This window comes from Ctenopharyngodon idella, chromosome 13 (assembly GCF_019924925.1).
Source record: "Ctenopharyngodon idella isolate HZGC_01 chromosome 13, HZGC01, whole genome shotgun sequence".
In the NCBI taxonomy this organism is placed as follows: domain Eukaryota; kingdom Metazoa; phylum Chordata; class Actinopteri; order Cypriniformes; family Xenocyprididae; genus Ctenopharyngodon; species Ctenopharyngodon idella.
The window spans coordinates 8,094,981-8,379,409 of record NC_067232.1 but is presented as its reverse complement, the minus strand read 5'-3'; the positions used below and the strand labels follow the sequence as shown (position 1 = coordinate 8,379,409).

Sequence of the window (284,429 nt, the reverse complement as noted above, 5' to 3'; positions counted from 1 at the left end):
ATAATACTGCGACTTGAATTTTCAGCATATTATCAAAGCCAAAAAAAAAAAAAAAAAAACATGTTTCATGTGTATCAGGTAGGCTAGGGCTGTGAATCTTTGGGTAGTAGACAGCGAATCGGTTTTTGCTAATTAGATTTGAGACGATTCACAATAAAATTCGATGCGATTCGATTAACGATGTGATTCTGCATTTTTAAAGGGTTAGTTTACCCAAAAATGAAAATAATGTCATTAATTACTCACCCTCTTGTCGTTCTACACCCGTAAGGCCTTCATTCATCTTCGGAACACAAATTAAGATATTTTTGATTAAATCCGATGGCTCAGTGAGGGCTGCATTCAAAGCAATGACATTTCCTCTCTCAAGATCCATAAAGGTACTAAAAACATATTTAAAACAGTTCATGTGAGTTCAGTAGTTCTACTTTAATATTATAAAGCGACGAGAATACTTTTTGTGCGCCAAAAAAACAAAATAACGACTTTTCAACAATATAGTGATGGGCCGATTTCAAAACACTGCCTAGGAGCTTTACGAATCGAATCAGTGACTCGGAGCGCCAAAGTCACGTGATTTCAGCAGTTTAGCCGTTTGATAGGGGATCCGAATCACTTATTCGATTCGTAAAGCTCCGAAGCAGTGTTTTGAAATCGGCCCATCACTATATTGTTGAAAAGTCGTTATTTTGTTTTTTTGGTGCACAAAAAGTATTCTCGTCGCTTTATAATATTAAGGTAGAACTACTGAACTCACATGAACTGTTTTAAATATGTTTTTAGTACCTTTATGGATCTCAAGAGTCAAGAGTGCATCGCATAATATCTGTGAAGGAGCTTTCACAGGACGCCTTACAACGTTTCTATTAGCCTAATTCGCGCATTAAGTAATTTAATGCTCATATATTTTAAAACTTTGAATCGCTATTTATTCGATTCTTAGCACTTTAAATCGATTTTTGACCGAAATCATCGTCAGGATCTATCAATGTATCGAGAAAACTAGTGAATCGTTACACCCTTAATACTCATTCTCAGCAGGTAATATGTGCACTTGCCAAACACCTCCGCTAGAGGCCAGTGTTTACCAATGGAACCTTGTAAATCGAGCTAGCAGGGGTTCTCAACTCTGGTCCTCGAGGTCCACTTTCCTGCAGCGTTTAGCTCCAACCATGATCAAACTCACCTGCCTATAACTTTGTTCAAGTGTGTTTGATTAGGGTTGGAGCTAAACTACAGTATCTACAGTATTATCAACATTTATTTATTATTTTTTATTATTATATATATATATATCTTTTACAAGTTTAAGTTTATTCATTCTCCACTCCAGGCAATATATATATATTAAATCCTATATTTAATCTTCTTAAACACCACGTTCCTCTTCAACAACCACGTTCATGGCATGATGTAATTACCAATTTACCAAGTTTCCAACTTGTAAAAAGCATTCATATCCTTGTAGAATTCGTAATTACAACTTGTAAACTGAATTTTCTGAGAGCTCCGACACACTCATCTGCCTCCACTTTTGAGTGCAAGTCTCCCGCCCTACATTTTTTCTTTTTCGATAACCCACTCAGATGTATGCCACAATAATAATTTAATATGCAAGAAAAGATGTCTCGTTACTTCTGTTTCATTGCGACTTTAATCAATGTTGTTGTCATGGTTTAACACATATAAACACACACATACAAAACACGTATCTGCCTTCTTCACACTGTGCATTCACACTTAAATACACTGTTTCCATTTTTCTGCTTCTCTTTGGGTGATATACATCATAGCCAGCAGTGAAAAGTGAATAAATATTTTGAAAATACAGAAAAATATGCTACTTTAAATCTCATGTGCACCAATCACAGCCAACACAAACTATATTGCAGTTTTAAATAGAAAAAAGTTCTAATTAAAAAAGTAGGGAAGTTCTTGAGCTTGTTATTTGCTATAACTAACGGCACTCACACTGTACAAACCAAATAGCTAAATTGCAAACAAGTGACCATATGAGAAGACCCTTTAAACCTATTGCATATCTTCAGCTGAAGATTTATATTAAAAACCTATAAATTAAGGTGATAGTTTGCACTGCAAATTGAGTCTAGATCAATTCAAATGCAAAGAATGCAGGATACTGATCCATTAGCTGTGACAGAAACTTAAAATTACTGAATTCACAGGCAGTAAATGAAAGGTAAGATAGCTTCAAGACTTCTGAATCTGATGTTTGGATATTATTCAGTGTGCTACCTGGATAGTTTCTGAGCATAGATATATTTTTGCAGCATATGTTGCACAATTCTGTGCAGATGTAGAAGTTGGTAAAAATAATATAAGCTAAATGGCAAACCATCTTCCTTAAGAGACACCTTCATACAAACCTCTGTAAGATCACTGACTGACAGGACAGCTTAGCAGCTGTCTTCCGTTTCAGACACAGCCAGTATCTTTTGCTCCATCTTGAAGAGATTTATAGATCTCAAAGGCTCAACAAGAAAAGTGCACAGTCAAACAGAATGAAAGCCAGCCATGTTGAAGCAGGCCATCACCATGTCCGTCTCGGTATAGGTGGAGGTGGCATGGGCCTTTGTGCAGGCGTCTGAGGAACAGCACGGGATGGACTCGATACATATCGCTCATTTAGTACCTCTGGATTCCTAAGAAAGATCAGGTTCATTTTAAAATGAGTAATTTTCACACTGAGCTTGAAGCAAACCAGCTAGGGAAATGCTTAGAGCTGTTAAACTAAATATCCACATACTCATGCTATTGCACCAAAAGTGTTTTTACCATGCTTGTAAGGCATCATTGTATTGATACATTAAATTTCATACATTAAGCATTTTATTTTTTCTAAACTACAAACGCTTAATATTAAACAGTAAAGTCTAAACTGTTCCACACTACTGTTTGATGTCTGTAAGATTTGTTTAATGTTCATGAAAAAGGTCTCAAATGTATTTATTTGATCAAAAATACAGTAAAAACAGTAATATTGTGAAATATTATTACAATTTAGAAACAATTTTAATATATTTTAGTGTAATTTATGTGATAAATATTATAAATTAATAAAAAATCATTCATAAAAAATTAAATAATAAAATGCAATAATTACAGAACCATCTTTTTTGTTTTTCACTTTTTAAGAAATTTAAAATGAAAATGTTTGAAAATCTCCCATTGACTCACACTGATAGAATGTTTAGCATTAAAAATGTAATTGCCAGAAATAACATTATAACATTTGCATACTGAATTGTGATCAGTTTTGTCTTCCTTGCATACTGTATATTTCACTATTTATAGCTGCCTTAAACTGCACAATGACTATGTGCTGACTATCTACCATGACAGCAGAAATTAAGTGGAAATTAAGAAATGACACGAAAACGAAAATGTTTTTGTATGAATCTTTGCTGATTTGCAAACACTTGCAAATCTAGTTCTTAATTTGAGTTGGATGTGCACACCTCTCTAATTTATTTAACACAGTGCCCATAAGTTGAAAATTAGCAGAGGATATGTGAAGCCCACATCAGAGTGCAGATGTTATTCACCCTCTCTCTGAGCAATCTGGTGTTTGTGTATACTTCTATACTACGTGAAGAAGTAGTGCATTCTAAACCCACACTCCATCTTTACGAGATTTAAAGGTTGATACAAACTTCTACATATGATAAAGTTACTGATGGAAAGTTAAGCTTCACAAGCACCGGCACTGTGGTTAAGTGAGTTTTGCGATTGATGCTGTGGTTTGTCACATGGGGAGGCGTAGAGTTTCATACATGAACCACCTTTGCTTCACCTACAAACTTTTATCCAGTCATCTGGTACATTTTTGCAGTGAAACTTTTCAAAATAAAACTAGCCGAAGCCACAAACCTAATATGTACACGTTCTCTCTGTACACCTTCCAGTCTCGCTGTGTAAAATAACTCTGTGTTAAATTTATTTTTTACTTAGAGTTTCAAATGTATTTCACAATAGATCTATGACAGAAAACATGCCTGTCTTTTCTGATCAAAACGCAGTTGGTTTTATTTGGTATTGCATAAGGCATTTTGAACACGTACCTCTCTGTTACGCGTGGTGGGACCCGGGGTGGAGGGAGTACTGGTGGAGTGTTCACTACAGGCCTGAGAGGCCGTGGAGGAAGCGAAATGTCTGGAGGCTCCTTAATCATGAACGTAAAGACATATGAACATTAAAAATTCAATAATAATTCCTCACATGGTTTTATTATTTGCCTTTAAATAAAATATTCTGATGCAAAATCTCTACTATCTACTATGATCTAAAAGTCTCTACTATCACACAATCTAAACACTTTTTTAATTTTAAACCAGGACATTTTAATGTTACAACAATATATTACAATTCAAATGTTTGAGGTCTGTAATTTAAAAAAAAAAAAAATGTTTAAAGAAGTTTCTTGCTCACCAAAGCTGCATTTATTTTATCAAAAATACAGTTAAAACAATAAGATCATAACAGTTTAAAATAATTTACTTATATTTTAAAATGTAATTAATTCCAACAGTCTCAGTGTCACATTATGCTTCAGAAATCATTCTAATATTCTGAATGGGTCAAAATTATCGATTTTTCTTTTATGCCAAAAATCATTAGAATATTAAGTAAAGATCATGTTCCATGAGGATATTTTGTAAATTTCCTACCGTAAATATTTCAAAAAATAATTTTTGTGAGTAGATACGCATTTCTAAGGACTTCATTTGGACAACTTTAAAGGCGATTTTCTCAATATATTGATTTTTTTTTGCATTTTTTTGCATAGTTGTATCTCGGTCCTATCCTAACAAACCATACATCAACGGAAAGCTTATTTATTCACCTTTCAGATGATGTATAAATCTTAATTTAAAAAAATTGACCTATGTGACTGGTTTTGTGGTCCAGGGTCACATTTCTTCTTAATATCATCATGTTGAAAACAGTCGTTCTGCTTAATATTTTTGTAGAAACCGTGACACTGTTTTCAGGATTCTTTGATGAATAGAAAGTTCTAAAGAACAGCATTTATTTGAAATAGAAATCTTGGTTACACTTTATTTTGATGGTCCCCTTTAGAAAGTCTGTTGACTATAAGTAACATTGCATTTACATGTCAACTAACTTTCATTAAGCCGGGAACACACTTAACGATTGTAAGGCCGATTATGAATGTAAATTGATATTTATGACTGATCGCGCTCAAACGCGTCCAGTCAGAGACAGTTGCGTTCAGTCTGCGATTACAGTCGGTGTTCAAATTCCATGTGTAAGTATTTAAATCTGCTTCAGTCCCAGGAAACAATCGCTGTGTTTTGAGCACAGTCTTAGAATGTTTTAGCTAGTCGTTAAATGTGTGCCCGGCTTTAGAGTATTAGTAGACTGTTAGGGGTAGGGTTAGTAGAATAAGTTGACATGTACTTGCAAAGCATCAAACTATCATTATAATCCAAATTAATAAATGATTAAAGGAAGAAAACTGACCTCACATTCACCTTCCATCCCACTGCTGTTGCTGACAGTGCTCTGAGTGCTCAATCTGTGACTGCTACTACCTGCACAAGTCAAACATTTACAATTCCATTGTTGAAACACACCATACTTGTAAACATAGTTTTAAAAAGACCCAAAAAGACTGTTTTCTTAAGTTTTAAGAAGACCTCATGTGCTAACATTTCCCAAAAATGTACTTTGGCAGATCCTTAGTACAATGAACTTTTAAGATGGTTATACAATAGAATTTTCATATATACACTATGGTACTGAAATTAATGTACCATGGTATCACACTCCAAGGCACTTTTAAAAATACCATTGCACTGATGGTACATGTCCAAAAAACGTGGTAGTACCTTGGAACCTTTGGGCACCTTTTTTAACGTACTAGAAAAAAAAAAAAAAAATCAAGCATCCTACCAAAATAAATGTTTTGAAAGGGCTGTGGAGCAGGGTTAATCTATTACGGCAGTATTTTTTTTTTCAGAAGATGTTATTGCATGAGATTAAAGAAGTTATTTTTTTTACATACTAGAAGTGCTGGAGGTGCTTCCTGTCTGCCAGCTTCCTCTCTGCAGCGGTCTACTAACAGGAGGGGGTTGGGCAATCGAACGAGGTGTGGGTTCATACACTGAGCAATTCACGTTCATTTGAGAACCCCACTGAACGTTTGTTTGCATTGGTGCTGTAATCATAAGCTCTAATGGAAAAAAAAGAAAAAAAAAAAGTGAGCTAAATTCTTGATAAATGTCACAAAATGTAACAATACCTTTAAATGGCCCCACCAAAAATGTATTATTTTTTATGTGCCAGAAACAAAAATATATTTATATTTAAAATAGATTTAATTTATAAAATATATTTGTTTTTGTAATGATAAGTTAAAAATAAAATTAATGAAGAAATAAATTCTTACTTTTGCATTATTATTTGCATTATTATTATCAGTTAAGTAACTTCTCATAATTTTCATACAACAATGGACTGATGGGGCGTGAAACTCTTTTACATTTTCCACAGGTCATTAGTTTTTACTAATACTAAAAACATTTCTTGTACACTCTAATAGCACGCCATGTTAACCACTTATAAGTATATCGTGGAATGAAAGGTGTTTCCTTACCAGCATTCCCTTTGCCTCTACAGCGTCGCGTGATGCTGTCTCTTAATCTTTGTAAATTTTCCTTGAAGTAAATGGAGAGACGGTTACAGAAACCCCAGAGACGCTAATTTCATTTGTTAAAATTCCGTTCTGACAGTTATCATGGCGGTACTTACTTGCTGAAAGCGGAGAGAGCGCCATCTTTTATCTTGATCAAACTGCCAAGCCTTGAACTCCTGCACTGCCTCTTCCACAGTCAGCTCTCCCACCTTCACCCTCTCCTGCAGAGAGATGAGCTGCCTCTGTCCAGGTGTCTTCATGCCTGCAAAGGGGTCATGGTGACTGCTCATGTTTCTGTCTCTCACCAGCCGTACAGGTCCTGTAAGAATGGATAATTTGAGAATGGCAATACTTTCAATTTAATGCATCCATATTCTGTTCATATATACCAATGGTTCGCAATTAGGCTAAAGAAAGACACTGTCACTCTGTACCTAAAGAGGAATCCCTTTCTGGCCGTTGGCTGAGTGAGTATACAGGTTCCTTGAGACAAAACACTGTAAAACAGGTCAAATTAAACTGGGACTGTTAAGATATGCATTAAAGGTATAGTTCACTCAAAAATGAAAACTGTGTTATCATTTACTCATCCTCATGCATTCCAAATCTGTATGGATACATTTGTTTCTTCTGCTGAACACAAAAGAAGATATTTTGAAGAATGTTCCTAACTGTAATGAACTTTTGGTTCACACCTTTGGAAATGTAGGTTGTGTTCTCTTCAGGCTCTGACAGGTGGGCTGGCCGTGGGATCGGTGCAGGTGGGCGGTTGATCACTTCAGGGCTGGAATGTTCCTCTACTGTGTCATAAATTTGCTCAGGGCAGCACGGGTTATACGGGTCCTCCTCTTCTACATCACCATAAATTTCTGCATTATTGCCCATGTCATGATATTCTTCATCATCCATGTCAGGGAATCCACCATTGGTTGAATCATGTTGCAAGGGTTGTAAACGCTTATCAGGTTGTGCTAAACGAAAACCATGAGAGTTTAAAGTTTCATATTATTTGACAATTGCAAAATATACAACGCTTGTATACTAGCTTACATTTTTATAAACACCATATATTAACAAGCTGCTCTGTTTTCAAAGTATGTAAACATGCTACATCCTGTAGCAGAGATCGCAGGTTCGAATATACATACTAGCAGAATAAGATAAGCTGGCTTAGCTAAATTTATCTATTTCCCTGTGTGTTGCCTTACAAATATGAGGATAACATTGTAAGCCTTTACAAAAATGTTAAACGTTTTCAGACGTGTAAAAGACAGACAGCTGAAGGGTGTTGTTATCACATAGAGAAAAAAAGTGACAAAAGCCACATTAAAAGTCACACAAATAACTGTTATTTGATGCCCATCGTTTCTCATTGATGTACCTTCAAAAAACTTTCTCAGCATTGTCTCTGTGCTAGAGTCCTCCAAAGCACTTTCCAAGTCATCATCTGTTGAAACATAGATTTTGTATACATATTTTACAAAACATATCTGGCAATAGGACAATAAAACATGTCTTTTAAAGGGATAGTTCACCCCAAAATGAAAATTCTGTCATCATTTACTCACCCTCATGTCCAAACCAGTATGAGTTTTCTTCTGTTGAACACAAAATAAGATATTTTGAAGAATGCAGGTAACCAAACAGTTGACGGTAGCCATTGACTTCCATATAAGGAAAAAAAAAAAATACTATGAAAGTCAATGGCTACTGTCAACCATCTGGTTACCAACATTCTTCAAAATATCTTCTTTTGTGTTTAACAGATAAAAAGAAACTCATACAGGTTTGGACATGAGGGCGAGTAAATGATGACAGAATTTTCATTTTGGGGTGAACTATCCATTTAATACTTACATTTTAACTTCATTTTCATAAAATGTATAGGTTAGCCATAGTAAAAAATATACCACTAAAAAAATAATAGAAATGCTTCTACTTCATTCATTAAGAATTCAGAGTTTTGAAAGAAAATGCCATATACTAACCCATTTCAGGATTTAGTTTCATCATAGACTCGTAAATGTCCTCATTGTCGAAATTTGTGATGAAATTTTGGGAAGCCGTCAACATATCCTCATAGATATCCTCATTGCCAGGGTTGTTCTGAGATTCCTCCATGTGGGTCTTCACTAAATCTACTGTCTCCTGTTTGGTTTTATGAAACAAAGAATGTTTACATAAATAATTAGCATCACTGCTATACTGAAATGAAGGCAATAAGAAATACTGCTGTACAAATGTAAGCTGATCATTAACAGAGCCTAAATAACATCATTGCATTTGCATTACCAATGTTCTGTGCAATGAAATCATTTTTGCAATGCAAAGATATTTAGTTTCACATGTATTAATAAATTTATGCGCGCCCACAGCATTTCAGGAAATGATGGCTGGCTCTATTCACTACACTCAGTTACAAAAGTCATCAAAAACATTTACGCAATGAACTCACAACATATTCGTCCATGAACTGTCTTAAATCAGAGAAGCCACTCTTTTCTGCCAGTTTGTTAGGGTAATCCCCATCTTTGTTCATCACACTGTAGGCCTGCATGGCTCCGGGGCACCGCAGTAACAAAGATGTTAATTTTTTTAAGCCATATTTGGCCGAGAAGTGAAGCAGTGTTGGGAGTTCCACATTACGGTGATCTGAAAACAAAGAGATCTCTTCTTATTGTTGTTCAATAGAATGTCAATGTTTCCTGTCTTTAGAAAATTAACCATCCACACCACTTGGTGTTATGTTATCTACCACCATAAAAGATATTAATCATAAGCTAGACTTTTATAAACTATGTCACAAGCAAGTACTTTTGAATGAAACCACGTACTTGCATCTGTGTTATCTGCAATTTGACTAATTCCAAATACTTGTAATCCATTTAGAGGCATGTGTTCTTCCAGAGAGTCTGCGAGCAAATTATCCAATGACTCGGGCACCTCTGATGTGATATCAAATGCCTGAAAATTAAATAAAAAAAAATAGAAAAAAATCAGCTCAATATTAGTCTGTAAATAAAAGGTCCTTTTCTGTAACTATACTTTTAAAAAAGGCGAACATTATAGTCTGCATGTTTACAATTAGTGAATGATAATGAAATGTTCTAAAATGTTTACTGCTCCTGTTGCCTCACACAAACTAAAATGTCTAAAATTGACTTTTTGTTTCTTATTGTTATTGACTGATCAACAAATTACACAAAGCATCTCAGGCTTGTGGGCTGCTATTCAAGCATCTGTACGATATCAGGCCACTTGCGGGGCTGAAACACTGTCACATATATTTGATATTTTTTAAATTACTACAAATTTTAATATTTCATATATTAAATAATATAATATATTTCCCCTGCCTCTGGCCTAGGAAACTGGGATAGGCTCCAGCCCTATGACTTAGAAGGTCATATAAGGAATAAAGAGAGAGATTATTATATTAAATAATTATGAGATATTACATTTTTCATAATACCATAATGTATCATAAAAGGATTAAAAATATCAAGTGAAGACATGTTTATTTGTATAGCACTTTTGACAATACGAATCCTTTTTATATATAATTATATATGAGATATAAATGTTTATGACGCTACTTTGAAATGATACATATTGTGAAAAGCGCTATAGAAATAAACATGACATGACTTAACTCCATTATCACATTCATTCACAGGTCATTTCAGTTTATGTGATCTCTTTTATTGGTATAACGTCTTTTTCTGTTTTAACTGATTGATTTTCAGTTTCATCATTACCTGACACATGAACTGCATTGGATCCGCTGCTTTCTCTAGATACCTGCAAATTTCCTCCATTTCTGTGAAATATGTTATTGTTGTTGAACAGACCACAGACTCATTATTATAAAGAGTCAATGAGACTTTCCCAGCTGGCATTACTAAGAGAAAAAAATAATAATAAAATTGGTTACAAAACAACTTTTGCTCAAAGACAAAGCCTCTCTTATAATAAATGAGCACATTACCAGGAAACATATGTAAATTCAGCTGAAAGTGAAAAAGCATGGAGGAACTAATATGAAAAGTTCCTCTTTCTGTGCTTTTGTCTTACCAGGTGACTGTACAGTAACAATACACTCGTTTACAAGAGTCCCAGGCATCCGTTGCGGTGTCGAGTGCTGAGAGTGAAACTCCACCTCCAGGCTGACCTCATCCACAAATTTCTTTACCATGATTATATAAATATTCACACGATTCTTTATGGGAACAAACAAATGGTGAGAAAGTCATGAGACCACATTAAACACAGTAAATTACAGAGTAAGGCAAGCTGATGACCGGTGTTGATTTCGCAAATGTCAGCAAACGCTTTTGAATGAAATGCTGAAGCTATAGTTTTTAACGTTGTAAACTACTTGGATTTCACAATTTTTTAAAAGTAACAACAGTTTACAATGTAGAGGATAATGAGTCAAAACATAGTTTTAAAAATATGAACAACACTGACACTATTTCTATTAAGCCATAAATACACTAAAATGTTGAAATGTCCACACCATGAGGCATACTATATAAAAATGTCTCTTCAGCCATTAAATTAAATTAAATCAGGCATATTTTGATTCATTATGTTCTCACATAATCAAATTGATTGATTTAAACGGAGTATTTAAGTGATTACTAAAAACACCCAACGGCCAGGAACAAACTTTGTAGAAGACAACTTCATTCACTGGAAAATAATTTAAAAAGAACAGCATGGGCAGCTGTAGATTTAGTCATATTATCACTCATGGCTGCTACATCATCCTGATTTCATCATGTCACTGAACTAAGAATGGCTTAAGTGGTCTAAATCAAGCTTCTTAGATGGGGCCCACTTAGCACCGACTTCCTTTTCTCGATTGAAAAGCACAAAAAAAAGTGTGATCTCAAACCATGTGAGCTACATGCTGACATTAACAACTATAACTTCTATTCTTAGAAAAGGCTTCTATTTAGGCTCTGCTTGCATCATGTGCCATGTACTTACCCCACATAATATTCTGTCTGGTTGGACAGTGAGGCAGGTTTGATCGTCTTGTGGCTTAGTGGCATTTGAACAGGTCTGCTCAAAGGAACAAACATCATCCCCGTTCATCTGATGCTGTTCCCTCTCATCGGGTAAAGTTTCAGGAATTTCAGATATTTTGAACTCATCCATGCGTTCTTCAAGTTCCATTTCATATGTATTCTGGCACTGATGTTCACTTATGGATCCTAGAATGAAAAATTATATAATAAACTTTCCTTCAGATCAACCTCTTCACATTTAGTAAAATTAATTATGAACCACAATGCAAAACATAAAATAAACGTTAGGAAGAATCTACGGAAGCTTGTTTCGGCAATGGAATAAAAAATAAAAAAAAGCTAATTGAGATTTTTTTATCTTATAATTCCTGCTTTTTCTCGGTTAGAAAAAGTTAGTTCGATATGTGAGATAAAAAGTTGCGAATACATTTTTTATTCTGTGGCGGAAACAAGCTTCCATACTGACCACAGACTAAATGTTAATTTAGGCCAACCTCTCTAAGTATGATTTTGCATGGAGGATCATATTAAAAAATACATTTATTAGAAAAAATTAAAGTTAGTAAAATATAAATAAATAATATGTAAATATACAAATATAAATTAGTATTTTTCAAAATACAGTAGTCAACAATTGAAGTGGATTAAAACCTTTCATCAAAGTTGTCCTAAAACCTTCTTCTTAGGACAACTTTGATGAACTTTTTTGATCCTCTTCAAATGTTGACTACTGTATATAGTTGAACACAACACATAATCCTTAAAATTTTATTCATGTGCATTCTTTTGCTGTTGTTGTTGAAGGTGAACAAAAGTACAAGCATTCATATGTTCTTATGCTGAATGAGACATATACTGCCAGAGCATACAGTACAAAAGAATACATACCATCATTAATGCACTCAAGGACAGTAGACACATATACTGATGGTTCATCTTCCGAATTGAGTTTTCTCCAATGTTCCCAGTGTTCAAAATAGTCCGCTGACACTTGCCTTTCTGATATACCACACAAAAAGGCAACAACTTTGTGAGGAGGCTGAAGAAGATCCCGGAAAGTGTCCTGCACGTCTGGTTCATGCTGCATGTCCAAGAACACAGTAGTCAGCAAAAGCATGATGCACTTGCTGGAGCCAAACAGCTCATGATTTTTCAGCCAAATCTGTTCATTCACATCACACAGAATGACGGAGTCGTCCAGAAAGTTACATGATGTGGCCAAGATTTGCTGTAGATACTCGGCCCATTCGCTGGCCTCACTGGTATGAACAATTAACACCTCACACATTGTGGAGTATCCAGGTTTTTCTGAAAAACAATGGATAATAAATGTACATAAATGCTTTTAACGTTAATAAAAGACAAATTCACAACACTCTTCAAAAAATCAACTACAAATAAAAGCTATGTAAATGTGAAAGAAACTAATTTATGTTTGCATTCAAATCTAAACCAGTGGTATGTCACTAGAATTGATTAATTCGTCATTATTTCAGTGCTAAAATATAATTAGTTAGCAGTGAAACAAAGCACACTGCAAACCACTGGTTTATTTGCTGATTAATGAACTAGTGAAGAACTGAACTCCTGGCATGTTGCAGATGCTAAATGTTGAGCTAGACACTTTGTCATATGACGATTGAGAAATAAGTTGGTTTTGTCGATCAAAAATACATCAACCTTGAAATTAGTCATCTTTTGTCTCCTAAAAATGCTTTATAAATAGCACTCTGACATACTGTCTGTGTACAAATTAATGTAAAAATTTTAAAAACACATGATATTAATGCAGATTCTCCCAGTGGAACTTTATGAATCGGGCTTACTGACAATTAAATAACAGCAAAGTCAGGAGGACCATCCACTATGACCCACATCAACAATACTGAGGTGATCAAATGATCAACAAATAGCATAAAAATGTGAAACTGTCTACATATCTGTGTGTCTGTCTTGCTTGTAATGTAATCTAAGATCAATTCATTTCCATAGACTTTCGCTGGAAACTACTTTAGGAGTTCCACATCATTAGTTACTGTACAGTACTCCCCTGAACAGTCAAATTAGAGCACACACTTCAAATAGATATATGCAGAAAAGGAAATGTGATTAAGCAACTTTATGTTATATGCAGAGTTTATATATAAATATATAAAGTTTTTTTTTTTTTTTTTTATTTCCCACAAAGCTGATTTATAAACATTGAATGTTAAAGCACAACCACAGGATGATTTCTTATTCAACTTCCTTGTTGCTTTCACCAAAACTATTATTTTGCATCAACACTGCTTACATGTCATCTTTAACATTTTCAAACAAAATCTTCTGGCAACAATCTATTCAAATAATCAATTCAAATTCAAAAACTAATTCAAAACTACAATTCTTATATCTTCTTTGTTTGGTCTTAAGGTTAATTGTTCAGTTGTAACATTTTAAAGTCAATAAACAAGATCTTCATTTAAAATTGACTTACCTTGCTTCTTGTGATAAGACTCCGGTGTTGTAATAAACAGTGCCTGGTTTCAGGGGCTGTAAAGTGGCTGCCACCTTCCCGCTGCGGCTTTCCACTTTCCTACGTTCTCTGTCTATAGCTTCTGATCAAAATACGTTTCGTATTTGACTGTGTAACATGACCGATTTGCCTTCAGCCCATGACTTACATCTACTAAAAGAAACAGTCCATTTCCTGATGGTGGGCGGTGGCGTCACTTCCTAAAATACTCTGCGAGTGCCTAAATTCACACAGACAGAGCTGCTGTAGGCCGTCGTGACTCTATAAAACAGTAAGAAAAATTCCAGACAGCTTAAATGCAGAAGTTAAGTAAAAATTCACTGTATGACCTATAAAACAGCCAGACCATTCATAAAACTTGTGCACAGCATAGTATCCACAGTATACATTTTTAAGTTGCCACTTGAGATTATCAAAAATGACATCCACACAAAATATCTTGATTACATCTCAATAATGTTTCATTTCAATGTCTTTTTTTTTTCTTTTGTCTGAAATTTACCCCAGTTTAAACCACCTGTTTTATTTTATTATTTCGGTAACACTTTACAATAAGGTCTCATTTGTTCACAGTAGATAAATTTAGGCTATTAGCTAAAATGAACTATCAATTAGCATTATATTTTTACAGCATAATCTTTTTGTAATGTTAATGAATAAAAACACAAATTTTTTTGTTCATATTAGTAGACATTGTATCGATGTATGTTAACAGATACAACTTTTGATTTTTAAAAATGTATTAGTATGTTGAAATTTACATGACCAAAGATTAACAAATGCTGTAGAAGTACTGTTGATTCTTAGTTCATGTTTACTAATGTAGTTAACAAATAAAACCTTATTGTAAAGTTTTTCCTTATTTCATGATTTGAAGCCCAAGCTGTTAATGATAGTAGAAGTGCACTGCAAGTCTACTGTAACTGGCATTTAATTGTTTAACTATGTATGGGCAAATACAGAAACAATGCAAAACCACTGTAAAGTTCCTATTAAAAGCTCGCTAATGCTATTATTCAGCCTATTATTGACTAAAAGGAGGAAATAAAACACTGCAGTTTCTGCTGTGTTCCAGGTACATTTGAGTCAGGTTACAACCAAATGTTGAAGTGAAACTTACATTATGAGACTAAGGTGGAGATAAATTAAGACACAAGCAGTAACCACACTTATAACATTAAAGTTCATTAAATTAATATTCCCAAGCAAGCAATATAGGCAACATTTCTATTATGTTTATGTATACAGGAAACATTTCGATGAGATCTGATAAGTCAGTGACCAGAAACCCTTGTAAGTGTCACTGACCCCATGAGAGATTATATCAGGATGTCTTCTCTGCTTTGTTGTATTCTCGTAATTGTGAACTTCTTTAGTTTAGTGATGTAAAACGAGAATGGTAGGAGTTAGGAAAGTGCCACCTTGTAGGGACTGCATGGGAGGGACTGCATGGGAAGGGCACATTTGAATTAAAGGGGTGTGTGACGAGCAGGGCGGGCGAGAGCCGTGAGGGAACGGCGCGAGGCCGGTGACGCGAGGGTTAACGAGCTCCACCTGTGAGGCGCACCGGCCTCGAGTCTCTCACGGAGGAGCTCCGGAAGCATAAAAGGAGGAGCGACGATAGTGAAGGACGAGAGAGGACCAGGCCTGGACTTTATTTTGTTTTATTATGTTTGTGTGGCCGGCAGACGTCCGCGAGGGTCTGCCGGCATTACTTTCGTTTTGTTCTTTGTTTATTTTATTAAAGTTTATTGTTTGAATGTTCGCCGGTTCCCGCCTCCTTCTTCCCCCATCACTCGAACTGTGTTACAGGGTGGTTGATTATGATTTTAACATTAAAAGTTCATTAAATTAATATTCCCAAGCAAGCAATATAGGCAACATTTCTATTATGTTTATGTATACAGGAAACATTTCGATGAGATCTGATAAGTCAGTGACCAGAAACCCTTGTAAGTGTCACTGACCCCATGAGAGATTATATCAGGATGTCTTCTCTGCTTTGTTGTATTCTCGTAATTGTGAACTTCTTTTCTATTTAACTTTAGTTAGTGTGTAATATTGTTAGAGCATAAACAACATCTACAAAGTTATGACGCTCAAAGTTCAATGCAAAGGGAGATATTTTCTTTTAAAGAATTCTGTTTAAGGACTACAACAAACAGCTGGTAGGGACAAGCCAACGAGCTTCTTCCTGGGTCTGTGACATCACTAATCCTAAAATTTACATAAACCCCACCCCCGAGAACACGCAACAAAGGAGGCGAGGCCATGTTGGGCTGCTTTTGAGAAGAGGAAGAGTTGTTGTAGTAGAGTGTTATTTCCATGCCGTCGTTTTACGCTGGACCGCTTCACAAATGAGAGTCAATTCAAAGCTGGATTTGCACTAAAGATTAACATGACGGCACATGCTAGTCGATGAGTTGAATCAACTCCACAACAACTACATAAATTTATCCACTAACCATTCAGAAACGTCCAGTTGCATTCTAAAAGTTGTAACTTCTTCCTGAGTCTCTCCATCAGTGTCCGACTCCGGTTTGAACAATGTAAGGCTGAACACCGTTACTGACAATCATCATTTTGGCTGCGTGAGATTCTCCAGCTTTGTTTTTGTTGAGCAACTGAAGCGCAAGCTTTTAAAGCTCCGTCCTCTTCTGGAAAGCGGGCTGGGAGCCGCAGCTCATTTGCATTTAAAGGGACACACACAAAAATGGCTTGTTTTTCTCACACCCAAATCGGGGCAAATTTGACAAGCTATAATAAATGATTTGTTGGATATTTTGAGCTGAAAATTCACAGACACATTCTGGGGACACCAGAGACTTATATTACATCTTGTAAAAGGGGCATTATATAGTATAACAGACACAAAAGCTACCTATTAAAAAGTGTCCAGCTTATCTTGTTGATCAGACTTTATAAAACTGGCTATTGGATTTATAATTTTGGGAAACATTAGTGTCATTTTCATGTTAATTGCTGTTAACACCAACAAGCTAAACAGCAATTTAACAAAACCCAACAGCTGTTGCACTTTGGTGTTTGTTGACTGACCAGCCAAATATTCAAAAAGTGTCAACCACACAGGCAGGTATAAGTGCTGACATGCTAGAGAGTGAGCTAAACCACCTACAGGCCAGTTTTGCCTTTTACGGCAAAGATTTTAAGGCAAGACACTACATACAAAACCATTGTTTTTTCATTCACTGGTCAGTTTTGACAGTTTGTGCTATTTTGCTTCCATAACATGTCTTCTTTCAGACCAGTGGGAAAAAAACATCCAAAATACACATTTAAGTGTTTATGTTATTACACTTTAACAATTTGCGTCTGTAGATTTAATTTACAATACCTTTAAAGGCCGTTTTAACAGAATGAGGTTTATTGCCTGACTTATAATTTTTTCTGGCTGTTGACAGAATTAGCTTATTTATAGAGTGATAATAAGAGATATCCAAAAGAATCCCCTTTGTAAAAAACATTTAACTCTAATATGTCAACAAAATGAAACAAGAATTTTGAACCTGGCTTTATCCCGATGTTCAGATTTCTGTTCTGGAAATGTATGCAAATTAGTGCATATGTAATTAGATAATGCCTCATTTGCATCTTTAAACATACCTTTTCAGAAAACTTGTAATACAATTTTTTTTTTTTTTTTTTTTTTTTACATATTGTGATAACTATTAGTTATTTTTACCCTATTCACCTGTATAATGTCTTGCATTAAACATTCCAGCAGGGATAGCTCACTGTGTTCATATATTATTGTATGTTGTAACAGCTCATGCTTTCAGTTTTTTTCCCATGTCGAAGTGAAGCAAACAAGGCCTGTCCCAATACCCACACAAGACTGCACCAGATAAGTGCCAAAGCTCAGTGCCCTTGACACACACTAAACCCACACTATCTCTAATAATGCTTTCGGAGACGAGTATGTGTATTTTGTAAAACGTTTGCGGCTTTTTATCACTCAAGTTAGAAGCAACACAATTAAAGTGCCATCTGTTAGCTACTAATCAGATATTTATGAGATTATTTTAAAGTGCAAAGTGTATTAAAAATCAAAATGCGTAAATAAAGCTCTGTAAAAATCAGTACTTGCAGTGTGTCCCATCAGTTAATCAAGAGTTCTACCACACTTGCGGTCTTCATGCACACATACGGGAAATGCGTCATGCAAACAGGCAAGTGGTCAAATGCAAAGACCACAAGTATGGGTATTGGGCCAGGCCCTGTGTATAAACAATTCACCTGTCGCATCCGCCAACTCAGAGGAAGTACAAGAAGCCTGCTTGTTTGTGACATACACCTATAGATAGCGCCAGATTATCTGGAAGGGAGAGAGCGATAGTGAACCAATGCATGCACATCAAGAGTTAAAGGAATAGTTCACTTTCAAATAAAAAATTCCTAATAATTTATTCACCCCCATGTCATCCAAGATGTCCATGTCCTTCTTTCTTCAGTCGAAAAGAAATTAAGGTTTTTAATGAAAACATTCCAGGATTATTCTCCTTATAGTGGACTTCAATGGTCTCCAAACGGTTGAAGGTCAAAATTACAGTTTCAGTGCAGCTTCAAAGGGCTTTAAACGATACCAGACGAGGAATAAGGGTCTTATCTAGCGAAACGATCGGTCATTTTCTAAAAAAATAAAAATAAAAAATCTAAATGTATATGCTTTATAGGCACAAATGATCGCATCACAAGTGCTTCCACCAGAACGCGATTCCGTATTCTTCAAAAAGCTTACGCTGTATGTCCTACGCCTCCCTATTCAACTTACGGAAAAACGGAACTGGCGCCGCGTTCGTTCCGTAAGTTGAATAAGGAAGGCGTAGGAGATTCAGCGTAAGCTTTTTGAAGAATACGGAATCGCGTTCTGGTGGAAGCACTTGTGATGCGATCATTTGTGCCTATAAAGCATATACATTTAGATTTTTTATTTTTATTTTTTTAGAAAATGACCGATCGTTTCGCTAGATAAGACCCTTATTCCTCGTCTGGTATCGTTTAAAGCCCTTTGAAGCTGCACTGAAACTGTAATTTTGACCTTCAACCATTTGGAGACCATTGAAGTCCACTATAAGGAGAAAAATCCTGGAATGTTTTAATCAAAAACCTTAATTTCTTTTCGACTGAAGAAAGAAGGACATGGACATCTTGGATGACATGGGGGTGAGTAAATTATCAGGAAATTTTTATTTGAAAGTGGACTAATCCTTTAATGACAAGAATAAAATAGAGTGGTGCATTTTTATAGGACATAACCCAGAAACGAGTTAGCATTGTAGCACTTCCGGTTCCACAAAATACATCATTAATACCCTTTTGTGAATTTTTGTTAAATGTCTTGTAAAAGGCAGTTGCTAACAAGTGGATAAATGGGACTAAAGAGGTTGTTGGGTCATTAAACGTCATGAGCTGAACAGGTAAACTCATCTACTCACTAGTCCACTTTCACAGCCTCGTTGAGACTGTAATCACGCTTCATCACTGACCTCTGCTGGTGAACACTTGTCATAGCTCGGAGAAAACATGGCTGCCAACCAGAGCTCTGAGTGGAGGGTGGTGTGCGAGAAATTTCGCCAGGCCCAGGAACTCTCCGAAATAGAGTCGAGAAAGGACCCAGAGAATAACCCTTTCCGATCGAAATACAAAGCTAGAGATCTGTTGAAGGAAATCCTCTGTTCTTTGAAAAAAATCGAGGAGGAGGGCGAGGCTGACAATGAAGCGGATGAGTCCAGGCAGATGGTGGATGGAGAACCGGAGAATGATTTTGGGAAAGCGTATGTTGGAGACTCTCCAGCCGGTCTGCGAGCAGCGAGGCTCGCGGTGGTGCAGTACTATCTCGGCGTGAACCACATAGAGACCGAGGAGCTCTCAGCTGGAGAGCAGCATCTGATGAACTGCATGAAACTCATTGACAAGTGCACAACAACACGGGAGAACGTCTCGCTATTTATACAGGCCCGGGTAAATATACACTGAATATCCGAGCATTTCCTTCTAAAAGTTTCATATATTGAAATAAATGTGCAGTGTAGCTTACTTTTTAGCTTCTGCGCCATGGTGTATGACGTATTGTGTTTTTGACAGAATCAGCTCGGCATTTTGTGGGCGGGAAGAGATGAGATTGAAAAAGCACAAGGATTTCTGGAGACTGCTGAATCAATGTATTTGCTCTACATGAAAGAGGTGTGTGTGATACGGTTTGGTCACCAGCTGTCTGCATTTTGGGCATCATATGTGATTTCCGCATGACGTCGCTGTGACCTGTCCTTTTAGCATTGTCTTATAGTTAGTTTTATATACATACTACATATAAACATGAGAGTTGTGTCCAAAATGACATACCATGCACTGTGTACTCAACCGTGTAGAAGTGTATCAGTTTTTCATAAGATTATTTTTGTCATTCAGTAGCAGCCTGATAGCCCCTCCCCCTCGACTATGTAGAAAAGGCTGCGACAACATTACACACTTAATTTTTTCCAGTTAATTAATGCATATTTCAGGTATTTTCTTTTTAATTTTCAGTATGAACATTACTCACACAATACATCAAAATGACATGGAATATTGCATAAGTATACAAATTGGGACTCGCCTGAGTTTTCTAGTAAAAATTTGATTTTTAACTCCAACCATTGTCAGTCGTATAATGCATAGCAATAGTAACAAAATCTATGAGAGTTAAAAAAAAACCCTAAAAAAATTAAACCCTGCGGCTCATGACGACACACTGATCGGTTTGTGCGAGAAACCGAACAGTATTTATATCATTTTTAATACACCACTATGTCCAACTGCCTTGAGCGCGCACACGGCATCCGGTGCGTGAGGTGTGTACGCGCTCTAGCGTAGTTTAAACATGGTATCTGTAGTACAACAGTTGTTATACAAATGGAAGTAAACCACTAAAAAAAACATGGTTTTATTACATCAAAACTTCATTTTATTTTGTTACTTTTTGTAAGGGCAGCTTTACAAATATAAAGGACACATACAAAAAGATCTTGTTCACATACCTCAGTTTAATGTGGAAAAACCATAGGCACAGCTGATGGTTTAAGTCGTACGTGATCCTCTCCTGGGTATGTAAAATCATCAGGATCAGGAAAAATGATCGCTGGAGACCCTCAACAACTTTAGTACGTTAATGGGTGTGTTGATATCCAGCCGAAGAGCAATTAACCATAACTTCAGGCAAGCAGGCTCAGAAGTTGGGAATATGTGGAAAGTCTGAATGAGTTTGTGCGAGAGAACGTAATCTTTTAGTTTTAAGTCGGTTTGAACAATCCGGATAAGTACCATTAAGTAAGTACCATTTTGATTAGCCGTCGTACCTACAATGTTTGTGCATTGTGTAAACAATGAGTGACGTATACGCACGAGAGATCACTTCTGGCGCTTGCGTAAACTACGCCAGAGCGCGTACACACCTCACGCACCGGATGCAATGCGTGCTCAAGGCAGTTGGACATAGTGGTGTATTAGAGGTAAAAAATGATATAAATACTGTTCGGTTTCTCGCACAAACCGATCGTTTCATGTCTTAGGACATTAATGTGTCGTCACGAGCCACAGGGTTTAATTTAGATTTGTCTGTGCATGTTTTTTTTACTCTCATAGATTTTGTTACCATTGACATGCATTATAAGACTGACAGACCGCAACGGTTGGAGTTAAAAATCATCATTTGTGTTCTACTGAAGAAACAAAGTCACCTACATCTTGGATGCCCTGGGGGTAAGCAGATAAACATCAAATTTTCATTTTTGGATGAACTATCCCTTTAAGACCTTTGTTGCATCCGCAAGCTTAGGCAGCTGACTTGTTGCCTCGCTGCCCTATCAGTCAACAACTTTGTGGGCAGCGTTTGTGCACGAAGGTACCTTGTGAAACTAATTTCGGACATGCTTCTGAGGCAGCATAATGGTTTAATGATCTACAACAAAATTGAGAAAGCTTTGTTGATAAGTAAGCAAATATTTAATTACTACAATACTAATTTATTGTTAGAAATGACATCAAAATGGAAAATATTGGTCAAAAACATACATTTACACCAGGGATGGGCAACTTCAGTCCTGGAGGGCATTGTCCTGCAGAGTTAAGCTCCAACACTGATAAAATCTCACCTGTCTATAACTTTCTAATAATCCTCAAGACATTGATTAGCTTGTTCATGTGTGTTTGATTAGGGTTGGAGCTAAACTCTGCAGGACACGATCGAAGGTGCCCATCCCTGATTTACACACAAACTGACCACTGACCACCAACCACAACTTTCAGACAGCATCTTTATTTTTTAGCTTAACTGTCACAGAATGGAATGCAAAGGATTATGGGATATCAAAGGCAGCGAAGGATACATCTATGCTTCCTTCAAAAATCGATCAGATGAAGGTATCTTAGGAGACAGGAAGTGAAGCTAACATTGGAGTCTCTACCTTGGAATACATTCTCCGAAGGCAGCATTTCTAGGCCTTCGGATGCAGCCCTTAATTAGCTTGTACGGGTATGTTTAATTAGGGTTACAGCAAAAATTTGCAAGAAAAGTGGATCTCAGGGGCCAGAGTCACTACATCTAGTCTGGGGATATTTCATTCTCAAAAGCATATAAATGTTAATTCTGCAAGAAAGAGGAATGTAAGTTGTGATTAATTAATTAAAAAAAAAAAAAACAATGACATTCTGCACGCTATCTGTACTTGCAAAAATATAAAAGCATTCTTTGAGTTCTTTTTACTTGCAAAAATATCAGAAAATTCTTTACTTCAATGTTTCAGTCCCATGACCTTCATCGGGCATACGTGTTGAACGTCATGGGACCAAAACATTGCGCTTAAAATTTTCCTTCACAGTGTGTTTACTACAGTCTTTGGGAACAAGGCGTCCTGGATACCAGTATTTTTATGATTCATAAAAGATGAATTGCTGTCTGGCCATCTGGGATTTTGGTATAGAGATAATAGGATTGTGATTTTTCTGTAGTTTTACAAGCGCATTATGAGTGTATATTAGTACACTGATCGAGCATTTTGACCTGGAAACGGTGTTGCATGACTTAACGAGGGGATTTTCACTACTCATACTACTACTCGTACTATTTATTTATTCCAAAAATGGCATAGAATAATGCAGAAGTCTGCGAATTGAGACGCTTCTACTGATTTCTTTATACAAATACCATTTATTAACATTAAAGTCGGCATAAACAGAAGTTGTTTTTTCTCCTATTATATAGATCCATATATCCGAGTGAAATGGCTTCTCGAACAAGAAAAAATATAGAACGGGACTTGATTTTGTCAATTAGGATTGTTGTTGTTTGATATCTCATGTAAGTGACAGGTTGTCCAACCTTTACACTGGAGAAAACACGTCATCAGAAAAGAGATGTCGTTGCAAGTGGGAGGGGAATTTTTTTTTTTTTTTAATTAAAGATTACGAGGGGATATGAATTACAAATAATAATAATATGTGCATGCCAGATAAATCATTATTAATTATATTATAATTATAATTAACATTAACATTAATAACATCAATTATAATATAATAATAATAATAATAATAATAAATACTATTCCATAAATGTCATTTATTGATTTCATGGTGACTTTAATAGTCATATTAATATATTTCATATTTTGGATTTTTCCATAAATACAAATTATTATGTATTATTTGTACTGTGTGTGGTTCACTCATGAATAGCAGTGGCATTATCGTAACTTTGTGGCTAACTAAACTTTTTTTCAAGTAGCCACTTGATCTCTTTTAGTCTAATTGTGTATTATATTTTATAAAATTATTTTTTTCATGGCTCTCTGGAATACTTCATTCTAATTGGTCAGTTGCTATATTCAACAGTCAATAATATATCAATAAGGACCGTTGTCTATGACAACACTGTATAATTGACCACTCATCTGGGAAACTTGTTTCCTACATAGTTGTACTTGTCTCTCTGCAGTCTCTACAAACTACTAATAAATACGAGGTGATGATGTTTTGGGCTGAAATTTGTTCCCATTATGCATATTAGGATGGTCAGCCACCACTGGATCTTCAAGACTTTTTTGTGCCAGAGGGAGAAGAATTATCCCAACAAGAGAAGATAAGAAGGTAATATCCCTCCCCCGAATCTGCTTTATAAAATATTGTGGTTCCAGAAATTTTTTATCCCGTTATGTACCAACAGGTTTGAAATGGCTTATACGCACACACTGTATTACTTGGCTCAAGTGTACAAGAATCTGCAGCAGTATGAGAGAGCTGGACAGTACTGTCACAGTACACTACAGAGGCAGCTGGAGTACAAGCAGTTTGTGCCACTCGAGTGGGCCATTAATGCAGCCACACTGTCACAATACTACATCACCAAGGTAAAGTAACTGAGTACAAGTAATTGACAAGTACACGATACAGTGTGTGGTCCATGGAGTTTATGATCAAGCTCAGAGGATATTTTTTCCTTGTGTGTTAATCAACCTTAAATGGTTAGTTCACCCAAAAATGAAAATTGTCCCATGATTTACTCACCCTCAAGCCATCCTAGGTGTATATGACTATCTTCTTTCAGACGAACACAATCAGAATTATATTAAAGTCCCCCTGTAGTCAATTATTTTATCCCTTAAAACTCATCTTTGATCACCAAAATGACATATAAAAAAAAAAAAATTCAAGTGAAAAAAATGTCTTCATGCCTAAAAATGTCTTGAACGTAACTCTACACCCTTGCCTCATTTAATATACACGGATCACTGAATATGCAAATTAGCCCCGCCTCCACTTGCTTACGCTAGCTCGGGGAGTCTACTGTTGCTATAGTGACGAGCAATTTGTTGTTTGTGTTGTGGATATTTAAGAAAAAAGCTTGCTTCGCTTCGTATATTCAGTTTAATTTCTGACGCTTAAATTGTTTTAAATTATGAATTGGTAAAACGCCTTTGCAAAACGGTCTGAATCCACTTGCATTTGTTTGGACTGCTCTCTCACTGAATCACCTGAAGCGATTTCTCAGTAAAACACAGAGTATCGAGAGAACAAGCAGCCGTTTTCCTCTGTGAACATGCGCTAAATGGATGTTGGACAATTTCGTTGCTTTTTGGAGTTTTCAGATTTAAAAAAAACATTCAGATGAAATCCTGCAGGCGTCCGTGCCTTCTCTGTACATGAAATAAATGCACATCCTTGAATGAGCGCGGATTTCCAGCGTATTTACTTGAACTTATCAGGTAGGCTAATATCTATGGTTTGATCTATTCCAGAGGCGGCCAAAATCAGAATTCATAATGGACTGAATAGCTCTCTCAGAACTTGGCGTGCGAGGCCACACTGACTGACATATGCACATGAATCACGGGCACACGCTCAGAACAATATTATTTTAGCTATGTTTTATAGTATTAAAATATTTCGAAGGACAAAAACATGAACTTTATTGGCTTTACTTCAAGTCAGCTGTCACTTTACTTTGGCGCAAGCCCCTATGTGCTTTCACACTTGGCACAGCCCTTGCGACGGTTCTGTCATTAATTAATATGAATTAATATAATAAGCCTTTTGCTTGACTACGTTATCAAACAGCTAATAATGTGTTGCTAATGTTACACACACCGTTCCCGTTCTTCATCTCAGAGTCAGACAGCTGCCTTCTAACAATCAGTATCCTTACAAACGCTTTGAACAACTCAGAACATCAGTGGAGAAAGGCATATAGTTCATCATAACATCGTAATAGACTCGCTATATTGCTAAATCTACACAATTTTTCATATCAACAGAAAATATACCGGGATAACCTGGCTTCTCTCGAGACTTTCCTGCTTCAGAGCAGTCATAGTTAATGATATGCTAAAGCCTGCCGGCACGTTGTTGTGATTGGTTACAAGGTAGTCTGTGACGTCACAAACACCCACGATTTCAAACCGCGGGTTTTAGACTGTCTTTGGTTTACTGCAGTTTCAAACATAAAATACTCAGCAATGGTGCTGACTTAGGAATTTGCACATGGTTTGTCTTAAAGCATATTAAAAACACTACATAGACATATAAACAACATTAAAAACTTGATTTTCACCACAGGGGGTCTTTAAAAAATATCCTGGCTCTTCCAAGCTTTATAATGACAGTGAATGACACTTGAGATTTTGAAGACCAAAAAAGGATATCCATCCATCATAAAAGTATTCCACACAGCTCCAGGGGGTTAAAGAAGTCCTTCTGAAGCGAAGAGATTGGTTTTTGTAAGAAAAAATATCCATATTTAAAAATGTATAAACTATAATAACTGCCTTCCGGCCGTACGCGAGTCTAGTTCCAGCGGAAGAGTGACCTCTGACCCGATGCATGATGTATTGACAAAGTCTAAAATGAGAATTTTTTTTGTAACGAAAAATGTCAGAGGATTTCAATATAAGAGAAGATGAGCTTGAGTTTGTTGCTCAGCCTTATTTATTTGAACCACAAGGGGCGTATACTCTTACCTATGCTTACGCTTCTCCTACATTAGGTCAAAGGTCTTTCTTCCCCCAGAATTCAACCTGCATACGGCTGTTGCTGGAAGCCAGTTATTATAGTTTATAAAGTTTTAGATATGGATATTTTTCTTATAAAAACCCATCGCTTTGCTTCAGAAGGACTTTATTAACCCCCTGGAGCTTTGTGGATTACTTTCATGATGGATGGATGCGCTTTCTTGGGCTTTGAGCACAATTCGCTACCATTATAAAGATTGGAAAAGCCAGAATATTTTTTTGATATATCTCTGATTGTGTTCGTCTGAAAGAAGACAGTCATATAGTATACCTAGGATGGCTTGAGGGTGAGAAAATCATGGGATAATTTTCATTTTTGGGTGAACCATCCCTTAATATCCCAAATCTCAAATATTATCTTGACTCTGTGATCAAGGCCCGAGGAATTCACTGTACAGTATGTCTCTCTTGTCACTGTATCACAGACACGGTACATGGAGGCTCGTCACTGTTTGGCTGCGGCTAGTGTCATTGCTACCCTTGCTGGAGAAATCCCCTCAGAGGCAGCTGCCAAAGAAAGTGGGTTTCTGCATGGTGTTTGACTGTTCAATCTTGTATATTGTTGGATATTGTGTATTTCCCTGCATTGCCATTGCTTTGCTGAATTTGGCCATTTTGTGGTTAATGAAAACAAAACTCCCTAATTTTAGGCAGTTCACAGGTGGCTGTATTTAGTTTTTAGTTTCACTGTATTTTGTATTTAGTTTCACTCGTAATACAACTGAAACAATGGTATTTAACACAATCGGTCTGTTATTGTAACACTCATGCCTGTCAGTTGATGTTTATATTGCATCAGATCCTGAGGTTGTACAAACCTGCACGCCTTGGTATATTTAGCAACAGAGTCTTTGACCAACTACACCGAAACTCTAACTTATAGAGATAACACTGGAACTAACAGAGACAACACGGAACTAAAAAGGTTATATCTACTAAACATCTTTGAAAGTTGAAGATAGAGTATTTAAAAATGTTGCATTTGAAGCATGAGACTAATGGTGTTTACAAACACTGAACCAATGTATTATGTAAACTACCAGTTTGGGATCAATTTTTTTAAAAGAAATTAATACTATTTTTTTTTTTTTTTTTTTTTTTTTTTCTTCAGTAAATATTCATTAAATTGATCAAATGTGACGGTAAAGACATTCATAATGTTACAAAATATTTCTATTTCACAAGTTCTGTTCTTTTGAACGTTCTATTCATCAGACAATTCTGGAAAAAAAAGTTTCACGGTGTCCTCAAAAAAGTTAAGCAGCACAACTGTTTTCAACACTGATAATAATGAGAAATGTTTCTTGAGCAGCACATCAGCATTAGAATGATTTCTGAATGATCATGTGACACTGAAGCCTGGAATAATGGCTGCTGAAAATTCAGCTTTGCCACCACAGGAATAAATTACATTTTAAAATATATTGAAAAGTAATTTTAAGGTTAAGGTTTGAGCAGCAAGCTCATTGGTTCCAGCTGTATCAGTAGCCAATCAGCTGTGCCCTATAGAGAATGAAGTGATTTCAAGAAGATTGAGTTAAGAACAGCCTGCACCGTCTAGAGTTTCATGACAGCTTTGTATTTATTTAAAATGTTAACATGTAGGTAGGGTTGCCAACTTCAGGAAAGGAAAATAAGGGACAATTGTGGTTCTTTATAGGAAAATAAGGGACCGAATAAGGCACACACTCAAAATATTTGTACTGTATCACACAGTGTGTGCCATTTCAGTATCTGCAGTTAAGTATGTGTATAAAAGATGTAAAGGTTCTCAAGCAACTTTCCCAGCTCAAATTTTTTATTTTATTAATATTTTATCTGAAGAAAGACAAACATAAATGAAGAAGAATGCCAAAATATTAACCTTTTCACAAGTTAGTTTAAAATATTATAGTTGACCCCCCAGCGTGAGTTTTTTTAAGGCCCCGTTTACACTAGTGCATTTCGTTTTAAAACGCTAGTTTTTGCTACAGTTACGCCTGTCGTTTACTCTACGCTGCCGTTTTTGAACCTCAGAAACGGAGACTAGCGCACACGCTGCAAACCCCATTTTAGTTTGAAAACACCGGGGTTGCATTTAAGTATAAACGGACCAAAACGGAGACTTTTGAAAATGATGGCGTGACAGTTGGCAACCCTACAAAGTATATGATGTATTACAATAAATTATTATTGATCTTCCCAAAGGTGAGGCTGAATGTGAAAAACGTGAAGAGCTGCTGCAGAAGCGAGCCGAAATTGCCAGATGCTGGATCAAATATTGCCTTAATCTTCTGCAAGATGCGAAAAAACTTCTTGAGGTAGCCATCCTTTTTTCTTTTACGTTTCAAGAGTTTATGTACACACATTTACAGTTATTATTTTTTACTTATATGAGCAATTTCTATTGCCGCAAAGGATAATGTCGGAGAACTAGACTTAGATCGGCAGGACGAACTGAAGAGGGCACGTCGGAGTGAAGAGGAAGAAAAAGAGAAGGGAAGAAAGAGCGCCATCCTTTTTGGTTCAAGCGATACTTTCGACTCTATTTGCAGCCTGGAAGAGAAAGTAAGCAGCATGCTTCCACTGGACTTTGAAGAAGCCCGTGGCATCTTCCTGGTGGGCCAAGGCTACGTAGCTCAGGCCAAAGAGTATTTCGCAATGGATGGTCACGTGACAGATCATATTGAGATCTTGCAGGACCATAGCGCTCTCTTCAAGGTCCTGGCCTTCTTCGAACAGGATCTGGAACGGCGCTGTAAGATGCACAAACGCCGCGTCGACTTGCTGGAGCCAATCTGCAAGGATTTGAATGCTCAGTACTACTTGTTAATCTGCCGGCAACTGCAGTTTGAACTTGCAGAAACCTATTATGAGATGATGGACCTGAAGTTAGCTGTGGCCGACAAGCAGGATCAGCCAGACGTGCACACCATAAAGAAGTTTAACCACTTATGTTCCTCCTCTATGAAGTATTATCAGATGTTCCTCGACTCCATCCGCTCACCAGAGGGCAAGTTTCCTGAAAAGCTTGAGGATGACCTGCTGAGGCCGGCGTTGGTGGCTAAATTCCGTGTCGCCAGATTACAGTCCAAGCTTATTTCCAGTAACCTGGCTTCTCAACTGGAGAATCTCAGCCTCTCGCTGGAGTCGTACAACTTCTTAGTGCAATACTGCGAGGAGAATCCAGAAGCCAAGAATGCAGTTGAAACCGAGCTAGAGCTGAGTGTGGAGATGGCCTCCTTGCTTCCTCTGAAGATCAATAGAATTAGATCCAAAATGGCCTCCTCCAACTAATACGCTGTTGAAAACACTGTATTTGGCCCCTCACATAAATATGAACAACTGACTACTACACACTACCCCTTGTTTCATGTCACACCTAAATGTATCTAATGAGCTTTAATAGGACCACCTTGTAAGAAACTCGTTCAGCTTTTGAAATGTTGATGTGAACTGATGTAACTGCATGATTTACAGTCATTAATTTATTTTCAAAGGGCAATATACAATTTTATTTTATGTGATGTTTTTTTTTCAAATATTATGATTGGTATGTTTAGCAAGACCAATACGAAAGATATAACTGTACTAATATTAAAGCATTTTATGCCAATAAACAAGCCAAAACACTTATTTACCATTCTTCAGTTTGTCTTATTCAGTCAAAATCTTATTCACAGTATATTAATTTTCAATTTACATCCTTTTACGCACACACACACACGACACAAAAACTGGCTTAGTTTAGTATCAGCCAACATTGTGCAATTATAAATGGCAAATTATCCGGCTGAATGCAAAGAGGAAAGTACCGGAAAGTTCAGTACCACATTAATAACATTTAATTGAGTTTGTGCAGCAAAAATGGGATGGCAAGAAATTTTTTGCAGTCAAGCTTGATGTACATCTAATTTTTTTTTTTTTTTTTTTTAATCAAGGATGTGGTTCTTGTTTGGTGATAATCATACTGTAGAGAGATGAAATCACAAATTAGAAGAGCATTCATAATATATGCATTATATTATGTGCAAGTCATTTGTGCAATTAACGGTTGTTTTCAACAGACAGTTTAACTAATAGAATATGTAACGAGCGGTTGACCCGCAAAGTATAACCTAAACTAATTGCATTTCCTTCTCTAAATATTTCAGTAATACCATTCTGGTGCTTCTCTTTCTTTGTATCCTATCGTATATTCATAACAAATAACCAATACCAAATAAATACCCAGATAGTTGCCGCACATCTATAACCGACTATACAATTACTCTGATAATACAATTTGATATCAACAATTAAAACCTAGCTACTCTAAGTCTTTGTGGAGTTTAAATTAGTTTTTTAAAAATTCATTTTCAGTTTTATAAATTGTATATCCAATGTTTTGTGTCTATAATAATAATTTCAGTTAGTGTGATCAATTAAAAGAAAGATTTGAGATAAGTTAAATCAAAGAAACCTTGCCTGCTTGCTATATGACAATCAAAAGGAAGAAATACACGTATTGCTTCATAGTTGTCATAGTTTCATCTTTGAGTAACCATAAAGAAGAGAAAATGCAGACAGAGCAGGTTTTTCCCAAAGGCAATAGGATGTAACCATCATCATTACATGTTTTATTCAAATCTCTGCAAGGAGCAAATATTACACAATCCGAGAAAGCTCTACCAAGCCAAAATTACACGCTCTTTTGTTCTTGACAGCATCTGCATCTGATCATTATATTTGAAATATGAGTAAATGTTTACTGTGTTTGAGACACTCTCTCGGTCATCTTCAGTCTGAGAGACAAACAAACTTCAGACCCCGAACTTAGCCAAGTGTTAAGTATATAGTTTTACTGACACCAAACTTAATGTACGTTCCATCTTAGTGACGTTTGAAGGTTGTTGTGAAACAGCTTCGTCTACAATTGTGTCTTTGATGTTTTACCGGTGACAAACTGAATCCGAGGTTATTTCCATATATTAGATGGAACACTGTAAATGAATTAGTCATCAAGCCCTAAATTACTTTATTAATCAGTGTTCTTAAAATAATCGTATTTTAAAAAATGTACTCAAAAAAAGGTTATCCGTTAAGGTTATACTACAGACTGGCCAAATTAGCCATGTTAACAGAAATCTAACAAACTCCCCAGCAGACAGTACTTAGAATACAAGACAGAATTTCCCACACTTTCCTTTTGCTTATGCATGCAATGGAAAACTCCTCTCTGCCTTGCCATATTGTGCGCTAATAAAAGGAGAAACCCTTGTCATTTCCTGTGTGAGCAAAACCACTTCCTGCAAACTATAACAGCTTTGTATCAACTGTGTTGACACATTCAGGCTGTGCACAACACTGCTCCTCTATATAGTGTTTTCACTGTTTCACGTAGCTTAAATATTATATTCAGATGTTCATATTTATAGTAACATAACATATCCATCCCACTTAATTAAAAATAACAAAATTAATTTTTGTTAGATAGCAGTTCTTAGTGGTTCATTTATCACCATGTTGATAGCAATACACATTATGAGTAAAAACACATTACAAAACATGTCTGCATGCACAGTCACTCTACTTTTTTTTTAATTCTGTCATTGTGTGTTATTAGTATTGTATAATTTAACATTCATGATATTTCAATTAATCTATTGGGAATGACTTCACCGACCCATTCCTATAGAAAAGTTAGTTCATAGTTGGAAATAAGCTATCAATTTATAGGGTGATTCTGCAGAATTTAACCTTAGCTTCATTAATCACAGTCTGAGAGTTAATATTGCTCAACATCCCAGACATGTCACAACAATGCAACATACAAACAAAGAGTAGCAAAAGTGTGAAAGTACCACAGTTTTTATTGAAGTGTTTAATTAATAGCAGTTCTAAATTAAATCCTGAATTGTATTTTTTCTTACTGCAGCTGATGTCCCACTTTTGCTGAACACAGATATAGGACCTCAAATGTTTGGCAACTGTCAAAGGAACATGCCCTGATATCACTTGGACTTGGACAAACTTTAAAAAATGAAGTGTAATTGTCAAGTTGGCTAGCCTAAGTTCTAAAATAGTTTTTCTGGCTGTAAATCAAAAACAGAGAGTTCTCTCATTGGAACTGTCTTTCATATTTTTGTTTAGTTTTAATCTGACTTGTTTTGCCATTCCTATTGTGTATATTTAAAACGACGGTTGAGTTCGGTTTGTATATTAGTAATAGTTAAGATTGAGAAACCTTGCCAAACCGAGTTGCTGTGGGCTGATTTCAGGAAACAATGACGCACACAGGGGCAGAGTCTTATACATAGACTACTATTGAACTGCGAGAAGTTTTTTTGTCTGAAGTTCATTTGAAGACATTTTCTTTCGCATCTTCTGCTTTACAGGAACAATAGGATGAGATTTTACCACTTAATAACTTTGGCACTGGCGATAATATGCCTTTTTGGGCACAGTGGACTAGGTAAGTTTATTATTTAAGCATTCTAAGATCAGATTTTCAAGTAGATGATATTACGGAAGGTTTTACTGAGTTTTAAAAACTGCGTATCTTCATAACAAGTTCACAAGATATTGTTATAAACAATAATAGGCTAATAAACAAATACTAACTTGTCAGCCCCGGTTGTTGACTGTCAAATCATACGTCGTTATACTGAAAAATATAGGCTACATCCAGCTCTTACACAATTAAGCTGCTAATGGGGTTTTTTACGTACCGCTGTTTCTGCGTAGGTCTTTTACATTAGGAAAATGTACCAATTGGGAAAAAAAGACTTTAATTTAATTTAATTCACTATAAGTAAATAGTTTTCATGCTAATACTGACTTTGCTCTAATTGCCGTTAAAATGCCTAGTAGCCTAATAAAATCTTTTAAATAAGTAGACCTATAGAAATGAATTTACTTATTCTTCGATTCCGATTCCTGTTAACGATTCTGGTTCCTTAACGGTTCTATCAGTGAATCTTTTAGTAAGAAATATTTGGAATAACAATCTTTTTGCATATACTGCCATCAGCAGCCTGTTGCCAATGAACCCATTTCAGATTTCAACAGAACAGACACTGGTCGCGGTGTGTGGTTTTGATTCACTAAAAAGAACCGGCTCATTAGAATCGTTCGTTTGGATAGTGGGCTACATTATAACGCGCAGGTTGGTTGATTCACTAAAAAGAACAACGCCGCTGGATAAGAAATAGTTTTATACAGAGAAATAGTGCCATATTATGCGATATTTTTCGGTGGAATTCATTATACAATATATAAAAAAAAAAAATAAATAAATAAATAGCCTACATGATAATAATAATAATAATAATACAATACGTAAGATAATACATAAAAACAAAATACTTAAAACACAAAATATATTTAATAATTAAATACCATTTGTGCTCACAAATTAATGACAAAATACATAATAAAACACAGAATATATTAATCATATGGTCAGTTCATTATTAAAATGTCATGCGAGAGAATGGTGTTAATTTCTGCATTATCTCTGAACACAGGAGCCCCAACCAAAGGCAGGTTTATGTGGGTGAAATGCAAGCCGGATGAAAAGAACGCAAACTGTGTCACAAAGAAGGGCCCCTGGGTGCCCCTGTCAGGGCAAAGCACTCGCCTTCTACCTTCTGCTGCAAAACACATGTAAGTTTCCTGCTTATTTACTTCTGTTTCGTTGCTTTTTTGCCTTTATTTATTTTATGTCTAGATTAATTCAAACTAAAAAGTTCAGTTTAGGAAATTTATTGTATTGTAACAGGATGCATGTCACTACTAAAAACTGTGGAAACTCCCTGCGTCCCAATGTGCATACTATCCACCCTATCCGCCCTAAATAGTATTGAATATTACCAATGTCACATACTATTTAGGATGGATCGTATGCGCATTGAGACACAGGCACTGTTTCAATTGATTACATTTAGTTTGTTTAGTTTTCAGTAAATCGTATTGCCACTATCCCTCCTGTCATATCTGAATCCCAGGATATTTTCTTGGAAACATTATGTAAAATAGCATTTCCACAACCAATAATCATGATTAAGAATGGGACCACTGAAGACATGTTACAGCTTAATCATCCATTAATCATTTCAATACTATCTGTAAGAGAAAGCTGAAGTTTTTACCAGTTAGCCCTTAGGCTTTTACAGAAATACTTTAGGGACCCTATAAGGGTGCTGAAGTAACAACCAGCAAGGTTTTAATATAAAGCATTTAAACAAAGGGATCTGTAAAACAAAGTGTTACGAGAGACGTCGTTTTTCTACCTACAGGAAGTACTGACTGCTTCCTCAGATATGATGTATCGTATAGAAAATGGGGATAAGAAATGAAAGAAAAGAAACATTTTCAGCAAAATATGCTGAAGTTGTTCAACGTCAGGGGCATTTCCAGAGTCACTCATATGTTGAATGTGAAGCTTTACCACATGATTCATATCTTATCGTTTTCCTGGCAGTGCAGATTATTTCTGCTGAAAGTAGACTGTGTATTTTCACGGAAATATATATTCATAAGTGTTTAGAGATGTTTTCTGTAAGGTTTTGTCGATGTCAAATACACATTTTTAGTGCTCATTATGCTAGAACTACAATCAATGGTTGTGTGTTATATAACCGGATCAGGCACTAGATAAAGCAAATGTTTTTGTGTCTTCTGATTCTGCCAATTAATATGATAACATGGTCTTATTGATATCAATGTAACATCAATGTTTTTTTAATTTAATTACTTAGATCAAATTTGTCCTTAGATTGTATCTTTTTCTACTCAGCACTTCTCGTGCTGAATCACTTCCTTCCACGCATCAATCATATTGACGTCACAGCAGCTGTATCTCCTTACAATTTTTCATAGCCTGAAACCTTACAGTTCAATGAGATAACTAGAATGTTGAAAAAATATAGCATATTTTTCAGTAAATTAATGTTCCTGTTATTTAATCACTGTTAGGTTTAATTGTTATATTTCACAATATCTTCTTTACTCATACTTACTAGAAAAAAAAGTCACTAAAAATCAAAATAACTTCCCCTCCCTCTTGCAACAACATTTCTTCTCTGATGACGTTTACTGGCGCGAGGGTGGGACAAACTGTCATTCACATGAGATTGCAGCAATAGCAAACCACAACCATCCAAACAATTCCAGATCAACAAAATTAAGTCACGCTATACATTTTTTCTTGTTCGAGAAGCCATTTCACTTGGATGTACGTCAAACGGATAAACGTTTCAGGGAGTTCAGAAACAGTGCTTTTACTGATGCAGAGAATAACTCCCTTTGGAGTGGACTTGAACTTTGTAGACCTTTTTCATTCTGCAACATTACACTCTAAAGAAAGCTGAAAATGTAAAAAAGCATAATAGGTCTTTAAGAAACTGGCTCCCTATGTTCTCAACAAAATTACAGGAAGGACTGAGAGGATGTTGTAGCACTCTTGAATGACTTTGTGCTTTTGTTTTCAACAGAGTCCCAGTTAGCACAGAGGAAGCCACTCCTGAGACCGAGGAGCAGTCAGGAGAGGGTTCAGGTAACTCAGACACCTTCGCCCCTTTTCTCAACATGAATCAGCAGTTGATGGGAGATGAGCCAGAGCAGGAAGTCAACAAGAATGAAGAGGAAGCATCGACTTGGATGGAGTCCAGTGGAGACGCAGATTACTCAGATTATGCCTCATCTGAGAAAATAGAATGGCTTTCTAAACAGGATTTGAAAGAGGACAACATTATTGCGTAAAGAGCTGCATTACTGTACATCTCATGTGCTTTTTCTGTCTTCTTTTGTACAATGTGAAACATACGGGATATATATTCATAAACTGTGAGATGCTCTGCAAAAATCTATTGTATTCCAGTTTGCATTGTATTCCAGTTTGGATCTATTTTTATCTTTAAAACTTTTATATTATTATTTTATTTACTCTTAAAGTCCAGAGTGTGACCCATGATCTGACTAAACTATTAAAACATATTTTTAATTAATTCAGAATGGAAATATTACAAAATTAAATAAAGTGTTGTAGCAAGGTAATGTAAACATTGAAATATCTTTTTGCTATTATTTTATTTGTATAATATTTTTAACCTTTAAAAAAACAACTTATATAAAACTTATATAAAAACAACTTTAATATATGCATTTGTCTCTTATTTTAAACACTTCAAACCAGTAAAAGGAGTAATGAACTGTATTCAACAAATGCTCTAGATATGAGATGAGGTCGGCCATTCAGGCTTCCTGTTTTACCAGAAGTCTATTATCACACTTTGGCTGACTGTATCTTGTGCGTTTCCGGACTTACATCTCATGACCTGTTTCTCAATGTCAAGTGTACAGACATATCGTTTCTAATAATTCTGTATTTAGAGCAGGATTAAAAGGATGGAAACAAAGAGAAAATGAGACAATGCAAAAGGTGCAAATGTGCAAATTCAAAAGCATGCCATGCGGTTAACATGACACACACTGCCTTCGGAAGCTATTTACACCCCCACATTTGTTCCTGTTACACCTCCAGTTCAACACAGTAAAATATTTTTCTCCCTTTAGGTTCAATACTAAATAATTGTTTTTCAAGAACATTAATGTCACCAAAATGGATTAATGATTTTTTTCATTTACTGTATAAAAAAAACAACAAAAAAAAACATTTACACCCACATTGAATATCGTTTTTATCAAAAATGTCGTATTGAGAATGTGTATGTGAGATTTTCAATTTGATTCATTAAGGCTTGACTTTTAAAAGGCCATTTCAGAAAATGTATCTTTACATGGCTTCTAGCAAACTCCAGATGTGACTTAATGTGAGACTTCATCAAAAAAGCGGTAGCCACTCTCTCAAGAAGAGATCAATATCTCCACAGTTTCCAGTTTCAGCCAGAGTTCTGCAAGTGCTGGCCTTTTGTTCACCTCTGACCATCACTGAATATGAATAGATGGCCTGATATCAGTAGGCCAAGTTTGTGTTGTGCAATGTTTTATCCGTTGTATAACAACAGACTTCAGCTTCGCTCAGTTAGGGTGAACATTTCTCTAAAATTAATTTTCAATTTTTGGATTGCAATAATTAATAAAATATATAACAAATTAATAAAAAATAATTATTAAAAAATAAAAACAATTCTTATATATTTCATTTAAGTTAATATAACTTATATAGAAGAAAGAAAATCATGTTTTTAAATATTACTTTGCAACATAGTCTGTGAAAATAGGTTTCTCAGAGGAGGTTTTTTTCTGTATAGACAAGTTTTTTTTTTCTCTCTCTCTCTTTTTCCTGTGACAAACAAACATACCTTAAACTATTGTGACGGAGCATTGCCACAAGGCTACCTCCCATTCAACAGTCTATTTATACTGAACAGTCTATTCAGTTACAATTTAAACAGTAAAAAAAAAAAAAAATATGAAACAATTCATGAAATGGCACAAATGCAAAAGGTGGCATACAAAATTGTCAAATAATTGTTTTGGCCAGCAGAAATTGTAATTAATTGTGATTCAAATAATCCCATGCACCAGACATTTGACACAAATAGGGTACAAATATTCCCTCAAACCCTTAAAAAATAAACCTGTTTTTCTTTTTTGTTTGTTTGTTTTGTTCCATTTTATATAAAGTTTGCCATTTTTGCAACCTATTACCAGAATGTGTGACATGTCAAAAGATATTTTAAAGCCCTGATTTTGGGATTTTAAAACCAGTTCTAGCATTTTAATATTCTAAAAATAAATATCTAACTAAATGTACAAAGTATATTACATTTAATAATAATAATAATAATAATAATAATATAGGAAAAATATTCAATTTTGTATTTAAAATCTACCTTCATTTATACAGCTGATTCTTGTTTGAATGCATGCTTGTGTGGTTTTATTATTCGCTTACTCAACAGCTATTACACAAATACTAATTAGAGGATAAAATTAAATTAATTATAAACGAAAATTAATACAGCATTAATACAGCAAAACAATCTTATCAACATAATGTTTTTTTTTTTTTTTAAACACTTTTATTTTGAAATTTAATAGTCGCGTTTTCTTAATGTTTCAGCGCTCACTCGCTGTGTGTTCCTGTCGATCCCAGTCCGTTTAGCTCAGAGGAACAGGGAACCAACGGAAGTTGTGCTGAGGAGGATTGTGTTCAAGCTAAGGCTACGGAGCTGAAATGGTGAGCGTTAAATCAGACTGCATTTAATGGGTAAAATTCTTGAACTCAGTACACACTTGCCTTATTCCCTCTGGATTAAAAGCCCCCAATCCTGGCAAACACGTTTGCAGTTTATCCAGCCTAAAGTAGGCCATGGAAGTCGTGAGTATTGGGTGGGGAGGCTGGTCATTATCAGTCAGCGATTAATCACTGATAAAACACAACAAATAGACTCTTGTGTCCTTACAAATTGGTTCTCATGGTGAATCTGTAAGTGTTGGTCTTGTTTAAGAAACTTACATCAACGCAAATCCTGCAGGACCTTTAAAAACAGATGTAAAGCTGAAGGTTGAATTCAAACTAGATACCGAGTTCATTTTGGTTTTCACTCAAATTAAGCTGTTTGTAAGTTTTCAGTTTAATACACGCTGTTAAAAGTTTCTACAGTCCCTCCTGACTCCACATGGATATTGAGCAATGCAATTCACATGATAGTTAAATGTTTCGCACTGAGTCAGCATTTCCATGTATCGGGAGTGTTGCTTTTCTAGCTTTTCTATCGATGTGATCATATTTGTATTAAAACAGATTTAACCGACAAGCCAATTTTTAATTGATGTGTTAAATTACTCTGTGGAAAACAAATTGATTCGGAATGTCGCTTTAGGTGTGATGCTTTAAGATTAATATATGACGTCTTCACCCAATTGGAAAAGTAGTGGGACCAGCAGTTGTCAAATTGTTCATGTGAAAGATGATAATTTGACTGTTTCTTATCATACAACTGCCGATGAGCAGGTTTTTCCCTTTCACGTCAGACACTTATACACAAATAGGGTACAAATGCCTGAAATTGATACACATTTTTTTTTTGCAACCTGTTAGCAAAAATTGGACATGTTAAAAGACAGTTTAAAACCCTGATTTGGGAATTTAAAAATGCTAGCATATTTTTTATTTATGAAAATTAAATATTCCATTAAAAAAAAACAAGAACTGTAAATTGAGTCCCCATCCTACATTTTTTTTTTGATGATTTGTTTTACTTGGATGTATGTCACAATACATATAACGTGGATAATGGTGAATTGAAAAAACAGAATGAGATTGTCACTCTTTCAGAGTTTCCTTGGAGGTCTTTTTGGTACTGTGTGTGAAATCGATGTCATTCTGAGCGATGCTGAAAGCAGAAAAACAGCAGAGCTGAAGACTGAGGATGGGAAATTGGAGAAGCATTATCTGTTTTATGATGGCGAGTCAGTTTCAGGAAAGGTGAGTGAGTAAACATCACCCGTGTGACTGTGAGTAATTTCTTCAAGTCTCTTATTTTGAAAGAAAATTGATGCATGTTGTCTTCTGTCACCCCAAGGTAAATATCAATGTGAAACAAACAGGGAAAAGGCTTGAACATCAGGGAATTCGCATTGAGTTTGTTGGACAAATTGGTAAGTTAACACAATGCATTCAGTTATTCTTTCTCAAGGCATTCATGCAGTAAACTGGCTTCAGTATGGCTGTTTTAGTATGCTGAGAGATTAGGAGAGCATGTGGTTGTCACATGGAAAGGGAGCTAGACTGCTCTACACATTTTCTGTGAGGGAGGCAATCTGTTATGGTGCCCTAGTTATTTTATTTTATTAATTTTTAGGTATTAGTGATTCTGCTGTCTTAACGATCACAAGATTGCTACTTGCAATGCACACAAAAAGCACAAAATGTTTTTTGTCCATAAGAGCCTGTTTTTTTTTGTTTTTGTTTTTTTTTGTTTCTCTCATGCAGAGCTCTTCAGTGATAAAAGCAATACTCATGAGTTTGTCAACCTTGTGAAGGAGCTTGCTCTGCCTGGGGAGTTGACACAGAACCGCAGCTATGACTTTGAGTTCATGCAGGTGGAAAAGCCATACGAGTCCTATGTTGGAGCGAATGTGCGACTGAGGTTAGTGAACGCTTTGTGGAAGGTTTTTTTTTTTGTTTGTTTGTTTGTTTGGCAGCATTATGACTAGGTTTGGCCAAACACTGAGATGTTAAAATGCCAATACTTATGATTGCTGCTTTACAATACGTTCTTCTTTTTTAAATTGCCCTGGCATTAATTTAAACTTTATCTTAAAGTTCATGTGCTTTTCATATCTCTGCAGGTATTTCCTTAAAGTTACAATTGTGAGGAGGCTGTCTGATTTGGTAAAGGAGTATGACCTCATTGTTCATCAGCTGGCCACCTACCCTGATGTCAACAACTCTATTAAAATGGAAGTGGGCATTGAAGACTGCCTGCATATAGAGTTTGAATACAATAAGTCCAAGTAAGTGCACTTAAAACTTTGCCATTGATTTTATCCTAGTTTCTGAGCTGCAGAGTAATTCTAAGTATGTATGCATTCAGTGGCTTCAGGGTTAGTTCACTCAAAAATGAAAATTATGTCATGAATTACTCACCCTCATGTCCACACCCGTAAGACCTTAGTTCATCTTCGGAACACAAATTAAGATATTTTGATAAAATCCGATGGCTCAGTGAGGCCTTCATTGACAGCAAGATAATTAACACTTTCAATGTCCAGAAAGGTAGTAAAGACATATTTAAAACAGTTCATGTGACTACAGTGGTTCAACCGTAATGTTATGAAGCGACGAGAATGTGCGGCAAAAAACCAAAATAACGACTTTATTCAACAACTTCCTCTCTTCCGTATTAGTCTCCGACGCTCGTTCACGAAAGCACCACTGGCGTTCTGACATATGACCCAGAAACGCAGGGCTGTGTTTACAAACCGAGGACGACGTACGCTCAACATAAAACAGTTCATAACTATGTCTGCAGATTTCAACACAGAGCATGAATTTCATTTTTTTGCACAACCTTACTTAATATACATAGAACGAATGAAAAGAGATGGAAAAGGCTGCAACCGAACCACGGCTACAAGCTTCTGAAAGACAGAGAGCAATGGAGAGCTGGTGGTGTAGATGTCATCAGTGCCAAGCGATGCCTATTGAACAGGAGAGCGTATGCTGCATTGGTTGTGATATTGTCATGCCACAGCTTGAAAGTTTGGGTAATTCAGACTGATGAGATGACACATGTATCTTGCATCACCACACGCATGCCTTGTGGTGCTCTCGTGAACGCACATCGGAGACTGATACGAAAGAGAGGGAATTGTTGAATAAAGTCGTTATTTTGTTTTTTTCGGCGCACAAAAAGTATTCTTGTCACTTCATAAAATTAAGGTTGAACCACTGTAGTCACATGGACTGTTTTAATTATGTCTTTAGTAGCTTTCTGGGCATTGAAAGTGTTAATTAACTTGCTGTCAATGCAGGCCTCACTGAGCTTCGGATTTTATCAAAAATATCTTAATTTGTGTTCTGAAGATGAACGAAGGTCTTACGGTGTGGAACGACATGAGGGTGAGTAATTAATTTTGGGGTGAACTAACCCTTTAAACTTATCAGTCTAACTGATTTTGAGCTAACAGAAGTCTTCTTGCCTTCAGGTATCACCTCAAAGACGTAATTGTGGGTAAAATCTACTTCTTGCTTGTACGAATTAAAATCCAACACATGGAGCTTCAGTTGATCAAGAAAGAAATGACGGGAATTGGTAAGATCTCTTTATGTTCGATTTTATACATGTATATAATTCATGAATTATTGTTTTGAAAGATTATAAGTTATGATTCACAAAAACCAAAGTTATTAATCATTAAAAAACATTTACTGTAGTCCAGCTTCATTTGCATTTTATTTATTTATTATGAAGTGCGTCATGTGACATGCCTCTCTAGGGCCGAGCACAACTACTGAGACAGAGACTGTGGCCAAATATGAGATTATGGATGGAGCACCAGTCAAGGGTGAGCAGCTTTTTCTTTTTTTTCCTGCATCATTTTTTGTATAATTTTGTTGTGATATTAGCGTAGATGTCTTTTAAAAGGTTTGTAACTACTAAGGAATACCAAGAGTACGAGTGCCAGGTAGAACATAAAAAATGGGCCTCAATCATGAAACACAAACAGAACTCATTTCTGTTAACACTTCATTTAACCTTTCATGCAAAAATTTTCACATTCAGTTTAGTGCAGGGTTATTATAGTAAACTAAAACTATAACAATTGTTACTTAAAATAAATGTTATCTTAAATATAAATGAAAAAAGGTATCTTATTTTTGCTGGTTGCCAAAGAAACATTTCTCATTTTCATTTAGTTTTAAATTGATGTACTAAAATGACTAAAACAAAAAAATGAATAAAGACAACTGTTACATATGTATAAAAAAACTAATAAAAGTGACAAAAAACTAAATTCAAATGTAAAATATAAGAATAAAAACATTACAAAATATTAATAAAAACTATAATAGTATCTTGATGCTACAGTTTACTTTGATTTATTAATTATATGTATAGACATGTTCGTAAAGCCCAGAGTGTTTCTGAAAAAGCCTGCTCACATTAATATTGTGATATATTGCCATATTCATTATCCCTAAAATGATTTTTGTTCCCCTACTGGCTGACAATTTATTTCCAGGTGAATCCATTCCCATTCGCCTTTTCCTAGCTGGTTATGACCTTACACCCACAATGAGAGATGTAAACAAGAAGTTCTCTGTGAGGTACTTTTTGAACTTGGTGCTTGTGGATGAAGAAGATAGGAGATACTTCAAACAGCAGGTACAGTGTCTATGAAAATGCATTTGTTATAAAATGTTTATAAATAGTTATGTTCCTTTTAATTGTCGCAAGTGACAATGCTTGTTACATAAATATTTTACTTTCAGTGTATCATTTGTCATACAAGATAAATTAATAAAATAAATAAGCAGTATGACTTAAATATTTTGTCCTTTTTTGTAGGAAATAGTTTTGTGGAGGAAGGCACCAGAGAAACTGCGGAAACGGAACTTCCATCAGCGCTATGAGTCACCTGAGCCCCGGCCGAGTCTCTCTGCTGAGCAGCCGGAAATGTGAGTGGGGTTTGGAGAACATCCAGCCAGGGACACACGTACCTCTCAGTGACCAGTCGCAGGAGAGGAGAACAACTTCACTGAACATACATGCAGATCGCTGCTCACATGGTCACCCCTCACAGCTTATGGTGATAAACTCTGCCTGAATTGGCTCTGCCCTCCCTGCTGTCCACAGCAAGCAATCTGTTAGTATACAAGGACACTTTTTAGAAAGCACTGGAAACGGTAATTTCAGTCATATAGCACATCTTCAAGGTTGCACGCCTCCCTAGACGAAGAAATGTTTTTAAAAGTGCACTCACTGGTATCCTCTGTTCCAAATAATAGAGCAGAAACATATAGACCTAAACACATTTTAAAGAGCTTCCTCATCTCATGCATGCTAGCTGGTGAATCTTGAGTTCATAGTAACAGTTAATAAAGGCTATGGTGTCATTTTAAAAAAAGGTCAATAAATGGAATGGCACCCAGGCCACACTGTATTTGCAATCCACTTAAACATTTCTATTTAACTTATTTAGCATCTTCTTTTTTTTCTTTTTGATTGTTTCTTAAATATTCCTTGAAATTAAAAAAAAAGTATATGTCTATATATAAAATATTTAAAGAGTCTTTGGACTAGAAGCTTTGTAAAACCAGGGCAGTTTGTGTAATTATATTGGGCACATATATTCAACTTGTTAGCCCAGTTTTGAACACAACACTTGGTAGTATAAGAGGGCCACTTGAACTTCCTTAAGAGCTTTCTGGGATGATTCATCACTATTAACTGCTAAATATCATCTCTGCTGCATTTACATTTCATATTGTCTAAATTGTTAGACACCCTAGAGAAATGATGGGATTGTTTTGTTGTATCTTTTGCATGTCATCCTGCTTTAAGGCTTTCTAACAAAAGGATGTTGACAATTTTTCACTGTCGCAAATGTACTTTTGCATATTTTATGTGGTTTGTGGAGTAAATGTTTATTTGGACTTTATTTCAAAACTGTTTTTGATTTCACTCTTAAAACATATATTTTTCCCTACTGCTTTGATTTTAAAACTGACACTACATTACAAATGGAAATGTCTGTGTACAAAACTATTGAGTGCCCCAATGATAAAGACATAATGATGAGTGTTTAAAGAACTAATTAAATAGTTGTGCTACGGCAACTGAGTCATTTGTACATCTTGAAAATTGTACATATCCAGGATTGGTTTGTTTATCTGCCATTATGTCAAATAAAAATGCCAGTTTATACTTAAAGCTACATTTCCTTTTTTCATTAAAAATGTTAGGAAAGAGTTAAAAACATCCATATTCCAAACCATGTCTTTACCAAAATACACTGATAAACCCTATATAGTTAATGTTTTTTTTTTTTTTTTTTTTTTGAGCTGTGTCGGGACGGATTTGGCGGGAAATTGCTTACATATTCGTTCGACTGTGGATTTGACTGTTAGGTTAAATCCATTCCAATGTCATGGAAATTACAGTAGTGAATCTATTTTCCGGGTTATGCTCTGCTGTAAAAACATTTCATCGACTAGATCAGTGGTATTGTGTAGCGTTCATCTTGCAAAACTTCGTAGTTTGAATCAGTTTGCAAAGGGATCTGAATGATTTATGAATGAATTGGTCACAATCAGGTTGAACCCTATTTGGGACTTTTTTCCCCCTTGAGAAAAGGATCACGTCATCATCACATAACATACTAAAGGACTGAAAGTGCTCAGTTTTTGCTACCATGTTGTCATCAGTTATTTTATTGCTGTTGTGAGCTATAAGAAAGAAACATTAAAACGAGTCAGTTTCGGTGGCACTGCGGAAGTCCTTAAAATTATCTGTATTACGCCTCATACCCCGTAAGTTGTGCCACATTCCAAAAGTTATTATCCTTCAAGATTACACGTTATAGCTAACGTATTCTCATGATATTGTACTCTATCATACACATGTTGATCCATTTCCTTTAAATTTGTCCAATGTTGATTTTTACACTTAAATAATTATTGAGAAAAAAACAGGCATTACTTCGGGCACCACAAATTCTTGGGTCCTTCTGCACGTTGTCACTGAGAGGAACTTGACCTCCTTGTCATCATAGGTTCTGGGACTGTTGCTGTAGCTAAAATGAAGTTATCAACACTACGTTTATAATATGAATTGTGCTAATGTCAGTTATTATTATTCTGTTCAGCCAGCTGCACTTGATTAACGGAGGCTAAAAATGTCAGTAAATCGCTGTATTTACTTGTTGTCGCGTTGCCACATTCGATACCGGGTATGTGCTAGCACAAGCTTCTCCACTGCTACAGTAGCAAACAACACTTCACTGCATCCAACAAAAAGAACGTCGGAAGAATTATCCAGGAGACATTCATCTTCAGACAGTTCATCGAGACCCCTGGACACATCACTGTTTGTACCGCTCACTGTCAAAAGTGATGAAGCCTGGGATGGGGCAATCGGCGCCGAGCTGACGCAACCGCTGGACAAAAGTATGTTATTAGTATATTATATAATCGCATTAGCGGGTTACATATCTAGTGAGAAGCCATTATGTTCTGGCCTGGTGTTTTTATAGATGACTCAATTAAAGATCTGGACATTTTTGGTGAACTAAGGTTATTGCAACAGAAATACAATTTGATCTTTGTTTATCTACCTTTTTTAACAGGTGAAATTCTCAAAGTACTGAATAGATTCTACAAAAGGAAAGAGATGCAAAAACTGGCTGCTGACCAAGGACTTGATGGTAAGAATCATGGACCATGATTATTATTACATGATCTTACATAATTAACATTGGTCAACCATGATGGTCACATTGTGCCCATCTAAAAACTATACACATAGCAGTAAGTCAGGGATACCATTGTGTTTTGTTTGTTACAAAGCATTTTTGTTTGTTGCATCATTGCATCATCAAAGCATCATTGTTTATTTCTCCAACAGCCCGTCTCTTTCATCAAGCATTTGTCAGTTTTAGGAAATATGTGCTGGAAATGAACTCAATAAATGCTGATTTGCACATCATTCTTAATGACATCTGCTGCGGAGCTGGTGAGTATTTACTTCAGACATTGAGTTGACAATATTCATACACTGTAAAACAAAACAAAAAAAATCTGTCAAATTTATGGTAAAAAAAAAAAAAAAAAACAGCAGCTGTGGTTTGCCAGAACTTTACCTCAAAAATAATGGTAGCAATAATTTAGGTTTTTTGTATTAAACTTAAATTTACAGTAAAAAAAACTACTAATGTTAATATACCAAACAACTGAAGTACTAAAATCTGTTTTGTACATTTATAAAACTCTAACAACAACCAAAAACACTGAAAAAGCTACATGATTAATCTTAAGTTCATCTCAAGTAGCTTTTCCACAAGCTGAGGTATATATAAATAGGAGGTGCATACAGTGTCATACAAATACAAAACACCATCATAGTAACACACGACACTAAAATAACACAATAAACATTAATTTAACAACATAAGATGTAGCATAAAACCCTAATGTACGTAAGAAAATTAACCATATTTTACTGTAAAAATACATAAAATGTTTTTTTATTGTATATAGCTAGTAAACTGACTGTTAACCAATCAGCAGGTGTATACCATATCATTTTTTACAGTCTTTTACTGTTAAAATTACAATTATTTTTTTTTACAGTGTAAGAGAACCCATCTACATAATCTTTCTTTCCCTCATTTCAGGGCACATAGATGACATTTTCCCTTACTTTATGAGACATGCCAAACAGATTTTTCCCATGTTGGACTGTATGGATGATTTACGCAAGATCAGTGACTTACGGGTCCCAGCAAACTGGTAATGAGAGTTTCATCCACTGATTTTACTCATCTGCACTTACTAAAGTTTTCTGACACACTACCGTGAAATAAGGCTGCACCGATACCAATACCAGTATCGGTATCGGGCCCGATACCAAGCTTGTGTACTTGTACTCGTACTCATAAAAATACCCCCGATACCAAAGACCGATACCTCGCGTGACGTAACTGACAGGATTTTCCGTGCACAGAGACACCGGCGGCAGCAGCAGCAGAAACAATGTCAGCCTCAGGGGTGTGGAAATACTTCAAATTAATGATGACAACCCACACATTGCATGCTTTCAATCACAACTTGTTATCAATTAGTGAAGGCGGAATCGCGCTGAATGACACAGACCAGAAGCGCTCTCTCTCGCGTGCACGCTCTCTCTTTCTTGCGCGCGATCAGTTCTCCTTGCGCCTGAATGGTCAAATACACACATAGTTCTCAAAATGTCCATCAGAGTATCTCACGTAAATACAGTCGGTTATGGCTTAAGTCGACGTAAACATTTGGGTGAAAACAGGATATGTGTCAGTATCCATGGATTCGGTCTTAAAGGAACCGTAGCCTATATTTGTCATTAATGTTAATAAAACAACAAAAGATGTTAAATAAATGTATACATGGTAAATAAACCTACTGTATCTGAAAAACAAGTTTATTTAATTTGTATCTCTATAGTATTTGTTGTATTGTTTGTAATTTGTTTGTAAATTTCTTTTTATATAACAATTATATATATTGGTAATTATGCCCTTTGAAGGTTATTGGACACTGTAAAATTTTTGTTCTTTAAGTTTGTGACAAGCACATAACTTTTTCATTAGAGTAATAATAGTCTCACTGTGTTGTGCTTGGAAAACTGCAACATCACCAAAAAAAATGAAATTTTTAAATGAAATTAATAAATGTATAGGTATCAGTACTCGTACTTGGTCCTCAAAAAATGGTATCGGTGCATCCCTACCGTGAAACAGTTATTACAGTTGTTAGTGTTTTTACCAATGCAATCTTTTGAACATTCTAAATGTGTGTTACAGGTATCCAGAGGCCAGAGCTATTCAAAGAAAGATTGTTTTTCACGCAGGACCCACCAACAGTGGTAAGACCTATCATGCCATCCAGAGATACCTTGCAGCCAAGTCTGGAGTTTACTGTGGACCTCTAAAGCTACTGGCCCATGAAATCTATGAGAAGAGTAATGATGCAGTGAGTTTCATTCTTTAGACTTCTTAATGTAATTACACATTAGTTGTGAATATTAGAACCACTATGTATGGTTTCCCATTAGGGAGTGCCATGTGATCTGGTGACAGGAGAAGAGAGAATATTTGTTGATCCAGAAGGAAGACCGTCTGGCCACATTGCCTCTACAATAGAGATGTGCAGTGTCACAACTCCATGTGAGTATGGAGAACATGATCATTAAATGTGAGAATACTTGTTGAGTGTTAATAGTAATCTTAAAGGGCTATATGTAGAATTCAAAAACCCATGTTATTAGCGACACTGGTGGGCGTTAAGTGAACTGCAGCCAGCAACTTTTGCTTGTGCTCGCACTCGCACTCGTGCGGACATAACATACAAGAGACTGAACGTGATTTAAGACCCTTATACACTCACAGCAAAGTTCTTTTTCATTCTTTGCTTAGAAGTTAAAAGAAGTGTGAAATACCTTTGCAGAGATATACTGTTAACGAAAATGCCGCCACCCACGTTGCTGAGAGCTACGTTTAAAAGGATGTTAATATGTGCTGTGCTTTCCTCTCAATAACAAAATAAACACACAACAAAAATGACCACAGTGAGAAAGCAGCAGTTAAGAAAGCATCTGATCATAGCAATGTGGATGTTTGCACCAGCTCTGCAATTCACCGGCATCATGTTGACAGATGAGGTAATTAAAATTACACAGTTATGATAGTTTGATTATAAAGTATATCTGGGACTATAGACTATATAGAGATCTGGCTATGTGAGACTATAGATTGAACTAATCCCTTTTTTTTTGCATGACACATTGACATTACAGTACAAAATGGCTCTTTTGGCATTATATCCTGAACATTGCAAGCTTTTGTTTCATGTGTCATAGGAAGAGAGACTCTTGGGAATGCACGTAAATGTCACATCTTTTGATTTTTCCCGGCAAAAACGTCCTGAGTCCTTCACATAAAAATCAATCTACAGGCTTTCATAGACAACATAGAAAGTTGGGGAAGGTCTCATTTTTAAGTTTCGATACAAGCTGTTCACACATTGGCAATTAAAAAAAGGCGATTAATACATGAAAATTCTTACATATAGCCTATTTAAGCAATCAAATATACAAAGAAATATTAAATATAAATAAATATTAAAAATAAATATATTGTTTTCTGTGTAACTTGACTGTTCATTAATCATACATTGACTATAAGCTAACTTAAGCTTTTGAAAATTACTGTATAAATAAAACATTATTATTGTTTGAATATTTTGTTTAGATGAAGTGGCTGTCATTGATGAGATTCAGATGATAAAAGATCCTTCCAGAGGGTGGGCTTGGACCAGAGCTCTTCTTGGTGGGTTGACTTTGGCAAATCAGCAGAAACACTATTTACACATACAGTGGGGTCTCAGAAGTCTGGGAGCATATTAATTATTTGTGATTTTTTTTTTTAAGCATGTAAAACAAGTTTTAGGATTTATTTTTTTTAAACTCGGTTATGAAAAAATAAATACAAAATGTATTATATTCTAGGTCACTAATTAAATTTATGCAAATTCATGACCTTGACCAAGAAATTCTGAAATTCATCAAAAAAATTGGTTCTTTTCACCCAAATCACTATATATTGATAATATCATTTGTAATGAGAACAAATATATTAAATGGGTAAACCATCCGAATTAGAAGCATTTTCATTCGTGGTCTTGTTTTACACTTTTGAACCCCATTGTAGCCTATTTATCTCTTTATTTTCTCAGTTGGATTGTGCCTGCTCATATTAATCTTTAGTTTCAACTTTAAATGCCTGCTACTTTACAAATATTAAACTCACAGACTATGCAAATTTTGGTCATATAGTTCCATATAAATGTGTTGAATAAGGTATATTAAAGCATGCAGATGCAGATCTGAAGTTTCTCTTTCTGAATAGGTTTGTGTGCTGAGGAGATCCATGTGTGTGGAGAAGCTGCAGCAGTTGAATTTGTCACTGAACTCATGTTCACCACTGGTGAAGAGGTTGAGGTGAGTCTGGGAGATACAGAATTGTTGGAAACACTACTGACTGCTTAGTTATTGCAAAGTAAATGCAAGTTAATATTTATTTTGCCTGTGTAAAATTCTGTTGATGCTTAATTTTGTCTATTTGTCTTGAAGTTACAAATATTTCAATGTTTGCCTAATGGTGTGAGATATTGAGCCCATTAGTGTGATTTAACATAGATGCTCTTTTTTTTTTTTTTTGCTGTCTTTAAGGTACATAATTATAAGAGGCTGACCCCCTTTTCAATCTCAAATCATGCAGTGGAATCATTAGATAACCTGAAGCCTGGCGACTGCATTGTGTGCTTCAGCAAAAATGACATCTACTCAATCAGCCGACAGATAGAAATCCGTGGCCTGGAGTGTGCCGTCATTTATGGCAGCTTGCCCCCTGGTAAGATTCACATGGTACATTTACGATCTGGTTTTTGTTTATTGAACTGTCTGTATTAAAGGGATAGTTCACCCAAAAAAGAAAGTTCTGTCATCATTTGCTCACCCTCAAGTTGTTCCAAATCTGTATAAATGTCTTTGTTCTGTTGAACACAAAGGAAGATATTTTGAAGAATGTTTGTAAGCAGGCCGCTTTGGGGCACCAGTGACTTCCATAGTAGGAAAAAAAAATACTATGGAAGTCAATGGTGCCCCAAAACTGTTTAGTTTCCCACATTCTTCAAAATATCTTCCTTTGTGTTTAACAGAACAAAGAAATTTATACAGGTTTGGAACAACCTGAGGGTGAGTAAATTATGACAGAATTTTTGGGTGAACTTTTCATGGCCTCCAGAATATTTTATTCTATGAATATCTAAACAATATATCAAAAGAAAGAACAGATTCTATACTTTTAAACAACAAAAAAATGTTTTATTCTAGCTTCATGTGTTCTTACTTGAATGTCGACAAAGACTATAGAATAACACAAGACGCGTCACTCGTATTATTATGAATGGGAGAAAGTGCAACGGGCAATATGGCGGAATAAGTCCCGCCTTCTAAATAAGAGCCAATCGCCGATTGGTAAAGTCATCGCGTCACTGCAGCGGCCATTAGAAGCTCCAGGTTCTATAGAAACAATCAGACGCGTGCCTCCGAAATGAGACACGAGACGTGCATTTAGGACTGCGCATGCGCATTAGCTTGATCCAGCCTGGAAAATACCGTTTTTTGTCATGAATCGAGCATTTAGTAACAAAAAGTATGAGACAGTTGTTGTCAGATTTCATTGGTGATTTCAAATATGAAATTTATTCGTAAGATTGTCGAACAGTTTTGGAGAATTTGATGTTTCCCCATTCAAAGAGATAGGAGCTGCACTTGGATGCCCGAGAGGCGTTTCAAAGATGGCCGCCGAGTGAAATGACTTGTCTTAAAGGGACTTTGATGTCGATAAGTTTCATTTAAAAAAAAAAAGCAACATTTTGAACAAAAAGCTGAGAAAAGTGTGATTTTTTTTTTTTTTTTTTTAAAAAGACTACAATGTTAATCAGCAATGCTTTTATTGCTTGTTTCTGCTCTTTTTTGCCTGTGTTTTGATCCAGAGATTCTCTACTCTTTCAGAAGTTGTGTAATAGCGCTCTCTACAGTATAATGCTAAAAACATGGGAAGCCAGAAAATTTCTTCAGTGGCGGAGAAGCGTTGTCTCATAAATTACATAAATTTCCCTCAATGAAAGAGTTAATATCATATTGCTGTCCCGTCATTTCATCACAATAATTTCACAATAATTGGGGTTTCATTTTATCTGGAAACTAAGCTAACATTTTGATTGGTCAACAGGCACCAAGTTGGCACAAGCAAAAAAGTTTAATGATCCAGACGACCCTTGCAAAATCCTTGTTGCCACGGATGCAATTGGAATGGGTTTGAACTTGTGAGTAACATCATACCAGTAACCTTATCTTCCTTCTCAAACTTTTTGATTAAAAGAAAATAATGGTTCTGTACTTCCTTTAGGAGTATTAGGAGAATCATCTTTAACTCTCTGGTAAAACCCAGTGTGAATGAGAAGGGGGAGAAGGAGCTGGACACTATTTCCACGTCACAGGCACTGCAGATCGCTGGTCGAGCAGGACGCTTCAGCTCTGTGTTTAAAGAGGGTGAGGTCACGACTATGCTAAGAGACGACTTGACTGTTTTAAAGGAGATTTTGGGGAAGCCTGTTGACCCAATTTCGGTAAGGCTACATTTATCTATTATAAAAGTAAACAATTTATGTTGTTTGGAAAAAGATTTTATCATTTGTTCATTTTTCATCTCAGATGGCAGGATTACACCCCACAGCGGAACAGATAGAGATGTTTGCCTACCATCTTCCCCATGCGACTCTCTCAAACCTCATTGTAGGTCTAAATATTTTTCTTACATAATAATTTTACTGACTAGTAATCATCATCATTTAAAACACTCCGTTTCTGTTCTGCTCCTCTGTACAGGATATATTTGTGAGTCTCGCACAAGTGGATGGACTTTACTTTGTCTGCAACATTGATGACTTCAAATTCTTGGCGGATATGATTCAGCATATCCCGCTGAATCTGCGTTCCCGCTATGTGTTCTGCACAGCCCCCATCAACAAGAAGCAGCCCTTCGTTTGTACATCATTTCTCAAGGTGAGCGCAATAATCTGACTAACCACCTGACAGCTCAAAACCTGAATAATTTACAGTGGAAAACGGATTACAGAGGAATAATATAAAATGTAGCCATTTGTCCTTGAATATTTAGTCATTCAATTTGGTTTAATTTGAAATTATTTATAATACGGTGGAAATATTGTGGAAATTGTGCTTACATTATCACTGCAAAGTTTTCAGAAAACTTGGAAATTTCAGGGAATGCTGATTTTTCAGAAAGATGGAAATTAATACAATTGTAAAAAGTCTTTTCTATTATGATATTTTATAGAATTATTTAAAAAAAAAATCCTTGCCTGGATATCACAAACAAATGAAAAATTCATGGATATTCAATTGAAAAATGTTGAGGAATTATATTAGTTATAGCAGTAGCTAATAAGAATTTAATAATTTCATTTGTTTTATTCATTTTGTTATATGCTTTTGTCATTTTTGAGGGTTTTTTTACTTTACAATAAGATTCCATCAGTTAAGACTGGTTAATGTATTAACTAACATTTACCTAACAATGAGCAATACATTTGTTTCAGTATTTATTAATCTTTTTTTAATGTTAGTTAATAAAAATGTTCATGTTAGCTCAGGTCCTTTAAAATTAAACTGATACAACTTATTTTAATAATGTATTAGTAAATGTTGAAATTAACATCAAATAAGATGAATAAATTCTTTAGAAGTATTTTTCACTGTTAGTTCATGTTAACTAATGTAGTTAACTAATGTTAACAAATGGAACCTTGTTATAAAGTGTTATCTTTTTTTTGTATAGCTTTCATTTTTATTTCAGTTTTAGTCATTTTAGTACCTCATCTTAAACTTATTTCAGTTAGCTGCCAAGGCAGTATTTCTCATTTTTAAGTTTTTCATCTAATATTTATATTTTATTTCAGCTTTATTTTAATTACTGTAAATGATATTTAATATTTCTAGTTTTAGTTCACTATAGCAACACTGTATAATATTAATGGTATAATAGTATATTTATATACGCTGTAAAAATCTGTTCTCTGTAGTTTGCCAGACAGTTCAGCAGAGACGAACCTCTGACATTTGACTGGGTGTGTCGACATATGAATTGGCCCGTGGCCCCTCCCAAAAACATCAAGGACTTGGTTCACCTGGAGGCTGTTCATGATGTGCTGGATCTTTACCTTTGGCTCAGGTTTTTTTTTTTTTTTCCTAAAGATGAACCCAAACCATCTGTATATATTCAAATTCTAGCATTAAATCAGAGAGCAATAAATAAAACTATCCCTTTTCCAATGATGTCATCTATAATTTGAATCCTCTTGGACTGCTTCCCTCTTTTAGCTATCGCTTCATGGACATGTTCCCAGATGCTAACCTCATCCGTGAGATTCAAAAGGAACTGGACGGAACCATCCAAGTTGGCGTGCGTAACATCACGCGGCTTATCCGTGCCACAGAGAATCAATCTGCCGCTGCAGAAACCTCCGTAAGACTTTCTGATTCAGGCACGCTGCCGCTGAGGAGGGGACGAGCGCTAAAGGCCCATAATCAAAGAAAAGAGCTCAGGCCGACGGATTCTTCACTGAGCTCAAGGTTGTTGCGGGATGGACTACTGACAAAAGAGCTGTTAGAGCAGCTTCAGAGAGAATGGGTCCAAAAGCAGAGCCAAAATGGAGATGACTCCGTTTCAACAAATAAAGGGAAAAGAAAAAAAAAGTGAAAGCTAACATGGTGTAAAACTGACTTTTCTGGACTTTTAGAAGATCAAAAGAACAATATTGCTGATGCTCTGAACTCGATGTTATGGTTGTCTCCATTTATGGAGCGCATGACATCTATCTCACTATAAAACTTTGCAATTTTCATGTAAAATCGAGTGTCAAAAAGAGGACTGTACCACCCACTTTTAGATGTTACAATAAAATTATATTGATATTTTTAATGGCTCTCCATTGCTTAACCACAGAAAAATGTTTCTTCGCCAGCAGAATGTGATTTTAAAAATGCAGAAAAAGAGATAATTTCAGGTTCCTATTACCCAAAAAAGTAAAGCTGCATATAATCTAGATTTCTTGTCAGTCCATTCAACCTGTAGTTGAAAAACCAATAATTTGTATTTACCCTCTTCTATTTTTAGCACGGTTATGCAGTCTGATGTTATTTTAGGAAAACTACTCAACCAATGAAATACTAAAGTTGAAACATGGAGCGATTTCATCATTGTACACCTTACTGCAACAGCCTTGTACAGTTGAGGGTAGTGTAAGGGTCAGCTTAAAAAAAAAATCAGTGCAAATCAAATTGTCATGTTACAGGTTTACTTTAAAAGGTTTAATTAATAGTAATTTCCTTCTACCGATAGGGAAAAGTTAAACTGACGTCAAATTTTTGTTTTTCAAAGGATTATCTATATTCTCAGAAAATTATTCAGGTCAAGCTAAGGATCATGCATGTTTTTATTACCTTTTATAATTTTTTTTTTTTTTTTTTTGGCAACACCTTTACCATATTTTGGGACTTGTCTGAATATGGTTTAAAACTCATGTTTTTTGTTTTGTTTTGTTTTTTTTAGTAATAAACATTTAATAAAAATTAAACTTCACTAATAATAATGTAATAATAATAATATATTGATGAAATTCTAGGTTAAAGGTTGTAAAAAAATTTTTTTAAATACACCAGTATGGGTAATGTCTGCGGATTTTATCCAAACAAATCAGTAGGAGCTAATTTGCCTCCAAATTTTGGCTTGTTTAAAACTAGCTTTCATGCAATGTAATAGTGAACAATACCATATCTAATTGTTCTCTTCCCAAAGAACATATAATTTTATTTATTTATTTTTACTATTATTATTATTTATTATTATTATTAAGTATGGGACTACCGTTTGTGCCCTATTTTTAAAAATGACCTTATGGCAATTAGGACAGTTTTGTCTACAAATTGATATATTATTTTACACCATTGTAACCATCCACTAAAATGGAACAGCTGATACCATGATTTTTCAGGTAATGCTGGGTCATTTTTTTTTCGGGATGAATGATTCAGCAAAGAAGTGAAGTGTTAAAAATGTTTGCTAGATCAACCTGCTCAGTGTTTGCTAAAGGCCCCAGTTAATCTCAGTCTGTTACTATAGTAACTGCATTAGCTGAATGCCTGAGCAACATCTTAATCTTTGAACATTTTCCTTTTGGTTTTAGAGCCTGTAATATTGTTTGTGAATTTGTTGCTATAACATCAGCACATTTAGGTTATGTTTAATACCTTACAGTTACAAACCCAGACGGCCTGATATTGTCTGGGCAGAAATACCCTCTCATTGATCTTGTCAGCTCTGTCCTGGTGACTGCAGATAAGGCATTTAACATGTTTTTTTTCTCACTGTATCTTTAACTTTCTTATGAAGGATTTTTACATACTGAACCTCGAACCGAAAAGAAAGGGCTCTTTTGATCTATTGTTTCGCTCATGATTGTTTTAAGGTGCTCCTGCTGTTGGAGTGAATCCAAACACATTGCTAGGAGAGACTGGAGAGCAGAGGGGCTGGACGAGGCTTATCCATTAATTATTTAGCCGTGAAAGGGGAGGGAAAAGCAAGTGCACAACTCTGGATTAGTGAAATACAAGCTCAGAAGAAAAGTTTCTCTCAGTCATACCAGAGTCACTCCTGAGGATTCAGGGGGATTTTAGGTACACATTTAAATCTGATCATTAATTTTGTTTTTCATTAAGTAAATCACATTTTATCTGAAGTCACCACCTGCTTCAGGAAGTCAAGATGTTTGCAGTCCATTTGCTGTCCTTTTACTTCTCGAAGCTCCAGGAGGATCAGATCAAGAAGGTAATTGTTCATAAACCTCTATACTTGTTAAAATGTGTCTTTAGACAAACTTCCCATCAGAAGATTATTATAATGATAGTTTCTACAAAATAATGCCCTGTATGTCTTGATAAAGTATCTGTTTTTATTCACTTCTCTTTGTTAATGTGTCTGTGATGTTCTGTTTTGTGATTTTCTGAACTGACAGTAAGAGTCTAACTCTGTCAGTGTATTGTCAGATGTTGCCTGGTGTTGATGATGAATGTGATTTCACCGTGGCCAGTGGAATCATTAACTCCTCTCACACATAACTTTTGTGGGCAGATAACAGACAGCATGAGGAGAAAGGACCTTGACCTCCTCATCTACATTTATTGAACTGATTTTCATCTCCATGAAATTTCACACCTTGTTGTGTGCCGTAATTTAAATAATGACTATTTTGTTGTAGCTTATTGATGATTGGCCTCTTTTTTGTTATTTATTTATTTATTTATTTTTACAAATATTTTGTTTTAACATTTTGTTTTGTATTTAATCCCCCCTTCTTTCAATAGTTTACTATGAACTATCTATTATACATTACCAGTTAAGGGTTGGCCACACCTACTCGCTCTTTATTATTACTCTTTACTAAGTCATCAAAGCGATAAAATAACAAATGGAAGGATGGGAATTATAGGGAGCAAAGGTACGTCCTGGGATGCTTTTTAAGCAGTACTAAAGAAGTTCCTTTCCAGCTAACAAAAACATGTTCTAAGAACATTTTGCTAACGTTCCCATTAAATAATGAAAATGTTATTTCTGAATATTCAAAATGACTAATACTTGAGACTGTGTCATTTTATAGCAGTATAATTTTTATCTCCAGAAACACGCCTACATTATCTTTCATTACGCCATATAATTGCATTTATCACTGATAGTATTAGTTTTATATTGCTTGGTCAATTTATGTTGTCATTCCTTCAGAATGTGTTGAAGTACATATTTTTTATTTCTCAGTATTTTGTCTATTTATCTTTTGTTTACCCTTTTATTCAGTCACTTATTCAATTCAATTCACATTTATTTCTATAGCGCTTTTCACAATACATATAGTTTCAAAGCAGCTTTACAGAAAATGCGTGTGTCTACATTACTTATTCCCAGAACTTATTCCAGTATTCCAGTATTTTGTTTCATTGAATGTATGTAATAACAAAGCGTAAAGGAAACATAACGCTAGGCAACAGAAGAGAGCTCAAAGCTTGCAGTGTTTGAAATAATTGCGTTTCTCAACAGGTAGACCGATATCTGTATGCCATGCGCCTGTCAGATGATCAGCTGGCGGACATATCATCTCGGTTTCGGCTGGAGATGGAGAAAGGACTGTCAAATGAGAGCAACGCTGCAGCTGCAGTGAAGATGCTCCCAACACACGTTTATTCAACACCCGATGGCTCAGGTACATTGACATGACACATGGTTACTACATGGTACTTTAACCATTTTCACACCAGAAAAAGTTGTAGAACCACTGCATGTGACTAATAGTAAATAATTAAAATCTGCTAATGTTTATGATAGCTTTACATCTGTTCTGTTTTATATGGTTCTCCTGCAGAGAAGGGTGAGTTTCTGGCACTGGATCTGGGAGGTTCAAAATTTAAAGTATTACAGGTGAAGGTTTCAGAAGATGGAAAAAGGAAAGTCCAGATGGAAAGTGAAACTTATCCCATCCCTGAAGAGATCCTTAATGGCAGAGGAACAGAGGTGATTATTGTTTCACAAATATGAGTTATAACAATAAGAAATCCATTGCAGATTATAAACTGTTTCCAGTCTATTATGATTATGTTAATGATAAAATATTGAATTAACTTTGGTGTCAGTTCGCTTAGGTAATTGTTTATGGAATTTATACAAATGCAAATATTGTGCGTATTTATTCATGCATTGTTCATGTGCATTATACGAAGTCAGCTAATCTTGATCTAAGTCACCATAGATAATAACATGAATAAGGGGCAGATTATTCTATTGTCATATTTAAAACCTCTTTATTAAATGTTTTGAATGCCTCTCTTTTCTTGCAGCTTTTTGAGCATGTGGCAGAATCTTTGAAGTCTTTTCTACAGAAACGCCACATTAATCACAAAAGAAAACCTCTTGGCTTCACCTTCTCTTTCCCATGTGCGCAATCCAAAATAGATGAGGTACAACTGAACTCTGACATGTTTATATAAAATAAAGTTTTAATTGGTTCTCAAGTCATTGAGAAATTGAGTGGATGTTCTTGTCAATAAACCAGTGAAATGGAAGAATAGACATTCATATCAGCTGATCTCACTGACACATTTTGTTTGTGTTGACACAGGGTGTCTTACTCTCATGGTCAAAGAATTTCAAGGTGAGGGGTGTTCAAGGGACCAATGTGGTGCAGTCATTACGGAAAGCCATTCATAAAGTTGGGGTATGAATACCATTTTCTTTGCTCATCATTTCCAATGAACAAAATAAGAAAGTAGAAACCAACTGGTGCTACTTCAAGTAGAATTCATAACACAGTAGTCAGCTGGTATTGGTGATTCTTGTTCATGACTTCTACTTGCAATTGAGTTCTTAAAGATACGGTCACATTAGCAAATTTCCACAAGCAAAAAAGCCTCTATTGTCTATTATCAATAGCATAGCAATGTATGAAGCACAGCTTACACAGTCACTTCCAAACCAAGCAGCTTTCCGTTTGACAACATTGCAAATTCATGTAACGTCTGAAACTGCGAAATCTGCATGTGAAAATTTTTCACCCTGACATGAAATTCCAGATCACGTGATTTCCTATTAACGTGATTTTGCCCATAAAAATTTGCAAAGCAATGGTAATTGTGACCGCACCTCAGAGTTCACCAACAGGTTTCCTACACATTTTTCATTTCAGACTTCCATACTAATTTTTCCAAACCTTTCTGTAGATTTTTCAGACAGTATTTAACATAAATGGTTCAAACAGCATTATCTTCAGCATTATATTTGGTATATAGTACAGTCACCTGTTATATTTTTATTTTCTCTTTTTTTTTTTTTTTTTTGGGGTTTTATCAAAGTGATAAATGCTTACACGATGAGAAGAACCTAAAACACTTTATAATCTGCATATATTGACCTCTGACACATCACATGGATTCTGTAACTGTACTTTTCCAAACTGCGTAGGAATCCAAACTTGTACTTGGGAAAGCAGCGAAGTATGAAACTTCTTCACTTGAGCTTGCGTTTCCTGTCTTCCGCATTCACATGCGTAAAAATGGAAGTCAATGGAATGAAAAGTGTAGTGTGACTGCCTGTTAAGAATCCACAGACTACATTTTCTGTTTTGGGTGTGTGAAGGATCTTGACGTGGATGTCCTGGCTATGGTCAATGACACGGTGGGGGCCATGATGACATGTGGATATGATGACCAGAACTGTGAGGTGGGGGTTATTATAGGTAAGACCTCACTGGATACTTTTGGACTGGACAATTTTCTCGCAATAGGTTTAAAATGAGTTATAAACACACAAAAAAATGTATTGCTTCAAAAAGTAGAAGACCTCTAAAACTCATAAGAATCCTGCAAAAGTGAGAAGGCTTGATTTATTGCCGCAATCTGTTTCCTCAGGTACTGGCACTAATGCATGTTACATGGAGGAAATGCGACACATTGATCTCGTGGAAGGAGATGAAGGCAGGATGTGTATTAATACTGAATGGGGGGCATTCGGAGATGATGGTGTGCTTGATGATTTCATCACAAGTTTTGACCGTGAAATTGATGCCGCCTCAATTAATCCAGGAAAACAGCTGTAAGTCCTTATTGATGGGATTAGATTGCTTTAACACAGGGATTCCCAAATCAGGGCCTGTGAGCCAAAGTTTGATTTGGCCCATCATGCCATATCACAAGAGGAGGGGGGAAATATAGGAAACATGCCATTGAAACATATCTTCATTTATAATTTGTGCTTTAACATTTTTGTTATAGAGAATATAAACTAATTTTATTAAAAAATACATTTTAGTATAATGTATTTGTATTACTGCAACATTTACTTTCGGTTTGGGCACCTCTGATTTATTCCACACTTACTAAAGGTTATTCCCAAATGATGTGTGCACTTAACACCATTTTCTTTTCAAGTTTTGTAGTCTATGTATTAACTTTGTAACTCTGTATCTTTGTAACCAGTTTTGAAAAGATGGTGAGTGGGATGTACATGGGAGAGCTTGTGAGACTCATCCTGCTGAAGATGGCCAAAAAGGGTCTACTGTTTCGTGGCCAAGTCAGTGATGCTCTCAGGACCAAGGGAACATTCCAGACCAAACATATCTGCTTGATTGAACAGTAAGATTGCATATTCACGAATATAAACTGATATTAGATGGGTTAAAAGAAGACATATATTTTTCTAACTATGAGGAATTTCTAAAAGTTCTGAATCTTCATGTTTTAGTGATTATTTGAGAATATTTGGAATTTTCCCTGCTAAAAAGATTACCATAATTCAGCATAAATTTCCATGCTGGCTTAATCTGGATTTTGGGGTTTTGTGATAATCTGGTGCATGATAGTCTCAATGGGGTTTAAATGTACATGTTCTAACTGAGAATGTTTCCAGGTATAAAGGTGGTTTGGAGAACACAAAGGAGATTCTGGAAGACCTGGGACTTAATCCCAGTGAAGATGACTGCATCGCTGTCCAGCATGTCTGCACCATTGTGTCCTTCAGGTCAGCTAATCTGGTTGCTGCAGTTTTGGCTGCCATCTTGACAAGGATCAGAGAAAACAAGAAGCTGAAGACCCTTCGGACCACTGTAGGAGTGGATGGGACGGTCTACCGAACACATCCACAGTACGTCAGTTCACCTTCACACGTAAAAACCCAAGGAGGTTTTTAGTATGAAATTGGATTGAAGAAATATTTTTACAATGCACAATATTTAATACTTGTATCTGTATTTTAAAGGTACCCCAAGAGGCTTCACAAGGTGGTCCGCCATCTGGTGCCCGACTGTCATGTCCGTTTTGTGCTGTCTGAAAGCGGCAGTGCAAAAGGTGCCGCCATGGTGACTGCAGTGGCTCAGCGGTTAGCTTCACAACGTAAGGAGATTGATGATACCCTTGCGACCTTCGCCTTGAACTCCACACAGCTCCAGGAAGTGAAGGAGAAGATGCGTGTGGAGATGGAACGAGGCTTGAAGAAAGACTCCCATCCCACTGCATCAGTCAAAATGCTGCCCACATATGTTTACAGGACTCCAGATGGGACAGGTAAAGGGAAACTGCCTACTTACAGCAATCATGGTGTAAACCATACATCTTTGGGGAATTTATTATTTATTGTTAGCACTATTGTTATTTTTATCACTGTTAGATATTATATTATATTATACATCCATTCATTCTTCAAACTGCTTGTCCTATGTAGAGCTGACGGAATGTTGGAGACCATATATTTTATTTATTATTTTGATTTTATTTGTATATTCAGTAGGAAAGATAAATCTTAAGTCTGAACATGATGATAATTGACTCATTAAGAAACTTTTTATACCACTGAATGTTGTTACTTTCACAGAAAGAGGAAAGTACCTTGCCTTGGATCTTGGTGGAACCAATTTCCGTGTGTTGGTGGTTAAGATTCGTACTGGTATGCGGAATTCAGTCCGGATGTACAACAAGATTTATGCCATCCCACTGGAGATCATGCAGGGCACAGGAGAGGAGGTGAGAAACTATGAACAAAAAAACAATCATTTTGGTGCAAATGAATAGATTAGTATCACATATTTAACATCAATGTACTATATAGGGTCCAGAAATGTATCAGTATAACAGTATAATTTTAAGCTGATTTAATTTGAGTTTTTTTTTTTTTTTCTCCAGTTGTTTGACCACATAGTTCAGTGTATCTCGGATTTCTTGGACTATATGGGGATGAAGAACACTCGTTTGCCTCTTGGCTTCACCTTCTCTTTCCCATGCAGCCAGACAGGTATTGATAAGGTAAAAAAACATTTTTCTTGGGTTATCAGAGGTCACTTCAGTTGTCAATATAATTATCATAAAAAGGTCTAAGCACCTTAAAACAAACTGTTAAAGCACATAGACAAATGCTATTCTCAATTGATCGTCCTTGCCATTTGTATCATCTACTTGTTTAGGGAGATCTGGTCTGCTGGACGAAAGGCTTCAAAGCGACAGATTGTGAGGGCTATGATGTTGTGGATATGCTGAGAGAGGCCATCAAAAGACGAAATGTGAGGGGAAAGCAAACATCAAATCACTTTTGCACATGACACTCATTCACAGAGAAGCACCATCATCAATGTTAATGTTCCATTGTCATATAATAAGAGTATTCAGACTTCAGTGCTTATATTTTTTCATAAATTATTATACTCTAGCTTATAATCATCTTATTTTACAGGTATGTTATGCTACTGATGTTTGTATTGGTGTGGTTATGATTTAATTTGCTCTTTCAGGAATTTGACCTTGATATCGTTGCTATAGTGAATGACACAGTTGGCACAATGATGACGTGTGCATATGAGGACCCTAAATGTCAGATTGGTCTTATTGCTGGTAAGTATTAATGTATTTCCGAGGTATTTCTGTGTGGTAACTGACAACCTCACTGCTGATTATAAACCAACACACGCAAAAAAGAAGCATTACAGTATGCAACATGTCAACACATGTATGATTGTTAACTCTACAGGAACGGGCAGCAATGTGTGTTACATGGAGGAGATGAAGAACATCGAGTTTGTGGAGGGTGATGAAGGGCAGATGTGTATAAACACTGAGTGGGGAGGATTTGGAGAAAATGATAATATTGAGGACATCCGGACCAGATATGATCGAGAGGTGGATGAAGGCTCACTTAATGCAGGAAAACAAAGGTAAAGATTACCATTTTTAGACAATTTAGACTGATATTATTTTACGATGGTTGTCTGAACAGTTGTGCAAGACAAATGCAATGCAGGTTTTCTGCATTTGTCCACATGGAGGCAGTATACTATCAAGATTTCCTCAAAGCAGAGGAAGTTTTAGCAACCTGTTGTAATGAACAGTGCCAAAAGCAAAAACAAGTGGCATTTAAATAGCAATAAATTTTACTCCATTTTTTGTGAACATATTTTAATTATCTATTTTAAATCATATTTTTTATAAAAATATATATTATTGTTATTAATATTATTAATAAGAAGAAGAAGAAGAAGAAGAAGAGGAAGAAGAAGAATTTAAAATATATTATGCCTTAAAGGTTTAGTTCACCCAAAAATGAAAATAATGTCATTTATTACTCACCCTCATGTCGTTCCACACCCGTAAGACCTTCATTCATCTTCGGAACACAAATTAAGATATTTTTGTTGAAATCCGATGGCTCAGTGAGGCCTCCATAGCCAGCAATGACATTTCCTCTCTCAAGATCCATTAATGTACTAAAACCATATTTAAATCATATTTAAATACATATTTAAATACATGAACTGATTTAAATATGTTTTTAGTACATTAATGGATCTTGAGAGAGGAAATGTCATTGCTTTGAATGCAGGCCTCACTGAGCCATCGGATTTAATCAAAATATCTTAATTTGTGTTCCGAAGATTAACGAAGGTCTTACGGGTGTGGAACGGCATGAGGGTGAGTAATAAATGACATTATTTTCATTTTTGGGTGAATTAACCCTCTAATGTGTCACGTTTTCCAAATATAAACTAATGTGTTATCCTCTCATTTACAGGTTTGAAAAGATGACCAGTGGAATGTATTTGGGAGAGATTGTAAGGCAGATTCTCATTGATCTCACAAAACGCGGTCTTCTGTTTCGTGGTCGCATCACAGAGAGACTGAAGACCAAAGGCATCTTTGAGACCAAGTTCCTTTCACAGATTGAGAGGTACATTAACTGTCTCTGACATAGAATATATTGATCAGATGACTGATCTCAGCTTCCCAAATATTTTGGCATCTACTGTCATTACCAAAATCTCATATTAAAGGTGCACTTATTCATAATCTCATATTAACTTATTCATGAGCTTATTCATACATATTGTATATACATATACACAATATATAAAAATATAATAGGCATTTGAAAAAAAAAAAACTTCTAACTAGAAGTTAGTGAATAAACGTAACAATGTATTAATTTGACTCATGCTTTGTCTTCTTCCATTTACTTAGTGACCGTTTGGCACTATTGCAAGTGAGGTGCATTCTGCAGAGTCTAGGCTTGGACAGCACATGTGATGACAGTATTATTGTGAAGGAAGTGTGTGGAGCCGTTTCCCGCCGAGCAGCTCAGCTCTGTGGTGCAGGAATGGCTGCTATTGTAGACAAAATCCGAGAGAACCGTGGACTAGAGAATTTGGAGATTACTGTGGGTGTGGACGGCACCCTTTACAAGTTACATCCACAGTAAGTAAAGATTAGCAGAACATTTACTTACATTAGATCAGTGTTGGATTCATATCCTAAACTTGACATGTTGCTTTTCGTGACAGCTTCTCCACGATCTTAAAGGACACTGTCAGAGAGCTCGCTCCCAATTGTAAGGTGGATTTCATCCTATCAGAGGATGGCAGTGGGAAAGGGGCGGCCCTGATCACAGCTGTAGCACGACAGCATCAAAGAGAGAAACAAGAACCTCGCTAGACGCTCAGACTGAGTTTCTCTGAGGGCTACTTTTGGCATTTTAAGAGTACAGGGTTTCTATGAGTAATTATATAGATTTATCAAATGATGGCTCTCATGAAATTTCACTTGTTTGCAGCTTGCATATAAAATTATATTTGCATTATTTTTTATTTTTTTTTGCATATAAAATAAGTGCATTCAGGGACATTGACAGAGATGTTCATTTATTACTTTTTTATTATTATTGTTTTTAATGTATTAATTAGTGCAATAAATATTGTTTTCATGATCACTGTGTTCAGCATCGTTTCACTCTCACTGTACATTGGCTCTTTGAAGGCCTTTTTTCTTGTTGTCCTTTTGTTCAGACTCAGTGAGCGGTTTGCATGGGCAGTCAGAGTGAAAGACTCACAGAGGCCAAACTAAAGGGGGCGGTGGCTGTGTGCAATGGAATTTCATGACAGTATGTTGCTCTAGTACTCTGTGATGCTGTCTGAGAAGCTTGGACACCAAACACCTATTTTTAGATTGTGAATGAGATTTTAGAAATTAATACTTTTATTCAGAAACGATGCATTAAATTGATCAAAAGTGACATTTGTGATGTTGCAAAAGATTTCTGTTTCAAATAAAGTCTGTTCTTTTGAACTTTCTAATTATCAAATAATCCTGAAAAGAAAATGTAGCATGGGTTCCACAAAAATATTAAGCAGCACAACTGTTATCAACATTAATAATAAGAAGAAATGTTTCTTGAGCAGCAAATCAGCAATGATTTCTGAAGGATCTTGTGACAGCTTTGCCATCACAATTTTAAAAATATATTGACATTAAATTGTAGTAGTATTTCACAATATTATGGTTTTGGATTTTTGATCAAATAAATATAATGATCAAAAAAGATTTTTGTCAAACACATTTTTAAACAAAATCCTACTGACCCCAAACTTTTGAACGGTAGCTCTTCAAAATTTCTTCTTTTGTGTTGCACAAAGAAATAAATTCATATAGTTTTGGAACATGAGGGTGAGTAAATGACAGAATTAAAAAAATTATTGGGTGAACTATCCCTTTAAGTAGATGATATTTTAACAAATTCTATCTATGTTGACAACAGCAAAGTGGTAAAATGCTACATATCTAATTTTTAGTTATCTTCTTTGGAAACTTATAGTATATCACTATGTAGGATTAAAATATATTTTTTGACAGATTTTCAAAAAGTGATTTAATAGATCCATGTGGGGTAACATTAGCACATTTCCCTTTTGTGTTCGCTAATTTAAGCTTCAAGGGGATTTAACAAAGCAGTTAAATCAGGCCAGCTCCTGCTCACAAATCCACATGAAGCAGGAAGGGAAAAGTTTACTCATCGTAATCCTTCCCGCTAATGCTAATTAGCTTCTCTGCTGAACAACAGTACGCTGGAGCTAGAAGCCATGCACACCAGCACGTCACCATATACCTGCACAAACCAGCATGTACGCACACGTTCACATGTAAGCTTTACATTCTTGTAAGTGTTTACACTTCTTAGTTTAGCTAAGTTGGCTAACTGAGGGTAAAATGGTAAATGAAGCATAGTAATAATGAGAGACAATTCTCTGGTAACAGTAATGGCAATCTTGATAAAATAATTACATGCTGTGGCATATTGTCTCTCAAGCAATGACCTCTGTACATTAACTTGATGCAAGAAAAAAAGTTATATATATATATTTCATATCAGTAATCAAAATATCAAAAGGACAAGAAATGAGAAACAATCCTTACAACTGGACCCTTCTCAGTGTGGTAGCATTGTTGGGTTATGTAAGAGCACATATTTAATCCAACTTGATCTCAAGGAGCCAACTAGTTCAGCTGACAGAGATTCTCTCTCACACTTTTTAGAGTAACCTACCTGCCTTCAGTTATGGAAAGTGATAAGGTGACTGAAACGTTCTACATCCTGCATCTGTGAAGGTAAAATAGCTGTATTTAGAGAACATTTTGTACTGTTTGTTTTCTTAACAATGTTCTCCCAGGCCCTGTAAATTTCAGCAAAAGCCCTATGTTAATATATTGAGTTGTACATAATACAAATTAAGTTTATTTGTCATTCCTGACATATATATGTATATACAGTAAAATCACAAATCATTTGTCTAGGTCCACAGTGCAAATTCCAGACAGATTAATGACAATTATTTTCAGGCCTAATGCATTTTATGTTAGTGTAAACCATGATCATTTCTTCTCTTTACTTCTCTGCTTCAGTAAAAAAAACTGCATTTTCTGTTGAGGACATGGTATTATCCTACTTCTAAAAGCATTTTAGAAAGCAGCTGTTAATTAACGTTTTTTTTTTTTTCACTAAAATGTCACTAATGATGCATCTTCACCATTATAGCTCCACAGGATTGTCTAACAAAGACAATCACACTTTGTGCTGATTAATCATTTATAGCAAATCTCAGCAGTCAATTTTACATCTATGAGTACTTCAATGTCATATTTTAGGACAAATCTTCATTATTATTATAAACAAAAGTAATGCATTCTGAAAGGTTAGTCATAACTCAAAATACTAGTAAAAATACTATGAAAATAATGTACATCTTATATTTTTAGATACTGGTTTGTCCATGCCTTAAAACAAAGAAAGTAATTTTGAAAATGAGATGAACTGACTTACCAAACTCCCTTCTTTTGCTGATCTAGATCAACCATTCCTCATTATGAGGAATTGTCTACAAATATTAAAGAATGTATATTAAAATGGATCTAAAGTTCTGTTATATTTGTTAAGATCTCTGTCCTTGAACAAATCTGAGCTCTGTCATGGTATCTGCCTTTATGACTTTGCTCATTCATGCATGAACATTCAGCCATCAAAGGGTGTTGTACCCAAGGGGTAGGTCATTTCTGAATATATCAGACATTATTTATTATATTTCCGCTGTAACAGACTCTAAGTAAACACAAACACTTCCAGCACAGTGAGTAAATCTGCCAGGAAGTGATGTCATTATTCCAGTATGCAAAATACTTAACTGCCTGGACATTGTTCCCTTGTAAATGAATTATAATGAATGGTAAACATTTGAATGTGTGCCATACAGTGACATTTTTTGTCAGTATGATGCATATCCTGTAAAATATGAACAGCTCTGTTCCAGGAAAACTTATCTTCAAGGCAACTTATTGTCAGGAAGGACTTTGGTGTCTTTTATTTGCTGTAAATGTTTCTTTACTGCCACTGAGGACCACCATTTCTATCACTAAAAAAATCAGGGAAATCATAATATTGGAGTAGCAAGTTAATTGAAATGTCTATTTGACTATATTCAGTCATAAGTATTCTATGTGTGATATCAAAATTAGCAAAAAAGATATCACTATTCTTTAACTGTTTGCTTTATAAAACTGTATTGCTCTACAATATAACAAAATTTCAGTACACTAATGGACAAATATGTGCTCAAATATGTGCTAAAATAAATGAATGTGGCAAAATCTGTCATTTGCTCTGCTCCTCTGACGTATCTCAGTGAAACTCTGCTCTGATTGGCTCTGCTCAGAAAGAGGATGTTGAGCTCTCACAATCACGTGCTTCTGAGAGGGGGGAGAATGGCCGCGTGCCTTGGAGCACGACCCACAATAAGCTCATCTGGACTGTGTTACAATCACCTCACCCACTTCCATGGATTTTCTAGTTACCTTGAATTCCCACCGTAACAATCCCCTGAGATGCTGTAAAATAAGACCTGTAACTGCAACAGCTCCACAATGGCTAAAATCACATTTAACACTCCTTTCTTAAATCAGCATTTAATGTTAAGCATCAAAGAGTATTGTTACAATTATTACAATTTTTATTTATTATTAAGTTATTTTGACATAGCCTACTACCATTTATGCCTAAAGCATATGAATATGTGAATATTCAAAACAATGTGACACAAAATGACAATTTAGAGCCTCACATAATGACATGGAAATTGTAAGACAAGGAATTAACTTCCTTTGCATTGTGCGATTATGTGTATTTTAACATCAACATGCTATGCACATCCTCTCTTGTTTTCTAATGTAAATATTTAATCATTCCCAGCTATTCACACATTTCAGGGCAGGCATTTCATGTTTGACCCCCTGATGTTTTTTGTTGTTATCCATTTGATTGTCCCTCCTGCCGACTTCCCCCGAAATTACAAATCACGAGTCTCCTTATTTCCTCAAGCTTCACACATCCAGTCTTCATAACAGTTCTGCCACTGAACTGCAGAAGCAGGAAACATGCATGCCTTTGCTGAAATAACTTGGGCTGTAGCATTACTCAGCATTTTTGCTTCTCCACCCAAATCTAATTATTTTGAAGGGCTGTGAGGCCCTGAGTATGTGACGCATTGGGGACGTGCTCTGTGTGCCTCTTAGGTGAATCCCCTTTTTCTCTTTCATTCAAAGTGGCTGAGAATGAGGAAGAAGGAAGACTGAAAAGGACTGAACGGATAGAATGGAAGCGGGAGGTGGAATCTGAGGAACAGAAACAAAAAGAAGAGCCGGAGGAGGGGGCCAGTCGTCAGCTGTGCTCTGCCTCACAAGCCTTCCCATAAAGCTCAGCCAATAGGAGCAGAGTGAGTGGGTGGGGCTTTAGCCGTTCCCCATCCTAGCCTCTGCTGCATCACATGCAAGCTCATTATATGCAGCTTGACTTCCTAGGCCGAGGAGAGTCAGACATTGCCAAAGCGCTGCAAGGGATCACCCCTACGTGCCGGCTTCTCGTTTTACAGTTAACCCACGTTGCTTCTGTGCTCAAATTGCTTTTCCTGCCTCACTGGAAAGGATCGTAAGATTTTTTCTTCTTTCTTCTGTTGCTTTTTCACCAAAGAGGTGAAGCAGAATGATAGCGGCACAGCTTCTGGCCTACTACTTCACTGAGCTGAAGGATGATCAGGTCAAAAAGGTGAGTTTCATCATTTGTTTTAACCAGTGCTGCTCATATGTGTCCTCATTTGCCCTTGAGAGCGTTTGTGAGCTCTTCGTGGCATATGACAACAGGTGACACAGGCCTGCAGTTTAGATCAGAGTCGTGAGATGCGCCTCATCTCACGTCTCTCCGACTGCAGCTTCTACGTCACTCGTCGTGCGACGGCGAGGATGAGGACGAGGTATACCCTTGCGAGTGACGACACACAAGCCGTCGGGTCTATGCTGCAGTGTCCTTGAAAGCAGGATGTGGGGCGTCTGGGAGCTGCCATGAGAGGAACAATTTTTTTGTGCCCCTATGTGAACGTGCTCATTGGAGAGTATTTCTCTGTGTGGGGGAAGGTGGTCTTGAGCATCTAAAGCCCCCCTCCCCCGCAGGAGAGTGTCGGGTTACAACAGCTGACTGACGGCATGCCTTTACCAGAGTTCTGTCAGTGTTTGAATGCAATTGTGGAGGGAGGGAAAGATGTGTAATCAGAACGTGACTGCGTGTATGCACATGTCTGTGTGTCTCACTTTTGAGGATATGCAGTCTTTATATTTGAACTCTGTTGGTAAAAAAAAAAAAAAAAAAAAAAAACGTGATGTTTTTAAAATACCATTTTAAATATGGTTAGATAGTTTTAACTTAACTGAAGGACTGAGAAATACTCTAAAATGAGGATATGGATATCAGATATTAAAACATAATTAGTTAATATATTCAGTATTAACATTTCCTACAAATATTATATCTGATTACCTATTAATATGATCAGATACTAATATTTATAAAGAAAGAATACATTCCCAATTTTTAATAAATAACCTACAATCAATAAATAATACATCATTCTTTATTACCTTATATTGTGCTACATTCTTTATTTGGTATGATTTTGAAAATATCTGCACAAAATTAATTAACCAGATATTTACTTTTTGTCTTTTTTTCCATTTTAAATTTAAATCTTTAAATTTACAGTTTCCTATATGGCACTTTCTCTGTCAATGTGCTTCAAAGTTTGGATACAAGTGACATATTTTATAGACCTATAATAATATTTATGTGCTTTTGTCATTGTTATTAGTTTTTGTATTTTAATATTTCTATTTTTCTTTCATTTATTTTTCATCTAGTATTTATATTATATTTAAGCTTTATTTCAATTCATGAAAATGATTTTAATAGTTTTAGTTAACTATAACACTGATCCACAGAAGCACATTTACAGTTCAGAATAAGAGGCAACAGTTGTATTGTGTAACATGGTTACTACAGCAACATGCAAGGTATGACAAGCTGAAATGAAATCCATCCTATTGTGACTCAGTTGCGCACTTGGGTGCTGCTCTCTCCTGATAAGAGTTTTATAATTGTGGATGTCATACATGTAATTTGATTATAACAGAAGTTATACAGGAAGTTTGTGAATATGCAGACAGTGTCAGTGCTCTTAGCATAATTAAAGCCACCATTCACCTCACCCACATGTTTTGGCAGCTTTGCCACTGCTCTGGTGTTTTTACAAGGAAGTTGGATGTTACTCATGCAGTTACGCAATGACCCATTTTGCACACTCTCCTAGGAGTGTTTTAACAAACCAAATTCAAGAACTTGAAAGAGTTTGTGGTCATTTTTATGCGGAAATGTCAGACATATTACTGGTATAAGGCTGTTCCTTAAATATGTGATATTTTAATGGATTCATAATATCTAATTTAAAAACATTTTGTACTAAATGACTTTTTTTTTTTAAATTAATGTTTATTTAATTACATAAAAGGTCATGGTAGATGACATATGATCTCAAAAATAACATATATACCATCAGAAGCAGCAGCATCAAAACTAATACTTAACCCTTTAATTATATGGGCCACATAAGACCTAAAATACCCTGTGATATTCCTATTGAAGTACATTCTCTTCCAAACTTATTATTAATCTGTATATTGCACATTTTCATCATACTTAAAGGGTTTGTTCACCAAAAAACGAACATTTTGTCATTAATTACTCACCCTCATGTCTTTCCAAACCTGTAAGACCTTCGTTCATCGTCGGAACACAAATTAAGATATTTTGATGACATTTTAACGATGTCTTTAGTATCTTTCTGGGCCTTGACAGTGGTGGTTAAATTGATGTTTATTGAGGAGTCAGAGAGCTCTCGGATTTCATCAACAATATCTTAATTTGTGTTCTGAAGATGAACAAATGAACGACATGAGGGTGAGTAATTAATGACAAAATCTTCATTTTTGGGTGAACTAACACAAAAGGCGTAACCCCCAACTACAGCACATAAAGAACAGCACTTTGTATGCATGGCACAATCAACAGCACTTTGCATGTAAATAATTTTTCCAGCAATGGCATCACACACAGAGGCCAGCCTGAATCTCTCATAGCCTGTGCTCACACTAGAGTTAAAGACTTATTCATGAATCAGCATAAGAGCAGGTGCTCATGTTTACAGTTTTAATTCACTCTCGTTCCATTAGACTTCAGTGAAACATCATCCACTAGCCGTTTTCCTGATGAATATCATCTGTGTTTATAAACTGTCCTTCCCATAGATTTCTGGTATGTCTGCATAGTCTAGGACATAGGGCATATTATATATTTCAAGGACACACTGACCTAACAAGTGACAGGCAATGATTTGACCACATTTATCACGTTGATTACTAACAAACACCCTGGGTGCTTTAAGAAAATGAGGGCAAAGGTCAAAAGGTCATTGTTTAGGGTCTTTTGAAAAATTACCATTCAAAAATTGAGGGTCAGTAAGATTTTTAACGTCTTTAAAATATGCTCACCAATGCTGTATTTATTTGATCTAAAATAATTTTTTTTATTGTGTGTCGATTTATGTAGATTGACAAATACTTGTATGCCATGCGGTTCTCGGACGAGACACTGCGTGACATCATGGCCCGCTTCCGAAGGGAAATGGATAATGGACTGGGACGAGACACCAACCCGACAGCTACCGTCAAGATGCTGCCCACCTTTGTAAGGTCCATTCCTGATGGTTCAGGTAAGCTTATATTTTTTATTGTCGTAAATCTTTTTTTTTTTTTTTTTTTTTTTTTTACATATAAATGCACACCGAAAGCAGACTTTTATCTGGCCAAAGAGGCTTTAAATAAGTCCAAATGCTGCATTGGAAATCAATATGAAAGGAACAAGTCAAATACAGCATGAAATAAGAATCTACATGGGCTTCCCTCACAAATTGGTGTCAAGCAAACCGAGTCTGCAGTTTTGTCCATCAGGACAAATCAGCCTCAAAATTAATGCTTTAATTGAAACAAGTACTGCCCTCAGAGATATCACTGCATGTCATAAGGTGAATTTTGCGTAACTTTAAACCTCAGAAGATATTCATTACACGGCAAGCTGTTTGTAAGTTGTCAAAAACTTGTTTAACCAGTTTTCCTGCAGGTGTAGATTTCATTCATCACAAAAAGCTAGTGTTTGCGATGTTATTGAATTTCATTTTAACCATTTGACCTTTTTTAAAATGCATTTTCAGTACTGCATATTTTTACTCGTTCCCCCAAGAATTAGCATCAAGACAAAGTAATAGTTACATTTTAAAGTCACAATCTGGTTAGATTCTTTTAAATAGCCTTTGAATGAATAACATTTGCTCAGCTCCAAATGCATTTACTATGCAAACTTTACTATAGCACAGAATGGGGTGGATCTACTACTGAGTGGTCACAATATTGAACCAATTTTCCCTGTGCCACAACACATTCAGAGCTGCATTGACATGTGCTCATGCTTTTCATGACCTGCAGCATCCAATCAAATGCATTGGGTTACATCACAGATTATATGAGCTGTAATCCCAGTCAGATTGGAATGTGAAAGTTGACTTCAGTGCAATTTGTTAGCATCCCTACTACGAAATGTTTTGCAAGGCAGTTTCATTCTAGTTAAGGATGGCAGATTCACTTCTCCTGTACCAACAAAGTAATTCAATGTAATTATAACAACATGGACCTCTGATCGACCGATTTTGTGCCCACATCAATAATCCATCCATCACTGCAATATGTAGCATAGTATTGTATATAGCATACATATATCAAGTCCAGCAGCTCCCTGGTCATAAACTACTGTACAGTACAGTATAAAAAATTCTATATATAGATTCTGAGTGTTTACAGCAAGTCTGTACTATATGAAAAAGCCCACCAATCACCTGCATTTGAAAGAATTCTTGTGATTTAATTTCTTATGGTTTGCTGTTATTTTTACATGTTGTGAAATATATAATATCTGAGATTTAATATGATTCTAGTGAAACAGAGTATAAAATAGTTTCAGTCTCTCTTTACTGTACGTAACGTTTTATATTAATACTCATTTGTCATTTAAACTATAAAGTTTTCTAGGAATGGTTAAATATATTGTTAAACGACGTATTAATTTTTTTAATGAAGTCATAGAAAGAATATATTTAGGTTGCTGAAACCGTTTTGCTATGTATCCCTTTCATATGATTTTACTGTAGTACTCCAGTTAACTGACCTTTCCAGTTGATGCCGAGTTTACAGTATTAAAAATCTTCACACTCTCAGACACCTTATCCAACCTAGAAACAGAAGACAGCCAGAAAAAAAAGAAAAGGAAGGCAATTGATTTTCAGTGTTGCTTGGCAACAAGCGCTGCACATAATATCGACAATCTGGACACGTCGAGGAGCCTCGAGAAACCAAGAAAGACGGTTATAGAGAGCATTTTTAACCTAATGCAAACATCTCTTGCCATTACTCTTTCTCTGTTTAATCTAAGGCATAAACAGACTTAATCTGTATTTCACTACAAATATTTAGTGAAGAATCTGTTACTAAGAATTCAAGACTAAGTGGGTTTTCTCGCTGTGAGAGTGCCGCCTGAGTTGATTTGTCTATGTCTTTGGCCAGCTCAGTAAAGCATTCCTGATTCAGCCCCCTTGGTCACGACCAAAATAAATTCTGATGCGCAGTCTCACCATCACAAGAACGGCACACTATACCCAGTCAAGGTTCTGCCATGGTGTCATATGATATGGATAACAGCGCCAGTGTCCTTTAGGTAGCTTAATAAAGCAATTTCCAGAAGGGGAACATTTGAAAATGAACATTTACTCACCCTCGTGTCGTTTTGGCTGAACTATCCCTTTAAGTTAATTTGTGAACTCTTCATAGTCAAAGCAATTTTGATGATTTCTTTAATTCACTTACAGAAAAAGGAGATTTCATTGCCCTGGATCTGGGCGGCTCCAATTTCCGTATTCTGCGGGTGAAAGTGTCTCATGAGAAGAAACAAACGGTGCAGATGGAAAGTCAGATATATGAGACTCCAGAGGACATCATCCACGGCAGTGGAACACGGGTACATGTCCAGTTCTTCATCCACCTGTAACCATAAACAACCCTTTTTGTGACTATAGCAAATGTTGAAAATATGCGTGGAATTAAGTATATACATGAATATTGGACTTATTTAGTCTTCTTTAACAGCCAATGTATTTGTGGTCTGGGAGATGAAGAATTTACAAACATTTTAGGGTTTTTCCACACTGCGCTAAACCCCGGGTTACAGTCGTTCTAAATACCGCTTTTAACCCCGGGTAAGGTAACGTTTCACACTTGTAAATTAGAAGTGGGATTAGCACCGCTTTTTACCCGGGGTTATGAAACCCTACTTCGGAGTTAGCACCACTTTTGCAGTTTTTGAAACGATGCGTGTTAGCATGTTACAGCTAGCTACAGAAAACCAATCGCGTACTCATATTTGCATGCTTTGGAAAGTCACGGAAACACTTGGCATTGTACATAAACAGTAAATTCAAAATGCTGACAGAAACCGCGACAATTTGAGTGAAGAAAGAGACCGTTTCATTCTTACCTTTATAGTCCGAATTTATGTCCATTCTCGCTAGTACAGTCGGCAATATGAGGATGCGCAAGGCTAGAGCTTCGCGTGCTGAGTTCATCCAATCAATGACACCGCAAATATGCAAATAAGAACCCATGGTACAGGAATGTACAGTGTGAAACGTAATCTTATGAACACCCAGCCAGGATTAATCGTTAACCCCAGGTAATTTATGAGCAATGTGAAACGTTGCCCGGGGTTTAGAATTACCTAGGGTTAACTATTTCAAATGTGAAAAGCCCTTTTGTGTGTAATGTCATATGGTCTAAGTTAGACAGCTTAAATGGTGTTTTTATCTTTTTTTTTCTTTTTTTCTTTTGTCTATAACCTTACTTATCTCCATTCTGTACATGCTTATTATTTCTTGCAGATGTTTGACCATGTTGCAGAATGTCTTGGAGACTTCATGGAGAAACAAAAAATTAAAGACAAGAAGCTTCCTGTGGGTTTCACGTTCTCATTTCCTTGTGCACAAAGAAAACTGGATGAGGTAACGTAGAATTAAATTCTATTCGGTTTACCAAGGAGTTATGATATTTCCATTTTATATAGTTCTACTACTGTGTGTCACACTGAGTTTTTTTTTTTTTTTTTTTTTAATCTTGCCTACAAATTTATGACAACTTATTTTTTACTATTGTATTTATACAGGCTGTTTTGCTGACATGGACGAAACGCTTCAAGGCCAGTGGGGTGGAGGGAATGGATGTAGTAAAGCTTCTAAATAAAGCCATCAAAAAACGTGGGGTGAGTCTTATCAACCTTTATTTTTTACCATGCGGATGATATACATGTGAATATTAATTTTAGACTTTTTATGAGGGATTTAATGGTGTAATGATTCACTTACAGGACTATGAGGCAGATATCATGGCTGTTGTCAATGACACTGTTGGAACTATGATGACCTGTGGCTTTGATGACCAACGCTGTGAAGTCGGCATTATTATTGGTAAAAATTCAAATATCTCTTTCTAGTCCCTGTTTAAGGTTAAAAGTTAGATGAGTTTCAAATGCAGGACTGTAGATTTGAATTTTTTCTTGGTAAGACTGTAAAATTAACATCCCTCAGTATACAGCTGGAAAGTGAATACCACAAATATATTTGATATTCTAAATATGCTCAATCAAAGCTTCTGGATTCATGAACATCTGCGAATGGCATATACTGCTGTGATTCCTTCAGGTACTGGCACTAATGCATGTTACATGGAGGAGCTCAGACACATTGACCTGGTGGAGGGAGATGAAGGCAGGATGTGTATTAATACCGAATGGGGGGCATTTGGAGACGACGGCACATTGGAGGACATCCGAACTGAGTTTGACAGGGAGATCGACCGTGGGTCCCTCAACCCTGGCAAGCAATTGTAAGCCACAAAACTTCAAAAGCTCTCAAAAAAGCATAACTTTTATCATAACTTTTGAGGAGGTAAAGGTGAGTGTTGGCTGTTTTCAGGTTTGAGAAGATGGTCAGTGGGATGTACATGGGTGAGCTGGTGAGGCTGATCCTGGTCAAGATGGCTAAAGAAAGCCTGCTGTTTGAAGGCCGCATCACCCCAGAGCTGCTTACAAAAGGAAAAATTGAAACAAAGCATGTTTCTGCCATTGAGAAGTGAGTCGTCATTCGTACATTACCAGTCTTTTTTTAATTAATTCAGTCATGATCATAAATAAGATTAATTTTTATTTTTTAAATTGTCACTACTGGCATTATCAATGATAAAATCGTTATAAAATGTTTTAAAATGTATTAAAATAAAATTTATGTAAATTTTTACAAATTTAACAAACAATTTACTTAATTTTTAAAATGGAAGAACACTCACTAGTGGACTAAAATGAAAGCTAATTCAAATGGACTCTGAAAATCATGATATTTGCGACCTTACAACAGTACCACTTTTTCTCTAGGAGCAAAGAGGGACTTACCAAAGCCAAGGAAATTTTGACACGCTTGGGTGTGGAGCCATCTGAAGACGACTGCATTGCCGTACAGCATGTTTGCGCTATTGTCTCTTTTCGCTCTGCTAATCTAATTGCTGCCACTCTGGGTGCAATCCTCACACGTCTCAAGGACAATAAGAACGCCCCGCGTCTCCGCACCACAGTGGGCATCGATGGCTCCCTATACAAGATGCACCCACAGTGAGTATTACATTCAGATCATCAGGTTAAAATCAGACTAAAACATGACTTATTAGTAATAGCATGTACCCAGCATGCTTAGTAAGTCATCATAGAGGGTCTTGGGAAAAAAATCTGCAGGTGCATGTGACACTCTGAGCAAGCACTGAACCCTCTTGAGGGCTCCTGAGACAAAGACGAGTTCTATTAATATACATTGAGTAGGTTTCCATAGGAGCAGCTGTGCCTTTATTTGTTGTGACACTCTGGACATACTCATTGACCTTATCTGGACACTAAATGGACGTTAAAAGGTCACCGAGAGATTAGTTGAAAGATTAGAGAAGTGGACGGTTAAATTTAGGCTGATATCACATGGATTTTTATGGAACCTATTCACAACAATTCACTGCCTTTTTAAATGTCAGAATAGTCTTTAAATAGAAAACCTGAAAGACATAGCAGTGTTCTATACTTAGTGAAACTTAAATAAGAGAGCAAATGAAATATGGCTACAGGACAGTGTGTTGCACAAGAACACCGTCCTTCAACTGCCTTTAACAATAATGGTCATAAGATGGACATTAGTGAAATTATCTTGGATACAAAGGCCTTAAAACATTTAACTGTTAAATATTTCTTTGCTTGACATTTTTCATTTTTAAATTGTACTGCACTGCTTTTCCATTGTTTTTCATTGTTTTTAAGTTTCGTCAGGTTTCAAAATTTCAATGGTTCGCCTTAGGGGGCGATCTCAGTGAACCCATGACCCCGTGTCTATAAGGTTTTTACCTGATCTCGGATCAACTTTATAAAGTTGTAGACATTTGTAATGACACATTTGAATAAAAAAAGAAGAGTAGCCTATAATATAATTGTCTCTTATTGGCCTGACTAGCCACATCCTCCATAAAACACGTAAAACAAGCCCAACAAATTAATAAAATAACACATATTATACAGACACTTTCAAGAAAACATTTGCAATTGGTTTGTTAAAGGTGTTTTTAATGCATGTTTGGGCTGAGTTTTCTTTGCATTTACACTGTTTTGACCAGAAGGTGGTGTTTCTAGTGCTTCAAACAGTGAATTAGTGAAACAGTGAATTCGGTTCAATAATTGATAGAGAGTTTCGTAAAGCTTTGTTTCTCTTAGTTAGCACAGCGTCTTTAGAACACTGTGTGACTCGTGTCATGCTCTAGACAATGGTCAAACATGTCCGTCTAGGCACAGGGGTCTCAACTCAGTTCCTGGAGGGCCACTGTCTTGCAGAGTTCAGCTCCAACTCTAATTAAACACACCTGAACCAACTAATTAAGGTCTTTAGGATTACTAGTTTACCATTTACTATTACCAGACGTTTACATAAAAAGATAAAAATGGAAACGTTTTTCCTTTGTTTGTTTTTTGCGTATAGACGACAACATTGTCAAAACAATCCCGTTCACACGGATCCGCAAAAATGACTAAATCACTGTATTATGCATTTTCAGGCCCGCCAAAATGCCATTATCATATAGATGAACAGCCAAAACTTATAAACCGTTTTTTATTGAAAACCTGTGTCATGTAAACAGCCCCTCAGACAGGAACTTGTTTCGTTAGTAAACGAATCAGTGTTTTGAACAAATCTGTTGAGTAACTGATTCTTTGACCCTCACATAAAAAAGTCACTTGTTGCTTTCCTCAATGAATTAGTTTTTTGAACGAATTGGTTGAATTAATAATTCAATGAATCACTCACAAAGACAGTTACATGTTGCCATCCACTGGTGTAATTGAACCTACAGAATGAATATCTGCAGTGATATCTCGTCATTTGAACCCACACCCCTTTGTTTCTGCCAGGTATTCCCGGCGGTTGCACAAAACTGTGCGTCGTCTGGTGCCGGAGTCTGATGTTCGCTTCTTGCTCTCTGAAAGTGGAAGTGGCAAAGGAGCTGCACTGGTGACAGCCTGGGCTTACAGGTTGGCTGATCAGACACGTCAAATTGCCGAGACGCTGGCAGAGTTCCGGCTGACCAAAGACCAACTGCTGGAGGTGAAAAAGAGGATGAGAATTGAGATCCAGAATGGACTGAGCAAGAACACTCAAAACACAGCCACTGTCAAGATGCTGCCCACCTATGTGCGGAGTACCCCAGATGGATCAGGTAAGAAATCTACAGTTATATGGTGTATTTTCCTAAAAATAGGACAGACAACAGACAACTGGAATCCAAGTTATGCAGTGATCCCCAGATATAATCTATCTTTTCCTCACTGAAAAAATGCAATGTCATAATTACATTCAGAAAAATGCATTCATGCTTCATCTTTAAAAACCACCTGCTCCCCTGCTATGACCAAATTAAATTCTCTTTATCCCTGTTGAATAGCATTATAGTATAATCCCTGGCTTACTCAATACAGGCACATGGCATTGTATTATGGTGATTTAAGCTGAAGTGTTTTAAAATGCAGCCCAGTTAAGAATAGTGCATGTAGATGTGTTCAGATATCAACACAGAGCAAATGTGCAGGAAATTCACACCCTTCTGTATTCACAATTATAACAATAAAATGAAAGGATGGCACAGGAACTGTGTTTATTCCTCTCATTCTTATCTATCTTTCAGCTTCCATCATTATTTTAATACATTTTTATATGCAGCAGGATTCATGACTTCTCTTTATTTCTGTATTTTGTCTTTTATACAGAAAATGGTGACTTTTTGGCTCTGGATCTGGGAGGTACAAACTTCAGGGTGCTTTTGGTAAAGATTCGCAGTGGCAAGAGACGAACTGTGGAGATGCATAATAAAATATATGCCATTCCCATAGAAGTAATGCAAGGAACCGGAGAGGAGGTGTGTAGTCACTATGGCATATTTACACCTAGTTAAAAGACTAGACTTAAACAACAACAAAACTCTTTCATAGTTTTTAAAGCGTACACTATCATTCAAAAGGTTGGGATCAGTAAGATGTTTTTATTTTGAAAGATTAATACTTTTATTCAGCTAGGATGCATTCAATTGAATAAAATGACATTAAAGACTTTTACATTGTTACAAAAAATTATATTTCAAATAAATGCTGCTCTTTTAAACTTTCTATTCATCAAATTTTCCACAAAAATATTAAGCAGCACAACTGTTTTCAACTCTAATAGTAAGAAATGTTTCTTTAGAACCAAATCAGCAAATTAGAATGATTTATGAAGGATCATGTGACGCTGAAGACTGGAGTAATGATGCTGAATAAATTACAATTATTTTAAAATACATTAAAATAGAAAATGGCTATTTTAAATGGTAATAAGATTTTACAGTATTACAGTTTTTTCTGTATTTTTGTTAAAATAAATGCAGCTTGGTGAGCATGAGAGACTTATTTCAAAAGTTAAAAAAAAACCTTACCGACCCAAAACTTTTGAATGGTAGTGTATGTACAGTACTGTACTACACACAGATATATATATATATATATATATACACATGGGAAAAGTGTGTTTTTTAATTGTTAATGACTACAATTTATATCTTTAAATAAAGACATATTTATATCTTTAAATATTGCAACACTAATTGATTTTAATTGCCACCTGCAGCTCTTTGATCACATTGTGTACTGCATATCTGACTTCCTGGACTATATGGGGATGAAGAACACCCGTCTGCCTCTTGGCTTTACCTTTTCCTTCCCCTGCAGGCAAACTAGTCTGGATGCGGTGAGCTGCCTGTTTGCCTTTTCTTTAAACTTTATTTGCTCATCTACTGTATGAAATCCTGATGATTTTTTCATGCTTTGATGGATACAGGGAATTCTGGTAAATTGGACAAAGGGCTTTAAAGCCACAGACTGTGAAGGTGAAGATGTTGTCAACCTTCTGAGAGAGGGGATCAAGAGGAGAGAGGTGAGATATGACATACTGTTACAAAAGTGACAAGGATGGATTAATTCATTTTTAAATCAAGTTTTGATACTTGTTGCTGTGTATTACAGATTGTGTGTATGTGATTAATGATTTTTGTATGCTATATTGTGCACAGGAGTTTGATTTGGATGTTGTAGCCATAGTGAATGACACAGTGGGTACAATGATGACCTGTGCATATGAGGAACCCACATGTGAGGTTGGGCTAATCGCAGGTAAATTCAGTATTATACTATGTATTACACACTCTTGTACAGTATATATACAATGTGACAACAGTTAATAAAATTAATTAATTTTAAAGATTGTTTTAAACAGATTTGACTCAGAAGAGCGTGCTAAGATATTTGCATTTGTGATTTTAGGAACGGGTAGCAATGCTTGCTACATGGAGGAAATGCGAAACATTGAGACGGTTGATGGAGTGGATGGCAGGATGTGTGTGAACATGGAGTGGGGAGCATTTGGAGATAATGGCTGCCTGGATGACATCAGGACTCAGTATGATAATGCTGTGGATGATCTCTCCCTCAATGCCGGCAAACAAAAGTAAGCAGTTTTACCCAGTCGAGTGTGAGGAAAAGAAAACTGTTTTGAAAATAAATTGATGCAATTGTTACGGGTGCAGATATATGAACATAAGAAAGATAGTCTTTAAGATTTGGTGAGATGAGGTGCTTGCTGTTTGTATTGCTACTGTAATTTAAGAATGTAAGTGCAGATACTATAAATACTCATAGTGTCTAGAACTTTAAAATATAATAAAATTGTAAACGGTTCTTTTTAATTGTAATAATCTTTCACAATATTAATGTTTGTAATATTTCTGTATTTGTTATCAAATAAATGCAGCCTTGGTGTCTTCTTTCAAAATCATTAAAAAATCTGTATAGTATCTACAATATTTATTTTTGTGATGTTTTGGCATATTTGTGATCTAAATATTAAATGTTTGTTTTTTCACTTTTAGATATGAGAAGATGTGCAGTGGCATGTACCTGGGTGAGATTGTACGGAACATCTTGATTGACTTGACAAAGCGTGGCTTCCTCTTCAGAGGACAAATCTCTGAGACCCTGAAAACCAGGGGTATCTTCGAAACCAAGTTCCTTTCCCAAATTGAGAGGTTTGCAGCAGTTTCTTAGATTAATTTGCCACGTTTCATTGTGTAAACCAGACATACTGGAATGCTGTTTAGATACATTTTTATATTGTATACTTCAAATTGTTTAATGGTCATGGCTTAAAATGCTGTTTCTTCCCTCTAGTGACCGCTTGGCGCTACTACAGGTCAGGGGCATTCTGCAGCATCTGGGCTTGGACAGCACATGCGACGACAGTATTATCGTCAAGGAAGTGTGTGGAGCTGTTTCCCGCCGTGCTGCCCAGCTCTGTGGAGCAGGAATGGCTGCTGTTGTAGACAAAATCCGGGAGAACCGTGGCCTGGACCATCTGGACATCACCGTTGGGGTGGATGGCACCCTGTATAAGCTCCATCCACAGTAAGTACCTGCAGAAAGGACGTATTTATGATTGCTTTTGTGATTTCGGTACAGAAATCTGACCTCTCCTCTCCGTCTCTTCAGTTTCTCACGGATAATGCATCACACTGTGAAGGAGCTCGCCCCCAACTGCAACGTCACCTTCCTTCTCTCAGAAGACGGAAGCGGGAAAGGCGCCGCCTTGATCACTGCCGTTGGGTGCCGCCTCCGCCAGCAAGAACAAAAAAGCTGAACCCTTCATCGAACAAGCCCTCAATCAATTCTGTAGCTCTCTCGGAGCATATACATTTCCACTCGCAGCTGCGACTCGGTTCTCATTCACCACGATCCGGCACATCCTTTTACGCATTCCCAGAGCTGTGTTGCTTTGTATTTCACTCCTACATGTCCCTGTCAGCCTTTCTCTGTGTAGGTCTATGTGTGTTATTAGGGGTTGGTCTATCTGTGTCCTGCACCCAAACTATATAAAGATGTTCTTTAAGATGTTAAACTGTTGTTAAAGTATTTATGGATGTATATTGGAAAAAGGGAAGAAATGTAAACTCATTACTAACATTAAAGTTAAGATATTTGACCAAGTATATGAAGATATTATTTATTTTATTTTTATATTTGATGGAAGACGCAAAAGGAATGGATACCTGAGAGAAAGAAGGTATTTTGTTGCGAATATGCCAAGCTAATTCCAAACCTCTGCGTACTGTCATATTCCTGTGTGGCAGTTTGTGTTGTAAATATTGCGAAACATTTGAGAAACATTCGCTAACCATAACCATAACTAACCATAACCATAACAGCCTCCACATTGGTATTGTCATAGCTGAAGTAAATAAGACATACAAGTCTCGTAGTCACAGCTGCCTTCCTGCATAATTCAAGCCCCTTATACTTGTCGCTATACAAATGAACGACAGGAAAACTTTTGCCTTTGCATATCCACCCCTTCTGAAATAGTCTTATCCTCTCATACTCAAAGACTTTAGCGGATTGTATCATGCATATTGCTTTTGATGTGTGTGTGTGTGTGAATGTGTGCGTGTGCAAATATGCGGGTTATCGGTACTGATTCCCAGTAAATGTCCTTCTCTGTGCCCTGGCTGGTTATTTGTGAGTGATCCTGTGTAGTTCATGTGAGTGAATCTGTGTAGTGGCTCAGAGATCTCCTGATGAATGCATGCCTTATTTGGTAACTGAGGTCTAGCATCCACTGATTTTGTACTATTTCATAGTTGCACTATATAAATAGATGTTCCTGGATAAACCTATAGGAGAAAACCATAAAAATATTTTAATCAACTGAATTTGTGTTCTGTGGTTTCCTTCGCTGTTGCCCATACAATGTAGCATTGTTTTGTTCAGTATTTACATCCTGTGTGATAATTGTATGTGCAATAAAAGATGTACCTGGTGATGAGTAAAAAGTACACAAGAACAAAATAGTTAAATGTTGAAGATATTCTCCAATCACACAGGATAAATATTACCTTTCTTACAGTATTCTTTCAATTTTCACTTACAGGCTACTGACAACCAATCACAAATAATAATAATAATAAAAATTAACTTTATCTTAAGGGAGCCAAATGTAAGCCTACTAAACTAGAAGCTGCAAGGTGTAGTGAAGAACTTAAAGTCAGATTACTTTACTATTTCCTTTACTTCATTTTATACACAGAACAATCATACAATTAAACAGATCTTAGACAATCATACAAAAGAAAACTAACAAATAAAGGTTTTACCAACAAAAAATATAAATTGTGTATTACCACTGCCATTATACTGTATGGGACACATTACAAACACAAAATATTTTTTATATGGAAAACATACAGCTTAATTATTAATTATCCATTATATTTCAGAATCTATAGTTCTGTCATGACAACTCTCGGAGCGTTTGGCATGGTAATGGGTATGACAATGTAGATGTGTTTGGTCTTGGCGGAATAGATCTGCTACGCTGCTGCTGCAGAGCAAGTACAGGACTTGCTACTGCCAATACATACACGACACGCTGCTGTGAGCAAGTAAGACATGCTACTGCTGTACAATATAGCATACATGAATAACCCGTAGCAGATCTATACAGGTGGAGCTGGGGAAGGTGGAGGGTTTCTAAAGCACGCTGCACAGCTAAGCAAATGCTAACTCATGTATTTAAAGATTGAGCATGCAAGTTCATTGGCTACTAATACAGCAGGAACCAATCATCTGTGTCCTATAGATAATGATGTGATTATGAGCAGGTTGAGTTAAAGGACCTATTAGCCTGCCCATTAGAGTTTCATGCCAGAACTTTGTATATTTGAAATTTGTTGAATGATGTACCACAAAGAAAACAAAATACATATTATTGGCATTGAAATAAAATGAAATATCTTTTTACCTCAGGGTTAAAACTAAGGCAAATTGTATTTAATCAGCCTAGCGTAAGGATGTACATGCAGATGTATATTAAATATAATACATGCTGAAACATTGAGTACCACTGAAATGTAAGCTTGCTTTTCTATGTACAGTACAGTTACAATATGGAAATGTCTGTTTGGTTTCATTTATAATAATCATTCATCATTTCTTCAAACACTATACTTATGCAACACATCTTTTCCTCCTCATTTTGTCTCTCTTTTTCCACCGCTGTCAATATTTCACAACAATCATTGTCCTGTTTACACTTGAGTGTATATATCTCAAGCAATCCATACTCTTGACCAAAGGTACAGATGCACTGACCAATTAAAAATTGATTTTTTTTAGCTCTGAATATTATTTTTTTTACATTTACAGCCACCACTTGACACTTAACCAATATTTACAGTCTGAAACATTCATTTCTCTATAGAGTGGTGTATGAAACAAGGTACACTACCGTTCAAAAAATTTGGGTGAGTAATATTTTTTGAGAAGTTTTTGATAAAAATCAAGACTGCATTTATTTGATCAAAATACAGTAAAATAGTAATATGGTGAAATGTTATTACTTACTGTCACATGACCCTTCAGAAATCATTATAACATGCTGAAACATTTCAGTGTTGACAACAGTTGTGCTACTTAATTTTTTTTTTTTTTTAAATCAGGATACATTTTTAAGGATTCTTTTGTAACATTTTATATCTGTATTGTTACTTTTAGTTTTACTGCATCCTTTCTAAATAAAAGTATTTATTTCTTTAATCTTACTAACCACAGACTTTTGAATGGTAGTGCATACAGTATACAGAACAAACTGATCTATATGTAGACCTATGACTAGTACTTTAAGCAGCAACACAGAAACAAATAAGGCTCGGTGCTTATGCCATAAGAGTAGATAAAATACCCCGCCTGTAAACCCCACTGAATCCACCATAGAGCACAATGTGAGGTATTAAATGCAAAGTGTGGGCGTGCTTGATTTTAAGAATAGGAAACAAAAGAGTGTTTTTCACCCTCTCTGTTTACCCATCACTGAAATATTGTAGACTCAGGCTTTGATTAGTTTGGATGTGGTGTCTTCTGGTTCGTTGGCATGATTTCGGACCACCACGCTGGTGGTCTCGGTGCGATAACTGCGTCTCATGTGAAAGGTCCTCATGTGCTGCAGTTCCATGTTGTCCTCCTCAGAAATCTTGATGAAGGGACACCACTGGAATGCTTTGCGAAAACCTGAGCGAAATCTACAGAAAGACAGCAGATGCTATATGCAAACTTCTTGTGCTTTAAAAATGTACATCATAAAGAGTAAATACTGGTGATAGTATTGCAGTAAAAGTTTATCTGACATTAATGTAAACGCGGCACTAAATATCTACGTTAATGTGTTTACATCAAAGTCCATTGTTCTACAGTAGATGTAATGTGCATTTACCTTTGGTTTAGACAGCAGTAGATGATGGGGTTGTACATAGTGGAACTCATGGCTAACCAGAAGATGGCCAAATAGACCTGCTGGATGTAGTGCTGCTTGTATATGTCCCTGTTGAAGCTCCCCAGAATGAAGTAGATGTGGTAGGGCAGCCAACATATTGCAAAGGTTGTCACCACCACTATCATCATCTTCACAACCTTTATTAAATTGCAAAAATGGCATGAATCTTTTTTGCCTTTTACACAAAGAAATAAAATTCCAAAACCATAAAGAGCTGCTGCCATCAATGAAAAGTCTAACTGAATAGGCTTATTATTATTATTATTGACAAAAGAAAGAAAAATGTGAAAGAAATGAAAAAGCACATTTCCTGTTCTGCCAGAAGAAAATATTTCTGTCCCCATGAAAGGTTTTAACATTGATTCTTTGAGACGTTATGGAACTTAACTACATTTTATCACGATAATACACTTTTTTTCAGATGTATCTACCAGGGTTATTACAGTTAACTAAAATTAAAAAGATAAAAAAAACCACTTGAAAATAAAATACATTTTTACTTAAATAAAATAAAATATATGCATCTATGTAGTGTTTAGAAACATGAAAATTGTAAATATATGCATCTATGTGGGGTTTAGAAACATGAAAATTGTCTTCATCTGATTGTTCAATTATTTCATAAATTAAAATAAATTTATAATATAATAAATTTATAATATTGTTGCTGTCGAGCAGAAGCTTATATCTCCATATTTCGTCATTTTATCTCTTTTTTGTCATAAATAATTACTATTGGTCAATCTTTATATTTGTCTATGGGTTTTGCAATTATTTAACCAATGAAAAGTATTGAAAAGAGCTTGTGACTAAACCTTGTAACTCTATTGGATGCTCAAACTGTCGGTCAAACCTCATAACTCCACCCAGCCTCTATCGTGAATGAAGTGCCACACGCAGTTTGGACCGTCTCTGCTTGTTTGCAAAGGTAAATAAAGATTTGGTTCTTTGAATAAGTACAGAGTTTTCTTTACTCAAAAAACACTATATAATAAGGCTAATATTTTATGCATGTGAGGAGCGGAGAAGAGTGTCCTAATCTAGCATTTGTTGTCGAGTCGTAAAATTTATTTTGCCATATATTGTCACAATATGTATGTGAGTACGTTAGTTAGGTGACTGTGCCGAGTAACTGGAATAGGCCTAAATATTATTAACAAAGTTATATGAATAAATACTAGCATCGTTGACCTTTCGTTTCGCCTGCATCTGGTTCTGGTAATGGTCTGATGCTTCTCCAGGGATCTCACTGCCCCACAGCCTCTGTCCCACCAGGCTGTAGGTCACCAACATCACCAGCAGAGGGAGCAAGTAGATCAGGATAATCACAGCAATCTGATACCTAGTGAGATCAAGCATCACTTCATGAATCAAATCTGTTTGAAATATCCTCAAGAATTCAAGAAGTGTAATTATCATGAATAATTTTCATGATAATCATGAAATGTATTAATTTTTCTTGTTATTTTTGTCCACTTTTCTTACGAGAGCTGATGTTTCCCTCCATAATCATCAGGCCATTCCACCATACAAACAGTCCGAGGGAAGTAGAACTTGGTGCTGGCGTAATAACACTGAGGGAAGGCCAGTGAAAAAGCCACAGTCCAGATGACCCCGATCAGAACTTTAGTAGTAGTGGAGGAGAGCCTGGGCTTCAGGGGATGGATTATAGCCATATATCTGTGGATTTCAGCCAACAACATCTTAATGAAAGTGAACAGTATAGGCTACCTTTATAGATTTAAAATATAACAAAATTGAAAAGGCTGCTAAAGCCACTGTGTTGACTCACCCTTCTATGGACATTAGGGGTGCAACGGTTCAGCACGGTTCGGTTTGTATCACGGTTTTAGGCTCATGGTTTCGGTACGGTTTGGTATGTGCTATGTTCAGGTAAAAAATTACTACGGTCAAATAAAAATAACGAAAATAAGAACAAATAATCAAACAGCACAAATAAATACAGTAAAGCCATGATACAAATAATAAAGCTTTTCAGGTTTTTCATGTATCCAGTTTTCAGGTACAGAAATTGAATAATGTAGCTAATAAAATGTAAAACAACATTGCATGTAATCTTCACTGTATAAAATAAATAAAGATCAATCATTATTAATTATTAAGTTACTATTCAGTCATGAGCAATGAGTGATTTCCTTGTCTTTTGTTGTTTGATTAACATTAAAAACACATTCAGACAGCAGGAATGCAAGGGCTGCTGTCTCTTTAAGACACAATACACGGATCTGCACACTGTTACTGAACACATGCGTTCTTTCTCGAGTGTATAAGTTCACTTAAGACATAACCTACTATGCTTGCTAGGATACTCGCCAAGACGGGCATGTTGACATAATTTTGTCCGTTCAAGCACAAGACTGGAAAGAGACCTCAATATTTGCGCGCTGTACACGCGCTTCAATCACTCGCGGTATTTGCATGGCACCAGAGATTAAACTTGACGGCACTCGCAAAGAAATGGATAAGTACATAATCAAATACACACATATTACACCATTTGAACATTAATAAAAAATATATATATATACATACTGAACTACTAAAACAATCTTTGTCATAGAGTAGGCTACACTTTATTCACAATTTGAACGTTCTTGCATCCATTAATTTCAAGATCTGAGGGTGAATTATCCATTGTTGCTTTTACTAAAGCTACAAAGCTGGAAGCACTAAATGATATTCAAACTCACATTACATGCTTTTAACATTAAATAAAGCATATACATTACCTGAGATGATCATTGCTATACTTTGTGTCGTTGTTCCAGCCGCGACTATAAAATAGAAACTGTTTATAAATTAGAATCGTTGCGTGTCACCGTCTCGACTGGTTAGGACAACCGACAACTTAAACACCTCTGATTGGTCATTATTTTCAACAGAAATCCCTGTGATTGGCTACAATACTCAACGCTGCAAAATCACGTTGTGAATAGACACATTGGCAGCGCCGTTGATCTTTCATGACACAAATATAAAGATCGCTTAAATTTACTTACTTTTCTGTTTTATTTAAAAATACAAATTATATGTTACACATAGTAATATAACTCCGTTAATCTTGCATGCAATCTTGCATTAAAATTATATAAGTTGCATTGACTTGACCAGGCAGCCAAGGTATGGCAGTCGCCATAGCCTGCCATGCCCAATTGACGCCCCTGAACACCCGGGTGGTGACGGCGTAAATGACTGGTCATATAGAGCAGTGGTTCCCAAACCTGTCCTGGAGGACCCCCAGCACTTCACATTTTGGATGTCTCTCTCATCTAACACACCTGATTCAACTCATCAGCTCATTAGTAGAGACTGCAAGATCTAAAGAAGGTGTGTCAGATAAGGGTGACATAAAAAATGTGCAGTGCTGGGGGTCCTTCAGGACAGGTTTGGGAACCACTGATACAGAGCATAGAGCGCTCGCAGTGAACAAAGTTTAGGGGAATCCAGAATGCATATCCATCGACAGAAACATACATTAGTCTAACTCTGTCTGTTTTATTTATTTTCTACAAACCATTATATAGATGCGTATGTGTCGTCAGATATGAAATCAACCACGGTGCAAGTGTGTGCCGAACCGAGTGTGCCGTACCGCGGTTCGATTTTTTACAGAGAACCGTTTCACCCCTAATGGACATTCAATGTTTTACAGAGCTTTTTGGACAAAATTTACTGCATGCATAATGTTTCACTGGAACACTTCCACAGAGAGAGAACTGATTGGTTGCTTGCGTTATTTCCCATACTTAATTATTATCCTCATCATCGACTTGTTAGTCACTAAATCAGACTCTTATTCATGTCATCAGAACACAATGTGGAAAGTGGCCACACAGATCGAAGTCTTGCTTATTGCACATGAGTAACCAGGTCAACTAGAAACGATTATCCAGGAATAGCCTATAACAAATTCATAATTTGCGCACCTTAAAATGCACTTTGATTTCTTAAGCCGCTGGGAGATTGAGTAGGTAGACTAAGTGCAGGCAAATTATGTATTTGACATTGCACACGCAGGCTAGCCTATGTGCGCACAGGTTCTCTTTTAGACCAATTATCGAAGCCTGAAGTGTCAGTCCTAATCACCTCACCATTTTGAGTGAGTTTGCTTTATGCTTTCAACTAACCATGACAATTGCTAAATACAGTTACTATATGACATAAAAAGAGTTATTTCATTTGCATAAGCTAAAATTAATATTCATCTATGATATCTTTTAATAAATATCATTAATTACTTTTTACCATTTGTGGTAGATTATGATGGAACACAGATAAAAGCTTTATCCTCTCAGCCTTCGAGTTGATGCATTTAGAGCTATTTCTAGTACAGTGTCAAAAGCTAAAATTTGGTCGAAAAACAGCTCTAACCCGCTTCATCAAGGTCTACCAGGTGGATGTCAGTCTATCCGACCAATCATCTAGATCAGTGCTTTTCAAACCTGTCCTGGGGATCCCCCACCACTGCACATTTTGTATGTCTCCCTCTTCTAACACACCTAATTCAACTAATCGGCTCTAGTAGAGACTGCAAGACTTGAATTGGGTGTCTGATGAAGGAGACATCCAAAATGTGCAATGATGGGAAGGTTTAAGAAGCACTGATCTAGATCAACTTGGACCAGCTCTTAACCATATATGAGAAAAAAAAACACACACACATACACAAAACCAGCTGCCATCTCAAGGGTAACATATCATAACTTATATTACAGCTGTTAGGCTTTGTGACATGGTTTATGACATGTTATCTAATATCTTGTTGACATGTTATCTAATCTTATATGGTGACAAATTATCATAATCTATGGGAAAATGTTAAGGTTTACTGATATTTACTGAGAGCACCTATATATATATATATATATATATATATATGCTTTGTTGTCTGCTTACCTGTCAACAGCAATAGCCGCCATTGAATAAATGCTTGAGAACATTGCTGTTATTGGGAAGAAGTTTTGAAATTTACAGTATCCTAAACCAAAATACCAGTCATTGTGCAAAGCATACACGAAATTGAAGACAGTGTTAAAAGTTGCCATAGAAGCATCAGAAAAGGCGAGGTTTACAATGAAGTAGTTGGTCACTGTCCTCATGCGTTTATGTGCCAGAATTATCCAAATAACAGTGACATTGCCAATGATGGACACAATTACGATCAAAGAGTATGCAATCGCCCATAATGCCACCTGCCAGTCCGGCTGCTCGAACAGATTGGTGGAGGTTTCGTTTCCGTCTTCATCGTCGTAAAGAATAGATGTTGAAAGGGGGTCCAAAGTGATATCCATTGTAGTTGTCCGTAGTCACAGGGCATAAATCAGTCTGTATGCTTATTCCAGTGAGTGACTCACTCTTCTGTCGCTTTACGACATGGTAAACCTGTGTATCTTGAACATTTGCAGCAGTTCATTTTCTAAACAGTGAGCGGTCAGTGCGCCTCGTGCCGCCTCATGTCCAAACTGCCTGCTGGAGTGCGTTATTGTGCCTGCAATGATCGTAGCACTGGAAAACTGAAGGAATGTGTGCAAAGTGGAGGTGTGTCGGTTCCGATGCAGTGACGTTGATTTAAACACTTTTGCCAACGCGCATTGTGACGCACAGCATCCTGAGCTCCTTCTCCTAAAATCTGGCAATACCAATATATGTAATTGGCATGTAGCCTAATTGACGCGTTAACAGTGGACAGCTTGCTGTCATTAATAATTGCAAACCCCCCTGCAGGGAAAACTAATGGAAATATGTCACAGTTTAAGAGCATGTGTGAGGTCTGCTCTTGTTCTGCTGAGAATTATTTCTCCAATTGTGTGAGGTGATATTTGTTCATTTTGTCTGAGTGAGACAGATGTCTGGGCAGCAGGTGGAGGATGTGGATAGTGAATAGTGCACATTACTCTTATTGGGACACTTCGAATCACCATAGGCTATTTCAGTTTAGTTTTTAGCAGATCTGACTTTTTCATTAAGTGTGCGAATTATAAAAGGACTTTTAATGGGGATTTCTTTCAGTTATTTTACGAGCGCAGTCTGTTGAGTTTTTTCTCGTGGAAAAAATTATCCAAATAACGTCCACTATCTTAAATACTAAAGTTTTCTGCGATATGTAAATCTAATATAATTACAACAATTATGTGTTTTGTGTTTAAATTAAATGTGATTTGCTTTAATGAGTTACTTTTGTTTATTGTTTTGTATTTTTTTTTCATGTTAACTGTAACTGTAGTGTTAAAAAGTAAGCATGTCCTTAAGAACTCCAAAACAAAAAATTCTATGAGAAATGCTATGTGAAATCCCGCTCTGCCATTGGACAAACCACCCATCAATCAAAATATTATAATTCTTGTCGGCGTGATAATGGAGCGCGTGCTCTGCTTACTCAGGTAGACGATACAAACAAACCAGGAAGTGTTTACGGGAACGTTTTATACGTTTTTTATACGGTTTTAACATGTCAAATGAAGTCCGATATTGTGATAGGTGCTCGTACATCTTTCTCAAGTTCTCGTTAATCGTATATGCAACAATTTTCTGGGTGAGTTTGATTGTTTTTTTCTCTCTCATATGAAATAGATCGGTGTGATAAATCCATTAGGTTATGTCAGCAAATGTGCACAAGTTCGGTTTAAAAAGTCATAAAGAACAGAGAGAAAGAAACATTATAGTTGAATATAAGAAGTCTGCTAGAAGTAACATTTGATCATGTTTATAAATGTTTAATTATGTTAAGATCACACCTGTTAACCAGTGCTCTTGACCCCACCCTCCTACTGTACTGTGGGATTAAGAATCTCTTTAGTAGAGTAACTTGATGTTGAAAACAAATGTTTTTTTTTTTTTTTACGACGTTGCATGTGTTTATTAATTGATTTATTAAATATTTGCAACGTCGTCGCTGTAGAAAATACTAAGCGGAAATAATAGGTAATGACTAATTAAAGTAGGTAAACAATTTAAATGGCTAAACACTTTTCTTGTTAAATTGATGTGTTCTTTTGGGCACAAAACAACAAGTAAATAGCAAGTAAATTTCCGTTTGAGAGAAGTAGATAGAAACTGAAACTTTAGTCGTTTGTGGTAATCTTGCTTCTGTTATTGATTGCATGATAATCAGATGACCAAAATACTGTGTGCGCATACTGTGAAAGCCATAATTCATATTTCATATCATTTTGCACATAGTCACTCAGCTCAAGATGAGCAACATACATTGTTGAATTTGAGTTCTTTAAGAATTTACCACTTGAGGACCCACCTAGCTATATGAGCAGTATCATTTTTGTTGTCTTTGTATGATGTTTGCTTGCTATCTGTAAGACCTTTATTTTTACGGTCAGAGAGCAGTTTTGTTCACAATAAGACTGAATAGTAGGATAAATCCTCTAGATATGCTTTTATAGGATTATAATATCTAACTCCTATCTCTTATTATATTATAAACAAAATAAAGTTATTATAGATAACAGTCTGTTGTGATACCTTTACTTATCCAGTAGTGCAGGGTTGGTGAACGTTGGTCCTAGATTGCCTTGTACTTCAAATCAGTTGAAAGTTTTAAAAATAGTTTGCATGTGTCCTCCTGAATGCGTGATCCTTTAATATATTGTCTAGGTACATATAACCGTACATACAATTGTACTCTACATATATTTTAAAAGCTATTAGTGAATATTCTATTCTAGTGCTTTTAATGCAAAACATTATCAAGCTTGTTTTATTTTAGTTCTCAAGTTACGTAATAGCCTACTCTTATTTACTCTTGTCAAACTGTGACTTACTAAAAATAAACTAGAGTGTCATTTGGGGTTACATAAGCCCTGATATTTGCTTTTTTAAATTTTAAAACAGTTCAGACTCAGATCTGATTAAAATTCTTAGCATAAATTCAGTTACAAATTATAGTCACTATGCAATGTTTGTTCCTATTGTTCAGCTTAATTTTGTTTCTCTTCTCCACATTTGATGTTTTTTTTTGTTTTTTTTTTTGCATCATATTATTTTGTCATCTGTTTGTGTCATGTTTTCATAAACTCATAATAATCTTTTATATACATTTCACATTTGTGGCATTAATGTGATATTTAATGTGGCATTAATGTGTTATTTATGCTTTAATACCATTTGATATGCAAATGCTTTGATAATACCATTTCATATGCTTTTCATTGTAGTACTATTCAAGTTTGAGCCACTGTCATGGCGTAGGGACTATGACATTCTGTTATCTTTATTCTCATCCGTTATTGGTATTTAAAATAGATTATTGTGAGAAAAGGGCTAGTGTCAAAGCCACCCTTCGTGGCAGCAGAGGTTTGAAATGCTATGGGCTGCACCATTGTGCTTTTCTCATAGCTTTCTGTCAAGAGCAGGACTGCACATGTTGAATCCATCACACTGACAGCATAAACAATGGGCCCCACAGGACGCTATTTCAGACCATTATGCCACCAGCCGAGGCTCTTGGTGGCCCATTGGCAGCAGTATTACAGTGCTGGCTGACCTAGCGCACCCTTTTGCTGCTCTCATCAGGGCTTTCACAAGAGACCTGGTGCACGTGCTTCACACAAGGCAGCGAGGGTGAATTATTATGTGTGGATGGCTATTCTGCTCACAAAAGCAAGGGTGTACATCTGTTCTTACAATCTCTGTTGATTATTGTGCACTCATGTTGATTGGTAAAAGGCATTCTGAAGTGCACTGTCTTTTATTTTTTATGCATACAACTTGCTTGACTTGAAGAGTTTGAAGGTGCTTACTTTACTGAAACGGTTGCAGATGTAAGTAGTAGACCAGAGGTCTTCAACACTGCTCCTGGTGACTCACTGCCCTGTAGAGTTTAGGGTATGTTTAAAATGTACTAAAAACAGAAAAGCTTTCCTTTTGCATTTTTCGCATACAGATGACACCATTGTCAAAATGATCCCCGTTCACACAGATCCTCAAAAATGACTAAAAACGCTGTATTACACATGACAAGCCAGTAGTTGGCGATGTGCTTTTGTAAAGAAACACTACGCCCCTATAGACTGAACATGTAATACACATGAGCATGACGTCACTGTTTTCACAAGTTCACGTTTTTGTAGTTTACACAGAGAGGATAACGGTATTGTTTTCAAAAACTTGCACTCTAAAAACCTTTTACAAAGGTTTACGTTTTCAGGGCCCCAAAACGCCATTGTCATGTAATTGAACGACCAAAACGCATAAAAAGTTTTACTTTTTTCCAAATCCAACCCTAATCATACACACCTGAAGCGGCGAATGAAGCTGTTCAGGATTGCTTGAAAGCACACAGGCAGGTGTGCTGAAGTAGGTTGGAAATAAACCAAGCAGGGTTGAAGACCTCTGTGCTAGACATTTTGTAAATTGCTATAAGGATGATCTTTGTTTTCATATACCTTTTAAGTAATAAAAATCTTTAAGCAATGCGGTTTGGAATAAAGGTACATGAAAATAAATTAATTATAAGTAACTATGACCACCCAGATAGAACCAGCTTCTGTTGAAATGAGGTGGTGGTGGATTCAGACTGTTCTCGGAATTTCCCAAGAGGCTTTTGAAACCTTATTGAGGGACCTAAACATAAAGGCATTGTTTTTTTGTTTCTGTTTCTCTTCCAGTCTATCAGTATCAAGATTTCGGTTTCAAATAAATGCTGTTTTTTGAACTTTCTAAGAATTCTGACAAAAAAAGGTATCACGGTTTCCACAAAAATATTAAGCAGCACAATTGTTGATAATAAGAAATGTTACTTAAGCACCATAAAAGATTTATGAAGGATCATGTGACACTGAAGACAAAAAAATTCTGAAAACTGATGAGAATTCAGCTTTGTCATCACAGGAATAAATTACTTTTTAGAATATATTAAAATAGAAAATAGTTATTTTATAATTGTAATAATTATAGTAATATTTCACAATATTATTGCAATATAAACAATCAAAATGCAACTTTTGAGCGCATATAAGAGATTAAGTTAATGTTTTTATATTGCTTCAACAATGGGCACCTTCTTATTTTAGCGCCCATTAGTCCTAAGCTAATGATGTTGGCAGACATGGAGGTAGAGCTTTAATTTAACCAAACTGAGTGGACTGTTACTAAAAACCGGATTACTCTCAGACCATTTTGTGTTTCAAGTTCATTTCAATTTGGACGAGATTAAAAGTGGTCTAAGTGGGTGAGTCGTTTACTTTGTAATTAGTCCATTCATTTACCAGTCTGACCCGTTTACACCCCCTCATATTCACCATACAATTTAGCTGCAGCCTCCCTCTGAAATTTGATCCGTTGTACTGTTGAACAGTACAGTATCATTTTAGAACAATTGGCGATTTACACACCATATAATATTATTGATGCATTGGCAATGATTTTAGTCCCTAGTACATACTGATTATGCCTCTATTTAAGGAAGAAGATTACTACCTCTTATCCATATAGACTATCCTGGTGTGGTGTTGAATGAGAAAGGAAGTCCAGAAACAGAAGGAATGCATCAGCACAACAAAATTTGTTGTAAACGCCATATGCACACAGACATGTCCACACACACACACAATGAGTTAACAGGCATGAAGTGGTTTTATTGCAATTACCAGGCCAGCATTATAATGGTTATTATTTGATTATGCCATTAAGCCATGTCACTGGAGCTTAGTGTTTATTTCTCTGGGTTGTAGAAGTGCATTTGCTGTTCACTTTTGCACAACATCTGACATCTGCTACTCCTCAGAGTTGGAGAAAGTTACTTTACAATGCATTACAATATTGCATTACACCCTAAAAAAGTAACTAATTGCTATACTTATTTTTTATGTAAAGTAATGCATTACATTACTTTTGGGTTACTTTTACTCATCTGGGCTGGACTTTAGCCGGACTAAAAAAAAAAATAAATAAATATATATATATATATAATGCTGTCAGTCAAAAAATAGGAAAACAAAGTAACTTGCATTACTTGTTTGAAAAAGTAACTCAGATATATTTTCTTTTAAATTTAAAAGTAATTTAATAAGTTACTTTAATAGTTACTTGAAAAAAGTAATCTGATTACTCGCATTACTTGTAATGTGTTACCCTCAACACTGCTTCTCCTACATCTACTTTATACTACTCTTCATTCTGACACAGAAATGCTTTGGGGTTAAAACTACATGCTTTAATTCTTTAATTAGTCAACTACAGCTCTGATCAGTAGAATATGATAATCATTTAGAATATCTTCAAATGGAAATCACACTCTGCGCATCAGGGGAGCCATTAAGATTCAATGTTAGAATACATTAACTCAGGAGGTCACAGTTTCAAATAGCTCTACTTTACTCTTGTTTTAATCGTAATACATTTAAATATGAAAAAACTAAAATACTCCTAGGTTCAATAATGACCATCCTTGTTAGACTTCTTGAGGCCCTGACTAAACATTTCATGGACTCTTCCATGTTGTTTTTGACACATGTGCCTTTTTAAAAATACTAATATCACTGAAATAGTGTTGATCGTTCCATCTGTAATCTAATTTTGCGTTAAATTCAAATGGTCTGATCTGATTTGTGCGATTTGTTTCAGTTGATAGGGGGCTTTATTTTGGCCATCGGCATCTATGCAGAGGTGGAGAGACAACGCTACAAAACGCTGGATGGAGTGTTCCTGGCTCCCGCCATTATCCTCATTGTGCTCGGTGTGATCATGTTCATCGTCTCCTTCATCGGGGTTCTGGCGTCTCTCAGAGACAACTTGTGCCTTCTCAAAGTGGTAAGTTTTCATTTTTCCATTAGACACTTGCATGTAGTAGTGTCCTCTACATCACAAATGCTGTACTTCAGCATATCGCTTATGTAAATCATATTGATTTGCTGCACAAAACACTTCATATTTTATTCTTTATAATGATGCTTTTTGAAGGGAGCAAACAGAAAAATAATATTATAAGCTTAAAGGGGTAGTTTACGCAAAAACTAAAATCCAATCATTATTTACTCACCTTCATGACATTCCAAATCTGTATGACACACAAGAACATGTCTTGTTTTTGTCCGTATAGTGAAAGTCAATGTCCAGTGTTGTCATCATTATATGGACAAAAACATTTTTCAAAATATTTTTTGCATCCCACAGAAGAAAGAAAGGTTGTAAGGATGCACACAATAGCAAGGAAACAAGATGATGGGAATTCAATCATGTTATGAGCTATTTGTATTCACTGGTTCATCTGCCTTGTGAAAATGTCACTGAGTGCTATACACACACAGATGGACTCACTGCCCAAGTAGGGCAGAAATTGAGGTGTGCGACAGTTGTTTCATTTGATTCATTTGAGTAATTTGCCCTTGTCTCTGTTTCACTTGAGATCCACTGTTTACTCTTGCCTTGCAGTTTCTTTACATGCTGGCTCTTTGTCTCGTTTTGGAGCTTGTCGGTGGGATTGTTGCTCTTATCTTTAGGACCCAGGTACATTTTTATCTCTGATTTTTTTTCTTTTCTTATTTGTTTGTTGTATGATGTTCTTGACAAATGTGTTTAATTCCTGCCTTTATAATTAGACTCGTTTTTCTATGTACTTGTCATTTCCAAGTGACAGATGGGCCATAAAGAGTCATTTTAATATATACAGAATTCTCAATGTTCTAATAGTATTTAGCCATGCAATGTGACAGTAATTGTTGGCAGTTTCTTTGTTATTAATTTCATTGGATTAATGTGATCCATGCTAATGTGAAAAAGATAATTGTGAGTACTGTTACGTGGTCACTGGGTCATGACTGTTTTCTGATTAGATGAGGTTGTATTTCGTCGTCAGCTGGGAGTGAAATTTGTTTGCCTTCTTGACACTTCAGCAATCATTAACAAAATAATTTTGATGCCAGAGCATTACCATCATTGTGAACTTAATTTCAATTATATTTCTTAAGAACCTAATTGTACCAGTTCTCAGATTCTACTGTTTTTCTAAGTGCTTCAAAAACAGATGAGAGGAACAACAAAGGCCTCCCATGTTAAAAGAAATCGTACATATGAAATTTGTTGCAAAAACAACATCTTCCTGTTATAACACTGGCCTTTCTTTGTCCAATAGACAGTGGACCTTCTCAACAAAAACATTCGTAAAGGCATGGTGAATTACTATGATGACCTTGATTTCAAAAACATCATGGACTTTGTTCAGAGTACGGTAAGAGATTTATATCATGGAGCACGATCCAGACCTCTCTGCATTCATTAATAAGTTAATTCATTAACTCACGATTATACTTATTTGTTGCTAAAAAAAGAGGCTGGTAAACCAAATCTATTTTTTCTCTCATTTATTTATTTATTTTTTTCTGGATTCCATTTTAATGGTTTTAATTAATATTTCTAATTAATAAATTCATAAATATTTTTAATAAAAGATGATTCTTTATCATAAGGCATAGCTAATCAATTGAATTTAATAATTATTAAAATTGTAACAATACTAGGGCCATATGAAATCTGTGGTGGTGGTGTTGTTTTTGCCTGAATTCCATTGTATTTTTGTTTTAATTTTCCTGGATTTTATGATTAAATACAAATTTAAGATTTAATTCAAATTTATCATAAAACCTAACAATTCAGTCAATCTTTTAAAAATGTAATAAAATGAAAATACAACAGTTCCTTTTTGCAACAAATATGGCATTTTTTCAAAAAAATAGGCTGCACAACAGGTTTTTTCTTTATAATTTTTTTTTTTAGTAATACATTCGATCATCATTTCTTAAATTAAGTTAAATGGAACTTTTATTTTGGTGGTTTGTAGTGAATACCTTTTGTTTAAAAAAAAAAAAAAAAAAATTGGTGGTTGATTATGAATTTGATTAAGTGTACAGTATTACAGTATTACTTTTGACTTATTAATCCAAAAATTTCCAAATTCCATGACATTCAGCTTTATCATGGAAATCATAGGGCCCTGTAATCCAACTCAGATATAGTGACAATTCAGATGTCCCTTTTATACTGTAGTTAAAACAACAAAATAAGGGATGGGCTTTAATGACCATAAATTAGGTAACCACAACTCCTGATTGCACAGGTAACACATTGAGATCAACCATTTGCTTTAGAAATTTCTTTGTATTTACTTTTATGTGTGGAAAATGATATAAAGACCTAGAGTAAATAAGCCGTTCCACCATATACAGACAAACAGTGATCCTTAGAAAGCCCCACCAATTATGAGAATTTAGACTTTGTAGAAGGAGTCCATTTAAAAAGCTCTACTTGTAATTTTAGGCACCCAGCAGACGCATCTACAAAACATTCAATGCATAGGCATTTTAATGGCAACAGTGTCAAAGAGCCCAGTGGCTCTGAGGTGCATGAGAATGTCTGCCAGTCCTTCAAATACACAACCACACCCAAAGCATCTGCCTGCAACTGTTTAAGTTGTCTTTGGGGTAGTTTCTACGTTGTTCACAGTTTTTTTTGCAGTTTATAACTATTACAGTAACATTAAATAAGGTCACATAAAATAAAAAAAAATTTAAGAAACATTAATTACATTTACTAAATCACATTTTCATTACAACAGTAATATAAAATACAAGAACAGAGATTTAAAATAATACATTTTTATATAAATTCACATGGCTGTATTTTATATATTTTTGATCAATTAAAGGCAACTTAGTTGAACAATATCACATATCAAAACTTCATATATATATATATATATATATATATATATATATATATATAATAATATTAGGTAACAACAACTGCTAATCTGTGCGGCTCAAGTGTTGTCTATATTAGACATCATTGAAATGCATTCCAAATCAGTGAGTTTTGTCAACTGAAGTGGATTTTTGCAGTGCGCAGGAGCCTGTGAATCGGAACACAGTCGGTGTTTTCTGTCAGGCTGATGTGGAGAGTGGCTTCATTCCCAGAGGGGTCCTGGTCATTCCTCATTTATTTGTTTTAGGCTGACATCCCACGCTGCATTAATTTCTGTTTGCCTTCTGCTATTGGATATCATCACACAATTATGCTCTTTGCTGATTGCCATATAATTCTTGTACATCAGTGAAGATGTGCTTCTTTTGAGGGAATCAACCAATTGCTTCAGTAATTTCCTCAAATGTTATTCACTGCCATTTAAATGAGCTAAGGGGCTAGAATATGAATTGTGCCATTCAGTGAGGGAAGACAGGAGCCTAATATTTATTCATGCTTGTTCTCTGAAAGCTGTTGGTTCAATAAATGAATACAGAGCAGCTCAGAATATTCATTCACCTCTCATGTTTCATGCCCTGTCAACCTAGGTGCAATTTAGCAGATGACATGCTAGCAAATTCAACCGGTATCCAACCATTTGCTCAAATGTTGTTTTTAAAAATGCAGTGTACAAATATTCTTCCAATAGTCTTTTGTATCACTGTATCACAGCATAGTCTCAACAGATCTTCAGCAGTGCTAGATGAGAAACAACAAACTTTACAAAAAATAATGGTCTTCCTCTGAAGCTATGCTAGTATTTCCATTGATAAGTGGTTTTACTGCTTCGACTCTTGTTTTTCCAGTTCAAGTGTTGTGGGGGAAAGGAGTACTCAGACTGGCAGGTGAACATGTATCATAATTGCTCTGCTCCTGGTCCACTAGCGTGTGGAGTGCCATACGCCTGCTGTATTGTCGAGGTTTGTCTATAAATATTTTTTTTCATTCCTTTTTGCAGTGTAAACCTATACACACATCACTCTTTATGTTTTGTTTGCTGTTTAACACAACTCTTGCAAAAAGAGTCCATAAAGCACACTCCACTTTACCTTTCAAATGTTTGGTATTTTAAATTGTTGCTAAAGATTTCTATTTAAAATAAATACTGTTCTTTTGAATTTTCTATTCATCAAAGAATCCTAAAAAAAAAATGTATCACAGTTTTCACAAAAATATTGTATACGTAACTGCTTTCAACATCGATAATAATAATAAATGTTTCCTTAGCACCAAATCATCATATTAGAATGCTTTCTGAAGGATCATGTGACACTGAAGACTGGAGTAATGGCTGCTTGTCATCAAAGGAATATATTACATTTTAAAATATATTAAAATAGGAAACAGTTGTTTTAAATTTGTAAAAATATTTCAATAATATTGTTTTACTGTGCAGACTTGGTGAGCATGAGAGGATACTTTCAAAAACATTACAGAGAAGTCTGCTTTCAAACAAATCTTAACCATCCCAAACTTTTAAACGGTAGTGTACACATTTGATCAAGTATATCCAACCTGATTTCACAGCAATTCGTACGTATTTTACGAGGTGGCTAAAACGTACGAATTCGTACGAATGACCTACCCCAAACCCCGCCCCTAAACCTACCCGTCACTGGGGTTTAGACAAATCATATGAATTCGTACGAGTGAGGTCGTACGAATTAGCCACCTCGTAAAAAACATACGAATTGGTTGTGAGATAGCGTTGGTATATCTGGGAACTTTAAAGCAAGCAAAGTTTATTTATATAGCACTTATAAATCTAAACAGATTAATGCAATTCAAAGTGCTTTACAGACAGGAATGAACTAATAGATACAGCAATTAATAAAATTAAAAAGAACAAAATTAAAAAAAATAAAATAGACCCATTAAAATACATGATTAAGAATAAAGTTTATAAAGATTAAAATATGAAATATAAGATACAACATTGAAAATGAAGCAAAACACATGAAGTATAAAAAGGTTTTATAAGACTTTACAGGAAGGCCAGACTAAAAAGATATGTTTTTAATTTAGATTTAAAACTATTAATGTTTTCAGCACATCTTATGTTCTCGGGAAGGTTGTTCCAGAGGCGAGGAGCATAACGGCTAAAAGCAGCATCACCAGATTTTTTAGTTCTACTATGAGGTACATTTAGAAGAAAAGAATCAGAGGATGTAAGAGTCCTTCTAGGTTCATATACTGTAAGCATTTTTGAAAGAGAGTCTGGAGCAAGTCAGTGCAATGCTTCATAACCTAATAAAAGATTTTTAAAATCAATACAAAAACTAACAGGTAACCAATGTAATGATTTTAATACTGGTGTAATATGATCTCTCTTTTTGGCTTTTGTCAATACTCGAGCAGCAGTATTTTGGATTAATTGTAATTGGTTAATTGTATTCTTTGGTAGATCAGAAAGAAAGGCATTACAATAGTCAAGCCTGCTCGTTATAAATGCATGCGTTAATTTTTCATTAGTTCACCCCACAATGAAAATTCTGTCATTAATTACTCACCCTTATGTCATTCTACACATTTAAGACTTTCGTTCATCTTCGGAACACAAATTTGTATCTTTTTGATGAAATCTGAGAGATGTCTGTCCCTCTATTGACTGCCTTTGGGGTGAACTAATGCTTTAACACAGTTGCTGCTGTCAACTGTGCGCAGAACCTGATTCCACCAAGTGCAACATGTTCCTGGATCAGCATCTTTGTTGATCCTGGAACAACATTCTAAACAACCAATCAGACTTGAGAGACAATTTTACAGTTTTTGCTTACAGTTTTTTACAGTTTTCAAGTTTAGGCTTACAACCAGGGTTAGGTGCTTCTACATCAGTGTTATTCACCTATCATTTCCCTCTGATTATAGGGATAAGTTATTGGTAGGGTTAGTTAGGGATATGGTTACGATTAAATTTTCAGACAGGAATGTAGTTTCAGGATCAACAAAATATGTTGACCCAGGAATGCATCTAACTCTGCAAAATCTGGACATGCCAATTGCACCAATTTGTCGAATAACTAAATAAATCATTCTTCTGTTAACTAAATATAATCCTGGGGTAATTAAATTAAATTTTAAATTTAGACCAGCCCTGGTTCACTTGGTAACCAAAAGCATTTATTGCTTTTATAATTGAGTCTTTCATGAGGTTACTGTTTGCTTACCTGAAAGGAGACATAAAGGGCAAAGATGAAACGCATAAAAGGAAAAAATGATCACTTTGTGTTTCAGTATTCCTCAGCTAGTTTTGTTGTCCCATTTAAGCTCTGTTCATATTTTCAGTTTCACAATTAACTGTCACATGCTGAATTTTACATGTACAAAAATAATGCCACTACATCCAGTGAATTAGGAAGGAACTTTGTCCATGACATATTTTTGAAATGATGTAGAATATGAGGTGTTTTCTGCTCAGGTTTTCCATTTTCCATAACAGCCAGTTGCTTTGCTTTACATTTTGTTCATTTATGGAAACGTTGAGCTCATAATGATCCTGCGTTATCTGGGTCATTCCTGTTTTGTGTATCTTTTGAAATCTGTAACTGCTAAAAGTGAATATTCTTGTGTTGCATTTTAAGAAGTATTTCTATAAAAGGGTACCCGACTTTCAAAAATATGCTCTGATGAAGCACTGATTGATTGCTTGATTATTTCCACAATGGCAATAACATGAACAAACTGTCTAACAGAATGGAAATATAGAGCTCGAGTTAGCCATAGTTCAATGAGGGATTGAGAGTTCGCTTACATGAGTGTCAATTTAGGGTGGAATGTTTGTGCTGCTGTTGTTGTGCCAAAAATGATGTCACTTCCTGGTGGAAGGGACCTGACTTTTGTTAGTTACAGAGATCATTCACACAGTTCTAATAATATTGACAATTCTGTCATAATTTACTCACCCTCATGTCGTTTCAAACCTGTATGTTTTTCTTTCTTCTGTGGAACATGAAGATGATTTGATGATTTTTGGTTTTCAAACACCATTAGATTCCGTTCACTTTCATTGTATAGAAAAAAAATAGGCTTTTTTTTTTTTTTTTTTTTTTTTTTTTCAAGAAATCTTTTTTTTTGTATTCCACAAATCAAGAAAAATCATAACAGTAAAGACCTATTTGCAAGATCTTTAGTCAGGAAGACATTGTTACGCCATGTGACGATAAAGATGACTGATATTTTTGTTAGTTTGTATCTTGCATATTTATTTTCTTGTCAAACATTCTTAACTTAAGCCAGAATGTTAGTAACATGACCCAGCAGCTTGATATTATAATTCAGTTGCATAGGACAGTTGAAAAATAGGTCCTTTGAAGTACAATACTAAAGCAGGTCTTGCAGTCAAAAGGACATTCATTTTTCATTAGTTTTGAAACAAGCACAGAGTTTGTTTGCCAACATCCAGCTGTGTGCAGATTACCTATGGACAAGCATTATCTCATCATTACTTCAGTCTAAGACAAAGCAGTGCACCAAAATGCTTTCTATATGTGAAGATTACATCAGAATGTTTTGTCTGAAATTGAATATCAGAATCTAATTTGATGACATTGCCTTTAATACCAAAGAAATGATCTTTAATCCCACTTCATTAAGACTGATGGAGATCAGTTTGTTCATTGTTGGTTCTTTGCTTCTAAAAAGATTATAATATAAGAACCTTATACCACTTAACCAGCTCAAAGTATAGTAGGACCATATATTAATATTTTGGCAGATGTATTTTCCAAGTATAAAAATCCCAATGCAAATATATTGATCAAACAATTATGTATTGATATCAAAGAGTAAACAACATTTGATTCTCACCTCTGATTCTCCTAATATATTTATGTACTATTAACCATCTAATAAATTGAATAAAAGAAAACAATAATATCTAATTTGCTATGTTTTTTGCTAACTGATTAAGTTTATTATCTTAAGGCATGGTGCCTACAATGTCTTGATATCACAGACAGGCCATTCTTCAAGGTGCCTTGGTTGCAAGTGTGTGCTTATCTTAAGATACACTGTTGTTACAAAATGAAACAAGATGTTGATAACTTATCTGCCTTTTTGTTTGTGAACCTCATATTAATAAAACTCACATATTGTTTAAAGGAATTTCTAGCTTAATCTAACCCTATATTCCTGCTTTTTACATTCCCTTGAGCTGAATTTGTTGCTCCAAGGATGCATGAAATTGTCACATTCTCAATCCACTTATCAGTTTGTCTTTTTGGGTTGTCTCCTGATGTGCTTGTCATTTTAAATGTAAATTGGTCCTGTCATCAGCTCTTTCTGGCTTTCAGGCAAACAAAATACATTTTGATGTAGTCTGGAAAATCTATATTGGGAACCTTTTCCATTTTAATAAGGTCATGTCACACTGATTTAAAGAGATAGTTCACCCAAAAATGAAAATTCTGTCATCATTTACCCACCCTTATTTTGTTCCAAACCCATAAGAGTTTTGTTCATCTTCAAAACACAAATAAAGATCTTTTTAATGAAATCTGAGATAACTTTGTCTCTCCATTAAGAGTCTATGCAACCAAAACTTTGACTCTTTACAAAGTTCATAAGAAGTTCGTGAAAGAAACATATATTAGTCAAGTGGTTTAATCCACATCTTCTGAAGAGACTTGATCTCTTTATATGATGAACACTGATTGAAAGTTACTTTAAATTTCAATGGAGGAACAGAAATCTCTCAGATATCATTAAAAATATCTTCATTGGTGTTTCAACCAAAGATGAACCAGAGTCGGATTTAGCATGACATTACGGATTTAGCATGACACTAGGATGAATAATTAATGTCTGAATATTCATTCTTAGGTGAACTATCCATTTAAATGTAATCAGCATGTGTACAGTTACTTGCAGAATAATTTCAGCTTCATTTATAAAGCTTAGTAATCTTAGCACTACATTAGTTTGACTAAAACCTCTGTAAATTACAATGACAAAACAGGGATCAAAACTAGTAAAATGGACCTGTTATGTTGAGAGTAGGCTAGTCATTAATCAGCACAAAGTGTAATTTCATATCTACGATCCAACTTGAGAATATTAAGTTTTTTTCCACCATAGGTTTTGCTGTTTGCCAGATCTGTTTGCTATCTTACTTTTTAAGGGACATGCAAATGTTTTACTACTTCCATGAAAATGGTAAGACTGCATTTGCTTGTGTATTGCAGCCTTCTGAAGTTGTTAATACGATGTGTGGATACAAGACCCTGGGTAAAGAGGTATGTTCCCTGATCACTTCTATTTCTATGTCTGATGTTGTTTTGGTTAGATCTGCTTTTGTGAACGAAAAAGGAAGTTAGAGTAGCTTATAAGTGCATTCTGATATTTAAAGTGCTCTGTGTCGATTCATCTGGTATAAATGCAGTCATTTGTAAGGGTCAAAGGTCTGATCGGTAATCATATCATCTGGGAAGAGCAATGAGAACCACCTCTGAATTTTAACAGGCTGTGAGGATATGCAGCATGCACAGATGAATGATGATCTGCCTTATAATAGCATCCAATTATCTCTCAATACATTTGCATCTCTGAACGCATCCATTACTTCGCAACATTGGTTGTTAATAAGAGATACGAAGAGGGCATTTTTTTTTTTTTGACTCTTAGAATTGAATAATGAAAAGATGACCTTTGAATATGACCTCTGTTTCTCTGGTCTGACCTTTGTCCACAGAGGCTAGAAAATATAGATGTCATCTACATCCGCGGTTGCACTGATGCAGTCTTTATTTGGTTCATGGACAACTATACAATCATGGCTGGACTTCTTCTGGGCATCCTATTACCTCAGGTATGACTCATGCTTATCAGAAAAGAAGGTTTAGATTGCCTGCATAAGTCATTGTAATATTTCAAATGATGCACTTTTCTTAAAACATACATGCTCTTATCCCTTGCAAGCTTGTCAAGAACAAAAATGACATTTTTCTTTCATTGAAAGAACCTTTCAAAGTGTTTGAAGAGTTCGAGATAAGAGTTATGACAGCAATTATTGCAGTTTTAAATGGTTTTCACAAGGGTGTTGGGGTTGTGTGGGGAAAAAACAACTTTTAAACCCATCAAATCTTTCTGGAGATCTGTTCTTTGTTGAATGAAAAGAAGAACTAATTGGACAGCCTACAACAAACATGTTTCAAACTCTTCTGTATCCATCCATAAGAACGTTATTTCTGTTTTGTCAATTTCATTTTCAAAAACTACAGTGCTTATTGTCAACCTACTATAGTGTAGGCCAGCATTTCTGGTAAACCATTCTTCATTTTCGCATTTTAAAAGATTACACATCAACAGTGCATTAATGGCCCATCCTGTTGTTTTTATGTTCAAATAAAATCAATTCATGTTTATCAGTTATTACAGCACAACCCAGCTTCAAGAGCTCCTCTTCATCCTCTCCTCTTCATCCAACAGTCATTCTAAGCCTGTAATCATGGCAGAAAAATATCATAGTTTCATCTGGTCAGTACTTCTGAGATTCAAATTGGATGGCAGGATTACACATATTAGAGGAAATGGTGACAAAAGCGTACACATCTAATGTGATGTATAAATAAGATCATTTTATATAATTCATTGGCTTAAACTATGATGATGAACAGTCATTAGTAGGACATTAGATTTAAATGTGCTATATTTAAAGTTTGTAATACATGTTAATAGTGTTTTTTAAATAATAATTAGTAGTAGTAGTAGTATTTAATACATTTAAATGAAAAGAATAACAATTCATTAAGCTCAAAAAGTTGAATTTTCATATATTTACTTTGACAAAACTTGCCATAATAAAAAGTGCCAGTTATGTTTCTCCTCAAAAGGCCATGAATTTGGCTTCATGGAGTTATTGCATCTTGTCTTCATTCATCATTATCTGTGCCAACTCATAAGTTCAGTGTAATTAAATACCCTCTTTACATAATATCCCCTCGTTAAGTGTTTTCCGCACTGATGAAGGTTGGTGAGAGAGACATGGTTTGAATGAATTTAAACTTTTCTCAAAAGAGTACCATGAGTAGACAGATTTTCAACAAATTAGCAGTCTGAAAAATCCATCTCACTTTCAAAAGCAGCCTCTAATGTGCAGCTGTTGTTGTGTGTCCCCCCATTTTAACCAGTTTTAAAGAGGTGCCTTGATGCGTCAAAAAACACCACAGTCACAGATGTGGATTATCATAATCACATAAATTTTGAATCCATTTTGTAGTCATTTCAATAATGCTGCAACTTTGATAACCCAACAACACAGAAAAAAAATCATGCACTCAAAAAGTATACTTCTAGTCTTTTCTCTTACAAAGGCTAAAGTACATTGGAAGTGCTGGGAACAGGGCTAAGTTTATTTTAGGTCAGACAGTCCCGATCTGTAGGCTGTTTCACAGGAAAGGATGTTGGCAGATTAACTGTGATGAGCCCAGGTATTGTTGAGAAAGACATGGATGTACTGCAGTCACCTTTATTTATATAGCGCTTTTAACAATGCAGATTGTGTCAAAGCAGCTTTACAGTGATAACAAGTATATAATTTTGGCTGCACAGCAGCTCTTAAAGAAAATGGTGTCATTATCCATCTTAAGTAAATTCAGTATTGATTCATTCCGTTGTAAGAATCAATAGTTATTAATTTAGTTAATTTATCTATATCAGCACTGGAGTAAACAGTGGTGTCATCATCCAGCTCAATTCAGTTCGCATACAATGGTGTCAATGCAGGCAGATCAAAACACTGTAGAATTTCTAGCAGTGACTTCATGGGACTTTTTTGTTTTTTTACAAGAAAAGTCTTGAAATCGAGAAGCTATAATTATTTACATACTTTTTTCCATAAATGGTGATTCACAGTTGATTCAAAGTAATTAGTCAGTCTCCCCACACTGTGAACCATTCCAGATGTTTATTACATGATTTATATTACTGCACAAATAGTAGGCTATAGCTGCAGCATGAAGTGTGCAGATTAACACAGTGCTGTGAAAAAGTTAGTACACCCCAAGAAAAGATATTGCGTTGGCATTTCACCAATGTCAATGAATAAAGGGTGATATAACTGATCAAATTACACTTTTTGTACAGCTTCAATAAACAGAAATGCCCATTTTGCGTGTGGAAAAAAATTGCATCTGCTTGTTTATCACTACACGCTCAGAAAAAAATGGTTTAAAAAAAGGAGTATTATCCTTTCAAAAGGTACTAATATGTACCATTTAGGTCATAATATGTACCTTTAAGGTACTATTATGCACCCTTTAGGAGTAAATAAGGTACAAAAGTATACTGTTTGAAAGGGAACTGATAGCTTTTGTACCACCATAAGCGTTGAAGTACATGGAAAGGGATCAAAAGCCATTTCTGTACACAAAATAATGTACAAAAGGAGAAGGTTTCAGACCACTGGCAATATGTCCAGGCCAGGCCGTCCCTCCAAATTCACCCCAAAAGCAGATGCATCAGGAAGTCTCGGAGAACCTCAGGGTCCCATCAAGTGTCTCTGGTGACAGTTAATGAGAATGTGCATCAGGCAACCATTAGAAACAGGCTACACAAATTACGCTAAATGGTCATCCGTTGAGATTTTGAAAGGGCCGATCAAAGTCCAGATCTCAGTCCAGTTTAAATGCTGTGGGGGAACTTGAAGTGGGCAATACATGCAATAAACCCTTCAAATGTCACATAGTAAAAGATTATTAGATTTTCATTTGTGTTGAACAAAAGTATTTCTCTTTTTTGTTAGTTTTTTGGAGTGCTCTTTACCTGGCTTTATATTACCCGTGTGGAAGATGCCATTGAGGAGTATGGTCACTATATGGATGGTCTGCTGGACGACGGACCCCAGGGGACTAAGCGCCAAAGCAAGCTGGCCAAATGCTGCAGATGCATGCCTTTGATCGACTGAGTGAAAACTCCTAAAAGAAAGCCTTATATTGGATACTACGTAGATAAAAGGATTTATGCAGGTACTATCACCTGCTGTGGATGAAAATAACTGTTGTAGCTCTCTCTTTGCAAAACACAACTGTGCTGTCAATATTGTTTTCACAGTTACACTCAGGGTTCATTATTTTATCTGTCAGCTGAAAATGGATAGTTTATGTGTCAAAATGAACTGATGCTTGGACTGACCTTCAGTGTCAGGTTTTTTCTGCTAAATCACACCTAAATCATATACCAAAGATGCCATATATTCACATCAGGTTGACTGAGTCAGAATGCCTTTAGCTTTTACGGAGTTTAGCTTTGTTTAACAGGGAAACTGATTTGACAATTGGCACCCTGTAAGTCAAAGGTGATAAATTGCAAGGTTTCTTTTTTCCAGTACAACAGTGCGCTTCACATAAGAGAACTTCTATAAATCTACAGCTACATTCGTCATAATAAGAGTGCTGCCTCTTTTGTTTGTACACTATGTCTTAAGATGAGTAACGGTATAAATTCTGACCATAAAATTTCCACACTAAAAAGCTTTGTAAATCCAATCCCTTAGTGGCCACCATACCACCATATGGTGTTTGGTGTTTTTTTATTTTTTTATTATTATTATTATTATTATTATGAAATATTACTTCACATTGAGCCTTTACCTGAAACAGCATTTGTTCCTCTTAAAGGAACACTCCACTTTTTTTGAAAATAGGCTCATTTTCCAACGCGCCTAGAGTTAAACAGTTGAGTTTTACCGTTTTCGAATCCATTCAGCTGATCTCCGGGTCTGGCGGTACCACTTTTAGCATAGCTTAGCATAGTTCATTGAATCTGATTAGACCGTTAGCATCTCGCTCAAAAATGACCAAAGAGTTTCGATATTTTTCCTATTTAAAACTTGACTCTTCTGTAGTTACATCGTGTACTAAGACCGACGGAAAATGAAAAGTTGCGATATGGCGGAGAACTATACTCTCATTCCGGCGTAATAATCAAGGAACTTTGCTGCCGTACCATGGGGTGCAGCAGGCGCAATGATATTGCGTAGCGTCTCTTACAAATGTCTCCATGGTTGCAAGGCACGCCCCCTGTGCAAGCAGGGGGTCACAGGCGCTGCTTAATATCATTGCGCCTGCTGCACCTATGGTACGGCAGCAAATTTCCTTGATTGTTACGCCGGAATGAGAGTATAGTTCCTAGCCATATTGGCCTAGAAAATCGCAACTTTTCATTTTCCGTCAGTCTTGGTACACGATGTAACTACAGAAGAGTCAAGTTTTAAATAGGAAAAATATCGAAACTCTTTGGTCATTTTTGTGCAAGATGCTAATGGTCTAATCAGATTCAATGAACTATGCTAAGCTATGCTAAAAGTGGTTCTGCCAGACCCGGAGATCGGCAGAATGGATTTGAAAAAGGTAAAACTCAACTGTTTAACTCCAGGGGAGTTGGAAAATGAGCCTATTTTCAAAAAAAGTGGAGTGTTCCTTTAATTTTCACAAAGATACTCAATGATCTGATTATTGTGTACTCCTACAAATCTGGGAGTTTTCATGACCATCGTTTATATGTTGTGCTTCTCATAATATTTTTTTCTTTTTCAAGTTCAACATATTTCTGTCAGAGCATCATGTGTACATCTTTGGGTATATCTTTTTTTTTTTTTTTTTTTTTTTTTTTTTTTTTATTGTGCCAAAGGGTGGTAGTTTTTATATCCTCTATTCTGTCTCTTTTTTTGTATGAACAAAAAATCCAAGTAAACTGTATATTTTAATATAGTTTTTTTTATGATAAATACATAAGATGGTTGTTTCTTGTATTTAAATGACAGGAGAGTCATCAGATGGCATATTTAAAGTTTCTACAGTTTTATGTAAATTTTCACCATATATTGCATTTGTTTCAGTGTCATTATTCAATGAAAAATAATTGCAAATAAACAGGTTGATGTGAATAATATTAAGCCTTAACATTACACAAGCCTTAACATCTATTCTTTTATTTTCTTTCTCTTTGTTTGGGCTTTTCTGATATCTTTTGTGTGATTTCTCTGTCTATGCATTGACTTCACTGTTAAAGCTCGAGTATTGCCCTGAACACAGTGAGTGTCCTGCTGAATGAATGAATAAATGATGTTTACAGAGCTGTGTTTTGCTGCTTCAGTGGATGTTCTTATCTGTTCTCTGTCATGCTGGTTTGACTTAGCAAAGGGACTGCGTCACTCTGAATATTGCACTTTAGACATGGATAATGATAGTCTGTTTCACCAACTTATTTGTGCCATGTCATTTTTATTGAATTTTACATTTATCTCCTTTAAAAAGTGTGGATTAGGAGAAAGATTAGATAAAAATATTGTCACATAGTTTTGTAATGACTAAACAACAGAAATAAGCATTCCTTAAATCCTGATGTATCATTTGATACTCACATTCTAAAAGGTTAGTTCACCCAAAAATGAAAATAATGTAATTAATTACTCACCCTCATGTTGTTCTACACCTGTAAGACCTTCGTTTATCTTCGGAACACAAATTAAGATATTTTTGATGAAATCCGATGGCTCAGTGAGGCCTCTATTGCCAGCAATGTCACTGAACCTCTCAAGATCCAGAAAGGTACTAAAGACATATTTAAAACAGTTCATGTGAGTACAGTGGTTGTACCTTAATATTATAAAGCGATGAGAATACTTTTTGTGCGCCAAAAAACCCTTTTCAACAATATCTAGCGATGGCCGATTTCAAAACACTGCTTCGAAGCTTTACGAATCTTTTGTTTCGAATCAGTGGTTTGGATCTTGTAAACGAAGCCTCGTTTACTGAAATCACGTGACTTTGGCGCTCCGAACCACTGATTCGAAACAAAAATTCAGAAGATGAACGAAGATCTTACGGGTGTAGAACGACATGAGAGTGAGTAATAAATGACATAATCTTCATTTTTGGGTGAACTAACCCTTTAACATTCTTTTTCTAAAAAAAAAAAAATATATATATATATATATATATCATCTTTTACATTTTTACAACTACAGGTGCTGGTCGTATAATTAGAATATCATCAAAAAGTTGATTTATTTCACTAATTCCATTCAAAAAGTGAAACTTGTATATTATATTCATTCATTACACACAGACTGATATATTTCAAATGTTTATTTCTTTTAATTTTGATGATTATAACTGACAACTAAGGAAAATCCCAAATTCAGTATCTCAGAAAATTAGAATATTGTGAAAAGGTTCAATATTGAAGACACCTGGTGCCACACTCTAATCAGCTAATTAACTCAAAACACCTGCAAAGGCCTTTAAATGGTCTCTCAGTCTAGTTCTGTAGGCTACACAATCATGGGGAAGACTGCTGACTTGACAGTTGTCCAAAAGACGACCATTGACACCTTGCACAAGGAGGGCAAGACACAAAAGGTCATTGCAAAAGAGGCTGGCTGTTCACAGAGCTCTGTGTCCAAGCACATTAATAGAGAGGCGAAGGGAAGGAAAAGATGTGGTAGAAAAAAGTGTACAAGCAATAGGGATAACCGCACCCTGGAGAGGATTGTGAAACAAAACCCATTCAAAAATGTGTGGGAGATTCACAAAGAGTGGACTGCAGCTGGAGTCAGTGCTTCAAGAACCACTACGCACAGGCGTATGCAAGACATGGGTTTCAGCTGTCGCATTCCTTGTGTCAAGCCACTCTTGAACAACAGACAGCGTCAGAAGCGTCTCGCCTGGGCTAAAGACAAAAAGGACTGGACTGCTGCTGAGTGGTCCAAAGTTATGTTCTCTGATGAAAGTAAATTTTGCATTTCCTTTGGAAATTAGGGTCCTAGAGTCTGGAGGAAGAGAGGAGAGGCACACAATCCACGTTGCTTGAGGTCCAGTGTAAAGTTTCCACAGTCAGTGATGGTTTGGGGTGCCATGTCATCTGCTGGTGTTGGTCCACTGTGTTTTCTGAGGTCCAAGGTCAACGCAGCCTGTATACCAGGAAGTTTTAGAGCACTTCATGCTTCCTGCTGCTGACCAACTTTATGGAGATGCAGATTTCATTTTCCAACAGGACTTGGCACCTGCACACAGTGCCAAAGCTACCAGTACCTAGTTTAAGGACCATGGTATCCCTGTTCTTAATTGGCCAGCAAACTCTCCTGACCTTAACCCCATAGAAAATCTATGGGGTATTGTGAAGAGGAAGATGCGATATGCCAGACCCAACAATGCAGAAGAGCTGAAGGCCACTATCAGAGCAACCTGGGCTCTTATAACACCTGAGCAGTGCCACAGACTGATCGACTCCATGCCACGCCGCATTGCTGCAGTAATTCAGGCAAAAGGAGCCCCAACTAAGTGTTGAGTGCTGTACATGCTCATACTTTTCATGTTCATACTTTTCAGTTGGCCAAGATTTCTAAAAATCCTTTCTTTGTATTGGTCTTAAGTAATATTCTAATTTTCTGAGATACTGAATTTGGGATTTTCCTTAGTTGTCAGTTATAATCATCAAAATTAAAAGAAATAAACATTTGAAATATATCAGTCCGTGTGTAATGAATGAATATAATATACAAGTTTCACTTTTTGAATGGAATGGAATAAATCAACTTTTTGATGATATTCTAATTATATGACCAGCACCTGTATACTAAAAGGCCTTTTACTTGAAAAAAGTATAAACTATAAACCAGATGACAGAAGGAATGTACGATTGTGTACAACAGGTTTTTCAGCAAACTTTGGATCATGTTGATAATTTTGAGGCCTTCAAATTTGTGTATTAAGTAGATACAGTAGGCTTTATAGGGTGATATGATTCAGAGTCTTTTTATATTTTGTAGAATGTGTATATTCAAATTTATAATGTTTTATAGCTCTCATTCATAATGTAATTTAGATTACAGCTTCCTCAGTAATTTTCTCCCTATATAATTTGCTTAATAGGTTAGAAAATCATGTAGCGTTCTCTATCGTTTTTACTATAAAACAGTAGTGTACACACACACACACACACACACACACACATATATATATGGCTCTTGATTGTGGGTTTATCAAAAAAAAAAAAAAAGGAGCCATGACCTTGACCATTGCTGTAATCACAAGCCATTGTATGAGAAGTTCTGATCTGATCAATGAGAGGAGGTATGTTAAAATCAGTCAGACTTGCCTACATGTTTCATCAAACAAGTGCCGGCTTCTTCTATTGCAAGCGAATGAAACTGACGTTCACAGTCTTTTGCACTACTTCAGAGATACAGATAGTTATTAAGTCAATGACAATTTCCACATTTTATTTATATACTGTGATATTTCTGTGTTTAATTGGGTATTCAACAAGACAAAATGTAGCCCAAGACTTGATTCTATCTATTGGGAATTGTTTGGATGTTCAAAAGGGGATGCAACATCATTTAGACCAAATGTGGCCTAAAACAATTTTGATTGAATACTTTGAGTAAAGATAAGATTTTTTTTTCTTTTTTTTCTTCTGGAACAGGAACCGTAACTCATTCACAATAAGATCAGGAACATGCACTATAAAGTAAATAGGGTATGTTTTGATTACGGTTTAAGTTCTTCTGTAGTGGAAAAGCCTTTGGAAAAAGTAGTGGAAAACTCTTGACCACAGCTTAGAACTCAAAAGTTTGTTTCATATTTCTTTTCATAGTAGGGGCTGAAAGAGAATTTCTTTAAAAAAAATTGACTTTTATGAGGTCCAGTCTCCTCCAGGAGACAAGTGACTTTCATACAGAGAAAGCATGATTTTTTTTTTTTTTTTTTTTTTTTGAGTTTGTCATTTCATGTGTAATTTCTCAGAATTCTTTATACTTTAAACTTTATACACTTGAATGCAGAATATGAACCACTGTGACCTTATTTTTATCATTATACTTTTTATTATATATTATATTATTATTATTTATTACACAATGGCAGAAACATGATGTATGTGCCAGTAATCTTTCCAGAAGAAAATTTCACCAAGTGCCCTTTTTAATAAGAACTTCACTTTATTTATGACAGTCTTAACACATTCTTAAGGGAACCTATGATCAATGACTCACTATGCAATTGCTAGGGTTTATTGTTTTTTTTTGTTTGTTTTTCACATGGTGTGCTGTGCTTTTAGATTGCATTTCATGCTTATTAAATAAAAGACATCTTCTCATCTCTCTGTCGACTCATATTTAGGACTGTCAACCTGCCATCCAACTTCACATCATCCTTTTTAGATTGAAGACAGCTTCATATTGACAAGGGACTCATCTATTTTGAGCTCTCCCACTGTTTATTAGTATATAATTAAGCTGCCTCTCCATGATGGAGGAAATATGAATCAAACCCCCTGAGTTTAATGGTGCTACTACCTCTACATATCAAGCAGTTGTTTGTCTGCCAAGCCTTAGAGGTGTTGTATGTATAGGATAGCCAGTCTTTAGTAGAAACACCCTGGGACTTTCTAAATGTGATCATGCCTCGCAGATGTCACGATGTACTTCTGTTAGGTGTCTGTGGTCCTCAGCAATTTGTCATTTTCATTGGTCCAGTAAATTGTGCCCTCTATAATGCTGTGCCCCAGGAAGACCAAAAGAAAGCCATACGCTTGTTTTTGTTTCAGGAACATTAATATAGTGCAAAAGTTCAAATGAAATATTGTGCCAACATTTGTTAATAAACCAACTACAGACATTATAGTGCAATTGTGAATGACATTGCAATGGGAGAGACCCTTATGTTGATTTGAAGCAAAAACATATTTGAAAATTAAACAAAAGAGACAAAGGTATAAGACTGTGTACTTAAAGGGTTAGTTCACCCAAAAATGAAAATTCTGTCATGAATTACTCACCCTCATGTCGTTCCACACTCGTAAAACCTTTGTTCATCTTCGGAACACAAATTAAGATATTTTTGATAAAATACGATGGCTCAGTGAGGCCTGCATTGCCAGCAAGACAAATTACACTTTCAGATCCCCAGAAAGCTACTAAAAACATATTTAAAATAGTTCATGTGACTGCAGTGGTTCAACCTTAATGTTATGAAGTGACGAGAATACTTTTTGTGTGCCAAAAAACCCCCCAAAATAATGACTTTATTCAACAATATCTAGTGATGGGCGATTTCAAAACACCACTTCATGAAGCTTCGAAACTTAACAAATCTTTTGTTTCGAATAAGTGGTTCGGAACGCGTATCAAACTGCCAAAGTCAAGCCCCCCAGTGGTGAACCATTGACATTTCAAAACACTTATGACGTAACGAAGCCTCGTTTACTGACGCTTAATCACGTGACTTTGACAGTTTGATACGTGCTCCGAACAACTGATTCGGAACAAATGATTAAAGTTGATTAACAAATCATTAAGGCTGAACCACTGTAGTCACATGAACTGTTTTAAATACGTCTAAATTAATACATTTAAATTGTCTTGCTCTCAACACTCAAAAAAATGAAATGTTGGATTTACTTAAAAAAGAAGTGTCAAGTGGTTCCACGCAACTATATTGATAATTTGTACAAATAACAATTTAGTTGAATGAACAAAAGAAATTCAAGTAAAGCTGACAAAATTTCTTTGAGTAAATACAAATCATTTGAATGTCACTGTTACATAATATTTATATGTGCAGTTTACTTAATAATGTTATGTTGATTACGTAAGGTGAACACATTTATTGACTTAATTTACCTTATTAAATGAACTATTTTCTCTACAAAATGCACTCAAAAAATAACTCTTTGAATAAACTCAATTGAATTTTCATCCTATAATCATGCCTAAATGAGTGCTCACAGCCTAAACACAGGCGACACTGCATAATGGTAACCACAAAATTCAAAAACATTACAGAAACTCCTCTAAATGTCCAACATAACTGAACATTAAAGACTAACATAAACTAACAACATCTTTCCCTTTACTGAAAAACACATAAAATAACACTTTAATCCCTAAATTTACTCTAATGCAGTCCCTTGCAAAGCATGCTGGGAACTACGGATCCACTGCACAGTTAGTCATGTAAACAATAATTTGTGCGTTTCGCTCAGCAACGTTAAGTTGACTGAACAAACACTTACTAAGTAAAGCTGACAATACTCATTTTTAGTAGAAACAACGCAGTTAAATTACGTTCATGTAGTTACATGAGTTTTTTAAGTAATGTGAACAAGGGTGGTTTGAGTGAAACTAACAACAGTGAAAAATATCTTAATTTGTGTTCCGAAGATAAACGAAGGTCTTACGGGTGTGGGACGACATGAGGGTGAGTAATTAATGTCAGAATTTTCATTTTTGGGTGAGCTAACCCTTTAATGGCTTTAATGAGGGAAAAACTAACCCATGAAGCATTGTGAACCACAATCAAAGTTTCTGTGAGATTTCTTTGCAGAATTATGGGTAATGTAGTTTTTCACCAGGAATTTGCTGTTGAAAACGATTTTTTAAGAATAAGGTTTACACTTTATTTCGATAGTCCATTTTTTAGACATTCTACTAACTTTAAGTAGCTAACTTTGCAACTACATGTCAGAGTATTAGTAATAATCTGTCTGCTTAATATCTGCAAACACAACACTTTATTTTGATGCTCCCCCAACAGACTTTCTCCTGGCTATAAGTAACTACATGTCAACTAACTCTTAATAATTTGCAACTACATGTTAACTAATTCTCATTAGAGTATTAGTAGATTGTTAGTTTAGGGTTTGAGTTAGAATAAGTTACCATGTACTTGCAAAGTTACTTTTAGTAACTGTTGGGGGAACATCAAAGTGTTAGCAGATATTAAGCAGACAGTCTACTAATACTCTGACTGATAGCTGACATGTAGTTGCAAAGTAACTTATAGTCTGTAGAATGATTAAAGTAGACAATTCAAATAAAGTGTTACTTAAATATGTTAAAATAATGCGGGCAGGATTCAACAAAAGCATACCACTGATTGTCAACCTTGTTGCTGACAGCATATGTCTTTAAAGTAAATTGATAAAAATAAATTTCCCTATAGAGAAAATGAATGTTTTTTTTACTTCCGGAACCTAGCTGTTGCACTACACATGACTCTCTGGAATACTTGATCCTGATAGATATATATATATTTTTTTAATGAGTAGCTATTTAATAGGCAGAATAATGTAGTTAGCCGGTCGTTATTGCAAAGTAAACCCCTTTAGGGTGATAAAATATTCAAGATATAAGTGAACTGATCAATACAAATGACTGATTGAGGGTGTGATAGCTGCTCTTCTTGCATTCTTGTCTACCTGCTGATGCAATCATCAAACACAATGTTTGCACTCTTTTGTAAGTCACTTTGATGAGAACGTGTCTGCCAGGAACATGGATGTAAGTACATGACCTAATTATTCTTGCTGGATGACATATAGTGAAGGAAAAGCACATCTCCTGTGGCTTAAGGTCATGACAGACAAACAGTGACATCGAACTATCGATCTTAAGTCTGTGGACAGCATCGCGCATCTTTATCTATGATCAACCACAAGTTTATCGACAGACAGTTCAGTGTCTCAAAAAGATAAGAAAAGCAAAAAAAACATTTCTGTGGCTGGTGGGTTTTAAAACAGAGGAGGCACACTAAATTGCAGAGGTCTGGGTATAAAGTCTCCCAAAGATAGCCTATTTGTTTTTGCTTAACTGCTTTAGAACTTTTTTGTCACTATTAAAACATTAATAAAATGACATTACACATATAAAGGAAGACGATATAAACATCATTTCACTCACCTATCATTTGAAGAAAAAAAAACAACAACATTTGAATATTTAAATGTCTGAGTTAAAAGTGCATGTTCGCTGTTTTGTGAAGTTGATTGATGTAGCCTAGCTTAGGCGTGGTGTCTTCCTTGATTTTAAATTTGTAACTGCTGCTTTAATGACAGCTTGGTATATTTAATGGCGATTAAATATTCAATATCTCTACCCTCCATAATTAACTCTACCCTCCATAATTAATGTAATGTTAGTTGCTTTATAATTAGCGGAAGCAGTTCAAACTATTATCACGTGCGTCTCAACGATGATTGGTTCATTTACGAAGGGAGGCCAGCTTCCTCTGTTCAAATCGACGGTCATTGGCTAGTTTTTTTTTTCTTCTTTTTTTTTTCACCGTTTTTTTTGTTGTTGTTTGTTTTAGCAAAAGTCTCTGACTATGGATTTGCCTCCCCCTCCTTTTCTCTCCCTCAGACACCTCTTTTCTCGCTTTTTTATTATTGAACTTTCAAAATTACAAAATACAGCATGTTCTCAAGACATTTCACAATTTTCACATTTTGCAAGTACAATATGAAACACAGCAATAACATTTCATGACATGTCACAATTATGTGATTTCAACTTGTAAAAAGTGTTCATGTCTTCCTTGAACTCGTAATTAGGCATTGACAGTGGTGCTATAGAAATGCATAGCCTAACTCCCAGTTCGAGGACGTGAACAGCTCCAAATATATGTTGTCATCTTGAGACTACTGCAATTAATACAATTAATGCAATACTTCTCTTTGATGACATATACAGGATTTCTCCAATCATTTAGTCTGCTTAAACCCTGCCCATGCAAGCTCACTTTCATCTGCCACCACTTTTGAGTGTGCAACGCCCACATCTCAAAATCCAGTCTGCAGCAGATTCATAAAACCAAGTCCCCGCCCTACACATTTTCTTTTTCAATAATCCATTAAACTCAATAATACACAATCATAATTCAAAAGAAAAGATCTGTTGTTACTTACGTTTCATCACGACTTGTAAGCATGGTTTACAAATGAATAGTAGCACAACTGTCTTTAATTAATAGCCTAACTGTCTTTATTAATTAATAAAGCACACTATTAGAGCACAAACATTGCTGAATACGTCACGCGACAAAATGTACACTTGTAGGATCAGGGATTTTGAAAATATAGGATCCATCATAATTGTGTTTTTGCCTTAAAAAGCACTATTAATTACAGAGCAGAATCTTGTTTTATCACATTTCCTTATTTTGTTCCTGCATGTATGAAATACAAAACCTTTGAGATGGATCTTAACAGTATTTAGCCTATGATCAAAATTTGAACTACAGTGTCTGAAGTCTAAACGACAATATGCATTGCAGGCCAGCCCACGTTCTCCAGCAGGAGGTCTTTATTTATTTAATAAGCTGAGGTCATTCCTCATTTGATTCTTAAAATAGACAAGATCATAATTACCTCCTTGGGCTCAGTTAATAATGAAGTAGAAGAGGACTGTAGGTCTTGCCAACTTCAGCCTTCGCAGATTTAAAAGAGGATTTCTTGGACTCAATTAGCATGTCCTATGGCAGATGAATGAAAGTATTACTCATGAGTATCTGCAGACACACAAATCCTTTTGAGAAATAATTTCAAGTCAGTGTCGTTTTGGCTGATGTCTAAGTTCAAAAGTCAACAATGGGGTTTTGAACGCACACAATGAAATGTCTTTAAGTTCTTACTTCTCTTAAGTTTTTAAATGTTAGTCTATCATCATAGAGTGTGTGCACAACAGCTATGAATATTAAACAACAAGACCATCTTTAAATTTTTACCATTTCACCAGCTTCACCGTGATGGTCAAGTGCCTGTGGCAAATCCCAAGGGTAAAGAAATGGAGGGACAAAATATGCACTCATTAGACTGATGGTTCCTTTTTGTGAAAGATCAATGCTATTTATATCCAAACAAAATCCTTTAGCGAGAATCGTCTGAAGAGAGCGCAGAGGAGCCAGCAGTTAATCAAATGTTGTTGCCTGGTTTAATGTCTGAAGAACCCTTCAAACTCAATCAAATGTGATTTCCTATTCATGGGACTGCCGATGATTCTTGCTCCCGTGCCTGTGGCATCTTTTGAGTTACTGGGTGGCTTTAAACCAGTGTCGAGTGTCGTGAAGGACGCGACCAAATCCAACAAGACCATTGGCTAGTTTCTGTTCAAAAGCAGAATAATACAGTTCGATGGTTCTTGTGATTTTTACAGGAAGGCACCAATGCTGCAGGCTTGTGTGATAATGAGAACCCTCCTCACCCTTCATAATTATGGCTGTGAGGACTACTTTTACATAATGTAGATTTTGTATTTCTGTTACCTAGATGGAAAGCTAAAGTGTGTAATTACATGTAAATTTTTAGCCACTTTAATGCTTGAAACGTCCCATGAATGGTGCTGAAGCTCCTACACTCCGAAAAATAAAGGTTCAAAAAGGGGGTTTTCACAGCAATGCCATAGAAGAACCATTTTTGGTTCCTCAAAGAATCTTTCAGTAAACAGTTCTTAAAGGAAACATTTGCGATCCTGGACCACAAAACCAGTCATAAGTCACACGGGTATATTTGAAGCAATAGCCAACAATACATTGTATGGGTCAAAATTGACGATTTTTCTTTTATGCCAAAAATCATTAGGATACTAAGTAAAGATCATGTTCCATGAAGATATTTTGTAAATTTCCTACCGTAATTTATTTTTGTGAGTGTATATGCATGGCTAAGGACTTCATTTGGACAACTTTAAAGGCACTTTTCTCAATATTTAGATTTTTTTTTTGCACCCTCAGATTCCAGATTTTCAAATAGTTGTATCTCGGACAAATATTGTCCTATCAAACCATACATCAATGGAAAGCTTATTTATTCAGCTTTCAGATGATGTATAATTGACCCTTAAGACTGGTTTTGTGGTCCAGGGTCACATTTATTTATTTTTTTCTTAGTGTGAAAAACATTTTAATAATCTAAAGAAACTTTTTATACTATAAAGAACCTTTTGTCCAGTGGAAAGGTTCCATGGAGGTTAAAGATTCTTCATGGAATCATATAGATGACGATAAAGAAACTTAATTTTTAAGAGTGACAGTGTATCTTGTTGGTATATTGTACAATATAAAAATGTTATTCAGGTAACTGAACATACCCATTGTTTATTTTTTAAAAAATTAGAATTGTGAAGAATGCATTTTGAATCATTCTTTGATTATGTTTATTGTTTAGAGATGCTGACGTCTTTGGAATTGGTGGAAGACGTCCAAGATTAAAAACCATATTAGATCACACAGTGAATGAGTGCCCTGGAACAATGGCTATTATTTCGGGTTGTTTCTATCTCCTAGTGAGAATCTTTATAGACCCACTGCCATGTCTCTTAGTGTTTACATGTAAAGCCTACGCTTTGAGGCTGAAGATTTGTTTGTTTGCATGAAAGGTATGAACGAATCCATTCAACCCCACAGAGTCCTATAGTTTAATGCGAAGCACTTCAAGAGAGTGATCAGATGAAAGCTCTTTACCACCACTTGCCCTCTCATCACAACATACTTCTTTTACTTCCTCCTGTCAAGAGGATCACAAGTGTTAAATCCACCCCTGAAGATTTCAATCAAGTCTGAAGTGGAACTTTATTTTAAAATTTGAAGAAGTAATTGAAGATTAATTAATGATAATTTTGCACATTGAAATATAAGGTTCACCCAGTAATTCATACTGCCTGCCTGTGAGCTTTCATGCTTTAAGGTAGAAATAACAAATTGTAAGATGTGTCTTAGAAACACTCAGTGTGAAAATGTGTGAAATACCACTTCACTTTAATAATAATAAAGGATTATTGCAATATCTAATTTGCTAGATGTTGGATTTCTACTCTTTTTGGAGGACACTGCCATCTTCTGGTTAAAGATTAGGCATAGATGGAGAGTGATTTTAGTACTGAATTTCATGGAAGTCTTTTAATAAAATCACGGCATTTATTTAATAAAAACAGAGTAAGATTGTATAGGTACAAGATCAGATTAGTTCATTTAAGGCCAACCTGAGAATTTCCCCCTTTTGGAGTTTTATCTTGACAAATCTAAACAGCGAAAAGCAGAAAGGGGGAGGGGGAAATGCTGATCATGTATGGCATTACCCTCGTGGAAATACCCTCCACTGCCTATACTGCCTTTATATATAAAGTCTCTTATGCTCACCAAGACAAGACCTTTATTTAATCAAAAAGTAAAAACAGTAATATTGTGAAATATTATAACAATGTAAATTAGGTTTTCTGTTTTAATATATTTGAAAATGTAATTTATTCCTGTGATGGCAAAGATGAATTTTCAGCATCATTACTCCAGTCTTCAGTGTCACATGATCCTTCAGAAATCATTCTAATATGTTGATTGTGGTGCTCAATAAGCATTTACTATTAATATCAATGCTGAAAACAGCTTAATTGTTTTGAAAACCATGATTTTTATTTTTATATTTTTTGGATTATTTGATTAATAGAATGTTCAAAATAACAGCTTTTACTAATAAGCTTCACTTTTGATCAATTTGATGCATCCTTGCTGAATAGAAGCATTAATTTCTTTCCCAAACCTTTGAATAGTAGAATATATTCATTATTTTCTGTGAAATGTGCATCAATTTACATAAAATCATCACACAAAATGCAGTTGCAATATGCTAAAAAGTATTATGCATAATAGTCAATGGCATGCCTGTCACATTCATGTGCTCATTCATATCCTGGCAGTGTAGTTAGTATCATTCAGAGTCCCACTTCCTGAGTAGCCTGCAGCTCCACACTTATTGGCTGACCAGCTTGTTCACATGTCCCGCCCCCTTTGTTTGACCGCCTCTGCTACCCTGCACCCAATGCACTGTGCTGTTCCAGCGAGAGACATCTCCTCCCCACTGCCTGCTAATGCAGCAAATGGTTGCACCTCACCTAACAGGCACAGGTCAGCTCTCTCGACCCAAAAGTACCAGCAGAACACCAGCAAAGGGTGTAGGTTTAACAGGGGTAAGTGTGTGCTATTTTCCTCAGCACCTATGAGTGATTCAGTAACATTTTTAAGCAGAAGTCAGAGCCTAACCAAGATGACAATGCATAAGGCGTTTGATTTCATGTTGTGATTAGCTCTAAATGTTATGTGCACTGAAATCTTAAGGTGTTTTGTCTGTTTAGACTGAATATTTATACATTTCCTTCCATGTGAGGCGGGACAGTGGTGCAGGAAATCAGAGTCATATGATAGCCAGACCCTGAGAGCAGATCAGCAGTAAACAACAGAAACATGTTGAGTTTGTGATGTAGGTCAGCAAATGTATACAATCAGCTTGTATTTTCTGTAACATCTAAATCAGTTATGAATAAATGACAAAAGGAATGCTATTAGTTCTGTTAAACATGTACAAGTGATGCTTAAATGTTAACCACCCAATGAAAACCAAGTATGTTGTCTGTGTTCAGTGGATCCAGTCATGTATTCTCCTCAGAGCCTTCACCGATGGGGCATCACCCATAGCGAAAGTATGGAGCGTTTGGCCTACAGTCAAGGTAAGCCTCCAGAGCTTAGTATACTAAATTAAAATATACTAAGTAGATAAGTTATAGTTGTTTGGAACTGCAAACCTACAATTTTGTAACTGCCATAGTGTGGAGACACTCATAGTCTACAAGGAGAATAATCCTGAGTCAGCACCAGTGAGGTGGTTGTCAGCAGAGGTTGTTCACGTTCGTTCATTTTAAAGCAAAATTTTGAATTCTTCATTGTGAGAACTGTTGGAGTAACACTTACACTAATAAAATGGAGTCACTTTTTATTAATTAACTAAAAAAATATATAGTGGGGATTTTGATTCATCCCAGTGATTTGAATAACTAAAGAGTTCACTAAAATTAGTTATTGATTTGTTCAGTGGCCCTTTCTGCGGTTACATTGTTAAAGTGGGGACACATTTACTATTGTTTGGTGAATTTTCCTAGATGAAATCCAGTCATTTCAGTAAGAATCCACATGATCAGGAAATTGTGTGTGAGGGTGAAAAATTTCCCAAAGCAGATTTTGCAATGGGTTCAAGTAGGCCACAAAGCATTGACAAACAGAAAGGCGCTTGGTATAAAAGTGACTTGTGTGAGCCGTCATTAGGGTATTTTTCACTTTTGAATACTATGAATTCGGACATATGCTGCATTCCATTTACCTTGGAAGAGGGATGTTGGTGCTGGATGTGATGTCGCATCTGAGTTGACTGCCTACAGTAAACAGGTCAGAAAACTAAGATGGATGTATCCAGGCAAACCTTTGTTGTTCTTGCTCTTTTGGAATGCAAACACAATTATTTTGCACATAAACGCTATATAGAAAAGCATCATGTCCACAAATAGAGGTTGGATAGTAGGTTATGTGTGCACCACTGAGTTTTTGAGACAGACAAACAGAAGTGCTAATAAACAATATACTGTTTCACTATGGTTGATGCTCTGAGCAGCCATATTAGATTCTGAAGTTGGGGTTGTTGCTTTTCTCCCGAGTGTCCAACTTGAGGAGGAATTCCAGTTAAAAGTTCTTACTGGGAACGAGGAATTTCCCACTTCTGAGGATAAATGGAACGCGCCAATCTTGTGGCCTAGTGTTTTTTACACTACTGTAAAGTATAAAAGTATATTTAGAGGCAGCACGAGTTAGGGTGAAACGAGTAGCCTATAATTTATTTAAATATGCGTGCTAACAAATCTAAGAGGCTTCATTTAAGCGATTTTGTTTTGATTTTGTCTTTGAAGAAAGGAATAATGTCATTGAGTCAGTGCGTGGAAGTGGAGAAAAATTCGTTCACTTAAAAGATTTCTTCAAAAACAGATTCTTTCACGAACGAAACAATTAATTCCCCCATTATTACGATAAACATGGTAATTTAAGAAATATTATGTGTTAAGACTGCCAACCAGTGATTATTTCATAATTTTCCAGGACAATGTTCCATACAAGCGGTAGAGGGTAGTATATCCATACTCTTCCACTGAATTACGTCTTTATAATGTTTTGACACCACCCCTTTGCTGCAGACGGATCGTACCGGAGTGCTCGGGTGTAAACAAATCTATAATCTAGCCATTTGTTCTCCAAAGATATGATGACCATATGAATGGAAAACATACGTCGCCTCTGGGGCGTTGACAAGGAACATCACATGGGAAAGCGCTTGAATTCCGTCGTTAACTGTTTATCAATGCCGCTCAACACATCACCCCCGTGGTTGTTAGGTGAAGCATTATCCTAATCTGTATAATATTCACTTTAACGATGGCGACACCTGCAGAACAGGACCTTGTGTTGGCGGAAGCAGAGAGCAACAAAGAGAGAGCGCAAGTGTTCGGTATCCTCAGATTGCAGGAGGATAAATCGGCCGGTGAGAAAGCGAGCAGCGCTGCCATGAAATCTGGAGACGGGAGATGGCAGGCGCCCATATTCGCTTTAGCCAGAAAAGCGTCAGAAACCTTCTCGGGTGGCATTCACGTCCTGCCCAAAGTGATAGAGCCTAAAACATCGCCCTTTTCAGAAGAATGGGGTGCCAAGGGTAGGTTATGGTTGACATTAAAGCCCGTGTTGTTCAGATGTAGCCTACGTGTATGGCAAGCCGCATTAACATTTATTGCTGAAAACTAACAAGAAACTGTTTTTTTTGTTTGTTTCTAGTAATTTTTATTGACTAATAAATAATATAAACACTAATTCATGTCCAGTTAGTTGTAATTACTATTACAGTTGTATTACAATTGTTGCTAATAGGTATTAAGTTAATACTTGTAAGTTATACTTGTTCAAAACAATCAGTTTAGCAGTTTGTACTATTTTTTGATTATTTTGATAAATAATTTATTTTTGTTCAATAAATATGTCATTAAAAATACAGATTTTTTAAGAGTAAAGATTCTGAAAGAATTGAAGGACATAATAATTTAAGAATTTAATATAGCTTTACTGTAGTAACAAAAATATATTTTTAAATGTGGTTTCATTATAAATATGGTGATTATCTCTAAGGTGGACACCCAACTTAATATATGATATTTATCATCTGAATCTAACCATGTTGTGTCAACAAATGGAAAAATCAGCCAGCTATTTATTATCATGTTAATTATTGTGCCTTTAACAGTAGGTAGTATTGTTTTTGTTTTGTTTTTTACCTCAAATACCAAACTTTTACATATTCTTCCATTATTGAAAAACTGTTGCTTTAATTGCCTTGAACAAAACTGAAAACCATTAACAAGACCTTTGTCTCAACATATAGTCAATAATTTTATTGATTCCCATTTGCTACATAAATATACAACGTTTTTAAAAAAAAACAATAAATATTAGATCAAATTAGCTCAGAATCAACTTTGCGTTGCTGTCACGTCAAGGATTTCCACGTGCATGGTCAAACAAAAATATATAATAGTTTTAAGGAACATGCTAAAATGGCTTGCCATACATAATTTTCCAAATGATGTCATAATGGCATGATGTCATGAAGAGTGCCTTCTTGGCTTGTATTCATTTGTGCATATAATAAATCTAGGTGTATTATAACTACTAAGCACCAGGCCATTCATACAGTTGATATGCATAATGTTTTTATTATTTATTTATTTATTTTTTTATTTTTTTATTGGTGAGATAGGCATGTCAGTCAAATCAGTATGCTGTTGATTTGTCATGATTAGTATTTGTCCCCCACCCATGACCAATGACAAATAGTTAATGATTAGTTTGCACACAAATCTGCAGTGGTTTAATTTTGTCTAAATTAATCTTTCAAAGACTTAATTCAAAAGCAGATCCACTAAATAATAACAATAATAGGATAAGATATTATATAATAATATAATAATAATAATAATAATAATAATAATAATAAGAGGATAAATTATTTAAATTACATATTATTATTAAAGTTATTTACACCAGAAGTCTAATGGAAGTTTCATTCTCTTAGACCAAATAAAGTGGCAATGGGAACCAACAACATAAGTGGGAAGTAGATTACCAATGCCAGCATGCTTGTTAAACAGAGCCTGTCTAAATATGTTTGCATAAGAATTATTGATTAGCCTGATGGTTAAAACAGGGTCCGATGCATCAATGATTAGTCAAAACTGACAAGTGTACAACTTACATTCATTTGTGCAGTAAACACAAAACATAAAAAGTACTGCTTTTTGACAATGCTGCTGTAAAGGACTGGTGAATGACAGTACAGTTAAAGCACTTTAAGGGTTTGTTAAAATTTAAACTCAACAATTCAAAGTGTGGTCACATGTTAGTCCTAAGCAAACAGCCAGAGGTTTAAGTGCTGTGATGAGTTTAGTGTGATTGTTGTTTTTTGTTTTAAATGTTCTTCTTGAACAACAAGAACTTTTTGGCTATAATGATATAATTTTTGGTTTGATATATATTTGTCTGTGGGCTGTGTGTCTTTTAGCCTTTCGAGATCCTATGGCAATGGAACGAGCAAACTTGCTTAATATGGCTAAGCTTAGCATCAAAGGCCTGATCGAGTCAGCTCTGAGCTTTGGACGAACTCTGGACTCTGACTATCCGCCACTGCAACAGTTCTTTGTTGTCATGGAGCATTGCCTGAAGCACGGACTCAAAGGTATGTTCAACTATCATCAGACAGTCAGCCAGCCACAAAGAACCATCTGTTAACCAGTTATCATTTAAAGTTCTTACATGCTTGCTTTTTGGTAGGATAGCTGCCTGATTTAGTGTTATCAATATCTCTTATATATTTCCATAGGCCTATGCTAGTGTTATTCTTAGGGACCAGAAGGATAGCAGCAACTATGCTATGCGATGTAACTTTATAATAGGAGAAGAAAATGAGGAAGTGCTTTTTTTTTTTAACTCATTCTCAGCTGTCAGATCATCTAAAGTTCTTGTCCAGTGAGCCAGCTCTGCCACAAAATTTGAATAATGTTTCAAATGGTGTTTCATCAAAATCTTTGCATGCTCTGTACGCCAGATCGTATCCCTGAGTTGTTTAACAAACACGTTGGTCTCCATCTCCCAGTGAAGAAATCGTTTCTTGGTTACAACAAGTCATTGTGGGGGCCTCTGGAGATGGTTGAGAAGCTGTGCCCAGAAGCAGGCGAAATCGCAGCCAGTGTACGGGACCTTCCTGGCCTTAAGTATGTGCAGGACTAACAATTTTCGGCCTTACAGTTACATTGAATAGTTTGCACACAAATCTGAAATGTTTTAATTTTGTCTAAATTAATCTTTCAAAGACTGTAATACAAAAGCAGATCCACTATCAATCAGGTCCACTGTATTACAAATATACATGTGCTTTCTCACACTCATTCCCCAGTATACTAAGATGTGCCATTCAAAATAGGGAAGTGCAAATTTCGGTTCTAGTTCCTTGATAAAACTGAAACTTGCAACTGCAAGTTAAGCCTATTTCCAGAGTCATGTACTTTACTGTCTGTCTGTCTGTCTGTCTATCTGTCTGAAAATGGTTGTATGTGTTTGTTAGGACGCCTCTGGGCAGAGCCAGAGCATGGCTGAGACTGGCACTGATGCAGAAGAAATTAGCAGATTACCTCCGTCTTCTCATCACCAGGAAAGATATACTTAGGTTAGTTTTTTTTTTTTTACTTTCAATACCCTTAATTCATTCTTTCTTTCTTTGTCACAATAGTTGTGGTGGAGAATTGATGATTAGAGAAGTGATAAGGTGCCTGAGACAAACTAGTTTTGTGTTTCCTGCTCGGGCATCAGAGTTTAGTGCGCTGTGCTCGCTAGAGGGTGTGCATCACATGAAGCCGTCTAATAAAAGCCCTTCTGCTTCTGCTGACTGAGATTTAAAAGTATAGTTTTCCTATATACACTACCATTCAAATGTTTGTTGTCATTAAGATTTTTTTAATGTTTCTGCATTCATTTGATCAGAAATACTTATATTGTGAAATATTATTACATTTTATAATATCTGGTTTCTAATTTAATATATTTTAAAAAGGAATTTATTTCTATGATGGCAAAGCTGAATTTTCAGCATCATTACTCCAGTCTTTAGTGTCACATGATCCTTCAGAAATTATTCTAATATGCTGATTTGCTGCTCAAGAAACATTCTTCTATACATTATTATCAATGTTAAAAACAGTTCTGCAGCTAAATATGTTTGTGGAAGACCACAGTATTCTGTAAAAATGAAGACCATCTTTTTTTGCATTCTGATTCTGACATCCAAAGGCACAACAAGACATTTTTTTTTCTCTTATTCCGTGGATATTGCACATTTTCCTCCACTTGTTACCACTGTTTTTCAATATTGATAATAATAAGAAATGTTTTTTGAGCAGCAAATCAGCATATTAAAATGATTTCTTCTCAGAATTGTGAGATATAAACTTGGAATTGCAAGGGGGGAAGTCAGAATAATGAGTTATAAACTCAAAATTATTACCTTTATTACTTTTTTGTTCCATGGCTTCCATAGACTGCCACTGTAGAACTGTCATTTTCTGCCACCAGATTGGATCCGCCCACAAAATGTCATCGCTGTTTGCAAACACCCGAATGGTCTATTAAAAGACAAGAATAAATATTAGTTACAAATGTATTGCCTTTGCACATTTTGTCAGACTCAGAACTAAAAGAACAGTAGTACACAGTTAAATGTCATTGTAATATCAAATGTAATATCATTGTGCATCATAGGAACACAACAAATTCTACATAATGCAATTTTTACAATGGAAAAACAACACATGATTAATATGAGGCAAGGATATTTATGTTTTAAAAGGCCGTGTGGATTCTTTAGAGGTTTGTTTTCAGATTATGAATAAATGGAACCAGAATTTAGAGAATAGAAAATTGTCTTCATCTATCTACAGAATCTATCTTTTGATCTAATTTTTGACACTCATAACCGATGATAAATGTCAACGCGTGTGTGTGTTCATTTGCAGTGAGTTCTATGAGAACTCAGCAGTGATGCTGGAGGAGGAGGGAGCCGTCATCGTTGGTCTCCTGGTGGGACTTAACGTCATAGATGCCAACTTATGCGTGAAGGGCGAGGACCTTGATACACAAGTATGAGCATTGTATATTGGCCATTTTTAATAACCTAGCGTCTTGCTTCTGTTTGAGAAATGTTAATGATTTGTATTGGAATCCACAGGTTGGTGTAATAGATTTCTCCATGTACTTGAAGAATGACATCGATGACTATAGAAGTGAAGAAAGGTGAAAAAAAAAAAAAGTATACTTGGTAGACAACATACTTTTATGTGAAGGAACATTTAAGTGGAATAAAAGTGTGAATAATTAATTACATTAAATCATTATAATAACCTTGATGTATTACTCTGTTTTGAATAGAAATGGCCAAATTGCAGCTATTTTGGATCAGAAGAATTATGTTGAAGAATTAAATAGGCAGTTGAAGTAAGTTCTTGCTCTTTCTAAAGCTTATATACTATATTTAAGATGAATGATTATTGCTTTTAAAAACAGATGAATCTATATTACCAAAGCACGACCTAGTGCCAATGAAGTTTATCGAAAACTTTGTCTTTTAAGTTCTACAGTTCAAGGCTTACAGGGACGCGTGGAGTCATTAGAAAAATCCAACTCCAAACTCATTGAAGAGGTACTGTTTGATTTCAGAAAAATAAGTGATATGTGGAATAGAAATATTCAATACTAACTTTTTGTTGTCATCTTTTTTATCACAGTTGGCAATAGCAAAAAACAACATTATTAAACTACAGGAAGAGAACCACCAACTCAGAACAGAAAATTCTGTCATTTTTATGAAAGCACAACAGCGTCTTGAGGTATTGTTGTATGTTTTTTTATATGTTTGTCAAGTCAAGTCACCTTTATCTATATTGCACTTTATACAATACAGATTGTTTCAAAGCAGCTTAACAGTGATAACAGGAAAATGATGCATTTCAGCTGTTGTTCAGCTGAAGTCAGTTCAGTGTTGATTCAGTTCTGTTGTAAAGATCATCAATTATTAAATTAGTAATTAAATTAGTTAATTTCATCTATAAGCAGTTCTGCACAAAAAAAGTGATGTCATTGTCCAGCTCTGTTAAGTGTTTCAGTTCTTTGTGTACATATTATATGTAACTGTTTTTTTTTTTTTTTTTAATATTTAAATTCATATGAACTTTATATTATGTGCCCCTGAAAAACATTCAGTTTTTATGATCCCCAAAATCCTCCCATATTATAAAGAATATTATAAATGTGTGTAAAATATAATCTGGAAAATATTTACATTTGTTTTTTTTAAAATATATATTCCCTGAACTTTATCATCTCATGAACTTATCACCCCTTTGCAACCCCTTTTGCCTTCTGAAAACATGATGATAAAAAACATGCTTTTTAAAACATGATGATAATTGTAGAATTTCACAATCAATGTGCGAGGCATATACTATATACACTATTTACTCTCTATTCAGATTACAGAAGGAGATTTGAACTGTGAGCTGGATACGTACAAGCAGTCAAGGCAGGGCCTGGATGAAATGTACAACGAGGCAAGACGCCAACTAAAAGAGGAATGTCAGCTCAGACAGGTCTGTTTATATAAAAATGTACCCGTTGTTCAGATTGTGCGATGGCACTTGGACTTAAAGAGGTCAAACCTGTTTTTGAATGTATCTGTGTGCTCAAGGATGTGGAGAACGAGCTGGTTGTGCAGGTGAGCATGAAGCAGGAGATGGAGATGGCCATGAAACTGTTAGAAAAGGACATCCATGAAAAACAAGACACTCTGATTGGACTTAGGCACCAGTTAGATGAAGTTAAAGCCATCAATGTGGAGATGTACCAAAAAATGCAGGTATATCATATTTTATTAAGTGTCAGTTCTTCAGTTTGTGGTTAAAATATGTTGTAATCAAGCTATTTATAATCATCAACAGTCTTCAGATGACAGCATGAGACAAAAAAATGACATGATCGCACGGTTGGAGGAGAAGACCAATCAAATAACGGCAACCATGAAACAACTAGAGCAAAGGTAAGAAGCAGTTCCTAATTTATTTTCGATCATGTCGAGCGTAATGTTGAGTCATCGTATTCCTGAAGTGCTTTTTCTATCGTTTTTGAGAGTTTAAGTATTAATTTTATTTAGCCTGATTTCTAACCTTGTATTAATACAATGCATAAAAACCTTTATCCAAAACATTTGTGGTCAGTTCAGAGTTTAAGGAATCTTTTGATTCAGTTCAATTCAAATTAAGGTTTTTATTAGCAGGTAATAGAATATACATACACTACCGTTCAGAAAGTTGAGGTCAGTTTTTTTTTTTTTTTTTAAATAAATGACCACTTTTATTCAGCAAGGACACATTAAATTGATCAAAAGTGACAGTAAAAGCATTTATGATGTTGCAAAAGGTTTCTGTTTCAAATAAATGCTGTTATTTTACAACATTACTGTTTTTATTGTATTTTTGATCAAATAAATGCAGCCATGGTGAGCAGAAGATTCTGCTTATAATAACATTTCTAAAAATCTTACAGACACCAAACATTTGAACAGTAGTGTACCAGTATAAATGCATTTCAGGATATGATATCTGCTTTTATAGATTAAATCAAATTAGTGTACATTGATGGTGTCAGAACCATCAGTGCTTTTGTTTCATCAGTAGAACTGGTTTTCAGAGTGTCTAGATACCTGACGGCATGTAAATGACTTTGCATGCTTGATTTGACTTGAAGGCTCATTGAATGGCTTTCTCTCATCTAACCGCTCATCCTTTAGCATTTGTGTTATTTTCTTGTGGTGACGTGGTGCTGTCATGTCCACTTCTTTGTCCACATGAATCATCCTTCCCTTTCTTCTCTGTTGATTTACCGCCATCGTATTTCTGATGTTTTATGACTGCACTGCTTAACAAGTTCTTAAAGCTTTGAGATGAATTTGAAATTCACTGATATTTACGTCCTCTTTCCCTTTTTGTTCCCCTTTTCATTTCTTTTTTTCTCATCTTCTCCCTTCCTCTAATTCCATGTTTTTCCTTAATCAACAAATAGCGACAAAGACCTACTCAGCCAGACAAGAACTCTTGCTATGTCGTTTGTAAAATGCGCTAGCACAGATACCGAGCACCAATACAAACTTGTCAAAGATATTTCCTTCTGATATTAAGATAAATTTGCTCTTTGTTACTTAACGCTAGTTGTGTGGAGATATGCAGTGTTCTTAAGTGATGAGTTGATTGTTCTTCACTAGCCCCTTTAAGTTTTATTTGATGATGGTTACTGTTTTCCACATACTATTTAGTGAGCAAATCTTTCTTGTGGTTCTATAGCATAATTATTTACCTGTAACATTTAACAGTCAAAGAAACCAGAAATATAACATGGCTTTTATCACAGTCTTCAATAAATTTGATGTTTTCAACTACTCGTACCTGTTTACTTGGTGAATTATTTGTCAAAAAAGTTAAAAATCGAAAGCAAGGGTTGAGCCCTTATGAAATTTCAAACTCATTTCAGCTTTCTGGCTTCTCCCGCAGCGCAACATTTCTGTCATCTGGCTCTGTATTTGTTTCCGCTCTATTGTGGCTGTTGAATTATGGCCATCTTTTTATTTTGTATCCCATATGTTCCAATACATTCCCACCCATTCCATTACATTCAGAGCCGTAGTTTTACCCAGTTGGTTTGAATTACACCAGATTGCAGGATGCCGAGAGGGAACGTACCAGTGCCGAAGATGGTGTGCGCAAATTCAAGCAGGACTTCACGAACAAAGCCGACAGTCTCCAAAAGCAGATAGTCCAGAGAGAGAAGCAAATGTAAGTTTTGCAACGATTAAGTTAATACGGCTCATTTTGAATTAGAATTAATTACTTTCTCATTTATTTAGATGCTGAAGTGGAAAACGGTCAGATTTTAATTGACACTTTTTCTTTAGGATGCAGCTGGAAACAGACTTGAAAATAGAGAGAGATTGGCGGCAGACATTACAAAATGAATTAGAAAGAGAACGAGAGACCATCACCCAACTCACTGCTGAAGCACAGCAAATCAACGGACTCAAAAAAGTAAGATGAATTGTTCTCAATAATGGTGAGAGAGATCAATCTAATAACCCTTAAGTCCACAATAAATCTGTATGAGGACTAAGGTGCTTGTATCATTTAATATGCTTCTTTGTGTCTTGGGCTCTGATGTATCTTCATGTCCATTTAGGAGTTTCACAGGTTGCAGGATGAAAACACGCAGCTGAAGGGAATTTGTGAGGAGCAAGAAAAGGCGCTGGAGGAACTGGGCTGCAAACTCAGCGAGTATGTATGATTTAAACGTCAATTCCATTTGTGAGCCTTCAAATCATGTTATTCTTTCACTGATACACACATTTTTCTTTTTCAGGTCAAAGTTGAAAATTGAAGATATAAAAGAAGCCAACAAGGCACTTCAGGTTTGCATCGAAACATTGTTTGAGATAAAACAAATAAAAAAGTACCTGGAACATGTTTTTGTGGACATGTACCATGATATATATCAAAGTAATCTGAAAGCATCACACTGCTTTTTTAAAGAGAATTATTAAAGTTTAACCAATCCATTTGTCCCACATGTTCATATTAATAAACAATTTATCTTAGGGTGGACAGGTTTGGCTGAAGGACAAAGATGCTACGCATTGCAAGCTTTGTGAGAAGGAATTTTCAATCTCCAGAAGAAAGGTCAGAACCAAAATGCAGTTCTGTAATACACGACAGCTTGCTGTCAGTTCTCACAGATCCACACTAATTCAACTGCTCTAAATAAAGAAATTCACTGGCACAAAGATGATAATGGATTTATGAACATTTCCAGATGAGGATTAGATGACACTTGAATGAAAGACTGAGTTGGCAAACCTTGAAGTCGTCATGAAATGAAAATTCAACTATTTACTAAATGCATGTTATAGATCTTATTATAAATGATTCATACGTTCGTTTCATTTTTCGTAATCTGTAATCAAAATGTCTTAACTTGATCTTCCGGTGAAACAAGATACTTGTCTCTGGTGACGTATGCCGGACTTCTCCAAACATTTAGTCTGCTTAAACTCTGCCCCTTTCTTACAGTCGTCTGCAAATTCACATTCAGATTGGCCTCCATCCAATCAACAGCTGATGGATTGAACCAAGTTGCCGCCCTACATCATTTTATTGTTTTTTTTAAATTTATTTTAATGTTTCACTCCACTCAGATGTATGTCACAATATGGAAGATCTGTCGCTACTTCCATTACATTGTGACTTTATGGGGAACCCTAAGGCCTGTTCGCACTAAGGCCTAGTCCACACGTACACGGGTATTTTATAAATGAAATGAAAAAAATGAGTTTTTCCTCCTTCGTCTTGAAAAAAAAAAAAAAAAACCATGTACACATGAAAACGCAAAAAAAACGTGTGGACACAGCCTAAGAACGATATCTATAAAGATAACTATAACAATAACTATATTAGCGTCCACACCAACACACGATAACGTTCTGTGTAACGGTAAACGTATTCATCCCACAAATTTTCAGTACGTCTTACAGTTCGGTACGCACGTGTACGTGACGAATACAGCGTTGCAGCCTGACTACTTTTAACCACCATTAACCACCAATAATCGCAATAAGCTCTGTTTTGTTATTTCGATAAGAAACAAAGTGTACTCTTTCAAATTCTGTAAATTTTATTATGAAATTCAAACAATAAATTCAGTTTAAACGCTTTTTGATGTGGCGTGACAGATCACTGTATAGATGCCTCAGTTCAATCGGCAGCGGGGAGCGCGGTCATCCCTTCCTCCAGAATGAATATCTGAAGGTATTTTGAAAGATACAGTACATCTGAATTGTATCATATCTTGTGTAATTGCTCAATTAGTGTTTGAACCGCGGAAAGACATCAATAAAACAGCTTGTTAACAATGTCACGTAGCATTACATTTACCTCAGGCAAGTCATTCATTGTCCCCTGCTGTACCGAACCCGTACTGAACTGTCACTTTTGTGTACCGTTACACCCCTAATATTTTATAAGCGAGCTTCTGTTATGCCATTTTAAATGCTCAAGCTCTTTAAAGCTGGGTTGATTCTGACTGCTTTTATATTTCATCAGCTTCTGAAAAGTGATTCCAGTGATATCGTTCCTCTGTGTCATTATCATTATAGTGTCGACTTCCCTATTCTCATAGAATTAGAATGGTTATCAAAGCTTTAGCATTATATTTATCATCCTTTGTGTGAATGGGCCTTTACTCTAAAACTTTTGGATTATGTATTTTTTCCTTCCATGAAAAATAACTAAAAAGAAATTCCCCAGAGCAACTGTTTGGATGAATCCCAGAATATCATTTGTGAAGATTCAACTGAGTCATTTTGAGTCTGATCCAAAAAAAGGCTACTGGCCCTTTAATTGAAAGCTCTCATGATCTCTTGCTTGTCTTTGTTTGAACAGCATCACTGCAGGAACTGTGGAGAGATCTTCTGCAATGCCTGCTCAGATAATGAGCTGCCGCTCCCTGCTTCACCCAAACCTGTGAGAGTCTGTGACACCTGCCACGCTTTGCTCCTCCAGCGCTGCTCCTCCAACGCAACATAAGATAGCAGCACATTGTCACAAGGGCCAATATCAGCTTTATATCGGACACTGCGCTGTCCCACATTATCAAAGTGACCAAAATGGATGCACCCGTTTCTCTGTTTGAAGTTTACATTTCACATAGGAAAAGGCCTGTTATCACAGAGCAAACTTAATGGCACTTGTGCAGATGGCCAATGCAGTGTTTGTGCGCAATGAAAGAAATGTTTACAAATGGATTAATGACTCTTAATCCCTCCATCTGGGCTGCAAGATTTAGATTATTTATATTAGTACAACACTCCCATGCATTGTAAATATACTTCTGATATATGAAGGGTGAACAGGTTTCATTCCTCGTCATGAGTCAAAAGTAAGCAAATGCAGTTTAAAGGGATATCATTTCTTGAGCAATTACATTTCAAATTCAGTTGAAAAAACCTTACATTCATGTGTGCCTGTATAACAAGCCAAACTGACAAACAGGGATTTGACACATTTCCCTGAATCTTGATGGGCAAAAAAATGTGCGTGTATATACAAGTAAACGTTATCAGTGCCACTCAAGCATGACGGAGATAGATTCACGTCAAATAGCACAGAAATAATGTTCTGAATATGGTGTTCAGGTTTCTTGTCTGCAGTACTGTATTATTTCACAATTGCAGATTTACCTTGGAACAGAACTAGAACACTACTCACTTTGAGTATTTGTGCTAACTTTTGCCTAAAAAAAATACAACTGTTAACTTAAATGTGAGATTTATGTATGAAACTGTACATATGCCTTAAACCACTAAAGTTGATTATAATTCCACTTCATGTGTGATGGATCTTATAGGACCTTAATATTTAGGCGTAGCTGTACATACTGTACACACTACGATTCAGTCTGGGGTCAGTGGGATTTTTTTGTTTTATTTTGAAAGAAATTAATACTTTTATTCAGCAAGGACACATTAACCTTATGAAGCCTGACATATGTAATACAAGTCAGAAAAATCTAATTTCTTTTTAAACGTAAGAGTTTATTGAACCTTTAGACCTTTAAATGTTTTTTGTTGAGTATCATGTTTGATACATCAGGCTTTTATGGCTTAAATAGTATAATATATGAGAATATGGAGTTTAAACTCAGGGAAAAAACACCTCAAATTTATTGAGGCCCAAACTGAGAAAATACGCAATTTGGTGCAGCTGCTGATATATATATTTCCAAAAAGTGTAAAATTCTAATAGCCTGTAATGTAAATCAATGAGATCTTTATAACAGTATAGAGGGCTACTTGCATAAAATGCATATGAATATCAGTTATCACTATATCTTCCAATATAGATTGTGAACAACAGGTTTTTCACCAAGGTTTTGATCATGTTGATAATTTGGAGGCCTTGGAAATGCACTGTATTGCCAAAAGTATTGGGACACCCCTCCAAATCATTGAATTCAGGTGTTCCAATCACTTCCGTGGCCACAGGTGTATAAAATCAAGCACCTAGGCATGCAGACTGCTTCTACAAACATTTGTAAAAGAACGTGTCGCTCTCAGGAGCTCAGTGAATTCAAGCGTGGTACCATGATAGGTTGCCACCTGTGCAATAAGTCCATTCGTGAAATTTCCTAACTACTATATATTCCACGGTCAACTGTTAGTGGTATCATAACAAAGTGGAAGCAATTGGGAACAACAGCAACTCAGCCACGAAGTGGTAGGCCACGTAAAATCACAGAGCAGGGTCAGCACATGCTGAGGCGCACAGTGCGCAGAAGTCGCCAACTTTCTACAGAGTCAAAAGCTACAGACCTCCAAACTTCGTGTGGCCTTCAGATTAGCTCAAGAACAGTGCGTAGAGAGCTTCATGGAATGGGTTTCCATGGCCGCTGCAAAGCGTCAGATGCAGTGGTGTAAAGCACGCCGCCACTGGAGCAGTGGAGACGTGTTCTCTGGAGTGACGAATCACGCTTCTCTGTCTGGAAATCTGATGGATGAGTCTGGGTTTGGCAGTTGCCAGGAGAACAGTACTTGCCTGACTGTATTGTACCAAGTGTAAAGTTTGGTGGAGGGGGGATTATGGTGTGGGGTTGTTTTTCAGGGGTTGGGCTTGGCCCCTTAGTTCCAGTGAAAGGAACTCTTAATGCTTCAGCATACAAAAACATTTTGGACAATTTCAGGCTCCCAACTTTGTGGGAGCAGTTTGGGTATGGCCCCTTCCGGTTCCAACATGACTGTGCACCAGTGCACAAAGCAAGGTCCATAAAGACATGGATGAGTGAGTTTGGTGTGGAGGAACTTGACTGGCCTGCACAGAGTCCTGACCTCAACCCGATAGAACACCTTTGGGATGAATTAGAGCGGAGACTGCGAGCCAGGCCTTCTCGCCAACGTCACTGCCTGACCTCACAAATGCGCTTCTAGAAGAATGGTCAAAAATTCCCATAAACACACTCCTAAACCTTGTGGAAAGCCTTCCCAGACTAGTTGAGGCTGTTATAGCTGCAAAGGGTGGGCCAACTCCATATTAAACCCTACTTAAGAATGGGATGTCATTAAAGTTCATGTGCACGTAAAGGCAGGTGTCCTAAAACTTTTGGCAATATAGTGTATATAGTAGGATTCATAGGTTTAAAGCAATCAAAAGTGACACTAAAGAAATTTGCAAAAAAAAGACTGTATTTTAAATAAATGTTATTTTAAACTTTCTATTAATTAAAAAATCCTAAAATGCATCAGTTTCCACAAAAATATTAAGCAACATAATTGTTTCAAACATTGCTAATTATTTTATATATAAAAAGTGAGCACCAAATCAATGATTTCTGAAGGATCATGTGACACTGAAGACTGGAGTAATGATGCTGAAAATTCAGCTTTGCCATCACAGGAATAAATTTAATTTTAAAATATTCAAATACGGTTATTTTAAATTGTAAAAATATTTCCCAATATTACCATTTTATTGTATTTTTGATCAAATAAATGCAGCCTTGGTGAGCAGAAGAGACTCATTACCAGCCCCCAACTTTTGAACTGTAGTTTAAAAAAAACTTGAAATCAAAACTCAAATAAGCTACACCAATCTTCTTGTGTACTGGAAAGCATAATATAGAAATGGATTGCTGCCATATGTTCCATCTAGCTCTAATCAAAACCAAGATATCACACTTTATTCTTACATAACAGTTGCCTTCAATGAACATCTCTGGTTAAAAATAAAATATACCAATAAAAGGTTTTATTCCATGGATGTGTAAATTTCACAGGTTTCAATTAGAAATTTTACTGAGCAGCAAAAAACAGGTAAACATCCAAAATGATGTTATTGCTTTAAAAGTGCAATCTCACACTCGAAACTTGGGAATCAAGCTATTCATAACCATTTGAGTCAAAATACATACAAAGAGTATATCTTAGACCAACACAGAATATGTAATATAAAATTCAATAAGCAAAATGTACAGTAGCCGGTCAATATATATATGCAACAGCTCATACTCTTCAAGCCTGTAAAATATTTTGGACATATTTCATAGGAACATGTGAAAACATATTCGTACAAAAAGATCTTCCAAGCTGGAAGCTCCAACTTTGGGTTGAAAAGTGCATGTATTGCAAGCATCCTCAGTACATTCCCCTTAGTCCACTTCCTCGAGAGCCCATGCCACCAGAGTTGCCATAGAAACCTCCTCCGCGGCCTGCAGTGTTTTCATGGCCCCAAAACAAAAGACTCGCATTTGAATGTTGTCTTCACACCTTCTCATCCATACACTTCAACAAAACTATTACATAATAACAATCTCCACATAGTCATACTAACCCATTTCAGATGGCCCACTTGAAGTTGAATTCAGGAAAAGCTCAATGTAACGATGCTCTACAAAGAGAATGCAATTATAAATGCGATCACGACAAACAAAGACAGCGATGCAATTTGACTAAGACAGAGGTCTGGAAATGGAGGCAACTTACGCATATGATTCTTGTCTTTTGACATGGCAGACACAGCATCTTCATGAGATCTGAACTCAACATCTGCCTCTCCTGTAGACTTTCCATTGGGTCCTACATCAATGTGCACCCTCACAGGGTTCAAAGGGGCAAAGAACTGAAAAAAAAAAAAACACTTACACAAGGGCAATAATACCTTTACTTTAAAATATTGTAAGGATACATCCACACGAAAAGGCAACACTGGTGTTTCTTACATGTGCAATATCTGCCTCCGTAGCGCGGAACGGTAGGCCTCTCATGTGCACGAAATGGCCGCTGTGAAAGCCTGAGTTTGAATCGGTGCTGTAACCATGACCCCCCATTCCTCCTCTTCCTCTATCACCACGCACACGCTCTTCAAACATGCCATTACCAAAGCAGTAGTTGTTAAAGCCATTGTAGTTGTCAAACCCACCATATCCTTATTAAGGAGAGACAATTCAATACTTTAATTTGAGGTCTGAAACAATAATAGACAACAGTTAAGTCACATATCACTTCCTGTCAGCAAATACACAACCATTCAAAAGTGGGGTCTGTAAATTTTTTTAATGTTTTTGCAGGAAGTCTCTTATGCTCACCAAGACTGCATTTATCAGAAATATTATTGTGAAATATTATTACTTTTTAAAATAATTGTTTTCTATTTGAATATATTTTAAAATGTAATTTATTCCTGTGATACAAAGCTGTATTTTCAGTATCATTACTCCAGTCTTCAGTGTCACATGATCCTTCAGAAATCATTCTAATAATGCTGATTTGACTCTCAAGAAACATTTCTTATTATTATCAATGTTGAAAACAGTTGTGCTGCTTAATATTTTTGGATACCATGAAACATTTAAGGATTCAAAAAACAGCATTTATTTGAAATAGAAATCGTTTGTAACATTATAAATGTCATTACTTTCACTTTTGATCATCTTAATGTGCCCTTGCTGAATAAAAGTATTAATTCAATTTTTATATATATATATATATATCTATCTCACACATACACACACACATATATATTTATAGATATATAAAATATTACTGACCCCAAACTTTTGAACATACATATAGCCATTCAAACCCTTTAATTAGCCTTTCACTGGGTTTCAGTTAAGATGGATAGTAACTAATGGAGAGTTAATAAAGTTTTTAAAGACTAATAAAGTAGCATACCACCACTATAACCACCTCCGCTGCGTATCTGGTCCAGGACAGCACCTCCCCTTCCAGGCCCGGGCCCAAAGAAGTTCCCGCGTCCCATCAGGGGTCTGTCATATGGACTAGGCCTTTGTCCAATCATCCTCCGGGGTACTTCGTAGTATGCACGTAATTCATTTCGGCTGCTTTTGAATATCTCTATGTACCTGAGTTTATTTTGAAATGCAACGTGTTAATGAACTTGCAGGCTGGTGAATGGTTAACAGAAATGAGGAGAGGAGAGAGAGTATTTGGGGCCCAGTGATTAATTTCATCACAATAACTGACAATTTATTGTCAGGTATTGACCAGTGAAAGAAGTAATAAGTGTCTGAAATGCTGCCCGTACTATAAAGGTCCGTTCACACCAAGGATGAGAACTATAATGCTAACGATAAAGATATATTTAGAATGATTTTTAGGACTATAAAAGAATAGCTGACTCCACATCACAACTATAACAATAATGGCACAGAGAAATTATATCTTTTGAATCACTTTCAGAATGACTTTTTTTTTTTTTTTTTCTCCAGATGATGAACGATAAATCCATTTACAGTCAATCAGAATCAATCCTGCTTTAAAGAGCTCAAGCATTTAAAGTGGCAGACGACAACTGCAACGTGTACTTAGGATAAACAACGATATTGTTTACTGAGGTGGACACTAATATATGTATATCGTTCTTGGTGTGAACGGGCCTTAAGTCTTGAAATTTAACTGTATCTAAAGGCCATTTTCAGACAGAAACAGAATCTTAAAAGTATATTAATAGTACCTGTTATAAAAAAGGCTCCTTTGCCTCTGCAGTATGTGTTGCCCAACGATATTATGAAATCATATTTCTGCTGAATGCCTATTTTTTGCCCCCTTATGACAGTGTAATGTGAAATTAAACATAACATGATCAAACCATCTTTTTCCAGAGCAGAAAGATGCATGACCCCCCCACCCCACCCCACATTTAGAGATAGCATTAGCACCCAGCCCAGTCTTGCCGGCCCCACCTGTGCCCTATTCTTTCCTTGTGTTTCCCCAGAGCCTTTTCTGCTATCTCCTTTGAGGCAAACTGCACGAAGGCTTCCCCTGTGCTCCTCCCCTGGTAGTCCATCGGCAATGTTATCCCATTTGGCACGATTTTCAACCCTTTAACCCAAGGACAAATAACCCCACATGGGGAGACATGTTAAAGAGCCGCAACATTCTCATCTGCAGAAAAGACATCCCCCCCAGTTGAGCTCCTAAATCATTCCCTATGGTAGACAGAACAGTCCTAGAGCACACCACTAAGGATAAATCCATTAAATTATAATACAATCAATCAAGAAATCATATCAAGAAAGCACATCTGTCTCAAGGATGTTGGCAACATATAAATAACATTAAAAACAACCAGAACATGCTCAATAATAGTTTGATTTGAGAGTTAGAAGAGTATATAAAAAGAAAACCTTCAAAATATGATCTGACTGACTATATAAAAGGCATGATAAACTTTCTCAGGAAGTATAAAAGGCATGATAAACTTTCTCTGGAAGCAAAACTGACACGATTTAAACACCACAGCCCAGAAAACACAACCTATAAAAGATTTCCTAGCTATATCTGCAAGTCTAGGAGGCGTTGAAGTGAAACAAAAGATGTACCTGAAAAGAACTGTACAATTTCTTCTTTACTGCAGCCGAACGGCAGTCCTCTAAGACGCAACATGCAACCGCTGCTGCTGTCATAGTCTGTGGGACCAGAGCGTTTCAGCACCCAATCCATCTCACTACGGTTTGACCTGAACACTATGGGATGGGTCAAGAGGCAGACAATGTGTTATATTTTATTTACATTCTACAAATGTGCAGACATCTCATCTGATTTATCATCTCATCTGATTTGCCATTTAAAGTCGGTATGAAACAGAAATTGCTTCTCAAATGAGAAAAAAAAAAAAAAAGTAGGGTGGTACTTGTTTTTGTTTATCAGGAATTGATTGGTTCGTTGTGATTTGCTAATTGGTTGCAGGAGCCGAGGAGAAGGAGATGTTAATGTTTTGATAAAATATGAGACCATGAATGTAAAAAAAAAAAAAAAAAAAAAAGATGTGCACAGATAAATCATTTATAATAAACACTGCAGTATTACATAAAAAAAAATAAGAATGGTCAATTTTGGTGACTTTCATGGTGACTTTAAATACAACAATGTAACAGAATTTTCTACATTGCGGACAGGAGTGTACCTTCGATATAACGGTGACCCATGTATTTGCGATCTTTTGCCAAAGCCCTTTTAAAGTCTTCTGATGTCTTCAGCTCTACAAACGCCTCTCCACTCGGCCTTCCCTCTTTGGAGAAGGTAAAACACACCCCATTGACTTTCCCTACAATGTCACAATCTGGAAGTGAACAAAGAAAATTACAATTGTATCTCTTTTTCTTTAGACTCGCACAGAATGCTACAAAAGATGCTTTCAGTTTGAGTGTTTGCATACCAGAGAAAAAGGAGGCCACTTCCTCCTGTGTGCATGACCAGGGTAAACCACGGATCCGCACCACATAACCTTCATCATTATGAGACATGTTTACCTTGTCAGGTCTGTATCTGAAAAACAAATTAGTGTAAAACATGGGCTCTGTCTACAAAACCAGTGAGTTGCCTACCTAGACAGCACTGTGTTACCTAGTTCACAACTTGATCAAAATAGTTTACGCTAGTCTTTTTCTATTTTGACAACTTGGCAGTGCATCAAACCCAGTAAAATGCCTACTCAAACATCATTTTGGGGCATCTCAGTAGAGTTAGAACGCACGTATCACGCCCAAAAACGCTAACTAGGTAGGCAGTTCACTATGTTTTGAGACACAGCCATGTTGTCAAAAGTCAGAGGCTTCAGTCAACAGATAAAAAGAAAAACGATAATGACATGTCACACAAATGCAGCGTTTTGGTGTAGTTTGAGGAGCAATGAATAGTATAAACCAATTGGCATCTTATATTAAACGTCTATTAAGTTAGTTAGCTAGCTAGACAGCCACTACCGGCAAGTCAAAATACAGTAGGCTTTTAAACTTAAGAGCAAGCTAACATGGTAAATGTTATTTAGAGCATTCCGAAAGCAGGTCGGTCATGTGTCAAGCTAACCGCAACCGACAACCGAAACTGGCAAGTGAACTTTAAATCAAAACGACTTTAACATTAGCGAGATATTCGCCTGACAGGAATTAACGACCGACAAGTTGTCAGTTTCTGGGACGAAAAACAGCACTTCCGCTATGCAAAGTACACAAAATATATTCATTATTGAATGTAAAGGATCAACTTATACACACAAAGTTAAATATGAAATAATATGTACATGAATATCGAATAACTTCTCACCGTCAAGCGCCTGTCCTCTCAGGTAACCCTGAACGTATAGTCCTGTAGTCCAGATAGTCGAAGTCTCGCGAGAACGCGCCTGTCAGAGGACATTGACCTCGCTGCAGGCACGCAGAACGGTCTGACGTGTGAGCAGAGAGGCTCCAAGCGCATGTGGCACAAACTGCACGGAGGATTGAGGAATCATCGAATGGCTTATACTTTATCCTGTATAAAACTGCAATGTGGCACATTCGAACGCTCCAGACTCATAATAGGGCCATGTGTACTACCGCGAGAGAATCTGCAGCTCTATACAAACAAATAGCCTACAGCTGTGGGAAGAAAAGAGAGCCAGTGAAGCTAAATAGAACTATCCAATGACATTTTCCCCTTAAATGTAAGTTATAAATGTCTATTAACACATTAATGCAAAGAAAATAAATTAAATGTAAATCACGCAAATAAATGTAAATATAATCACATTGCAATTTTCAAAAAAATTGTTCATTATGAAAAAATGATTCGTTTTAGACATCCAGAAATATTAATATTTAAACTGATTCCGAACCCACTTTATATTAAATGTCTTCAACTACAATGTAGCCTACTAACATTTACATTAATCATTTGATACAAATGTGCTTATTGTGTACAAAGATGTTTTACGCTGTATTTATATTTTAAAAAAATACCTACTTGAAATTACATCCATATTTAATTTCTGTAGTTACATCTACTGTATAATTACACTGTTGACCCTATAACCATACACCATAACCCACCCTTAAACCTGTCCCTAACCTTACCCATATTTCACATAGCAGTACAAGTGTTTTGCAATACACCTTTAACACAGTAATACATCGTACCAAAGTTTTTTTATGTAAGTACATAATAATTAAAGACACCCAATATAAAGTGACCTTGTCCCTGATTCCTGTTAATTCTATGCCTATCTAAAAAGGGAAAAAGCTAAATAGTAATAAATAATAAATAGTAATAAATAGTTAAATAGTAATAAATCTCATAGTTTACATTTCATTGTTTTTTTAATGAGCTTTAACATTTAAATGATATGAGTAAATCACATCAAAGAAACATTCAGAAATCTTGTTGCCTGTAACTTTAAAATGGGGTGTTACACTACTGGGGTCAAAGTCTCAGCAAGCCTTGAAGCACTGGACTATGATTTCCTAAACGTCATGCTAAACTCTGCCTATACTCCAGAGTAAAACAGCTGCAACAAATGGAGATTCCAATATTTACTGTTGATGCTTTTACTAATTTACCTTTTAAAGGTAATCCTGCTGCAGTATGTCTTATAGAGAATGTAAGTATTACACTACACAAGACATTTTTTTTCTTTTCACATAGGCTAAACTAGTTTCTTACTCTTTGAATATGTTAGAATATCAGTAACACTTTACAATAAGGTTTCATTTGTTAACATTAGTTAACTACATTATCGAACAAATAATGAACAATACTTCTACATATTTATTAATCTTCGATAATACATTTGTAAGATCAAAAGTTGCATCTGCTAACATTAGTTAATGCACTGTGAACTAACATGAACAAGAACATTTTTATTGCCTAACATTAATATATGCTGTAAAAATTTTAATTTTTGTATCATACGAATATAAAAAAAGATATATTTCTCTGTAATACATTTAGGAGCTGCAAGACAATCTTTATCAAAGCATTGCTGCTGAGATGAATTTATCAGAGACTGCTTTCATCACAAAACGGAATTCTATGGATTTTTCCTCAGGTATTTTGCTGCTGAGATGCATGTTGAAATACTCACACAACTCTGATTTACATGTCTGCTTTTGGGTTTGATGTATTTTGAAAGGTGCAAGGTTTGGGTTACGCTGGTTTACCCCCAAAAGTGAGGTTCCACTATGTGGACATGCAACACTGGCCTCAGCAGCAGTGCTCTTTTACCTTAAAAGTAAGAAACGCTTGTCCTGACATTAATCTTTTACTAAAAACAATGGACTGGTGACCATTCTCAAAGCACAATATCATCACACAGAGAATGTCAACCCCGTTGTGGTGTTTGAGACTATGAGTGGGGAGCTTCATGTGCGCCAGCATGAAGAATCTCTAATAATGGACTTCCCCTTAAACAAACCAAAGCCCCAGGTATGACCAAAAGACACATCTTGGCCTCCTTCTTCAGCAAAACTAATGTAGACTCTCGTGATCAATCAAGTAGTTGCTTTTGGTTTAAATTTGTATATATATATTTTTTGTAACTTGCAGGACCAACATGAAATCAAGAATCTCTTGAAAGTAAGTTTGCCAGTGAGTAATTTAGCATCATGTTAGGTTTCCAATATGAGATAAGGAGAAAGAAGCTTTTATGTTCATTTTCAGGCTGTTGTTGGAGACTTACCCATCCAGGATGTGTGCTACTGTCCAACAACAAGGAAATTGATGATTCGTCTATCTGACACATGTGACAGGTACTGCTGGACATTCACAGGCATTTCTGAAAATAACAAGAAAAGAAAATAAGATTGATGCAGGGGGATGGGGGAGGAGGTAACCCCCCACAATAACCAAAACAATTGGCTAATGAAAACAGAATCAGGCTATTAATTAATTATATACATTGTGCGTTCTGAGCTTTTATACGCACCAAGTTCCCGCATGAACTGAACGGACAAATTATCTGTGCAATATGACTGAAGCCCAATTGTTTAATTTTGAGTGGCGTTCCTATTGCAACACTGATGATAAAATGTGCAACCTATTTGAATTCTTTTGAGAATTTACCACTTTAAAACACTATGGGAAAAGTCAAACATGATCTCAAACAGCCACATAAACTAAAAAGACTGATGAAAAGAGAAAACATCATCTTTAGAAAGATTTTTAAACTACTCATGACCACCTTTACTAGTATTTAAACGTTCTATTGCATTTATTGTGGTACATTTTGTCTAATTTGTTGTAGAATTTATAATAGATAATCTGTTAAGGGAATAGATTTTTTTAATAAAGATTTATGTTACAACTGTGGCATCTATAGTTTCTAAATATGTAGGTTGCTATTTTTTCTAACAAATGCTATAGATCAGGAATAGGCAATGTCGGTCCTGGAGTGCCGCTGTCCTGCAGATTTTAGCTCCAACCCTAACCAAACACACCTGAACAAGTTAATCAATGTCTTCAGGATTACTAAGGCTACAGGTGGGTAATTTTTTTCAGGGTTGGAGCTAAACTCTGCAGGACAGTGGCACTCCAGGACTGACGTCACCTATCCCTGCTATAGATAGATAAACAAGAAAGAAAAAAAAAAAGTGTTAATATTGGCCTAAGCATGGTAATGAGGAGCCATCATCTGTAATATCCTTATTGTAACAAATGCTATAGTTTAACAATTAAGAACTATGTTACTTTTTCATAAGGCCAAGTACAACTCAGAATCAAAAGCTTTAAAGTATGGACCTTATTGAATTATTTAATTTTCCCTATGAATAAAATGTGTTCTGCTAATAATGACAGACAGGAAAAACCTGGCTTTCAGTTATTCCAAGAGATGACAGGAAATGACTTAGACTTATTTAAAATTGAGTTAAGAACTCTAGGGTTCTATATTGAACCCCACTGAACCTTTTTCTTCTAAGAGTGTCTTCAAGGTTGTTGACTGTTTGTTGTTTGTTAGATCTGAACTTACATCTTTGAGGCCTGAAGCAGAAGCTCTGCTGAAAAACGAATCTACTGGGAAGATTAAAGGTGTCATTGTTACAATGAAAGGAGCTCCAAACGCACAGCCTGGATATGACTTCTATTCCCGTTACTTTGCCCCTTGGTTTGGGATCCCTGAAGATCCAGTCACTGGTGAGCTGAAATGATTAACATAGGTTTTAAATTCAAAACCTACTGTACAATACATATGGAGAAATATGTAGTAGTTTCCACATGTGAATGTAAAACCATGAATTCTAATGGAAATGTACAATGACACTTAGACTTCATAATGTCATGCTTTAAAAGGCTAATACTTTTTTCAAAGGGTCTGCACACACAGTTCTTGCTGGCTACTGGTCTGAAAAGCTGAATAAAAAGAAAATGTTGGGTAAAGGCCTTTTTCCCTTGATTGCACTGGAATAAAAATCAGAATCCACATTAATAGGAAACTGAAAATGACACTAGTCCACATAAATGATTTAATTAAATAGTTCTCAAAAAGCTTGAATAAAATGCATAAAATACTAAATTTTTCCTCAAAGTACTTATCCCTTTTATATTTGTTATTCCAGCCTACCAGTGCTCCAGTCGTGGAGGTGAACTGGAGCTGGAGCTGAGGGATGATGGTCGACTCAACATCAGCGGTCGGGCGCAGATCATTCTTCAGGGAACTCTTAAAATCTAGACAACTTGCACAATACTCACTGAATCTTTGAATTGTTTAATGGGAATCATGTTCATTTTCTTTCTTAATAAAGAGCCGCAAACTGATGTTTTTTCACTAAGTGGGTAAATATGGCCAAAATTGAAATAAATTGACATTAGGAGACTAATTTAAATTTTGTAAACATTCGACTTTCTGATTAAAAACTAAGTCTGTGAAATCAAATGAATATTTAATTGTATTGCTAAATATTAATACAATTGTCTGTTGGGCATGGTAAGGCTCAGACAATTTGGTCCATATTGACATGATAGAATCACACAGCTTCTGCAGATTTGTCGACTGCACATTATGTTGCAAATCTCCTGTTCCACCACATCCCAAAGGTGCTCTACTGGATTGAGATCTGGTGACTTTGGAGGCCATTTGAGTATAGTGAACTCATTGTCATGCTCAAGAAACCAGTTTGAGATGATTTGAGCTTTGTGACGGCACATCATTGTCCTGCTGGAAGTAGCCATCAGAAGATGGGTACACTGTGGTCATAAAGGGATAGACATGGTCAGCAACAATACTCAGGTTGAACCAGTCTGGCCATTCTCCTCTGACATCAACAAGGCATTTTTGCCCAAGGAACTGGCGCTCACTGGATATTTTCTCTTTTCGGGCCATTGTCTGTAAACTCTAGAGTGGTAGTGCATGAAAATACCAAAATCTCTGAGGAATGTTTTCAGCACCTTGTTGAATCTATGCCAAAAAGAATTAAGGCAGATCTGAGGACAAAAGTGGGTCTAATGCGGTACTAGCAAGGTGTCCCTAAAATATATATATATATATATTTTATTTATTTATTTATTTATATTTATATTTTACACACACATACACCGATCAAGCATAACATTATGACCACCTTCTTAATATTGTGTTGGTCCCCCTTTTGCTGCCAAAACAGCCCTGTCCTGTTAAGGCATGGACTCCACTAGACCCCTGAAGGTGTGCTGTGGTATCTGCCACCAAGATGTTAGCAGCAGATCCTTTAAGTCCTGTAAGTTGCAAGGTGGGGCCTCCATGGATCGGACTTGTTTGTTCAGCACATCCCACATGCTTGATTGGACTGAGATCTGGGGAATTTGGAGGCCAAGTCAACACCTCAAACTCGTTGTTGTGCTCCTCAAACCATTCCTGAACCATTTTTGCTTTGTGGCAGGGCGTTAGCGCATTACCCTGCTGAAAGAGGCCACAGCCACCAAGGAATGCCGTTTCCATGTAAGGATGTACATTGTCTGCAACAATGCTTAGGTAGGTGGTACGTGTCAAAGTAACATCCACATGGGTGGCAGGACCCAAGGTTTCCCAGCAGAACATTGCCCAAAGCATCACACTGCCTCCGCTGGCTTGCCTTCTTCCCATAGTGCATCCTGGTGCCATGTGTTCCCCAGGTAAGCGACGCACATGCTCCCAGCCATCCACGTGATGTTAAAAAACAAACGTGATTTCATTAGACCAGGCCATCTCTTCCATTGCTCTGTGGTCCAGTTCTGGTGCTCGCGTGCCCACTGTTGGCTCTTTCGGCGGTGGACAGGGGTCAGCATGGGCACCCGGACTGGTCTGTGGGGAACACCCCACAAGAGCTGCAGTTTTGGAGATGCTCTGACCCAGTCGTCTAGCCATCACAATTTGGCCCTTGTCAAACTCGCTGAAATCCTTACGCTTGCCTATTTTTCCTGCTTCTAACACATCAACTTTGAGGACAAAATGTTCACTTGCGGTCTAATATATCCCACCAACTATCAGGTGTCGTGATGAAGAGATAATCGGTGTTATTCACTTCACCTGTCAGTTGTCATAATGTTATGTAAATAAACTATTTTAAGGATAATATAACAGTGAAAAGTCCATCTAAAAAGACATTTTTGAAATCTCGTCTGTGCCTTTAACCTGAGCTGTTATATAAGGTTCAAAGTCTAACTTGATTTCAAAGACGGCTCTAAAAATAACTAAAAAGGTACAAGAAAAAAACCCTGGAGAGCAGAAGAGTTGTAATCAATGGAAATTCCAATATTTATTGTTGATGCGTTTACCAATGTACCTTTTAAAGGTAATCCTGCTGCAATATGCCTTATAGAGAATGTAAGTATTACACTATCACAAGACAGTCTTCTAAATGTGTTAACTTATAGATTAATTATTCATGGCAAGAAAATGTAAATGTTTTAGTTACAACATTATAAAATGTTTCTCTGTAATACATTTAGGAGCGAAAGACGATCTTTATCAAAGCATTGCTGCTGAGATGAATTTATCAGACACTGCCTTCATCACAAAACGAAATTCTATGGATTATTCCTCAGGTATTTTGCTGCAGAGATTCATGTTGAAGTACTCAAACAACTCTGATTTACATTTTAGATTTGATGTATTTTGAAAGGTGCAAGGTTTGAGTTATGCTGGTTTTCCCCCAAAAGTGAGGTTCCACTATGTGGACATGCAACACTGGCCTCAGCAGCAGTGCTATTTTACCTTAAAAGTAAGAAACGCTTGTCCTGACATTAATCTTTTACCAAAAACAATAGACTGGTGACCATTCTAATAGCACAATATCCTCACACAGAGAAAGTCAACCCTGTTGTGGTATTTGAGACTATGAGTGGGGAGCTTCATGTGCGCCAGCATGAAGAATCTCTAATAATGGACTTCCCCTTAAACAAACCAAAGCCCCAGGTATGACCAAAAGACACCTCTTGGACCATTTCTTCAACAAAACTAATGTAGACTCTCATGATCAATCAAGTAGTTGCTCTTGGTCTAAATTTATAGATTTTTTTTAATTTGCAGGATCAACATGAAATCAAGGATCTGTTGAAAGTAAGTTTGCCAGTGAGTAATTAAGCATCACATTAGGTTTCCAATACGAGATAAGGAGAAACAAGCTTTTATGTTCATTTTCAGGCTGTTGTTGGAGACTTACCCATCCAGGATGTGTGCTACTGTCCAACAACATGGAACCTGATGATTTGTCTAGCTGACACATGTGACAGGTACTGCTGGACACTCATAGGCATTTCTGAAAATAACAAAGAAAATAAGATTGATGATGGCATTCTGTTTGTTAAACGAGATGAATAATGTCAAGAGAGAAATAGAAGACAATAACAGAAAAGAGAGAACCTGCTGAAAATTGTATGTCAAGCACATTAAAAAGAATTTTTTTAAAGCAACGATCAACCAGAGACAAGAACTTGTAGTATGAGATTCTCTGAAAATAAGTATCAGTAAGTATAGGTTAAGTTTTTGTATCTAAAACTTCTACTGTATATAGAACCTTAAAGGGCTCTGTCAGGTGCTTCATAAGGGTTCAAACTATGGGATCATTTTATGGATTTTTAATTAATTCATTTTTACTTGCAATTAAATTTTATGAATAAAGCAGCTTGTAAACATACTTTATCACTAGAAAAAATTAAATAACCTGTATAAAGTATTAGGCAATCATTTAAGACATTTCTCCTTGTATAAAACCTTTTTGGCATAAAGACTTATTTAAAATGGAGTCAGTGACTCTAGGGTTCTATATTGAACCCCACTGAACCTTTTTCTTCTAAGAGTGTCTGCAAGGTTGTTGACTGTTTGTTGTTTGTTAGATCTGAACTTACATCTTTGAGGCCTGAAGCAGAAGCTCTGCTGAAAAACGAATCTACTGGGAAGATTAAAGGTGTCGCTGTTACAATGAAAGGAGCTCCGAACGCACAGCCTGGATATGACTTCTATTCCCGTTACTTTGCCCCTTGGAATGGGGTCCTTGAAGATCCAGTCACTGGTGAGCTGAAATGATCAACATGGGTCTTTAAATTTATAACCTACTGTACAATAAATGTGTAGAAATATGTAGTAGTTTCCACATGTGAATGTAAAGCCATGAATTCTAATGGAAATGTGCAATGACACCTAGACATCATAATGCGATATGAATTTGATTCATGCTTTAAAAGACTAATAATTTTTTCAAAGGGTCTGCACACACAGTTCTTGCTGGCTACTGGTCTGAAAAGCTGAATAAAAAAGAAAATGTTGGGTAAAGGCCTTTCCCCCCCTTTACTGTACTGGAATAAAAATCAGAATCCACATTTAAAGGAAACTGATAATGACACTAGTCCACATAAATTATTTAATTAAATATTTTTCTCAAAAAGATTGAATAAAATGCATAAAATACTCAATTTTTCCTCAAAGTACCTATCCCTCCTATATTTGTTTTTCCAGCCTACCAGTGCTCCAGTCGTGGAGGTGAACTGGAGCTGGAGCTGAGGGATGATGGTCGACTCAACATCAGTGGTCGGGCGCAGATCATTCTTCAGGGAACTCTTAAAATCTAGACAACTTGCACAATACTCACTAAATCTGTGAATTGTTTAATAGGAATCATGTTTATTTTCTTTCTTAATAAAGAGCTGCAAAGTGATGTTTTTTCACTAAGTGGGTAAATATGGCCAAAATTGTAATAAATTGAGATTAGGAGACTAATTTAAATGTTGTAAACATTCCACTATCTGATTAAAAACTAAGTCTGTGAAATCAAATGATTATTTAATTTTATTGCTAAATATTAATAAAATTGTCTGTTAGGCATGGTAAGGCTCAGACACTTTGGTCCATATTGACATGATAGAATCACACAGCTTCTGCAGATTTGTCGACTGCACATTATGTTGCAAATCTCCTGTTCCACCACATCCCAAAGGTGCTCTATTGGATTGAGATCTGGTGACTTTGGAGGCCATTTGAGTATAGTGAACTCATTGTCATGCTCAAGAAACCAGTTTGAGATGATTTGAGGTTTGTGATGGCGCATTGTCCTGCTGGAAGTAGTCATCAGAAGATGGGTACACTGTGGTCATAAAGGGATGGACATGGTCAGCAACAATACTCAGGTAAGCTGTAGCGTTTAAACGATGCTGGTACTAAAGTGCCCAAAGTATGCAAAGAAAATATCCCCCACACCATTACACCACCAGCCTGAACCATTGATACAAGGCAGGATGGATCCATGCTTTCATGTTGTTTAAGCCAAACTCTGACCCTACCATCTGAATGTTGCAGCAGAAATCGATACTCGTCAGACCAGGCAACATTTTTCCAATCTTCTACTGTCTAATTTTGGTGAGCCCATGTGAATTGTAGCCTCAGTTTCAAGTTCTTAGCTGACAGAAGTGGCAACCGGTGTGGTCTTCTGCTGCTGTAGCCCATCTGCTTCAGATTTAATGTAAAGCAATGTAAGCAATAAGGTACGAGAGGCTGTGCTGTATCGTGAATAAGTCATGGCTGAAGGGTGTTGTTAGGCACGACGCAAAGCGGAGTCCCTGCAACCCCTTCAGCCATGACTTATTCATGATACTACGGAGCCCTGGACATGACATGCAGGGGAAAAAAAAAAAGAAAAAAAAAAAAAAGGCTAAATCGTGCGCACAATTTATTAATTCGTTATTTTTTTCTTGCATGTCATGTGCGGGGCTCCGTACGATACAGCACTAGCCTCGAGCACCTTATTGCTTTTATAAAACGGTTACCACACAATACAAATATTAAAACCTACGGAACCCCGCACATGACACGCAAGAAAAAATAAATCGTGCGCATGATTTACTAATTTGTTCCCTCGATTTACTAAATTGCGTGCACGATTTAGCCTACTATTTTTTTCCTGCATGTCATGTCTGGGGCTCCGTAAAAAACAAAAAATATGTATCAATGCAACTTTCATGAAGTAAAATCACTAAAAGTCTTCCGTCCGCCAGAAAAAATAGTCCCTGACCGTGAACACGAACAGAAGTTACATTATTATACCATTAGATGGCGGCAAAGACTGTCTTTATGAGTGTGTCAGTCAATAGTGAAAACTTTTATTTTGAAAAGACAGAATTGTTGTGAACACGGAACAAGACGAAACTGACAAATGCTTTAACGCTGTCAGTCACGGGAAAACAATGCAAGATAGGACAAGATATTGCAGCGGACATTTAAACAGATTTTTTATTAAGAACATAGGACTGACCTGAAGGAAAATGCTAAATCTGAATGCAGGTAATAAACTCGTTCACTCAATCTCTTTCTCACAACACTCTTCTACATAATACAGTAAGCATCAATGAACAATATAAATTGAGAACAAACAGTTTACGTTGCTAAGAGTGGTTGCTAAGAGTGTTGTGTAGTGATACACAGAACCGTTGGGTGAAGCGGTCATAGCCGTGTTTTATCGTGAAGCTTCCTTCTAAGTTAAGTTAAGGTGACCAGATTTCTGAAATTGAAACCGGGGACATTTCCTATTTGAGTGGTCAAAATATCACCAAAATCTAATTTGTTATTATCTATTAATTAAAAAACAGGGACAATACAGTTTTTATTTATTATTTTTTTTAATTGTTGTGGGTTCCTTATATTATGACAATAAATATTATTATGAATTTAGTTTATTAGGATCTTTGGTCTAATACAATTCACCAAAAAAAAAACTATTGCACTATTAATAGTAACCTATTGCACTATTAATGTAAAAGCAGTTCAAAACAATATGCCTATTATGTTATAACAGAAGTATGACTTTACAAAAGCACATTACAAAGATAAAACACAAATATAAGAAATAAAACGACATTTAACAAATATTTTTTTAACATTTATCATTGAATTTTATATTTTTCATTTTCACAAGCTGTTTTACTGTATGCAGAAATTGCAACTTTTTAACTTTTTTACTATTATTTGGCATTTTAGACTCATTTTAAGCACAAAGTAAGTTGCACGTGTATTATTTATTTTATTAGCCTATTTTTTTTTTATTCATATATGAGTGTATCTTCACCACGTGATATAGTAAGACGTGTGTGTGGAAATTGCTGTGTTGTGACTGCGAAACTGTTCTTGGACGTTTAAAATTGTGCAAAACAATCCCGCACCCTGTTGAGGCCCTGTTATAAAACACATACAAACAGTATTACTTTAATTTAACATGAATAGTTAGTATGTTACTAAGTTGAAACCGATAACGATGTTTATTTTGATATGGTTCATGTTACGTTCTTCATAAAGTAGCAGCGCGCGCGCGACCAAGTGTAGCTGCACAGCCCGCTCTGTTGGTGAATATATAATCACTACACGATTGCTCCAACCAAGCTGTATGCTGGTCAGGCTTTTTTGCAGTGTATTTGCGGATTGTTTTGAACGAGCTGTAAAACGGAGACATTTCCGGGGACAGCTCCAGTCGGGCACAGAACACCAAAAACCGGGACTGTCCCCGGAAAACGGGGACGTCTGGTCACCCTATTCTAAGTACGTTTCGTCCGATGCCTTTATGTCTGATGCCTGTTAGTCAGGTTTCAACGGATGCCTTTATGTCTGATGCCTGTTAGTCAGGTTTCAACGGATGCCTTCATATCTGATACCTGTTAGTCAGGTTTCAACGGATGCCTTTTTGAGTACGTTTCGTCTGATGCCTTTTCTGAGGCTGTTTCGTCCGATGCCTAATTGTACAAGACGTCGTTTTTCCTGAGACCTGAAGCCGTTTTGTCAAATAACCGACGCCTTTTCGTTGTATGACTGAGGTGAGGAGGTTCTAAAATGTACTGTACAGGTGTCTTTTTTAATTATATGATGTCACTACGTTGCCGTCTTGACGCCAGCTAATCTCTGCATTGCTGATCGTAGTGTGAGTCTTGATAAATGGTTCACAATTTAAGTAATCGCGTTCACAATTTAATTCAGATATTTTGATCCAATCCGCAGATTCGTTTGAAGAACCAAATTAGCCAGAGTTCAGTTATCAGGATTAGAAGATCCGGCATCTGTCAAATCATCTCAAATGTATTGAACGAGGTACGAAGAACGGACCCCTGAAGAGTTGTAATCAATGGAAATTCCAATATTTACTGTTGATGCTTTTACCAATGTACCTTTCAAAGGTAATCCTGCTGCAGTATGTCTTCTAGAGAACGTGAGTATTACACTATCACAAGACAGTCTTCTAAATACGTTAACTTATAGATTAGTTATTCATGGCAATACAATTTAAATGTTTTAAATGCTTTACAGCATTATAAAATGTTTCTCTGTAATACATTTAGGAGCTGAAAGACGATCTTTATCAAAGCATTGCTGCTGAGATGAATTTATCAGACACTGCCTTCATCACAAAACGAAATTCTATGGATTTTTCCTCAGGTATTTTGCTGCAGAGATGCATGTTGAAATACTCAAACAACTCTGATTTACATTTTAGATTTGATGTATTTTGAAAGGTGCAAGGTTTGGGTTACGGTGGTTTACCCCCAAAAGTGAGGTTTCACTATGTGGACATGCAACACTGGCCTCAGCAGCAGTGCTATTTTACCTTAAAAGTAAGAAATGCCTGTCCTCACATTAATCTTTTACCAAAAACAATAGACTGGTGACCATTCTAATAGTACAATATCCTCACACAGAGAATGTCAACCCCGTTTTGGTGTTTGAGACTATGAGTGGGGAGCTTCATGTGTGCCAGCATGAAGAATCTCTAATAATGGACTTCCCCTTAAACAAACCAAAGCCCCAGGTATGACCAAAAGACACCTCTTGGCCTCCTTCAACAAAATTAATGTAGACTCTCATGATCAGTTGCTCTTGGTCTAAATTTGTATTATTATTATTATTATTATTTTTTTAATTTGCAGAAACAACATGAAATCAAGAATCTCTTGAAAGTAAGTTTGCCAGTGGGTGATTTAGCATCATGTTAGGTTTCCAATATGAGATAAGGAGAAACAAGCTTTTATGTTCATTTTCAGGCTGTTGTTGGAGACTTAGCCATTCAGGATGTGTGCTACTGTCCAACAACAAAGTACCTGATGATTCGTCTAGCTGACACATGTGACAGGTACTGCTGGCCAATCACAGGCATTTCTGAAAATAACAAGAAAGAAAATAAGATTGATGATGGCATTTTATTTGTTAAATGAGATGAATAATGTCAAGAGAGAAATAGAAGACGTTAACAGAAAAGAAAGAATCTATTGGAAATTGTATGTAAAGCACATTTAAAAAAAAACAAAAACAAAACAAACCAACGATAAACCAGAGCCAACTTGTAGTATGTTATTAACATTCTCCAAAAAATAAGTATCAGTAAGTATAAGTTAAGTTTGTATCAAAAAGTTTTACTGTACTGTATATAGAACCTTAACAGGTTCTGTCAGGTGCTTCATATATAGAGCCTTTTAAGGGTTCAAATTACCGGATCATTTTGTGGATTTTTTATTTATTTTTAGTGGTAATTAAATTTTATGAATAAAGCAGCTTGTAAACATACTTTATCACTAGTAAAATTTAAATAACCCATATGAAGTATTAGGCAACAATTTAAGACATTTCTCCTTGTATAAAACCTTTTTGGCATAAAGACTTATTTAAAATGGAGTCAGTGACTCCAGGGTTCTATATTGAACCCCACTGAACCTTTTACTTCTAAGAGTGTCTGCAAGGTTGTTGACTGTTTGTTGTTTGTTAGATCTGAACTTACATCTTTGAGGCCTGAAGCAGAAGCTCTACTGAAAAACGAATCTACTGGGAAGATTAAAGGCGTCACTGTTACAATGAAAGGATTTCCAAACGCACAGCCTGGATATGACTTCTATTCCCGTTTCTTTGCCCCTTGGTATGGGGTCCTTGAAGATCCAGTCTGTGGTGAGCTGAAATGATCAACATAGGTCTTTAAATTCAAAACCTACTGTAAAATACATGTGGAGAAGTAAGTAGAAGTTTCTAAATGTGAATGTAAAGCCATGAATTCTAACAGAAATGTACAATGACACTTAGTCATCAATGTCATATGAATTTGATTCATGCTTTAAAGGACTAATAATTATTTTTAAAAGGGTCTGCACACACGGTTCTTGCTGGCTACTGGTCTGAAAAGCTGAATAAAAAGAAAATGTTGGGTAAAGGCCTTTTTTCCCCCTTTACTGTACTGGAATAAAAGTCAGAATCCACATTAAAAGGAAACTGATAATGACATTAGTCCACATAAATTATTTAATTAAATATTTTTCTCAAAAAGCTTGAATAAAATGCATAAAATACTGTTTCCTCATAGTAAAGTACTTATCCCTTCTATATTTGTTTTTCCAGCCTACCAGTGCTCCAGTCGTGGAGGTGAACTGGAGCTGGAGCTGAGGGATGATGGTCGACTCAACATCAGCGGTCGGGCGCAGATCATTCTTCAGGGAACTCTTAAAATCTAGACAACTTGCACAATCATCTCATTAAATCATGTTTATTTTCTTTCTTAATAAAGAGCTGCAAACTGATGTTTTTTCACTAAGTGGGTAAATATGGCCAAAACTGTAATAAATTGAGATTAGGAGACTAATTTAAATTTTGTAAACATTCTACTGATTAAAGTCTGAAATGAATATTTACCTCACTTTATTGCAAAATATTAATAAAATTGTCTGTTGTGCATGGTAATGCTAGATCTTCTGTTAAGTAAATCCAGGATGCAGCAAACCAGTGTTAGTCATATGGAGTATATATAGTACATACTGTATACCAGTGGTGTGCGGTCCACATAAGCTGCGAATGCTCTGCATACCCAAGCTATTCGTGGACTCAGCAATTAATATTAACATTATATAAAGTACATACTGTATACACGTACATATACCGGCCACTCTTTTAGGGACACCATGCTAGTACCATGTTGGACCCCTTTGGCCTTCAGAACTGCCTTACGTTTTTTGTGGCATAGATTAAACAAGGTGCTGGAAACATTCCTCAGAGATTTTGGTCTGGAAATGCCTCGTTGATGCAGAGGAGAATGGCCAGACTGGTTCGAGTCTGCAGCAACCGACAAATCTGCAGCAACGGCTTGATGCTACCATGTCAATTTGGACCAAAATGTCTTGTCGGTCAGTCAGTCAGACAAACAGACATAGATATTTATTTATAGACAGATGGACTTTAAATGATAGATTAGAATTTATGCAAATAGCTTAAACTGTTTTAAGGATATTATAACAGTGAAAAGTCCATCTAAAAAGATATTTCAAAATCTCAAGTCTGTACCTTTAACCTGAGCTGTTGTATCATAAGGTTCAAAGTCTAACTTGATTTCAAAGACTGCTCTAAAATACCTAAAAAAGGTACAAGAAAGAAACCTTAGAGAGCAGAAGAGCTGTAAATCAATGGAAATTCCAATATTTATTGTTGATGCTTTTACCAATGTACCTTTCAAAGGTAATCCTGCTGCAGTATGTCTTATAGAGAACGTAAGTATTACACTATCACAAGACAGTCTTCTAAATACGTTAACTTATAGATTAGTTATTCATGGCAATAAAATGTAAACGTGTTAGTGCACTGCATTATAAAATGTTTCTCTAATACATTTAGGAGCTGCAAGACAATCTTTACCAAAGCATTGCTGCTGAGATGAATTTATCAGAGACTGCTTTCATCACAAAACGAAATTCTATGGATTTTTCCTCAGGTATTTTGCTGCTGAGATGCATGTTGAAATACTCAACTCTGATTTACATTTTAGATTTGATGTATTTTGAAAGGTGCAAGGTTTGGGTTACGCTGGTTTTCCCCCAAAAGTGAGGTTCCACTATGTGGACATGCAACACTGGCCTCAGCAGCAGTGCTATTTTACCTTAAAAGTAAGAAACGCTTGTCCTGACATTAATCTTTTACCAAAAACAATAGACTGGTGACCATTCTCAAAGCACAATATCCTCACACAGAGAATGTCAACCCTGTTGTTGTGTTTGAGACTATGAGTGGGGAGCTTCATGTGCGCCAGCATGAAGAATCTCTAATAATGGACTTCCCCTTAAACAAACCAAAGCCCCAGGTATAACCAAAAGACACCTCATGGACCATTTCTTCAACAAAACTAAAATAGACTGTTGTGATCAAGCAATTAGTTGCTTTTGGTCTGAATTTGAGTTTTGAATGCTTTATTTGCAGGTACAACATGAAATCAAGGATCTTTTGAAGGTAACACTGCCAGTTAGTATTTCTGTTTTTAGTATGACACAAGCAGAAACTATTTTGTCACCATTTTGCCTAACATTTTCAGGCTGCTGTTGGAGACTTACCCATTCAGGATGTGTGTTACAGTCCAACCACAAAGAAATTAATGATTCGTCTAGCTGACACATGCAACAGGTACTGCTGGACATTACTGAAATTAACAAAGAAAATTATATTGAAGTGTGAAGTACATTTTAAAAGTTGTAGTGCAACATTCAGTAGAACATACAGTATCCTAAACATTCTGCAGTGTTGTTAATTCTTCATTGTTTGCAGGTCTGAACTTACATCTTTGAGGCCAGAGACAGAGACTCTTCTGAGAAATGAGACCACTGGTAAGATTAAAAGTCTCATCATTACATTGAAAGAAACACAGACCACTCAGACTGGATATGACTTCTACTCCCGTGTCTTTGCACCCTGGGTTGGTGTCCCTGAAGATCCAGTCACTGGTGAGCAGAACATTCAAAAGCCATTTGAATGAGAAATATGTACAATGTAAACTCATAAATATTACAAACCTGGGTGATGGGCTTCACTGGACATGCACAAGAGAAATCAGTGCTTACTGGCAATCATCAAGCATCGTACAACAACTTTATTTCTAAAAGGGTCTGCACATACAGTCCTTGCTGGATATTGGTCTGAGAAGCTGGAGAAAAAGAAAATGATGGGTAAAGCTTCTTTTTCCTTTACTGCATCATCTACAGTAGAAGGGAAATACTGACACTAGTTCACATCAATTAATAGGTTTAAAGTAAATGTTCATGGATGAGTAATTTAAGTTCTGCTAATATTAACAAAACAAGTTGCTTAGAATAAGACATTTATCTCTGCTATATTTGTTTTTCTAGCTTACCAGTGTTCCAGTCGTGGTGGTGAGGTAAAGCTGGAGATAAGAGATGACGATCGATTGGACATCATTGGTCAGGCGCAGATCATTCTTCAGGGAACTCTTAAAATCTAGACAAACTTGCACATTCATTGAATTTGAGGATATGGTTTTGATGGAAATCAAGTGCATTTAATTTTCACTTTATATTAATGTGAAGGTGCATTCTAAGTTATGTGCCATTTAATAAAATTTATAGACCTGTGGGGGGGGGGGGGGGGGGGGGGGTAAACCAAAATAGAATGTAATCATTTCAATTGTTTATTAAACAAAAACTTTAAATTCTTAAAACAGGAGAAATAAAATTAAATAAGTATACATATATGTATAATGCACACACAAATCAGTCATGACACTACACAGATAAAACTGTAATGGATTTAAAAAAAACATGTGATATGAGGTAGGAATTAATTGGCTTAAGACAATTGTGAGTGTAATTATGTACAAGGGTCTGTCACCACTGATTTATTATTAAACTTAACACTCATCATTAAAACAAAATAAAAGTAGTCAACAGTTATTTGAAGCTTATGTGCACTATTTCACTCAAATTTTTTTCAAGTAATTGTTTCACAGCATTATCTTTGTGATGTACACCAAGTATCAGAAGAGGTTTTTGTTTTTATCACAAGTGGACCCCGGGTAGTGCCTCATGGGCAGCAGGAGGTAGCTGGAAGATGTGACTTAAATTAAGGAAAATTTCAAAAATGCTGTTTCACCAAAAAAGTTGTTATGCTAATTTCAATGAAACATTGACAAAATGTCACATCAAAAGACTGAATGAACCTGCAACGAGATTTTCAATAGTAAATACAGCTTTAAAGGATATCATATCTTCCTGTTGAAGGTGACGGAGGAGTTTCTCTAATGGCGCATACCGGCGAAGGGTGGGGGCTGAGCCTAGCATGAGGAGCTTGTGTTTGGCTCTAGTGATGGCCACATTCAGTCTACGCCAGTCTTGGAGCAACTCTCCCAGCTGAAAAATGATTTGACATCTCAGAATAATGAAAGTGATCTAGTGCATTAATGGTCCTTCGTTAATCACCACAGCCGCAGATTATACTAAAGACCATCATACCATACACATCTGCACTGCAATGAACAGTTAATTGGTTTAATGTTAAAATAATTAGTTTGTTTAAATTCAGGAGAAAGGCCACTTACGTTGCCCTCAGGGTTGCTTCTAACAAATGACACAATGATGACGCTCTTATCACGTCCTTGGTATTTGTCCACAGTGTTGACTTCCAGAGATTTAAAGGCATCTCCCTGCAGCAGACTGGAGATGGCTTTCAGCTGTTGTCGATATGGAGCAATGACCCCAATATCAGATGCTCTGCATCCGGCCTACAACACATTTAAAATGTCCATTTCATTTCCAAGTACTACATAAAAAAAAAAATAGATTTCAGTGTGTTTCATACAACCAATGGCATGTTCGGACCTTGAGCAGCAGAGTGACAAGGGCTTGTACCAAGATGGCTTCCGTGTGGTTGCTGATTCCACTTTTCTCCACAGTCTCAGGGGCGGGAACCTGAAGAAAAGTACAGTAATAATGATAAATTATGAAAAGAAAATTTATGATTCCATAATAGGCACTCTGTACTGTGAAGTCACTTTAATGTCATAATGGTAGGGCTGCACGATTATGACAAAAATCATAATTGTTGATTATTCCCTTGAAATTGTAATTGCGATTATTACGATTATCACAACTTACATTGAATGATGTATTGAATAGCTTTATACTATTGTATGAAGCAACTGCATGCCATATTTTTGTATAAAAATAAAGAAACAATCTGAAAACACATTTTTTTTTTTCTATAGCATTAAACCTCAAATGTCAACTCTATATTGGTTTGGTTTCTTCTTTAAATAATAATAAAAAAATAAATAAAAAGTCAACATATGCATGGTATAATAATAGGGGTTTTTGCCACAAGTGTGGTTCCCCGAGAACTAATGTTCCTCTAGGCCTGAAGTGACGTAAACTGCGCTTGTTGCTGAGCTTGTGACTTATTTTGACGGCGCTGAGAACAGTTCAGACAGATCCTGAGCACACAGTGCTCGCATTCTCCGTCTTCATTAGTTTACGATATGTTTAACAGTCCTGTCTAATACGTTATTAGATAGAACTGTCATACAAAGAAAGTAGACAGTATATGAAACAGTATTTGCTTTTGACGTGCACGTGTGGTTGATGCCGCTAGTTTAGCAGAAATACATAATCATGTTTCGCTTGGTCTGCTCAAAGTCGCCCTGGATTTTCTCCTTAGCGTACGGTTCAGAAGTCCATCTATCACTGTTTACCATGTTCATAGAGTTAGTTCGTGGAGTAAACATATAGGCTGTGTACACAGCCTTTTAAAAATGTGTTTCACATGCGTTCAACATATCAGCGTACACCTGCGTGTACGCTGATATGTGTAGCTCCTTTTATGCTGGGTTAGACCTTTTACATTCTAAAGTAGTCGTGATTTGCCTCTCACATGTTCATAACACACCTATTAAACACGCAGAATAATGTAAGTGGATAATTTTCCTTGTAATCGCACCTTTGAACAATTACGAAATTGTGGCATTCGTAATGTGATCGCGATTAGAAATTCAATTAATTGTGTAGCCCTACATAATGGACATATCTTTAGAAATCATATCTTTATATATTGCCAGTAAAACAAAGATATCGTTCTAATTTGACTAGGAATTAGTTTGAAACAGAATTGTAAAGTAACATTCTGCTGTTGGAGAGAGTTGCTATATAAACTACAGCAGTGCTAGTACATAAAATCATTAACCACAACTGACACAGTCGCTCTTTATTTGCACAAAGTTAAATAGGCCTATTTCTCAACTTTGTTGCATTGCTGGACATGTTGCTTTGTTGTGGCATGAATGGGGCTTAAGAATATAAAAAAGCAAGACTGACCTCAGAGGTGTCCAGGAAACAGACAGGACTATTGGGCTCCAGTGCAGCCTGGACCCAAGCACTGTACTGTGGCTGACACACATACAGGTCGAGCTCCTTCTCAACCTGAGCTCTGCTGGGAAGCTGCAGCACTGCGCTTGCCGTCCTTTCAGAACCACACTCCAGTCGGCCCTCATACATCAGAGCATTGCTCAGGGACATGATCGCACTGCAGGACACAAAACAACAAGTATAAGAGCTGTACAGCTGCAGCTGGTAATTGTGAATATTCTCAAAAATGTATCAGAAAAACACCTGTTAGCATTCTACTTCACATTTAAATGCCTTTATTAGACATATTTAATACTAAAAAGGATTATTCTGAATGTTTAACTCCATTTAACAATCACATAAGTACAATCTGAAAGTCTGTAAATCCCCACCTGTTCATTCGGTATTGCACATTCAGCTGAACAACTGCATCACTGTGGTGCTCCAGACGCTTAAACAAACTCTCATCCATGCCCAAGGTCCTGAGTTAAAAAAAAAAAAAAAAAAAAAAAAAAAAGATCAAATGATCAAATAATGGGTTAGGGTGGGAAATAATATGGTGATAGTGTAGCTTGGCAGGTTTTGGCAGCTTCAGTTTTGTGATTAAAACACAAGCTGTATTCAATGAAGCAAAACATGAAAATCTTTCAAAAGTTCATCTGAATAAAGGACAAAAGTGTACTACCTGGCTTCAGCATTCTGAACAATAGGAGGAAGCTGTTGGTGGTCTCCCACCAGGACAAAGCGCTGGGCATAGAACAACGGACCCAAACATACTGGTTGACTGATCTGAGATGCCTCATCCACGATGCAGAAGTCAAAGCGTCTGCGGCTGAAAATCGGGTGCTTCACACCCATACAGGTAGTGGCCACAATCAACTACAAAAGATAAATGGTGATATTTACAATGATAAATATTTAGCAAAATGTGAAACAGGCATTTTCTTATTATCCCTTACATGTCAAACACTACAGTTCAAAAGTTTGGGGTTAGTAAGATTTTTTTTTTTAATACTTAAAGTAATTAATACTTTCATTTAGCAATTTAAATTTCTCAAAAGTGACAGTAAAGACATTTATAATGATACAAAAGATTTATATTTCAAATAAATGCTGTTTTCACTATTGATAATTAGAAGAAATTTTTCTTGAACAAAATCAGCACATTAGAATGATTTCTGAATGAATGATCATGTGACACTGAAGACTGGAGTAATGGCTGCTGAAAATCAGCTTTGCCATCACAGGAATAAATTACATTTTAAAATACATTCAAATAGAATTTGTAATATTTTAAATTGTAATAATATCTCACAATATAACTATTATTACTGTATTTTTAATTAATAAATGCCGCCTTGGTGAGCATAAGAGACTTTTAAAAAGAATTAAAATCTTAGACACCAAACTTTTGAACTGTAGTATATGTGTTATATACTGTACAAGACTGAGAGGATTTTAATATGCATTACTTCTTTATTGTACAGCTGTTCCAGCTCTTCCAGTGTTTGCATGCCTTTGGCACGACATGACTCCTCTGTGAAGGGCAGGATGTCATGGTGCACTTTTTGAGCACGACCCAGTCGCAGGAAGCCGATCTTAAACCTCTTCAGTTTCAGGAGAATGTTGTCCACAGCAGAATGGGTGTAGCTAGTTAGAAGAACACTAAAGCCACAAGCATGGAGTATCCGCACCTGTTAAAAAAAAAAAAAAAGAAGGAAGTGCAAAATAAATGTCAGACTAATATTCCTTCGTTCGCATACAGAAACCACAAGCATTAACAGTCAGTTTCTTTCTACAGGTCAGAAAGGAGGAGTAAAAAAAAATTATGTTTACATTCATTTATGCATACATTTTTACTGAATATGAACTGAATTCATAAATAAGCTCTTACCAGTGTACAAATGGTGGTAGTTTTCCCAGTACCTGGCATTCCCACAATAAGCGTGTAATCTCTGGACAGTAGCACTTTCTTCATGGCTTGTTTCTGGGGTTTATTGAGTCCTGAGAGGCAACATATAATTAAAATGCATCATGTAGGAGGAGAGACGCTCTATTATTCACAAGAACACATCAAGGGCATGATTAAAAGCAGCTCACTGCAAAAAAAAAAAAAGAGTGAAATTATGGTTCAATGAGAGAAGACTATCAGGAGAAGGCAGCGTATGAACACACCTTTCAGAATGTTGGCCACAGTGTCCTTGGCGTCTCGTGGCAAAACACTGCTGAGGCTGTCAATGAACTTGGGAGGCCTGAATTCCACAATCAACTCCCTCAATCTTTCACTGCATAAAAATATACATATTGAGCTTTTCATATAGAATATACAACACATTTTAAGACACAAAACAAAAAGAGAAAATGATGATCAGACCTGGTTGGAGTGTTTTCCATTAACATAGACAGGTTTCCTAGATGAGTGCTAAGACCGCCTGCACCTTCATCCTGGTCCAGTCGGAAAACTGTGTTCGAGGAGTACTTAGAGAGATTTCTGAAATGATAGGAATGTGGAATTAAGCTTTGATGTACCCTTAAACACTTCAGATTCAGGTAAAATGAATTACAAAATGATCAACATCATGAAAAACATCTGCAAAAGACTTACTTGTCCAAAGAGCAAGTCACTCCGCTGACTGTTATTTCTGTGATGTATCCTGTGGCCAGGCCTATGAGCACAGAGTCCTGATCACTGACCACAACCCTGTCGCCCACTATCAGCCCGGTGAGAGTCTGCTCGCCTTCCTTCCTTTCAAAGCTGTGTTTATATACACCATCAGATAGGATGCTGACGCCTCCAGCTAACCGCATGTTACCCGCGCAGCCACCACTTTTCTCCCTGAGAATGAACAACATAAGAACAGGGATGCAACAGGGACATTCATTAATGACAAAAGCATTCAATTAATTTAAACAAACACTTTTAATCTGCTTAGTTAGGATCTGAAATGCATGAAAAAAATCATAACACAAATAAAACAAAACTATTGGAAATAATGAAGAAAATGAAAGGAATGGTTCTGCCAAAAATGAAAATTGTCATCATTTACTCCCTGTCCCTCCTTTGAAAGTCCATTCACTCAATTTTTGATGGTTTGATCCAAGTCTTCTGAAGAGACATGGTCGTTTTATATGAACAACAAATATAATTTTGCCTTTTTTTTTCTATTTACCATATTTGACATGATCTGAGTTGATCTATGTTCATGTTAAATAAAAATAAATAAATAAATAAATAGAAGCCTAAATGAAACGTTCAACAAATCGTGTCTCTTCAGAAGACTTAAATTAAATCGCTCAATTCATATGGATTACTTTAACAATGTCTTTTTGAAGCTTGAAAATTTTGATGGAATAGACTTTCAATGGAGGGACAGAAATCTCTCAAGTTTCATTGAAAATATCTTCATTTGTGTTTTGAAGATGAATGAAAGTCTTCCAAATGGGTTTGAAACAACATGAAGGTGAGTAAATTGGTGATTTTAATTTTTAAAGCATTTTAATTTTGGGTGAACTAACACAACGTACAACTCACTTTTTATAAAACACCCACCTCTGCTGGGAAGTCTGAAGCCAGATATTACGCCGACCTCCTTTGTTCTCCATGGTGCGAGCCTCCAGCGTGCAGAGCAGCAGCCAGTGGCTGAAGTATTGGAGGTGCACTTGGCTGAGGTGCTCGCTCTCTGTCTGCACAAATGCCTGTGGATCTTCACTATTGCTCCCCATGGGATCTCTCTCTACAGTTCTACACAAATGATACATTTCAGCTAAAGCTCAATTGAATTAAAGAACTTTGTTTGAAATTGGAAGTTGAAATGACACAAAGAGAGAAAAACAGTACCTGTTGTAAACTGCGCAGTTTCTTTTCTGAGGACAGTACTTGCAAGCCTGCTGATCAGATACAATGGCAGGCAATGGGGCCATCTGACTTCTACCATCCACCTTAATCAGGTTGTTGCCAATGTGATGGGCCAAAGAGTTCCTTATTTTAATCAGCTCTGTGAAGATCAGCATAGTAATAATCAGGATGTAAGCTTATATTAGATTTTGATGTTACATTGTTATGACTACAAATATATCAGCTCTAATTTGTAACATTTGTATGAAACTACTTGATTTAAAGGGATAGTTCACCCAACCATGAAAACTGTTATTCATTATTCACCCTCATGTCACTCCCAAATCATAAGCCCATTTTGTTTTTGAAACACAAATAAAGATATATTTGATAAAACCTGTGGGACTTTTGTCCCTCCATTAAAACTCAAATCCCTCAATTTCCATGCTTCAAAAAGGTCATAAAGGCATAATAAACAATCCAAATGAATCAAGCTATTTAATCCAAGTCTTCTGAATTGATATTAACACTTTATATGATGAAAAGATTGAATTTAGGTTATTCATTCACACATAAATACTGATCTACGCACATACATAGAGCACATCAAATATGGTAATGTCTGATCAAACATGGTTGCTTGATGCATGAGAACCAATCAGGTTTTTTTATACATATCACGCAAGCATTTTTGAGCTTCCACAAGAACCAATGAGACTTGAGTACAGAAATCTCTCATGTTTCATTCAAATATCTTTTTTTTTTGTTTTTAAAAGATGAATGAAAGTCTTATGGAACAACATGAGGGTGAGTAAATGATGACAAAATATTTAGATATACAGTACATTAATTAAAAAAAAAAAAAAAAAAAAAACCACACACACAAAAACACACTAAAACAAACAAACCAACCTCTCCTGTCCATGTGGTTGCCCACAACAGGTTGTAGACTGCCAGTCTTCAAGTAGACAAGGAAACCTGCTTCTGGATCACAACGTCTAGCTGAGCTCATCAATGTGTACAGAATAACCTAGAATGCAAATAAAATGTTTGTAATAAAGTAATGATTTTTTTTTTTGTACATGTGACATGCCTAAAGCATTTTCTGAAGCATTTTGTACTTGACTGCGATGCTCAATGGAGTTGGACTCCTTGCCGGTTTTCAGCTCCAGTGGTACAATCCTTTCTATGGGCTTTCTGCCTCTCCGATGAATCCTGACTCCAGCTGTGACATCTATCTTCCCCTTCAGGCCAAAACTCGGACACCAGATGTTCTCCTCGATGTCCACAAAATCTGTCACAGTCAAGCTACAGGTTGCATCTTGCTTGCTCAGAGCCCCGTCGCTAGGGCTGATGGTAAATACCCACACAAACCATTAAGTTCATCCATAAAATCAACCTTAACAAACCACAAAATTCTGAGAGCATAGCCTGCTTCACATGATGTAATTGCTTGTTTGAAGAACTACATATACTCACAGTTTCAGGGTGAGCTGCTTTTGTCCAGCCTGTGGTGAAGTGTGGAGGTAGTGTTTTGCCCACTCAGATAAAGAGGGAAGATATTCTTCAACTTCCTGTCTCATATCAGCCTGAGTCAGCTTTAGACTGTACCTAATTAATCAAGCACAAGACATTTCACAATCCTTATAAAGGCACTAACATAACATTAAGAGCTTCATTACTGTGGTCAAATTCTGTACATTTGATGTGTCCTTAAGTTGTGCCTCTAAACATGGAATTTATGTTGAAAGATAGCCCTTACATTTGTCCGAGGTAGTTGGGGCTTCTTAGGGCCTCTGAGGCAAATGTCTGTATCCTCTCTGGAGAGAAATCTGAGGACATGGCTGCTTTTTGGAAGATATCATGAACTATGGTACCATTTAGCATCTGCTTAGATCTACCATCAAATGCCTGTTTAAAAATCACATACAAGAGTTTTGATTATTTGAAGTACTAAAATTTGATGTAAGAACACAGTAAAGTTTGCATCAATTAAGGGAAAGAGGTTTTTTTTCAGGATTATTTGATCAGTAGAAAGAGCATTTATTTGAAACATTTTTCTTTTTTATCATTATAAACAGTGTTGGGGGTAACTTGAGTTATGTAATCAGATTACTTTTTTCATATAACTAGTAAAGTAATGCATTACTTTTAAATTTACAGCAAAAAAACTAAGTTACTTTTTCAACCAAGTAATGCAAGTTACTTTCTTTTCCCATGTATTGACTGACAGCTCTCTTGTACCCATGTTGAGAGAAATCATAAGTGCAGAGAAATTTTGTGCGCTGTGTGAACATGATGGATATTGCATGCATTTACTCACATCACTTGCACAAAAACCAGAGTCAGTATTCCTCAAAATGAATAAAAACAGTGAAATGCAATCTTAGAATATTGTACAAACCTGCAATAATTAAATATATTAAATTAAACAAATATGTTTTATGTATTGCTGAATAAAAGTATAAAAAAAAAAAAAAAAAAAAGTACAAACTTTTAGAAACTTTCACAACATTAAATTTCCACACCTTAAACATCTCTCCCAGCACCCCTCGCCTCATACAGCGAATACTGCTGGCAATGCTGGTCCCGGATATCAGCAGGTCAGGCAGCAGAACCAGGAAACCAGAGTCTCTATCAATCGTCCACAAGCCAGAAACACACCTCCCTTCCAAGTGAATGATGTCCCCCACAGCAACCGGAGAACTCTCCCTTTAGAAAACAGGGTTGAAAAGTTAAAAAAAAAAAAAAAAAAGTCAAAAAAGAAAGAACTCTATTAAGAATCTTTCTCATAGTCAAGTAACATTCTGTACCAGCCATCTTTGAGAATACAAGTCTCTGTGGACTGTGTCGTCTTTGAGCAGGTGATGGTTAAGTGTTTCTCTGTGCAACTTCGTGATGAAGTGACGTCCTGTACATCCAGTACCCAGTATCGGTTATGAACACCAGAGGCCAGTATAACATGCTCTGGTATGCCTTTGGTTTTTCTAAAAGTCAAGGAACAACATGTTATGTTCAGTTTTAATACACAAAAATAAAAGTTCACTTACGTACACATCAATAGGTTAAATGAAATAGTCATACTCATGAATGAACTTCTTGGGTTTTGGCGACTCAGGTTTTTGCTCCATGCCATCATCAAACCAATCGTCTATTAAATCAGTAAAATCGTCCACAAACGGGGCTGGTAAAGCCTTTCCATCAGCAACTTTTTCTTTCGCTTGAAGCTCAGCAGTACTCAGGGGCCTCTTCTTAGTAATAGGACAGTTGAGAAAAGTCTCTTTTTCTTCAGTAGACCCATTTTTTATCCATGAACTATATGACATTACAAGATCCAAGTCATTTGTTCCACAAACCGCACCCATGTCTATCTCCGGCTTTACATTAAGAGCAAGTGAATTCTCCTTCTCACTGGTACTAAAGCTCAGCTGATGAGCGGATTTTTTTGAGAGCTTTGAGACACCATTTGTTTTTCCATTCATTTTCACACAAGGCCCAGTTGACAGTCGGCTACTCTCAAAACTAACAGACTCAGCTTTGATTTTTTTCTCAGGACTCTTCGGGAACATAACAGAGAGCGTTTTCAAAGACTTATTTCGCTTAGTCACTGGTAAGCTTGGGTCGCACTCAGGTAGTTTCTGAACTTGCATGGTCCTGGACCGCTTGGCACTCTGGATGTTTTCTGAGCTGTGCAACAACCTCTTCACAGAGCCCGAGTGACTTATGCCATTCTTAAGCTCAAAAGTGTCCTCTGACTCTGGACTGCTGTTGTTCTGTGGCTGCATCAGTTTACGTGCCATCAGGCTAGGTTTACCCCTGACACCTTTAGCATGTAGACCACGGGACACAGGTGAGCGGTTCTCATATGAAGCGTCAGAAGGGTTCTCGTTCCTCAGACTGTCAGGCGTCTCTGGAACAGCAGATGGGTTTGGGGAGCAGGGGACATTTTCATCCTCCACAAAACAAGTCTTCAGTGAAACGGGGGTTCCTGTAATTCCAGCTCCAAATCTTTTAGGTGACTTTGGTGAAACCTGAAAAAATATGAAAGTGAGGTTAACCACCTTATTTTTAACATAAGAGCAGGCAAAGCCATTTCAAACTTAAATGCGCAAGACTTGCGATGTTAACTGAATTTCAGAAATACAAAATTCAGTAGGTTCTCAAGACATTTAACAAACAACATAAATCCAAATAAGGATGCAATAGTAACCACATAAAAATAAATTTCAATGAATTTCAATGAAAAGGACATCACAAACATATATGTAATATAAAATTAATTTAACAAAGACAGTTTTGGGGGCTTTTTCTTATTTTATGACAAAAAAGGTTGAGTCACTCAATTTTTCTAATAACAAAAAATAATAATACACACCTTTCTTTTTGAAATGCCATCTTTATTTAAATGAACTGGCTAATTTTAATTTGTTTTAGCTGTACAAAAGCATTATGCTTTTTGAAGCTGCAAACTGGTATGTGTCATATTATTATTACCGTAATAAAACAGCAGTTTGTAGCATAAATAATTTGATCTCACTTTCTTTCATAATTTGGAAATAAAATGCAACGAAAGTGAATAGTGAATGAGGCTGTCAGTCACTAATCTCCTTTTGTATTGTACAGAAGAAAGAAAGTCATACAAATTTGGAGCAACATATGGGTGAGCAAATGAGAATTTTCATTTTTGGGTGAACTATCCCTTTAAGAGCATCAAAATAACTTCACTAAACTCGTATTATGTACTTACCTTTGAGAGAAAAAAGGCAGAAATGTTTGACTGAACTCCATTGACCAGCTACAATAACAACAAAAATGTCAGTATATTTTCATAGCGGATAACATTTACATCTAGAAAAAAAAAAAAAAAATCATCAGATGTGACTATCAAATACTTACGGAAGATCTGCTGGATTTACACTTTATCATCGTGGACTGTAAGTGAATAAAATGACTAAAAAAAAAAAAAAGGTTGTTTTTCAGAGAAAACAATATCACGAAGCAGCTGTGCTGGTATCAAAATTTAAAAACCTCTCACATCACTGTGGCAGTTGCACATAAAAATTAACACAGTTATGGCTCAAATCTAGCTCGTCCAGAAACACATTTTCTCACAAAACAACGGGCATCCAAGCGGTGTTCACATGTGCTTTCACATAAGACAAAAAACAGCAGATTTGTTCCGTAAAAAAACTTTGCTGCACCTCTGCAGCGTAAACATAACGATCTCAAACTTCCCGCGTTTTCCTCGTTGTTTTTTGTGTGCGGAATTTACATCGCTATTACAGACACACTGCCACCTAGCGACAGTGAGATTGTCTTTTATGGTTGCTAGACAAGCTGGAAACAAATCTGGCCGTATTTTATTAGCACCACATTAACCTCACACGTCATATATAGTTGAAAAACTGGCGATTATATCGTTATTTTCAGTAATGGGAGAGAATTTTGTGGTTACCAAGACAACAAACGGAAGAAATACTAGCTTTTGAGGCACATTTTTGAAAGTAAACATGGTAAGGATGTTTTGCTATGTGCATTTTGGTTTATTTCAGGTGCTTTAGATTAATAAAATACATGTGGGGTATAATAATTATACACGTGGGTCTTCAAATTAATTTGTAAATATGTAACGCATATTGTAATCCCAACCACAAAATGGTGCGTTTATATACAGACTGTTTAATGCTGCACAAAGGCGGCATAAATGCTGTTAGACAGAATTTACAAATGTACAAATACTGATATGAAATTCAAAATATGAAATTATATATAAACAAAAAGGCTAGCAAAAAGACATTTTAAAATTTAATTTTACAGCTTTTTTGACACTTAAACATTTGACAATGTGTGCCTTTTGGTGTGGTTAACTTTAATATTTGAGGTTGAACTTGAAATAAGAAAGACTTGAATATAACCTGCATGTCATAGTTATTTTAAAATATTTTATATATTGTTGCATTACATGCACAGCTTATTGTAATTTAATACACTTATAACAAAATGGCATTGAAATCTGAGCCTCATCTTTGAAATATTCATGCCAAGCCACCACACACAGACAGTAGAAGGTCTGCTGACATGGACGCTCAAGAAGAAGAACTAAAATGTCCTGTTTGTGTAGAGCCCTTTACAGACCTTGTACGCCTTCCATGTGGGCACAACTTCTGTCAAACCTGCATCCGAGTGGTCTGGAACATGGATGACCCCAAAACATCTAGAGAAGGGCCACTGTTCTGTCCGGAGTGTCAGATCCTCCTTCCTTCTGACCTTAAGCTTGAGATCAACTCAGATCTTCAAAGGAAAGTTCAGGATGTCTTTTCAAGAGCACCTTCGCTGGAAGGATCATCTCGTATGTCACACTCCATTATCATGTGTGATCAGTGCATTGGGAAGACTGAGGTGGCTGTAAAGAGCTGCCTCACCTGCGACGCCTCCCTGTGCTCTGCTCACACTCTCCTGCACCAGCAGAGAGAGGCTTTAAGAGGGCACTCTCTCATCGAAGTGACAGAGGACTTGATTTCCTTCAAGTGTAAGGAGCATGGGGAGGAGCTGAAACTATTCTGTCAGGAGGACCAGACTACTGTGTGTTGTCTGTGCATTGCGCTTGGGGCACACAAAAACCACCAAGCTGTTACGCTTCAAAAGGCATGCTCAGAATTCAAGGTAGGGGCTTCAATTCACGAAAATGGGTTTTAATGAGTAAAAAAAAAATATCTAATTTCGATAGATTGGTCAATTACAAATAGAAGTGTCTATGATATTTTAAAGGAAAAATTTTGCAAAGTTATTAAAAAAGTACATGTTAAAAGTAAAAACTTAATATATAAATAAATACTATATAAACTATGTATATTATAAATACATATAATTTAGTACATAAATGAAATTACATGCTCATTGTGTATTTTGGTCATTTTTGTATGAAGTGGATTTTAATGTTTTTTTTTTTAATAACAAATTAAGAGATCTATTTGACTTGCATATATTTTTATCAGATAAATAACATTATTTCATGGACCATTATTATGCCTATAATTTAGTGTGAAGTAACAGTGTATTGAGAATTTATGGAAACATTTCTCTTTGTCTTTTAGGAGGTGTTGGAGGCCAACAAATTACTTCTTCTACAGAGGAAACATTTAGCTGAGTCTGCTATAAAAGATTTGGAGCCATTATTTTCAGAGGTGTCGGTGGGTATTCCAATATGAGCTTTGTGAATCAATCAAACCAACAAAATTATTGTATACTGCACTTCTCAGTTAATTTTGATTTAAACTAATACTTTTTTTTTTACTGAATGAAGTGTCAAGACTATTCAAACCCATTGTAGCAAGATATAATCTAATATGCTTTCTTTGTCAACTGAGTTGAGTTCACCAGGCTTTGACTTTTTTGTCAATCTTGTGGTGTTTTTCAGGAAAACGCAGAAGCATACAGACTCAGAATAGTTGAGAAATACAACAAGATAAAAGCCCAGATTGAGGAGGATCAGAAGCTGATGTTGGCCATTCTGGAAACAGAAGAATTTTACACCAAGAAGTGGCTGAGATGGAGAAATGAGTCACTGGAGTGTCATGTTAAAGATATTAATGCTGCCCTAACATCAAGCCAATCTCTCCTAGAGGAAGAAAATGACATCTTATTTCTTCAGGTGCATATTATAGCAAAGTCTTTTTATAGTTATTATAGTTTATACAGTCTGTGGGATTGATTTTTGAGTGGACATTTTTCTTTTTTTCATTTTCATCTGTAGTCTATCAATAACAGAAAACATTGTTTTTATTTTTTTTTTTGCAGCATCTCAAAAATCATAGACTTGGGTGAGTTCTTTTTACTGCATTCCCTTTAAATTGTACTTACTGTATCTACGAAGCCGCTAAAGGGACATGGTGATGAAAAAAAATGAGATGGGAGGAAAAAATATATGTCAATGCTTTTGCATTATCTCACAAATGTTTTGCCTTCCTCCAAGAAACTTTTGTGAGTGAATGCAAAAGCATTGAAATATATATTTTCCTCCCATCTCATATTTTTTCCCATCACCATGTCCCTCCATACTCTGTGGATTATGTGAACAAAATATTTTTATACACATCCATAAAATAATACTTTATTTTATGGGTCTTGTAATGACCAGTGTAATTCTTAAAAAAAATTCCCACTATGCCATGATACATTAATACCAAAATCAATATTTAAAAGAATCCCTCGTCTTCGCTCTAGGTCCCAGGTGGAATTGCCACTTGTGTCTGTGATAGAGCACGAGTACAGCAGCACAGACAAGATGAAGACAGTCGAGCAGCTGGTTGATAACTTAGATGAAGTTGTCTTTCAGAACACTCAGCGGCTGTGGTCTAGTAAGTGTGATGTTTTAATGCACAATGATAAAAGAGACTTAGACTTAAATAAAAAGTACAATATTCCTACCTTATAGTGTAACATATCAAACCTTGCCACCTGCAGGTCTCAGAGCAGTAAGTTTAGACCCAGAGACGGCACACCCACAGTTAGAGGTCTCGGCAGACAAGCTGGAGGTACACTGGAGTAAGAAATCAATCCCAGAAAGGAAACGGAAAACAAACATCAGCTCTCAGTACAGCGTCCAGGTCAAGGAGAGATTCTCCAGCGGCTCCCACTACTGGGAGGTGGCCGTCTGGAAGAAACCCTATTGGTTGATTGGCCTGTCATATGGGTCAGCTACCAGAGGTCAGGATTTTGAGCATCTCAACAGTGACTTTAACAATGTGTTCTGCTACATCTATCATGGTAATGGGAAATATCTTGTTTGTCAGGACTCAAATGAAAAGTCCCTGGCAGTGAGCAAAACAATCCAAAAACTTGGAGTTTGGGTAGATATCTCGAAAGGAGTCGTGTCTTTTTATGATGGAGATACGCTAACTTTGCTCCACTCATTCCGCGTTGAGTTTTCTGGCCCATTCTGTCCCATTTTTAATCCTTGTATTGACATAAATGGCCAAAACAGTCAGCCTCTTTCCATTGTCCATCTACGAAACAAAAATATTTCGTAAAGCGCCTCACAAAATGCTCAATCAATTTCCTTTACAATAATAATACATGGCTTATTATGTAGTGTGTATCTGTCCATTTAATATAATTTGGTTTGGTGTAGTTATCACAGTAAATATCTCACATTCTCTTTGGTTCTTTTTTTTTTGTGTAATTTCTGCAACTATGGATAGCTACTGTATAAAAATTAACCCATGTCTCATTGTGATCTGGGTGTTTTTAACCTAAAAAGAGGTGTGAGAAGGAGGAACATTTTTGACAACATGCAAATTATATCTAATAAATCACTTTGCCTTTTTATTTTAAAGGGATAGTTTACCTAACAACATAATTCTTTCGTCATTCGTCATTCCATACAGTGAAAGTATGTGGGGTCCAATCCTGTTTTGGACCTCATTTACTTTTATTGTATAATACAAGGGTGAACAAATGATGACAGAATTAAATTTTTAAGTGTACTATCCCTTTACCTACATGCCTGCTCAATGCAAAATTTAAAATTTTAATTCAAATTGTCAAAGTAACTGCAAGGAGTAACAAGATATTATATCGAAATATAACTAGGCTATAAGATTAGTTTTATTCATGACTGTGCTCAGGGTAGTAGATCTGTCCATAAAACCTGAGTTTGACCAGCTTTAGATGACAGAAAACCCTTCTTGACAAAGTTGTAGTCCACCTTAAGCTGAGATGGGCCTCCTGCCAGTGTTCTGATAATGTGATACTGGCACTCCCTAAAGACACGGGCACAAGTACAGTATACTGACGGCTTGGTCTGCTGTTGGAGTTTTTCTAATTACAGCGGAGCTGTCCACTTCAGCACCTCACATGCACAATGAAACGATGAAGCATTGAATATCTGCTGCATCTGCACCTCTTCATGGTACCATCAGGTATGTGAAGTTGCTCGTCCCTCTATTTTTGTTTCTTATTAGCAAAGAACAAAGTATAATAGGCTGTTTTCAAATGGTGTTGTTATTGGATTGATTCTAGGCTATACCAACACTTTCCCAGTCACTATTAGTGGAAACTTTTACTTATAGTGGATGCAGAAAAACCATGTACTGTATTATGAATCTATATTTGTGCTTTAATGTGCTTTAATTTTTGATCATAGACCTGGTGTATACCCTAGACATCCATTGTAGTTATCAGTCACCTTAGAAGCTAATGTCTAAGATCAGTCAGTCTGAGTAAAGTGTTCTTTCCAAAGCTCTCAAATAACATTAAGTAATGCAGGACAGCTCTACCCAGTGGCCAGCACTTCTGTGTATGTGGGAGGTCAGCTGAGTTGTACAATGTTTGTATAGCACACTTATGCCTAAACTTTTGCTCTTAAAGCTACCTTCACATCTTGTAATTCCCTTTTTGTCTCTTGAGAATTGTTTAACATTTTAAAAGATATGGATAGTTTACAATTAAAATGGAAATCAGTTGTTGTTGTTTTTTCAACATCAAAATCTTAAAAATTGTATATACAGTGGATGCACTTTCACTAGTGGTCTCAGACTTGTGAACCCAGTGTTTGTATATGTGATTGTAAATCATTTTTATTTACCTATAGTACTTTTTTTTTTAGCATACAAATAATCCATATAGTCTCAATTAGTATGAGGTCATACTATATATAGTGAAGGGGGACAGGAAGTTGTAGGGAGAGAGTGAATGAGAGCACATGCGCTTGAAGTTTTGCTGATTTATGTAACACAATCCTCTTGAGGCAGCAAGCACTGTGCTGTTAGCCCATATTCTGTGCTGAATGCATGAAATATTTGAGTGGCTCATTAAAAGTGGCCAGTATATCACATTGCTGAGGCTGAGTCCTGCCAAGAGCTACATTAAGAGATGTATGGGTTTTTTTTTTAATTCTAAACATCTCTCCTTATATTTTTATTTAAAAGAAAACAGACATGTGATTAAATTTTGTTTTCATCTGCTGGTGCCTTAGGCCATACTACAGTAAATTCACAACCTTTATATACAGTAGGCATGTGCAATATATGCTGAAAAAGGAGTCATAATGCTGTTAAAAGGTTAATTAAAAGGTTTAACAAGCCTAGATTCAATGTGCATCACAAGTTATTTTCAGCATTTAAAGGGATAGTCCACCCCCCAAAAAATCATTTTTCATCATTTACTCACCCTCATGTCATTCTAAACTTGTATGACCGACTATCTTCTGTGGAATAACATTGGGAACCAAACAACATTGGTGCAAATTGACTTCCAATGTAAGGACAAAAAGAAAAGCACTGAAACATTTCTCAGAATATGTTATTTTGTATTTCAATGAAAGAAAAAGTCATTGAAGTTTTGGAATGACGTGAGGGAGTAAATAATGTCAAAATATCCATTTTTGTGTGAACTATTCCTTTAACTATTGGATTTGGGATTTTTTTTACATTTCGCAAAATCACAAACAGCAGCAAAATAAGCCAGAAAATACATGTAACAATAAAAATTAAAAGTTAAATAACAAATGTATTCATCATGCCGCAATGCATGCTGGGAACAGAAGCACAGACATAGTGCTGTTGACACTAGATAATCTGTAAGTAGCTAAGAGTTTACTCTAATGCAAGCACAGCTAATCATTATGATTCTGCCACATGACAGTCATTTCTTTTTCACTTTAATGTATAATTTTATGAAACTATAGAATATTTTAAAAATGACAATGAAAGAACAGCAACTAGTAGCTATGACATACTTTAAATTCAAGGTTTTTTTTACACTGTGATAGTGTATCTGCTGAGACTCAGGATTGTTTCTGTTGAGATAACTGGTTGTAATCCCAGCGGCCTTTTCTCAACCCCTGTTACTGTATAAGTCTATTTACAAGGGGCTTTCCCTCTGTCTAGGCCCCCCTCCGCAGAGTGAGCTGAACCTTTTGCCACCTGTCACAGAACAGACAGAGAGCTGGCGCACCTGATTGGTTTATTTAGAATGAGGTGGGTCTTAAGAATATGAGTGACAGGGTGAGTGCAGGAAGTCCTGTTGGGCTAAGACAGGTTTTCAGTGTGGGGGGGGCAGGGGCGTTGGAGAAGACGCACTAAGTCGTGTGGGTGGCGTAAATCCAGTATGCGTGAGCCAGTAAGGCTCAGAGAGCTGTTTTTGTTTTCTGTGGAGAAGAGAGGGAGGCACAGAGACTACTAACACATCAATAGCCAGTTTTTCTGAAGACTCTGAAGGAGGGAATTTTCTGGGTTCCCACTGCTGCGGTGTAGCGGATGGGACAGAGCTGTTGAGAGGGGAGTTAACAGGTAAAGGGAGGGGTTTGACTGTAATTAGTTTCTATGTGCCTGTTCATGTAACAGTAACAGGAGTGAGGACAGGAGGAGGGGTTGGAGGAATCCTATTAGCTACAGTACAGAAAAAGTAGGTCTAAATGGCCTGCGTAACAGAAAATAGATATATAAAATATATGCATTTGAATAACTTTCCTTCAGCTAATTTTGACATTTTCAGTGATTACAGAAATAAAATAGTACACCAATGATTTAAATTGCTGAGGAAGTCAAAATAGTTAATGGACATGTTAGATCAGTGCTCTGCAATATTTTAAGAAACTTAATTGAACCATTTTCCTCTTTGTAATCTTTGGGACTTTTAAAGATGTGATGTGAAAGCTCAAAAGGTTTTTTTTTTTTTTTTTCATAATTGAAATAACATTGTAGGTTTGATCTCAATGAGTTATTCTTGCTACAATGCAAATATTTCTAGCTAATTTATCACAAACAACTGACAGTATATTGTCATGAATGTGGCATGTTCTTTCAGTCAAGGAATTTGATCCAAAGAGTTAATTAAAGGGGGATCAATTTCAAGTTGTTACAGGTTACCTTGGAACATGTAAAACAGATTAAGTTACTAGGCAAGCAGCATACAGTCAATACACTTCAGCTAAAGGACTGCAGGAAGACTACAGTAAATAAGGGCTTTGAATGTGAAAATCTGCTATTTGCATTCAAATGTTTCAGAAATTCAGACTGACTACAATTACAATATGAGAGTTATTTCAAGTATTAGTCGCTCTGCCTGTCTGTGTAGTATGACTCTGTGGCATTATTAGTGTTGGGTTTGTAAATGTGATTAATAACCTGTGTGTATATGGAAAGGGAGAGAGAGAGAGAGTGAGACATAATTGCTCCCATGCATGTGTTTGAGCACGTGTGTGGTCTTTAAGGAAAACTATGCACCGTCCTTCCCCGCCTCCTCCCCCATAACTGCAGTGGTGGTCATGATGCCGGCTGCATACGACTCAATCAATTGAGCGCAACACCTGGCACACGTCCAATCGCAGCCACACTTCCCTTCTCTCACAAGAGCTGACAGAGCACAAGCAGCTGTGGCAGACTTGCATGTGAGAGGTTAGAATAGCTTATGTGCATCAAAGAGAATGAATCCTCTAAGGCAGTTTGTAATGATCAGCCTCATCTCTCCTCTGAGCTGTATGCAGTAGGTTTACTGTATTTCATTTAACGTGAACTGACTTCATGGTTTTGTAAAGGTGATTGCAGTGTAATGCAGATGTTAAGGCTTTTCTGAATGCATTACAGGAGAAAAATCTATATAGTTTTGTATGGTCACTAGGATATGTTATGTTTTGGATGCAGTTAGCTAGCATAGCTACCAGCTAGCCTAACCAGCATGGGTTCTTTGGTCAGAGTCACCAGAAAGACTATGCTAGTTGAATTGCTTTTTTTTTTTTTTTGCATGTGAGTAGTATGATTATCATCTTATTACACCTACGGATTCATTCATTAATTCCTTCAAGACAAGTAGGTAATCATATTATACCTTACTATACCTCTGAGAGAGCTACAGTAAATTTTAGTCACCACTATGTATGTAATATGAAGAGGGAGTGAGGCATGCTTACGTATGTGGAGTTTGCCTTACATTCTTTAATTAGCATGTTACACATTTAGATCTTCTTGTCATTAGTAAGCATGCTCAGCTTGATTTGGAGGAGTACAGTATAGCAAGAAGAGTCCAGGTAGTTTGTTCACAAGTCTCTTTACACAAGATGTTTGCTTTAGAGTTATTGTGCAATTTCTGAGAGTTCAAAATACTGTAGACTAGAGCTAATATGTGGGTCAATGTATACATGTCATACTGTATAGAAATGTATAATACTGTATAACATAAGCTGTATAACATGGAAAATTATAATTTAATGTGTAATACATTATTGGCGTTATTTAAAAGAAAATGGGTCGCACAAACCTGGGGATTTGTGTATTTTCTTCCTAACTGAAGGAGGAACTTGTTCCAACAGATGTTAGCTTACCCTTAAAGTTTAAATTTTCTTCTTTTTTTGTTTCTTATAGGTGATTTAGAGGATGATATTGGAGTCCATCCAGACTTTCTCTCAGATGTGAACTCCAACAAACCTCCAGAGCAAACAAGATGACCAGTGTTGATTAATCAATTACAGAGAACAGGTGTTGTGCTATCTGCAGGCTGCTTTTGGTCAGGCATGTCTCAGTCAGGTAAAATCCTCCACCTCTATGTAGAGGTGAGATCTGTCACTGATGAAGAGGGAAAAGACCTGGGAGATGTGGAGAAAACAGACTCCCTCATGTTGACAGCACCAGATATCCTTCAACAGTCTCAGTATGGTGGCCCTAATGCCCCACATGGCCGGACATCTCCACGTGGAGTCCTGCATAAAGGTGGAAGCAGCACTCAGAGCCTGGCCTCCAGTAAATCAACATCTAGACACTCCGTAAGTTTTCAGCTACATCCAGGACATGACTCGGAACAAACGGCCACCCAGCACCAAAAGAGTCTACCTTATGATGAGATAAACCAGTTACTCTCTGCTTTTCAAACAGGATCCACTGGAAATACATGTCACTCGGTGTGTGCTCCTTCTGAACGTGACCCCTTCCTTGGAAGGGAACCTCACTTCTCAGGATGGTTTACTGCCCCTCCTACTCCTAGTGGAACTCGTAAGGCATGCAGCCCAACTAAGATGAAGGGAGGAGATGAAGGGAGGAGATCTGTTGCCACTTTCAGTTACATTGAAAAAGCTAAAATTAAATCTGTAGAGGGTCAGTATAGCTCTTTGTGCCAAAGCGAGCCTCAGAATCCCTTCAACAGAACCATAGAGGATCGAGCTACTCCTCATCACCTCAGAAAAAGGCTTAGTGACCCAGTGTGGTTCAACGGCTTGGAGTCCATGAACAATTGTAGCTCAAAACAGCTTAGTCAAGGTTTGGGGAACTCACATATGAGTACCCCCAGTTTTAGGCGGGCAACTCTAGACTCTGTTGCCAGGGAAGCCACCCATCGGGCATTAGAGGAATTTGGTTCCCCACAACTAAGACAAAAACTGGCAGGCAACTATCCTGATAGAGGTCATGATGTCAGGAAAGGAGAACAACGTCGCTGTCGGTCTTGGTCTGGGTCACCAGTTATACCATGCAGTTCTAGGACGCTGCCCACTAAAGCAACAATCATAGATCATGAGAAGAATAGTTCGTTTTATAGACTTCCTAGGAGCCCTGCTACAGACCAACTGTCTAACCATGCCAAACAAACCTACTTTACCATGTCACACTCAACCGTCAACACTCAGGAGGTCTCCAACCAAAGAGCACAAGGGTATAGGTGTCGCCCAAATTTACCATCCTGTAAGCCTACAGCTATTCAACATGAACTGCCAGCTATGATTGTAACTCAACCATCTAGCAATCAACTAATCAGTCATTCTATGAATGATAGTCCACGGCAAGCCCACAGAGTTAATTTCAACCTGACCAACTCCAAAAATAAGGTAGAAGAAGGAGCTAACCAACTGAGTAGAAGGGGGAGCGTATCCCCAGCCACAAGTCCCGAAATGGCTCGTAAACTAGCGGAGGAAGCCACCAAACTCTCCATACTTATGGAAGCCAGGAGGTCTCCATCCCCAACCCCGTCGTCGACTGACACAGTAAGGTCTGAAAGTCCCTGTTTGGGTCATTCAAGAGAGCCTCAACTCTATGCTAGTTTCCAGGGCTCTGGAGCAAAAACTCCCTCTAATTGCAACCTTCCTGTTCAGGAGCACAATTGGAAACACGAGTCTGTCGAGACTGGTCACCACTCTGTTCAAACAACCCCTCTTTTACCCCACATTGGAAGTACATCTCCTGCAGCTCCAGCAAGGTTGAACCGATCAGACGTAATATCATCCTCTCCCATACGAGACCCACGGATAGAGAGAACAGAGTTGGGGGGAAAGGACAGCCCGACTTTGCACCGGCACCTGCCTTCCCAGTACACAAGAAACAATCATACACCTAACTATGAATGTTGGCAGTATGATACTCTCAGAGGTCACAAAGACAGTCCAGATAGCAGCAGGAGACCTTTTACAAGGCCTAACCCAGAGACTCCAGCAAGCTGGGCCTTTCACCAAAAGAATGGGATAGAAGAGTGCTTAGCCAAAGACAAGGAAAGCTTGAGGGAGGTGAACAATCATAAGAGGAATAGTCCAGCTACACCGGGCTCTCAAGAGAACCATTGTAGGGTCTCAATGCAGCTCAATGAGATGAAAGGTGACACTCGGACTAACAAAGAGTGGAGTGGTACAGCATCACAGAGCTCCAGTGGAGTCACAGGCAGCCTTATAGAGAGCACTCTACATGAGAAAGACTGCATATCATCTGAGACATCTAGCAGAACCAGCCAGAAGAGTTCTGACTCTGGAAACACAGGCATACAGGTGATTCCATCTAGGTACATTTTTAGATTACTCTAATGCTCTGATTCACTCTATGATATTATCTGATAATTCAATTTTGGGTTGTAGTCTGAAAGTGGACCATTTTTGCTGAGGCCTTCCTTGCACTCTCAGAAGATTGCTCGTGCCAAATGGGAGTTCCTGTTTGGGTCCCACTCCGAAGACCAACATGAAACAAAAGGTGAGAATTTCTTAAAAATGACCAATTCAGACTTCCAGGAGCCAGTTCTCTGAAATGTCACCCTTCTTTATTTCTTTTGCCTCTCCTTGTAAACAAGCTGTTTGCCTCAATGAATGCATAATCCAATTATGCAACAAGCCTCATCCTCCATAGGATGATATTAGGATTTGCTTTCTCTGTAAAACTTGGCTCTTTGTATTTTTTTTTTCCCTTATCACTTCTCAAGGTGTTATACTTTCTCTTTTCTGCCATTGTCTTTGAATAGATTAATGTTACAGCTTTGCTAGATTTTTTTCTGTGGTTTTATATTGTCTCACTCCACTTATCTGTAATTACAATGGCCTTCAGATAGATTTTTTTTTAGGTTCAATGAGTTCTGAATTCTTTACTGTGTGTAGGTGTTTTCAATTCACTGATGTCAAAGAGAGAGGTAGGGGAGAATGAGTCACTTGAATTATTCTTGAATATTACTTTTATGTGGTTGTTCCTTTATTTTACCTTGACATTTATACAGTTTGCAGATACTTTTATTCAACTTCAAGCTATACTTTTTATCGGTTTACAAATTTCCTGGGAAACAGACCCATGATCTTGGCATTGATAGTGCCATCCTGGCCAATTGAGCTATGGGACCTAATCTCATACAATTATTAATAATGTCCTTTTTTTAAAAGATCATTTGGATAAAAACTTTCCCAAAAATATTTAAAATGTGGCTAAAACTATTTACTATAACTATAAATTAGAAATGCTAAACATAACTGTATTTTGTATGAAATTTGTCTGTTTAGAGATACTTTGTTTTGATATATAAAACAACTGTGCATACAGGGACATAAAGACTAACCTTGAGTTATTTCAAATTAAACATGACACTCCTTTTGTTTTTGTTTTTCTTTGTGCGCACAAATTTCAGGCTCCTCCACTGCACCCTCCAGTGGCTGTTCCAGTGAGTCTCCGACACCCATTCCACCCTTGTCTACCTCCCTAAGGCCTGTAACAACATACTCAAGACACTGTAAATCAACCGGCTCTTCGAAATGCCATGATGTACAGCAAGTCAAAGTGGAATTGATCAACCATCATCCCACAGTGGGGTCCTCCAATAAGACCAGCATCATCAAACGTATTGTCAAATATTCAGAGACAGACATAGATGCGGTGCCCCTGCGCTGTTACAGGGAAACAGACCTTGATGAGGTGATGCTAGCAGAACAGGAGGAAGTAGACTCTGCTTTTGGCAGTAACCGCAGTGTGCTGGGTACCTCAGGCACTAACAGCAGCAGCCCCCTGGAGGGAATGCTGTGCCAACACACAGATGGTGAGGAGGAGCTGCAAGATGAAGAGGTGGTAAGCTGGGCCAGTGTGAGGATGCAAGGTGACAAAAAGAGGCAAAATGCCACACCTGAGGGAGATGAAGTGTTTAGTCGACTACTGAGAGGGTGAGTGTGGAATAAATGCTATAGCACCTATGCATATGTAAATTCACACTTAAATCAACAATCTACACTGGATGCAACGGAGGACTTTTATTTGACCAAAAGAACAACAAAATGGCTAAAAATTCATAACTTTTTAGGTGACTGGTTTAAGGTTTTGATTTTGTATTCCTGCCTCTTGTTGTTTGGCTCCATTTTGAAGACTTTGGGGTAAATTAGTGAGTGCTAGGGGGTCTGAGGAAAACTTTTGAGAAAAATGCTATAAAAATTGTATAAATAAATAAATACATTAATAATATAAAATAAGTTCACATTTACATGAGAACTTTTATTCTAATTTCTAAAGACTTGTCTAATTATTATGAGATTAATCACAGTGACTTTATCTAAACTTATTGACACCCATATTTTTATGTATATTTTAATGGTGGGAAAAAAGAAATGCAATGCCAACTTACTTAAGCTAAATAAATATAAACTAAATATTTTTTAGATAATATTTTAAATTTTTATTTTTCACGGAATTAACTGGGTCTTTTATGTGTGAAAATGTATAATTGCCATTTAAATTTTAGGAAGGGTGTCATATTTGCAGTACCGTGATATCGAACATTTTAGATTCATTTTAAATGATACATACAAATCACTCAAAGGAGTGCATCTATGACTTTTGTTTCTCTTATAGTCCCCCAGATTGCCAGCCTGACAGCCACACGGCTTTGAAGTCTCCCATCTCTGTGACCAGCCCCTGCCGAATCTCATCAGATGGCTTGGACTCTTTCAGCAGACACTTTGAGAGCATTATGGAGTCACACCGTGCCAAGGGCACCTCTTATAGCAGCCTGGATAGTGAAGACATTACCCCTAGTGGCCCACCAGTCTTCACTTTTGATTTTCCTACTCTCACTCCTGAGATCCAGAGCCAGATCTGCGAAAGTGCCAAGCAGATCATCGAACTGAGCTTTGCTCCTCTACAGTCCCCCGAACCACCTGCTGTGTCTGATACCATAGAGTGTAGGGCTTCCCAGAGCGGTGACTATGAAGATGATAGTCCGTTCTGCGCTGGATCCTGCTCTGATCAAGCCCCCAGGCCTGATTCTGACACAGATGCTGACATAAGGTTAGTTGCAGTCTGGTGATTTTCATTTTTTTCTAATGAGCTGTCATAAATATCCCATCACTGCATGTCAACAGATAACTGTAATGTAAACAACCCCAACCCCCCCCCCCGGTGAAATAAACATTTGCTAGAATAATAGTAATTATACACATTAGAAGAGAAACAGCTGGCAGTGCAGACACACACACACAAAGACTTATTCCTGTCCTCAGTATAGTAGTATAGTGTAAAGCCGGAGTTACTCTCAAAATGCAGCTGTTTTGATGACAGATAGTACTCACAACTCTATATAATTTGTTTATTTTGACTGTTTTAGTAACCAGTTAAAATGGCTTTCATGTCGACTTGAAACGGAAGTTGCGATAGTCTTTTCTTCCCTATTGTGATGTATATCCAGAGATGGGCATAAATACATGAAATATATTTAAAATAAAAATACAAAATACCTCAGTTAAAAATGTATCAACATACATTTTTTTTTTAATTTAAATACAAATACAGTATTTTGTATTTTGAAAATACACAAAATTCATGTGAAATTGGCCATTCAGTGAAGTATCACATTAAGCTAAAATCTATAGTTGCGTCCCAAACGACGCACTATACACTATGCACTTATACATTATGTACTTAGGCACTATGTACTCATCCATGTAGTGCGTGAATTGTATAAGATTATTTTGTCATTTAACAAAGGAGTCTGATACACCCTCCCCCTCCGCTACATAATTAAAGCTGCGACAGTTGAGTGCATGAAGTGTTCAACATTCCACACTTCGTTTTTTCTGTTAATTTAGTGCATCATCCAGGTATTTAAAGTGCACTTTTTCTTTTGGAATTTTCTGTGTGAACACACAACTCGCACTATTTGTACTTAAAAACGTCACAGAATAGTGCATAAGTATGCGAATTGGGACGCACCTTATCTCTATTCTATTCTAAAATCTATATCTATATCTATTCTAACCAGGTTACACTACAGTGTATTACTTGTGGTGAACACTACTAAATAAATCACATGTAAAACTGTGGGCACTTTTCCTGCTATCTAGCAAGGAGTAGGGATGGGCGATATCATGATACAGTCTTTTTCTCTCTCTTTTTTTTTTTTTTTTTTTTTTTTTTTGCAGGAAAAAAGGTTACAACACCAAAATTTTAGATACCAGTTAAATTTCACTATTCTCAAAACCAGTTTTGATACCACAGCAAAACTAATGTTAGGCTAACTAATGTAAGTAAAGAGTTCTCAAGCAATTCTTGAAGACAAGTAAACAGTCAGTAATAAAATAAGAAAAAGAAAGAACAAAGAACAGTAGAACAAAGACAAATTGAATAAAGAGTGCTAACTTTCCAGGTAGGTCTACCTAATAGAAGTAATAAATGACACACACAGCAGCAGGTTTATTAGGCTACTGTCACTTTAAGAGCTAAAGCATGGACCCAATATATTGATACACATTGGATTCTCCAAACCGTTTACCTTCACTCAAGACATAAACCGACTGTGTTTATGTGAATATTTTGACATACTTTTGTGTGTATTTGACCGTTTAGCTGCACACAGAAAGCTGCCTGTCAGTGTGCGAATACTGAATATGAGTTCTCTCTTTTGCAGCATATTACACTTTTAATTTACTTTTAACTCTTTTTTTTTTTTTTTTTTTTTTTTTTTTTTTTAAACACCAAGCACGTTTCGCTCTTTATTACAAATTCGTCCATGTTCCTTTATCACTAATGTGTCAAAAAACCCTGCCCACTAAAAGCATGGATATACATCGCCACAATATATATCATCATATCACCCAGTCCTAGTAAAAAGTAATGTTTAAACACATATGACTAGGCAGTTGATAAAACCAACCAACAATCGATTAACTATCAAGACTGACTGGCTAACACTACTTTCCCCTTGCCAGTGCTCTTTTATTACTTCATGTTAACTGAAGGCAAATTTGAATGATGTTCTGTTTTAACCTTAATCAAAATCGATCATGACAGCCTCACCTTATCTTATTTTCTTATTAATGCAGAAAATTCGCTCACCCAATGCTAGATGGAGTCGTACAGCTGCACCTCACATGCGTGAAAGTTGGGGTTGGGCGGCCTGAACTATATAGGCCTGAACTAGGAAATCAGTAGCCTAATAAGAGGTTGTCTAGCACAAAGTAATTTATGTATTTTGAAAATATAAAAATACTAAACTTAAATGTATTTAAATACTAGGCTTTAAAATACAAAATAGTATTTTGTATTTCAAATAAGTATTTTAAACACATGTATCTGAAATACTGCCCATCCCTGCGAATATCTAAGTGAGATGGTTTCTTCAGTAAGAAAAAATATAGGGCAGTACTTGATTTTGTTTACTGGGAATTGATTGGGTCATTGTGGTTTGCTATTGCTGTGATGTGAGTGGCAGGTGTTCCCTCCCTCACGCCAGTGAACACATCATCAGAGAAGAGATGTCATTGCAAGAGAGAGAGGAAGTTATTTTGATTCAAGATTATGAGGGCACATGAATAAATAAAAAGATGTGCACGGATAAATTGTTTATAATAAATAGTGCAATATTCCATAAAAAATAATAATTCTTCTTTTTGATTTCATGGTGACTTAAATGAGCTTTCTAATTTAGGATAAGTTTACAAAAGGAATCTACAGTTGAGTATTTACCACTAGAGGGCAGTGCCGAGCTATGTGAATGTGATAAATGTGTTTAAAAGGTACAGCTCAGTTGATTTTGGATGATCTGTTTATGCAAAAGCTTCAGATACATTTCTCTCACTGATGCCCTTGATGAATATAGTGTGAACTATTTTATTCAGGATTGTGCTGTTTTCAAAATGGGTTCCTGTCTGTTAAAATGCAAGGCTTGCTTCAAATCATTCTTAGATAAATTGTTTTTCATCAGTTGTATGTAGCAAACAGTCATATAAAGAGAAAGTTCCTAACCTAACAAGTTCTCCTGGGAAATTGATGCATAAGATTCTTCCAGGGCTGTGACTGACCCACAGTCTCCGGGTCAGATTTGTGTTTAGGCCTATAATCCCTTAGGCTACTACTCTTTCCTGTCTGTTGTCAAAATAAATCAGAGTGCAGCTCTGAGTCCACAAATAAAAAAATAAAAAAATCTAAACCTCCTTATAAACGAAAACAATTAAATTTACTTAAGAATAAAATTGTAAGATTTATACAGCAGGTCTTATGATCTTATTCATTTGTCTTACTTTTTTCTTACTATCCCATTGGCAAATTGTTTTTTCTTGTTCTATGTGCAAAATGAATTTAGATTTATATTTTAAAAAGGGGGGAGAAAAATCTGAAGGGTATTTTAATGTGGCATAACTTTTTCAAGTCCCCTACAGTAAGGAATATTGTTTGGATGTTTGATCTGAGTTTTAGTGTGGTTATTAAGAGGCCCTGAAAGCCGACACTATCTGCTTTGATACCTGGCTCATCCACTACATTCCTTTCCCTGCCATTGGGCCAGATAGACTTGGATATTTGCCAGACACACTCGGTCTCCATGGTGAGAGCAGATTAACTTGTCGTGTGATTTCAGGGTTTTAAATAGAGAGAGTAAGAAACTATTACTGTTTACCAGGGCTCTATTTTCCACCTCTGTCCAATATTTCATTTAAATGGCCATTAATACTGTAAGAAATGCAAACCATTATTCTAACACATAATTCTGACCTTTATATTTTCTTATTGATGTATATAAACATATCACTTTTTTTGAATGAGACAGACTATGTGTTGAAATGGAGATCGACAAAGACTAATGGAGGCTGAAAAAGTAACAAGGCAAGACAAAGAGAGGAAGAGAGGGTTGGAGAAAGGGGAAAAGGGGGAGTAAACTGTTGTGAAAGGAAATACAGACCATATCCACCAGTGAAAATAGCTCAGCTGACAAGAGTAGAGAAACACACATACACATCCACAAACACACGCAACCAGGCAAGCTTAAGGAGGGAACAGCCGGTTGGGAGAGAAAGAATGAGAGAAAATAAGACAGATAAACAGTTGTATCAAGCCACTGACTACGCAATGGGCACGAAAAGCGCTTGTAAAAGTTTGGAGTAGGATAAAAGAATCAGCAACGGGACAACTGAAAGAGTTTAATGACTGTTCAAGGCAGAGGGACACATTTCTTCTAAAGGCTCCTCAGGCTTCTGGACAGCAGGAGGTTTAGGGAAGGGTAGAAAGAATGTGGAAGGCTGGATGCTGCGTTTATAAGCAAGCTCATGTCATCTGGCTATGTGAGGTGTGAAGGGGCAGGCCTAGTGTGATGGCTCATTATTTGCTCTGCTGGGGGGGTGGGGCCTTGGAGGATAATTACATGCATGCCCCCCACCCTGCCATATACCGGTGAGTAGAAAAACTTCTGATCTGTATCAGTGTTGTTTTAGAATCATTAAGATACCATTACAGTTTTTTTTTTTTTAATATTTTGATTTAGTTGTTATTTTAGTATTTTCTGTTTAATGTTCAATTTTAGCATTTTTGTTTTGTTATTTTTTTTTTTAGTTTATTTTAACATGTCTATATAGTTTTTTTAAATTAATTTTTATTTCAGTCTTAGCTATTTTAGTACTTCTATAGTTAAAATGTTGCCTTGGCAACTAGCTGAAAGTTTTTAAATTTTTATTTTATTTCAGTTAACATTTAATTTATTTAAAGTAGCAAAAATGTTTTTAGTTTTAGTTAACCATAATAGCCCTGGTCTGTATATTGATAGGTCACATAAATAATAACAAGGTTTCTTTCCTCATTTTCATTGTCACAAGTACTTTGACTATAGCATGTAAATTTAGGGCGTTACTTCCAGGTAATTAATTTTACTTGCTGAGTAGTTGAGAATGAATGAGAATGAGCTTTGTGAATACCTGAGGCAACTCGCAGTTTGTCACAATAAAAGATCAGTGCTGTCATTCACCCTTTATGCTGGATAGCTTTTACTGAGGACTGTTAGTTTCATTGCACTTATATGGACTATTATGATCTCAATTTAACAATCGTTTTAGCCAGGGTCTGAATTAAGGGGGGGTTTGGGCGGTCTGACTCCTCTTATTAAAGTTTGTTTGTCAAAACAAAAGATTCAGGGGGTCTTAAGAGAATTGTACATGAAGTATGTATTTTTTAGTTGGGGTTTTTAAATATTTCGGTAACTAAAAAGTTAGATTACAAGTTTATTAGGGCACATCTTCACCTGAAGGTGAATAGATATACTCACTGCCAGAAATCGCATTTGCCTGAGGGGGTAAACATAGCAGCAGTCAAGTTACAAAATGTCTGTTTGAAACATTTAAATACTATTCAAAAACAGAAGGCTGCTTTGTAAATGGGGTTATAGGGGTAACGCCTGCATTTCTGCATGCATCTACTCTCAGAGAGTGACATTGAGATCATTTCCATTCAGCGAGTCTCTTACTTATTGTAATATGGCTTATCATACACGTTGGGGTTGTTTTTTGACTTCCTGACAAATTATTACCCCCTTTGCTGAGGCCGCTACCTGATTGCCTAACCCTAACCCCACACCCTAATCCTAACCCCACCCACACTAAACCTACCCATACTGGGGATTTAGGGGGATAATCTGGCGGGGGTCAGAATTCGGCACAACATCGGCCCTGTTTACATCAGAGTGTGCATGACTCTTTGGCACAGCACACACAGTGTGGAAAATTTTAACCGGTTGATGGACAAGTTTTCTTTAAATGCATTCTAAAAATCTAAATAATTTGTAATAAGGATTTATTCACAGTATTTTGAAGTGCCTGCGATAAAAATACAGTTCATGTTCATTATCGTGATATGTTTAGTCACTATCACTATTTAAATATTACAAATCAATTAATGTGCAAGACAAACCTTAACAGATTGTTCCTCCTGAAATTCCTTTAAAAACGTCAAATCTCTGAAAGCCACTGTACAGTTGCTACACTGTTGTTATAGTCAATTTTCCATTAGGCATTTTCATTAACAGTAAAGTTAAATTCTAGTGCAACTTGTTGTCAGTGTAATGTAGTTTTCATATCCTTATTCTTACGTGATACTGACATCATTGTCTAAGCTATCACGTCATGCAAAAATTTTAAATTGTGATCTTTTTCCACCTTTGGTGTGTAAATTTTGTCATCCATCTTTCAAAAAGAGGTGTGTTTAAAGCTTTTCTTAAAGCACTGGAATGTTGTAGAGCCTCAGCACAGGTGAGCTGATTGTTTGTCGATACCTCCTGTTTTCACTTTACTGGTTATAGTCGGTGGGTGTGTACACGTGCACTAAGAAGCATTTATTCGTACAATGGAGAAATATGTATTGGTATTTGTAGCAATCACTATCTTGCTTTTTTTTTTTCCCCTCACGTGTTCTCACCAAACAAGTTATAATATGTGTGTCATGCTATTGTTATTTACACACATAAATATATTATAAATATATCAGCTGATGTCTGGCATATAGCAAGATTTATCAAAGGTGTGTCTGTTAGTCACTCAGCATCTTTGTAGAAGTTCTTCCCACATCCTAGAAGCCGTGGCGGAAAAGTTTTTTGTTTTGCTTCCTGGTTTTCTCTACCATGATTCTATCTGTACATTGTTTCAAGAATAAACAGTCTGCCTGTGTCCTCATTCCCTTTCTTCGAGTCTCCTCCCCTGCCTTGTTTGTGAACTATCCGGTTGGAGGAGGTTGAGAATGGAGATCTTCGGAACAAACCAAAGACAGATGATAGAGGGGAGATCTGTATGTGGCATGAACTTTTTGGTGCTCGTACATCTAACTGACTTTGGAATGCAGTGGTTTAAAGGCAGAGTTGGGTCACTGAGGTAGAGTAGTGTTTTTGTTTATCAGACCTTTTGTGTTATTAGAGTTTTACACTGGTTTTTTGATTCAAAACTGAATGAAATGTGTTTCACACATATTTGACACTTTTAATATGTTTTACTTTCTGCCTTCTCATTATTCACATCTGAATACCAGCTGAAGTATGTTTGTTTGTATACGTGTATGAAAAGTTATTAGGCTTTTTTGAATTTGAATGGTGCACAAAGGACGAATGGTGCAGGTTGATTCGCTCACAGTAGAAGTACTTTTGTCAGATGTACTTTTTTAGGTATTAAATGCTGGTTTCTCTGTACATTGTGGATTGAGTTGACCTGCTGGGAAAGCGTCTGTAAGGGTACATCAGATAGAATCTATTTACATCACACTGCTAGTGCTAAGAATAACAAGTTTTGACATGAGAGATAAGTAAACAAATTTAACCTCATGATTTGACTGGTTTGACAAGTAGTCAGTATCCATATGTGGTTCAGTATGCTTATGTGGTTGTGTAGTGCATGATGGCTGATTTTAAGCCCAAACACATTCACACATCATATCCGGGTTGCCTTTTTACAAATAAAACTTATACCCAGGGCCTTAAACTAACTTTTTGCCACACCTGGCAATAGCCGGTGACTTATGAAAATTTACCGGCCAAAGCTATTTTTTTTTACCGGCTATGAAACGAAAACAGGGAGTTATGAAACCAATATTTTAGATACTAGTGAAAATTCACAATCCTCTATTGCAACTCCTAACCCTAACGCTAAAACTAAAAGCTTAATTAATAGGCTTATAATTTTAATAGCCTACATTTTTAAAGTAAACAGTCAGTAATACAATAAGAACAAATAATCAAATTACAAACAATGGCACAAATAAATACAATTCAATAAAGATACAAATTAAATGAACAGTGCTTTTCAGGTACAAAAATTGAATAAAGTAGTCTAATCAAATAAATAACAGTGCATATTCTTCATATCCTTTTTTTTTTTTTTTTTTTTTTACCGTTGTTGTTTTGTCAACATTAAAAACGCAGACAACAGCATGATTAATAGGATGCTTTCACTTTAAGAGTGAATGCACGCACGGATCATGCATTGTCTTTCTCAACTTAAGACATAACTGACTGTGTTTACTAGGATATTCGCCGAGACGGGGATCATTTTTTTCTTTTTCTTTTCTTTCTTTCTTTCGTTTTATCCTTTCTTTTATTTTACATAACTGACCGTCAACTATACAGAGCATCATTTAAGTTTGTTCACATTAATGTTCTCACAACATTGCACTGTTAAAATTCATAAAAATGTTACAGCCTAGATGAAAAAATACTATAATAATTTATAGTAAATACTATAGTGTTTTTGAACCATACTATAGTAAAGTACTTGAATTTATTTGTTGTGGTAATTCTAAAACTATAGTAATATAAACAATTTACCCAATACTGTACTAAGTTTTCTACAACTATAAGGTATATTATACTACAATATACAGTACACTACAGTTTACTGTAGTAAAAACTAAAGAATACTACAGTATTTATTACAGTTTATCAGTTCACTATAGTTAATACTACAGTATGCTGTAGCATTCATTAACAAAATGTTGAAATACTATAATATATACAGTATATTACAATTTACTATAGTATTGTTAAAAAACACTATAGTATTTACCATAAATTACTATAGTATTTCTTCATGTGGGCGGCCAACTGGCAACTGACACAGTTTCATATACACGTCAACACCGATTTTTACTCGCATTTGGCGCTTGGCCAGTGTTACTTTTTGGCCCTGCTTATACCCCTTTTACTTTTCCTTGTGTAATGCTGTAACTCAGATTCAAATAATTGTGTCTCACATGCCATATATACATTTTACTTACATTTATTTATCCTTTGTTCCAGAGAGAGGCCATCACGGCCGGTGTCTGAGTCCGATCCAGAAGTGGCCGAGCGACTGGCTGTGGGCAGCACTGAAACGCTGGCCAATGGCAACAAACCTGACCTCCAAGCTGCAAAACGGCTGGCCAAACGTTTGTACAATCTTGATGGATTTAAGAAGTCAGACGTGGCACGTCACCTGAGCAAGAAGTGAGAATTATTTTAATTATTATTATAAAACGGATAGTTACGGCCCTCGATTCTGATTGATTGAGCCGCGTTTGAAGCCGTTGTAAAATTCACGAAAACATACAGCTGACCACATTACATAAGTATCGCTGCACCACTGAATGTCTGTCTTAGAAACCACTCTTAGACATATGTTAAACATATGATTGTTCTCTATTGATTTTGTTCATTGAAGCTTACTGTATTATGTAGAAGAGTATTGTGAGAGAGATATCGAGTAACCGAGTTTATTACCTTCATTCAAATTTAGCATTTTCCTTCAGGTCAGTCCTATGTTCATAATAAAAAATCAGTTTGAATGTCTGCTGCGATATCTTGTCCTTTTAACATTTAAGGGGTTTTCCCGTGACTGACAGCGTTAGTCAAAGCATTTGTCTTTTGCATTTTGTTCCGTGTTCACAAGTTTCAATATAAAAGTCTTTGTGACTGAGTGACTCGCTCATAAAGACAATCTTTGCCGCCATCTAATGGCATAATAACGTAACTTCTGTTGCTGTTCACGGTCAGGGACTATTTTTTCCAGCGGAAGGAAGCCTTTTAATGATTTTACTTCATGAAAGTTGCATTGATACATATTTTTTGGCTTTAATATTTGTATTGTGTGGTAACCGTTTTATAAAAGCAATGAGCCCAGTGAAGTCGTGGTTTACAGTGAATTTATAACAGCTAAAGGGGTTTTAGGCACTCCGCTCCGCATCATGCCTAACAACGCCCCTTAGCTGTATAAATTCACTAAACCACGGCTTCTTGGGGCTTATTGCTATAATAAATGCGTTTATTTTAGTTAATTCCTTTTGCTTTGTTTTTTGAGCTTTTTGTGAAGCAAAGTTCTCTTTGATAATAATAAATATCATGTTTTTGGACAAATGTGGAGAAATTTTTAAAAATTTACACCTGCAAATAAACATAGTTTTGGGATTTTGAAAAATTTTAAACAAACTTTATAAGTTAAAATGTAGAAATTCACTATGTGAGCTTTAAGGTCTGACTTTCAGATCCCCAGTATAAGAACCAAAAACCTCTTTTCTCATGCCTTTGTTTTTTCATGACTTGTGTAGCAATGATTTCAGTCGCATGGTCGCTGAAGAGTATCTCAGTTATTTTAACCTCTCAGGGATGACTGTGGATCAGGCGCTGAGGTGAGCTTGCTGCTCCATCATATTTAGTTAAGTAAACATTTGCTCTCTTTTCACGTGTCCAACAGGGTCATTCTGTTTTTTCATCTGTCTTTTTCTTAGAGTGTTTTTGCGAGAGTTTGCCCTAATGGGAGAGACACAAGAGAGGGAGCGAGTACTATCGCATTTCTCTAAAAGATACCTCCAGTGCAACCCGAACACTATACCGAATGAAGGTAAGGCATACCAGCATTGTTCGTGTGAATGAATGTGCATTTGTTGTGCATCTGATGTGTATTACAGTAAAGTAACACTATGGGGTGCTCTTGCTCTGACTCTGTGTGAGCTTATGGGAGTTCTATGCCTGTGTGTTTCAGATAGTGTTCACACATTGACTTGTGCCCTGATGCTGCTCAACACTGATCTGCATGGCCACGTGAGTTTGATTATCTGATGTACCATAAACACATACAATAAGAAAAATCAACAGAAAAAATCATGAACCATATTCAGCCATCAAGGCCATTTTAAAATATACATTGATACATGGATTTTCTGAATCTAAACTGATTGTAAATAAAATTTCTTCAAATTTAACTCCATTACAATTTGACTTATTATATTAAATGATTATTACTTGTGTAATATATAGTAAGCTACAAAACATTAATACGTTGTTGATTTTTTTTTAATTGTACTACAGTGTACAAAAATTGACTTAATGAAATGAGTTTACTTTGTGGAAAGCAAAAAAATATTATCTGACTCTTAAAGAATTAGAAGTTATAATAGATTTTTATTATGAAATACCTGTATTGTATTTTTACATGTACTGTATATAAATGAAGTCTTTGTGAGGATAAAACAACTGTGTTTTTAGGATGGATTTTATTCTCAGAGCTGTTCTCCACCCTGAGGGGATGAGTGCTGGTTTTACATTTAGGAATAAAAATAGAAATTCATCCATAAATGTAGTAATAAAAATGATTCTCCGGGGCAGCAAAATTATTTTTGCACAGAATATTAACACGATTACTGCCCACTGTGTAGTTGGTATTATAAGTGTTGTGAGTGCACAGGAACTGTGAAATAGGTCAGCACATCAGCTGACAGTAAATTTATGGTCCATTTGTCTCTTTTTCTTTCAGAACATCGGGAAGAGGATGTCCTGCATGCAGTTCATTAGTAACTTGGAGGGGCTGAATGGTGGCCAAGACTTCCCAAAAGATCTTCTAAAGGTTTGTAGGGGTTTCAAGCATTCACACACTGACCACTATTGCATATTGTATTATTCCATTAAGGTCCGTATTGTGGTTAAGCCATAAAAGACATTTAAACCACAGCTAATGAAATATTCCTGTGTGTAATTGACATATTCTGAGACATGCACATTCTTGTGCTGCTACTCTCTTATGGAAATACTATAAAGGCTCACTCTAGTTATTTAATACAATGCATTTCATTAATATTTGAAAGTAATTAACCAACTCATTAATGCTCATTTATGTCATTTTAAATGTTTCTTCAGTAGATTTAATTTCTATACACTACCGTTCAAAGGTTTTGGGTTAGTAAGATTTGGGTAGAAGTCTCTTATACTCACCAAGGCTGCAATTGTTTGATCAAAAATACAGTAAAAACAATAATATTATGAAATATTATACAATTTAAAAACTTTTCAGCCATTACTCAAGTTATCAGTGTGAGATCATTCTAATACTCATTTGGTGCTCAAGAAACATTTATTATGATTAAAGCTGAAAACAGTTTTGCTGCGTATTGTTCATGTGGAAACTGTGATACATTCTTTTCAGGAATCTGTGATGAATGGAAAGTTTAAATGAACAGCATTTATTTGAAATAGATTTTTACTGTCATTGTCATTAATTTGATTAATTAAAGAAAAAATGTCCTTAAATTTAACATATAAATGATTGGAAAATGATTATTCCTTATCTGGTATATCCTATATATATAGGCTAATATCCAATTTAGCCTAATATACATATATATATATATATATATATATATCAGGATCCATATTACATATAAAACAACACAAATATTATAAATTATGACATTAAAAAGAGCGCAAGTCACTCGTATTTCTTAAGGAACACTGCCCAACAGCGACACCCGCAGGTAAAGTTACAGCAGGAGTCATGCCTCCCTTTGCTCTCATAGAAAACCATAGAAAACCATTAGACCCCCGGCATGCGGTGGGTTTTGTGGAGGGTAATTGAGAATGAATGGGGGAAAGTCACGTGAGAGGAGGCAATGTCTCCATCGCGCTATGATTGGATGTAATTGGTTATGATTGGATATGATTGGTTTGTGCGATAAATCCCGCCTCTTGTTGACGTGCGCGTTTCGCGCGTCAGTTTGAATGAACAGAATGAACAAATGATGGCGTCAATGGGAAGACTAATTGAAAAGTAAGTAAACAGATCACCCAGTTAGATATCACTGCTTTATGTCACGTCAAAATCAAACTTGAAATGGAGTGAAAGCATGATGACTGCAGGGGTTTTTAGTGCAATCAGCTTGGTGAAATTAAAAATACAATTCGTGTCTGTGACAGATGGTGTTTACGGAGCATGACTGATGATCCAAAATAGCCTAAGTTGACAATTAAAATGAAAAACATCAATACACAAATAAAATATATTGTTTAAATTATTATTGCCTTTAGTTATTATTTTGGAGTGAATGTAGAAATGCTTAAAACACTAACTTGATGAGATTGACTTGGTTTTGATTTAAACAACATTTATTACAATATATTGTTAATGTAAAATTACAATATATATATATATATATATATTAGTATACAGTAATTAATAGTCTGTGTAGTTAATAAAAGAACGCTATTCTGTTGATACTGCACTTTGATATACTCAGAATTGACTATATATTCTAAATATTATAGACATGTACTTGAAACTGCAATGTTGTCAGTCAATAATCATAATAATCTGATAATAATATCAGAATATTTTTGTTCATGTAAATGTCCATCAATTCATATAAAGAGCATTTTTTATTATAGATATTTTTGGAGAAATGTACAACTCATCTGTATACTTAAGTTGTGTCAGAACCATTATCACAGACCATAGCATAGCTACAAAATGAACTTTTAAACTGTTAAAATGTTGCAATGAATGCCCGCTGTGCCTGAATTTGATTTATTGTCACTTTAGTGTTCACCACGTCTGAAGTTGAGTGTTGTGACTAAAATCAGTCATGTAGGAGATATCTGTCGCAGCTGATGTCAATGAACTTCCTGTGCTTCAGTGTGCTGGTGCTCAGGGTTTGTCTATTTTAGTCCCTTCGCTTGGATTACAGGCCAGGCCGCACAAGAATAATAGCCATATGATGACCGCACCTGAACCACTCTGCTGATATGTGCTTTAAAATCACAGGAAGCCTTTTAAGCGTTTGGTCCTCCCACTCTCTCTCTCTCCTCTGGCCATTTCTCTCTCTCTCTCTGTGCGTGTCGCTCATCCCTCGTTCTTTCCTCCGCCCTCTCACTCTGTGCCTCGCACTATTCCATCACCTCCCACCCCCTCACTGTTTTTCTGCACTCTCTCTCTCTAGCCATTTAACTATCTGCCATCTTGCTCTTTGTTTCACCCTATAATCTGCAAAAACTTACTCTGCTGAACTGTACTTAGCCCTGTCTGTCGAGGTTATTTCCATATCTATATAATCCTCCTTTTCTCAGCCCTTGGCTGAAAAATGGCATCCTTCTTCTCTCTTTTTCGTAGCTCTGGTCTTCCTTTTCCCGGTTTCTTTCCTCCTACCACTATGTGAGGGTGTGAAGGCCACGCAGTTGTCGAGTAAAGACAGTCTGTCTAAGTAGGCTCTGGGAGTGAAGCATTTAGCTACTTGGATATTCCTTCTCATAATTCTGTTCTCTTGACCCTCTTTTTCATCTCTGTCTGCTTGATATTACAACAGGTTTAGGGTTAAATATAGCACAGATAGAGATGGCAGCTGAGAGAGATGTCTGTGAGCCAACAGGTTAGGCTCTCAGTGCCTGTGTGGTTCATGACAGTTAACGGCCGTGAAAAACCTGTGTGAAGTCGGTCTTCATGCCAGCAACAGCAGGGGTGGCAGGGAGGACAGATGGGAATTTGGCTGCCACATGGCTTCTCACTGAAATGAGGGTTTTGTCATGGTATTATCATAAATGCGTTACAAATTGCTCATTCTCTTCCTCTGTCTCCTGTCTCTCTTTCTGTCTTTTGTTCCCTCTTTTTCAGTTTGCAAATTATGTTTCTGTTCTTTCACTCAATTGTGTGAACAGTATTATTTCCTTCTTTGTTATCTCCCAGTTTGAGATAATGAGTATGTGCATCACTGCAAAGTATTATGCTCCTCCCACTGGTCACTACTACTTACAGCAGCGAACTGTGCGAGATGCTGTTCTTAAGTTTGATCTTTAACTTTTTCTAAAAAACACTTTACCGTAAGGTTCAATGATTTCATGAACTAACAAAAAACAAGACTTTTTAACAGCATAATGTTCATTTCATTTCATGTTCATTTTTAAATACAGTATGTTGTTCATTGTTAACTCACATTTGTTCATAATACACTGATATTAATTTATACAACTTAAAATTTAAAAAATGCATTAGTATACACTATCATTCAAAACTTTGGAGTCTGTAAGATTTGTTGATGTTTTTGAAAGAAATCTGTTTTGCTCACCAAGGCTGCATTAAATAGCTGTTTTCTATTAATATCTTTTCCTGTGAGGCCAAAGCTGAATTTTTAGCATCATTACTCCAGTCTTCAGTGTCACATGATCCTTCAGAAATCATTCTAATATGCTGATTTGGTGCTCAAGAAAAAATTCTTATTTGGAATACATAGGATACATAGTTGAAACCCTGATCTTTTTTTTTTTTTGTCCTTTCTGAATAAAAGTATTAATTTCTTTAAAAAAAGATTAAAACCTTTTAACAATAATATATGTAGAAATTAGCATTAATTTATTTTAATAAATGCTTTAAAAATATTGTTTATTGTTAGTTCATACACATAACTAGTAATGTATTGTGTATTTTATCACGGATGGAACATTGTACTGACTAGTTACAGTCTAAGACTGGAACTATATCATAAAAAAAATGTAACCAAGCTTCAGCTTCTTCATTACAGTCCTTCAGGCATCTTCTATGTTGCAGCAGCCATTGCACAACAAACACAAATGTATTCCATTTCCAAGATGTGTTTGGCTTGTCAAAGCTGTATTTATTCCCTTTCAATTCAGGCTTTACTGTGGGATAGCCCAGGTGCTTGTGCAGTCTCAACTACTGGCATCTCTGTCTGCTTTAATGAACACATGGAGTCCTCCTTGTGCTCTGACATGAGCAGATAAAACCTCCCTATGCCCAGCTCACTGGCTTAACTGCTGGCTGCCTTGTGACCGTGGCCAAATAAAAGCAGGTCATGTTTGAATAAAGTTAGACTCAGACTACTGGATGCCCAGTGTCCCAGAGCTGTCTGTAACAGACACAGGGAGAGGGAACAAGCTGCAACAATGAGCCAAATGGCAAGAGAAACCATACCAACCAAATTGATTTAGTATCTTTCCTCTGCTTCAACATTATCCCCAGTGACTTGTTATTGCATAATTCTTATTGATAACATAAGTCGACTGTTCATTGGCTGCACTCACGTGTGAACTGTCCAATTAAATTTTGGCAAATGGATAAAGAAAATCAATTTGTACAAGCTTTAAACAATGTTGCATTTAAAAATGATTAATCAATTAATTATTTATTGTCACATTTAACTATTTTTTTCCATAATTTAAATAAACCATTTTAAGTATCTATTTATCAATTTGAAAAGTTCTTCATTTTATTTATTAATGGTATTCCTAGCCACTACAATAAAGTCAACATTTAAAATAACTAAAGGTTAACAATGATACTTTCAGTGCTAGCATACTCAGTTATCATAATTAACTAAATTCGAGCAACAGGTTAATTGCTTATTATCAAGTTACAACATACCTTTTCTACATTGTGAATAGAAAATGAGAGTGAGAATGGCAGTAACATGTAGCGCGTGTGAGGATTCGCACGTTCAAGAGCCCTGAAAACTGATTGACATTCATGGGAGGGTGGGATCATCGAACATTGAAATGCCGTGATTTGTCAGTCATGCTGGGAGACGGGTACATCAATTGAGAAGCAGAGCGCGAGAGAGACAGTAAAAGAGATCAGCCGAGATTGTGAATGCAAGAGAGAGATGGGAGGGTGAGCACTCCTCGCTCACAAGATCTCATTCTCACTGCACAGCCCATTTTTTATCTGCAGCACGGAGGAGGAACAAGACTGTGAGGAGAAGAAGAAAAGAGAGCGCAGAACTCGGACGCCAAACCTCTATTGTTCCTACAGCCGTGCAGCAAAGCTGTGTTTTGTGGAAGGGTGTGAAAGAATCTGCAAATTGGATAACGGGCGTGAGGACACAAGCTCAAAGAAGAAGGGGGGAAAAAAAGAAAGGGATGAAAGAGAATTGTGGACAACTTCTAATACATTCAACCGTTTGACATGGAATAGAGAAAACTGCACAAAGCAACAGGACCATCTCGTTTCTTTGCTGATTTCCTGCTCTAGTCTCGTCCTTCTGTCTCTCACACGTCTGATATCTATTTTTCCGTCCCAGAGGGGGACGCTAGGTGACGTCACAGTTTTGGGATGCCAGTTTGAGAGTGGGTGGAAGTCAGACCCTCTCAGTCTGTTCCCTGCATGAGCCCATGTGTGTTTATTTCATGCATTTGCTTCAATGATGTTTCGCATTCCTCCGTCTGTCCTCTTCTCTCCAATTATCTCCTTCCACCATTGCGGTCCTCGCGAGCCATCTGCGCCGCACCTGTGAGCGTTTCAGCGTGCGTTGGTGAACACGTGTAGGTGTGATAAACTCGAGGATGTATACGAGGAAACAACTGGATGTTAACCGCAGATCCTCTTCCTTGATCGTCTTCGGTCTTTCAGTCAAAGCAGAAAGTTTTATGCAAAATGGCGCTGGTGGATTTGCAGTGGCCCAGCAATGTTTTTACATGCATAATGAATAGGAATGGATCCATAATGCAAGAGTTGGAGTCACTACGGAAGGCCTGATGCCCATGTGACACCCTTAAGGATCTCCCAAAGAGCTTCGCCACTGCCAAAGACTTTGATTTTGCCACTGTATCATTCGACATGCTCTTTGAACTCGTTTCTCCTGATCACTCCTGCCGGTCTAGATTCTGCTGGTAGAAGATAGATGTCAAGTGAATGAGGACTCCATATAGTTTACTTGAACATTGTTTGATTTTAAAGCTTTCTTTTTACTGTTTCCTCATCTCTGGATTCTGTATCTACCAAAATCATGATTGGTGTAAACAGTATTCACTCCACTGGCCGTCTCCGCTCTCGCTCCCTGTGTTCGGTGCGATGTGGACGCGACTTCAGCGTGATGGACCCGTTTCGTTACACCAAAGCACCTCGCTCACGTTCCTTAAAGCCCCTGGCCTTCCCTGATCTGCTTGGCAAGGTTCAGGACGGACAAAACCACCCACAAACCCGCAAAAAAAAGGAAAGGGTAACTCTTGTTAACTAGGATCTGCCCATGGAAATGTATCTCTCTTGCAGTCAAAGAAATTATGAGCTAATTTTTCCTTATTCCATCTAATGATCGTTGGGTTGTTTTTCCATGACGTTTGAACCAAATTGCTACATGAAAAAAGTGTTGTCTGCAACCTGTTAACTGGTTCATGGTTAACTTTCAGTTGCTATTTTTAGACACGTCAGTGGGATGTTTGAGCGCACACACTCATATACACGCACAGGGTGAAATTGTTGATGGGGTTTTGTGTTTTAATCATGTTGTTTTTCTCTTTTAACAGGCTCTCTACAACTCTATCAAAAATGAAAAGCTGCAGTGGACAATGTAAGTCTAATGTTTTCCCTAGTGGCTCTTTTTCAGTGCATCAGATTCAAGAGCACCATTCTCCTTATCCAGTGTCATCCAAAACATTTGAAAATAATTCAGTGCCTCTAAAAGTGTTATTGATTTAAAAATGGTGTAAGCCCATTATAGAATCCTTTAGCTGCTCAAAAGGCCTTTTCACTTATGTGATGTGCTTATTAAGTGCACTCTTAGAAAAAAAGGTTCATTAGGGTTCTTTACTTGACTCCAAAGTACTCTTTACTCAAAAAGGTTCTGTAAAAAAAAAAAAAAAAAAAAAAAAAAGAGGACATTAAAGATAAAAAAGGAAATGATTCTTTAGGCTCTAATAAAATAAATACTTTATCTTTTCCTTGGTTTTTGTTATTTTAGTTTCTTATAGTGATAAAATCTCTATTTATATAAACTGTTTAATTTCAATATTCTTGAAATGTTGTGGCATTGGACCCTTTTTACATTTCTGGGATTCTCAGAAGTGGAAGTTGGATAAGCATAGTTGGGTAAACTTCTATAGCCGTGAACAGGAGACTGCAGAACATGTAATTTTTGCATTTCCACGACTTTCAAAAAGAGAGAGAGAAAAAAATATAGAGATTGATTACGGCACTCAGAAGAGAAAATAATTTATCACCACTTCGTCAGCCATTGTATTAGAAACACCTTTGCATCAGTGTTAACTAATTTTTTGTAGTTTATAACATGATATATAATACAAAGTACAGTGTTATAAATGTACATTACATTTTTAATAAATGAACATATAAAAAACTTAGCTAGATTTACAATATTAATAACTGTGGAAACACGTCATTACAGTCTATAACAAGGATAAATAAATAAAGTTAAAAAAACGAATCTTTGGAACTCTTAAATGGTTCCATTTTTATTTAGAACCTTCTCACCAGACTATAAAGAGTCCAATAGCATGCTTTTCATTGAGCCCCTTATAAAAGGTTCTATATTAATTCCTTTTTTTCTCTAATAGGACCATTTCTTCCATTTAAATGTGTATTTATGACCTGGCCGGAGCTATTTGATGCCCTAAGCCCTTACTTTCGGCTTTGGCTTTCCAGATTTTGTTGCCATGGTTACAAGTTGCCTCTTCATAATTACAGGTTGAAATCTTTGACTGGCTAATGTGCAGACTCAAACACAGCCCTCTCTCTTTTTCTCTCACACATACTCACATGTACACTGCGTTCGCTCCTGAAGGGATTCTGCAGTACCATTGTTTATGTGTGAAGGAGAAAGGCACAAGTGATTGTTTTATTCTCTTACATCCAGCAGCAGTTCTTTCATCCTCATCCATCCCAGCGTCCCCACGCTCTATCCCTCCACTCTCTTTGCCTCCCTGTTTTGCTCTCTCTTCATTTCTGAGTTTGATTCACTTCATTGCACTTTTATTTATTTGGTATAGTGTGAATCTCAGCTAAAGGCCATCATTCACTGTATGAATCAATGCACGTCAGTCACTATTTTTTATGTGGCTGCTCTTTCTGCCTCCCTCTCTCATGGTGCTCCATCTTCTGAGCTGGCTCTCTTGGTTACCAGTGTGGAGGCCAGCAGTTACTAAGCAACAGATGAGAGCATTATTATGTGAAGGCAAAGGCTATGTGCTGTACTCCGTAGCAGTTAGAGAGGAATGTTTAGCGGTCCAGGCCTCAGGGGCTTTCCAGGGTGTCTAACTGCACTCTCTGCACAGCTGCCACTCAGCTGGATGTTAGTTTACTGTAGGTTAAAAAAAAAAAAAAAAAAAAAACTGTGCCAAGCACTAGGCAATGAACATGCAGTTTCATTCCCTATCAGTGACTCTAAATGCACTCCCTAAATCACCATTTGTATGTATATATGTGTGTTTAAAGTCAAAAACTAAAGCTGCAATTAAAGGTAAATGTTGAAAGTGAGAGAATTTTGCAGTATATAAAATACCTTGTGGATAAAGGTGAGAATGCAAACTAGTTTTCGTAATAATGCTCTTGTTTGTGTACTTTACAGCGATGAGGAGGAACTGCGCAAATCTTTCTCTGAGCTGGACGGCAGGAAAGACTCTGCATCGCACACTATGAAGCGGATCAACAGTGGAGGAAACCCCCTTGTCAGTGTTGCACTGCAGTCCAGTGCTCAGGTCTACAACGACGGCTTTCTTGTGCGGAAAGTTCATGCTGATACTGATGGCAAGAAAAGTAAGCCTTCCCTCAAATACAGCCTTTTATTTCATCTATTAATGTATTAGTCTATTTATTACTGCCTTATTCTAAATAAGGGGGCAGTTGAGGTCTAATGGTTAGAGAGTCAGACTTATAACCTGAAGGTTGTGGGTTCGAGTCTCAGTTCCGGCAGGAAATGTAGGTGGGGGGAGTGAATGAACAGCGCTCTCTTCCACTCTCATTACCTACAACTGAGGTGCCCTAGAGCAAGGCACCTAACCTCCAACTGCTCCCCGGGCGCCGCAGCAAAAAACGGGTGTGTGTTCACGGCGTGTGTGTTCACTACTGTGTGTGTGTGCACTTGGATGGGTGAAATGCAGAGCACAAATTCCGAGTATGGGACCATACTTGGGCACACTTCATTTCACTGTCACTTTCACTTAAAAAATGATTGTAGTTTAGAAAATGAGAGAAGAATATTCTTGTTTTGTTTTCCAGTAAAATAATATCAAATATCTAAATATCTCAAAACAACATGCAACTAAGAAGCTGTGAATTATTGACAAAATATTAAGACTTGTTTTTAGGAGTATATCTTTCTTGAAGTTTCACATTTTAATCTTAAATCTAAAATTTTTTAGATTTGCCAGTGGGGTAAGAAATTAACTTCATTCAATAATTATCTCCAAAAACAAGTCTTATTAACTTAGTTTTGCTAATTAAGTAAATGTAAGTAAATTTATCTTGTTTAAAAAAAAAAAAAAAAAAACAAGACAAAAATACTTGAATTATGTTAAGTTTAACTGTGTATCATTCTTTTAGCTCCACGAGGTAAAAGAGGATGGAAGACATTTTATGCCGTCCTAAAAGGACTGATTCTCTACCTGCAAAAGGTATGTTTTACTCAGTGATGTCTCATGCTATGTGAACCATAGTTTCTTGTGGTTGCTGTACAGAAATTATTTGTAAAAATTTGTGATTTGTCTCTACTTTGTGATTGGTCTGCAGGATGAATATCGCCCAGATAAGCAGCTGTCTGATGAGGACTTGAAGAATGCAGTATCAATCCATCATTCTTTAGCCATGCGGGCAGCAGACTATAGCAAGCGACCCAATGTGTTTTACCTTCGCACTGCTGACTGGAGAGTCTTTCTCTTCCAGGCCCCGTAAGTCTTGTTACCTTATTTGTTATTATTGTTATTTGTTATTGTTGTAAGGGTGATTCACCTCAAAATCAGAAAGAAGGTTTTATATTTTTAAGCTTGTTTTTAATACCATTAAGATTGCCAAAATAGTCTTTACTGTAGTGTGACGAAAATAATAATAATAATTATACATACACACACTGCTGTCCAAAAGTTTGGGATTTTCTAGTGTTTTTGAAAGAAATCTCTTATGCTCATCAAGCAGCATTTATTTAATCAAAAATACAGTAAAACAGTAATATTGTGAAATATTAGTACAATTTAAAATAATTGTTTTCTATTTGAATATATTTTAAAATATAATGTGATGGCAAAGCTACATTTTCAGCATTATTACTCCAGTCTTCAGTGTCACACGATCCTTCAGAAATCATTCTAATATGCTAATTTGCTGCTCTATTATTATCAGTTATTATTGGCAGGTGTATGTGTGTGTGTGTATTTCGCGATTCTTTCATTAATAAAAAGTTCAAAAGAATAGCATTTATTTAAAATAGAATCTTTACTGTCACGTTTGATCAATTGAACGTATCCTTGCTGAATAAAAGTATACAATTAAATGATTAAAAATGTAAATTTTATTAATTAAATAATTTACATTTACAAATAAAAAAAAGATCTTATGTACCTCAAACTTTTGAGTGGTACTGTATCATGGTTTTTCACAAAAATATTAATCAGTAAAAACTGTTTTAATTAATAAACATTAATAATAATAAGAAATTCTTCAGCATATTAGAATGATTTCTAAAGGATCATGTGACACTGAAGAATGGAGTAATGATGCTGAAAATATAGCTTCCCAGGGATGAATTACATTTTAAAATATATTAAAATAGAAAAAGGTTATTTTAAATTGTAATAATATTTCACATTAATAATGTTTTTACTGTATCTTTGATCAAATAAATGCAGCCCTGGGTGAGTATAAAGTACCGACCCAAAACTACTTTTACAACCCCAAAAACAAATAAATTTTTAAATTATCATATAAATCATCATTTATAGATCTGTCACTTTGACTAGTGACAACAAATATTATTCAGCAGAAGGCTCATGGAAAGCTCATGCTGCTTTGTCTTTTGGAAACAGGACAGCAGAAAAATACACTGTAAATCTCTTTCAAACACACACAAACACCTGAGCTCACCGAATGCACTGGCTGGTTGTTGATTACATGCAGGGCTGATAACGCCCTTGTCATCTCAGATGAATGACTCGACTTGTATCTCCCAAGAGGATGGATCCTTCTCAGCTATTCTGTCTGTCCCAGATACACATACTAAAACTCTCTCTCTCATTCTGCTCCATCTGTTCCACTCGATCTCTTCTGCTAACAGCTGCCTGCTAATTGCTCAGTTTTCCAGGCTGTATGCATATTCTTTAAACAGAGAAAAATTAGATTTTTTTTTCTCAGATACTGTTCCATCTTATGAATTCTGTTATTTTGCTACCCTCTGTTTGACCTGTGCCTGCGTTTCACCCCTAGCAACGCAGAGCAAATGCAGTCCTGGATCACCCGCATCAACATAGTGGCCGCCATGTTCTCTGCCCCTCCCTTCCCAGCAGCCATCGGCTCCCAAAAGAAGTTTAGCCGCCCTCTTCTGCCAGGCTCAAACACCAAGCTCTCACAGGTACCAAACACTTCTCTCTCTGAAGGGGCAGTCGCACTACACTTTTCATTCTATTCACTTCCATTTATCAGAGGTGTAAAGAATACCTGAAAACCATACTTAAGTAAAAGTACAGATACATTACATCGAAAATGACTCCACTACAAGTTACAAGTAACCAATTCCAATACGACTTGAGTAAAAGTCTTAAAGTATCTGATTTTAACAGTACTTAAGTATTTTACTCATACTAAATGTAGGCTCAAAGATGCACTAGTCCTGAGAGACATGCCAGTGAAAATAAGATGCAAATGATTTGGAAGATGAGAAATCATGTTTATTTTGAGCACCTCAATACTGCAGTCGTGACCTCATCTCCTAAATCAAACACCTGCGATTCAGAAACTACCTGCTAATGCACTCACATTCACGTAAAGTAGCCTTGCTGACCGGTTTGGGTGAGTTAAGGCAAAACGCACAAGATAAAGTACCTTCAATGCCCTTAGATGGCGATATCGCTTCTTTATATCAGAAACAAACTGCTGCAGAAAAAGTTAGGTGCCATGTAAAATGTAATGTTTAGTTGCATTACTCATCACAAATGTACTGGAGTAAAAAGTACATTTACTTGCTCAAAAATGTAGTCAAGTAGAGAGTAAAAGTTGCTAATATCATTGATACTCAGTACAACTACAAAGTAGCCAAAAAGATACTTAAGAACAGTAACTAATTACATTTACTCAAATACTTTACACCTCTGCCATTTATACATATGCAAATGATAGAGACTGGAAACACAAGCTTGCAAGTTTTGCATTTCACTGTCCCAAAGTTCAAGTTTGGTGAAGCTATGAATTTGAATCACTTGAAGATGTGTGACGAATAGAAGTTTGAAATGTCATGATGACGTGACCACTTAGCTGAATTAAAAGAACACAAACTTTTAAAGTTTGAGAGTTTCAGCAGAGATTGAGTCAACTAGATCATCCACTGTGAGGGCCTCATCGACACGACAGCCACGACACAGTTCCTCAACAACCGTCCATACCGGCGTGATGAATACGATCCTCAATTGGATGGAACTGAAATAAATACTTTTAATGTTGCGATCCTATTGGACTTATGATAGCAACCTGAATTGTAACAAAGCACTGTTGGCCAGAGGAGAACTGGCACCCCGACTAAGCCTGGTTTCTCCCAAGGTTTTTTTCTCCATTTTAACACCAATTTGCCACTTGTCTGCCACCTGATGTCACCTGATGGAGTTTGGGTTCCTTGCCGCTGTCGCCTCTGGCTTGCTTAGTTGGGGACACTTGACTTGACATTTGATATTCAACAGTGCTTTGATCTGCCTGCATTGACACTATTCTTTAAGAGCTGCTGTGCAGCCAAACAATGTACCAGTTATCAATGTAAAGCTGCTTTGACACAATCTACATTGTAAAAAGCGCTATATAAATAAAGGTGACTTGACTTGACTAAAGATGCAGGTCTGCAGTGTTGTAGGAAAGTGGAGTAGATTTTTACATTTTGGGTTTAATATTATATGTTGAATTTGAAAAAAAGATGCCGCAGAGCATCACTTTGAATGACACGTGAATGTACACATCTTAAAGCTGCTGTCCGTAATTTTGTTTTGGTTAAAATCAATTTATGAGCAAGTACATAACCAGCCAGTGTTCAAAACTATCTCCTTACCTTAGCCCGATTCACAACGGTAAGCTTGTAATAATGTTTTCTAATTCGGATGGTACTGGTGGGTTGCCGCGGGAAATCAGAGCGTGCCTTCTTTGCGTCATTATTCTCTGTTTACATAAAGAAGGAGTCCCAGCTAGTAGGCTGTATGGCATGTGGAGAATCATTTATAGCCTTTTCTCACAGCAGCTGCAATAATTAAACTTATCATTTTGATGCCGGATTGCTATCCAGAAAGGTCCAAATGACAATCATCAGTGACAACTGGAGATTCACCTGTAGTCAAAAGCATAAGACAGAAATTGAAATCTACTGGTAACGCTAATACACACTAAATACACATAGTCACGCAATGCTGATGTTGTTAACATTAACAATTTGAGAACAAAGTATAACAATAATAATAATTCGCACGGTTTGACGTAATCTGAGCTAAGCGATCGTTAGATTTAATCAACACTGGCAGTGCGATTTATTGTAATGCTTTTTTTCTCAGTTGGTCAGAACAAAAGTGGCAGACATGTTACTTACTTGTTCAGATGACATTTTCCTGTGAAAATTCTTATTTTGGTTATACTTCCAAGACCTAGAATCTGTGATACTGAAGTACAGTCTCCACACCGATGTGGTGCCTGACAGCAAACATTAGATTCATCCGCGCCGAGGAGTCGTGCCGATACACAACCCACGTGAAGATGATAATTCCGCAAATAATTGCAATTGCAGGTTTCAAACAGAGATGGCGACAAAGAGGCAAAACTTACAGACTGCAGCTTTAATCTTACAAATATGAATAATGAATTCATAAATATCATTGTTTTTGAGTGTTTGTACCATATGAAACTTTACAACTGGAACTAATCTTACCTTGTCATTAAAAGGTTTTAGAATATGATTATCTGAAATTATCTGATATTTTAAGAGACTTATTAACCTTGTCACACAATCATGATGGTCCTATCAGGGGTCTTTTCTAAATATAATTTCCTGTTTTGTTTATTTTTATTTTTATATTTTTGCATGTTGGTGACTTTGATTTTTGATACAAACATTTTTCAGATATTTATATTTTTTACGAAACTGCATTACTGCTTAATTATTTTTTCTTTTTAAGAATTCCATGTTTTTTTCTAAATAAAATACTGTACACAATAATAATTCAATAAATTAACAACAACAAAAAATATCTTTCTAATGAGGCTTTCTTTTCTTCATTATCATACTAGGAGGAGCAGCTTAAGTCTCACGAGACACGATTTCGAGCCATTTCTGCTGATCTCCAGGAGCTGCGCTCTACCCTACACATAGACCGCAGGACCAAAAGCAAGGACCAAGAAGAGTACAAGCAAAGGGAAGAGTACCTGGACTTTGAGGTAAAAACATCACATTTTCACTATGCCCTTCCCCTGCGGGATTTTTGAGGTAACTTCAAGACTTCAGATAAGCTATTTTTTATACATCTTCCTTAATGTATCCTATAGAAAACACGCTACGGAACTTATGCAATGTTGCTGAGAGCTAAGATCCGGACAGGGGAAACGGACCTGGCGGCGTTTGAAGCACGTTTGTTTGAGGACGGTGGCCTACAGAGGGCCCATTCTAGCCCCACGTTAAGGCAGGACAGCAGTCATGCCAGCAGCACCAAAGAGTCAATCAGGAGCAACAGCAGCGGCGGCAGCAGGAGGACCAAACGCTCAGACGGTCAGAGACACAGCTACAGACAGGCTGTCAAACAGTGAGAGGACCTGGGCGGAAGACGTTATTTATCTCCATTCAGCGGCTGAATAAAGAGCGTTACCAGGACGCCTGCAGTTTAATTTGATGGCTGCCCTCAAGTCGTCATGATTATGAAACTGTGGCTGGGGTTGCTGTGCCCCACGAGACCGCTGGTAAAGCTTGCTTTTCTGGCCCGAATCTGCCAGCGGGCGAATGAGGAGGAGCACCAGGCTCACATTGTCTTATTTTTGTCAGTCTTTGTTTTCTCCACAGACCTGTTCGGTTTATCTGTGTATTATGCTTGTTGATCGTCGGGTTAAAACTCTCGTGGCTTTTCATTTGAACAAGCTGATGTGCAAACTTCATTTGGTGACCCTGAGAGCGACAACCAAATGAAAAGTGATTCTCTTTCCTGTGAACATACTGTATGTTGTTCACTTTATATATTTAAGGCATTGTAGATTTTGCTTTTTAGACTATCATTTCATCATCTGAGGTCGATCAAGCGCTTTAAACCTCATAGGATGTTTGAGAATTTAGTCTGTATAGTCTTTTAAACCTTCTTAAAGCACGTCTCAAAGCATGCCTAAGAGTTTGAAGACAATCAGTTCCTCATTTGTTAGTTATTGAGAATATGAATGCATTTTTTTTTTTTTTTTTGTTTATACCATGACAATGGACTAGTGATAATAGTAGTGCAAATAGCACATCCCTTGTGAGAAATAGGTGCACTTAATTCTACTGAATGTGCCCTTGTAGTGTACTTCAAATCTTGAAAGTATATTTTTTAAAAGACGGACTTGCAGATAATATAATATTAATAAAATTAAAGGCCACTTAAGTGTGCTGCAAGTGTTTAACACACTTTTAAAAAGTGCACTTTGTAATACATTAAAATGTAGTTTTACTAAGTTTTAATAATCTTGTCATGTTTTAATGCACACTTATTTTGATGTGACTAAAATACTAAGGCTTATGTAAATTACTTGTTATAATTTTAACTGTAGTATGTTATTTGATATTACATTTAAAGTTGATATATTTTAAATGTACTGAATTGCAACTTCATCATTACAAATGTGTAATTACAAAAATATTTAAATGTATGACTTACAATTTTCAACAGAAATGACATTAAATTGTATTTTAGTTTACAATTAATGCTTGTCAGTACATTCGACAGTACACTTTAAGGGGTTAGTTCACCCAAAAATGAAATTTTTGTCATTAAGTACTCACCCTCATGTTGTTCCACATCTGTACGACTTTCGTTCATCTTCAGAACACAATTGAAGATCTTTCTGATGAAATCTGAGAGCTTTCTGTGACAGCATACGCAACTGAAACTTTGACGCATCAAAAAGTTCCTAAGTTTTAGGATTAGTTTTACAATCTCTTTATGAATTTTTTGAAAAAAAGTTTCAGTTGCGTATGCTGTCACAGAAAGCTCTTAGATTTCATCAGAAAGATCTGAAGATGAACGAAAGTCTTAAGGGTTTGGAACGATATGAGGGTAACAGAATTTTCATTTATTTCAAATAACCCTTTAACCATATTTCAAAAGCAACTGAAGTAATTACGAAGTTACATATAAAGATATACTCAAGTCCTAATTGTGTCATAAACACTCTTAATATTTATATTTTATATGAATTTAAACTAATATATTTTCAGTTAATTGCAAATAACAGAATTGCCCGAAAACATTAAAAGAATATTCTTCTGTGCGAACTAAATGTAAAGAATATTTTTTCTGTAATAAGTACTCTTTTTAAAAGTGCACTAAAGTGTACTTCTTTTTCACAAGGGATTACGTGCTGTCATCACTTCAAAAGGAATGTCTGAATGACTTTACTCAGTGCTCAATGACCAATTACCGTGTGAAACGGTTGGTAAAAGTCATCAGAGTAATCGACCCCATTGTATTATTTAGTGTAATGTGTATTGAGCTTGAGAATGACGTGATGCAAATTCTCTGTGTCAAAACCCATTTGGATATGGCCAAGCCATTGAATTCTCAGGCACTCATTTTCAAATTTGTGATTCATTCAGTGCTGTGGTAACACTAAAAGGAGGCTCTAAAAGCTGGTTTGTTCAGAGCAACCACATATAATACCTCAATTGCACTGAGAGACCTGCTCAAGGGAGTGTCATTAGGGCGGAAATAATTCTACCTGTTTACAAACTGATGCGTTCTTATGTTCAAATGAATTCATGTGAAATATTGCTTTGTAGGAGAGTGAAGGTTAGCTTCTATGCTGCTTATCATAACCTCATGAATCAATGTCCTATTGATATCAGAAACATGAAGGATCCAAGAAATTGTAAAACCTGTAAAACAACACGCTAATGCAAATGCAGGCCATGAAGATCTAAACTGACTGTTAACACTGCCAGCGTATAGATCAAATTCAGATATTAAGGACACAAAATACACTGACAAAATCATTTTGACAAGATCTGGGACCCAAATTCCATCCAATGGCACTTCAATAGTGTTACGCTTCGCTGCACTATGAATATTGTGTATTTAATGAAAAAGAGTTATTTATATATTTTGAACATTTATTATCGGTCTTGAGTATTTGTTTATGACTGAAGCATATTGACTAAAAGGTTTATATATAAATTTTTATAGGGAACACTTAACCACTCCAAGTAGTTTGGTGTCACCCAAAGATTTTGCTGTAAATGTAACTTATTTCTTATAACTTAGTCTTTGTGTTTGGTGTGTTATCCATTCTAGCTGTATATAATGTGAATATGTTACAGGCGCTCAGTAAAAATAATGCTATAATGTTTGTATGTTTTGAAGGCATAGACAAAATAAATCTGTTTTGAAAGGATAACTGGAAAAGAATTTTTTTTTATATATATATATATATATATATATATATATATATATATATACACACACACTACCATTCAAAAGTTCAACAGTAATATATTGATATTGATATATTACAATTTTAACTTATTTTAATATAATTTAAAATAGTGTATTCTTGTGATGGCAAAGCTGAATTTTCAGTATCATTACTCCAGTCTTCAGTGTCACATGATCCTTCAAAAATCATTCTAATATGCTGATTTGGTTCTCAAGAAACATTTCTTATTTTTACTATTACTGCATGCATGCTTGCATATTTTTCCCTATTGATTCAGCATTTAGGACACTTTAAAGACACTGAATTATGAAATAATAATTTTATTAAAACAAACATATTTACTCAACCTCTGAACAAAAGTATAACTGCAACCAAAAATACACATAAATAAACAAACAGTATTGGATAGACATCTCTAGATGTATCCGAAAATTAAGCAAAGTCATTTAAATTGTCATCACATCTTTGCATTTTGCAAGTTGCATATATATATCGAGAGAGAGCTTACTAGAAACATCCATAGAACATTCTGCAAACAAAACATATTCCAAGGTTATAGCTGTGCTGGGGAAATGACAGTTGCATTACTGTTACATTACTGTAAAGTCTCAGTTGGATATTTGCTGTTCAGATACAAGCACTGAATTGTCTGCACTAAAACTACAGCTACAGCTACACTCCAGACCTCAGAGATTTGAGTATCAACTGATTTCTGTCATGTCTTACTGTTATGTAATACCAGTGAGGGCTTTTGACCTCAAAACGATTCTTTTCAATCCTTCCTGTGACGTGCTGTATTTCCACATTGAGATGATGAACAGTCCACCAGTTCGCACCTGAAAAAAGTCAAATAAAGTGCCAAGTTGTCCTCAATGAATAGATCCTGATAATCAGTGATTGGTCACTTCAGGATTTCCCATCCCCTCTCCAATGGACTGACTCCCAAAGCCACTGTCCTCTGTAGAATCTGGAAGAAGGGAAAGGGTGTTTTATTCACAATTTACTGAGCAAAGGTTTTGTGTTGGTGTCAGAGGTGACCGGTTTCTCTATCAGAGTGTGAATCCGTACCTGAGCTCTGCTTGTCCTCTCTGGGTTGGCTGGCTGTCAGAAGTCTCACTCCTTCACTCACACCCAGAGACTGCAGCGCCTCCACCAGGCCGTCCACAGGACCACCACTCAACTGAACACACATAAACACCCTTAATAAGCCATTTGTACTGTATGTGATGCCAACACAAATGCAAAAACAATCTAGCCAAAACAGAGAATCTAAAAGAAAAAAGGACATGTAGTTGTTTTGCTAAAAAAAGGTATAAAAAAGGCTTCAGAAAGGTATACCAATTACATGAAGAATGTGGAGCAAATACATTCGTTAATACATTTTAGTAAATTTAATGTAATTTAACAGAAAATGTATGCATTTTGGCTGTTCATTTACATGACAATGGCATTTTGGGGGACCTGAAAACGCAAACTGTTGAAAACGGGTTTCAACGTTTTTGAAAACAATACTGTTATCGTATCGTGTAAACTACAAAAATGTGAATTTGTTAAAACGGTGACGTCATGCGCATGCGTATTTCCTGTTCAGTCTATAGGTGCCGCATGTAGTGTTTCTTTACAAAGCGACATCGCCAACTACTGGCCTGGCATGCAAAATACAGCATTTTTAGTAGTTTTCGCGGATCCGTGTGAACTGGGATCGTTTTGCGCTGTTGTCTGCACGCGAAAAACGCGAAGGAAAATCTTTGTTGTGTAAACATACCCTTATTTAGCAGTAAACATTTTAGAAATAAATTACTTAATGAAATTAAAAAGAAGCATGAGAAACAATTCATTATGCAAAGATAAATGCTTCAAATAGAAGTATGCTACATTGTAGTCATATGACATGACCTCATCAAATTATGTTAAATTTATTTAATAAATACTAAATAAATGTACTAAAATGAATTTATTTATTAATGTGTTTGCTCCACATTCCTCATACTACTAATATTACTAATTAATAGTTAAATAATGAGTTAACAAATATGTTTAAAAAAAATCTGATATTACTTCCAGTTTGTTAGTTACAGTTTTTAAATGGAAGGTCAAGTCAAGCGCAATGCATTGACATATGACAAGCTGCTAGACTGTATATTGCACATTTTGGCAAATACAATAGTCATCCAAGCATTCCATGCATACAGAAAATGTGCATTTTATGCCAAAAAAGTCATCGGTATGCTAGTATGCTGTTCCAAACATAGCTAACGTCTATTTAAAAATATAACGGCAGTTGCCAAACTGAGAGAACAACGACAGACTCTTACCTGGTAGTTCTCGAGAAGCTTCTGGCAGGGTGAGGCACTCTCCTGGAACAGATGAGTGAGTGTGAGCATGCCCAGTTTTTCTGCCAGCTCTCTCCAGGGTACATGGTCTTCAATAAGAATACCACACAGTTTCATGAGCACCTCGCTGTCCAAACCTTGATTCACTGCAGGAGAACCAATACAGATCAGTCACATATGCTAGAAGTAGAAGTAGTTTTTGAGAACATAAAGCACAAAGTCTCATTACCTTCATCAGTGCTTATTTTGGTCCTCTTGGGGGCGAGTGAACTGGGCTTGGGGCCTTTCCTGCCATCTAATAGATCTCTAACCTGTTGAAGACAATGTTGTTTCAAAGGTTAAATCTATTACATGTATATACATCCACTTCCAAATGCTCACAAAATGTATGCAATTCGGATGGATACAAAAACTCAAACCTTTTGGCATTTAGCCAGGTCAAATGGTGTGTGTCCTGCAGCAGGTCTCTTGCGTGGGTTAAATGTTCCCCTCTCGGATGATATTGACATCAAGTGAACTTGCTGAACCATGTCATCGGGAAGCTGCCTATCAGCATCATTCTTCTCACCCTCATCATCTTCATCTGATGAAGACGAGCTTAGGAAAAGAGGCTCATCATTCTCCATACGTTTATCAGCACCTAAAATAGAAGACAAGGGAGATGATTCAATAAACAAAGCTTTATATCACTAAACCCAAACTTGACTTATTCCCTACAGCCATTGACTCTGAATATGATTATCTTGATTTCAATTGGTTATTCAGCTCAAATGTCATTAATTATGAGCGACTCCTATGAATGTCACTCATCGGGAAATGTGGACAACTATCAAAGACCTTAAATCACATCCTGTATAGTAAATGTTCATCTTTGCTCTAGTAACAAAACAACATGAGCATGTTCTCAATGACTAGTCATTGTGGTTTTGCCCGTCAAGCACCAGATATCTGTATTAAATTTGTAGGAAAGGAGTTCTCTCAAGATACCTGCAGCTATCAGCATGGAGCAGAGAGGTGGGGAGCCCTGACTGGCAGCAAAGTGAAGAGGACTGTTGCCCCCGTAGGTACACACATTCACGTCAGCCTTTAGCTGTAACAAATGACAAACATAAAACTGTTATTTCTAAAGACAAAATATTTGTGATGGCTCTATGTTGAAGAAGTGTGCTAAATAGGGATGAAACGGTTCCAGTATCTCTGGTTTGTGTGATGTTGAAACTGACGTTTACTAGCTGCCACAATGATATTCGAGAGTAACAGCAGAACTGTTCGTATCCGTTATAAAATACACCACCATTCCATTTTTTTTTTTTTTAAAGAAACTAATACTTTTATTCAAAAAATGATGCATTAAGATATAATTTATAATGTTACAAAAGATTTCTATTTCAAGTAAATGCTGTTCTTTTGAGCTTTCTATTCATCATGAAATTCTCTAGAAATGCATCACATTTTTCCACTTAAATATTAAGCAGCACAACTGTTTTCAACATTGATAAAAATAAGAAATGTTTCTTGAGCAACATATTAGAATGATTTCTGAAAAATTCAGCTTTACCATCACAGGAATTAATTACATTTTAAAACAAATTTAAAAATACATATTATATTATATTATATTACATTACATTACATTACATTACATTATGGAATAATTGACGACGGGCCATTGAATTCTTAGAGAATAATGCACCCCCGAGGTGATAATGCGGCCACGACGTGAAGCGGAGTCAATTATTCCGCTTATACTACGATTACCACACCTCAAGACACTGTTCCAATGTTGTATTTCAAGACATTTGTCAGGTTTTGTCCTTAAAACACTCTTGTGTGTGGGACTAATTTCTTACACATCTCATCCCAAGCCTCCGCTGCTAATTCCAAAACGTCATTTCAGAACTAGTAACAAAGGATTGAGCCTTGATAGCAGAATAATGCCAGTGATACAGTTATTAACGCAGTTAGAGAGAGAGAGAGAGAGAGAGAGAGAGAGAGAGAGAGAATAAGCAGCATATGTGAATTAGCCTACCTGATCTGTGCGGCAAGTGTCTCCTAATAGCGAAACTATACGTTTATCTCAAGAACCGCAGTTATTACCTAATATGGTCATGTATCTTATAAGTTGCTAATCTATTTTACCGATTAATTCATCAGACCAGCGCTAACTAAACTTTTCTGTGTGAGTGTGTGTCCGTACTATACAGTACGTGTGTACGTTGAAAGAGAGAGAGAGCGTGAGAGAGTATGCGCTTTCAGGACACAATAAAACATATTTTGTGGCAAAAACCATGACAATAATTTGTCGTTTTCATTCTATTGTTTACTATATTTATTTGCTTGGTCGGTGTCGATGTGGGTTTTGGTTCTTTTGCGGTTGTAGGCTGTAAGGACCTATGGAAATAACTGAAAACATTTGGCGAAGTGATATGGAACTGCAATGCGGTCAAGACTACTTTAGCCGTGCGTTTCCCTGAAAATAACTGCACACCTTAGAACGTTGGTCAACCAATCAGATTCGAGCATTCAACGGCCCGTAGTATAAATTATATTATATTATATTAAAACAGAAAACGGTCATTTTAAACTGTGATAATCAGTCTCAATTTTCCTACTTGGTGAACCCCTAATACTAACAAAAGTATTGTCTACTAAAACTAAACAAAACTGTGACAACAGAACTGTGAGAGACCTAAACCATAGATCAATAATCAATAATCAATAAATCCTTTACCTCAGTAATAAGATTACAGGCCAGTTTTAACAGGTTATCCCTCACAGCCAGGTGTAGAGCTGTACAGCCACTTTTCTGCTCTGGCATGTTAATCTTTGCTCCTGCCTCCACTAGCAATCGAAGACAGTGCTCTCCGTCCTTCCTTACAGCGAGATGGACTGGATATTGACCTGAGAAGTGGGAACGGTTAAAAAAAAAAATCAGTATGTGCTATAATATTCCACATGCAACCTTCGGCACCATTTAAATGAAGACTAAGAGTCAATGGCATGTGTAACTCTCACCTGAGAAGTCAGCAGAGTTTATTAAATGGATATAGCGCTCTCCAAGCAGGCCCAGGACCACTCGTAGTACAGCCTCATCGCCGGTGTGTGCGGCCAAGTGAAGCGCTGTCCGGCCCTCTCGGTCCTGCAGGCTCGGGTCTGCCCCGGTTCTCATCAGCACCTCAACTAACTTGGGCTGCTTAGTGATCACAGCCAGATGCAATGGAGACTGGAGAAGGTAAGAAAAATGTTAGCATGTCACATATAACAAAAATTAAAGTATAAGATAAAATAACAACAAAAAACTAAATAATATTAGATTAAATAAAAAAAAAATCATAATTTGGGAGTATAAAGAGCATTTTACAGCATATAGATGCTAAATTACCTGACTAAGGTTGTTGAGTTTGTTGATGAACTTCTGCTGTGGGGTGTTGTTCAGGGCCTGAATAAGCTGTTGCACCACAGCAGGTTGCTGATGGATAATGGCCAAGTGCAGAGGCCTATGAGAAAAAATAATATGACAGATTAAAACAAACTCTGATCACTATTGTATTGCACTTAATGCCCCTCTTCAATGTATCCGTGTATCATTGTTTGTGTATTTAAAAAAAAAAAATGTATTTAAAAAAAAATAATAAAGTTACTACAATAACAATTCATTTAGCAGAATCTTAAGCAATTTACAATACACTAACTACTAAAATGGTTTAAAGGTAGCAGAAACATAACCTACAATTTAGTATACTTGACATGTGTTAAGACATTAACAAGTCAGAGATGTGAAAAAGACGTACGTGTCTCCGTTCTCATCTTGCACTCCACACAGATGTCTCTGCAGAACCAGCAGGGGGCGCACATCCCCTGTGCTGCAGTACTGTAACAAAGCCCGAGCAGTGCCCTTTGCCATCGAAGTGGCACGATTCTGCAGAACTGTGGCTGGAAACATTACAGGAAGGAAACATGCATCACTGAATGCATGTGCACCTCAACGTCTTGAGTTTAATGGTAACTGAAGGATAATTATGCTCACCAATCTGAATGAGCTGCTGTTGCATTTGAGAGCTAGACTGATTTTGTTTGTTTGTTGGCTGATTCTGAGATCCATCAGCCTGTGGGGTGGAGCCTGACATCTGTGCCCCTCCACCAAATCCACCACATCCACCAATGAAAAACCCTGAACCATCCATCGGATGATTAAATTGAAAACCTAAGGGCATAATTGTCAAGAAAAGATACATATATGAACACTTTTGCTGACACACCATCAGCTAACACACGCCGCTGCATTTAGGGATGTAAAATGTGTCACCTCCTCCCATTCCACCTCCTCCTGTTCCAGATCCAGGACCTCCAAAGGCCCCTGCTCCTCCTTGAGGTCCTCCCCGCCAGTTATCGTAGTGCTGAGGAAGTGCCTTCATCCTCTTCCTCTGAACTTCTTCTTTGTCTAGGAGGGAACAGGAGCAAACGTGTTAGCAAATATGAAAAAGAGAAATAGTGAAGAGGATAATGTTTAATCGATCTACACTACTGTTCAAAAAATTTAAACATTTTTTAATGAAAGTAATACTTTTATTCATCAAGGATGCATTAAACTGATCAAAAACATAATGCAAAAAAAGAGTGGAACAATTAAGACACTGAATGTGATATAAACTGTCCCCATATAAATATATATATATATATTAGGACAGCTTGTTGAAATCTGTAAAAATGTGATATTCAGTCTTAAAGTGACCCTATAATGCTTTTTCAAATATTACATTTCATGCAGTGTGTAATATAGCTGTTTGTGTTTTTTTTGTCTCCTCAAGAAAGAATCGATTCTGAGCTGCTGAAATGAGTCGTCAACAATTCCAGTCCCACTTCCTGTTACTTACCTATTTAACAACGTAACAAATTTGCATAATGCCAGCTTATGGTCTTCCACGAACATGTACTTTGATCCGCCCTCAAACACGGTTTGTGTTGTCGACATGTCAAGAAGATGCTATTTTTAGCGCTGCAAATCTACTTTGATACACTTCAAAAGGATGAGGACTGATATGGTAAAACCAATGCCATCCCTACTGTTCATATCACTGTGTATACAAGTGGAGAGGAAGCCTCCGGAGCTGAAATTCAAATATGGTAATAGGCATTTTTGTTTCTGACACGTGCTCTAAGCGGTAGTTCAATCACGACAGACTGGGCTGTAAGACCAATCAAAGTAGAGTAGGCTCTCAGAAAGGAGGGATTTAGAGAGACTGATTCTTTAAACTAACTTCGAAAAAAGTCCTTTATACCACAGGCTGTGTTTAAATGAAGATTAAAGTTTTTTTGTTTGTTTGTTTGTTGTTGTTGTTAAATGTATGTTGTATTGTCTTTTGTGAAAACGCATGTTGAAACCCACTGGAACAAAAATTCCCCAAGGGGATAATAAAAGTAACTATTACTACTACTTGTAACTGTTTTCAGACTCTTTGAGAAAAGAGGTGATGTGCAATGCATATTATGAGAAAATTAAAGTGTTTTTTGACCTTGGATGCATACTGCAGAAGACCTACAAATTCAGGAACCTTTAAAATAGCACAATAGGGGCACTTTAAGGAGCAGTGTTTTGCACAGCACTACTAACCTTGATTGTGTGGAATATATGTGAACTGCTTGGGTTCGCTGCAGTCGCCTCCCTTCTTCCTCTTGAGCTGCAGGAACACTGTGACAGGGCGTGTGATATCTGTGCAGCGGTACGGTGGTGTCTTAAACACGATCGCATACTGATGGGATTAAAAACAGTGTCAGAAAAGGTGTGTTGTAAAAGGCTAAACTACATCCAATGGTAAAATCCAGGAACTGACAATGTTTTTATGCATGTGTCAATTTATAACACACCTGTTTGTGGACGTCAGTGGGGGAGAAGTCTCCAAATGCCTCCCATCCGGAATCATCTTCCTCCTCATAAAAACGGATGTCAATATCATCTGGAAAAAAAGGAGTATAAACATCATTTGATCTAAAAAGTTTGTGAAATCAGAAAACTTGAAATCAGAAAATCATAATAACCTTTTTGAACTTTATCACAGAGCAGAAAGACCTCTTCTCCTCCCAGCACTGATCCAGAGGTTTTATCCATTCGGGAGATCTTCAGATTTGAAGCATTTGGTGATTCTGGGTAAAGAGCAGCACATTTTACATTAGCTATAGCAAGGTTACCAATACTTTTTTTTCTTATTTACACAGAAATCTTTTGTAATGCCTTCACTGTCACTTTTGATTGATTTAAAGGGTTAGTTCACCCAAAAATGAAAATTCTGTCATGAATTACTCACCCTCATGTCGTTCCACACCTGTAAGACCTTTGTTCATCTTCGGAACATAAATTAAGATATTTTTGATACAATCTGATGGCTCAGTGAGGCCTCCATTGCCAGTAAGATAATTAACACTTTCAGATGCCCAGAAAGCTACTAAAGACGTATTTAAAACAGTTCACGTGACAACAGTGGTTCAAACTTATGAAGCAACAATAATACTTTTTGTCCGCCAAAAAAACAAAATAGTGACTTTATTCAACAATATCTAGTGATGGGCGATTTCAAAACACTGCTTCATGACGCTTCGAAGCTTTACAAATCTTTTTTTTTTTTGAATCAGTGGTTCGGAGCGTGCATCGAACTGCCAAAGTCACGCTCCCCCAGTGGTGAACCATTGAAATTTCGAAACATTTATGACATAACGAAGCCTCGTTTACTGAAATCACATGACTTTGGCAGTTTGATATGCGCTCCGAACCACTGATTCGAAACAAAAGATTCGTAAAGCTTCAAAGCTTCATGAAGCAGTGTTTTGAAATCACCCATCACTAGATATTGTTGAATAAAGTGGTTATTTTGGTGCACAAAAAGTATTCTCGTCGCTTCATAACATTAAGGTTGAACCACTGTAGTCACATGAACTGTTTTAAATATGTTTTTAGTAGCTTTCTGGGCATTTGAAAGTGTTAATTATCTTGCTGGCAATGGAGGCCTCACTGAGCCAACGGATTTTATGAAAAATATCTTAATTTGGGTTCTGAAGATGAACGAAGTTCTTACGGGTGTGGAATGACATGAGGGTGAGTAATTATTGACAGGATTTCATTGTTAGGTGAACTAACCCTTTAATGCATACTTGCTGATTTTTTTCTTCAATCAGTCAAATCAATCAATCATTGTGCAGACCCCAAACTTTTGAATGGTAATGTAAATTTAATGTTCAATAACTAATTACAAACTAAATACAACATTCTCAAAGCAATGTAAATTATATTATTATTAATAATTTATACCACCGCCAAAAACGTATACCAAAAAAGTGACATAATATGACATCATAATTTTGAAATCAATCTAAACTATAAAATTAAAGAAAGAAAAAACAACAAACTCTGCAGTCTCTTAAAATATATGATTAAAATATCAGTTTCTTTTTCTTTTAATTCATAATGCCTATATATTTTTGGGAACTTTTGGCAAAGTGTGTCACAGATGTCTTTTGTTAATTAAATTTAATTTATTCTCTTATGTTGTGTGCAGGACTTACTGCTATCATAGATAGGGTTGGAAACAACAGGCTTCAAGGCTCTTGTGAAACTCCCATTGCTGTCCTGAAGGTAAGCAGTGAACTTTAACCTTACAATGTTTAGGTCCATATTTTTGCCCAATTCTTTGGCTTCTTGCATAATAGCCTGTTCCTCTGCATCTGTATGAGTGATATAGAGAAATAAAACTTGTCAAATGAGGATGCAAGCAGTAAACAGAAAATTCAATAAGCACTCAGTCAACATCAAGTATGTCTAGTTGAATAATTAAATCAAAGTCTTACCACTAAACTTATATCCAGGCTCCTTTGTCCTCCTCTTCTCTTCTCTCAGCCTTTTTGTTAATACTTCAGCCACACCTCTCTTAGTAACATGGAGGATTCCTAAATTACTGAATCTAGACAAAGAGGATGTGATAATGAATAAAGATTGCACAACTACACATAAACAACAATCAAAACCCACAAGTATCACATGATGATATACATACAAAATCTTACGCAATTCATTTCAATCATAGTAACAAGGAAAGAGATCACATGAGCATGATGAACAGTGATTGTGTTCACTCACTGTGCTGTGAGATCATTAGGCCCAACATCAATGCTGCATATCCCGTTGTCGTTACACTGACGACCCACAAGGCTGTGCGCATGAACACGAGGGGGGTCTGTGTGTGTCACTAACTGAACCTCCACGCGAGCATGACCCACATAGTTTGAAACCTGTAGAGGGAGAATGTGTGCGTTTATAAATGTACTGTTTATTTAAATACATTGCTGATACATGTCCATGTTACAAAGCACACCTTGACTGTGGGATACGTCCTTCTGTTCCTCTCACTGGAGGCCCCTGGCAGACCACCGTGGGATGGGCCCTCACATTCATAACGAAATCTGAATCCTCTCTGTAACACACACATAGCGTTATTTACATAACACCTTACTCACTGATAAAACCCTGTTTTTGGGGAATTCCAGCATACTTTCTGGAATTATCCCACATAGTGCGCACATTCATTGTAATACATTACACATGTTCACAGAATGCTAAAATACACCATTTGTGACACTGGACCACAAAACCAGTCATAAGTCGCACAGGTACACGTATTTGTAGCAATAGCCAACAACACATTGTACGGGTCAAAATTATCGATTTTTCTTTTGCGCCAAAAATCATTAGGATATTAAGTAAAGATCATGTTCCATGAAGATATTTTGTAAATTTCCTACTGTAAATATATCAAAAAAATATTTTTGTGAGTGGATATGCGTTGCAAAGGACTTGGACAACTTTAAAGGCGATTTTCTCAATATTTGGATTTTTTTTCACCCTCAGATTCCAGAATTTCAAATAATTGTATCTCAGACAAATATTATCCTAACAAACCATACATCAATGGAAAGCTTATTTATCAGCTTTCAGGTGATGTATAAATCTCAATTTCAAAAAACTGACCTATATGACTGGTTTTGTGGTCCAGGGTCACATTTTATGATTTGTGGAATCAGTGGAAGATGAAGCAAAAAGCCTGTGAAGACCTAAGCGAACATACCTGCTTTGGCTCTTCAATTATCTGTAGGTAAGGCCCATGAACTGAAATAAAGATCAAATACAATAAATTAGCCTTCTTTTCATTTTAAATTAAAAGAACACCACAAAACAAAAGCATCAAAACCCACCATAAAACACATTCATAAAGCAAAACATTTGGCACAGTTAACTTACCTGTTTCTGTCACAAAGGGTTCATGCTTCACTTCAAAAGGTTCATGGAGATATGGAAGGTCCACCATAAACTGTAAAGACTGAAGAAGTAATGTGCAAACTGTTAGTATTTTTATATTAAATATATATTTATGTGTATTAAACCCAAAATGTAAGCACAAAGCACAATGTGTCTGAGGATGAAAATTAAGGTTGCACCAATTATATAATTCTGGCCAATTTTTATGTTACAATAACTGAGAATATGACCTGATACTAAAATTTATATTATTTTGTCTAAATAGATAAAAAAAAAAAAAAAATCAGGCATTTATTTAGACATCACAACATTATAATGTATTATATTGATAATACATTTTGGATATTCATTTAGAGATTTAAAACATTACAGTTTTGTTAAATTATGAGAGTTTTTAAAGAGTTTTTAGCTTTAAGTTAGTGTTTGATAACGTTTACAATAATCTAAATATGAAAAATGAGCATTAAAAAAAGAAATATGCAATATCAACTGATATAATTTTTTTTTTTAAAATCTCCAATATTGACAGATAACCATCATGGTACACATATTGTGCATCCCACAAATCAAAACCAAAAATCTGTAGCAAGGTAGCAGACTACAGCAGCAATATTGACGATATGTGGCTCACCTCATTGTCAAACTTCATTGGATATTGCGCATCATCCATCCTGTAATGTAGAAGAAAGAGAGAAAACTCTTATTGAGACCGTCTCTCACAGACACAAACCCAAAACTACAAAAAACCCATGAGGTGAGGCTCTCTAATGCAGTCAGCATGCTGAATCAAAACATCAACTGAGCTGCAAACCCCTACATGCATTTAATTTCCCCAGTTTTTCCCCACAACAGTGTTCTGACATTCACACAAGAAGGCGTACGCTTACCCTACCTGATAAACAAAATGCAGAGAAAGCCTCTCCGTTTTAAACAAAAGACTCACACAAAGTCCGTTTCACTTTCGGTGTAAGAACAAGGATGTGTGTGCACTGGATTTTTTTTTCTTTTTTTAATATGCCTCCCTCCTTCTGTCTGGCTCACTTGCTTGCGTTACTTCCAGGAAGTAAGGCAGTGAAAAAAAACAGAGGAAAGCCCCCAGAATACCAGCTCACTGCTGCCACTGATGTCAAATCCTGAGAAATGCAGGTACATGCATATTCATACCCTGATATCGAGACTTCTCATATCTAAATTTCCTCAACTTTCCAAAGACTTTTTCAAATTCCCTTCTCTTCCTTTGAGGTACTTTTGAAACAAAGTTCCTATAATGATTCCTTTTTATATACATTCAGATTCAATTCTGGGAAAAAGGAGGGGGGGGGGGAATCCATGTATGTGTAATTTACTAAAAATAAACATATTTCTGATTAAAACAATCTGTGTATCTGGATTAGTCAGATATCTACATAGAGCTATCAATGCAGATACCATGAGAAAAGCCCTGAAATATGGGGATTGCCCCCCATCTGTTGGCCTACCTTTGCATCCACAAATCTTTAAACCCACAAACACTTCCACTGGTAACCAAACAGGAAATTGTGATGAAGATCTCTAAATGATAAATTTACTAATACATGGTACAAAAAGTATGTTCTATTTCATTTCCAGTGTTAATATTACTAGCTACACTGGATAACAGGATTGCACAAGCGTTTACTTAAACTGCCACTGACAGGAATGAGGAAGCGTCTTACTGCTCAGGATGAGTTGTACTAAGATTGCTCTATAATACCACATATTCTTCACCAAAACCAATGAGACAACTAGTAGAGTAAAACTATGAGTTTTCTATCTGAGTCGTCAGGGCTCATTCTGAGTGAACACAACGTCACTGAAAAGAGACAAAAACTCTTCTGGATCACAACCACATCCTGTCCTTCTTCTGTGAAATGATAACATCTTCACTTCAGTCAAACAACCCATAAATCCAAAGAACGTCACATTTAGACAAGAAGATTCATTAAGAAATGACAGTGGATGTCAACCAGGCACGTTAGGAGGCCTCAGTAAATGTGCAAAGGGGCAAAATGACTGTAAATTATTCAAGAGAGTTATATTAACATAATCCAATTTAATAAAAATGCTAACAACAAAACCAAAATGTATAACATGTAAAATGACATCATATGTTATCTATCAGCTGTTGTTTTAATCGAACATATACAGCTCTTGAAACTTTTGGAATCACAAAATTCATTTTTGGTTGATTATTTAATTTTATTGACACTCATAGTTGCTGTTAATGAAAAAAGGCTAAATACAAGCAGCTAAGCATCACAGATACAACCACTACAATGTTCTTTAATTAAAGAATTTAATTTAATGTTCTTTAAAGACAAAAAACCCATTTGCTCAGAACACAAGACTACTTTGTTAATGTAAAATATAAATCTGTTGTACAATGTGCTATAGAAATAAAGGTGACTTGACTAGAAAAATCACAACAAACCTGATTTTAACTGTTTCAGCTCTTCCAAATGCATGGAGTTGAAAGGTAACTGGACCGTTGTTTGTAAAACGTCAAATTTTTTACATATTACAAGTTCATTTGTTTCAATATGCAAATCTGACTACTTACAAGTCTATAGCCTGGTTTCACAAACAGGACTTAGATTAAGCCAGAATTAGGCCTTAGATCAATTAGGATATTTAAGTGGCTTTTATAAACATGCCTTAGAAAAAACATTACTGGTGTGCATCTTGAGACAAAACATATGTCAGTGCAAGTTGCTTTCAGTTAAAACAGCTCAAACATGCATTTTAGCCTGGGACTAGGCTTAAGCCTTGTCTGTGAAACCGAAGGTTAATGCTCTATGTAATCATGTCCAAAACTTTAGGAGCATAACCACATTCGTGAACATTTGAAGCACGCATAGTCGCATTCCCAATGAGCTGTCAGTCAGCACATACTTTCTGGGCACCTAAATGCTGCACGTGCCAATGATGCCAAATAAACGCTGCACAGGTAACCAGATTACTATGTGAGACACAGCAATAATGAAATAAAACTGTACCTTAGTGCTCCAGCCATTCTGTTCTCTGCAGGGTCATCCGAACCGATTCTGAACTCCTGACAGACTGAAAATGATGGAAATGATAAGCGTTCACAGTGTGTGATGGGGATGTGATTCCCCTGCACATGTAGTCAGATCCAAAAAGTACATCTGACTTTTGATGGGAATTTCCCGCAGACTCGCACGAATAGCAGCAAAACACACGGGACAAACCGTGTACAAACTATCGATAACTGACATTAATGAACACTGCTCAACTTTTCGGTTTTATTGTTAATTTGCAATATTACTGTATGCACGCAAATGCAAGCCATATGAACTGTACAGCATCTCCGTAAAGTTTTCAAAACAAGCCTAAAATAGACATAAGCAATAAGCAACTGAGTCATTATTTCCATATAAGAAAGCAGACTATTATTATCTGCTATTTAAAAACCTATGTTACATGTCTTGTTACAAAACTGTTCAGTAATAATGATAATTTCGTTATACATAATATGCATTATGTAGGCTAATGTTACTTAAACATATCCGACTTACCTTGGATAACTGTGATGTTTGCTAATTCTCGTGTAGTTTCTATTCGACGTCGACTTAACTAAAAACTAAAAACTTATCCATCCAATGAATCTGTTCCAGTTTCTTCTATTATTTAGTGAACAGTCCATATGATCGCACACTTTCATGAATCGACGAACGCTACTGACTGGAAAGCCCCGGACTCAAGGGGGAATTCCGCAATCACGTGGAGTGGTAGAAGTGTTTCGATTGGTTCTTAGACGAAACATGATTTGCATATTGTCCAAAACTTCCGCTGGTATATCAGATATTCTGCTAATAAAAATGAATATTTCCATACTAAAAGCTTATAGCAAAGTCCAATACGATTAGACTATGAACTGTGTTATCATAACGATAACATAATGCAACAGAGAGGACTGCTGCAAATGTAAATTATGTAGAGTATTTGTACTGATGTAAAACGATAGATAGATAGATAGATATCACAACACACAACATTTTTATCCTGAAGATCATACCTAATTTTTATTTTATCCTGTCTTAACCTTTTGTTAACCAACATAAAGGTTAAATTGGTACAAGGGCTTCAATAGCATGGCTGTCCTTAAAAAATATGGGCGGGCCCAATAATTACACTAAGGGCTTTTTTAGCTGAAACAGCAATAAAAATATCTTTCCAAAAATGTCCTGATGCAAAAATACTCATGTGTTTTGAAAATTAGACATGATACGGGACATTAAGGACAGTTTAATCATTGTCCATAAAAATACATAGCATCATGTGAAAGATACATGAACATTCGTCATGCCTCTGGTGATCTGAAGTCTAATAATAAAAAGTTCTGGATGATAGGAATGCTGTTCTCATCACACTGGAAATGGCTTCGCACAGTCAGGAGAAATGTGTTCTTCATGGGGGTCAACATAGAACTAATCCTGTCAGCTACTACCTGGATGAACCTCACCTCTGATGCTGGGGCTTGGGACAAAAAAAGGAATGCAATGACTTTTAAATTAGCAATAATAAAACAAAACATATCAAGAGAACAAATAACAAGAACATTGGTGGAGAGGGAAAAGGGGAAGTACCTCACCTATAGTCTTATGTAGCTTATCTGGAGGAGTGTTCAGAAGGATCTTCTGCACTACAGCAGGAGGGACTTGCACACAGATTTGATCCTCTCCAGCTCTCACAGTTAAAACTACTGGCCTAGAAAGACAAGTCATGATGGTTTAAGAAGATAAAGAGTATGTATAGATAACTGGGTATACGTGTGTGTGTGTGTGTGTGCACGCAGGTGTAATATAGGTCTGTAAGAACAGACCTATAGTAGCGACGCACTCCTGTGTGTGGTAGGCAAGGGTAGCAGGGTCTGTAAATGCCGTTCTCATCTGTCTCCAGTTCTGCAGAGCACTGGCCACATCCAGCAAAAGTGATGTCACCACAGACTACATCCAGGATCCTCTCCATGGGTGTGTTGCTATCTATTAAGAGCGAGGCCTCCTGGGATGGACTGCTCTGGAACTGGAATGCTGTGATTTTAATTTTCAGCTCTACATCACCTAATGAGCACATAAACAAGAGAGGCTAAATGTAACCATGTTGAATCATACTACAGTAACTACCAATGCATTGTTAGCATCGGCAAAAAGTCCTACCTGAGTATTTCTGGGACAGGAGTGTGTTGAGATCAATCTCAAAGCTGCTAGCGGTCCTCTGCGAGCGGACAGTGTTGTAAAACTCCTTACATCGACTGTCATCAGGAAAGAGAGGCTGACAGGTGCCCCATGGAGTAGAATGCAGCTCTAGCAAACCTGAGGTAACATCCTGTCTGACTAGCAGCATCCTGAACTCCCACACAGCATCTATGAGGGGCATTAGCAATACAAATCTCAAATTTCAGCCTTATTACAGTGGCTCTCAACCTTTTTGACTCGAAGGCCCTGTTGTCCAACACAATATTTGAACCACTGAATTATAAACACCTTTGTTCCTGTCCAAACGCTGCAGCCAAGAAAGAGCAGCTCCCCAAAGTACGACAGCCCCTTGGTGACCATCTCCTTGCTCTACAGTCAAAATGGCTTTTAGTACACCTCCTGCTCTGGATATCCCCTCCACCTCATCACGCCAGGCTAAAATCAAGCAATACAGCATTCTGTCGCAAAGATCCTTTGAGATTTGATTGTTTAATATGTGAAGTACAAGGCACATATAAATCAACGTATTAAACGTCTCTCTGGAATACTCAATTCTGATTGGTCACTGGACTATAATGTAGGACTGCACAATTTAGGGAAAAAAAATCTAACAGCGATTTTTCTGATAAAAACTGCAATTTAAACTATTTAAAATGTGATTTTTTTAAATTAAAAAAAAGTTCCAGTTTGCTGTGCTTGTTTGTGGGGCTGCACAATTTGGCCAAAAATGTTGTGTATATACAACCCGAATTCCGGAAATGTTGGGACATTTTTTAAATTTGAATAAAATGAAAACAAAGAATTTCAAATCACATGAGCCAATATTTTATTCACAATAGAACATAGATAACGCAACAAATGTTTAAAATGAGAAATTTTACAATTTTATGCACAAAATGAGCTCATTTTCAAAATTGATGCCTGCTACAGGTCTCAAAATAGTTGGGATGGGGGCATGTTTACCATGGTATAGCATCTCTTCTTCTTTTCAAAACAGTTTGAAGACATCTGGGCATTGAGGTTATGAGTTTCTGGAGTTTTGGTGTTGGAATTTGTTCCCATTTTTGCCTGATACAGGTTTCCAGCTGCTGAAGAGTTCATGGTCGTCTTTGACATTTTTCGTTTAATGATACACCAAATGTTCTCTATAGGTGAAAGATCTGGACTGCAGGCAGGCCAATTCAGCACCCGGACTCGTCTACGATGAAGCCATGCTGTTGTAATAGCTGCAGTATGTGGTTTTGCATTGTCCTGCTGAAATACACAAGGCCTTTCCTGAAATAGACGTCGCCTGGAGGGGAGCATATGTTGCTCTAAAACCTTTATATACCTTTCAGCATTCATAGTGCCTTCCAAAACATGCAAGCTGCCCATACTGTATGCACTTATGCACCCCCATACCATCAGAGATGCTGGCTTTTGAACTGAACGCTGATAACACGCTGGAAGGTCTCCCTCCTCTTTAGCCTGGAAGAAATAGCGTCCATGATTTCCAACAAGAATGTCAAATTTGGACTCGTCTGACCATAGAACACTTTTCCACTTTGAAACAGTCCATTTTAAATGAGCCTTGGCCCACAGGACATGACGGGGCTTCTGGACCATGTTCACATTTGGCTTCCTTTTTGCATGATAGAGCTTTAGTTGGCATCTGCAGATGGCATGACGGATTGTGTTTACCGATAGTGGTTTCTGGAAGTATTCCTGGGTCTATTTAGTAATGTTATTGACACAATCATGCCGATGAGTGATGCAGTGTCGTCTGAGGGCCCGAAGACCATCCAATAAAGGTCTTCGCCCTTGTCCCTTACGCTGAGATTTCTCCAGTTTCTCTGAATCTTTTGATGTTATGTACTCTAGAAGATAAGATTTGCAAAGCCTTTGCAATTTGATGTTGAGGAACATTGTTTTCCACAATCTTTTTATGCACTCTTTCACGGATTGGAGAGCCTCTGCCCATCTTTACTTCTGAGAGACTCTGCCTCTAAGACATCCCTTTTATAGCTAATCATGTTACAGACCTGATATCAATTAACTTAATTAGTTGCTAGATGTTCTCTTTTTCAGCCATTTGTTGCCCCGTGCCAACTTTTTTGAGACCTGTAGCAGGCATCGAATTTGAAATGAGCTCATTTAGTGGATAAAAGTGTAAAATTTCTCCGTTTAAACATTTGTTATGTTATCTATGTTCTATTGTGAATAAAATATTGGCTCATGTGATTTGAAAGTCTTTTAATTTTCATTTTATTCAAATTTAAAATCGTCCTAACATTTCCGGAATTCAGGTTGTATGTCAATATGACTATAAAATAATAATAATAATGTTTATTATTACTAAATAAAACAAATAATAAACAAAAGAAGAAATATTACTAAATAATAAAAAGCTAGTGTAATAATAATAATTTTACAGAGATAATAAATTTTATGTTACAAATATGTTTTCTAGTTGCCTTTGAGATTTGACTATGTATGTGAAGTGAATGTTGTACAAGGCACATATAAATTAATTTATTTAATTTCTCTGGAATACCTTATTCTGAATGGTCAATCATGTCATCCAGTGGTCTGATATTTTCCTACATATCATACCACTCATACGGTTAATGGAAAATAGCGCTACTTTCATGTTTCTCGTATCACACAGCGATATATTATCTGAAACACTGGACTGCAATTCAGTTCCATACCTGTAATTAATTTCCTGTGTTTAACCCTAAGCAGAGCATGAACCAATGTGTCAGGACGTAATGCTACAAGGCGGATGAAGGGGATGGAGTTCAAATCCTGAGGCTTGTGAGGAGGCAGAGATAGCAGCAGGGGGCGCTTCTCACACAGATGAGTACACAGCATTCTCAATGTATGACAGTTCAAATTCTGTGGGGCTAGACAAGATCAGCATTACAAAGGCAGGGGACAATAATTACAGGCAATTACATAATAAGGTAAAAAAACAAAAAAAAAAACATATACACACAAAAAAACATATCTATACACACACACACACTTCAATATGACATCTATACCTTGAACTTGAACTTTCAACAAACCTCAGTAGCAATTACGTTTCTATTACCTAGTGGAATACGGTCCCCCATGACCTGTCCCAGATTCAGCAGCTTACTAGTGAAGGAGGACTGCAGGACAGTCTCAGCCTTCCACTTGTCTATGTGCACTGTCACATCTGCCAAAGAAAAGACAGAAAGACAACTGTGGACATTTCATTAGACTGTGCATCTAAGGAGGTTTTTTTTTTTTTTTTTTGCAGCCACACATCAATTTAGACCAGCTACATTTAAGATGATTAACTGTTGTTTTGTATATATTGGTTGAATGAGCTGAGTTGATCCACCATTTGTTGGGCTGACAGGTCATGATTTCAGAGGATCATCCTGATATTCTTGTTTTTTCCTTTAGTGGTTCATTTCCCATGTTCACAGCTATTCTATTGACAAAAATTCCTTCAAATGCTTCTGACAAATACAGTTACCACTACTTCTGTATTTTCATTTATGAAGTAACATACTGCACGGCAACGCATTAAAATCATGGTTTTAAAAAGATGATGTGCTCTAAAATAATTCTGGATTCCAGAGTGTATTGTATGTACTATACAGTATGTGGTCGGTAGATTTTTTTAATGTTTATGAATTAAGTCTGTTATGCTCACCAAGACTGCATTTATTTGATTAAATATACAGTAAATTACAATTATTGTGAAATATTAATACAATTTAAAATAACTGTTTTCTATTTTAAAATATTTTCAAATGTAATTTATTTATTTATTACTGTGATGCAATGCTGAATTTTCAGCATCATTATTCCAGTGTTCAGTGTCACATGATCCTTCAGAAATCATTCTAATATGATGATTTGGTGCTCAAGAAACATTTCTTATTACTATCAATGTTTCAATCAATCAATCAATCAATCAAAAAAAAAAAAAAAAAAAAAATGCTGCCTAATATTTTTGTGGAAACCGTGATGCATTTTCAGTTTTTTTTTTTTTTTTTGTAACATTACAAAATGTCTTTATTGTAAATTTAATGTATTTTTTTATGAATTAAAGTATTCATTTCTTTAAAAAAATAAATAAAAAAAATAGTAAAACAACTTACTGACCCCAAACTTTTGAACGGTAATGTGCATATATATATATTGTGTGTAATGTTATATTACAAGAATATAAACATGGATTCTGAATTATTCTTGAAGATACTTATTTAGTGAGAGAATGCACAATATTTAACTTCATCAAAGATTGTGAATTAACATAAATTCCTGACTTTTCTGGATATTTGGTGCTTTTAACACCGATTTTTGCCAGACGCACCATCAAAAGTGCTTGTTTGTAAATCTAATTGGGAAATCTCAATAGTTTCACCTGTAATTAGCAGAATGTCTCCTGGATATACTGTCAGAGCCCAGAAAGCAGCTGTCCGCCATAGAACCACCTTCATCTCCACATCCGATTGGTCGGTGACAATCAGCGTTGCTAGAGGTACACTGCTACCAGCCGAAACTCCAGTTTTTACTTTGACCTCTTTTAAGTTGCATGGGTGCACCACAGCAACCAAGATGGCGTATTGTACACCATGGGTCTTACACCTGGCTAGCAGGGTTGTAGGACCACAGAGGGGGGCTGCAGATCTTACCCTCTGCTCTGTTGTTTCTTTAGTTTTACTTACAGTCTGAGACAACTTCATCTTTTTAGAAGTAGTGGGACTAGGTGAAGCCTGTGCAGTTGTAGTCGGTGAGTCAATATTAAGCCCAAGTTCCTCTTGAACCACAGGTTTTTCAGCTATAGCATTGTCCTGAGAGCAGAGGATGCCGTCAGATGTGATTTCCAGAATCACCCCTCTCTCCTGCTGTCTTTGGCTTAGACTGTCATTATGCCACTCTCCTGAGCTTTGCAAGGTTCCTCCTAAGCCCCTCTCTTCAGGGCTGACCACAGGACTGTACAATTCTGGAGAACTAATGGAGGCCGAGTCCATTTGTTTGCGTGGGGTATGTGGAGAACCAAGAAGAAAATCTTCAAGAAAGCCAGAAGTTGGACACCGGGCTACTCTACTTCGAAGAAGCAAGGCTTGGGACTTTGTCCATGTACTCAGATACTCAGTCTCTGTGGAAACAGGCGATGTAGGCCTTATGTCTCTGCTCTGTCCATTTAAACTAGTCTGCGGGCAGGAGAAACAACTATCTAGGTATTCTGTCACCAATACAGGACACAACTCCTCTACTTCACTGGACTCTGCCTTTGATTGAGAGCACTCGCAGCCTGGTGGAGTACTGTCATCCTGGGATGTTTCCGTTTTGTCTGCTATACTCTCAGGTATTCTCTCAGAGGTACCAGCAGACTCCAGTCTACCACTGGTCACTGCACCACACTCATCATCTGTTTGGACCTCTCTAACAGTGTCCTTGGGAATCAACCTGCCTTGGCTCCAAGTGAGGTCCACTGTCTTCCAATGCTGGACTTCTCTCTCCTGTACCTCTAAAGCAAGGGCTTGGGGACATGGGGCACCCAAAAACACATGAATCTTTGGTTTGTTTGCCATTTTGCACCGATAATGGCCCAGTCATAAGATTTATTTTGCCAGGTCTTTTATCATATTTACGGGTGGATTAAAGTGGCCATCTGTAGGAAAACAGAAATGCATACTGTAAGTTAAACCTTCTAGACAAAAGCCCAAAATAAATTTTAAAGGGATAGTTCGGTAAAAATGAAAATTCTGTCATCATTTACTCACCCTCATCATTTTCTTTCTTCCACAGAACACAACAGATATTTTCAATGTTACTGTAAATGATGACAGAATTTCCATTTTTGGGAGGACCCATGTTGTTTTTGTTAAGTAAAAATAAAACTATTAAAAATCGTTTTCATTAATTGAAATAAAGCTGAAAAATAAGTATCAGATGATGAAAATGTAAACTTAAAAAACTTAAAAGATAATGACATATGTTGCCTTGGCAACTCACTGAAATAAATATTTTTAATTTGAAGTACTAAAATTAAAATTAATAATAAAGTAAAAAAAAAAAATAAATAATAATAATTTTTTTTTTTACAAAAGCACATAATAAAATTGCCAAAACAAACGTTAAACCTAAAAGTAAAATAAACACTGAAAACATAAAAATAAAAATATGAATAAATAATAAAAGTATAAAAATAATACTAAAATAACACTGATTATGCCTTTAAATATTATCAACAAACCAAATACATCTATAAAGTTGAAAAAGCTAAATTACTGTAAAGGATCATGGTCTAAAAGCCAATGAAGAATTCCAAGCAAGGTAGGAAGAAAAGCAGGAATACACTACAACCTCCACATCTGCTGGGAATAACAAAGCATTTTAATGTGTCTGTGCAAGTGTGCATTCCTGGATCAGTTGTTTTCACTTAGCAAAAGAAGAAAAACAGCAGTTTAATGAGTGACTCTCCAGAACTTCACCAACCAGATGATGGGGGTAGGCACCACGTGAACCAATAACAGAGCTTCTTTCAAACTACAGTGTGATTTATTGCAGGCAGAATTTGTAGCCTGGGATGGGGGTATGAAGGGGTGGTACTGACAAGAAGGAAGAGGACTGAGAACAGACAGATTTTCATGCTTCAGCTGATTCACACATTTTTGAAAAAATGTTTTTTTTTTCTTACTGTCATGTACAGTAATCCATTCCTGCGGTCCACTTCCAGTAGCGTGTTTAAGCACGCAATTGCGTGGGGCCCCATGGGCTTGGGGGATGGCCCCGCGGGCTTGGGGGACTATCCCCCCCAACTGTTTTTTTTATTTACATTTACCATTAATAACCAGCATGTTTAAAGCATTTCATAATAAACAATGTTATAATAGGGACAATTATTTGTAGATGGCAAGGAAAGACAACTCAAACATTGAAACTGTTATATTTTTCTGCTCATGATGAAGGTGTTTTGATTATTATGTATGTTGTTTGTTTGTTTTTAGTAGATACATATTAAAATAAAATAAAGTAAAAATAAAGTAAAATATAAAATAAATAAAAATATAGTAAAATATAAAATGGTAAACTCTGAACCCCTATACAGTATCTTTCTGTCACATGGCCTTTTGCCATACATAAGTAATTTAAAAATAATAATAGCCTGATAAAACATCTGAATTTTTCTTCTTTACATTTTTTTTTTTTTTTTTTTTTTTAAACAATTCTGAGACACTGCCTTTCCTCCGAGGGCCCAATATATACTTTTTTTTTTACAAAGTACTACTTCTGCCCAGATGGAAATTTATAACTATTATAAAAAATTGTCCAGACCTCCACTCAGAAGGAAATATAGAGTTGATCTCCAGAACAGGATGTATTTCAGGCAGGAACAAATTACAGCTGACACAAAGAAGACATGACAAAACTCCCCATGTCACTGTAACCCCAGGTGAAATATATAAGTACAGAGAGAGAGAGAGAGAGAGAGAGAGAGAGAGAGAGAGAGAGAGAGCGCACAGAACACAGGGCCCTTGTTTATCTTTCTATGCATGTGCCATTCCAACACAAAATATTGCATTTAATAAAAGAAACTACACTAAACAAATGCTAATCATAGGTTACAGATAAGAAGCAAACACTATAACTGATTTATGAGACTGAAGATATGAAGCTGCTCCATCATGGTCTGGAAAAGACCAATAACCCTGACACTAACTAATCACTGTCAGCATGGCTTCAGTTGATCTCTCATGACCTCGGCTGCACAAGAAAAAGCCAGTTTGGATGACTAAAAACAGAATAACCTTGTGCCCTTTATCAGAGAAATAACCAGCCTTAAAGGGATAGTTCACTCAAAAATGAAAATTCTGTCATCATTTACTCACCCTCAAGTAGTTCCAAACCTGTATGCATTTCTTTGTTCTGCTGAACGCAAAGGAAGATATTTGAAAAAAAAAAAAATGTCAGTAACCAAACAGATCTCATCCCCCATTTACTACCATAGTAGGAAAAATAAATACTATGATAGTCAATGGGGGGCGAGAACTGTTTGGTTATGGACATTCTTCCAAATATCTTCCTTTATCCAGCAGAACAAAAAAATTCATACAGGTTTGGAACAATTTGAGGGTGAGTAAATGATGACAGAATTTTCATTTTTGGGTGAACTATCCCTTTAACTACTGTGTTTTAGATAAGGACAATTACCACAAATTTAGGCTCTTTATAAATTGGGAAACCATTGTAGTCCACATATAGCAACTTGTTAGCAACTTACAATTTCACATTTGAGGTATGTCCATTCACAGTTTGTGTTGTAAATCAAAACATGAAAGTGAAATAATGTTAATCACACCATATTTATTTAAAAAAAAAAAAAAAAAAAAACCATAGGAAATTCCAGGGATCATGACTCAAAAACACAATTTCTCTTCTGGGTTTTAGGACTACAAAATAAAGTAGAAAAACTTCTTTGAATTCTTTAAAAGTAGTTAGTTACATTAATTCAGTTATTTAAAGACATCACACTCTGTTTTAAAGGCATATTTGAATGTACAGAAAGTGAATAGTGCTTTACATTCCTTGTAAAAAAAAAATGTTTTTCAAAAATGTCAGTACCAAAAAATATAGGGTACCAAAAAAAGGCAGTACCAAAAAATATAATTTTATATGCTTTCACTATTTCTTAAATCCCTCCCAATTCTAGCTGTACTATTCTAGATAATAATAATAATAATAATAATAAGTTTTATTTCTATAGCACCTTTCCAGTGCTCAAAGACACTTTACAGTGTACATGCAATAAGAAAAGGATAACAGTAATGATGACAAACAATAGTAAGATTAGAGAATGTCTGAAACGGTATTGTTATTGCCTCCTTTAGATGAATCCCTTGTTGTATTCCATATTTGGAATGAATAAATAAACGAATGTAAATGTACCAAAGTACAGTGATGGTATCAGATGGTAGTGCCATGCTATTTTGAGATATAACTAGTGAATATATAATTCAGTAATATAATATATGAAATTACTGAAATATATATTAGCCTACATATTAAAAAAAAAAACATTTTCCCCCACAAATATATATTAATTTTTATTTTATTTTTTGAGTGAGATTATTATTATTATTATAGATTATATACATATGTATACGTTTAGGCAACACATTTGGACAGCAGCAACTTTAATACTTTTAACATATTTTTTGTAATACTTTTGCCCTAGGTTGCAAACACTTCAAAGCATGTTTGCTTATGGTTCCTGCTCTCTGAGCGCCTCCCAGCTTGAGGTGGAGACCCACGGCACGCCTGTCTGACTGTTAAAACAACTCGCCAACAGTATTCAAGCCGACACTTTATTTAGTGTAGCAGAAAAGGAGCCGTCGTGGTGTCCGTTTATTCACCCTGACCCACTCTTTGACACTGTCTGTCTTAGTTTTTTCCCTTTATAGATATTGTTAGTTAGTGTGTTAGTTCAAAGTCATGTATAGGTATTTGGGGGAGCTCGTCACACGCGCAGCCGCCAGCAGCTCGCTGGCCTCGGGATGCGTCGATTCCGCTCTGCCCGCTTCGGCGACTCTAATGCGGGTCCGCCGTTACAGCGAAGCCGTAGGAGAAAAAGACGATGACCCTAACTTCTTTAGGATGGTCGAGGGTTTCTTCGACCGCGGAGCTTCTATCGTGGAGGACAAACTCGTGCACGATCTCAAGACAAGAGAAACGCCTGAGCAGAAGAGGCACCGAGTCCGAGGGATCCTCAAGATCATCAAGCCTTGCAACCATGTCCTGTCCGTGTCATTCCCCATCAAGAGAGACAACGGGGAGTGGGAGATGATCGAGGGCTACAGAGCTCAACACAGCCAGCACAGGACTCCGTGTAAAGGAGGTAAGTTTGAATTCATTACACCGGGGATAATAGGAAGCAGTCGCGTTCTCGAGAGTAAACATGCAAGCTAAGACGCATAGCACTTACCTGTAGCATCTTCTGAAGATTTGCATCTTGATGACTTAGGTCTAAGTGTCTGCAACACATTTATTTACATGCTTCGTCTCTGTATTTTGACAGACAGATGGTGATAAATGATAGGCCTTGCGTGCAATGAACTTGGAAAAGATCCTGCGTTTTGGTTGCGCAGCAGCGACACTCTGCGACTATTCGTGTGCAAGCTTTTATGACTCTTATTAAACTTGTACGGATTTTCAAGCACAATAAAAACATTATGGAATGTATTTTAACTGGTAATATACTGATAATATTTATGTGTTATATCTGAATAAACTGGTTTTATTGATTATCTTTCTGGTTCAAGCTTGTTAGCTTATCTAAGGTGTTCAATAGGTGGCTTTAGATGGTCACTAGGTAGTTTGTTGCAGAAACTCCATCCTGTGCCCATCTTAGAACAGACAGAAACAAATACCATGTTGCAAATTATGATTTGACCACCTTAAGCTGGTAGAACCAGTGGGTGGCTCATTTGTTTCAGTACAAGATGTGTTTTCCAACAGAAGTATCTATAAATACCTTAATACACATTGCATTTTATATTTTATAATATATATGAGAATGGAATTGGAAAGGCTTTTAAACAAATGTCTAAAGAAAAATGTCCTGCATTTATTCACCATTTTAGGTCTTCATTTGTAAAGTATTGCAGCAGGAATGCTGCCTGTCCTGTTCCTGTGTTTATTTTATAGGGTAGTTCTGCTTCTTTATCTTCTTTTTTTATATTATATAAATTACATTTTTATCTTTGCAGAGATATTTGTGTACTTTTTAGAAGTTGTGAACTCATTCATTATCAGTGGAATGTGTTTGTGTAAGAGATGTTTATATCAAGCTTGATCTATCCTGGAGTTGTTTGTTAGATCATTACATTTTGCTTTGTCAGGACTGACTGCGCAATGCTTTATTTAGGAAGGGCGGTGGAAGACCCGGGGGCAGTTCAATCTCTCAGCAGTTTCCTTGAGTGGAAGCTCCATCCTTTCAGCTTTTTTAAACTATTTCCCCCTTTTTAAAACTGAGATATCATCACCTTAAGCAGTAGAATGAACAAGTAAGATAACTTGCATCCCATTTCCTTTAACCACCATTTTAAGTTGTCTAAATTGCACATGAGTTAGGCTGAACTGATCAACAAAGTTTTGGAAGAAATCTTCTAATGTTCACTGCTTGATCTTGTATTGAGTAGAATCAATGGGAGCTTTTAGTGAGACAGTGACTGAATTGACCCTTCGCAAAGACCCGCCCCCCTTAGTTATTGTTGCTTTGTCCGACAAGCCATGGCGCCCTCACGCCACACAGAGTGAAAAATACATCGCGGAGCAAAGAGGACACTGACAACACGTCGACACACAAGTCAGAGCAGGTTACTTATGATATTAAACAAAGTCCCAACTTTTAAACTGTGTAATTTCTTAAGAAAATCGAACAATAAAACCCGTTTTGTGGCTCTTTAATGTGTCGTGACAGATTGCTGTAGCGCCTCAGCTCAAGCAGCTCGTAAACCGATAATCTCTTCCTACTAGTTAATTTATAGCATCAAATAAACATGAGAAGGAATGTTGTTTCAAACGCGGAAAGATGTCAGTACACACCATTTTTCAAGTTCAAGTCCACCGAGGTTAATCTTCTAACTTCTGACTGCTTTGTCGGACAAAATGGCGGATTCAGCGTTATGACTGGTTAGATCGCTTGTCAATCAAACTCCCGGCAAAGGGTCAATTGATGGCGATACTTTAAACTGGTGAGTTTGTAAATTAGCTTAGTGCTTAAGGCCCCGTCCACACGGAGACGAGTTTCTGTGAAAAAGCACAAATTTTGTATCGGATAGGCATTTCATCCACACGGATCCGGCGTTTTTGGAAGGTGAAACCGCTATTTTTTGAAACCGGATCCCAGAGTGGATAAATCTGAAAACACAGTCTTTGCGTTTTCGTGTGGACAGTCTATCCGTATATTTTGTGAAACGATGATGTCATCACCCCATGTGTCGACCCTAGTCAGACGCTGCTAACAGCACAAAACAACAACAACAACAATAGCAGACTCTATGCTTATGTTCATGCTGCAGAAGCTACTGAGCCAAAATAAAGCGTTATTTCTAAGCTTTACTATAGTTTGTATACAGCGCGCAAGGTTTATGCGCATGCTCCAAGTCTTATTCGCTGTTTTAAGTGTATCTCTGTGGCAGAATTACAGCGCCACGTACTGGTCTGGCATGTATACTACATCATTTTGAGTCGTTTCAGTGGTTTCGTGTGGACGCAGATATTTCTTGAGATGAGGAAAAAAAAAAAAAGATCGGATTGGGTAAGCTCTGGCTTCGTGTGGACGTAGCCTTAGTCAGTGGTTTTACCTTGAAGTCTGGCAACAGGTTAACCAGACAAAACGTATTATGTTTTTGCAACTTTGTGTCAGGACGTCTCTGATTAAGGTAATGTGTAAAAGCCTCCATAACCAGTTCACATGGTGAGGAGGTCAAAATTGGTCTTTTTACAGCCATAAAAAAGTTTATGGCTGTAATTTGTCATGTATTGTTTTCTACAGTATTGGCTTTTACGTGGGCATAAGAAAACTATTTAAATAATAATATGATCAGCAATTTTATACTTTTATTTGGTAAAATAAGTAAGCAGATTAAGCAAAACGTGGTTATAATAGGTAAGAGAATGCAGACTTTGGACCCCCTGAATATGTACAGTAGAAATTCACAGTATGCATACAAAAGTGCCAACGCAGCTGCCTTTTTGATAAAAATTAAAGTTTCCTTACTCAGTCACCAGTAAACTCTAGAGAGAGACTGTTGTTTAAAGCTGCACTTTAATCTTTATTTGATGCTAATAGTAATTTGAGATGAATTACTAGCTCATGATCCATGAAATCAAGAAACTTTCCAGTGCCGCCCTAGCAGGACTTTTGAGGATGATTGAAAACAGAGATGTTTTGGGTAGTCACTTTGGCTTTAACCACACCCATTTTGGGCCCTGCCTGGATTTTCTTCCCTCATAGTTCAGTGGAGAGAGTGAGTCATCAAAGTGGTTGGTTTACTGCCTGTCCTGCTTCACAAAATTTCCCCTCTTTAGAACTGTAGACCTATTTTTTTTGTTTTGTTTTGTTTTTTTTGCACATGGCAGTTAAACTACTTGAATGTTCCAGGCCTCCTACTCCAAACAGCATACTGTCCAGATAATTAATGCTATTTTCACTGACATGCAAGGGCCACCTTTGCAGTAGGCAAATATTTGGCAGCTTTTAATTCTAATTCTTTTCCCCCCCAAGAGCTTTTAGCCATCCTAAAAAAAGGCTTGAATTAAATAACACATTATCAAAGTGTTGTAGTCTGTGTTTCCTTTAGCTTTAATCAATAGAGAATCTCCTGTCTTGGCATCATAAAACAAGCTAAAATGGGCTATAATGCTGGATGACTGATCTACAGATGTTATTTGCATAGACCTAAAGTGTTATGAAGACTCAACACTGCTTCTGTTTCTCCAGGTATCCGTTATAGCACAGAGGTGTCAGTCGATGAGGTGAAAGCCCTTGCCTCACTAATGACATACAAATGTGCAGTTGTAGGTAAGTTCTGTGCTTTAATTTGTTTGCTTGTGGTTGTTAGTATGAGCACATAATCATCCACATAAACTATGCTCTCAACAGATGTGCCTTTTGGAGGAGCTAAAGCTGGAGTGAAAATTAACCCAAAGAATTACTCTGTGAGTGTTTTCATGTTCCCTGCGTAATTATGATTTCATAATTAAATCATTTTCAGTATTAATTACACTCTCTAATTTAAATATACCTGAAAAAAAATGAATGGCTATGTTTATATTTTATTTGTATTTATTTATTTATTTTTTGTTTGTTGTAGTGTCTTTAAAGAGCTAGAATATAATTTCCAGTGCAGCTGCATTTGTCTATGATATTTATTATTAAAGATTTCTCTGAGAGAAATCCTACAGGGTTTAATGCCTGTGCTGTTAAAGGGATAGTTTACCCAAAAATTATTTACTCACCCTCAAGCCATCCTAAGTGTATATGAGTATCTGCTTTCAGACAAACACAATCAGAGATATATTTAAAAATATCCTAGCTCTACCAAGCTTTATAATGGTAGTGAACCGGGGGCCTGTTTTGAAGATTGTTTTGTTTTTATGCAGTAAGCTCACTTAAGGACATGTTTAGGGAGATTTTTACTAGAAAAGGCATTGAATTTTTATCATATGTCAGTGTAAAATATTTTGTATAATATTAACTGCAATGTTTTTTTCTTTTTGTTTGGTTTTTAATTTTATTGTATTTATGCAACTCTTGTATTTTTGTAACTCTTTTTTTGCCATAAAGATAGCCTCAGATGCTGACATGGCATACGTGTATACTTCCATATTATTAAACACATTACAGTAATTGATGTTTCTTAATTGTTTTCTTTCCTTACATAGGACACAGAACTGGAGAAGATCACAAGAAGGTTTACCATTGAATTGGCTAAAAAGGGCTTCATTGGTGAGTTTTGAGCAGGCACTCACTGAATCTGCTCCCGAATTATGCAAAAAGCTCAGCAGAATTGGAATGCCATTCATGTGCTAAAGTCTACACATCCCTCATTCCTTGTGCATGTGTATTAAATATTTTGCCTAATATTATTATGTTTTGTCCACCTATAAAAATGAATAGTCTTCTGTTTAACACATTGTATTCATTTGGTAGATTCTGCAGAATTTCCCCAAGTATCAGTGCTGCAAATACAAAATAAATCTGTAGATTTTATCAAGGCCTACAGTGTTACAGAAAAATATGATCAGTTTTTACAGTTTTTTATTTATAATGCATTTATAGTGAACAGTACTTTTATCAATATTTGTTGTTTCCTAATGACATCTGATAAGCATATTTTACTATTTGGACTACAATGAGACAGGAATTCAATTGCAGATTAGACACAGTCACACTCAGGAACAATAGTCAGGTAATACTTGGCATCAGATAGCATAGATTAAACGGCTATTGACACCACTTCTACGTTACAAGTAAGTTTAACCTGTAACCTGAAAGACTATATAAACCGTATTCATATTACATATGTTTAAAGAGCTTGTAATAGAGCCAACATTACTTAGGTAGTTGATGTTTTTTTTAATGCTGGCTTCCCACATTGCTCTCTTACAACACAATGTACATTCTCTTGAAAAACTGCACAGATATTTAAGATAGATACACTCATTTCTGTTTCCTGCGTTAGGGCCTGGCATTGATGTCCCCGCCCCAGATATGAGCACAGGAGAAAGGGAAATGTCCTGGATTGCTGACACGTATGCTAACACAATGGGCCATCATGTAAGTTGAAGAATGTGACACAAAGAGTATTTGTGTAATATGCAACTGGTTTGCTTTAGCAAAATCTATAAAGAAACCTTTTTATTGGTGTGTTTGGCAATGCTGCATTATTATTACCTCATATGCCTATGGACATAGTTTATATATTTACTTATTGTGTTGTAAATGAACTGACAAGCAGTGATATTTTGGTGCTGATAAATTTGTTTTATATATATGCCATGGAATAAAGTGTCCCATTTCAGCAGGATAAGAATGTATTTGTAGTAGAGCATATAGCAAAATTTCATAAAGCATTTGAATTTATTTCTGTAGAAGCACTGTTATTTGTGATAACCAGAGATTTCTCTTTGCTTTTGTGTGTTGATACTTCTGTGAAGCTGACTGTAAACAAGATATTTAGACTGTCATAAAAATGTTTTTCCCCTAAAACATATTTTATAGCATAATATCATAGATAAATGTATGATAAATGCTGTAAGTGCATGCATACAGGTATGTTTTAGATAATTGTATGCATACATTACCTTGATATGGTGCAGTGATTTCTATTATACGTTTTCACATATTGTAGTCATGTTGAAAAATCACACAGGATATCTGTAAGAACTAAAAACAAAATGCTATATTGGTGACTCAGTGCCTAGAGCCTTTACTGTCCCTGACAAAGAGAGTGGTGTTTATGAGACCAGGAGAACAAAGCGCCCCTGTGTTTTTCTACCCTCTACTGACAGACTCTTTCAATACAGTCTGTTCTCCCGTGGCAGTCATTTGCTTTGTCTTGGTAGCCGTGACATTCTGTTCTTTTTGCGAGCTGCCCGGTAGCTAGATATATGAAAGGACGTGAGAGATATACTGAGACAGATTGTTATACTATATACTCATATCTCTCATGACAAGCTAACACAGAGGTCTTATAATTTGCTTTGCAGTTTAGATTATTCTGTTTGAATGCAAACAACATTCTTCTAATGCTTAGATGGGCTCTATGTAATTATAATTCTTCTATATCATTCTTCTTTATCAGGATATCAATGCTCATGCCTGTGTTACCGGTAAGCCCATCAGCCAGGGTGGCATCCACGGTCGTATATCTGCCACTGGTCGTGGAGTCTTCCATGGCATTGAAAACTTTGTCAATGAGGCTGCTTATATGAGCCAGCTGGGACTGACTCCTGGGTTTGGAGACAAGACGTTTGTCATTCAGGTTTGTACATGTCAGAAACACATAAATCACACTTTGATTTTCTTATTTCGATTTAAATGTAGTTTTTAGTCATATCAAATCAGTTGGCTGAAGAATTGCTCTCTTTATGCATTGCATTGTCCAAAATGCACTGGCTGCCTAAAACTTAAATATGTTTTTAAGTATGATTTTTATCTAAAGAAACTGCATTCTGTATATTCTGCTATCATGGTGCTGCTTACAGGCACATTGCACATTACCTCATGACTCTATGCCAGCACTTAGTGTACGCTGACACGGATCATTCTGACTTTGCTTATCTAAGGACTTTAAATATTCAGTGTGTGCTTTTAGACACCCAATCAATATTCATAAGGAATGATTAAAAGAGTGTGAAACCTTCAAATGTTACACTTCCTATGTATCTGATTGAAAACTCTCTAATTTTATGGGAACACTTTACATTAAGGTTTCATTTAACATTAGTCAATTACATTAACATGAACTAACAATTAACAATACTTATACAACATTTATTAATCTCAACATTTGCTAATGCATTTTAAGATCAAAAGTTGTATTTGTCAACATTAGTTAATCCACTGTGAACTGACATAAACATGAACATTTTTATTAACTTAACATTAACAAAGGTTAATAAATGCTGTATAAAAATAGTTCATTGTTAGTTCATGTTAGTTAATGCATTAACTAATGTCAACAAATGAGACCTTCTTGTAAAGTGTTACTAATTTTACTGTATTTTGTGAGATGTCTTTGTAATGTGAGAGAAATTAAAATATATAGTAAATATAAATAGAATTTAAATTACAGTAATAGGGACAGGATGTTTTTTTTTTTAAAGATGCCAAGATGATAATATTGCTCATTCTTCAGCAAGAACATGGTTTAACTCATTCATCTGGTACACTATAAATGTAAAATGTCTACATTGCAAAGAAGTCATTTTATTCATCAGTATCTTTTGTCTAAGTATGTCTAAACATTATTCATACCATACTATATCATACCATAATTCATACTGTAAGTTGAAAAAAAAAAAAATTCCATAAGATCAGAAATAAAAATATAGTGAGCTTATGATTAAACTATTTATCAGTAGGTTAAGAAAATGTAATTTGTATTATCTTTAACTTCTGAAGTAAATGTATTTTATCATTGCGCCTGCTGCACCCATGGTACGGCAGCAAAGTTCCTTGATTATTACGCCGGAATGAGAGTATAATTCCTAGCCATAATGACCTAGAAAATTGCAACTTTTCATTTTCCGTCGATCTTAGTACACGATGTAACTACAGAAGAGTCAAGTTTTAAATAGGAAAAATATCTTAACTCTTTGGTCATTTTTGAGCGAGATGCTAACGGTCTAATCAGATTCAATGAACTATGCTAAGCTATGCTAAAAGTGGTACCGCCAGACCCGGAGATCGGCTGAATGGATTCGAAAACGGTAAAACTCAACTGTTTAACTCTAGGGGAGTTGGAAAATGAGCCTATTTTCAAAAAAAGTGGAGTGTTCCTTTTAAAGATGTTTAGACATTTTCACTTTAGCACATAAGACTGAAATGCTGGCTGTTTTGCAGTGTATTTGGATCTTTAGATATGTTCTTGCACTAAAAACATCAGCATTGCACATTACCTTCAGCTCAGCTGCTAGTCTGAATAATATTTAATGCAGTCTCCTAATTTCTGTGACAGGGTTTTGGTAATGTGGGCCTGCACTCCATGCGTTATCTGCACCGTTACGGAGCAAAGTGTGTGGGCGTCGGAGAGGTGGACGGAAGCATCTGGAACCCTAACGGCATCGATCCCAAAGAGCTGGAAGACTATAAGCTGGTGAGTGTGAACCGCTTATTTCCTTTGAAGCACAGCCACTGGCAGGACACACTAACTGGGGGGCATTCATAATTTTTAAGGGGGTTGGGTGGCTAGGGGGTTTCCCCCTCGGTTAAAATCGGTAAGTGCGCAAATTAGATCTAAGGGGTCAAAGCCCTCTTTTGCCCTATTTTACCCGTTTGTGCCGCCGGGCCTGCTTTATAGTAACGTTCTGGTTGAACCATATGTGCAGTGTAAAAAAAATTCACTGTAAGGCAGCCACCTTGTGGTCATTTAGCAGTACTACATGTGGTATGTGCAACTCTATAATCTGAATTTATTAATATAACACTCTTGTTTTCCAGGCCAATGGCACGATTGTTGGCTTCCCCAAGGCCACCCCATATGAAGGCAGCATTTTGGAAGCTCAGTGTGATATCCTGATCCCTGCTGCAAGTGAAAAACAGCTTACAAAGAAAAACGCCAACAATATCAAAGCCAAGGTCAGAGGTCAATAGAGCCAACCATAACAATAGTCATTTTAATGTACATATATGACTTATTGATTGTGTTATGGCACTCCAGAGAATCTGCAATAAGAATATAAAAAAAATGTTAGACTTCAGAGTAACACTTCTTATTTTCACAGATCGTTGCTGAAGGAGCCAACGGTCCCACTACACCTGAGGCAGATAAGATATTTCTAGAGAGGAATATCATGGTGATCCCTGTAAGTTTTCCAGTCCTAAATGTTCTTTTAATATTAAATCTAAATATAAAGATTTAATATAAATATTTGATTTGCTGTAGTGGTGTAAGTGATGTCCGGAAGGGAAATTTGTTTTTTATGACCCTACACATTTGATTAAAGGATCAAAATATGAGGAAAGTATTTTATATGTTTTATATTACGGTAAATGTTTTAAATAAAAAGGAAAAATAAAACACTAAACTTGGTTATCCAACAAAATTATTATGCAAAAAAGGCAAACTACAGCTACAGGTTTTATTTAACTATGCAAAAAAAAAAAAAAAAAAAAAGCATAGAAAAACACAAAACTCACATGAAAAAGCATACACTGACTACAACATAATCAGTTATTAATATTGGTTCTCTCTTGTTTTTGCATGTGTCCGCACAATTTAGCATGTTTCATTGCATTATAACAAATATAACAAATTACTCCAAGCACAACTACGTAATATGATTACAAAATCTTTAACACCTTTTTAATAATATTTAAATAAAGGTTGAAGATGTCAATTTTCTTAGGCCAGCCGCCCGGACATTATTTTCAGCCACTACTGTATATGCATATATAAAACTTATTTATAGAAGTTTTATATATTTGTTAGATACAAGTATTTCTGTTTATATATATATATAAATAAATATTTATAAAATGGCATTTGATGCTAAAATGGCACTGTAAATGAATAAATACATGCATAAATATTCATATGCATAAATAGGACATGTACCTGAATGCTGGAGGTGTGACGGTCTCCTACTTTGAGTGGCTGAAGAACCTTAACCACGTCAGTTATGGCAGACTGACCTTCAAATACGAAAGGGACTCAAACTACCATCTCCTTAGTAAGTCAAAAAGGAAATGTGATGTGTAGTCATGCAGTAAAACAGCAATGCTACATACACGGAGTGTTTGCTGATAGCATGAATGGTGTAATTGTTTGCAAATCAGTTACCGGTCTTACTGATAATCAGTTAATTTAGTTCTCTGGAAGGGCTTGTTTTGCATTTTCTAATTGCTCTAGACTAGATTATGTTGGAGATGCACTAGAATAGGTCATGTGGTATTTTTGTTCACTTTGTTTATTCTGCTTCCACAAGCAAATACAGTGGCACTGGTGCCCCCTTGAGAGGATCTGGGCATGTATACACATAGAAAACACAAACACGTGCTCTGTCCTGCCTTTCATCTGACTGGCCTAAAATGACCTCCAATTTACTGCTAGTCACATGGTACAGACGGATAGAACAAAGAGGCAGACAGAAATAGGGGAAGACACAGATGGATACTGTCAATACTGCCTGTCCATAAATCCTCCATTTTCTCAAATTATGACATCTCACTGTCATATGAAAAATCTGTTGAATGGTGTGATTTTAGTATATTCATACACTGATGCCATCACCATATTTTATTGCACCCTTTATGAAATATTTAACTAAATCACTCACAGATTTGGATCTCAAAGAAACTGTAAGAGAAGAGAAGAATAAGGATTTTATTTTGGGAAACAACATTTGACCATTACTATCTTAAATCCATGTGTCCGTTTGCTCATTCCTAATGGGGATCTAATGTGTCCTTTGGCAGTGTCTGTCCAGGAAAGTCTGGAAAGGAAGTTTGGGAAACATGGTGGAGCCATACCTATTGTCCCCACATCTGAATTTCAAGACAGGATTGCTGTAAGTATAAATGCAAAAGCTCTTGTCACATAATTTGTCTTTCTTAACCATTTTAAATAAGACTACTAGACCTTTTATGCATTTTTACTCATCTGCTAGGGAGCTTCTGAAAAGGACATTGTGCATTCTGGTTTGGCTTACACAATGGAGCGATCTGCCAGAGTAAGTATATATACATATATCATAATCTATTTAATTTATTTATTTATATATTATTTAAAAATGGTCACACTTTAGATTGGGGTCCAATTCTCGCTATTAACTAACTATTAACTATGACTTTTGCCTCAATTAACTCCTACTTACTGCTTATCATTAGTTAGTAAGGTAGTTAAGTTTAGGTATTGGGTAGGATTATGGGATGTAGAATATGGTCATGCAGAATAAGGCATTAATATGTGCTTTATAAGTACTAATAAACAGCCAATATCATATGCATGCTAATAAGCAAATGTTATTATTTTTTTCTTGTTGCTGTATTAACATTTTTAATAATTATTATTATTATTCTACTTCCAATAAAACTATATGTAGTTTCTTTAATTTTATTTTTTATTATTTTTTAAGTCAAATAATAAATGTAGCATTCCACTACGCTGGCTAGTCACCGTAAGATGTAAGATCTCCCACTTAGTTCTGACATATCAGACCCTGTCAGGTAAATTCAATCTGTAAAATGATTAATGACAATGCCTCGTTAGTCGAATAATTGTTAACATCCCTGATTATGGTTGCGTTAGATGGTATCTAACATTTCTACATGTAAGTTTAATGTCATACTGCATCAATGCCCCTCCAGCACAATCCTTTCTGTCTTTGAACATGGAAACAAACAGATACTCTTACTTGTTACTCACCTAGCAACAGCTTTTGTGTAAGACTGGAATCTGGTAAACAGAGAACAGCATCTATTCATTCATGTTCTATTGTTGCTGTCAGCCTTTTGTTTCTGAATTGGAAATGAGATCGAGCCCATTAAATGGATTCCTATATGATCCACCACACCCAATTTGTGATTTATTGAAAGCATTAGTTATAGGATTTGCTCAGTCAAGTATTTTTTTTCCCCAAGTTCTGTAACATGTTGCTAAGCTAACAGCACAATAGACTGTTTATTTATTCTTTTCCGTATTAAATAAAATATAAGTTAATTTATAATCAACATTTCGATATCCATCTTGGATTTATTTTTTCACTGTGCTCATCACATTGTATTCTTATATTGGCTTCTCCATAAAGGATACATGCAATGCTGCCCTAGAATTTGACTAAAATTAGGTATTGTTGAAGGCAGCATTATTAAGATGCCTTTTAAAAAAATATTCACTTTGAGAGTACATGTATAATGCCTTAAAATGCTGTCTCTGGAGGCAGCGTACTAGTCTGTCTGTGTTTAGGATAGTTTGAAGTATGAAGAGCCTGCTTTATGTAAAATGCTTCTTCGGGAATGATCAGATTGTTCACATAATTCATCTTTCGTCCTTTTAGCAAATCATGCGCACAGCCAACAGGTATAACCTTGGGCTGGACCTGAGGACAGCTGCCTATGTCAACGCCATTGAGAAAGTCTTCAAAGTGTACCATGAGGCTGGCCTTACGTTCACATAGACGGTTGTATTATTCACCTGACTCTGTATATCTAAGTCTGCACAGACCTGAGTCACTTAACCCTACAGCACCTCACGTTTACATTTTATACATCAAAATGTGTCATATCATTTATGCATGTGGTTACCAATATGCATCTTTAGAAGCTTCTATTCTTGTCTAGTTCATCATCCTTTCAAATATTCATAGCTTTTAGAAAAGCCTTTAAGCCAAAGTCCCTTTAATTCACTCTCTTTGTCACATTTCAGAGCATAGTGGGAATGTCTTGCCAGGAAACACCAAAAATCGATAACAATCTAACTTATTTTAGAGCTACAGTATTTCAAAGCTTTGTAATGTTTTCTTTAGGCCATGTGTTAATGAAGTAGTTACTGAAAACATTAAGCCTTATAGTTACAGCCGTAAACTTGAACACTGTTGTTTCTAAAACCAGTTTCTAGAATTTCCAGTTAGTTACTTTTTTCCCCCCACCCATTTTGACAAAAATGTGGTCAATTGGGAAAGGGATACAGGATGAATCTCAGGCTTTTTATATGTTACCAAAATATTGCACATAAATATCTGGTTTTGCTGCTCTTTAGAATAGTCTTCAGTAATAACCCAATGCCTTCATTTAAAAAAAAAACCTTATTGGTAAATGTTTAATTTCTTAACAATATGGAAATGGTAGGGCATATATTTGGGAGAAAATGTTTATTTTTGTCATATTAGCATTTATTATGAATTAGCCTTTGAAAAAAAAAAGACTTTGTATTGCCTTTTTAAATTGTCTAAATTTAATAAAATGTAAATGAAAATGTGAGTGTGTGTCAGCTGATTTACTGGGATAAATTTCATTTGTCCTTTGAAATGTTTTATATTTGTGACTTAAAACAATGTGATTTTCAAACTAAGGTTATGGTAGAGCATTAAGGCCATATTAGCTCATTTAAGTGGATAAAACAAGACCTTTTTCAGTAATGACAACTTTTGTATTCAGCTTTATTCACTAAACATCTTATCTCAAGGTATTAAAAACAAAAACATGCTAAATAAACTTAAATACATAATATGAATGTAATATGCATGATTTGTAGTATTTTTTTTTTAGTGGTCGTACATAAGCTATTGAAGAGACATCAAACTATTTACATGAGTAATAAAGTCCATGACACTAGGAGATGCTGATTTTAGGCAGAGTTCGCCAGCTGGAAACCTCAGCCAGAGATTTTTCCCGATTGTCAGAACATCATTTCTCACTGAACTCGAAAGCAAGGTCATCCAGGGCTTCGTTGAAACCTAATCAAACACAAAATATTAGTATGTTATTATATTTGTGCACGGTGGATTTACATTTTTAATGTTCTCTATAAAATAATATTAGACTCATTAGGTTTTGACTTGTGATTACTAGAAGTTCAAACAATGTATGTATGTGTGTATATATAAAATGATATAATGCACTGTCATAATTTTGTTTTTTGTTTTGCTAAGAAGGATGAGCAAACTCACTGCTGTCTGCTCCAGTGTTGCTTTCTGCATTGCTGCTTCCTCCTGCACTGATGGCTCCTCCAGTGCTGTTTTCCTCTGGTTTTTCTGCTGAAAGGAGGCCACCAAATATTCCACCTCCTGCCTTTTCCTTTGGTTTCTTGTCCTTCTCCTCATTACTTGGGAAAAGACCTCCCATGCCCCCGGTCTTATCGGTTTCCTGTTTCTTTCCAGTAATTGATTCCTTCACCTTTTTTTTAGCTGCAGCAGCTAGGAGAATTTAACAGGAACATTATTTAAAGGTAATTCATGATCATTTTTTGTAGTCCAGTTTCACACGCCACAGCTTGCATCAGATTGTGGCCAAAAAGTTTTTTTTTTTTTTTTAATGTCTAAAAATAAAGAAGCTTGGATAGTTTTACTTGCATACAAAGGCCCATTCTAGCTTCATACCTTATAAGGAGTGGCATGACTACTGGACTGACTGCATTCTTATGCATTCTAGAAATATTTCATCTAGCTTTTTAATAGAGAACAAACACTGCTAGCTTATGATTAAAAATATAAGCTAAAAATTGAAACATGCATTAAATTTCATGTTCACTGAAACATTGAGTTTGTAAAAAGGTGGGAAAACAACTTGCCAAGACTGCAAGAAAGTTCACATTTTATGTGATTATCTTAAGTAAGGCCACGTTCACACTCAGTTTTTGGGATTGACAGCTGCATTTAGTTACAGGTGTGAGTCTCCAAATGTCCTGTTCACACAGCAACTTACAGTAGCGTATGGAACAAGCCCCTATTCTCTTACTAGTAAACATAACGACAGTGACCAATGTAATATTAAAGATGGCGACGTCCATAAAACTGAAAAGTCTCATCACTTTTGACATGACAAGAGACCAACTTAACCGCGAGTTTATCCATTCAAACTTAATTAAGCAACAACAGCATGTAAACACGCGCTAGCCGGAGTCTTTAACCGTTGCACTCGCGTGTCTTTGCGACGTCTCGCGCATGACACGGCATTTGAATTTGGAAAAGAAACACAAAACTGACGGGAGCCGCTCCGGTGGAGAACAGTGACTGGATCTAACACCTTAAAATGACGCACAGCTCATATCTCTGTCGTTGTAAGTTACCGAAATCGAAACCACACACAAAACACCGGCTCTCTCGCACTGTATGACGTGACAGACAACTAACGTTAGTGGTCTAATGCGGTTTCGTTCACACGGCGCGAATATTCTGAGAATGCGGTTGTGAGTCCTGAAAATTTACAAGTGTGAGTTCGGTTATACAATTCGGTTGTCACACCCGTAAATAACCGTACTGTGTGTGAACGTAACCGTATTAAGGACTCAAATACAGGTCTGATAACCATATTCTGCTGCTGTATGAATGTGGCCATAATATGTTAATGATTTAATAAAATGATTTAGTTAAATGATTCATGGCATCATATTTCCATTACATGTCCAGAGAGTTTGTTTAACTAAAAAGGACAACAGGTTAGAAATAAATGAATTAAAAGTTCTGTTTTGTTTTAACTGGCTGAAATCTGTTATTTTCATATCGAGATACTATTATATTTTTTATTCATATTTTGAATTTGTTTTGATTTTTATATTTTCCGTTTTAGTATTTTTTAAAATGTCTATATAATTTTTATTAATTTTATTTCAGTTTTAGTTCTTTTAGTAAATCAAGTTAAACTGAAATGACAAATGACTAGCTGAAATAAAATGATTTTTTTATTTATATATTTTTTTTTACTTAAGTTAACATGTTTGTTGTTTTAGTTAACCATAATAACCCTGGCTGAAAGTTAGATTATATGATTATTAGTACTTGAGTCAATATTTTTTGGTAAACAAAAACATAAAGAAATAAGAACTGTTTTTATTTAAATCTCAGAAAAAAACTCTCTGGTTAATCTATTGTTTTGTGCCCTTCAATTTTGAAAATTATATATAACACAAAGTGTCTCATCATAAAATGATGACACAAAACTTTACAAAAATAGCTTGAAAGTTTCTTTAAGCTTCTCACACAGAAGGAGCTCACCTGCTTTATCCACTGCCTGGTCGACAAATGAATCTGCTGCTTTATTACCCATTAATCCCTTAAGGAAAGACATGTTTCTAGAGTCCGCTGTTGTTGATGTTGTTGATGCAAGAGCGTGTGTAGGACAGTGTTTTGAAGCCAAAGATGCATGAGGTTTTATTAGGCTGCTGCGCCATGAAAGTATGTCAGGGATGTGTGTGCCTATTGGCTACTGCAGCTTGGGTGGAGTAAAAAGATGTCAGCAGAGAGAACAGCAAGCTTGCTTGACTGGTTTACCTGGTTTCCTGTCTCATCACCAGTCAGGGTTTCAGCAGAATCATCATTTGTATAGTCGTTTAACAATGTAATTAAATGTATTTATTTTCAGTATTATTTACCATATTTTACTTTATTTTTTAGTTTATTTAATTTTATTTTAAAAGTCAGGTGAAATGGAGAAAGTTTGGGAGGTATATACAGGGTTGATAGTCTTGCCTTGTCTTAATTTTGTTATGGCCGTTTCTAACGTCAGTTGCATTGTTTTTGTTTTGTTGTAGAAGACTTTCCTCTGAGCCACAGGAAAACGATGGGCTGATAGATTTCTCTGTCTCCTCCCATAGCTGGAATGTGGAAAAAGCTGAATGACTCATTTCAAACTCGGATAATGCATGCAGACCATGAAAACTTCATAAACGCAGACATTCCGCCAGAGGCGCAGTGCTTCTCGTAGTATTATAATGGCCTTGGCCATATGGGATGTTAGCTGTATGTCATGAAGTCTTTGTTTGTTTGTTGATGAGATACATACTTAATTTGATGTGCGGGTGCGCCGGGAACAGGGAGGGGAAGAGCAGGAGGGGTGTTCTGATCCGAGAAGGGTGTGCGTGTCTTGATGCTTTTAAATTCATTTTTGTGGTTTCACTGGATTTAAGGGTGGAGCTGAATGTACTGTATTTATGTTATGGAATGACCAAACCCATATTTAAACCATATTTAATACACAAATACTACAAATATTGTGCTTGACTTGTTTGCTTTCAGCGCTATGGTCTTTTATATGTTCTTATATATTTATTAGCAATATTCTGCTTTATAAAATAAGGATAAAAATGAGAATAGATTTATTTTTCACAAAACTGAATTTATTACAGATGGAGTATTCAAAAAATCAGCCGTTTTCAGACTTCATTGGGAACAGTAAGTCAAGTAAATGAGTATGATCAGTTAAAGTGTAGTCGTGAGGCAGCATACATGACTTCAACAAACCAATTATGTAACCTAGCAACTGCTTTCTGATATCATTTGCAGATTTTGTGAGTTGTTTATAATGGGTACTATCGCAAACTACATATTAGTGCATTTCTAAAGCCCTGTTACGCTATATAACCACACTTTAAGATAATACTGAAACAGATTTAATCAGCCAGCTTCACGCTTTACAGATCAGACATCAACTGCCCTCTTTTTTTCTTTCCTTTTTTTTGGGGCAGATTTGGTCTGACTGACCATCTGTGATTCTGTCTTTTTCTTGTTTCTAACGTTGTCTCAGATACAACATTGAGAGTGTATTTGGACTGGAATGTTTTCCTTTCCTCACACTGACTATGTAAAATCATCATCATCCATCAAACCTCATTGTGTTGGGTGGAGGAAAACTGGTAACGTTAGGTATCAGTTTCAGGGCAGGTAGGAATGATAGACTTTGTCTATATAAAAATCTCCAAATCACAAGCACATGCATGTAATATTTGCACAAATGTGGTAATGACACGCACTGCACAGTATACGTGAAAATTGCATAGCTAGATAAAGGAGTTGTTACATGAGCATTTTATTCTTGTGAATAGTATTTCTGTAGGTCTACGTGAAGGAAAGTGAGGTAAGGAGAGATTGTTCATGAGGAGAAAGCAAGAGAGAGGAGTGGGTGTCTTTGTTTTCTGTGAAGTTAGATATTATATAGTGTCCTTCATAGGTTTAGCATGATAATATTCAGGTTTGGCCAGCAGCTAATGAACTCTCTCCTCTGAAGCAAGAAGCAGAGGATCACATGGGCGTTCAGTGTGACATCAGCCTGAAATAATAATAAAAATAAAAAATAAAAAAAAGGACGGTTACTGTGCAGATGACTCTTCATTATTTGTAAAATATGACTTTTTAAACAACCGATAAACTCACTACACATGAAACAGAGGTACGTTTTATACAAAGCCTGTTTGTGTTCTCTGCATTTCTGACCTGAAGCATATGTGCTGTTGTAACAGTAAAAACCTGTCTGATAAGACTGTAAACTATGTAAACTGCTGAAAGTGACAGGACACTGAGTTTGTTTCAATGTTTGAAGGAAGAAAATTAGACCTCTGCCAGCATTGTTTGCAATTATGTAAATATGCTGACCTAAATTCTGAGTCGCCTTCCAAAGGAATTGCTTAGATTTAAAAAGCTGTGTATATGTGTGTGTATTTCAGTCATAACCTTATTTCAGAATGTATTTAATCAAGACAAAAAAGTAAACAATAATGACTCTAAATGACTAAACAAGACTAAATGAAATGCACACAGCTTTTTAAATGCCTATGCTTCTGTTAAGAAAGTTTATTCTACATATACAGCTCAAAAGTTTACATACTGCAAAAATGTTAATCATTTTAACAAAAGAAGGATCATGAAAATTGCATGTTATTTTTTATTTAGTACTGTCCTTAATAAACTATTTCACATAAGTTGTTTACATAAAGTCCACAATACAAAAAAAAAAAAAATAGCAGAATTTATAAAAATGACCCCATTCAAAAGTTTACATACCCTTGATTCTTAATACTGTGTGTCATTACCTGGATGATCCACGACTGTTTTTTTGTTTTGTGATGGTTGTTCATGAGTCCCTTGTTTGTCCTGAGCAGTTAAACTGAGCTCTGTTCTTCAGAAAAATCCTCCAGGTCCTGCAGATTCTTCAGTTTTCCAGCATCTTCTGCATATTTGAACCCTTTACAGCAGTGACTATATGATTTTGAGATCCATCTTTTCACACTAAGGACAACTGAGGGACTCAAACAAAAGCTGCAAACATTCACTGATGCTCCAGAAGGAAACGCAATGCGCTAAGAGTTAGGAGTGAAAACTTTTGAACAAGAAGTTGATGTGCAAGTTTTTTTTGTTTTGTTTAAAGAACATATTTAGTTCTGCCCTTTGGAAGCTACAAAAGATACTTACATGTTTTCCAGAAGACAAAAAAGTACAATTTATTCTGTTCATCCATTTCAAAAATTTTACATCCCCGACTCTTAATGCGTCGTGTTTCCTTCTGGAGCATCAGTGAATGTTTGAACCTTGTTTAATACTTGTGTTTGAGTCCCTCAGTTGTCCTCAGTGTGAAAAGATGGATCTCAGAATCATACAGTCACTGCTGAAAAGGGTTCAAATATGCAAAAGATGCTGGAAAACCAAAGAATCTGCAGGACCTGAAGGATTTTTCTGAAGAATAGAGCTCAGTTTAACTGCTCAGAACGAACAAGGGACTCATGAACAACCATCACAAAACAAAAAAACAGTCGTGGATCATCCAGGTAATGACACACAGTATTAAGAATCAAGGGTATGTAAACTTTTGAATGGGGTCATTTTTATAAATTCTGCTATTTTTTTGTCTTGTGTGGCCTTTATGTAAACAACTGTTATGTGAAATAGTTTATTCAGGACAGTACTAAATAAAAAATGCAATTTTCATGATCCTTCTTATTTTGTTAAAATGATTCACATTTTTCTAGATTCTTCAAGAGGTATGTAAACTTTTGAGCTCAACTGTATCATTTAAAACGACCAGTTAAACTGCAAAAATCATTTTTTCATCTGTATATGACAAGTAAAATTTGTATTATTATAAAATTTATATTTTTTGAATTTGAATATTTTTCTTACCCCACTTCATTTTTGTTCCCATTTTAAGCATACAACTAACTAAATTCAATCAATATATTGTTAGATTTATGCTATCATATAAAAAAAAGGACAATTATTACAGATTTTTTTAAAAAACAAATCCCATCTCAAAAAACAAACAAAAAAAACATCTCCCAACTCACCTCACCTACTGTCCAGCATCTGTAGGCTGCTCTACAGCTCCCTCCTGCTTCGACAGCTCCACCTGGAGGCAGAAAGACATCAACACATCTCTGCTGTGAACGGTTCTTATTTGATTATCATATTTTCACTTCGGTTGGTATTTACAAAACAGAAAAGAAAAAAAAAATCACTTCTATACTTTTTCAGTTGTGAAATACATCTGTTTTGCTATTATTGCTCTCTGGAAGATGTCAGACTCATGTTCATGTTTGTTGATGTACGGCGACGGATAATGGTTGCATGGCTATGGTTCTTCATGAGCTGTTTGGATATTGTAACTCTAATGAAAGAAACTGGGATGCGTTTTAAAAATGCAGAGCAATATTTGGAAAGCAGAAATTAGTTATTTATGAAGAACATCACTCTTGCTGAGCAGTGAGTCAAACTCCTTGCTTCACTGATTGCTGCAGGCCTGCCTCGCTCCTAAACTGCGAGAACAGTATATGAAAAATTATAATTTGATGTATTCAAATGGAGAGAATTTAGTCTTTAATGGTAATGGTTTTGAGGTAAATGTGATCATTCAGCATGCTTTTATTGAGTTTCTGAAAGCACCTCATTATTCTCCAGCTCATCCTGTCCATGATTGGGTGAAAAAAGAAAAACATGAGCATCATATCAAAAAGACCAACTTTATGACTGAACTCTCATTAAGCAATTTAAGTCTTCTGCATTTGTACTGAATGATAAGACCAAATAAAAATAAAGTGCACTTAAAGACACCAATGCAAGCTTTTTAATTATACACTTTATTGGCAACATGCATATGAAATCCTCACCGGTTTGACCAGGCCAGTGGATGCGACCACAGTCTCCAGGCTCTCCACTGCCTTTTCTGACACCTGATTGGCTCCAGCCACGGCACTCTCACCCACAACATTCGCCTGCTCAGTTGTTTTCTGGGCAACTAGGACAGATGAAAAAGCATCCTTGCGTTTTGATTTGAGATTTTCCATGGATTAGGGTATTTAAGAAAATGACAAAGTGTTGTTTAGTTATGATCTGTTTCTGTTAATTCTTTTACCTGTGTTTACACTTGTCACAACACCTTCCTTTGTCTTTGTGCCTGTCAAAAAAAAAAAAAAAAAAATGTTTATTGTGAACTTCAAGTAATAATATCTCTGATGAAATTACATATAGTTAACGCAAAAATGAAAATTCTGTCATTTACTCACCCTCATGTTATTCCAAACCTGTATGATTGTTTTTCATATCAATGAAATGTCCAGAAAAAAAAAGATATCATTGAAATACACTATATTGCCAAAAGTTTTGGGACGCCGGTCTTTACGTGCACATGAACTTTAATGACATCCCATTCTTAATCTGTTGAGTTTAATATGGAGTTGGCCCACCCTTTGCAGCTATAACAGCTTAAACTCTTCTGGGAAGGCTTTCCACATGGTTTAGGAGTGTTTATGGGAATTTTTGACCATTCTTCTAGAAGCGAATTTGTGAAGTCAGGCAGTGACGTTGGTGAGAAGGCCTGGCTCGCAGTCTCCGCTCTAATTCATCCCTAAGGTATTCTATCGGGTTGAGGTCAGGACTCTGCACAGGCCAGTCAGGTTCCTCCACACCAAACTCACTCATCCATGTCTTTATGGACCTTGCTTTGTGCACTGGTGTGCAGTCATGTTGGAACAGGAAGGGGCCATCCCCAAACTGTTCCCACAAAGTTGGGAGCATGAAATTGTCCAAAATGTCTTGGTATGCTGAAGCATTAAGAGTTCCTTTCACTGGAACTAAGGGGCCAAGCCCAACCCCTGAAAAACAACCCCACACCATAATCCCCCCTCCACCAAACTTTACACTTGGCACAATCCAGTCAGGCAAGTACCGTTCTCCTGGTAACTGCCAAACCCAGACTCGCCCATCAGATTGCCAGACAGAGAAGCGTGATTCGTCACTCTAGAGAACACGTCTCCACTGCTCTAGAGTCCAGTGGCGGCGTGCTTTACACCACTGCATCCGACGCTTTGCATTGCACTTGGTGATGTAAGGCTTGGATGCAGCTGCTCGGCCATGGAAACCCATTTCATGAAGCTCTCTACGCACTGTTCTTGAGCTAATCTGAAGGCCACACAAAGTTTGGAGGTCTGTAGCTATTGACTCTGCAGAAAGTTGGCGACTTCTGCGCACTGTGCGCCTTAGCATGCGCTGACCCCGCTCTGTGATTTTACGGGACTTACCACTTCGTGACTGAGTTGCTGTTGTTCCCAATTGCTTCCACTTTGTTATGATACCACTAACAGTTGACCGTGGAATATTTAGTAGTGAGGAACTTTCACGAAGGGACTTATTGCACAGGTGGCAACCTATCATGGTACCACGCTTGAATTCACTGAGCTCCTGAGAGCGACACATTCTTTCACAAATGTTTGTAGAAGCAGTCTGCATGCCTATGTGCTTGATTTTATACACCTGAGGCCATGGAAGTGATTGGAACACCTGAATTAAGTGATTTGGAGGGGTGTCTCAATACGTTTGGCAATATAGTATATCTTCTTTTGTGTTCTGCAGAAGGAAGCAATTCATACAGGTTTGGATTGCAAATGGTGTAAAGAATGACTATCCCTTTAAGCTTTCAGACATGCACTCTTGTGAACAAATGCTTTTTCCCCAAACTTGTACCTAATTTCATCTTATTTTTAGACAGATATCTGTGGCTTCTGTTATGTCCTGAGATCCATACACTTAGTCTGCTGCGCAAAGTCTCGTCTGGCAGTGCAACTAAATGTCCGGCTATCTCCAATACCCAAGAGACTCTACAAAATCATGGCAAGTAAATATGCCTCTGATCTACATTCAGTGATTGGCACCACTAAGTGCTATTAAGCTTTACAGATCGAGACGCGTTCTTTCTACTGAGATGCTTTCTGATTGTTAACAGTGGAAAAAACCCACTTCTGCCTCTGAAAGGGCCCTGCCGTCTCTAGCACTGAATCTCAGATGCACGAATGGCCCATAGAACAAGCATAAGCACTGTTCCTTCCCAGAACCTTTGGGCCCACAGCAATGTGTCTGTGAAAGTTGCTCCTCCTTCCCAACATGCGCTCACACAGCACAACAAATACACCCCTCAAAAGAGACGTGACATTGTTCTGGACAAAGAGCTGATTTACTATCAAGACATGCACATTCTTCAAGGCTTAGCCTCTGCATCTTGCAACACAATCTGAAGCCTGGAATCATATATTATTAATGTTGTAATCAATAAGGATTGAGAATATTATCACCGCCCAACCCCTGCTGCAATATGATGTCACTTCCACAGCATCTCTTATTACATGACGAAGCATAAAACATCTCTACGGCTGTAGCTTGCTGCCAAGATTAGGAGGAGGAGACTCTGATATACTAAATATAGTTGTGCATAGATTTTAGAGGAAGATATTAGATGTTTCTTTCTGAGTCATGTAACACAAATATCCCACAGCACTTTTTCACATAATAATGCTAGCAAGATCTATATTTGAAAATCATACTAACACAGGACACAATTTAAAGCTTTTTATTCTATACATTAGTCTGAATTACATCACCTCCCTCTCTGCTCCAATCCCAAAGCTTTTAATTTCTGATCCATATGAGACTTAATGGAATTAAGTCCTAAAAATAATTAATCTGGACTGTGCTCACACAGTTCTGTGATGAAAATGGTGTTACATAATGCAACAGAAATTAAAGTGACAGTTATGTGATTTCAGCCTGATCTATAGCAGGGGTCCAAAAGTCTGAGATTTCTGTGCTTTAGTGCTGTTTAGCTTAAAGGGTTAGTTTACCCAAAAATGAAAATTTTGTCATTTATTACTCACCCTCATGTCGTTCCACATCCGCAAGACCTTCATCTCCATAACACAAATTAAGATCTTTTTGATAAAGTCTGAGAGGTTTCTGTCTCTCCAAAAAGATCCAACGCAACTAACACTCCAAGGTCCAGAAAGGCAGGAAAAAGACACTATTAAATTACTCCAGTGGATTAAACTCAATTTTATGAAGCAACGTGAGTGCTTTGCTTGTGCAAAAAACACAAAAAATTACCACTTTATTTACAAAATAATATTATCCAAAGCATGTTCACGCAACAATTCCAGCTCTCGCAAGTCTGAAAACAACACGCATGTGTCGTGAAGCTCTCGTGAACGCGAGTTGCAGATCTATATTTTTGTAAATAAAGTGGTAAATTGTGTTTTTTGCACAAACAAAGCACGTTGCTTCATAAAATTGAGTTTAAGCCACTGGAGGCACATGGAGTTCTTTAATGATTTCATTCCTACCTTTCTGGACCTTTGAAAGTAGTAGTTGCGTTGGATCTCTATGGAGAGACAGAAACCTCTCAGACTTCATCAAAAAGATCTTAATTTGTGTTCTGAAGATGAATGAAGGTCTTACAAATGTGGAACGACACGAGGGTGAGTAATTAATGACAGAATTTTCATTTTTGTATAAACTATCTCTATAAATGACAGCAGCACTTGAGCATCATCAACTCCGCTAGTCTGTCAGACCTGATGATCATGTTCTCCAGCTTGATTTGAGAGCATCTTGAGCTTTAATGGAAAAACATCTGACCATCTGAACAAAGAGTCACACGATCAATGTCACAAATTAAATATAATAAAAAAAAGTGCAGAATCTCAAATATTTCTTATTCATCCATTCTACATTGTAATGTTTCTTTGTTTTCACATTTTGAAACCTAGTTTAAATTAGATGTTGAATCACCGATTCTCAATGTGGTCTCAGACCAGAACTCTTTCCCTACCATTGAATTTTATTTATTTTTTTTAAAGTTGCCACCACCGCCAGTTTTTTTTTTTATCATTTTCACAATAATATTTTGTTGTATGAATATCTGAACATGCTTTATCTGAACATGAACATACTTTCTTTTTTATCAACACTTGAATGTAAGTAAAAAAAAAAAGCAAAAGTTTGAAAAAAAAAAAAAGCTGAAAAAAAATTGTGTTAAAAAAGAAAAGACTACAAGTAATGCTTTTATCGCTTGTTTCTGCTCATTTTTTGCCTGTGTTTTGATTCGGAGATTCAGTACTCTTTCAGAAGATGCATAATAGCGCCCTCTACCATATAACAGTGAAAACATGGAAAGCTGGAAAATTCTGTCAAAGATAGGGAAGCGTTGTCTCATAAATGGCAGAAAATTCTGTCAATGGCAGGCAAAGAGTTAAAGATAGGTTTGAGAATCAGTATATTATTTAATTATTTAAATAGCAAGTTCAGTAGCAAGTCCTAGGGTGGCAAGAGATGTGTGTACTCTATGTGTTGGCAGTTTGTCACAGCTCAGTGCAAAGTGACCTTGCTTTTCTTTGAGAGGCTTGAGATTTCTTTGATTAAAGTAGATTGAAAATTGTCTGTGTGGTCTGGAGGAAAGCTTTTAACTCCAGCTGCAATACACACATACTCCTCCTCCTGTCCAACAGTCCTTGTAATAGCAATCACATTGTGCTTTGTTCATAACACTGAAAACAGAATGACAGGTTCCTGTCACTTGTGTGTACACACTGAGAGCCATTACGAATCATAAAAGATTGTGTACTGGCTTTTCTCTTCATAATGTGTCTATCAATCACAGCTCATTGATTGATTGCATCCTCAAGGGTTATTGAAAACAGAAAGTGCTTCCTTTCTTCCTCTTCAGTCTTTCTTTATATCTTTCTATCTCTCTCTTTGTTCCCCACCCATTCTTGAGAGTATACATGGAGGGCTACTGCTCTGGACAGAGTAAATAACCACAGTACTAGTAACCATGTAAGTTGTTTATCAGTCTTGTTTACAGCAGAGTCTAGGCAGATGAATTTGTGATCTGATAAGATACAACAGGCAGGTGGACAGAGCTGGTTTGCTACTGAACGCTTGCTGTTGTTCACTTACTGTAGTGACGAAGCACAGCAGTCACATGTAGTGTAATGGGCTCATGCCCCAAATTTATTTTCATTGCCCTGGTTTTCATTTTCTGGACTCTTGCCAGCATGCATTGTAAGCAAAAATAAAAATAAAAAAACAAACAAACAAACAAAAAAACAAGCAAAATCAAACTGATGATGATAAAATGTATGTATTATTTAACATAGCAGGGCAAACCCAGCAATTATTTTATTTCAATATTTTTGATATATTTTTTATTTTCAATTTCAAAATATTTGACTTTCTGTATACATTTAATTGATTAAAATATTATATTACTTATTATTGTAATTGGCAATGTTTTTAAATATGAAAATTTCACACAATACCATGTAAAACAGCTTTGTCTTCACTACACTTTACTGAAGAAAAAAGTAAGGAATATTATATTAAATATATATTTAGACAGTACAAAATGCCTTTTCTGACTTTGATCTAATTCTCTGACTTTTCTCCCCTCAGTTGAATTTGTACATACCTACATACATGACCCCCTCTTTGGTTTTGGCAGCTGCCTCCTCCACCCCTGCTTTGGTTTTCTCAGCGGCGGCCACCACTCCCTCCTTAGCCATGGAGAATCCCTTCTTCAGTGCATCCATTCTGGAGATCGGAGCTGGGCTTTATGTCCTTTAACTGGAACTGGCTCTCTTCTTATAACCGATGGATGGAGCTGTGTGTGCTCTGACTACAAGTGTGGTAAGCGCGTTTGCCAGAGTGTGTGTGAGAGTGTGTGTGCAGCTCCTTTGAGAGTGGGATGGGCACTCAGTGCTCAGACAGATTGGGACACCCTTAACAAGAAGAGTAGTCAAGCGAAGGGGGAGAAGGCACGAGGAGAGAGAGAGAGAGAGATAGGGGGTATAATAACAAGTGGGTGAGAGGAATGCCGAGAAGTGGAATCCACAAGCAGAAAGCTTTTTCAGTTTGGCCTGTTTTCTCCAGCCACCCATAATAAATGAGATTCACATACTGGAAGATTAAATTGTTAATGCTCAATCCAGCATCAGCGCACAGCTTCATAAAACTATTAAACAACCTCTTCCCTTAATCCTGCCACAGCACAAACTTACACGCCAACCAAAACCAGTGTCTGTCACACACCATCTACCATCTACAGTGTAATTTTAGTATTATCTAAATGCTAAAATATTATTTTTAAACTATTATTACTTATTAATATTTTGAATGCGAATTTATTTTTATATTTCTAGTTTTCATTACTTTGTTATGTGCTTTTTAAATTTGTATTCACTTATTTCTATATTTATGTTTTTAAAGTTATAATATACATATAAGTATATATTTATATATATATATATATATATATATATAAGTATAAGTATATATATATATATATATATATATATATACTTATACTTTATTTCAATTAACAAAAATTATTTTTAATAGTTAACAATAACAACACTGATTCCTAGTCTATTAGAAGTCATTATAATTAAATTGAATTGATCATTAATAGATTACATTTCTTCAAATAAATGTATTCATGAATGGATGTAAAAATAAATAAGCACCTCCACAAGGTTTCTTCCTCATCTTTAATCATCTTGAGGGGTTTTCATTGCCAATTTCACTTGGCTTTGGATTTAAATAAATATGTATTTTTTTAAAGTGCTATGCAAATTGATTGAAAGAAATTAAATAGGCTGTAAAAAAAAACATAATTTATTACAATTGGATGCAAATTTTAATATCAAACTGCGCAGACTGCACTGACGTCCGCGTATGACAACACTCCTCCTTGAAGCTCACAGAACCTGTCATATTCATCAAATAATAATTTCAGTCTGACAGGAGTGTATGAATGTATGTTTGCTCTAATCTGTTATGGATCCTCTTAGTGTGGATCATATCTTTAAAGCTGATGGGAAGCTGTGGTACGGGCTGCAGGATATACAACAGTGAACTTAAAAAAGTACCTCATAACCATAATTATGTTGTTATGATGCTTGCAGTATATGAAAGAAAAAACCTCAATGGACAGCCTTTCTCTTTCTATGTTATACAACCCATTCTATAAATAGCAAAAGCTGTATCTTGATAAGAGCTTAATAAAATCACGCTGGGGCACAGTACAGAAGGAAATTTGGTTTTTCATCATAGATGTAATTTTTGTTGGCTAATCCAACATGAACTAGGGAAATGATGTATCGTTTTTTTTTTTTATATTTATCAAGTTAAATCTCTCAGTGGGCTGTTGTGGGATTCAAGCATGTTAGTCTGATGCATTATGATGTTAAAAACCAATGAAATCGCTTGATGTAAGCAGTTTTCTTACCTGTATTTATACAGGAAGTTTGGGAGATTGATGAGATTGTCCCTTTTTTCAAATAGCTAATCAACTTAGATGGGATATTCTCATTCTAGATTCTATATACTGTAAAAAGTGCAAGCATGCAATAGCTCCTTTAAGGAGCCATTTCTATCTGATCTAAACCTTAAATGTATTTGGTTGGTGGAATGTAAGGTAGTCAGCTTGATTGAGGTATATTAAATAACGTTAATTTTTCATCCAGACAGGAATTTGTGCACACTGTGTAAGAAATGTACCTTAAGTGGTACAACAGTTTGTCATTTGGGCAGTACCCTGGGGACCCTGGGGACCCTACAGTACCCAGTATGAACCCTAAAAGGTTCATACTGTACCTTAAGGGTACATATTACTTCTCTTAGGTACTAATAAAAATCTTTTAGGAGTAGATGAGGTGCTAAGCTGTCCCTTAAAGGGTATTGCCCTACTGACAAGCTGTTGTATTCCTAAAGCCCGGAACACACCAAGCCGATGCCGACGAACTAGTGGCGACACAAGCAGACTGCGACGTTGGCTCACGTCGGCAGCGTCTGGGTCCAAAGTTGCCCTGACACACTAAACCGACGGTCGACACCCGACGGCCAAGTAGCACGTTTGTTCTGCGCCTGCGTAAGAAGAAATGCCTTTCCGTACCAGCAGGTGGCCGTAGCTGAACAACCAATCAGAATGATCAGATGGCCCGACTGACCGACGAGCTCCGACGGCAATTCAACATGTCAAATTGGCCAAAAAAAAAAAAACGACGAGGACCAACTTCAGCCGATGGTGTGGAACACACTGTGAAAAATTAGTCAGCCGATAAACAAAAACTGCAGACGGCCGACCATCAGCTTGGTGTGTTCCGGGCCTAAAAGTACAAAAAAATCTGTTGTATTTTGATGATGGTTCATCTGGTTATTAATGCCTCTCTATATTCACACAAGAGCTCTGGTGTTTAATTGGATTGTCTTACTTTAATTTCTGGCATGAGTAGAGAGTTGATACAAATGTCAAGTCAAGTCAAGTCACCTTTATTTATATAGCGCTTTTTACAATGTAGATTGTGTCAAAGCAGCTTTACATTGATAACTGGTACATTATTTGGCTGCACAGCAGCTCTTAAAAGAATAGCGTCAATGCAGGCAGATCAAAGCACTGTTGAATATCAAATGTCAAGTCAAATGTCAAGTGTCCCCAACTAAGCAAGCCAAAGGCGACAGCGGCAAGGAACCCAAACTCCATCAGGTGACATCAGGTGGCAGACAAGTGGCAAATAGGTGTTTAAATGGAGAAAAAAACCTTGGGAGAAACCAGGCTTAGTCGGGGGGGCCAGTTCTCCTCTGGCCAACAGTGCTTTGTTACGAAATGTCTCAGCAGTTCATAAGTATAAATGCAATGGTTCTGTCATCATTCATTGTGACATAAATGCAGTAACTCATTCTCTCAGCTATGCCTGAAAGATACAGAACAGCTCCTGATATTCTGCTCGGTTGCAGATGGATCTCTGAGCAGAAACAGTGTCTGGTCACCAGTAGTCACGTGAGCTTGTTATCCACCTCTGTGATATAGCGCTCCTCAGGCTAACTAAATGACCACTGCTGTGTGTCTAAATATAACGCCTTGCATTTCTCAGGACAATGAGAGAATGTAATCTAATACTGGCTGCTCAGAACTCAGCGCTATCGGGTCAATATGCATCCATCACGTGGCAAAAATCGAGGCCCTGGTAGAACAGCATGATCAATACCGAACTAATCACCAACATGATGACAGAACAGTGTGAAATATCTCATCCATACTCTCCCGAATCCTTTTTGAAGCCGTATCTAGCATCAAACTTTGCAAAACAAAACTTTCTCTCATTTGATCTTAGCACTAATTTAATAGAATTCACCAGTGGACAAAAAGGCCTTTTATGCTGAAAAGCTGGAGTGTAATGCTGCAAATTATAACTACATGAAAACTGAACAATATGTTGGATTTACTTGTTTCCTTCAGCAAAAATAAGTCTGCATCTTACAGCATTTACAGTCGATATGAAACCATTCAAATGGTTAATTCGTTTCATTATGAAGGTCAGCTGTGTTATTTGCTCTTTGTCACATTTTCTGTTTATAGACATATTTCTGCTTATGTCTGTCAGATGTCTTTTAAGTCTCTTTCTATCTCTTGTTCAGTCTCCTCCCTGTAACAGAAGTCTTTGTGGTTGACCAAACTGATCATCTGACTGTGGTTAATGTAAGAGTGTGATGAAGCAACTGGCGTCCTAATGTGCCTAGGTTCAGAGCAGCCATGTACTTAAAAGCTGCTTTGAGGAAGGAAAAATCCTATCTGAGATCAGGCCACATCCCTGCTGTGTAGAAAGGGTGAGGCTTTCACCAAAAGTATGAGTTTTTATTGCAGCTACAACATGGTGTGACTGGCAGACCTTTGATTGTACTTAAAAACAATGACAGTGTTTCCTAGAGATCCCTATGGTGACACTCCCATGTTTTTAAAGCTTTGATTTAGGACTAAAGGCTAATTTCATTTATGATTGTGTTTTTTTAATTTTCATTTAAAAAAACACAAAAAAACTAGTAACTATTAAATTATTATAATATATTAATATAATATAATATAATATAATATATATATATATATATATACACACACTATATTGCCAAAAGTATTGGGACACCCCTCCAAATCACTGAATTCAGGTGTTCCAATCACTTCCATGGCCACAGGTGTATAAAATCAAGCACATAGGCATGCAGACTGCTTCTACAGACATTTGTAAAAGAATGGGTCGCTCTCAGGAGCTCAGTGAATTCAAGCGTGGTACCGTGATAGGTTGCCACCTGTGCAATAAGTCCATTAGTGAAATTTCCTAACTACTATATATTCCACGGTCAACTGTTAGTGGTATCATAACAAAGTGGAAGCAATTGGGAACAACAGCAACTCACCCACGAAGTGGTAGGCCACGAAAAATCACAGAGCAGGGTCAGCGCATGCTGTGGCGCACAATGTGCAGAAGTCACCAACTTTCTGCAGAGTCAATAGCTACAGACGTCCAAACTTTGTGTGACCTTCAGATTAGCTCAAGAACAGTGCGTGGAGAGCTTCATGAAATGGGTTTCCATGGCCGAGCAGCTGCATCCAAGCCTTACATCACCAAGTGCACTGCAAAGCGTCGGATGCAGTGGTGTAAAGCACGCCGCCACTGGACTCTAGAGCAGTGGAGACGTGTTCTCTGGAGTGACGAATCATGCTTCTCTGTCTAGCAATCCGATGGACGAGTCTGGGTTTGGCAGTTGCCAGGAGAACGGTACTTGCCTGACTGCATTGTACCAAGTGTAAAGTTTGGTGGAGGGGGGATTATGGTGTGGGGTTGTTTTTCAGGGGTTGGGCTTGGCCCCTTAGTTCCAGTGAAAGGAACTCTTAATGCTTCAGCATACCAAGACATTTTGGACAATTTCATGCTCCCAACTTTGTGGGAACATTTTGGGGATGGCCCCTTCCTGTTCCAACATGACTGCGCACCAGTGCACAAAGCAAGGTCCATAAAGACATGGATGAGTGAGTTTGGTGTGGAGGAACCTGACTGGCCTGCACAGAGTCCTGACCTCAACCCGATAGAACACCTTTGGGATGAATTAGAGCGGAGACTGCGAGCCAGGCCTTCTCGCCAACGTCACTGCCTGACCTCACAAATGCGCTTCTAGAAGAATGGTCAAAAATTCCCATAAACACACTCCTAACCCTTGTGGAAAGCCTTCCCAGAGGAGCTGAGGTTGTTATAGCTGCAAAGGGTGGGCCAACTCCATATTAAACCCTACGGATTAAGAATGGGATGTCATTAAAGTTCATGTGCATGTAAAGGCAGACGTCCCAAAACCTTTGGCAATATAGTGTAGATAGACTTGTTTCATTTTATAGACACATAAATACATTTGTAAGTGCCTATAAGTAAATAAGAATTAAGAGATACAGAGCAAGTACCAACTGAAAAGAAATTGTATTGTTATAGTTGCATCGTATTTAAAGCTTTATTTAAAAACCTTACAGTTTAACATTTCTCTATCACACACACACAATGCCTGCACAGGGCCTTTTAGTGACTTTGAAAATCCATTGCAACACCTTGTGTTGCCTAGCAACAAAAAGTTTTTTCCCTCATTGAATCTGGGTCTAAAGAATTAGTTCAAAGGTGACAACTGTGAGAAGACACTTTTTCTCTACATGTCTAAGTAGCTCTTTAAGTGCTACCAAATTTGCACAATAGTGCTAAATGACACATACGTTGAAAACAGTCACAAGTCTTGCTCAAATACCTGTGTATGTTATTGGCAACTGCACCAACAACAGCAGCCATGGCACAGGTCTCTTGAGTACATCTGTACCATCAGCCATTCCTCCTGACCACACTGGAGCTAATTTACTGCTAGTGGAACCCTTCCTCTGGCACAACATATTCTGTAAGTTATAGCCCAAGTCTCTCTCTGTCCACAACTTGGGATAAGTTCTAAAATACCATGCCATGAGTAGTAAATTACTAACACTACATTACTGGTAGTAATACTTGGTCAAACTGTGAATCAGCATTGAAATCTGTAATATCAACACAATTTTCAATATAAAAATACCTGATTCCTCATCCATTCGCAATAATACCATTACAGCATTGTCTCTGCTAACCAATTTCGTAATCATTATACACTAGCCAACCATTCAAAAGTTTGGGCTTGGTAAGATTTTCAACAGTTATATTGTGAAATATTATTAGAATTTAAATTATTTTATAATGTAATTTATTGATGTGAAGGCAAAGCTGAACTTTCAGCAGCCATTACTCCAGTCTTCAGTGTCGCATGATCCTTTTAATATGCTGATTTGGTGCTCAAAATACATTTCTTATTATTGCTAATGTTAAAAACAGTTGTGCTGATAAATATATTTGTGGAAACCATGATACAATTTTTTGGTCAGTTATACATAAATCTGCACCTATGGCTCTCGTAGTCTTTAATCAAAATAGCTTCCCCTGTTGACCTGTTTACTGGCTCGAGGGTGGGACAAACTGTCACTCAGGAGATTGCAGCAAACCACAGTGATCCAATCAATTCCCATTGAAAAAAATCGAGTCCCGTCCTACATTTTTTCCTGCTCGAGAAGCTGTTGCACTTATACCAGAGAGGGGGAGTTGGACGTCATTTGCAGTGAGCACCACTTGCACAACAGAGAAGAAAAGAAGATCGCAACTTCCTTTTCATGTCGACTTTAAGTATTCTAGGCTAGTCATTAATTATTCTTTTGGTTAGCTCTACAGCTCACCTGAATTTGTTCTAAATTGTCAGGTGTATTTTGGAAGGCACCTGTAAGGTAGTATAGTCTGAAAATGCATTCAAGTTCAAGGCAAGTTCACATTTGCTTTACAGCATTGACATCTACTGGTGACTCTAAGTAAGCGTCCTGCATGTACGTGTGTCCTGTTTATGTGTGTGTCACCTTAATGATCGTATTCCCCTCCAGACAGCTCAGAATTGATTGCAGGTTTTTTGCCATTTATCTTGCTAACATGTTAGAGCTTCTCAGTTTACTGAAGAAAAACTCTGAAAAAAAGTCTTTCTTCACAATGAGCTCTAGACAAAACATTGTGTCGTTGTTTGTACAAAACCACTAAAACATCTGTTCCTGTAAGTATGGTAAAGCAGAGAAACTATACTGTTTCAACTAAAACACTGACTCATCCTTTGACTAAACAGTAAATTTCATAAATCTGTTTCCTCTCATACTGCTGCCAGAGGAGGGCCTCCCAACTCCATATCTCTTAAAGGGATAAAAGTTCACCCAAAAATGAGAATTCTATCATCATTCACTCACCCGCACGTTGTTCCGAACCTGTATGACTTTCTTTGAAGAATGTATTGGTTGTTTCCATGCAATTTCCAAAGAATGGGGACTGATGCTTTGAAAATTATAAATGTTGTTTATACATGATTCTTTGATTAATAGAAAGTTTAAATGAACAGCATTTATTTGAAATAGAATTTTTGTCTTTACTGTCACTTTTGATCAATTTAATACATACTTGCTGGATAAAAAAATTCATTCCTTTAAAAAAAATAAGGTGTGTATATGGCACATGAGTTGTATGGATTACATTTATGATGCTTTTGCATCTTTTTGGAAGCTTGAAAGCTTCATGAAAAAACATTCAAACTATTCAAAGTATTTTTTTGTATATTTCACAGAAAGTCAAACAGGTTTGGAACAAG

General features: G+C 36.3%; 21 protein-coding genes, 1 long non-coding RNA gene and 1 pseudogene across 41 annotated transcripts; 15 read left to right on the top strand and 8 right to left on the bottom strand.

The window, feature by feature from the left end:
- Positions 1 to 1,635: 1,635 nt before the first annotated feature.
- On the bottom strand, positions 1,636 to 14,491 carry pik3ap1 (phosphoinositide-3-kinase adaptor protein 1). 2 transcript variants are annotated; one of them, XM_051918234.1, is made up of 17 exons: positions 14,192 to 14,491; positions 12,604 to 13,023; positions 11,675 to 11,901; positions 10,754 to 10,898; positions 10,438 to 10,580; positions 9,514 to 9,643; positions 9,135 to 9,331; positions 8,668 to 8,827; positions 8,061 to 8,126; positions 7,375 to 7,650; positions 7,114 to 7,176; positions 6,796 to 6,998; positions 6,641 to 6,701; positions 6,050 to 6,217; positions 5,506 to 5,576; positions 4,083 to 4,183; positions 1,636 to 2,663 (listed from the first exon to the last, which is right to left on the bottom strand). In XM_051918234.1, exons 2-17 carry the CDS (start codon positions 13,001 to 13,003, stop codon positions 2,552 to 2,554), a joined length of 2,523 nt encoding a protein of 840 aa, XP_051774194.1. In that variant the 5' UTR covers positions 13,004 to 13,023; positions 14,192 to 14,491; the 3' UTR covers positions 1,636 to 2,551. The 2 variants fall into 2 exon arrangements, with proteins under 2 accessions (XP_051774194.1, XP_051774195.1); XM_051918235.1 differs by lacking the exon at positions 6,050 to 6,217 and having other exon boundaries at positions 14,192 to 14,488.
- A 5,192-nt stretch (positions 14,492 to 19,683) lies between these two features.
- kifbp (kinesin family binding protein) lies at positions 19,684 to 30,405 on the top strand. Its single transcript, XM_051918237.1, has 7 exons — positions 19,684 to 20,212; positions 20,336 to 20,434; positions 24,294 to 24,373; positions 24,450 to 24,633; positions 27,216 to 27,309; positions 28,978 to 29,090; positions 29,188 to 30,405. Exons 1-7 carry the CDS (start codon positions 19,775 to 19,777, stop codon positions 30,064 to 30,066), a joined length of 1,887 nt encoding a protein of 628 aa, XP_051774197.1. The 5' UTR covers positions 19,684 to 19,774; the 3' UTR covers positions 30,067 to 30,405.
- Positions 30,406 to 32,971: 2,566 nt separating this feature from the next.
- On the top strand, positions 32,972 to 36,901 carry srgn (serglycin). Its single transcript, XM_051918239.1, has 3 exons — positions 32,972 to 33,223; positions 34,278 to 34,416; positions 36,246 to 36,901. The coding sequence occupies exons 1-3, from the start codon at positions 33,157 to 33,159 to the stop codon at positions 36,511 to 36,513; spliced, it is 474 nt and encodes a 157-aa protein (XP_051774199.1). The 5' UTR covers positions 32,972 to 33,156; the 3' UTR covers positions 36,514 to 36,901.
- A 1,892-nt stretch (positions 36,902 to 38,793) lies between these two features.
- vps26a (VPS26, retromer complex component A) lies at positions 38,794 to 45,161 on the top strand. The gene is made up of 9 exons (XM_051918238.1): positions 38,794 to 38,956; positions 40,058 to 40,207; positions 40,305 to 40,380; positions 40,715 to 40,871; positions 41,074 to 41,238; positions 42,433 to 42,539; positions 42,724 to 42,792; positions 43,471 to 43,613; positions 43,797 to 45,161. The coding sequence occupies exons 1-9, from the start codon at positions 38,954 to 38,956 to the stop codon at positions 43,908 to 43,910; spliced, it is 984 nt and encodes a 327-aa protein (XP_051774198.1). The 5' UTR covers positions 38,794 to 38,953; the 3' UTR covers positions 43,911 to 45,161.
- An 818-nt stretch (positions 45,162 to 45,979) lies between these two features.
- supv3l1 (SUV3-like helicase) lies at positions 45,980 to 55,551 on the top strand. Its single transcript, XM_051918236.1, has 15 exons — positions 45,980 to 46,396; positions 46,576 to 46,653; positions 46,854 to 46,961; positions 47,623 to 47,737; positions 48,787 to 48,955; positions 49,038 to 49,149; positions 50,233 to 50,310; positions 50,890 to 50,981; positions 51,213 to 51,393; positions 52,780 to 52,873; positions 52,957 to 53,176; positions 53,262 to 53,342; positions 53,436 to 53,612; positions 54,653 to 54,801; positions 54,951 to 55,551. Exons 1-15 carry the CDS (start codon positions 46,126 to 46,128, stop codon positions 55,327 to 55,329), a joined length of 2,304 nt encoding a protein of 767 aa, XP_051774196.1. The 5' UTR covers positions 45,980 to 46,125; the 3' UTR covers positions 55,330 to 55,551.
- A 1,685-nt stretch (positions 55,552 to 57,236) lies between these two features.
- Positions 57,237 to 66,408, top strand: hkdc1 (hexokinase domain containing 1). Its single transcript, XM_051916938.1, has 18 exons — positions 57,237 to 57,456; positions 58,720 to 58,882; positions 59,042 to 59,190; positions 59,514 to 59,633; positions 59,795 to 59,890; positions 60,808 to 60,907; positions 61,080 to 61,263; positions 61,647 to 61,802; positions 62,077 to 62,310; positions 62,425 to 62,729; positions 63,037 to 63,185; positions 63,345 to 63,464; positions 63,623 to 63,718; positions 63,947 to 64,046; positions 64,183 to 64,366; positions 65,221 to 65,376; positions 65,667 to 65,900; positions 65,987 to 66,408. Exons 1-18 carry the CDS (start codon positions 57,394 to 57,396, stop codon positions 66,135 to 66,137), a joined length of 2,760 nt encoding a protein of 919 aa, XP_051772898.1. The 5' UTR covers positions 57,237 to 57,393; the 3' UTR covers positions 66,138 to 66,408.
- Positions 66,409 to 70,653: 4,245 nt separating this feature from the next.
- Positions 70,654 to 85,862, top strand: hk1 (hexokinase 1). The gene is made up of 18 exons (XM_051916939.1): positions 70,654 to 71,067; positions 73,954 to 74,116; positions 76,319 to 76,467; positions 77,384 to 77,503; positions 77,665 to 77,760; positions 77,866 to 77,965; positions 78,200 to 78,383; positions 78,473 to 78,628; positions 78,928 to 79,161; positions 80,989 to 81,293; positions 81,841 to 81,989; positions 82,733 to 82,852; positions 82,943 to 83,038; positions 83,175 to 83,274; positions 83,425 to 83,608; positions 84,030 to 84,185; positions 84,328 to 84,561; positions 84,646 to 85,862. Exons 1-18 carry the CDS (start codon positions 71,005 to 71,007, stop codon positions 84,791 to 84,793), a joined length of 2,757 nt encoding a protein of 918 aa, XP_051772899.1. The 5' UTR covers positions 70,654 to 71,004; the 3' UTR covers positions 84,794 to 85,862.
- Positions 85,573 to 94,199, bottom strand: tacr2 (tachykinin receptor 2). The gene is made up of 5 exons (XM_051916940.1): positions 93,395 to 94,199; positions 89,963 to 90,157; positions 89,669 to 89,819; positions 88,418 to 88,614; positions 85,573 to 88,226 (listed from the first exon to the last, which is right to left on the bottom strand). Exons 1-5 carry the CDS (start codon positions 93,787 to 93,789, stop codon positions 88,034 to 88,036), a joined length of 1,131 nt encoding a protein of 376 aa, XP_051772900.1. The 5' UTR covers positions 93,790 to 94,199; the 3' UTR covers positions 85,573 to 88,033.
- Positions 94,200 to 94,821: 622 nt separating this feature from the next.
- Positions 94,822 to 113,930, top strand: tspan15 (tetraspanin 15). Its single transcript, XM_051918045.1, has 8 exons — positions 94,822 to 95,030; positions 100,076 to 100,261; positions 100,883 to 100,957; positions 101,583 to 101,678; positions 104,053 to 104,166; positions 109,429 to 109,479; positions 109,935 to 110,051; positions 112,986 to 113,930. Exons 1-8 carry the CDS (start codon positions 94,947 to 94,949, stop codon positions 113,145 to 113,147), a joined length of 885 nt encoding a protein of 294 aa, XP_051774005.1. The 5' UTR covers positions 94,822 to 94,946; the 3' UTR covers positions 113,148 to 113,930.
- A 13,844-nt stretch (positions 113,931 to 127,774) lies between these two features.
- Positions 127,775 to 142,395, top strand: rufy2 (RUN and FYVE domain containing 2). 6 transcript variants are annotated; one of them, XM_051916120.1, is made up of 19 exons: positions 127,775 to 127,982; positions 128,433 to 128,519; positions 132,437 to 132,610; positions 133,028 to 133,145; positions 133,496 to 133,597; positions 134,940 to 135,063; positions 135,152 to 135,216; positions 135,352 to 135,417; positions 135,553 to 135,622; positions 135,708 to 135,809; positions 136,452 to 136,568; positions 136,667 to 136,834; positions 136,917 to 137,014; positions 138,684 to 138,803; positions 138,923 to 139,052; positions 139,201 to 139,295; positions 139,381 to 139,429; positions 139,617 to 139,697; positions 141,456 to 142,395. In XM_051916120.1, the coding sequence occupies exons 1-19, from the start codon at positions 127,790 to 127,792 to the stop codon at positions 141,597 to 141,599; spliced, it is 2,103 nt and encodes a 700-aa protein (XP_051772080.1). In that variant the 5' UTR covers positions 127,775 to 127,789; the 3' UTR covers positions 141,600 to 142,395. The 6 variants fall into 6 exon arrangements, with proteins under 6 accessions (XP_051772080.1, XP_051772078.1, XP_051772083.1 ...); XM_051916118.1 differs by having other exon boundaries at positions 132,980 to 133,145; XM_051916119.1 differs by lacking the exons at positions 127,775 to 127,982; positions 128,433 to 128,519 and adding an exon at positions 129,992 to 130,540 and having other exon boundaries at positions 132,980 to 133,145.
- A 2,327-nt stretch (positions 142,396 to 144,722) lies between these two features.
- hnrnph3 (heterogeneous nuclear ribonucleoprotein H3 (2H9)) lies at positions 144,723 to 150,294 on the bottom strand. 3 transcript variants are annotated; one of them, XM_051916125.1, is made up of 10 exons: positions 150,131 to 150,294; positions 149,244 to 149,353; positions 148,992 to 149,147; positions 148,408 to 148,551; positions 147,769 to 147,907; positions 146,738 to 146,928; positions 145,783 to 145,988; positions 145,547 to 145,682; positions 145,395 to 145,451; positions 144,723 to 145,272 (listed from the first exon to the last, which is right to left on the bottom strand). In XM_051916125.1, the coding sequence occupies exons 2-10, from the start codon at positions 149,329 to 149,331 to the stop codon at positions 145,199 to 145,201; spliced, it is 1,191 nt and encodes a 396-aa protein (XP_051772085.1). In that variant the 5' UTR covers positions 149,332 to 149,353; positions 150,131 to 150,294; the 3' UTR covers positions 144,723 to 145,198. The 3 variants fall into 3 exon arrangements, with proteins under 3 accessions (XP_051772085.1, XP_051772087.1, XP_051772086.1); XM_051916127.1 differs by having other exon boundaries at positions 149,244 to 149,347; positions 150,131 to 150,252; XM_051916126.1 differs by having other exon boundaries at positions 150,108 to 150,175.
- Positions 150,295 to 151,260: 966 nt separating this feature from the next.
- LOC127524539 (phenazine biosynthesis-like domain-containing protein) lies at positions 151,261 to 154,591 on the top strand. Its single transcript, XM_051916128.1, has 9 exons — positions 151,261 to 151,442; positions 151,793 to 151,889; positions 151,974 to 152,072; positions 152,157 to 152,266; positions 152,387 to 152,416; positions 152,501 to 152,589; positions 153,795 to 153,970; positions 154,146 to 154,208; positions 154,393 to 154,591. The coding sequence occupies exons 1-9, from the start codon at positions 151,359 to 151,361 to the stop codon at positions 154,503 to 154,505; spliced, it is 861 nt and encodes a 286-aa protein (XP_051772088.1). The 5' UTR covers positions 151,261 to 151,358; the 3' UTR covers positions 154,506 to 154,591.
- An 872-nt stretch (positions 154,592 to 155,463) lies between these two features.
- Positions 155,464 to 159,103, top strand: LOC127524542 (phenazine biosynthesis-like domain-containing protein 1; annotated as a pseudogene).
- A 2,472-nt stretch (positions 159,104 to 161,575) lies between these two features.
- On the top strand, positions 161,576 to 164,934 carry LOC127524540 (phenazine biosynthesis-like domain-containing protein). 3 transcript variants are annotated; one of them, XM_051916131.1, is made up of 11 exons: positions 161,583 to 162,082; positions 162,264 to 162,353; positions 162,440 to 162,471; positions 162,602 to 162,698; positions 162,776 to 162,874; positions 162,959 to 163,068; positions 163,187 to 163,216; positions 163,301 to 163,389; positions 164,020 to 164,195; positions 164,387 to 164,449; positions 164,640 to 164,934. In XM_051916131.1, the coding sequence occupies exons 4-11, from the start codon at positions 162,641 to 162,643 to the stop codon at positions 164,750 to 164,752; spliced, it is 738 nt and encodes a 245-aa protein (XP_051772091.1). In that variant the 5' UTR covers positions 161,583 to 162,082; positions 162,264 to 162,353; positions 162,440 to 162,471; positions 162,602 to 162,640; the 3' UTR covers positions 164,753 to 164,934. The 3 variants fall into 3 exon arrangements, with proteins under 3 accessions (XP_051772089.1, XP_051772091.1, XP_051772090.1); XM_051916129.1 differs by having other exon boundaries at positions 161,576 to 162,082; positions 162,264 to 162,471; XM_051916130.1 differs by lacking the exon at positions 161,583 to 162,082 and adding an exon at positions 162,151 to 162,186 and having other exon boundaries at positions 162,264 to 162,471.
- Positions 164,935 to 165,170: 236 nt separating this feature from the next.
- Positions 165,171 to 167,661, top strand: LOC127524541 (phenazine biosynthesis-like domain-containing protein). Its single transcript, XM_051916132.1, has 9 exons — positions 165,171 to 165,778; positions 165,903 to 165,999; positions 166,073 to 166,171; positions 166,256 to 166,365; positions 166,482 to 166,511; positions 166,594 to 166,682; positions 166,824 to 166,999; positions 167,159 to 167,221; positions 167,402 to 167,661. The coding sequence occupies exons 1-9, from the start codon at positions 165,695 to 165,697 to the stop codon at positions 167,512 to 167,514; spliced, it is 861 nt and encodes a 286-aa protein (XP_051772092.1). The 5' UTR covers positions 165,171 to 165,694; the 3' UTR covers positions 167,515 to 167,661.
- Positions 166,483 to 167,546, bottom strand: LOC127524543 (uncharacterized). Its single transcript, XR_007933077.1, has 3 exons — positions 167,407 to 167,546; positions 166,836 to 167,199; positions 166,483 to 166,698 (listed from the first exon to the last, which is right to left on the bottom strand). It is a non-coding gene; the product is annotated as an uncharacterized LOC127524543 (long non-coding RNA).
- Positions 167,662 to 167,686: 25 nt separating the features above from the next.
- On the bottom strand, positions 167,687 to 179,472 carry dna2 (DNA replication helicase/nuclease 2). 2 transcript variants are annotated; one of them, XM_051916116.1, is made up of 24 exons: positions 179,441 to 179,472; positions 179,136 to 179,190; positions 178,987 to 179,034; positions 177,324 to 178,270; positions 177,053 to 177,226; positions 176,768 to 176,951; positions 176,002 to 176,150; positions 175,719 to 175,850; positions 175,361 to 175,589; positions 175,152 to 175,269; positions 174,243 to 174,399; positions 173,955 to 174,146; positions 173,010 to 173,240; positions 172,779 to 172,895; positions 172,580 to 172,689; positions 172,299 to 172,408; positions 171,877 to 172,098; positions 171,090 to 171,283; positions 170,797 to 170,886; positions 170,375 to 170,582; positions 168,887 to 168,976; positions 168,607 to 168,789; positions 168,272 to 168,418; positions 167,687 to 168,121 (listed from the first exon to the last, which is right to left on the bottom strand). In XM_051916116.1, exons 1-24 carry the CDS (start codon positions 179,455 to 179,457, stop codon positions 168,068 to 168,070), a joined length of 4,158 nt encoding a protein of 1,385 aa, XP_051772076.1. In that variant the 5' UTR covers positions 179,458 to 179,472; the 3' UTR covers positions 167,687 to 168,067. The 2 variants fall into 2 exon arrangements, with proteins under 2 accessions (XP_051772076.1, XP_051772077.1); XM_051916117.1 differs by lacking the exon at positions 178,987 to 179,034.
- Positions 179,473 to 180,317: 845 nt separating this feature from the next.
- LOC127525351 (tripartite motif-containing protein 72-like) lies at positions 180,318 to 183,285 on the top strand. The gene is made up of 6 exons (XM_051917846.1): positions 180,318 to 180,902; positions 181,334 to 181,429; positions 181,657 to 181,890; positions 182,037 to 182,059; positions 182,463 to 182,596; positions 182,703 to 183,285. Exons 1-6 carry the CDS (start codon positions 180,318 to 180,320, stop codon positions 183,266 to 183,268), a joined length of 1,638 nt encoding a protein of 545 aa, XP_051773806.1. The 3' UTR covers positions 183,269 to 183,285.
- A 757-nt stretch (positions 183,286 to 184,042) lies between these two features.
- Positions 184,043 to 223,025, top strand: psda (pleckstrin and Sec7 domain containing a). 4 transcript variants are annotated; one of them, XM_051916111.1, is made up of 17 exons: positions 184,043 to 184,159; positions 188,600 to 190,977; positions 191,065 to 191,176; positions 192,093 to 192,618; positions 193,301 to 193,735; positions 202,479 to 202,664; positions 203,762 to 203,842; positions 203,942 to 204,054; positions 204,196 to 204,254; positions 204,967 to 205,056; positions 211,728 to 211,771; positions 213,785 to 213,972; positions 214,759 to 214,829; positions 214,945 to 215,102; positions 216,631 to 216,775; positions 219,676 to 219,822; positions 219,931 to 223,025. In XM_051916111.1, exons 2-17 carry the CDS (start codon positions 188,749 to 188,751, stop codon positions 220,186 to 220,188), a joined length of 4,842 nt encoding a protein of 1,613 aa, XP_051772071.1. In that variant the 5' UTR covers positions 184,043 to 184,159; positions 188,600 to 188,748; the 3' UTR covers positions 220,189 to 223,025. The 4 variants fall into 4 exon arrangements, with proteins under 4 accessions (XP_051772071.1, XP_051772072.1, XP_051772074.1 ...); XM_051916112.1 differs by lacking the exon at positions 184,043 to 184,159 and having other exon boundaries at positions 188,872 to 188,997; positions 189,107 to 190,977; XM_051916114.1 differs by lacking the exons at positions 184,043 to 184,159; positions 188,600 to 190,977; positions 191,065 to 191,176; positions 192,093 to 192,618; positions 193,301 to 193,735 and adding an exon at positions 197,615 to 198,106.
- Positions 223,026 to 223,357: 332 nt separating this feature from the next.
- On the bottom strand, positions 223,358 to 250,215 carry LOC127524547 (nuclear factor NF-kappa-B p100 subunit). Of its 3 annotated transcripts, XM_051916136.1 has the most exons (24): positions 238,242 to 238,440; positions 237,702 to 237,765; positions 235,319 to 235,358; positions 234,670 to 234,748; positions 234,497 to 234,537; positions 233,747 to 233,845; positions 233,512 to 233,663; positions 233,223 to 233,335; positions 232,941 to 233,099; positions 231,423 to 231,527; positions 231,252 to 231,340; positions 230,998 to 231,136; positions 229,693 to 229,827; positions 229,414 to 229,590; positions 229,178 to 229,319; positions 228,769 to 228,883; positions 228,402 to 228,609; positions 228,118 to 228,287; positions 226,374 to 226,476; positions 225,806 to 226,026; positions 225,616 to 225,697; positions 225,369 to 225,532; positions 224,122 to 224,233; positions 223,358 to 224,020 (listed from the first exon to the last, which is right to left on the bottom strand). In XM_051916136.1, the coding sequence occupies exons 2-24, from the start codon at positions 237,716 to 237,718 to the stop codon at positions 223,944 to 223,946; spliced, it is 2,739 nt and encodes a 912-aa protein (XP_051772096.1). In that variant the 5' UTR covers positions 237,719 to 237,765; positions 238,242 to 238,440; the 3' UTR covers positions 223,358 to 223,943. The 3 variants fall into 3 exon arrangements, with proteins under 3 accessions (XP_051772096.1, XP_051772097.1, XP_051772099.1); XM_051916137.1 differs by lacking the exons at positions 237,702 to 237,765; positions 238,242 to 238,440 and adding an exon at positions 235,580 to 235,724; XM_051916139.1 differs by lacking the exons at positions 223,358 to 224,020; positions 224,122 to 224,233; positions 225,369 to 225,532; ... (19 more) ...; positions 237,702 to 237,765; positions 238,242 to 238,440 and adding exons at positions 238,721 to 239,202; positions 239,318 to 239,433; positions 239,549 to 239,786; ... (3 more) ...; positions 244,309 to 245,562; positions 249,877 to 250,215.
- Positions 249,169 to 263,103, top strand: glud1a (glutamate dehydrogenase 1a). The gene is made up of 13 exons (XM_051916140.1): positions 249,169 to 249,789; positions 253,399 to 253,479; positions 253,561 to 253,616; positions 254,343 to 254,406; positions 255,143 to 255,237; positions 256,265 to 256,444; positions 258,143 to 258,280; positions 258,625 to 258,762; positions 258,909 to 258,989; positions 259,733 to 259,856; positions 260,602 to 260,693; positions 260,793 to 260,855; positions 262,182 to 263,103. Exons 1-13 carry the CDS (start codon positions 249,387 to 249,389, stop codon positions 262,299 to 262,301), a joined length of 1,635 nt encoding a protein of 544 aa, XP_051772100.1. The 5' UTR covers positions 249,169 to 249,386; the 3' UTR covers positions 262,302 to 263,103.
- A 162-nt stretch (positions 263,104 to 263,265) lies between these two features.
- On the bottom strand, positions 263,266 to 266,010 carry zgc:193505 (uncharacterized protein LOC559113 homolog). Its single transcript, XM_051916145.1, has 3 exons — positions 265,836 to 266,010; positions 263,793 to 264,038; positions 263,266 to 263,579 (listed from the first exon to the last, which is right to left on the bottom strand). The coding sequence occupies exons 1-3, from the start codon at positions 265,906 to 265,908 to the stop codon at positions 263,530 to 263,532; spliced, it is 369 nt and encodes a 122-aa protein (XP_051772105.1). The 5' UTR covers positions 265,909 to 266,010; the 3' UTR covers positions 263,266 to 263,529.
- A 924-nt stretch (positions 266,011 to 266,934) lies between these two features.
- On the bottom strand, positions 266,935 to 276,627 carry sncga (synuclein, gamma a). Of its 4 annotated transcripts, none has more exons than XM_051916142.1 (6): positions 276,337 to 276,627; positions 270,958 to 270,999; positions 270,713 to 270,840; positions 270,489 to 270,509; positions 269,899 to 269,955; positions 266,935 to 267,885 (listed from the first exon to the last, which is right to left on the bottom strand). In XM_051916142.1, the coding sequence occupies exons 1-5, from the start codon at positions 276,455 to 276,457 to the stop codon at positions 269,899 to 269,901; spliced, it is 369 nt and encodes a 122-aa protein (XP_051772102.1). In that variant the 5' UTR covers positions 276,458 to 276,627; the 3' UTR covers positions 266,935 to 267,885. The 4 variants fall into 4 exon arrangements, with proteins under 4 accessions (XP_051772102.1, XP_051772101.1, XP_051772104.1 ...); XM_051916141.1 differs by having other exon boundaries at positions 269,894 to 269,955; positions 276,337 to 276,626; XM_051916144.1 differs by lacking the exon at positions 270,489 to 270,509 and having other exon boundaries at positions 276,337 to 276,623.
- Between the last annotated feature and the right edge of the window lie 7,802 nt (positions 276,628 to 284,429).

Excerpts from the sequence above, each read along its gene's own strand:
- sncga (XM_051916142.1), bottom strand. The coding sequence starts at position 276,457 with ATGGATGCACTGAAGAAGGGATTCTCCATGGCTAAGGAGGGAGTGGTG. Across the intron at positions 270,510-270,712 it reads CCACTGGCCTGGTCAAACCG|GATGAGCTGGAGAATAATGA; the intron begins GTGAGGATTTCA and ends AATCATGGACAG. Across the intron at positions 269,956-270,488 it reads ATGAGCTGGAGAATAATGAG|GTGGAGCTGTCGAAGCAGGA; the intron begins GTGCTTTCAGAA and ends TTCTGCCTCCAG.
- LOC127524539 (XM_051916128.1), top strand. The coding sequence starts at position 151,359 with ATGGAGATTCCAATATTTACTGTTGATGCTTTTACTAATTTACCTTTT. Across the intron at positions 151,443-151,792 it reads CAGTATGTCTTATAGAGAAT|GAGCTGCAAGACAATCTTTA; the intron begins GTAAGTATTACA and ends TAATACATTTAG. Across the intron at positions 152,073-152,156 it reads AGTGCTCTTTTACCTTAAAA|AGAATGTCAACCCCGTTGTG; the intron begins GTAAGAAACGCT and ends ATCATCACACAG.
- vps26a (XM_051918238.1), top strand. Across the intron at positions 40,208-40,304 it reads GCGAGTCAGTTTCAGGAAAG|GTAAATATCAATGTGAAACA; the intron begins GTGAGTGAGTAA and ends TGTCACCCCAAG. Across the intron at positions 41,239-42,432 it reads TTTGAATACAATAAGTCCAA|GTATCACCTCAAAGACGTAA; the intron begins GTAAGTGCACTT and ends TCTTGCCTTCAG.
- glud1a (XM_051916140.1), top strand. The coding sequence starts at position 249,387 with ATGTATAGGTATTTGGGGGAGCTCGTCACACGCGCAGCCGCCAGCAGC. Across the intron at positions 256,445-258,142 it reads ACAAGACGTTTGTCATTCAG|GGTTTTGGTAATGTGGGCCT; the intron begins GTTTGTACATGT and ends TTTCTGTGACAG. Across the intron at positions 258,281-258,624 it reads AGCTGGAAGACTATAAGCTG|GCCAATGGCACGATTGTTGG; the intron begins GTGAGTGTGAAC and ends CTTGTTTTCCAG.
- hkdc1 (XM_051916938.1), top strand. The coding sequence starts at position 57,394 with ATGTTTGCAGTCCATTTGCTGTCCTTTTACTTCTCGAAGCTCCAGGAG. Across the intron at positions 58,883-59,041 it reads TTCAACACCCGATGGCTCAG|AGAAGGGTGAGTTTCTGGCA; the intron begins GTACATTGACAT and ends GTTCTCCTGCAG. Across the intron at positions 61,264-61,646 it reads ATTAATCCAGGAAAACAGCT|TTTTGAAAAGATGGTGAGTG; the intron begins GTAAGTCCTTAT and ends CTTTGTAACCAG.
- dna2 (XM_051916116.1), bottom strand. Across the intron at positions 174,400-175,151 it reads CAACCACATGGACAGGAGAG|AGCTGATTAAAATAAGGAAC; the intron begins GTTGGTTTGTTT and ends TGATCTTCACAG. Across the intron at positions 168,122-168,271 it reads ACCTTCAACAGGAAGATATG|ATCTTCCAGCTACCTCCTGC; the intron begins ATATCCTTTAAA and ends AATTTAAGTCAC.
- LOC127525351 (XM_051917846.1), top strand. The coding sequence starts at position 180,318 with ATGGACGCTCAAGAAGAAGAACTAAAATGTCCTGTTTGTGTAGAGCCC. Across the intron at positions 180,903-181,333 it reads AGGCATGCTCAGAATTCAAG|GAGGTGTTGGAGGCCAACAA; the intron begins GTAGGGGCTTCA and ends TTTGTCTTTTAG. Across the intron at positions 181,891-182,036 it reads ATGACATCTTATTTCTTCAG|CATCTCAAAAATCATAGACT; the intron begins GTGCATATTATA and ends TTTTTTTTGCAG.
- srgn (XM_051918239.1), top strand. The coding sequence starts at position 33,157 with ATGAGATTTTACCACTTAATAACTTTGGCACTGGCGATAATATGCCTT. Across the intron at positions 33,224-34,277 it reads TTTTGGGCACAGTGGACTAG|GAGCCCCAACCAAAGGCAGG; the intron begins GTAAGTTTATTA and ends CTCTGAACACAG. Across the intron at positions 34,417-36,245 it reads CCTTCTGCTGCAAAACACAT|AGTCCCAGTTAGCACAGAGG; the intron begins GTAAGTTTCCTG and ends TGTTTTCAACAG.
- tspan15 (XM_051918045.1), top strand. The coding sequence starts at position 94,947 with ATGTCAAATGAAGTCCGATATTGTGATAGGTGCTCGTACATCTTTCTC. Across the intron at positions 109,480-109,934 it reads ACAAGACCCTGGGTAAAGAG|AGGCTAGAAAATATAGATGT; the intron begins GTATGTTCCCTG and ends CTTTGTCCACAG. Across the intron at positions 110,052-112,985 it reads TGGGCATCCTATTACCTCAG|TTTTTTGGAGTGCTCTTTAC; the intron begins GTATGACTCATG and ends CTTTTTTGTTAG.
- psda (XM_051916111.1), top strand. The coding sequence starts at position 188,749 with ATGTCTCAGTCAGGTAAAATCCTCCACCTCTATGTAGAGGTGAGATCT. Across the intron at positions 202,665-203,761 it reads GCACGTCACCTGAGCAAGAA|CAATGATTTCAGTCGCATGG; the intron begins GTGAGAATTATT and ends TGACTTGTGTAG. Across the intron at positions 215,103-216,630 it reads GTCTTTCTCTTCCAGGCCCC|CAACGCAGAGCAAATGCAGT; the intron begins GTAAGTCTTGTT and ends TTTCACCCCTAG.
- LOC127524547 (XM_051916136.1), bottom strand. Across the intron at positions 231,137-231,251 it reads CCACTGACGTCCACAAACAG|TATGCGATCGTGTTTAAGAC; the intron begins GTGTGTTATAAA and ends TAATCCCATCAG. Across the intron at positions 226,027-226,373 it reads CTCCATGCTGATAGCTGCAG|GTGCTGATAAACGTATGGAG; the intron begins GTATCTTGAGAG and ends CTTCTATTTTAG.
- supv3l1 (XM_051918236.1), top strand. The coding sequence starts at position 46,126 with ATGTCAGTAAATCGCTGTATTTACTTGTTGTCGCGTTGCCACATTCGA. Across the intron at positions 50,311-50,889 it reads TTGGACCAGAGCTCTTCTTG|GTTTGTGTGCTGAGGAGATC; the intron begins GTGGGTTGACTT and ends CTTTCTGAATAG. Across the intron at positions 53,177-53,261 it reads AGCCTGTTGACCCAATTTCG|ATGGCAGGATTACACCCCAC; the intron begins GTAAGGCTACAT and ends TTTTCATCTCAG.
- pik3ap1 (XM_051918234.1), bottom strand. The coding sequence starts at position 13,003 with ATGTGTGAGGTGTTAATTGTTCATACCAGTGAGGCCAGCGAATGGGCC. Across the intron at positions 10,899-11,674 it reads CAGACAGAATATTATGTGGG|AATCGTGTGAATATTTATAT; the intron begins GTAAGTACATGG and ends GTTCCCATAAAG. Across the intron at positions 6,218-6,640 it reads TAGAGGCAAAGGGAATGCTG|AGCTTATGATTACAGCACCA; the intron begins GTAAGGAAACAC and ends TTTTTCCATTAG.
- rufy2 (XM_051916118.1), top strand. The coding sequence starts at position 127,790 with ATGTCCCGCCCCCTTTGTTTGACCGCCTCTGCTACCCTGCACCCAATG. Across the intron at positions 127,983-128,432 it reads AGGGTGTAGGTTTAACAGGG|TGGATCCAGTCATGTATTCT; the intron begins GTAAGTGTGTGC and ends GTCTGTGTTCAG. Across the intron at positions 135,810-136,451 it reads AAGCACAACAGCGTCTTGAG|ATTACAGAAGGAGATTTGAA; the intron begins GTATTGTTGTAT and ends CTCTCTATTCAG.
- tacr2 (XM_051916940.1), bottom strand. The coding sequence starts at position 93,789 with ATGGATATCACTTTGGACCCCCTTTCAACATCTATTCTTTACGACGAT. Across the intron at positions 89,820-89,962 it reads GGAGGGAAACATCAGCTCTC|GTATCAGATTGCTGTGATTA; the intron begins GTAAGAAAAGTG and ends TGATCTCACTAG. Across the intron at positions 88,227-88,417 it reads TACTGCTGTCTAAACCAAAG|ATTTCGCTCAGGTTTTCGCA; the intron begins GTAAATGCACAT and ends GTCTTTCTGTAG.
- LOC127524541 (XM_051916132.1), top strand. The coding sequence starts at position 165,695 with ATGGAAATTCCAATATTTATTGTTGATGCTTTTACCAATGTACCTTTC. Across the intron at positions 166,172-166,255 it reads AGTGCTATTTTACCTTAAAA|AGAATGTCAACCCTGTTGTT; the intron begins GTAAGAAACGCT and ends ATCCTCACACAG. Across the intron at positions 166,366-166,481 it reads TAAACAAACCAAAGCCCCAG|GTACAACATGAAATCAAGGA; the intron begins GTATAACCAAAA and ends CTTTATTTGCAG.
- zgc:193505 (XM_051916145.1), bottom strand. The coding sequence starts at position 265,908 with ATGTCTTTCCTTAAGGGATTAATGGGTAATAAAGCAGCAGATTCATTT. Across the intron at positions 264,039-265,835 it reads CCAGGCAGTGGATAAAGCAG|CTGCTGCAGCTAAAAAAAAG; the intron begins GTGAGCTCCTTC and ends AAATTCTCCTAG. Across the intron at positions 263,580-263,792 it reads CAACACTGGAGCAGACAGCA|GTTTCAACGAAGCCCTGGAT; the intron begins GTGAGTTTGCTC and ends GTGTTTGATTAG.
- LOC127524540 (XM_051916129.1), top strand. The coding sequence starts at position 162,388 with ATGGAAATTCCAATATTTACTGTTGATGCTTTTACCAATGTACCTTTC. Across the intron at positions 163,069-163,186 it reads TAAACAAACCAAAGCCCCAG|AAACAACATGAAATCAAGAA; the intron begins GTATGACCAAAA and ends TTTAATTTGCAG. Across the intron at positions 163,390-164,019 it reads CTAGCTGACACATGTGACAG|ATCTGAACTTACATCTTTGA; the intron begins GTACTGCTGGCC and ends GTTGTTTGTTAG.
- kifbp (XM_051918237.1), top strand. The coding sequence starts at position 19,775 with ATGGCTGCCAACCAGAGCTCTGAGTGGAGGGTGGTGTGCGAGAAATTT. Across the intron at positions 24,634-27,215 it reads CACAATACTACATCACCAAG|ACACGGTACATGGAGGCTCG; the intron begins GTAAAGTAACTG and ends ACTGTATCACAG. Across the intron at positions 27,310-28,977 it reads AGAGGCAGCTGCCAAAGAAA|GTGAGGCTGAATGTGAAAAA; the intron begins GTGGGTTTCTGC and ends ATCTTCCCAAAG.
- hnrnph3 (XM_051916125.1), bottom strand. The coding sequence starts at position 149,331 with ATGTCTCATAATGATGAAGGTTATGTGGTGCGGATCCGTGGTTTACCC. Across the intron at positions 149,148-149,243 it reads AGTGGCCTCCTTTTTCTCTG|ATTGTGACATTGTAGGGAAA; the intron begins GTATGCAAACAC and ends GTTCACTTCCAG. Across the intron at positions 145,452-145,546 it reads AAAAGACAAGAATCATATGC|AGCATCGTTACATTGAGCTT; the intron begins GTAAGTTGCCTC and ends TTCTCTTTGTAG.
- hk1 (XM_051916939.1), top strand. The coding sequence starts at position 71,005 with ATGATAGCGGCACAGCTTCTGGCCTACTACTTCACTGAGCTGAAGGAT. Across the intron at positions 79,162-80,988 it reads CTATACAAGATGCACCCACA|GTATTCCCGGCGGTTGCACA; the intron begins GTGAGTATTACA and ends TGTTTCTGCCAG. Across the intron at positions 84,186-84,327 it reads TTCCTTTCCCAAATTGAGAG|TGACCGCTTGGCGCTACTAC; the intron begins GTTTGCAGCAGT and ends TCTTCCCTCTAG.